General features: G+C 38.8%; 2 protein-coding genes, 1 long non-coding RNA gene, 1 other non-coding gene and 1 pseudogene across 6 annotated transcripts; 1 reads left to right on the top strand and 4 right to left on the bottom strand.

Moving 5' to 3' along the window:
• Nucleotides 1-3,883: 3,883 nt before the first annotated feature.
• On the bottom strand, nt 3,884-158,327 carry LOC135730616 (dynein axonemal heavy chain 2-like). Its single transcript, XM_065248516.2, has 71 exons — nt 158,297-158,327; nt 157,987-158,179; nt 154,410-154,610; nt 152,491-152,647; nt 152,125-152,299; nt 147,373-147,536; nt 147,115-147,276; nt 144,843-144,946; nt 142,673-142,829; nt 142,459-142,566; nt 132,139-132,221; nt 111,544-111,724; nt 110,897-111,035; nt 108,724-108,941; nt 108,539-108,640; nt 107,110-107,235; nt 106,924-107,034; nt 103,471-103,659; nt 103,268-103,371; nt 100,381-100,570; nt 100,090-100,270; nt 99,850-99,977; nt 90,064-90,216; nt 89,378-89,503; nt 84,735-84,953; nt 79,113-79,230; nt 72,930-73,066; nt 70,619-70,756; nt 70,369-70,527; nt 69,802-69,954; nt 67,799-67,890; nt 67,090-67,288; nt 66,183-66,407; nt 66,007-66,111; nt 62,027-62,215; nt 61,256-61,341; nt 57,902-58,032; nt 57,473-57,622; nt 56,332-56,499; nt 54,437-54,597; nt 54,204-54,343; nt 52,301-52,433; nt 49,186-49,325; nt 48,822-49,032; nt 48,503-48,619; nt 46,090-46,231; nt 45,652-45,821; nt 45,380-45,496; nt 44,495-44,659; nt 44,266-44,391; nt 40,096-40,244; nt 39,732-39,798; nt 38,674-38,824; nt 36,213-36,361; nt 35,991-36,124; nt 35,721-35,865; nt 35,327-35,526; nt 33,315-33,441; nt 33,016-33,202; nt 32,646-32,794; nt 32,051-32,234; nt 29,503-29,693; nt 29,202-29,393; nt 28,939-29,123; nt 24,521-24,755; nt 24,071-24,222; nt 23,879-23,993; nt 8,862-9,038; nt 4,762-4,836; nt 4,415-4,565; nt 3,884-4,334 (listed from the first exon to the last, which is right to left on the bottom strand). The coding sequence occupies exons 1-71, from the start codon at nt 158,325-158,327 to the stop codon at nt 4,180-4,182; spliced, it is 10,644 nt and encodes a 3,547-aa protein (XP_065104588.1). The 3' UTR covers nt 3,884-4,179.
• LOC135730721 (uncharacterized) lies at nt 14,860-18,439 on the bottom strand. Of its 3 annotated transcripts, XR_010526055.2 has the most exons (5): nt 17,942-18,439; nt 17,543-17,630; nt 17,323-17,437; nt 15,344-15,382; nt 14,860-15,249 (listed from the first exon to the last, which is right to left on the bottom strand). It is a non-coding gene; the product is annotated as an uncharacterized lncRNA (long non-coding RNA). The 3 variants fall into 3 exon arrangements; XR_010526056.2 differs by lacking the exons at nt 14,860-15,249; nt 15,344-15,382 and adding an exon at nt 16,104-16,810 and having other exon boundaries at nt 17,942-18,436; XR_010526054.2 differs by lacking the exons at nt 14,860-15,249; nt 15,344-15,382 and having other exon boundaries at nt 16,104-17,437; nt 17,942-18,312.
• Nucleotides 51,622-51,738, top strand: LOC135730905 (5S ribosomal RNA; annotated as a pseudogene).
• Nucleotides 158,328-164,084: 5,757 nt separating the features above from the next.
• On the bottom strand, nt 164,085-242,907 carry LOC135730614 (dynein axonemal heavy chain 2-like). Its single transcript, XM_065248514.1, has 19 exons — nt 242,760-242,907; nt 239,835-239,917; nt 235,877-236,047; nt 235,269-235,497; nt 229,387-229,497; nt 225,235-225,473; nt 220,695-220,886; nt 212,454-212,611; nt 195,873-195,960; nt 194,742-194,944; nt 191,510-191,639; nt 190,316-190,498; nt 182,284-182,498; nt 182,052-182,198; nt 179,864-180,020; nt 169,056-169,295; nt 167,774-167,962; nt 166,815-166,962; nt 164,085-164,182 (listed from the first exon to the last, which is right to left on the bottom strand). The coding sequence occupies exons 1-19, from the start codon at nt 242,905-242,907 to the stop codon at nt 164,085-164,087; spliced, it is 3,129 nt and encodes a 1,042-aa protein (XP_065104586.1).
• On the bottom strand, nt 206,062-206,224 carry LOC135730920 (U1 spliceosomal RNA). The gene has a single exon (XR_010526131.1). It is a non-coding gene; the product is annotated as a U1 spliceosomal RNA (small nuclear RNA).
• Nucleotides 242,908-246,545: the final 3,638 nt, after the last annotated feature.

Below are 246,545 nucleotides of genomic sequence, written 5' to 3'. Positions count from 1 at the left end.
ATTTCTCACGAGTGGAATATTTTCTGCGGTGTGGTGAGACTCACCTATTGGTTGGTATCTGTGATTTTGGAATCCTGGATCAATATATCTTGTTAGCCCTGGTACAACATTCCTACAAAAAATAGTCCTAACTACAACTCACCCCTATTATGGCTAATACAAATAGTATACCAGCCATTAATTTCAAACCTAATCCTGCAATCTGATTGGTCGATAGAAATGTTGTCTAGGGCCAGTATTGATGTTGATTCAGGAATCTGATGAAATTGCTGTTGGTCAGCTGTGGAGTGTCGGGATATACACGTCAGCGTGTGTCCTTGAATGTCTGTGGTTGTTTTTTGCTCTGATAATTAAATACACAGATGGAGGTTTGATGCAATGCTATACTGAGAAATGTTAACTCAATTACGTCGGTTCAAATTTAGAGCCGTGTCCCGTAGGGAAACAAATCACGGAGAACCTAAATGAAATTGTCCACTTGTCTTCATCTGGTGGTTCCATCCAGACCATTATTAAGTTCTCATGTGGTGTCTGAGACGAGGAGACAGAAATCTGGATAAACTTGATGATCGGTACGTCCGGGTTTTACATTCGCAGGATCCCTGTAGTTTCTCTCCCGAGAAGCTTGGCAGCAACAAGTGTCAGATTAATGTGAGGAAATGCAAGTTGTTTCTTGTGAACAGCCCTCCCATTGAGACTGGGTTTGAGGTGGGAACATTCTAGTGCTCAATAATCCCTGAAGACTTCATCCTCCATTTTGGGACTCAAAAGATGTCTTTCTCTTCATTCTTTCCAGCTTCCATTTTTTTCAGATAAAAAAATCTGAAGTACTCTAAGAGATTACAAAGGCGCCTTGGAGGCCGATTTGAATGTGAATTCAACATGTTGCTATGAGCACCCCAACAACCAGTTAGAGGTACAGACCTGTGGTTGAATAAAGGGCTCCTTACAGTCTGAGCAAGTCTGGCTCTTTCAGAAGAGGATGGGAGACTGAATGCAACCCTACACTGAGGCCACCCTCTCTCTCTCTATCTCTATCATTTTCTCTTCACTTCCCTCAGAACTATTATTCTCTTCCAGTTTCTTTACTCTCTCCCTTTCAAGAAACTTCCTCATTCTTATGTATCCTGAGCGGATCTATGTTTTCCAGAGAACAAATATAGCTGCAAGTAACAAGCATTAGAAAACATGCCTGTGGTAAAAGCAAAGAAACAGACCACAACCAGAGAATAGATGCAGTGGTTACAGATATAATAATAATGGTTTGGGGTAGAGGTGCATGATATGTCAGACAAAAATCAGTGTTAGACGTTAAAAGCAATTTTTCACAATATCGGCCGATAGTTTGAAAACAGACGATATTCATCATGGCCACCGATGTATCCTGTGAATTAAAGGAGATCACAAAAATGCATTGAATTTGAGCTCTGTGTAAAAAATGTGCAATATTAATGGTTATTATATAAATAAATAACATTCAGAAAATGTAATCTTTAGAATTTAGTTATTGCAAGTTGTGAATATCCTGTGAATCAAAGAAGAAAATGCTGTGAATTTGAGCTCAATGTATATAAAAAATGTTCAAGTTTAATGTTCAATATTAATGGTCATTATATAAATGAATAACATTCCGAAAATTAAATCTTCAGAAGTTAGTTAATGCAAGTTGATATAACCACCAAACTATCAGCATCTTTAGCGACAGGCTGAATAATCAGTATCAGTTGAAAATTTTACCGAATATCGGTGCATCTTTAGTTTTATATATATATAAGGCTTTTTTAAGATGGAAAATACATCTTTGGTGTCCCCAGAGTATGTATGTGAAGTTTTATCTCAAAATACCCCATAAATCATTTATTATAGCAAAATTGCCACTTTGTAGGTATAAGCAAAAATGTGTAGTTTTGGGTGTCCTTTAAAATGCAAATGAGCTGATCTCTGCACTAAATGGCAGTGCCGTGGTTGAATAGTGCAGATTAAGGGGCGATATTATCCCCTTCTGACATCACAACGGGAGCCACATTTCAATGAGCTATTTTTCACAGTCTTGCAGAGAATGGTTTACCAAAACTAAGTTACTGGGTTGATCTTTTAGTTAAGATTGTTCTCGTTTTTTAATTCTATTTAATTATTGAAGATTAGACGCACACCACTGGAGCTTTTTTGTAACTCAAGCATGCGGCGGCATACAATAGGCTACCACACAGACAATCAGGTTCTCTCTAAAGGAGATGCCAAAAATTTGCCAAAGAATGCTGTCTGTAATGGCTTAAGAAAATTGTAGCCCTTAGAAACAGTGACATTTACAATTAATTTTTTTATGATGCATCAAGATGCAGGGACTTAAAGTGAGCTTTAATTTTGGTTACTATTAAATGTAAATTCAATAAATAAACATTTTTGAAACACTCTTTGCATGGATAAAGAATGACAACAGAAAGCAATTAGTTTTTGTGATGCTTTGGTTGCGCTTATGAACAAAAAAATTATAAATTACTTCCTATTCAATTAGTGCTAAATATTGTCTGCCTATATTACTACCTGTAAATATCAAGGGAAAAACATGTCTTATAATAAACAGAAAGCAATTGCATATCCTGTAATCATGGTGTAAGAAGTTCAAAATAGACTTTTTGTGGACGCTCAGTTGTATGAAGATATCACCACACTGTTATAGCTGTACATGAGCACACTGCGATTACCTGTAGCGAGACATTGTTGTACTGATATGCAGCCATAACACTCTTGATCAAATAAAATTGCTTTATTGTGATATCAGATGTGATATAAGTGTGTGGACAGTTTTGTGAAGTTGAATTATAAATTCTGGGCTAGCCACTTTACCCAAATCCTCGTATCTAATAAAAACTGGACGAATCAACCTATAACTTTTTGTAAGGAGCATTTCAAAATGCTACATTCACTGTAAATGTGGTAAAATGGCTAACCTCTAGATTAAAGGGATAGTTCACCCTAAAATGAAAATTATCTCATAATTTCCTCACTCTTATGTTGATACAAACTTGTATAAATTTCTTTTTGAGGAATGTTTGTAAACAAACCGTTCATAAGCCCCATTCACTTCCATAGTATTCCATTATGGAGGTGAATAGGGCTCATGATCGGTTTGGTTACAAACATTCCTGAAAATATCTTCCATCGTGTTCATCAGAACAGAGAAATTTATACAGGTTTGTAACAATATGATAGAAAATAAATGACAGACAAAAATAATTTTCATTTTTTTGGTGAACTATCCCTTTAAGGCACACCCAAGGATTTTAATATGGTATATGTCGAATTTCACGTGACCAAACCGGAAAACTGTGTTGCTCGCTTCCAGTGTATCGTAGCTTGTTATTGTTATGCATAATAGTTTTATTTGTGTTTTTTTTTATTCTAATAGTTGAATGTATGTGAGAAGAAAATGCCCTTGTCAAAAGCTATAAAGTATAAAAAAAGTTATTTTTTATATTATAAATCAGGTGTGTTAAATAAGGAGACATCTAAAACTTTCTGGGAGGGGGGCCTCGAGGACCAGGAAAGGGAAGCACTGGCGTACAGCATACAGAACCGGAAGCGATCTACTATGTTTAACAGGAATGCGGAAGTAAGTTGGGCATATACTCTATTAAAGAAGCCTAAAAGGCTTATTAAAAACTGTAGTGCCACCTTGTGGCCTCTTTTAGACATTTAAAAAATTCTGTTATCATTTTCTCATCCTCAAGTTGTTTCAAAACTGTATAAATTTCTTTGTACAAAACACAAATGAAGATATAAAACAATTGCAACCAAGCAGATCTGAGGCACCATTGACTTTCATAATAGGAAAAAAATAATACCATGGAAGCGAATAGTGCCACAGATACGTTTGGTTTTGGATTTATGTCTACAAATCTGTAATAACAGATGCATGTGAACATGAACATTTATATGAAAATGCTGTTTTAGTTCTTTATTAAACATCTCCATTAAAACATTTTTATATATTCACAGTTGCTCAAGTTTATAAGATGTAAAAAATCCCAGTGTTTTTTTTTCAGCTCGTGCTCTCTTTTAAAATAACATTTAATCTAACTGGTGAAAGAACTAACCAGTGTTTTATTGTCTAACATTAGAAATGCTTTTAATAAGCAGTAAAACAACCCTTAAGGTGTATGTATGTGTATTTTGTGTCTAGTTATCAAGACTCATGAGCAGAGCTGTTCCTCTCTTAATCCAGTGATCATACGGCACAGCTCCCGACTTCAGATCGACAGCCACCACAAATGATGGACGGCCGCTTCCGCCAGACCGCACGGGGTAATAGTAGCAGGGACAGGTGTACATATCTACACAGAGAAGAAAAGCAGGATTAATAGACAAGCTTGGATACAGAAAACTCTAAGTAGGAAAGAGAACGCGTGCTCACTCTTTGCGACCCTCTTGCGGCTCTCCACAGGTTTGAAGTGGATGGTGGGCATAGGGCAGACCAGCTGCATGGGCTCTGCCTCCACTAGACAAGAGGCTTTCTTATCCCAGCCTGCCCCCTCTAGATACAGCCCCTGGATGAGCACTCCATCCTGGAGGAGAGAGGAAAAAGAGAGCTAAAATACAATGAGAAACACACACAGCCATTGAGAGAAGGAATAGCTTTGGATTCATGCCACACGGGGCAGCAGTGGGTGAGCAAGCTAGAGAGAGAGAGAGAGAGAGAGAGAGATGCAAATGTCAGGTGCATCAGCCTTTTCTGGACAGGGGATGGCAGCAGTTACTCACCTTGGGAGGGATAAGCAGATTATTGTCATCTACTGTGGTGACAGTGAACTCCCAGGAAAGTGTGTCTACAGATACCTGCACAACAAACACAATACAGCTATCAGGAACACTGGGCGATGTACAGGGAACTGACTGACACCTATTAAAAACTGTCCACACACACATTTACAGAAATGCCAGGGTCTGGACACTGAGTGCATGCTACAAGGCCACCTGTTGGTGTGTAGACATTTATTTTTCATCTTTCGATCAGTTCTTTCTTTTACTTCATTGTTATTTGGGGGATTGTGTGAAAACAGCTTGAGAATAGTTGAGAATAAACATCATCAGTGAAGCTTTAGAGATAATGAGATACTGTGCCGTAACCCTAACTGTACGTTCACACCGCCGCAGACTTGAGCTTCCAAAGTTACAGGAAGTCATTCAGTTACAATGGAAGTAACTGTGCATTCAGACCACCACCGGCGAGAGCGTCAATGAAAGCTCTGGCTGCCCTGACAACGAAAAGTTGTAGTGGACGCTCGGACGCTCGAATGCATTCTCTGAACTCCTCTCAGGCGGAGGTTTCCGCCTTCCGATTGGTTGCCAGTGAACATTTCCGCCTTCCGATTGGTTGCCACCGAACCGCGTCATATCTCATTACCATAAAGTTGATCTGATTTCAACTCTCCTCGACGCTCACGCTGTACATGACGCGCCGCTGCTCGCCGGAGCTCGCCGCCGGCTCTCATTGAAAATGAATGACTTCCGACCACTTTGACGCTCTCGCCGGTGGCGGTCTGAATGCACAGTTAGCTGCAAGGAGCGTCAAATCCATCGGCGTCGCGTTTTGAGCGACCAGAGTGTCACTCAGACAGTTGAAAGAAACTCAACTTTATGGTAATGAGCTATGACGCAGTTCAGCAGCAAGCAGCGGCAAAACGCCAGCAACCAATCAGAATACAGCTTATATAGACGTTTTTCGCTGGCTGATTCCGGAAAAACATATGATGTAAACTTTCGTTACTACCAAAACATTAGTTCAGAGAAAACAGACTTCAGAGCGGCCAAAGCGTCAACAAGCTTCCCCGTACTTTTTGACAAGCGTCCTTGACCGGGCGGCCTGGGCTTTTTTGGAAGCTTAAGTCTGCGGCGGTGTGAACGTACAGTACCATCCTGCAGAGTGACTTTGAGTTAGACTTTACAATGTATGTCAGTGTTTCCGAGCAAGACCCTATTAATCATGTGAGCAATGTGATTGAAATCCATCTAAGATGTGTAACACCACCCTTCTCTGTTGGGACGTTCTTATGAATCATAAAATCAATGCAATTTCATATTTTCCTCGTATTTTCTGTATGGCTAAATGTAATTGAAGGGTTATACCCACTGATCTAAATAAATGAAGAATAAATGAATGATATCACCATTGTGAAGCCACCGCGCCACCATATTGGTATGCCCAAACACTCTATCAAATAAACTCTTAGTACCAATGTACTATAAACTTTGTGTTATTGTGCTTATATTTAGCTTTATGACAGGCACTGTTAGCTCACTGAAGCAGCATAAAGCTATGTTTATACTCGCCGCGTCCGCGTTGGGTGCGCTTGACCACATTTTGCGTGGAGGTGTGCACGGCATTTATTTTAACTGTGCGCGCGGCTCCGCATCCGAAAATGACCGAACTCGAGGCAATTCTGTCCGAGCAGGCAAGTCTGTGACGTATTTCTTTGATCAATCCAAGCAAAACAATGTAAATATTTATCTGACACTCTGGAAGTAAAGAATGGAAACTTTGCAATTTAAAACACAAATTCTTTTACATGATTCAGAATGTTTGGCTTATATTTGTATTGAATGAACCACTGGACGAGAAATAAAATACAAACCTTAAGATGTCTGTACTGTTTGTTTAGTAAAAATGTTAATGAAATGATAATGTTTAATAAAGACATATTTAAGAGATTGTTGTTTTATTCATGTTCTCATATTTATATATAAAGCTCTGATGTTACAAGCACCAGTGTTGTTCCAGCGAGCGACGACTTCTATTCTCTTCTTTTTGTTTGTTTTTGACGTAATTGCTCGCGTCGCGCCCTGGCGGTTCAAAAAATAGTGCAACAGCGAGCCGCGCGCGCGATCCGCGGAGGCTTGCGTTGCGGACCAAAGCGCGAGTATAAACAAAGCTTAAAGGGATAGTTCGGCCAAAAACGATATTGAACCCATGATTTACTCACCCCCAAGCTGTTCGAGTTGCATATGTCCATTGTTTTTCCGACAAACACATTTTCTGATATTTTAGAGAACATTTTAGATCTTTCAGTTGATTAAATGTAATGTTACGGGGTCCACGACCTTCAAGTCCAAAAAAAGTGCGTCCGTCCTTCATGAAAATAAATACCTTCCGGTAGCGCCGCCATCTTAGTCGCGTCCGCATTCAGGATGAGAGCTTACGCAGCCTACGGAGGCTACTCTGCTGCTGCTCTGTGCCCCCGCCCTCCAAATTTGTCATACGTCAATAAGAAAAGTGCGTACACTACGCTAATACTCTCTCCTGAAAACAGAGGAGTCTAAGATGGCGGCGCTACCGGAAGGTATTTATTTCCCTCAGAAGACCTTTGTTTATCATCCTGCAGCCATTTGGATTTAATTTGTGAAGGATGGACGCACTTTTTTTGGACTTGAAGGTCGTGGACTATGGGTGGACCCCGTAACATTACATTTAATCAACTGAAAGATCTAAAATATTTTCTAAAATATCAGAAAATGTGTTTGTCTGAAAAACGATGGACATATGCAACTCGGACAGCTTGGGGGTGAGTAAATCATGGGTTTAATATCATTTTTGGCCAAACTATCCCTTTAAGGGGGGTTCACATTTCGCGTCTAAAATCGCATGGAAAATGCAAACGTTGGTTTGTTCTTGTCACATGACCTGCGGTGCGCTTGCGGCATTCTGAAAAGTAGAAATTTTTACCTCAATGCGGTGTGGATGCCCCTGGAAAAGACGAGCGCAGCGCGACCGCGTTGCTTCCGTTATGAGGAGATGGTCCTCACTGCGGAACACAACATCCAGGGGGCGGGGTTGGATCTAAATCCAACTCCTCCCACTTTATATACTTTGTTCCGCCAAATGAACCAGTATATTTGCGTTGTTGCAGCCCGCAATTAGTTGCAACCTGTGGTCGCCAACGTTTGCTCTTATCAATTTAAGTCTACATTTGATTAATAATATAGTTGAGAAAGATTCATAATTTAGAAAGTATCACAGTTAGGTGTAAGGAGAGGTACGGACACGTTCCCGACAGTTTGATATCACTGAAGGGATTTATTTGTACATTATCCCACTTAGAACACAGCTATTCCTATAAGAGTAAATATAAAAACAAATTTATTTGATATCTTTTATTAGCAAATAAAAAAAGTAAACCATCTACGAGGGAAACCTGGTAACGCCGCAACACGTGCATGACGTGTCTTGTGGTAAAACTGCCGACCAATGGGATCTCTGGATCGGGATCCAGCTCCGCCCCTGGATCTAAATCCAACCCCGCCCCCTGGATGTCGCGTTCTGCAGTGAGGCGCTACTGGTTATGAGTGCGCATATTGCACGCCTACATTTGAAATAACAAACTTAAGTGCGCAAAAAACGCGATTTGTGAACCGCCCCTAATACAAAGCACTGATCTAAAGTGAAAATACAACTGCACTGTAAAAAACTTGATTCAACTTAAGAAATTTTAAGGCAAACAACTAGCTTACTTTCTTAAGTTGAACCAACAAATATTTTTTCCAGTGTGCTAGTTAACCACCAGCCGGCACAGACGTAAAACAAAATATGTAAACTACAAACACTGAATATAACAAGAAACTAAATAATCATCAGCATGTATGTTTGGTGTCCTGAGAAAGTACAACAGTAAGTATGCATCAATGGTGCTGTAAGCAATAGTAGCCATTCTACAACTTGCCTGACAATCATGAAATTAGATAAACCCCCTTATCTCAGAATTTGCCCAACAAAATTCAAGCTTATTATGGCATTCCAGCACCTATAATTGTGTGTGAATATGTATGAGCCTGATGTTGTTTTGTTGAGGGTGCGCATTTGGGCTCACATTGTGCTGGCGTGCCGAGCTCTGTAACACCGCGGTGAGGAAGCCCGTGGGGAAAGTGAATCCAGAAAGCCAGAAGAGGACAGGAGGGTGAGCCGTCTCTGCCCAACGAGCGAACTGATCCACGCGCTGGCACAAGTCCCGCGTCCAAGATGCCAACGGCTTCAGTGATGGGTAAGCCTGAGAGAGAAAACAGAGCTTCTCTAATGATATGTGCTTTGTGCCTAATGCTTGTGCAGTGGTGTAATTAATGATCTTACCATTCTCCTTAAGGGAGGAAACATTTTCTACTTTTATTTTCTCTCTACAGTAATTTAACACAGGATGAATGAAATCTGGTAAAAGGCACAAGATCAACTTTAAATGCCAGGAAATAACTTACTGAAATCTATCTCTGCCTACATTATGGTCTTCTATTCAGTATTGTGTATTTCAGAGTTCAGCCGGTTTATGATAAGTGCCGCCCAAGGCCAAAGAAGCGAAACGCACACAAAGAAAGAGTTTTTGTGGGTTTGGATGAGACACATTACTGTCTGTCAAGGAGAATATCTTGGGTAGCTGAACCGCAGAATTCAATATTACCACTGGACTTGAAAGACATTCGAACAAATCTTACATAAGCAATTCAAATTGTGCAATTAAATACACATAAAACTGTCACGGCAAAACAGTGTGGTGCAATGTTTTCTAGATGTTTTTTATGAGTCATTCATTTTAATGTTCAAAGAACAAAGATATTGGAGTTTGATAAAAAATCAAAAGTAAATGTGGCTTGTGTCAAAAGAATTAGCATTTCAAACGCAGCGACTGCCACCCAGCACTAGGAAAATACTCATGATTAGTTTCATTTCACGCCGTGCCATAAAACCCCTTTATGCGTTTAGGTTCTCGCTGGCATGAAAATTAGGGTTTTTTATTTTTAATATTTCCAGACGGAATTAAACTGGGGCATCACAGAGAGATAAATGATGTTAAGAGAAGGTTTAAGAAAATGACACAGACATGTTTTCAACATCACGACTTTAGATTAGTATTCATATAAACATTCATTCAAAAGTTTAGGGTCACTTGGATAAAATGTTTCTCTTTGTAGACAAATAATTATTGAAGTGATCTTGTATATCTTAGCGGTAGAGCATTGCATTAGCGGCACAAAATGTAAAGGGTTCGAACCCAAGGAACACACATACAGATAAAAAAGTAGACAAAAATATAATTGCAAAACTAACATTTATTTTACAAAACTGTTTTTGAAATGGATGATTAGAGCCAATATGAAAACTAAGCATCACGTTTGCTACGTTTTTAAAAATGACCCCAGAAATTAAAAGGGTGATTACAAAAAATATATACATTTTTAATGATACAAATAATATATAATTTTTTTGTTGACTTCCCATCTATACAATAATGCTGTGTTTAGGAAGATATGAAGTACTTTTGTACCTGTTTACCACTCAATTACTCAACTAAACCATTAGCTTGCCTGTAAAATATCACATTTTTATGAAAAATTCACATAAATTATTATCTAAATTTGATTTAAATTATTTTCAGATATTGACCTAGATGTTATGTGTTGAATTCGACCATTTGGTGTTTAGAAAAAAAAAACAGTTTTATGGTTACAGTTTAGGAAATAAATCATTTTGACAAGCAGATGCCCATAGAGACCCATTCATTTTACTGGATGTGGCCAACTGCTTAACATCAATACTTGTGACGAGTGAAACATTTTGTGAATTTATATATATATAAGTTTCCTCCATGTGTTTAACAAATAAAATCAATCATTCAATAATATTAATAAAAATAGATACAATTATATTTTATTGCATTTGGAGACAGATTTACCTAAAATTAAGCGTTATATGCAGCGTTAAATGTTTTTTTCCTGTTTTGTATATATTGTGCACATACATAAACTTAAGTATAATATTTTGACTATCTGTTGCAGTTTGTTAAGGTATTTCAAATTATTTAACAGTATTTGAAGAGTTTGGTTCCAAAACGCAATAAATCCATTTTGACAAATTTCGGTAAAAACGTGTTTTCTATACCAAGAAAGTGACAAGATGAAAACCATTATTTTCTGTTCCAAACTTTCACATAGCATCTTTAGATTATAAAAACATAAAAAATTCAAATCCATAACTTGATTTTCAAAGATTTATTATAAAAACGAATAAATTTTTCCACAAAATTCAATAAATCCATGAAGTTTTTTTCACAATTCTATGAATCTATTCAATCAATGTATAAATGTGCATTCATTTTTGCCATTTTATATTCATTTAGTTGAACAGTTGTACACAATGATTAAAAAAATAAACATTAATGGCATTAATCAAAACACTTACTTTGTCATATTAGGAACACTGGCATTGCTGCGGTTATACTTGACGTCGCATGTTTCACAGCGATCAGCTGTGATTCTCGTTGACTTTGAGTAAAATTATGGAAAGTTTTTCATAAGATCCCCTGGGGTCAATGTGTTAGCACGAGGGAAGCTAGATGCTGTCGGGAGAACAAGCACCCGTCCCCCGAGTGCCTCTCGCGTAAATTATTAGATGTTGATGGCTTACGTTTCTTTCGCGTCAAAGAAAACCATCACTTTAATCAATTCTATTAAAGTATTATTTTGTTTTTGTTTGTTTGTTGATTACGAAGTACAAAGTAGATGAGGAAAACTAGGACTCCGTGTACTCAACGCGCCACCATTGTTTGTTTACATTGCGTGGAATGGTGCCCTGTAATGTGTGGACCGGATTAATTGCGTTCTGTAGAAAAGGAGGAGTGGCGTTTATTGCGTTTTGGGAAAAAAGGGAGAAAAGATGACAGAATAACACAGCGGATATTGGATTTTGCATAAAATTAAGAATTTACTTTTAAATACTGACCTGATATAATACTGATTTGGCAGTAACTCATTTTTTTCAAAAATGGCGTTTATTGCATTTTGGAACCAAACTCTTCATTTACACTTAATGACATTTAAATGACAGTTTAATGTAATGTTAACCATAAAGCTACGTAGTTTTTTAAGTTTGATAATTTATTCTGCTATGTCATGTTTATGACAGATTTATGACAAGTTATGATGTATTGGCTTATCTCAAGTTGTCATAACAAAGACAATTTAAACAATGTCATTAAAAGTTGCATTAAAAATGACATAATTGAACAAATGACACTTAATTGACAATTGTCATAAACGTGCATAAAATTTCCTTCATGTTCATGATGTGTCATGTTTATGAAGGTGTCATGTCAGCCTTATAAACACCCCTTCAAGTAAAGTGTTACCATGCTTTTTTCAGTAGAAAGAACAGAATGCGCATCATGTTTATTTACTTAATTTTGCGAAAAGCACAACATTCTGTTTTTATTGGGAGTGGACACAAAAAATAAAACTAGACACTTTAACGTTTTAAATAATGTATAAATGAATGCAAAGTAATGTAATTCTTTTTACGGAGTGATTGAAAAATCAGTGAGTTCAACCATTTTTAAATGCCATAAGGTAATACTCATGCATGTTCCAAATACATGCCAAAAGTGATCACATTTAACCCGACAGGACACAAACTTGGCCAACTTATGAAAAACAGTAAATGTCCACACGGGGTTATTAATGCTCCAAAACTTTATTAATCCACTGCAATGTTTTAACCTCTAGATCTTCAACAGGAAAACATTGTTATCTTTTAATAGCCTTTAAGGTTACGAGGGGTTATATCAACAGTGTCAAAGTGACATACGAGGCCCGACGTCCTCACCACTCACGGGCCAGCAGTTATAAAGAGCACGAAAGAGGCAAGATGGGAGTAAAAAGAGAAATGACAAGAGTCAGTGGCAAATGAAAGTCGTACATCTCAGCAGAGATACGAGTCGCTGCCAAAACATAGCGCTGGACAGAGAGACGAAGTGAGCGCTTGGTATTAAAGGTAAGCTGATGGAGTGAAAGAGAGACAGAGAGACGTAATGAGGGACTGCAGACGACAGAAGGAGAGACGGTCCCAGCTGGAGAGAAAGTCTTAATGGATGCTCTCCACTTGTTTTGTGAAAGGATGGATGGATGCCGGTTGGATCAGTAATAGGTTGTGGGCTTTCTGTAGTTTTCCAAGTAAACATGGCTGTGTTTGTTCAGCTTATTACAGTGCAATTACCCTTAGCAGCGACCCAAGAAGCCTACACACACACACACACACACACACACACACAAACTGATGACCGACTCATACACACACAAATCTACAAATCAGTATAATGAGGCTGTATCAGACAAGGTCTGACATACATACACAGATTGCCCTTGCTGACCTGAACAGACACGCATACACCGGCATTACTAAAGCAGAGGCCTGTAAGCAGTGTGTTTTTGGCATGAACTGAGCAGCTCTCAGTCAATAATAAATGAGAAGTGTTTAAAAACAAGCTGAGAATGTGTGTGCGTTTAATCTTTTTGTATCCTTCACCTCATCTTTTACAGAGCAATCCTCTCACAAGCCATTCACATGCACACTTACACCTCCTACATCCCACTTTCACATACACTCACACAGGGCTTTATTACAACTGCAACATGATCTGGTATGTGTGTGTGATTCATCAGAGTTATACGCTCTGTTACAAGACCCACTGAGCTGACTGCTTAAACAGCATTAGCAGGTGTCGACATGATGGTTGGTAGAGGTAGGTAGTTAATTATGCTACCCTCTATGATACCCTGCTTTGGCCAAATTCTAAGACAGAAGCGAATATACTGCACATACTGTATCCATGGCTAAAAATATTCGACAAACTCAGTGGAAGAAATGAATATTTAAATTAATAAATGGTTGATAAATTGAGAAAAATGTATACTTGTTTACTGATCCTTCAGCTTAGTTGTAGAGCAATCCAAATGTAATTTTTTTACTTTTACTACATTTGGATTTGGATATATATATGGGTGTGTGAGTGTGTGTGTTAATTTTGTTACTTTTGCTATAGTATATTAAAAAAAAAACATTAAAAAACATGTATTTTACCTTTTACTTACTAAAAACTACTTTTTTTAATATTTAAAAACAATTGCAGTTTTACATATAAGAGCCAAAACACTGTAAAAAATTTGCTGTAATTATGCAGCTGGTTGCCAGTAACTTACTGTAGAAGAAAAAGACTGAAAATGTTTCATGTTCATTTAACTTTGAACAAACTGTTGACAATAAATAACATAAATGTAAAATCTACAGTAATTTACTGGCAGCTAGTTGCCAGTAATACCCAGTAATGCTGTAATTTCTACAGAAATGTTTTACAGTGTAGTTATGAACAACTATGAACATTAAACAAATTTTTAAATGGCAATTTTTATGTGACTTTTTTATGGCGACACATCAAGCTTCACGCGGTCCAACACAGTCAGCAGTATCTTACTCATTCCACATTGTAAGTTGTTTGAAAAAAACATAATTAACATATTAAACTACACTGTAAAAAGTTTATTGTCAAATTAACAGTAACTTACTGGCAACAATTATCCAGTAGTTCCTGTATTTCAAACAACAGTAAAATTACTGTAGAAAGAATGACAGTAGTTTAAAGGATACTGCAAAATGAAGTACAGTATTATACTGTTTTTTGTAAGATCCAACATACAGCATTTTACTGTTATACTGGAAATGTTACTGTTATTTATTTTACAGTATAAAATATATACTACTGTATTTTCCAATTTTACTGTTATTTATTTTACAGTGTAAAATATATACTACTGTATTTTTTCAATTTTACTGTTATTTATTTTACAGTGTAAAATATATACTACTGTATTTTTTAAGATTAAATTAAATACTGTTATTTTATTGGTTGATGTTAAATATAAAGACAACAACTATATCTTTAAAAGCAGAAAATTTATTGTGCAGTTTTAACTGTATATTTGTAACAATATTAACAAAAATAACAAAAAAATGATTAGATTTTAAACAAAAAGTAAAGAAAAAATAACAAAATCAGTCAGCAATCAATGAATCCAATTGTTGCCATAGTGTAGTTACCCTAAATGAGAAAACCACATCATACAATACAGTGAAAAGCATAATTACAATACAGTTTTTTGTAGGTAGTATGGGTGGTGGTGGCAGGATGAAGGTGTAGGTCAGTAGTAGGCAACGTCGGTCCTGGAGTGCCGAAATCCTGCAGATTTCATTTCCAACCCTGATAAAACCTCGCCTACCTGTAGTTTTCTGGTGACTCTTCAGATCTAGTTGTTCAGGTGTGTTTGTTTAGAGCTGGAGCAAAACTCTGCAGGACAACGGCACTCCAGGACCGACATTTCCTACACCTGGTGTAGGTGGTGGGGGCGTCATATACAGTAGGGGCGACAGCACTTGTGATAATCCTGTAACAAATGATAAAACAAATTAATAATAAGTCAAAAAATTAACTAATCATCTAAAATGCTTGTTTTTAGCAATAATGTACTTTGAGCTCACCAGTTATAATCTAGAACATGGTCAAGTCTCGAGATCCACCTTGAGAGAACAGAGAAAATATTACGAAGAATGTTACAATAACATTACTGAAAGCTTAAATAACCCAGTCGCAGTGCTGGTTGGTGACTTCTTTTTCAAGGGTGCACGATGCAAAGCTTGTCACAACATGTATTTAGCGCGTCATGTAAACTTATGTGTATCACGCATCATGTCAAAATGCGTGTCTGCTGCAGATGCTTCAAAGGGGTTTATTATAAACGATCTCGCTAAATCTCATGTGTAATCAAAGTTTAGTGTTAAGTTAGTGTCTTGCGAGTATTTTGTGAAAGTGAGTGTCATAAAATCATAAACCCTTCTGACGCTTTTACAGCAGGCACGTATTTTCACATAAGGCAAGATGCACATGGTTAACATGACACAACGAACGCATACTTTGACATGATGAGCAACACACATTACACTCTGAACACATATTTTGAATTTGCACCACTTAGGAGAGAAGTCACCAGCCACCACTGCGAAGTAGAATTACATTTTGAATAAATAATATTTAATAGACCACAGGTAGACTATTAAATATTTTTGCACGATTTTACACATTTCAGTGACTAAAACATGACACAAATATTACCCCATAAATAGGGGTGTGCCGGTTTCAGAATTGGTGATGTCGGTTATGACATGAGTCAAATGTGACGGTTCGTAACATAACTGTCGGTGGGGTGTGTTTTGCTCGTTTAAATGATCGTGGATTGACGGGAAAGTGTCATTTTACCATAAAATCATGAATGTTATGCCAAGTGTGTTTCAAACAGTAATAATGTTGAACAATTTAACAGAAAGCAATGAAATATTTAAAAAACACACTATTGCAAGAAGACTGCGCTGTCACTCTCTGCCCAGCATAAATTAATCCTCTATCTATCATCTATCTTAATAATCTTTAGAGAAACAAATTTGTGCCATGGGCTTTTTATGTCTGTAATTGTGTCTATATATATCTGTCAGTACAGAACAGCACAAAAACAATGTGGATTTAAAGCGTATTGAAGAGGTTTTGCTCATAAATGCAGGTAAAAGAAAGTAATGTGAACTTCAGATTGTTATTAAACTGCACACTATGCGCTGCAAACGCAGCCGGTGTAAAAGCACAATGGCCACGCGCAGCAAACGCTCTCCACAGACGCGCTGCACAGTGCTCACCCGGCGTTTGAATAAACTAGACACTGATTAGCTACTTGCTCTACGTTTCTTTAAAATTAACAGCAAGCAGTGAATGTGCGTTCAGGAGAGTTAGTAGGTTAGCATGGGAGGATTTGAACTTGAAAAGCGGAGTGTACTGACGGAAGAGATGATTTGAAAGGTGAGACTTTGTTTAATATGTTTAATCTCAAAAGTAACCGAAAAGTAACCTGGTTTGTCCTGTATGTCAGCGCGTTGTCAGTGTTGCTCCGCTCTGTATTTTCACTGCGTGAGAACATGAGGGGGCGTGTAACACAGACTGTTAACAATTGTTTTTAATTAGTATTTTAAAATTCTTTGATAAAAAATGTTTTTAAAAATATTTTAATAACACGGTTTTGCCGGTTATAGAGTTCTAATGACGGTGTTCAACTATAACCGTCGGTCTCACGGTTATATAATGACCGTCACACCCCTACCCATAAATAATAACTGGTGTATGAAATAAATAAATGTGTTAACTATAATAATTATTATCAATAAACACAAAACTAATTCCGTATAGACCATTCCAAACTTAAGACGTTAAATGAACAAATTTACACAAAACTATATACGAACCAATTACCACTAAGTAAGGTTTGTTATGGCAAAACAATTTATAGAAATACGTTGTTTGTACAATTTTAGAAGTGTTATAGACTGTCTTTTGTAGTCACCAAAAATGTTTAACGTTTAGTGTGCAATGATGGGTTTGGACATGCTACACTGAAGGAGACAAAAAAGAGATACAGTACCTCTGTTACCTCCACTTTCAGGATATTGACACCATCCATTCTGATGCTGGCTCCTCACATCAAGGTGGTTTAAAGTGCCATGAAAAATTGTTGTTGGTGTTAGCTTTGCTGAATCCTGTGAAAATAACATGTACTGAGTAACTAAAAATACAAGTTAAAGAGATGAGTAATAAATTGCATCAAAATCTAACCTCTATTGTTAGCCAAACTCAAAACTTACATTTTCCAGACAAAAGGTAAACTTGCTGTATTCTCAAGATGAAGAAATAAAATGAGCAGTGCAGGGTTTTTCTCCATATCAGAAACACCTGTGTAAACATAAAAATAAAACACAAGTTATTGCCACACTGATTAAAATATACTGTACTAAGTATGGGAGCTGTAAGAGATTAATACACACTCATTAAATACACTCAGCAAGTAGTTGCTTACCTATAAATATTAAAATAATTATTGGATAAATTTCATCCTTGTTAATGTGCTCCCAACTGATGTGCTGTTCCAGTTCTGTGCATTTTTCAAGTGTATAGGCAGTTCCTGACCAAACGCTTGACCAGTCCAGTACAGTAAAGTAAAGTAATTGTTCAACATTTCAAATTGGGTATAAAAAAAATTATACCTTTTTGAGCCAGTATGTCCTGTCTTCAGATTTAGATGAAGGTCCTTCCCAAACCACATCTTGATGTCATAAAGAATCTTAAACACATAACATTTCAACAGAATGATTCAGGGCACTTGCACAGTTATACCTGAAAATGAATAGATTTTGTTCTAACTCAGATGATCACATGATATTGTCATAACAACATAATAATAAGTAAGATATTGTTTCTGTCTTAATAGATTGATTGCAGGCTTTGCCTGATGCTAAATGCATGGTAAAAAAATTTTATTAACAGATAATTGAACCACGTAAAAAAATAATAATAATTGAACCACGTGACTTCTCCCGATCATCCGGGACATATGACCAGTGGTGTAGTCTACGTGATACGCAGGTATACGCCGTATACCCACTAGAAATTGTCAAGGATTTCCGTATACCCACTAAAAATAGCGCGAGGATGCGTAACAGCATGGTTTTGTGACATTTTTAAAGTTTAGTCATAATATAGATGTGAAGCATTGACCATTAGCATGATACACTTGCTACTTTAGCGGGTTGCAATACATATTAGGCTATATACTTCATGCCGAACTGCGCGATCCGATCGGCGTCTGAATTTCTATGAAATCAGATTACTATAGTGACGCGAAAGTAACTGGGGAGCAGACTGGCGAGTGACAGCAAAGTACCGCGAGTTTTCACATGGAGAAATCTGCTTTTGTTTTTTTTTTGAAAAAAACATGTGTGAGTAAACAACATTTAAATCATCAGTCCAGTTTATTACTTTATCTGGAGGTAAGGCTCCAAATGCAATAAAATAAGCCCGTGATTATATCCTGATGATTTTTAGCTGCCTTCAGTTCCTCTGCATGTTTGCTTATGCTTCACAGTGTTAAACTTCCCTTCTCTGTGTTCATTTAGACTAACTGTATTCCGTACACAACGATGTTCCGTACAGATGACATTTAACTGCCAATAACTCAATAAATAATTTGAGATCACACACAAAAGTCATATCTGTGTCATCCTCATTTCCCCATCTTTCATCCACGACCAGGAAAGAGAACCTCATGCAAACTGTTTCAGTGATTATTCAGTAAATCTGCGGTGTGCGCCTCTTGTGTTTGAAAACGGCCGGTGGGCAGGCTTATGCTAACAGACTGCAGCTTCAGGGGGAGACAAGTGGGGCAGCAAAAATGTGGATTTCAGTTTAATTTATGCTTCACACTTTATTTACGTCTTTATAAAATGAATGATTTTTATCACAAACTGTTAAATATATTACCTTTTGTTGAAAAAAATATTTGAAATTGGAGTATTTAATGTTTAAAGTCGGTTGCGTCCGATGACTGCATAGAGCCAGTCGGATAGCACGTCTGTCAGTACCATCTTGTATGCAGTGATTATGTTTAACTTAACTTTCATCATGCTTTAACAAATTAAAAAACATCACAATCAAGTAAAATAAAACATTATTTCATCTTTAATGTCCATTTTCGTAGCTGAAATCAAGTTTTGCGCTCTGTACGGAACATCATTGTTAGCATGTACGGAACACCGTTTTCCCTAATCATCTTTCGTACACAGGCGGAGGAGGTACTTTTTCTCACTTTTCTCAAAAACTATTGGTCCAAAAGACATCAATCAAAGTGTAAATCACACAATGGGCCTTCTCCCAGAGAATGCGCACACAAACATGCTTATTTTGAGCAAGTTACATCGAGGAGTAGACGAAAGCTTGCGGAAAAGCCCGAAAGTGTACGGAACACAGTTAGTCTACGTTATATATCTACGTTCAAGATGTATATGATCTTAAACTTCTGTGAGGAAATTCATCTCTGCGTTGATGTTCAGTTCAGACTTGCAAATTAAATATCATTTTCTTCACTCTGGTTTGGGTGTCTAATATTAGGCTACATGATGGTCTTGTAATAATAATTAAGTATAAGCCTATTTTCATTTTTAGACAATGCTTATATTATACAGTATGCAAAAATAAGCTTTTATATCAATGACTACGCAAATTAGAGTTAATTCATGGTCATCTTAAATGTGTATTAATTAAAAACATTTACACCATTAAATTACACATGGTAATGTTATCAATAGTTGTCAGATAATAGCTGTTGAAAGAGTGGATATTTTGTTCTCGTTCAATGCACGTGTTAGCCACAGATTGAAGATTTATTTAATTTTAATTAACAGTTAAATAACTTTTGTCCCTGAGATAGATGTTGATTAACACTAAACCAGTCTAAAAATGGGGTGAGAGGGAAAAATCACAGTATACTCACTACAAAAATCTAGACTACACCACTGCATATGACCATCATGTAATGGCAGCGTATACAAAACAGGGATACAAAGGAAAACGTTGATCATTGGATTAATCCATATCAGGTCCTAGAACACATTTTCAGATCTCATGTCAGCAGAACACTAATACATTTTCACATAAATATTCGCAGATATTACTTAAATCCACAATACATCTTTGTGTATGGATAGTCCTATTATTAGCAGATGAACAAAAGTTATGTGACTGAAAAGAGTAAGGCTTTTATGAAACTACACAATAATAAGTTAGTACTCACCCACTGTTTAAAAAAGCACTGCTGGTCTCAATCCAAGTGAGCACACAAACACACCGCCACGCAAGCACAGGATCTCTTCAGTGCGATGTCCGCTGAAGTGATGATATCCCCGCGATAGACGAAAGGACCAGCATGCAGGCGTAAAACTACCGTAGAAAATTTGTCGTGGACTGTAGCCCAGATTTACATACACTAATAAAGAAGATAAAACATTGTTAAATCTATTATACGTCTTTTCAAAACTTCTAGCTGCCATAATGTTCAGTCAAGTTCATGTTCAGTCATTAATGTATTATTTTAAACCTATTCCACAGATATTCATTAAACAACGTATTCTGGCACAACATAATTCAAGTTTATAACGTTATTTATTTAACACATTAATTTCTTTCTCTTACTTACCTCAGCAAAGTCTCTGTCAACACAACACGATAAGCTCAGACTCGCCCTGACCGTTAATTTGAAAATGTCCTGCGCGGGGTTTTACACAGTGAACGTGCTTTATTTTGCACACAGGCAGACAATCATTGTGTAGTTGCAGAAGTTGTTTGCTGTTATGACAGAAATTAAGTAAAATTTAGCCGAAAGAACCCTTTAGTGCCAATAAAGTCTCATACCAGATATTGCATATAGCACTTACCAGATAATGATGAAGTGAGTGAAGACAAACACGACGACACAATATCTCGTATAATAGCACGCTGTCAATTTGTGGTCAAAAAATTTATGTTAACATATACGTATTAATATTCACCCAGCAGATATTAATAAAGAAATACGCGCTAGATGAGCAGAACAGATACGACGACACACACGCGTTCTCCCACTCCCCCTACTGACAGAACTGAGGAGCACATCACGTGACCGACTCGCGCCTGAACCCTCCGCATTTGTTTAATCAAATTCTAAAATTAGCGCTTTTTTAACTAATCGACTGTTATTTGAAGATTATACATATATATTATCGCCTAAACTAATCTTAAAAATACATTTTGTGACCCAGAGGCAACAATATTAAGAACTGATGGTATGTCTATTGAATTGGCTGGTGATTTCATTAAAGCCTCAGAAAAGGCACCTGATTTATGTTAAAGGAACACACCGAGCATCTGATGTGAAAACAGACATTAAACCAAATATCTCACAAAAAAATTAAGCATTTAAGATATAAATAGACGTTTGTCATTGTGTTTTGCAGTTGGTTGGTAATACTGTATTCAGAGTAATATTTCCCATAATGCATTGGAAAACTACAGTAGCCTACTGTACAAAGCTTATGCAGTAAAAAACTGTTGAAAATACATTAAAATACTGTGGAAACAACAAATCTATAGTAACAAACTGTAAACAACTTATACAGTAAGAAACTGTCGAGAAAAACAGTAAAAAACTGTGAAAACAACGAAAATTATTTACAGTGTACTCCATGTATTGAGTATTGTTTTCGTTTTATGAAAATATTATTACACCGCTTCTTACAAACTAGGTGGAGATATGGGAGATATTCCTTTTTAAAGTATTTGCTTTTTCATTTAAAACATATCAGAATTAGGCCATACACATTACGAACTATTATAAACATTAACCAAGCAGATTATGTCGTATATATTCTGTACTGTAATCGCATTTTTGTAATAATATATATAGTAGCAGAATAAATATTTTTATCAGCATAATATTAGTTGTTTTTAATTAATTATTGTATTTATTGTGTTTACTGGTAGTTTCTATGAAAGGTTTTACTGGATGGATTTGTAAATACAGATCATGAGTGCATATGTGCCACATACACATTCGGCTCTTGTGCATGGGGTTAAAACAAATGTTTTGTAGAGATTTACTGCATTTGTATTAGTTATTATGGCAACCCCTAACTGCACAAATAATGTCTGTCTTTCTGGATTTCATAATAAACATTAAACAGCCAGTCAAAACGGCACACTTCTGTCCTTCGCAATAGACTACCATTAGCTTTAGTGGCTCACCAAAAGTCATAAACCGGAAATCTTAAAGATGGCGGCGCCCGCATTTACGTCAAGAAAAAGGTGGATATTTTAAAGACATATAAACAGCCTTTCCATTGTACATTACATACAGATATAAATGTCGGGCCTTCGCCCCCTAGTGGTAGCCGTGATGAAATTGCAGTTTAATCGTAAATCTCTCATGGGAGGGAAGCTCGGTCCAGAGCAAGAACCTTTAATCTACGAATATATTTATAGTTAATAATTAACTTACCAGTAATCAATTGTTTTAAAAATATTCAAGTGTTACTGATAAAGTGAAACAAAAATAATTGTTTTGTTCAAAACACACTGATGAAATACATCCCTTCCTGTCAGCGTGTCACATCCTGTGTAGTCGCACAAGTTTATTTTCTTGAATGCATCCAAAGCTTGAATTGGATCGGATAATTATGCACCGCAGATGGCTGGCCCCCCATTCAGACACTTTACGACTCTCATTCCGTGTTTTTGGCCTTCATTTGTCATGTTCAGTGGAAAGGTAAAAGTAACCACACTGAATTTAAATCAGACTATATGGCCGTTTCTCAATCGGAAGGCTGCAGCCTCTGGAGGTCGCATTTCCAGGCTGCATACGTCATTAAGTCGATTTTCTCGCCAGCTCTATGCAGAATGCAATAAATCTGCTCAACAAATCACAGCGCACCATTACACGCATTGTAAACAATAAGGGCAGTGCTTTGAATACACACAGAATCCTAGTTTTCCTCATCTACTTTGTACTTTGTGATTAACAAACAAACAAAACAAAATAGTAATTTTGATGGCATTGATAAACCTGTAGGGGTTTTCTGTGTTGGAGAAGAAGCGCAAGCTATCAAAATCAAATAATTTACATGAGAGGCACTCTGGAGAAGGATAAATGCCGGCTGTTGCATGTTCTTTTGCACATTGACACATTGACCCCAGAGGATCTTATGAAAAACTTTCCATTATTTTACGCGAGGTCAACGATTTAGACTTAATATCAACCTTAATATGACAAAGTAAGTGTTTTGGTTAATGCCATTAATGTTTTTTAACCATTGTATACCATTAGTCAACTACATGAATATAACATGGCAAAGATGAATGCACATTTATATATTGATTCAATAGATTTACAGCATTTAAAAAAAAATCTTGTCATGGAGTTTTTATAATAAATCTTTGAAAATCAAATTATGGATTTGAATTTTCAACAATACATAATAAACAGTATTATTATGTTATGCTAACCCCAAAATGTAATGAAATTAATGAAGTTTTGTGCTTTACATTAGTAGAATTTTCCAATTCAGTCAATATAGGATTCAATTTGGTTTAAATGCTGCTACAGGGTCGTCTCTTACCTTCTCCCAGAGAGGTGGCACACGAGCATCATGGATACATTGAAATATCTCCTCTAGACTGCTGGACATAACAACCAGACCTTTAATGCCTTTCGCCAACTCTAAAAGAGACGATCTGCATACAGATACAAAACATTATAATACACTGACAATGTTAACATTCATAATCACATACATGACCATTACACAGACCTGATGGTGTGTAGCAGAGTGTTGTATCTCTGGATCTCTTGCAGTAATACTACATTAAGAGGTGAAAGGTCATTTTTCAGCAACTTCCTGGTACCTTCATAATCTATCTGAGCAGGAATCTTTTGAAGCACATCAGCCGAGAGCTCCAATACCTGGACAAATAGACAAACATCATCAAGACAATGAAAAGATTGTACGGCCTGTTTTCTGTCTTGTTAAATTAACTTTCTATTTAAAGAGGAAGTTTGGGAAGGATCTGTCGAATGACTTATGGCTTTGGCCCATATGCTTTAGTTACAGTCCGTTAGACATTCTCCATCTAGAGAGCATTTGATTGGTGCAACATGAGTCATCATTGACTACAAAACCCTAACTTTGATTTCATAAGGCCGTTAGATTATAGCTGTCGTATATACTACATGCAGATCTAACGTCTTCACACACACAGACCTTGTTTTCCCTGCTGCTTGCAGTGTTGGTGGAGTCGGTGCTTGTGACTTGTGGTTGTAAAGACAACAGCGTTTGAAAGAGGGTTCGAGTCTCTGTGATCTGGCTGGCGATGTCAGCATTGGGGTGTTGTCCAAACAGTTCTGGGTGCTCCTGAGCTGGCAACTGACCAATGCACTCCACATATGAGGACTGAGGTCCATCACGAGGAACATAGTAAGAGGGAAGTGAGGACAGCCTATATACACACACACACGCACACCAAAAACACATTAACAGGTTTATTGCATCAAGTCAAAATGCAATTATCTTAAAACAAAACATCTTTATGAACTCTGGGATTGAAATATGATGAAAATTTAATGCCAAACAACTTATTTTGTTACACATATACCCAGGGGTTAAATTTGGGTGTAACAGACCGGAACGGTGTTCCTGCACCTATGTCGGAAAGGGAAAACAACCCACATATATAACAAAAAAAGATAGGACTAACGTGAATCTTTTCGTTATTCTTGTAGTCTGAACAAGTGGCAAGCCTACATGAAGGCCAGTGTTGATGACAGGACCCAATTACAGCACTTAAACATTGAAAAAGTTAGATTTTCATGATATGTCCACTTTAAACAATTTGAACACAAGACGATGCTAAAGTGAGCTGTTTTATGTGCGCACAGACCCAATTGGACATACAGTTAAAAGCGGTTTAAAAAAAGGAACGTTTAAAAAAAGCATGTGAACACAGAATCTCTCTTCGCATGGCAGGACACATACACACAAAATTATCTCAAATACCGCAGGCTTGGCAAGTATTCTCGTAAAAACTGTCAGTTATTATGTCTTAGGTGAATGTTAAGAGTTCAAATTTTACAATAATTATGTAAGGAATAATTGACAACGAGCCGAGTTATTTTCAATTATTCAAAAGACGGGAGTGAATTATTCCGCTTATACCATGATTATTACCACAGACATTTGACAGGTTAGGTGTGCATTTTACGAAAAAATAATCAACACCTGTGAAACATTACTGAACTAATCAGAATAAAGCATTCAACAGCCCCGTGGTATAAATTAAAATTATAAAATAAAGACAGTGTTATTATTCATTTGATTCTATTTCTACACTCTAAGAAAGGATGTGTTAATTTTAACACATTGTTTTGTGTTAAACTATTTAACACATTATGTGTTATTTTAACACATTGTGTGTCATTTCGTGTAGATTGTGAGCTTAAATAAATGAAATGGACAACACAAGATGTGTTAAAACAACACAAAGTGTGTTATTCCAAAAATAACACAGAGATGTGTTAAGTTAAGGACAACACACTAGATGTGTTGTCCTTAGACACAAGATGTGTTAATTTAACACATTCATTTTAAGAGTGTATATCTTAATATTTCTGTTAGATTTTACTTTAGTTGTTTGCTCTTTTCTTTTTCAAATGCTTGTAATTTCTTGATCCACTGCAAAAAATAACTTTCTTCTTAAGTATTTTTGTCCTGTTTTCAGTAGAAAATCAAGATGTATTTTCTTCATGAGAAAATAAGACAAAAAATATACAAGTTAAGTGAATTTGTGCTCAAAACAAGCAAAAATATCTTCCAATGGGGTGATATTTACTTATCAAGAAAATCTTAATTTAAGAATTTTAAGATATTTGTACTGAAAACAAGACAAAAATTCTAAGTAACAAAGTCATTTTTTGCAGTGCACCCCTTTTTTGCTGATGCGAAAATGATTTGCTCCGTGACTCAAAACCCATAATGTAATTTGTTAACCATATTGTAAAATTATGTAATTTGAGAATAGGCGACAGCGAGGTAAGTTTAATTTGTCCACATGACCAAACTTTTTATAATAAACATGATAATGTTATGTAGATACAGGGCTCTATCTTACATCCGGCGCAAAGCGGCGCAATGCAGCCCAATGCGCGACGCAAGTGTCTTTTGCTAGTTTCCACCCTGAGCAATTATCATTTTCACTTTTAGCGCCACGTTGTTTAAATAGCAAATGCATTTGCGCCCCCTTTTGCGCCGATGGGCGTTCTGGTCTGAAAACGAGGTGTGTTCAGGCGCATTGTTGGCGCATTGCTATTTTGAGGCAACTAAAATAGACTACGCCATTGACCAACAAAAACCTGCTCTAAAGTTTAAAGTCAATGGCGCAATATGTTTTTTGTTATTTAAAGAGCTCATTAGTAAAATGCGCCTATAAACGGGACGACAAAGCGGGTTTGCTTATTACATACATGAATGCACAGCAGCATAAAAATGCTTTTAAATATAAAAAGATGAAAGGATTGAATGTAAAAGATTAATATTGAGTCTCTTGGACATAAATGAGGACTGATTATGAGACGTTAGAAGGCACAAAGAGCTGCTTCACCTGCAGCCTGGTAAGTAAATTAATGCTTTTGCTTTAAACAAATGCATCTGTTTTTAGATGTTCTTTTTTAAATGCTACCTCACGGATTTATTGTATATGATGACTCTGTACCTGTGGATATGGTGAGATGAGAAACATTTTTAAGTAATGCTTTAAAAAAAAACCAATATCGCTGTCCAAGTGCTGAAACGTGCGGAGAGCCGTTTGTAAATTCTTTATCTCCTGTTTGTTACAAATAAAGTATTTTTAGAGTACAAACCTTTTCTTACATACTTGTAAATTATTTTTTGATGATACTGGATAGCCATACATTTAAAGCAATTACAAGCCTGCTTTTTACTTCCATGACTAAAAGAAAACGGGTTTTAAAGGTTTTAATAAAAAATAACAATTTCAATGCACGTGAAAAACAACACAATTATTTAACATTAATCTTAAACTGGGGATCTTTTTCCTCCGCTTAGTTTTTCAGTTTACAAAGTCTGTCATCTAAACAGGGATTAGACATAGCGCCAGCGCAACTGGCTTTTAAAGGGGATGAGAGCTGAGACTCTCTTTGGTTTATTGCACGTTATGCCCAAAATACTCCCATTACTCATTAAAAAAAGGACCAACCCTTTTCGACCATGCGCTCAGCACACAAACCATTTTTCCCATCGTTAAATTAGCAAAAGTGGATTCGGGCACGCCCATTTAGACGTTGTGCTATGCGCTTTAGACAATGCGCTTAGATCGTTAAAATAGGGCCCACAGTGTAGTGTTGTCTGAGCCTTTACCCTCACAGCAAAAAATGACTTTCTTACATAGTATTTTTCTCTTGTTTTCAGTAAAAAAAAATTTAAAAACATTCTTAAATCAAGATATATATATTTTTGATGAGCAAAATGACCTAAGAAAATAAATCTAGTTTTTAGACAAAAATATAAACTTTAAGTTAATTAGTGCTTAAAACAAGCAAAAAAATCTGCCAATGGGGTAAGACACAAATATCTAAAAATAAGTTTACTATTTTCTTAAACACATAATTCAAGAAAATTAAAATGTCTTACCCCTTTGGCAGATATTTTTGCTTGTTTTAAGCACAAATTCACTTAAATTGTACGTAACATTTGTGTCTAAAAACAAGACAAAAAGTACTATGTAAGAAAGTCATTGTTTGCAGTGTAGGTCCAGAAAAAAATCTGGCTTGCATTTTTTTATTTAAGTGTCAGTCATATCAGACACAAACAAGCTTTATATTGAGTCATCTGAAAATTAGATGTTATAAAATACAAAAAATGTACACAAAAAAACGTTTTACTGGATTCCTCTCGAGTGCCACTGAAATGACTGATAGTTTGTTCAAAGTATCTGAACTGTTCTTCACTTCATCTTCATACTGTAATTACTGGCAATTTCTGTTTCACTTCCAAGTCAACAAATCCAGGCAATTTCCTTTCTACTACTGCCTAAAACTTTATAGCTGTCTCTGCTGTGCACTTAAGTCACCATGGAGGCACTGATTGAAAGTAATTATAGGATGTGGTTGCTATAGTAACAGATGTTCTATAACTTCATATGTGGTGTTGTTGGGTCCTGCAAGACCAACAGACCCAGAGGAACGGGAACACATTTAAGTCTGTTTATTTATCTCTCTGGACGTTGCAAAATTCAACATTCTGCACCAAGGGGGAGCTGTTGCTCTTTACTAGATCAGGGCCGTGGTGTAAGATTTACTGGCTGAAGGGGACACTGGGGAATCCTCACAGCAGGGCAAAGAGAGGGGTGTCAGGGATCAAAGGGTACGTGTGTGTGATGAGCTGACATATATCCAACGGAAAGGTGTGTGTGTGGAATGAAATGATCTTTTTGAGTTGTGTGTGAATTTTCTCCGATTGTGCAGGCAGAGAAACACATTTCGGCCATATGGGGGCGCTCCATCACTTCGTAATGGATAACAACCAGGAGAAAGACGAATAGTCATACAAAGGCTATAGTTATTGTTCAGTGTTCGGACTACATGGAGAGTTTATTCACTTTTACTCACTTATAAAATGGCGCATCTATAACAGCAGGACAGAAGTAGTGGTTGATGTAGGTGGTAAGCAGACGCCGATCCCAGTCGTCAGTCACATGACCACCATAGTTGATCCCAGCGATCAGGAATTTTAGAGCATCCCAAGGGATTTCCTCATACTCATTCAGATAGAGACTCAAAAGACTTTCGCTCACCTGAGAACCAGATGCAAATGTGTAAATATAATGAGGAAACCGTGAGAGTTTAACCCTTGATTGTCCCTCTCTCCTTACCTCAAAGTCCGAGTCATTGAAGCTGTAGACGATGTTCCAGCCGAGCTGTAGGAACTTCCTCCTCTCAAGTATGACACTGTGGAAGAAGCAAAGAGAGAAGAGCAGCTTACGGTACAGCAGAGGCCTCGAGCAGCGTGCGAACTGAGTCTCAGACACCAGCTGATAGAGACGCTTCATATTCCACTTCACCCCCTAAAGAAACACACATTCACACAAGCATAGACCACCTAAGTATTAGCACGCCAGACTTCAGAACAATGACAGTAGTGTGTTAAGCATGCGTTTATGTGTGTGCGTATACCCTGGGTGGCTCTGTGGTGATTTTGATGCCCGTCTGCAGGATGGCAATAGGGAATTCTGGGTGAGGGGAGGAGCTCAGCCACAGACGAAAATCTGGATGAGATTCTTGGACCTGTAACTCATCCACCAGTTTATCCAGCTCACACATCCAAGAGAGAGATAGATGACAGTTAGCCAGGAATACCCAGTGACCTGCCAGAGAGAAACAGGGAGATTGATTATTAAAATAAACTGGATTTTTTGTTGAGATATTTGACATTTGTAAGGACAAACATGCAATGTATAGACACTATCATGTCATGTTTGCAACCCTTTCAGCACACCCTAATTATAAGGTCTGTATCATATAAAACTGGATTTTGCTGCTTTTGGTGCCTAAACTTTTAAGTGAATTTAAATGGGAAAATAGGAAATTATGTTATAGAGTAGAAAATGGCCTATTAAAGAAGACTATAACATGCACATGAAGTAAAAAAGTCATGTGGGTACCTAACCAAAATGTGATGCAATGAGGTCTAAGGTAAAGTTTTTTTTTTTTTGCAAAAAATGATTTGCAAGAAAAAAAATCATACTATTTTTGTCTTGTTTTTAGTTAAACTATCTAGAAATTCTTAAATTATGATGCTTTTTCTTGATGAGCAAAACGACCCAAGAAAATAAGTCTCGTTTTAAGACCAAAAATATCAAATTTAAGTGATTTTGTGCATAAAACAAGAAAAACAATCTGCCAATGGGGTAAGCAAAAAAATCTAGAACATTTTTCTTAAACACTAAATTCAAGAAAAATTCAAGAAAAAATTGCTTATCCCATTGGCAGATTTGTTTTGCTTGTTTTATGCATAAAATCACTTAAATTTGATATTTTTGGTCTTAAAACTAGACTTATTTTCTTTGGTCGTTTTGCTCATCACACTGCAAAAAAGATTTTTAAGAAAAAAATATTCTAAGTATGTTTGTCTTGTTTTCAGTAAAATATCTAAAACTTCTTAACTGAAGATGCTTTTTCTTGATGAGCAAAACAATTACCCAATAAAATTAGTCTAGTTTTTAGACCAAAAATATCAAATTTAAGTGATTTTGTGCATAAAACAAGCAAAAAAATCTGCCAGTGGAATAAGCAAAAAAACATTTTTCTTAAACTAAATTCAAGAATTTTTTTTACCCCATTGGCAGATTTGTTTGCTTGTTTTAGGAAAAAATTCACTTAAATTGTAATGTTTTTGTCTAAAAACTAGACTTATTTTCTTAGGTCATTTTGCTCATCAAGAAAATACATCTTGAATTAATAATTTTTTGATATTTCTATTAAAAACAAGACAAAAATACTACGTAAGAAAGTCATTTTTTTGCAGTGCAAGAAAAAGCATCTTAATTTAAGAATTTTTAGATATTATTAGTGAAAACGACAAAATTACTAAGAATTTTTTTTCTTGAAAATCATTTTTTGCAGTGTGAGAATAAATTCTTTTTTCACCACACTGCAAAAAATGATTTTTAAGAAAACAAATCTTAATATATATATTTTTTTTCAGTAAAAATATATAAAAATTCTTAAATTAAGATGCTTTTTCTTGATGAGCAGAACAACCAAGAAAATAAGTCTAGTTTTTAGACCAAAAATATCAAATTTAAGTGATTTTGTGCATAAAACAAGCAAAAAGATTTTTTCTTGAATTTAGTGTTAAAGATTTTTTTGCTTACCCCATTGGCAGTTTATTTGCTTGTTTAATCCACAAATTCACTTAAATGTGATATTTTTAGGTCATTTTGCTCATCAAGAAAAAGCATCTTAATTTAAGAATTTTTAGATATTTTTACTAAAAACAAGACAAAAATACTAAGATTTTTTTCCTGAAAATAATTTTTTGCAGTGCAACTGGCCGCTAACCTTTTGTGTTTTAACTTAAAGGTGACATAGAATGATTGAACGGGGTATTTATCCTTGTTCTGTGATGTGACATGTAGACAAAAATTTTTTTGTTTGGGTCTGTAATGCCTTAGAAGCTTCCTAAAAACCTCTCTCAGATAGCTCTATTAGGGTGGGGGATTTTAAACAAGTATTTTTTCACCTATTTGGCTCCCACTACTGGCTTAACTTGCAATCTCATTACTGATTGGCTGACTTTGCTGCCAATCAAAAAATGTAGCCAATTATTTTAAAGTGGAGTGGCAGTTAGATGCCTGTGATGTCATAAGCATCAGTTTTTCAGATTGGGCTGTTTTCTGGCTGACATTTCTAAAAGAGGAATTTCTATGAGACTGAGATGTTTAGCATGTTAAGCACTTTTTGTATGTTTGTGAATGTGGGTAGCCTACCATTATTCAACAAAGACAAGGTAAAAATGGTTTTTCATTCTCTGTCCCCTTTAAAATCTAATTGACAAAGATATCTACCTACAGAAGAACTGCTAGGAGATATCAGATAAGAAGAATAATACAATGACAATAACTGAGGCATAGAAAAAGAGAAGAGAGAGAGAGAGAGAGAGAGAGAGAGAGAGAGAGAGAAAGAAAGAAAGAAAGAAAGAAAGAAAGAGAGATCACTTCACCATTCTTGACTCCCCCTTTGATCAGACGTGTTGCAATAGGCGCCTGGCCCTGACCCAGTGAGAGGGCAAAGAAGCGTTGACCCATGCCTGACGTCTCTGCCAGCTGGACCAGGGCTGCCGTTGGGTCAACACCAGGAGACAAAACAAAGATCAGAGGAGTCCTTGTGGTGCTGTCTGCTAAAACCTGACGCACAACGAGTAAATGTGTTTTAGTAGGACTATAGGATTCTATTTTCTAAACAATAAAGAAAAAATCCAAACAGTAACAGAATTTGGTTAAGTCTGAAACCCTTCTAGATGGAGAAGCATGTGTTGGTAAATTGTGTTGTTATGCTCCAGAGATCCATTAAGATGAGAAGCATTTCATGCAATTTAATTTTGAAGTGAGTCACTGAGTTTCACCTTATGTTGCTTTTTATACAAGAGCCATGTGATACAAATAAACACATTTAAAACAGTATCATTTCTTAAATTTTTTTGTTATTTGCTTAGATTTAAAAACTACTTAAGTTTGAAATATTATGTATGGTCATAGCAACAAGCTAAGGTGATCAACTCTGTATGTGTGTGATTGGTGTGTGTGTTGGTCTCTCACGGCCTTCATATCGAGGATGGGCGGTTCGACGAACTGAGAGCCTAGGTTTTTGATGATGAAGCTTGTGACGCAGAAAGAAATGCGATCCTGTCGGAGAGAGCGTACAATCAGCATCCTCTGCATCTCATTGCAGCTGTTTTCCCATTCTCCTGCTCCGAGAGAGAGAGAGACAGCAAGAGAGAGAGAGATGAAATCATCAATAAAACCATGATTTTATTATAACAGACCTGTTTACTCATAACTGTTTTAATTTAAAAGAAATAGAGAGACAAAATATGGATACAAATAAATCATCAATGTCTGATTTTATTATTCGAAAGAAAAAAAAACAGACAATGCAGGTAAAGTCAGATCCACACATACACATTACCAGGTAATGCTGCTTTCTCTGGTTCTGGATTTGTGTACCAGAGATGCCAGTCTCGAGGGTACTGCTCGAACGAGGTCATGAGCCCATGAAAATTAGTCAGTTTATCCAGTTCTGTTATGTTGTCCCAGTTAGAGTCAGACAGCCAGCTAGAGCAGGGGTTATCCATCTGTTCCTCCTTATCCAAGACCTAACCCACACAAACAGAAAGTACACACTCTTTACGTAACTTGAGGACTTTTTTTCTTTTTTAAACAACTCAAGACGATCCTTTCTCATAATCCACAACATGCATCCCTCACCAGTCCACCGCGGAGAAAGAAGCTGTATTCGTCCATGTTGAGTTTGCCGCTCGCCTCCAGGATCTTGGCACACATGTGGAAACTAAACAGGAGCTTGTGACACTCAAACAGTCCTCGACAAGTGTATCTGCAAACAGATCAGACACACGGACATCACTCTAAAAGTCAGTGTTATATGATAAAAAAAAATACATCACATCTACGACATGCATGTTGGCGGAGCACTGCACTGGAAGCGCAAAGGTCATGGCCTTGAATCCCTGGGACGCATATACTGATAAAAAGTATTCCTTGCATGCACTGTTGGTCACTTAAAGGTGCAGTGTGTTATTTTTAAAAGGATTTCTTGACCGAAATGCAAAATAATATACAAAACGATATTATCAGGGGTGTATAAAGACCTTTCATAATGAATCATTATGTGTTTATTACCTTAAAATGAGACGTTTTTATCTACATACACAGAGGGTCCCCTTACATAGAATTTGACATTTTTTGCCACCATGTTTCTACAAAAGCCCTTATTGGACAAAGTTGTCTCTGACGATGACATGTTTGTCCGGTGGCGGCTACCGTAGCTTTTCTATGTGTTTCAAAAGCGAGAGGTGAGCAGTGGACTGAGCGGTTGGTTGCAATTCGCAACCTCACCACTAGATGTCGCTAAAATTTACACACTGCACCTTTAAGATGAAAGCATATAGTTAGGTATTAACTCTTTCCTCGCCAGCATTTAAAAAAAGAGTTGCCATTTTTATGATTTTCACAAAAGTTGAATGCCTTCCAGAAAATTTTCTTCTTTAAATATATAAACATACAATATATCAAATGTATTTATATTTTACAAAATATGTTTTTTTTATTTTTTAAATACAACATTTTGAACAAAAATGCATTTTTTTTGCAAAGGATTTTTGTTAGAGATCAGATTCAGAACAATGATGAAAACATTCACTGAGTTTTTACTGTTTTTGGATCTGTGGATGCTTTAGTGTTTTATAAGTTTGATAATAGCACCACCTAGTGGATAATAGTGGAAATATGGACTGCCGTAAAAACTCGTAATTGGCAGGGAAGCATTTTCTTTAAATTGACAAGATAACTTGTTAACAACACACTGCAAAAAAAGGATTTTCAAGAAAAAAAAATCTTAGTATTGTTTTCAGTAAAAATATCTTAAAATTATTCTTAACTGAAGATGCTTTTTCTTGATGAGCAAAACGACCCTAGAAAATAAGTCTTTAAGTTTTTAAACCGAAAATATCAAATTTAAGTGATTTTGTGCATAAATCAAACAAAAAATTCTGCCAATGGGGTAAGCAAAAAAATCTTGAAATTTTTTCTTAAACACTAAATTCAAGAAAAATTCTAGAAAAATTTGCTTACCCCATTGGCAGATTTTTTTGCTTGTTTTAAGCACAAAATTACGGAGCCCCTAAGGGGACATGGAGCAAAATTTAAATAACGTTAAGTTTCATGTGCTCACGCGAAACCTTCATGTGCAATTTTTTTTTAAGTTTAGTTTCGCATGCTCACGTAAAGCTATAGCAGGAGCACGTGAAAGCGAAAGTTTCACGCGAGCACGAGATAGTTTCACGCGAGCATGCAAAACTAAACTTAAAAAAAAATTCTGCACATGAAGGTTTTGCGTGAGCACATGAAAGTTTCACGTGAGCACATGAAAGTTTCACGTAAGCACATGAAAGTTTCACGTGAGCACATGAAAGTTTCACGTGAGCACATAAAACTAAACGTTAGATTTTTTTACTCCAATGTCACCTTAGGGGCTCGATACAAAATCACTTAAATTTGATATTTTAAAACTAAAAACTAGACTTATTTTCTCGGGTCGTTTTGCTCATCAAGAAAAAGCATCTTAATTTAAGATTTTTTTGATATTTTTACTGAAAACAAGACAAAAATACTAAGATTTTTTTTCTTGAAAATCATTTTTTGCAGTGTAGTTCTCACTTTTATACATGTCTTAAGTCTACGTGTAAGTTTGGGTTTTAGACCTGTAGACAGCGTAAGTGTGATGTCTGTTAAGGTTGTTTATCCTCTCCTCCAGTTTGTGGCTACGGGGGCTGCTCTCTATACTCTGGTTGAACAGGGTGATGTAGGCGTCCAGAGAGAACTGATACATAGGATCTATACAGCCCAAATCATTCAGCACAAAGAACAAGATGGACGCCCTCTGGGCACATGGGCGGTAGGCCTAAACACAAACACACACACAAAAACAGGTGCCTCTTCTATTATCAACATCCATATCTCAGCAGTCTTTTTATCTCTCTCCCTTATTCAGAGCTGCAATCTTTAATCCAATCTGGCAACCCTTTCAGCACCTCCCTCGCGCCATCCATCTCTCCTTGACCTCCCCTCATGTCTCCCTCTCTCTTTTTCTCTCACCTCTCTTGCAGTATCGATTTGGCTCTCGGTCAGTTCGCTGATCTCCAGTTGTTCTGCGACCTCGGTGGCCGTGACTTTGGAGGTCTGCAGGGTGTTCACTAACTGAACGTCATCCAGTAGAGAACCGGTTGCCTCGTTCAGCAACCTATACACACAGGAGTGCAAAAAGCAGATCTTTTAGTATAAATACATACACAGTGATGTGTTAGTAGCACTTGTTTTAAGGTGTTAATGCAGGGCTGTGGCATGTGTGAGCACGTGTGCACCCACCGCAAGATCTCGTCCTCCAGCTCTTGTAGTTTCCTCCTGCCTGAGGCGATGTTGATCACTAGAGAGTCCTTCTGCTCCTCTAGCTCAGGACGCTCCTTTCTCACCACAATCCCCAACAGCTGGGCCTCCAGACCCTAATGCATGCAAACGCACACAGTTATGCTTCACCCTTCAAAACTCGAGTGCAAGTTTCAATACACGGAGGTGTAAAGACATGCATACCTGTTCTTTAACAGCAAAGTTGACAATGGTGGTTTTAGAGGAGATCTCAGGGGTGTAATGTGGATTGGACAGTTTGGTTGTCATGTAGAAGCGGAATTCAGGACTGTATTCCAGCTCTTTATCTCCTAGTTTTATCAAGAACCGCCCACCTGCAGAAACGCATACGTAAGGAATAATTGATGACGGGCTGCTGAGTTATTCGAAAATAATGCACACCCAAGGTGGTGATGTGTGAAGCGGGGTGCCTTTACACCACGGTTAAGACAGACATTGCTGTGATGGTTATTTTAAGACATTTGACAGGTCAGGTGTGCGTTTATCGAAAAATAACGCATACCTGTGGAACATTTCAGAATAAAGCATTCAACAGCCATATGGTATAAAGTAAAATAAGACAAATGCACAAGTATAAAAGATAATAAAAGGTTATTCCTTAGATTAGCTGTTCCACAGCATGTACCACTTGTGTGTACCATTGACGATACCCAAAAATGTTCTGTGTTTCAGAGTCCTGCGCAGGTCCATTTTTGGAGACCCGTTCCCGCAAACTTCAGCACCAGATCCGACACGTCACCCGTCATAATATCAAAATTAAATCACCACCCAGACCAGTTAATATTTGGCCCGTTACCCGATCCGTGCCGGCAATAAATCACATTAAAAATCATTCCAATTAAAGTGCTTTATTTTTTATCTCGCACCTCTCTCAACATCATAACAGCGCCATGAATGGGCTAATGAAACAGGCTAAAGTGCACTTTGTTTTTCGCCATTCAAGTAGCCTACCATCATCAACACCTAAATAAGCTATGGAACTTGATAACTAGTATACAAAATACAAAAAGTATAAAAAATACACCTCATATTACACCACACTTTCTCCAAACATCCGATTTTGCCTTTAAAGACTCAATGGGTCCTATCTTGCACCCAGCGCAAATGACTTTGTCAGTGACGCATGTATCATTCGTGTTTTGCACCGGCGCACAGCGGGTTTTTCCCTCCACAGACGCACGTCGGCAAACTAGGGAATGAACTTGCGCTCCATGGGCGGTTCAGCGCAAAAAAGGAGGCGTGTTCCGGCGCAAACCATCCCTGATGCTATTTTGCAGTTTCAAAAAACAATTGCGCCACTGACCAAAAAAAACTAGTCTAAAGTCAGTGGGTGTTGCGCGTTATTCATTATGCTATTTTAAGGGCGCATGCTTGACCATAATGTATAGCGTGCACAACGCGCACACACTTTGCTTATCTAATTTACACAGATGCAACAGTTATTTTGCAAATCATTAATTGTTACAATAAAAAATATTAACACATGAGATAAGGGGAATCATAGTGGTGAGCATTGTGGTGATAGTTTTTAGTTATTTTGTGTGGCTGCGTTAAAAAATTCTCATGCAAATAACGATTAAAATATTTTCATAAGTTTGTTGTGTGGCTGTATTACGTTTATTTTATGTAAATAATAATTAAAATGTTTTCATAAGAAACCTTAATGTATGTGAACTTGATTTGTAAGAGTACTTTGGGGTTGGACTGCTTGCGTTTCTTGGCTTTCAGCTGTGAGGGTGGACCCAGCGATGTCCTCTGCTGGCGTCAGGTCCTGTGTAGAGGCAGATCCACCTCCCGTTACACTGCGTGGCCGATTTATGCTGGCACGCTTGGGATTCCCCCGTCTCCTGACATCATTGTAGCGCTTGCCGCGCAACGTCCTGGGGATGCCAGCTGATGAGACAATGGGCGGGTTTCTCCCATCCCCATACAAAACAACTTCTCTGCCTTTGACTGCTCTTAACGTCGGTCTCCTCGGCTGTGAACCGCTCCTGGCTTGTGCCTGGTAAATCCGTCATAATAATAGCAACCCGCCATGGAACTTGCACACTTGCGTTTAAAGGGAATGTTGGATGACGTTCTGACTGGCTTATTTAACCTTACGCCCAAACCACACCTATGAATAATGAACCTACTTCAGACCAACCCCTTTATTGATTTGCGCCTGGCGCAAGAGTTATTTCTCCCGCCGGGAAAATAGCAACAGTGCCCAAGATCCCCCCACAAAGTCACTTGCGCTTTGCGCTTCGCACTTGCGTTTCAGATCGTTAAAATAGGGCCCATTGTCAACAATTGTTTATACTCCACTTGCCAACCTTACTTTTACTTCATCCATAGCTACTCCTGCAACGCTCGCTAAAACTAGGCTATGAAAAGCATTGACAAAAGTTGCACTGTCGCAGATGTGGTAACGTGGTGGGTCCAATGTCATATTGTTGTTGCGTATGTGTAATGGTACTTTAGACACAAATATTGCACATATTTTTAATCCGCGATACTACCCACCCGCAAGGAGTTAATTATGGGCCCACATCCCCGCCCGTGAATTCTGGGAATGTCACAATACACCCGTTTTACCACTTTTATGGGTTGCAGGACTCTGCTGTATGTGTGACCTGTGACTTACCAACTCGTGTGAGGGACTTATTGAGAATTGGGGCCAGTGCTGGATCCAGTTCCTCTTGGATGTTCTGCAGGAGAACTGGGTAACCAAACTGCACCGCATTTTCCAGGATGCGCAAAAAATCAGGCATCTGCAGGTCGATGACCTTCAACCCCTGGAACCAAAAAAGTGAGGGCATAAAAGAAAGAAAGAGAGCATATGAGGACATGAAGGGCACACAGAGGATAAGAGAATGCTATCAACTAAAGTGGCAAAAGAAGATAGCAGAGAGGATAAATATGATTCAGAAGTGATAAATGGATGTTGAAGCAAGAAAATGGGATGTGAAAGAGAAGGAGGAGGCAGAAAAGAGGCTTCGGCTCTGTCATTTCGTTATTGTTCGTAAATGTCAGCATTTAACTATAGCGTGTGAACGGCACTCGCCGCTCCAGACACTCGCCACTACAGATGAGAAAAGCGAACCCGCGAAGAAGAGGAAAAGGTCAAAGAGTGACAGAAAAAGAGAGAGAGAGAGGGTGAGGACAGAAGACTGAAGCTGCACAGCAAATTATCCTGAGAGATGAGAGACTGCACGCAGGTGTGCGTGTACTGCCATAGGTCCTTCTGAAGTTGCACACACCTGAGAGCCATTTCTTGCACTCAAAACACTTTTCACGCTCAAGATCTGTCTGTCTGCCTGTCTGTCCGTCCTCAGTAAAGCAAACAAAATAACCACCCGCCACAGAGGACAGAGAGCGAGTGCATTAATGTGCATCTGCGCTCGGCGAGAGTGATAAATGAAGGGTGTGTTTGCAAAAGCAAAGCAGGTGAGGAGATGGGATCTCAGAGGAACGGCAGTTTTCAACTCACTGGAGGATCCAGTTTGGAGTTTTTGTACTCCAATTAAGGCCTCTGAAAACGGCTTATCTGCACATTATACTGCGACGAGGTTTCATTATGCTATATAATACTCTCAGCTGCCAAATATGAAATAATGCAGCAAAATAATGCAGTCTATTTTCACTGCTCTATGAACACTTATAATGGGAAGGAAGTCAAGTGTGTGTGTGTTAAATATTCACTCTTTTAAGCTCCATGTTCTTAATCCACTTTTGCGCTTGTCCTTGAGGGTCCACCATTAGTGGCCATCTGTGAAGAAGGACAGCGAGAGAGAGGAAGAATACATTAGCTCTAACTATAAATGCATGTCACATCCATAAATATGCCTTTTCGTAACAATCTATAATCTCAAAACACCATTACTCTGTTGGTGTGTGTGTGCAGGATAGAAATTAGCATTAGCGTATAAATGAACAGTCAGAAAAAACTGAGCTTACTATTATCTTTAGCTAATTATTCTCCAATCACTATTCATTACCGCCCATTATTCATTAGATATCATCATTATTCTAATTAGTGTTAGGGGATTGGCTCTCTGTGCCTGACCGGTTGCCACGGGTGACGATGACTCCGTTCTCTGTGGAGAAGGCGTCTGACGGGAGACCTTGGATGTTCCATTCACGCACTGCTGTGGGTTTAGACAGGAAGGCTGCGAAACTGAACCCTGGAGAGCACGGCACCTCCAATTGTCGGACCTAGAGATGAAAATGATGTGGAGGGTTGGGGAAAGGGCATTTTAATAAGCAGAAATAGAATCAAAGTGCAAGAATTATCATCTGCATAACAGATCTAGTTATCATCTGTAATAATGACACAATAAAAGGATTTACTGTAAAATAACAGGTGGGTTTTTTGTTCTTTTGAACAAACATAGCAACCACAAACACTCTAAAAAAAAAACGTTGTATAAGACGGTACAAAAATTGTCACTGGTGCAGGGCCGGATCTAGATATTTGGAGGCCCTAGGCAATTTTCAAAATAATGTGAGAAAGTCTAATATAGGGTTTTATCCTACATTGTAAGAAAACATTTAAGCAATACTAACATGTTTTTTACATTACTTTTCTTTATCTATCAAGTTAAAGGGACACTCCTCTTTTTTTTTTATATAGGGGTGCGTGGGGCAAAGACTAACTCGGGGTTATTTGTAACACGGACCGTTTACATTGTTGCACAGGGTTGAGAGATTAGTTTTTTCCGTATTATTTTCACACTGCCAAAAGACGATCTCCCGCAAATATATGGAAAGATATCATGTTTTTCCATAGAGTTAATGATGAATGAGTGTTTTGGTGGCATGCAAGTAAATTTTTTCATCATATGTTTTTTTTTTTTTAGGTTTCTGGGTTGGGTGTGTAAGATACCAAAACCAATGCTATGTCATATTAATCAGTGTCTTGTTGACTCGGGATGGGCACGAGTACTCGATTGCTCGAGTACTCGAACGTGGCATCGATGATCAATCACTAAAACGATGATCATGTGGGTTTATTTATTTATTGTGGTTATGGCGGCATATGGATGTCTGGTTAGCGTTATCACCTGTGGTAGTAAAGACTGGGTCTGGAGATGCGTGTTTGACGTCGTGTTGAGCTACGCAGACCGGCGTATGACATAACATTACCATGCATGATTCAAAAACAAACAGATAATTCCGCGCACCGGCCACGCGGCAACCCGCTGATCCTCGCAATGCGCGACAACCCGCCGATCCTGTGAAGCCGGCCACACCTCACATCACAGAGGCACTATGGTTTAAAAGGATGCTGTGATTTTCGGAAATACAGTCTGTCAGGTGCAAAATGTACAGTGCCATCAAAAGTTCATATTTAAACATCAAATGCCAAGAGATACCAGACAGCCATTCGAGCATTAACATTACATCTTGACTGAGAACAGGTAAGGGGACGACACGACAAAGCTAATCGCTAAAATGATAGCAAAAGACTTAAAGCTGGTTAATGTTATGAAGCTTGTGCTTTGACTGGAGGTGTTTAAAGCACGCTGTTATGGTGCACGTCCACAACGGGAGTTAAACTTTCTGTACATAACTTAGTTGAAAACTTAGTTGAAGTCTTGCATTTTGTGCAGATATATGTTGTATAAAAGGTTAAAATTATGTAGAGTGCGTCATATAGAAAGCGCTTCAGTTTGTGTTTATTAACCCTTTGGTTTCACTTCATCACGCAGCTTTTCCTGTTAGAGGTTTCTTTTAAAAACATTTAATTAATTAAGAATCTAGTATGTGTTCATTGTTCTGTCATAGTTTCTTCAAAATTAAGATTTATTTGAGTGTTTTTAATAAAAATATTTTTATTTTCACCACAATGTATATGCCCCGCCCCCAGTTAATCGAGTACTAGTTCTTAAGACTTATGGATTAATCTAAATGAAAAAAATGAGATAAATTCCCATCCCTATTGTTGACTAAAACATTGCATTATTTTGTCATATGTCTGCAGCTCTAAGCAACATTTTTGGTAGGTTTGAAAATATTTTGACCCAGCTTGGTTAGTTTTAACACTGTTTTACAACTAACCCCTCAGCACTAACGATATAAACAGCTAATGTTAGCATATTTCTTGCCAATGTTTTAAAAAGGCTACACACTAATGATTGCTGGTTGCCAACAAAATAAATGTGCCTGTCTTATCAAAAACTGTGTCAAAATTTATTTTTGTTCATATCTTTAATATTGATTGAATAAGGTCATGTGAAAGATTAAAATCATAACAAAAAATGAGTGTCTAAAATCAGACTTTGATTTTCATTATCTCAGAATTTGATTTTGAGACTTAAGTATGTTTTTTTCAGACTGGGTCACATATAAAACTTTTTTTTTGTCATAGTTGTGCTGCTTTTTCTCACATATTTAGACATTTGTTTCCATTTATAATTGAACTATGGTTAAATGAGGGATGAATAGTGTAGATACCTGTCTAATATAGACAGATATATAAACAATATCCACTTCAAGTATATAAATAAAATAGTATTGAAATATTTGCCTGCAAACTTAATTTTTACCAAGTGTTACAACTAACCCCCTGCCTGTTACAATTAACCCCACCTATGAGGTAAGTTGTAACGTTTGCACTTCTGTCATGTTTGGTGTAATTGGTAAGTACTAGAAACAAAGTTCAAATGTTCATTTGTAGCATAGATGTTTTAAATCTTAAACGATTGAGCCAAAACCAAATAGCGTTAGGTTGTGCCCCGCTCTCCCCTACTAATTTTCCAGCTCCCCTAGTTAAACATTTGATTTTTTTACCGTTTTGGAATCCATTCAGCTGATCTCCAGGTCTGGCTGTACCACTTTTAGCATAGCTTAGCACAATCCATCAAGTCTGATTAGACCATTAGCATCGCCCTCAAAAATAACCAAAGAGTTTAGATATTTTTCCTATTTAAAACCTGACTCTTCTGTAGTTACAACGTGCACTAAGGCCGATAGAAAATTAAAAGTTGCGATTTTCTAGGCTAGGAACGAAACTCTTATTCTGGCGTAATAATCAAGGACATTGCCGCCGTAACATGGCTGCAGAAGGCGCAATGATATTACGCAGTGCCCGAAAATAGGGGATTATTTTTGCTGCTGTGTAATATCATTGCGTAATATCATATTATCACCTCAAATGACGTTGATACACAAAACAAAGCCAAGCTTATTTTAACAATAAATTAAAATCTTTTCAAAATACATGCATCATGTGCTGCACGGTCTTTGCATGCGGTTTCGCTAAGCAGGAAACAAAGGACGTGATAGCTGCTTTCAGCATCATTTAAAGTCAGCTGCAGAGTTTTGAATGTTATTCATCAAATAGGTTAGACTTCTAAGCCTTTATGTGATGCCTCAAGAACCGATAGGCGGATGACATCAAACCACCGTGAGAGTGATTTTGAGAAATTATACAGAGGAGTTAGTCATCTTATCAGTTGTTCATGCCATCCACCTGTGGTTCTTGTGGCGCCGCTTGAAGTCGTACTCACATTTAAACTTTGTCCATTGCTGTCAGTATTTGTGTACGTCGACTAGCGCAAATGGATTTAGCGGTTATAGAGGCCCCGCCTCCAAGCCTAAAGGGGATCGCGTCGAGTCGCGTCTAGGACAACTCGGGGGTATTGTGAACCGGAAGTGCACATTAAATAGCGCGAGCTTGGTCAGATAACGTCTACTTTAAAATATACGTTAGCAGCCAATGTTAATCGTTAATGATTTGGGACAAATATGATATTATTTAATGTTTAACTATGTGAGTGGCGCTGTGTGGCGCGACAGGGATTTGAGCAACTTCCTGAGTCACAGCTAGGCGGCGCGGACAGGCGCCACCTGGCGGCGCCGGTGTGCGTATACTCATAGAAAACAATGTGTTCGTTTTTTTTAGAACGGCGCGGCCAGTGTGCGATCCCCTTAAGGCCCTAGGCATTTGCCTACTCCACCTTAAGTTAACGCCGGCCCTCCACTGAGCCAGTTACCTTTTTTACCTAAAGGGTACATACTGGTACCTCAAATGTACGTACCAAAGTGGTGCATACATTATTAGGACCTTTTTAAAAGGTACCGTCCCAGTGACAACATTTGTACCTTTATCCTACCTAGGACATCCTAGTAACCATACATCATTGCCGTGGCAATCACCCAGCATAGAGTTAAACCCTGGCACTGCTGTAAATTCCTGCATAATGCAGAAGGACACAGACAGATGCATTATCACCTGTTTCATCCAGATTTCAGTGACCAGCTCATCTCTATAGTTAGACAGGAAAGGGCCCATGTAAGAGAGGAAGGCAGCGCCCAGCAGGCAGTCTCCAACCAGACAGGACATGTTCATCTCCAGACCCTAAACATTCACACACAATACAATCACCTATGAGGGTTTACATCTTCATATCAGTGTGACTAGAATCTGGACGGTGTGTGTGTGTGTGTATGTGTGTTCATACAGCTACTGTCTCTTCCCAACGGACTCTCTCTCCTGCCAGTCCAGACACCAGCTTTCCGGCTCTGTCCAGTTTGAGCTCCATATCCTCTGATTTCCTGCGTAGCTCCTCTTTCTGGGCCAGCTTTTCATCATACTGTCCCTTTAGATGATCCAGCTTCTCTCCGACCTACACACACACACAAACATAAACTCCACACACAAATACATCTATGCACACATAGATAGCTCTGTCCCAAAATCTAATGAGCTGTTTCTAAGGCAGCCTCCTAATGGTAATGGAACCGTGGTGAATGATTTGGAACCCTCGACATATGCAGCAACTCCGTATGCTATAAAAATAGCCATCCTGGCGTGGAGCACTAGAGACTGGACCATAGTTTTTCAAAGTACGCAGATAAGCACAAATTAAGTTTTAAACGTAAGTTTGGGAGAAGCTTTTTGTGAGCAAATACTTCAATGTCAGTAAAGTTTTCTGGCATCCCTCCTTAGTTCAGCTTTGGAGTGGGCATAGGGATGTGGTGGGATGGAGTGGCAGAATGTAAGAGGCAGAGAGGAAATTGGCATTTAAGCCCCGTAGTATTTGAAATGATTATATGAAAGTGAACCTGTTAAATATACATGCCAAATGCATATTATTTTACGTCTTTAATAAGACAGAAGTATATTTATAATTAACCATCTAACATCTTGATTTTTTGATTACTGAGCCAGTCACAATGCATTCTGGGATTGCCATAACTTGTCAAATTTGGCCGAAAAGACCGATTAAGATTTTAAACTTGAAAGAGCTGTTGTGTTGGGAGCATGCCTATGATGACTTAAAATGTTGTCTTATTAGGTTTGGAACAGATTGCTGGACAGAATGACATAAAGCACACACACTAACCTCTCTCAGTTTGCCCTGAGCCTCAGCCAGTGCGGCCTGTTTATCGGCCAGCTGCGTCGTTGCTGTATGCAACCTGGCTCTCTTTGGCTCCACCACCCTGTAGATTCGACCGTAAACCTGACAAAAACACGCACAAGGATGCACACACAAACACAACATTTCAATATCTTACTTTATTGATGAATGTTTGTAAGCAATCACAAGGACAGCAGAATACTATTTCGATGTCAATTGTTAATGCACATATATTATAAAGGTCAATGCATATGTACCTCCATGGCCCTGACCCACATGCAGAGGGACTTTGCAGCAAGCGAGACCCGTCCAATGATCTCGGGCTGGAAGTCGGGCTGCGTGCAGTACTGTCCAATGGTCTTCAACATACGATCAGAGATGTTGTCCTTATCAAAATTCACCAACTGCTTAATGAAGTTGCCCTCTCCTAAAACAAATGGCTCGGATTCAGCCTCAGGCAAGCACATATTTCATTTTCTGAGCAATCAGCTCTATGCTTTCCGCTGCATTGTGCTGACCTTTTTAAATATAGTCGAGCATGCTAATGAATCAACAGACCTCTCCTCGCCCGAGTCTTTCTCTATTTGGCTCATGTGATTTTAGCTATACAGTAGTCTGGTATGGATTTCAATCCCGAGACAGTGCCATGTGTGACATCAGTGTAATAAAGTGATTTAATAAAGATCTGGATGTACCCAGTTGTCTTTTGGCCTCTGCCCAGGTTGGTTCACATCCTCGGAGGATCATTACAGCCTGCATGACAGTTTCCACCAGAGCTGGAGGTCTGCCGTAAGACTTGATCTCTGTCATGTCTTTCTTATTCAGAGACTCCAGAGCCTGCAAACAGACAAACAAGATCATTTATTGATGAGAACAGTATAAGTCCACTGAGAGTCTAAAAAAAACACCAGGTTTTTATGAGTTTGGTAATGCCATAGGTGAAGTTTGGGGGGGGGGGGGCAGGGGGGCAATGCCCCCCAGACCAGAGACAATTGTGATTTTGTCTAAGCTATTAATAAAATAGAAATATAAGAATTCATAATTTATTTGTAAAATCATAATATTTTAATAATTTGACTGAGTAACTTAAAGGGATATAGAAGAAGATTTTCTTTTTCCGGGTGGATCATCAAGACTATTGGTCATCCCAGTTGTCCATCATTCTGATGATATGTTTACATAAGACCGTCGTATGTGTTCGTCCCTAGGGTCGCTTTCTGCGCATGTGCCCGTTCAGGTGTATTTGTGTGGTGGTCTACGGTTTCAGCCATTCATAGAAGCTCGCTTTCTCACCATGTTTTTCAAAATGTCTGAGGGTCGCAAGAGAAAAAGTGTTTACGAATTGAATGATAAGAAGAGAAACGCCTCTGAAGAAAGAAACAAGACCAGAGTGTTTTTGGGAGAATATTTCACACAGGTCGCAAAGTTTCTCCTCGACAGGTAAAGTTTGGCATGCTATTTTGAGAAATCCATTTAAAATCACTGCTAGTAAAAGTTGATGTAAGCTATGATTAGCGATGCTAGCCCTGGCACTGGCGCATGTGCATTGTTTAACTCTTTTACCGCCAGCGTTTTAAAAAAAAGTTGCCAGCCAGCACCAGCGTTTTTTATGATTTTCACCAAAGTTTAATGCCTTCCAGGAAATGTTCTTCTTTAAATATATAAACATACAATATACCAAATGAAAGAACAGACCCTCTGCTTTCAAACAAAAAAAAAACCGTTTTATCCTACCTTTAGTGGTTCTTTTGCAATCAGCTTTTGAATATGGGTAGGTTTTTGCAAAAACACCATATTTTGAGCAAAAAGCAAAAATAATTCAATTTTTGTGACGGACTTTTCATAGAGATCCCATCCAGAGCGATCTTTAAAACAGACACGGACATGCAGCAGCTTGCCATAGGGCAATACTTCCGGGTTTAAAAAGTTGCGGAAGGGCGCCACCTGGTGGATAATAGCGGTATTGCGGAAAGACGGAAAATCTCGTCATTGGCGGGGAAGCGTTTTCTCTTAATTGACGAGATATCTTGTCAATGGCGGGGAAAGAGTTAAAAAAGGTAGAGGAGCGGTTCTTTTAAAAAATTCAGAAAAATCTTCCACTATACCTTTAAGTCTAAAATAGTTTTAATTCATTTAAACTATATTTAAAAACGTTGAAGCCACACTCTCTCGCTAATCTCAAAGTATTGCAGTACCCTTGTTTGCCGGTAGTTTCCCGCCCTAAAACATACCTGAATCTCTGCCTATAAGTAATGCATTCATTAAATAAACATGTTTATATACATTTATTCTACAAATTGTAGATTTTTTTTTAAAGTGAGATGTTGTGTTTTTATGTACACACATATATATTTTGGAATATTTAAAAGAGAAATATCATGAAAATCTGACTTTTTCCATGTTTAAATGCTATAATTGGTTCCCCATTGCTTGTATAAACCTAGAAAATGTGTAAAAGATCAACCCAGTAACTTAGTTTTGGTAAACATTTTCTGCAAGCATGTGAAAAAATAAGTCATTGAAATTTGGCTCCTCTTGTGATGTCATAAGGGAATAATATCGCCCCTTAATCTGCACAATCCAACCACGGGACTGCTATTTAGTGCAGAGATCAACTCATTTGCATTTAACAGGACACGTTAAATGTCACATTTTTGCTCACACCTACAAAATGGCAATTTTAACATGTTATAATAAATTATCTGTGGGGTATTTTGAACTAAAACTTAACATACGTACTCTGGGGACACCAAATATTTATGTGACATCTTAAAAAGTCTTGAGAAATGTTCCCTTTAAGATTGTATTTGCTGTGAATCAACATGATTTGGTTCAGGGAGATCTCCATGCAAGTTATACAGACCATATTAAAGATTCAAAAACACAATCAGTACATCAGTCAGATAGGAGGAACATTACTGGTGGCCAGATCAACAAAAGTAAAGCTGAGAATGTGCACTTTAACTGTTACTGGAATATATGTTGTTAAACAACTTAAATAACACAAAATGTGCTTTTGTTCCCTATTTATGAAGCTGATTGTACATATAAGTCACAAACCTAATAATTACACAATACAATGAAAGTCATATGAATGTAGCGTCACACCTTCATTGCTTCCTCTAAAGCAGGTAGAGCTTCATCCAGGTCTCGCTGAGCGTTCTCTGCCATGGCCTTACATTTGATTTCCTCTGCTTCTATTTTCTCACTGTGAGCGCCCACCGCCTACACACACAAAAAAAAACGGTAACAAACACAGTGCTGACATTCCTAGAGGGTTATAAATATCACACAAATGCAACCCTACCAAACACATATCAAGAATAAAAACCACACACAAACACTCCAGATGCTCTGAAACATCAGGACACACAGCTAACAATCAAGTACGTATACATAACAAAGACAAACAAACACAAAACCATACCTTCTGCTGTTCATCCGCCTCTCTCTTCTGCTGAACAATGACAACCAGATATTCCTCACACTGTTTCTGGAACTCGGCCACTTTCTTCTTGGAATCTTCCAGCTCTACGGACATGGCCTCCACCTTACTACGCGTGTCGTCGATCTTAAACAAACCATTCCTCAGCTTAGACACCTGCTCTCCAAGCTCAGCGCGCTTCTCAGACAACAACCTGAAAGAAGAAAACATGTAAATGGACTTTATTTAACTTAGTTTAGAAGTTTTCCAAGGACAAACAAGAGTGAATGGAAACAGGAAAGTATAATGTTCATTAAATCTTCCCATTTGAAAAAAATACAGGAAGGTGAAACTGAAAGATTCCTACTTCTTGTATCCAGATACCAGCTCCAGGTAGTTGGTGGGGGTGACGTAATTGTGTCTCTTCAGTTCTACTTTCATCCTTTGAGAGAACTGGGCCACGGATTGATGCACGGTCACAAAGATACTTGCGATGTTAGTCTGGATCTGCAAAGCCACCAGAGAAATGACTTGGGACAAGTTGTGCTAGTCTCAGTTTATAATAAACCTCGCACAAAGTCACGACAGAAGTACCCTAAACCCACATTAATCCTAACAACAGACTAAAACGTATTACTAAAAAAGCTCGCTGGTTAGTACGGTAGATCAGTGAGCAAAAAGGAAAAATGGCTCACAAAGGCAACAGGAGATTCTTACAGCGCTGAAGGATACGGTAATAGAGCAAAAGAGACTCCTGATGAATCGCATCACTTGAAATTTAATTAACCTTCATGAATGATTCAATATTTAACAGCCACTTAAACATGCAGCACCTCGCAAAGACTACAAATAAGTGAGTGTCGCTGACACCGGATTCATATACAATGTAAGGAAAATGTTGGGTCAGGTACTGATGCCATCCAAAAATTCTTTAGTCTGTATTTTGTTTCCTTGTAGCCGATAATTGTATCACTTAAAACTCATCTTTGAGCATCATACTAGTAAGTTTTAGATACTGATAAAGTTTTTCTGTGATAGTAATTTCTACATGCTTTAAAAGTGCTTCCCTCCGCTTCCACTCAACCACACAGCTCGAACCATAGATATGAATATGCGAATCAGTACCCGCCCTCCACCATTTCGTACACGTAAAAAGATGCTAAATTCTGTAGTTTCAGACACATAACTGACGAAACTGCGCGTTTGCAGCTCTAAGGGCCCTATTTTAACAATCTAAGCGCATTCTCTAAAGCGCAGCGAGAATCCGAATGCACTTTTACTAACTTAACAACAAGAAAAAATGGTTTGTGCACTAAGCGTACAGTCTAAAAGGGTTGTTCCTATTCTCGTAATGAGTAATGGGTGTGTTTTGGGCGTAACATTCAATAAACCAATAAGAGTCTCAGCTCTCATCCTCTTTAAAAGCCAGTTGCGCTGGCACCATGCTGATTCCTTATTTAGATGGCGGAATTTGTAAACTGAAAATCTAAGCGGATGAAGAAGACCACAAGTTTAAGATTGATGTTAAAAAATTTCGTCATTTTTATTTGTATTCAAATTTTTTTTTTTTTATTAAAAGTCGTTTTTTTTTCAGTCATGGAAGTAAAATTAGCAGGCTTTTATTTGCTGAAAATGTATGGATAGCCTACATGATCAATGTAATCTCAAAAAAATATTTACAAATATGCAAGAAAAGGTTTGTACTCCAAAACTTCTTTATTTGTAACAAACAGGAGATAAAGAATTTACAAATGTGTGCCGAAACGTTTCGGAACTCGAACAGCGTGTGAGTGTTTTTTAAAAAGCATTACTTAAAAACGGCTCTCATCTCTTCATATCCACAGGTACAAAGTCATCATATACAATAAATCGTTGGGGTAGCATTTAAAAAAAAACATTTAAAAATAGATGTAATATTTCCATTTGTTTAAAGCAAAACATTAAATTACTTACCAGGCTACAGGTGAAGCAGCTCTTTGCGCCTTCTAACATCTCATAATCGGTCCTCATTTATGTCCAAGAGACTCAAAAATAATCTTTTACATTTTAATCATTTAATTTTTCATATTTAAAAACGTTTGTGTGCTGTTGCGCATTCATGTGTGTGATAAGAAAACGTGCGTTGTCGTCCCATTTATATGTTTTTGTTGGTCAATGGCATAGTCTAATTTAGGCTCAAAATAGCAATGCGCCAACAGTGCACCTGAACACACCTTTTTTCAGACTAGAAAGCCCATGGGCGCAAAATTGGGCACAAATACATTTGCTATTTAAACAACGTGGCTATAAACATGAAAATAATAAATGTGCCAGGTTGAAACTAGCAAAAGATACTTGCGTCGCGCATTGCGCTGCATTGCGTCAAGTGTATATATCAGGGGTGGCGAACGTCAGTCCTGGAGAGCCGCAGCCCTGCAGTTTTCAGCTCCAACCCTGATTAAACCTCACCTGTCTGAAGGTTTCTAGTAACTCTTTAGACCTTGATTACCTTTTCAGGTGTGTTTGATTAGAGCTGGAGCTAAACTCTGCAGGACTGCGGCTCTCCAGGACCGACGTTCGCCACCCCTGGTATATATGATAGAGCCCTAAATGTTTTTAGCAGTTTATACATGCACGTAAGTTTAGCATGTGTGAGTTCAAATGTGATTGGTTACGTGTGATGTTGCAAACAAAACGATTTTAAAATGCGGGAATGAGATGTCAAATATTCAAATATTATTATTTTTATTATTATTATAAAATACTAATTTTTAAGGTAAAATGTAAGGTAACATTTGTTTAATTATTCCTCATAACATTTTAAACCAGCAGCCATATCACCCTGTAGCCCAAGACAGCTTGCCCACTGAAGCTAAGCAGGGCTGAGCCTGGTCAGTACTTGGATGGGAGACCACCTGGGAAAACCAGGTTGCTGCTGGTAGAGGTGTTAGTGAGACCAGCAGGTGGTACTCACCCTGTGGTCTGTGTGGTTCCTAACACCCCAGTATAGTGATGGGGACACTATACTGTCAACAAGCACCGTCTTTCGGATGAGACGTTAAACCGAGGTCCTGACTCTCTGTGGTCATTAAAAATCCCAGGATGTCCTTCGAAAAAGAGTAGGGGTGTGCCCCGGCATCCTGGCCAAACTTGCCCATTGGCCTACTAATCATCCCCTTATACTAATTGGCTGTATCACTTGGTCTCCTCTCCACTAATAAGCTGGTGTGTGGTGGGCGTTCTGGCGCAATATGGCTGCCGTCGCATCATCCAGGTGGATGCTGCACATTGGTGGTGGTTGAGGAGATTCCCCCATTCATTCATATGTAAAGCGCTTTGAGTACTGAGAAAAGCGCTATATAAATGTAAGGAATTATTATTATTATTATTAAGCACTTGTGTTGAATGATGAACTTGAACATTGTTTGTCTTAAAGCATATTAAAACATCACATGGACATATGAACAACAATAAAACCACAGTGGGACTTTAATGTATCTCACCTTGTCTTCGTTCCCCAGAGAAATGCCATCCAAGCATCTCTCTGCCACTTCCAACAGAGCATCACGTGGCCATTCGCAGAACCAGTCTATAGTGGTGCAGTTCACCAGTGCTGGGTACTGCCGAATACGATTCCTAAATACACACATATGTGGGGTATGTTTCAAATAGAAGCTATTTCATTCAAACTGCGTTTGATCTATATTGAAACATTTTTATGTCCTGAAATAAAAAAAATTATCATGTTTAGACTTTAAACAGACTTTTTCCATGTCTTAAGTGCTATAATTGGGTCCACAGTGCTTTTATTAACCTAGAAAATGTGAAAAAGATCAACACAGTAACTTAATTTTGGTAAACCATTCTCTGCCAACATGTGAAAAAATAGGTAATTGAAATTTGGCTCCCCTTGTGATGTCAGAAGGGGATAATACCGCCCCTTAATCTGCACTATCCAACCACAGCACTTGCATTGAGGTATTTGCATTTTAAAGAAAACACCCATTTTTGCTCACAAAGTGACATTTTAACATGCAAAAACAAATTATCAGTGGGGTATTTTGAGCTAAAACTTTACATACGTACTGTGGAGACACCAAAGATTTATTTGACATCTTAAAAACATCTTGTGAAATGTCTCCTTTAAGATTCAGATTGTCACATTTAATGACTCAAAGCCCTGCAGGTCACGTTACACACAACGGCCTCTTTTAAAGTGACAGCAGATGCAAATGAGCGATTAACAGGAACATTTCCCATGAATGTTTCTCTGGTGCTAGAAGTGTGACAGGCGTGAACACAGAGGGAATATGCTTTTGCATGCTATTGTCTGGGGGCCAATGAGCAATTTACCATGTCTAGGTTTTGCTATTTTTATTGCCCTTTTTATCACTATTGATTTGGCAAAAACTATAACTATAGTTTGCGGCTAACGTGCTATTGCTTTGGCAATACAAACGCACCGTTGTCCGTCAAGCCAATAAACCTACTAAAGCTGAAATTGAGTGAGACACAGCAAGCCGAAGACAGAGAGGTAAACAGAAGGAGAGGGAGAGAAATAAGCCTAATTTACCACATTCATTATACAAACATTTGAAAATAACTTTCCAACAGCATGCAGTAAAGGGATTGCAGATGCGGAGCAGAGCTTTGTCTTTCTGATGTGTGTGAAATGACACAAGAAGAAAGGTTTTCTCCTGTCGTTCCCTCTAATTTCACACAGCTGTAACTCTCATCCACTCTGAACTGAGTCATCAGTTGATTCATGAGCAATTATATTGTGTGCGAGCCGGTTTCTTTAAACCGTATGTTGGCGTTCGCGGCGCTCGCTGTGAAACGAGACTTCTTAAGCCATATAAGAAGCCACAGGATGGATCTCAGTCTTGGTATGAAAATCAAGACCGACTGAGAAATTTGAGCATGTTAGATTAAAAGCAGTAGGCGTGCATGTGAGCTGTATTACCGACAGCTATATTAAATCTATGCACATGAGATTTTATTTGTGGAGACACTGAATGCAATGGTAGGGTACGAACATGTCGGTCCAAGGATTTGTATTTCCATTAAATATATATCTGACACAGACAAGATAAAAAAAAAAGAGATGAAACACAGTAAGGCTTCAATAATACATTTTCTGCCACAATATGAATGAGTCATTTTCTCTAAACTATATTATTTTTTATCTTTCCTTTACACTTAATGACTTGTTTAATGGGACTGTTTTCATTTATTCTTTTCTAAATAAATTCATACAGCAGTATACGCTTGAACTATTTTAGTTTATGCACTGCTAACTGATATAGATGACCTTATTTCTTTACTGCAAGCTTACGCTAGTGCAAATGCAATTTTTGGTTACGTTAATAAAGCAGACCACTCTGAAATGAAAAGTTAATGGAGCACCTGAATGTATCTCCCACAGGGCTCATGCACAGCACAATGTGCAGGTTGTTTCGAACTCGCTCAATCAGGTAGTTAAACATGGCGTCTGGAGTCTCCAGGATATTGTCCTTCCTGGCAGAGTCTGAGAGAGCGTTCTGGATCTATACAAACAAAACAGATCCACTGTGACTACCATTTATTATGAAACACATGCCTACAGTCAGATCCATTACAAATGTATAACATGCACAAACCTCATCAAGTTCATCTGGTTTATAAAGATTGGGCACTTCTCCTGAGCTCAGGATGTTGTTGATATCTTCAAGAAAGGACTCATCTACGATCTGTGTGTCATTAAATAGGAACACAGTTGGCTTGTTTTCCACTCCGGTCAATCGATAGAGCTTTTTAATATCTGCATGGGGAGAGGAAATGTGTTAGGGGCGGATCACAAAGAATGCATTTACAGCAGTGGGCTATTTTCACTACTGGATTTTCTGAACCGGGTCATGAGTTGCATGCGGTAAGTAAGACTTCTGTCTTATGTTGGAAAAAGTCGCGTGCATATTATATAAATGACACGAACATGTAGCGAATCATAAGTTATGTGTTGTATAGTGTTGCATGACTCGTACTCGCTCCACTCGCGGCAGTAACTCCTCCTTCTTCATTTTTTCGTACGTTATTGGAAAGATTCGGTAAAGCTAATATTTCTTTAATAAATCTGATTAAACTAAAGACTCTTCGGAGATATAAAGGATGTAATACTACTCAATAGGTACTCCAGATTAACATCAGAAATTCAGAAACAGCGTGTGTCACCAATCCCAGGAAGTAAACTGTTGCCTACAATCCGTGTGTTTGTTGCAGTCCAAGAAAAGAGATTTACGTTGGAGACGATAACTCGCGTTATCGTTTACTTTGGGTTTGTACCTTTTACATATCGATAACATGTACTAATACACACTTATACACCAAAGATAATGTAAAATCGTGAATCGGATAATTGGTGCTCTTTAAGTGTTTAAAGCGCATTTAGTGTTATCCGCCGCTTAGATATCTGCACTTATGCATAACAACAGATTATTTGGTCTTACAGCATGGTGGGACATTTACATAACCTGAGGAGATTTCATTCTGCATAACACGTCACAGGACACATTTATAAATGTATATATTTATAATAAACGTATATAAATATTTATAAAAAACCTTATTGGTTTTTTTGATTAAAACAGCTACTGTACGCAATGCTGCTTTACTTGGTCATACTTCACATCTACAGTTATGCATGTAATGATATTTCTGAAAAAAAAAAACAGCATAGTTGGTTTGGATACTGGTCCCCTGGATGGAATGCTGGTTTGAAGAGCAGGTGATCTTTACTAACCAAACCAGATTGGTCAAGGAGCTCAACTAGTTAGACCATGCCGATAGATCACCATTACTAGTTTAGTTTGGCTCTTGGCCTTCAACTAAACCAGACTAGCACTGACCAGTATGGATCAGCTTGAGATTTCATGGTGACTTAAAGGCGGGGTGCACGATCTCTGAAAGCCAACGTTGACATTTGAAATCCCCTAAACGAACACGCCCCAACCCCAACAGAATCTGGACCTTCTTTTGATAGACCCGTCCCACATTTATGCAACCCAGGCAACGATGTCAGTTAGTAGACACGCCCCTTACTGCTACAAGTGTGTTTTGGTGCTCTGCCCGACTCCCTTTTCCAAAGTGTTTCTAATAACATAAATAGTTCTTCCATCTGTCATCATTTACTCAGTTTCATGTTTTTACAAACCTGTATAAATTTCTTTGTTCTGATGAACACAAAGAAAGATATTTGGAGAAATGTTTGTAACCAAACCGATCTGAGGCCCCACTGAGTTCCAGTGTAGGAAAAAAGAATACTATGGAAGTCGATGGGTCCTCTGGTTGTTTTTTTTTCTTCAGAATGTTTGGGTAAACTATCCCTTTAATATAAGTCATTTGTGTCAGCAGTGATGACACAGATATTTTGGGAGGTTTTTGATTTTGTTTCCAAGAGTCAACTTGGAAACCCTAGTGCTTGCAATACCAAGGTCATGGGTTCCATACACTGAATGCACTGTAAGTGGCTTTGAAAGGGTTAAATGGTTGCAGAACTCACCTTCTCTGAACTCTTGTTTGCGGTACTGTTTGGTGACCTCCACCTGGAAGACTGTAAACTTGCAGATGAAGGCAGCAAGCCTAGTTAAACTCTGCCTGCCTGAGCCTCCGATGCCAACCAGCAACATGTTTCCTCTGAGCTGACTGATCACACGTACCACCCGCGATACTGAGGGGGCAGAGAGAGGGCTCTGTTTCCATCATTACCACCATTATGCATGAATTACGCGTGTAATTTGGTCAATGCAACAATTACAAACATGTTAATGCACACAAAAATACACACATGCACATGAACATAATTCTTGCGGGCAAACTTACAGTCAGTGATTATAATTAGTCAATGCATATGCTCATAAATATATACGTTATACTTGCTCATTTCGTAATCAATCAGTTACGCACAGCAGCGTGTCATTGAGCTAAGGGATTGTGACGTGTGGGATGCATTCACCTAACTGAATAAGAGACTGATTTAATGCCAAAGCGAGGTGTGTGTGTGAGAGAGCGGATGGAAATAAAGCATTCTTATATGCGTGTTTGACAGTAAATGCGTGTATGCAGATGACTGACATATAGGCTGTGGGACCAGCCGCCTAATTATTCTCCCCACTGAGGGGTTTGTAATGCGCCCGAGTTCTTCTTTGTGGGAATGAGAGGCGTAATTATTCATGCTAGTGGGGGATCCGAGGACTGAAGTGCATGTGATTTTGAGAAAAGTTGTATTTTTATGAGTAGTGAATGGGAACTGTAGTTTGACTGAGCAGCAGATTGGTCACTGAATTATGGGACTTGTGAGTGTGCATTGAATTATGGGTATTGTTATGTGTTGGTAACCAAGCAATGAGAGCAACTGTGCCATGAATATGAATGATTTCGATAGAATAGAACCTTTATTTATCACCGCACAACCAGGGCCAGTGGAATTTGTTTCTTTTATGAAACTTTATATAACATCACCAAAGAATGGCAACATGTCGAGTTGGAAGAGACAGTGCCCCTTCGAGCACTCTGAGGTTAGGTTCCTTGTTCAAGAGCACAATGGAGATATCTTGAGGAGTACGGATCCGTAACCCCTAAACTGCACAACAGCAACCCCAAATGTCTGCCTTTGGTGGATTGTGCTGTGGCCATGCTCTTACCGTGCTCTATTGCATCTCTAAAGAGCACCAGGTTCATGGGAACCACACCAGGTGTGAGGTTATAGTCCTCCAGCTGAATCTCCATATACGCCTTGAGAGCCTTAAAGTCCATTAGGTCCTCATACACATGTGGCTCCCTCAGGAAGTCCCCTACAGCACAAATTCAGGGTTTTTATTTCAGACGCACACATAGCAAATTAAATCTGACAAACTCTACAGACTGTCCAATATGCTGAGATACATTCAGTAACAAAGTATGTTGTTCATGTTGAATTAACCATGCACTTTGCACTCCATTTTAAGATCTATACCAATTAAAATATGTCATACTATGACACATACTATATAGTGTACAGTACTATAAATTAAAAGGTTAAGGTCAATAACTCAATTGAAACATAAATTAGCAGTGCATGGGCATATGTGTACCAAAAATGGGGGTCTGTTTGTTGGGGCAGATGGTGTGGTAAGGAACATCAAAGTGTGAAGCCAGCTTTTCTGACAAAAGCCCCACAAATGTCTCCATATCTCCATGATCCACCAATCGGTCAGAGAAGACCCTAAAACACACAAACAAAACCCATGTCTTTTCTTTATTCAACACACTTAGGGTTGGTTGCACCAACAAGGATTAGGCCTAAATCTGGTTGAAATCAAAGCTTTTTTATTATTTCCATTGCACCAAACCTGTTAAATTTAAACTATCATTTTGATCCAGGTTTTAATCTTACAGTAAATCGAGATTATTTGAGGAGGTTTAAATAATTTCCAATTCAATTTTTCCAATTGAATGTGTGGCTAAATCATCAGTGCCCGGTTGCATGAAAGTCCTTAAGCTAAGAAATCCCTTAAATATAAGGTTAAAGGTATCCTAATAAAAAATGGGTTGCAAGAAAAACCCTTAAGTGACCCATAAGGCTGTCAATAAGTATTTACCCTTAAATGCTAAAGTATTACCCTAAGGGCGCACTCACATTATCCAAACCAAACCAAACCAAACCATGCCCCAGCGCGATTGTCACCCCTGCCTACTCCACCAGGTGCACGCACTCACACTGTACTTTTATCGATGCGAGTCCGGGCGCGCTTTCGTCATTAAGATGCGATTGTTTTGAAAAAGCAGTAAGTAAAGCGCTCTCTTAACACTGGAACCCACCGTAATGATAAGTCTGTGTTTTTTATTCGGAGTCGTTTGGTGCGCGATTACAGACAGCCCTCTCACATGTCATCATATTGCTTAGATGATCTGTCACGTGTGCAGCTCGGACATTCACATAACCCACCTGCGCGCATCAAAAGGTTTTTACGGAGGCAGATGGTGAGTGGTCGCGCAACTGACGTCTTCACCTTTTGAATCGCGCTCAGGCACGATTGTGCTTACACCACAGCCGCGCCTGAGCACAAGTGAACCGCCATCCGGCCCACCTCTTCAACCCAGCCGCGGCACGATTAACCAATCCGCGCCCGGGCACGGAACAGAGCGATCACACTAGTCAAACAAACCAGGCTTTGGGGGTCAAACGCGCCGAGCGCGGTTTGGTTTGGATAGTGTGAGTGCGCCCTAAGTTCTACTATGCGTTGCTACAAAGTCCTTAAGTCCCATTTTCCCTTAAAAACTTAAGGGACTATAACAGGTCCCTTAACGTCACACCCAATGGCTGATTTTATGGTTATTTTAAAAAATAAAGTACCAACGCGCATTTCTAACGATCGAAATAATCCATTAGAGAAAAGTGATGCATATTTATTATGAGAATATCTGTTTGATCGTCCGTCAATCTAAAGTGCTTCAAGTTTGAATTACTTGGAGGTTTTATACATGCGCAACTTTACAGTCGGTTATTTGCGATGCTTCATTGTACACAAATCCGACATCTGTTGAGCCGCGTGCGTCGATTTGTTGACGCTGTGAGATTTTGTAACTATAGCAATCACTTCTCCGCTGCCATGTTTTGACAGAGACTATCGTTAAATACTTAGTATAAACACTTAGGTAAGGGTGACAGTTAAAGGCGGAGTCCACGATGTTTGAAAAACGCTTTGAAAAAGGAGACGGGCCGACTACCAAAACACACTTATAGCCAATCAAATCAAATCAAATGCCGGGTTGCGTATGTGTGGGGCGGGTCTATCAACAGAAGGTCCAGATTCTATTGGGGTAGGGGCGTGTTTGTTTAGGTGATTTCAAATATCAACATTGGCTTTCAAACATCATGGACTCCGCCTTTAAGAGCTTTGTTACAAAGCTCGCAGTTTCTCCCTCAGGGAAACCCTCACTTAAAGGAATATTCCATTTTCTTAAAAGAAAAATCCAGATAATTTACTCACCACCATGTCATCCAAAATGTTGATGTCTTTCTTTGTTCAGTCGAGAAGAAATTATGTTTTTTGAGGAAAACATTGCAGGATTTTTCTCATTTTAATGAACTTTAATAGAGCCCAACATTTAATACTTAATTCAACACTTAACAGTTTTTTTCAACGGAGTTTCAAAGGACTATAAACGATCCCAAACAAGGCATAAGGGTCTTATCTAGCAAAACGATTGTCATTTTTGACAAGAAAAATAAAAAATATACACTTTTAAACCACAACTTCTCGTCTAGATCCGGTCGTGATGCGGCAGCGTGACCCCACGCAATACGTCATGACGTCAAGAGGTCACAGAAGACGAACACGAAACTCCACCCCAGTGTTTACAAGTGTGTTGAAAGAGGACCTTTCCGACGTTGTTGTATGTGGAATGATGCTAATTAATGTCTTTGTGTCAGTTTATTGTTTACAATGGTCCGCAAATGTGCGTTTTATATATGTAACACGTTACCTCCCTGGACCGGACCTAGACGAAAAGTTGTGGTTTAAAAGAGCATATTTATTTTTTCCAGTCAAAAATGAAAATTGTTTCGCTAGATAAGACCCTTATGCCTCGTTTGGGATCGTTTATAGTCCTTTGAAACTCTGTTGAAAAAAACTGTTAAGTGTTGAGTTAGTTATTAAATGTTGGGCTCTATTAAAGTCCATTAAAATGAGAAAAATCCTGCAATGTTTTCCTCAAAAAACATAATTTCTTCTCGACTGAACAAAGAAAGACATCAACATTTTGGATGACATGGTGGTGAGTAAATTATCTGGATTTTTCTTTTAAGAAAATGGAATATTCCTTTAAGGGGTTTCATGCAACCGGGCACAGAAACAGACACTGCGAGCGTGGTGGCGTATTCAAAGATGCGTTTATTATAACATCTCAAAAGATTATTAACACTACCTATGTTCTTATGCGCTTCTCCTCTGTCAGGCGCACTCCAGTCAGAAACTGAAAGCCAGTGAATGAACATACAGCGGTACTTCATGACAAATGCGTCTGTAGCCTACATCTTGTTCATTATATAACAATATCTGAACCTTACAATATTTCCTGCCACACTGCTCCGTTAATCAATACAATAGATTGTTTTAATAGATCGTCATATGTTTTTATTTGAATCAGCCCTTTAGATTACGATGTATGTAGGTGATTTATAATAAAAAAATTAGATTACCTTTGCCTGCATAAACTGTTTTATTCCTTTTTGAATGACAACGTCAACAACGTTGCTGTTTTCAATACAGGTTAAAGTATTAATCTAAGATTTGTTAATCTGTGTTTAAATTTAAGTTGTGCAACAAAACTCGAATTAAAATTAAACTAAAATCAACAAACCCTAGATTAGCTCTAAACTCTGCTTAATTTAATCCTTGTTGGTGCAACCCACCCTTATGTGCATGTGTGTCTATGCCTTGTACCTGAAGCACTCGTGAATCCAAAGGCGTGTGATGCTCTGCTTGGTGTCGTGGAAGTCTCTGTGTGCTCGTAATAAACCTTGGCATACCTGCAGAACAGAGAGTGAGAAAGAAGAGAGATAAGATTGAACATGTGTACAAAGCCATCAGTGAAATTTCCTGTAAGACATTAGAACAATATCTTTTTTTATTTCTGATCAATCTAGAAAAAAATACTTTAATTGTCCTTCCTGTATGCATGCTGTGAGTGAGTAAGTGAAACAGTAGACTTATATGCTGAACAAAGCAACATTTTGAAATATTGCTGAAATAATGCTTGTTAAACATGTGTCCTTTCTGTGTGAATGAGTTGAGGATTTGCCTATTACAGTAGTAATTTATGAATTTTGAATTGGATGATGAAGAGAAGTGTTATAAATTAGTAGAGAGGGCAAAAATTGTGGATATGTAATGCTGGGCAGTCCAAGAACGACATAATCTGCTTCAGCCTCCACAGCTCAGTGCTCAAACCAGCCAACAAGATGGGGTATTGAGCCATGCAAATTTCATTCAGCAACAATGCTGTAGGCACACTGGGGTTGTTCCCTGATCTCCATGATTCTTTTATTAAATCAGAATTGTATTAAATAAAAAAGGCATCATTATTATTATGAATCACATGCTAAAACAATGTGGTGCATAAACTGGAACCATCACCTGGCCCAATTCATTCTTAAATTCCACAAACTGCTACATTTCTAGCTGAGAAACACAATCACGTATAATGTCTTGTACCTTAGAGATGTCCCTGAGGTTGAAAAGATAGTGTATCTTTGCAGGTGTGGGTAAGAAACGGGCAGTGATGGTGTGGTACAGATCTATAGTGGCCTGGGTCAAAACCCCACCAATGGGCTTCACCTCCTCATCAAACTCCTGCAGCTTCTGACTGATCATGGTGCCATAGATGCGTGAGATCTGAGACTCCTGGAGAGAGACGAAAAAATATGGGGAGAGGGATTCAAACAGAAGATAAATAAAGACAACTGAACAAACTGAAAAAAATATTAGTTAATGTGATAAATACAAACAGAGAACGTACAATAGTTATTCAAGAAAACACGATTTATGTAAGATAGAGTAAATACAATGCAGCAATTGATTTAAAGGTGCAATGTGGGACTATTAGAAGGATCTCTTAAAAGACATGCAATATGATGTAAAATACATAACAATATGTTTTTGTCTTTTTTTATTAGTTGAGAATAAATTATGTTTTTTTTTAGGAAAACATTCCAGGATTTTTCTTAATTAAAAGACTTTATTGGACCTCAACAGTTTACAGTTTCAATGCAGTTTCAACACAGCTTCAAAGGGCTCAAAACGACCCCAAACGAGGCATAAGTGAAACAATGTTATTTTCTGCAAGAAAAAACATGTACTTTTAAACCACAGTTTCTCGTGTTGCACTGGTCGTGTGACTCACATAATGCGTCATCACTTCAAAAGGTCACAGATGACGTATGCGAAACTACCGCCCCAGTGTTTACAAGTGTGGAGAAAGAGGACCATTCCAAAGTTGTTGTATGTGGAATGATACTAATTCATGTCTTTGTGTCAGTTTATTGTTTAAATAGTCCGCAAAAGTGAGTTTCATATATGTAACGTGTGACCTTTCGACGTGCTTACGCAATTACATGAGGTCGCGCTGGCACGTCACACGGCTGGTGCAAGACGAGAAGTTGTGATTAGAAGTGCATATTTTTATGGAGTAAATTATTTGGATTTTTTTTAGATAATTGATTAATCCTTTAAGAGTACTCTGAATAATCTAGTAGTCTGTGAATAACCTGTTAACAGAAAGGTTTCTAATTTAAAGATACTATCAGTAGCCATTATTTGTAGTACACTGTATATTATAGAGCTTGCAAGGTAAGTGTGTTCTTGAAATTAATTTTATTATTTTTCATCACAGTTTTCTGTAGTTATTTTAGCATGATCCACTTAAGAGGCGGTTTACTGGACAGCGCTTATCCTAGTCCCAAACTTAAATGCATGTTTGAGCTGCCTTAAAGGACAAGTTCGGTATCTTACACTTAAAGCCCTTTTAAGTGTAAAATACCGAACTTGACCTTTAATTTAAAAACATCTTGCACTGATCTTAACATATTACAGTGACATTGCTTTGCACACTAGGAGAGTGTGGTGATTTGTGGCCGGGGGAAGAAGTTCCACCCCTTGTTTCTGGAAAACCGTAGAAGAAATTGGCAATGTGACCACATAATTTTGAAAAGCCATCAATTGTAAAGTAGTGTCTGAACATTAAAAGACAGGTTTGAAAATATTTCACACATGTTTTAGGATCATGGTAGTTTCTCAAACATGTAGGTCTGGGGTGATTTGTGTCAAAGGGCCTGGGTTAAGTTGTGCCAGATGTGATGTGCCCAAGAAACTACCCACACCTAAAAACTTGGTGGTACAGCCATTAGACAGCATAAGTTTATATTCCCCTATTGACAAGTGGGATGTTAAATAGTTGGCCAGATCCAGACCACCTAGATGTACATACTCACAGGGGATAATATGGAGAAGTGAGGAGATGGGCATGCCTCATCAGTGTTTGGCTTAGGCCTACCAGCCAATTGTTTAATTTAGCTAACACTGATTATAGTTTTGAGTTTGCACTATGTTATTAAAGATAAATTTTAAGCGGCCAAGTCACAATATGTTTAAAAATTAGCCTAGTCACTTTATTCTTATATATTACATAATTGACAGACAGCATTCTATGTTTGTCAACAGGCATCTATTGCCAAAGCCTTTTTGCCTGAAATGATTCAGAAATGTCATATATTGTGTATTTAAGTTGTGGTTTTCCAAAAACTACAAAATATGACTTATTCCATCAGTTTAATAGAGTGACAACATCTAAAGAAACCTTAACCTCTTGAAAAGCACCCCCACTCTGGCCCAAACCATGAAAAGACCTACTTTCACTAAAAGGGTTGTTTTTACTAAACCATTTAGAGTATAAGCATAACTTTTTTCACATTACAAAGAAGACACTTTGAGCTTCATTTTCCAGGTTTCAAAATATAAAAAAAAAGTTAGAGAAGCTGAAGTATATTGTAATAATTTTTTTTGCATAAAATCTTTTTTAATACTAAAAATCTTAATGATAACTAAGTGTGTGAAACCTAGAAATGCAATGATGCCAAAGCCACAAGTCTGAAGAAGTTATGTTTCACATTTGAGATCGATAGGCCCGAAAATGAGGTTCTTGCAAGGGTTTTTGTAAGAGTAGTGCCTTTTCTAAGTGCCAGTCAGCCCCAAAATAAAGATATTTTGTTTACATGCGTACACGTGCGTTCTTATTATTATTTATTCTTATGTTAGCATATAAAATGCTGTTTTCACACCAGAAAATAAAACGTCACACAAAGATCGTTGGATTTCTTATCTAATTGGCTAGTGGCTACACGTTCTGTCTATCAATAATTTCCATGAAGTCATTGGAGAAACGAGCGAGTCAGATGACGTCACGATATTTGACAGCGCTGTTTGGATATTATGTATTATACTCCCGCCTACTTTTTAAAACAAAGTTTGAACGCGGGTTTAAACACGTGTGTAATCTCATATACACGACGTAACGTTACAACGTAAATAGTCTTCAGATTGTATATTATATTCTATTACAAGACGTTCATGTGAAATCTGATGTAAACAATGGACAATATATCTATATTTCACAGATTATATGCATTTGTGGACAAAAATGGTCATTGGATGTATTTTATTGGAGATTTTTTATGGGTTATTCACACATCTGAGACAAATTCGAATCAAATTGGATTCGATTCGCGATCGTTATATCAACACAAAGGTAAGACGTCCTGTTTATATTTTGCATGTTGTCATCTGGACTTCTGTAACAAAATACTACATTTATGTTGCTTTATCACCTGTATCACAACACAGAGACCATACACTGATGCAAAACCCGTAGACCTTTTAGACGATGTATAGTAATGTTAATATTATTAATGTTTGTAGACAGTAGGCTATATAGATATTGTTAGCAGCGTAAAACAAACTGACGTCATCCCGCCCCCGAGCTAGTGCGCGTCGAGAGGTTAAATGAGTAATTGTGTCTAGAATTTGTCTTGCTTTAATATCGCATTATAGTTCAAAACATTACAATTCTCTGTTTTACTGTAGAAATCAATGGCACAATTTACCCAAACTTATTTCCACAAAGACACAACTTACCCTGCACAAGGGGCAAGTTGTGCCACGAGAGCACTTTTTGAGTTAAAGCCAATACTGTCATGGCCTCACTTTAAAGTAACTTTGAGTAAAAACTGGCACAACTCACCTCACTTTCCCCTATTGTTTTTTGCAAGGTATGTTTGTAAAAACAACTTAAATGTCCAATTATAACTAAGGCCTATTACTGGATTAATCTAAACCCTGTTCAGAAATCTGCCCCATAATATCAAGACTCTATATAAACTTTTGTCATTAATAAGTAATGAATAAATTTAGATTTAGTTGTGCCCCAGTATCAAATATTTTGATGTATGAATGTGGCCCATTAACCTACATTACAAGCTTTTTGAAACCTAACCTCAGCAATTTAATCTCTGCAAAGTGTGCTGACCGAAACACCTACGCTTAACCAAAACACTGCCCTTTTGCTTCTCAGCAAATGCTGTTTTTTCGTCAGGTAATGTCAATCTGGTTTAAACTGTTAAAGGGTATCCAGCTCTACTCACTGTTGGAAATGTCATGTTGATGAGATTAAAGCGGCTCTGCAGGCGTCCAGATACGCGAGTCCTCCCTCCACCAGGGGGCCCCATTGCGGCCAGGAGAAAAATGTCCTTTATGAGTGACAAAGTGAGATGAAAAGACATGCATGTATATGTATAAAAAAACAACAACAATTACTTACTTTAATAGATTTGACGATCTGTTTCTGGCGGTCGTACCAGAATCCGTAATCAATCCAGAGCCGGAGCAGCTCCAGTGGAGGCTGGGAGCCAAAGTCGTCCATAGCGGGCATGTTGAGATCATCCAGGAATACAAGCATCCTCTTTCCACCAACCGGCACATATACACCTTTAATCCTCTTCTCTACTCGAGACTCGATGATCTCCTGTACGTTATTAGAACTAGTCTGAGAGAAAGAAAAGATAAACACCATTATAAAGAGCCAGCCAGAAACAGAAAAGGATGAAATGTTCACTTATCATAAGAGACGGTTTAAAGAATAAGTGAGAATTTCCTTATTTTAATAACCATTGATGATGATGACGGCGCTGAAGAATGATGATGATACTGATCTCACCGCCTTCTGTAAAATTGCTTATCAGACTGGGCCATCTGACCAATGACTCTTGTTAGAGATATGAGACTAAACTATTAAAATATCAGTCTTGCTATTCTAATCTACCACACACTGTTAAGTATGGGAATACTGTAAAAGCTCTGTGTGTAAAGATCTACAGGACGTGCCAAATTTTGTCATTTTAAGAAACTTTTTAAGAGCAATTGGAATTTAACGTAGCTTACAGATTGTATGGACCACCTTTAAGTTATTAAATGGTCCGTTCTGCACCTTTTTCTTGAAGAATTTAATCCCCATCCATTGTTACTGCATGGGAAAAACAGTAAGCAGCAGATTTTCCCTTTTTGTCTTCCACCAAAAAGTCACAGGGTTTTGAATGACATGGCAGTGAGTATATAATGACCAAACTTTTATTTTTGGGACAACTGTCTGTCCCTTTAACAAACAGACCATTGCTGACACATCCAAACATTTATTTTGTATTACTTATGCTAACAGTGTTCCTTGTCACCTGTGAGGACATGTTGATGGTGAGCGTAGCCCAAGTGACTGCGTCCAGGTTCTGCAGGACACTTTGGGCCACTGAAGTCTTTCCTGTTCCCACTGGACCTGTCAGCAGCACAGGGTGCTGAGCATTCACCAGAGCCTTGACCAGATAATGATAGCGCACCGTGTCCACTGTGGGGACCACGATCTTATAGAACGGAGCACTGTGGAGACACAAAATAATTTGAAAGAGGACTGCAAACAAGTTGAAAAGTGGGACGTCTAAGTATGAAGTGGGCTTTAAAAGCAGGACAAAAATGACGAAAAAGGGAAGGAGAGAAAGAGAGCAGTAGGGGTGGGAGAGCTGAATGAATGAGCATCTGGAAGAGGAAGAGGAGGTGAAAAGTCCTGATTGAAAGACTGAAAATTGAAAGAAGTAGCGAAACATTTCAAATGAAGAGAGAGATAAAAAAGAGTCAGGTAGAAAAGGCCAGAAAAAAAATGGACAGCTAACAAAGAGGGAGCAGAAAGAGCAGAGAGGACAAAGGACAATGAAGGTGAAAGAATTGGACTGACATGACAAATGAGAGCAGGAGAGAGAAGAGAGAGAGAGAGATGAAGACGGATAAAAAGATGAAATGTATGAATAGATGAGGAATTCAAAAGTATGGGAGGAAGCCAGGCGAGGGGCCATTGACTGAGCCTGCAGGCGCACACACACACACATATCTTACTTGGAAGTGTAGCGCCAGCCCTTGGGCAGCTTTTCCTCAAACGACGCCCATGTTTTGTTTTTGGTGTCCACATAGTACTCGTAGACGGTGTCCTGAGGTTTCATAAAGGTGATTATTACTCTGATAATATAGTTGTTTACAGAGGCAGAACGGCTTGAAGATATTGCTTTACCTTTGTATGCCGAGCATCAGCAAATGCCCTCAAATTAAAAAGCACCTATTTCATTGCTAAAAAAGAACGTTATTTTGTGTATTTGGTATAATACAATGTGTTTGCGTGGTTTTTGGTTAAAAAAAGCACATTATTTTCCACATACCGTACATTTTTTGTAGCCCTGTCTTCCTAAAAAGCACTGATTTTGTACAAAGCTCATCTCTTTGAAAAGCTCTGTGTCCCTAATTGGCCAGCTAATCTGTAAGTTGTGATTGGCCTGAATACCTCTGATGTTAGCCTTACCATGTTTGAAATATTCGCTTACAATGCAATGCTGACAGAATTAAATTTACAGGTTGAATCGTGGAGTAATTATGATAATGTCGGTCTTGTCTACATCACCAAACCCAGGAAGTAAACTGTTGCCTACAATCCGTGTGTTTGTTGGAGATGATAAATCACGTCATCGTTTACTTTGGGGTATGTAACTTTTAACATGTAGTAATACAAACTTACACACCAAAGGAAATGTAAAATTGTGAATCGGACAATAGGTGCTCTTTAATAAAATAGAAATTGTCTACACATATATGACTCTGCCTATGAAAACCCAGCTAAGATAACTTTTTAAAAAAAATTGCAGGTAATAATAATAATAACTATGTAAAATACTGCTGATAAAAACTTCAAAACAGATGAAAAATAATAGTAAAAAACATGCACATTTGCTATTGATTATTGAAATATTTACATAAAATGCACATATAATGCAAAATCCACTTTTATAAAACGGCTCATTCTGGTTCTTCATTCTGATTGGTTGAAACGCGTTCTATGCGTTGATAGAATACCCTGGTAACCCAACGGTTCAGACAGGTAACTTTTACTAGCGGTTCAGATCACTTCAACAGTTGCACAATATAAATATTAATTTTAAAATTAGATGAATGTTGATTTATGAAGATAAACATTACAGTCTTTCACTGTGTCTTTGCTGCGTCTGTGTTGGTTGGGAACTATGCTCAGTTGCAGCCACACTTGATTCTGAGGAACTACTTTGTTTGGCGGAAGAGTAATATTTGTACTATTATAATTACAACTTATTTGTGTTTTATTTTATTAAATCCTGCTATGCATCTGAAGTAACCGCTTTATAAAAGCAATAAGCCCTGCAAAGCAGTGGTGTAACAGTGCATTTTATAACAGCTTCCGCTTCGCGTCGTGCCTAACAACGCCCCTTAGCTGTTATAAAATGCACTGGTAACCCACTGCTTCTTGGGGCTTATTGCTTTATTAATAGGTGTTTGGAGATATATGTGTGTTGGCAGTTAAGACAACAACTCTACAATGAAAAAAGGAGTCACTATTTCTTTTTTATTCCCCATTAAGTCAAAAGCAGTCTCATTAGACATGCTGTTTTGATTTTCTAGTTAATGTGACATCACAAAAACAAATCCCCGCCCACGGCCACTGAATTAATGGTTAATTTTACGCAAAAGCTTTTATGAATGTGATTGTAGCACTAATGCGACTAAATATCTATAATTTTCCCAGAGAGTATTCACAGAATCAGATCTAATTAAATTGCTCAGTAGGGCTGTTGGTATGGGAGTTAGTAGCTCATTTGCATTAAAAGATACACACATTAAAACAGCGCTTTTTTGCTCCCACCCAAAACAATGGCATTTTGGACATGCTATAACAAATGATCTATAACAAATTGTCATAATATGTGCATTTTAAAATTTCAGGGGGCACTTCAAGTAAATCATTTATGTCAAATGGGTTCGGCTGAAAAGTTTGAAAACCACTGATCCAGTGCAATTAAATGTTTTTTTTATAAGTGTACCTTGTTAGGGAATGCTCCTTCTAGTTCACGTAGGAAGGTGTCAATCTTCTTGCGTCCATCCTCATCTACGGAAGCGCACACAGACCATATGAGACTAAAGATGAACCAGAGCTCCACCATACGGCCAAAGTGTTCAGAGTCCGCTGGGTTTACCTGACTCACCAAAGAGAATAAAAGCAACGATCAGCCACTCTGAACTAATACTAAACTAGATATTATGTTTAATTAAGCTTAACGTTTTGATTAAGTCAAACATTGACACAAGACCTGAAGATCTTAGACAAAAAACAGCAAAAATTATTCTAAATTGTCCACATACCCTGACTGTACTTAAAACCATCCTTTAAAAGTTCACTCAAATGCATTTCCTGTATGACAATGCGCTTTCGTCACAATGTTGTTCATCCATATAGTGACAAATGTGTTAGTATTCTTTAAAAATCAACTAAACGCTTGAGGATGAAATAACATTAAGGTGAGTAAATAGGGATTTATTTGTGATATGGCTCATCACATCTTTGGTCATAACATGAGATGTGATTATCAATGTGGTGTGATTCTTCTCACCCCATTCTCTGGAGTAGCCAGTGAGTCGTAGAGTCTACAGAGCGATGCCACTCCGTTCAGTTCAGTGATGGTCACAAGCTCCTTACAGTGGGCCTTTTTAAAAGTCAGGGTCTTCTCCATGTACCTCTCAAAAAGCTGCTTTAGATGATCCATTTCAATCTAAAAGGGCAAAAGAGAGGAACTATTAAAAACTGAAGCACTTTGCAAATCTAATTACATGGATGCTTGAGTTTAACAATGTGTCTCTAACCTTCTGCCGTTTATCCATCCAGGACTGAACAGAGGGCTTCCAGCTTAAATCGGAGTAGTCGTTGTAAACCATACCACAGCGGGACACGGTAGCAGGGGACGCCACAGCTAAATCCTCCACTTCGAATAATAATGACACCTGCAACATATACCCTCATTAACAGTTACAACCCAACCAAACATACACTTTAATTCTCATTAGTGAATTGCTAATGTATGGTAACCTATAGTTGGAAAGTGACCTCTGCATTTAACCCATCCCGTGAGAACACCCCCCCCCAAAGCACTTAACAGATATCACTGCATTGCCCAGAGAGCAATTGGGGATAAGGTGCCTTGCTCAAGGGCATATCAGTCGCTTCCTGCAAGCCCTAAAAATCCAACCGGCGGCTCTCTAACCACAAGGCCATAACCCCCCCTTTAAAATAGTGATGCACAACATCCCACATACGGTCATATCTTTTCTACAATAGATATCAATATTTTAAAAACCTGAAGGCGGTCCAAAACTGCCATCTAATGACAGTTCAAATAATTTATTTCTTATTTAAAGGGGCTATGGCATAAGACTTTTTTAAGATGTCAAATAAATCTTTGGTGTCCCCAGAGCACATATTATGTGAAGTTTTAGCTCAAAGTACCATATAAATAATTTATTATAGCATGTTAAAATGGCCCTTTTGTAGGTGTGTGCAAAAATGTGCCGTTTTGGGTGTGTCCTTTAAAATGCAAATGAGCAGATGAAGTGCAAACACTGATTACAATGATGGTGGTTTGTTGCAATTGAAACTCAATTGTCCTGTGAATTATTTTCTCTCTCTCTCTTTTTCTCTGCACGAAATGGAAGTGCTGTGATTGGATAGTGCAGATTAGGGAGGCTGTATTATTATAATAAGAGCTCCTTATGACATCATAAGGAGAACCAAATTTCAACGACCCATTTTTTAACATGCTTGTAGAGAATGGTTTACTAAAACTAAGTTACTGGGTTGATCTTTTTCAAATTTTCAAGGTTGATAGAAGCACTGGGAACCCAATCATAGTACTCAGATTTTCATGCCATGGCCCCTTTAAATGGCTTTGTCCTAACATTCGAACTATTATAATGTAAAAATATAATGTGGAAAAAATTTATATGATTTTATTGTAAAAGGAATACTCTTTCCCCGCCACTGAAGAGTTATCTCATCAATTAAGAGAAAACATTTGCATAAAAAGTGTTCCTGATTAATTTTTATGTTAATCTGCAATACCGTGATTATCCACTATTTCAATTTATGAAAAAACTGAGGCCAAAACTAATTTTTTACTCATTTTAAACTATGTGTATGTTTTGATAATCGTTCTGAATCTGATCTCTAACAAAATGTTTTTACAAAAATGCAATTATTTCAGCTTTTGCTAAAAAATGTGTATTTTTAAAGAAAAATACCCATATTTAAGAGTTTATGGGGTGGTTTCCGGAAAGGTATTGGACTAGTCCTAGACTAAAATAAATGTAAAAGCTGTCCAAACTGAAAACAACTAGCACTGACATAATCTTAAAATACACCAGTGCCCTTTGTTTTGCCTAAAAATGCACTAAATGTTATTAAATGTTTTTAGTAAGGCATGTTTGTTAAAACTAGCTATATTTCCTAATTAAACTAAGGCCTCGTCCTGTCTTAAACTAATCCCTGTACAGGAAACCTCCCAAACAAGCAGAGAATAAAATATAGATAGGAAAAAAAAATTCTCCCCGTTTTGTTTGTTTATTTATTGTTTGTTTGAAAGCAGAGGGTATGTTCTTTAATTTGATATATTTGTATGTTTATATATTTTTAGAATTTTTTGTGAAACTTTTGTGAAAATCAAAAAAAATTTGGCAGACAACTTTTCAAAAAAATGGAATGAGTTAATATAAGAAATACTCAATTTACTTCATGCTAATTTTAATAAAAAATAATACTGACAATGTACTCATATTATGATTTTATGATCTGAGATTTAGAGAGGATAAGATTTTTTTTATTTGCATTACAGTAATGAGAATGTGTGTATGGGGGGAGTGGGCTAAAACACAAATATAAATTCTTATTTTGGGGTGAAATTTCTTCATTAACATCACAAATATCTCATGCAAATAGGATGAAGAAAAACTTGATAAATCCCACAGTTGATCCGCTGTGCATTTGTTACTCTTGTACTCATCACAGTACTACAAAATGGTATTGAGTTTGTTTAGCTGGATACACGGCATCTTGTCTGAATTATGTCTGGAATAAGGAGTAGTGGTAGTACTGTTTTAAAAATGTATCATCTATCAAGAGTACCTGTTCAGGCATGGAGATTCGCTCTCCATTGATGAGTGTGAGGACTTTGTTGTCGTCCATTACGGAGTTCATGCTCTCGATCCACAGCGTGTCCACTGGCCCGTCAAACACAATCCACTTCTCATCAGGCTTTCCATCTGAGCTCATCCACACAGACAAGAAGTGTAAGTGTTACACACACACACACACACACACACACACACACACACACACACACACACACACACACACACACACACACACACACACACACACACACACACACACACACACACACACACACACACTCAATAGGCAATTGCTGTGATGCCTTTGATTAAATGTTTTTATTATCTGCCCATTTATGTGTTATTTACTAAACCTATAAAAAACATCATAGTGCCCATCTATCTGAATCACAAACACTCACTGGAAAAAACAGGCTAGCTAACACCAGACCTGTCACACACAGCAACAGAAAGTGTCACATGTCCTCTAGGCCACCTTCTCTTTATGACTTAGGAGGTGGGGACCCAGGTAACAAAAACAAACTATACTGGGCCACTATTTATAATCCATAACACCTGTATCCACACAGATCACCTTAAGCCCAATTCAAGGCCCCTAGTGACCACTCTAAAATAGAGCGAAGGACAAAACAATCTCTGGGCATGCAGAAAGCCGAAATGATTGGTCGGATTTAATGACTGGCAGGTGTCAAGAGCAATCACAGGTGGTCTTAGTTGCACACATTGCCATGGAAACCTGTGCAGGCATGTTGCCTTGGTCAAAGCACAGCCAAAGAGACTGATTGAAAACCCTTGTGTATGTGATGGAGAGAGCTACTGCTGAGTTTAGCATAGGAGAGACAAAAAAGCTCTGAAAATAAGGGACAAGTATGGGCAAGGAGCGAATACAAACGAAAAAAATTAAATCACAGAGGAAGCCAGAAGAAAGACATACGAGAATTCTGAGCAAAATCAAGTAAACAAACAGCATGAGGTGTAAGAACGACTAGTAAGATGATAGAAATTCATTAGATCTCTGTATTACCTAGCAGGAGAGTCAAGACAAAATGAAAATGTTAAAAATCAAATGCAGTAGAGGTAAATGTACTAAATTCATGTTTGATCTCCAATGGCTATTCAATAAGGCAGCAGAAGCAGGTATAAAAATGACCATAATAATGACTGAAGATTATGTGTGAGCAGAATCCGATGAAAGCTGTTTTGTTGCGATCAATTTTAGATTCTCAGAATTCTTCACAAAGCACTGTTTTTCAGAACAAAATCATTACATTTTTTTCCGATACATTTTTCTGCCAAAAAGCATCAATGGTATTTACCTGCCATTAATAGTTATAGAGTACGGAAAAAGAGTTTATAAATGCTACACTAAAAAATAAAAGTAGAAAAGGTGATTCACTGGTTCGTAATAATGGGAAAACACTTTAAATTCTATATAGCACCTATATGTAGAACCATAAGTGGTGCTATAGCATGACAACAGCTATAACATAAACAACAACATAAACAAACAGCTTTTTGTTGACAATACTTAAGAGTCCCTCTAGAGTAGATTATTTCTGATAACAAGAAAAATAAATAATTAGTAAATTACCACAGTTCAAATCATAGCTAAAGCGTATCAACTACTACATTGAACTAACATTACTGTGTAAAATCAATTGAAACAATGTTAGCTACAGATCCTTGAATTCTTGCCTGGCTGCCAAACCGCTCTTCACACAGTAGTGATCCATGCTTGCCATCTCCCCTTGTCTTTAGCCATTAGCCAGACAAATAAACAAACACAGACTGGAAGTTAACTTCGGGCCAGGTGTGTAACTGTGATGCTGAGTTTACACCAAATGCGTTTTGGGCGTCAAAATTGCGTCTACCGCGCGTGGTTTGCCGCTTGAACAATTTGGATGCATTCGCGTGTGTAGAGCGGAGTAGACGCGTGGAAAAAGCAAGCATTTGACGCGCGTCAGAGGCAAACTCCGCATCTTGTGGGAGGGGCAAGTGCTATGCGGTTGTCTGTTTGCAAAATGACTGATATTGATTGTGCATTTATCGAGAGAGTTACAGTTTTTATTTGGTAACCTTACTATGGGGAAAATAAACGACACGGGTCGATAAACGTCACGTGACTCAAAAGTGAAGTGTGTATTACAATTACCAGGTTGCCCAATGTCCTCACTGACACTCTTTCAAGCGAGGTCCTTTTTATTCCTGTCTCCTCTATAGAAATAAGAACTTGTGTCGTATAGCCCCGGGTGTCTGCTTATGGACAATATCAAGCCTTGGTTGAATGAGTGACTCCGGGCGGGGCTGCCACCACAGCAGCAAGCAGGCTCCTGATTGGTTAACGCGGCGTGAAATTCCACCAAAGTTCAAATTTTTCAACTTGGGCATCAGCCGCAAATTCGCGTGAACCGCAAGATGCACAAAAAGCACCATTCGCGCTTACCGCGCGTACCGCGCACAACACTCAATTCGCGCCTTTCGCCCGAGCTTCACGCGCGAAAGAGGCGGAAACGCATCTTTCGCGCTACGCCGAACGCCTCTTCCGCGCCACGGGACCTCCTGACGCGCGTCAACGCGTCTTCACATTGACTTAACATTGAAATCACTCGCGCTTCACGCCTCTACCACGGTTGGTGTAAATGCAGCATGATAACACACGGGTCCGATGAAATCGTTTATAGACGTATTATCGGACACATGCGCGTTGGCACCGCAACATGGCTGCAGCAGGCGTAGTGTTATTACGCAGCACCTGAAAATAGTCCCCTTGGTTACTTTCAATAGCAGCGGACTATTTTCAGGCAGTACGTAATATCACTACGCCAGCCATGTTATGGCAGCAAAGTCCTTGATTATTACGCCAGTTTGAGAGTATAGTTCCTAGCATATCTGCCTAGAAAATTGCAACTTTTAATTTTCTGTCGGTTTTAGTACATGATGTAACTAAAGATGAGTCAAGTTTTAAATAGGAAAAATATTGAAACTCTTTGGTTATTTCTGAGCGCGATGCTTATGGTCTAATCAGATTCAATGGATTGTGCTAGCTATGCTAAAAGTGGTAGTGCCAGATTCAAATGTTTAACTCTAGGGGAGCTGGAAAATGAGCATATTTTCAAAAAAAGTTGAATGTCCCTTTAACATAGGCCAAAGATGTAGCACAAAAGGATCCTTGTAATAGAACAAGGTTCTTTAGAGTATAAAAATGCAAGAATTGAATGGTTCTTTTATGATCTGTAGAATGAATGGTTCTTTGGGGTTTTTTAAATATGTTTATTCGAAGAACACCTTGATATATTAGAGCTTAAAAGCTTATCCGATATTTGTTTATATATTTTATTATATAACTGTATTTTATAAAAACAAATATTTTTTTTTTAAATAACGCGGACTAATTATTTATGGACATAAATGATTGGCCATTAAAAATATTTTAGATTCAAATGATTGTCTGAATTCTGCTGAATTAATGTGATTTATTCAAGTGACCTGGTCCTGGTTTACAGCAAAGACTACAATTACAACACTGTAAAAAGTGGGATCATCCTTCTATAGAGGATGTTGGAATCCTATTCCAGTTATAATTGGGCTGAAAATATTACAATCAGTAATTGAGGCCATTGTCTTTACGGCAACAAGGTTGGTTCACTAACAAACCAAGAACTAGCCAAATGGGAAAAAACACCCAGCTGAGACTTTCAACACACCACGTAGCGAAAAGTGTATTGGAACATTAGAAACAATGCATGCTGAGCAGAATTAGCCCAATGTTCATTAATTATATTGACACAAACACAGGCAATTTCATTCTGGGAACACAATTTAGTGGTCACTGATCATATCACTGTGAAATCCTTAAAAATTAAGACAATAAAGAATATACATGCTCTATAAAGACATTTTTCCAACATCTATGGAAATTCTACAGACTGAGGTTTCATCCTGTGAATCTAATTGGACGGAAAAACAAAGTAAACATGATTAAATCCCATAGTAAAATGCAATGTTATTCAGCCCTGAAATGTACACCTATCTTCTGTGAATAATGAGAACCACCTTGGACCGGGTACAGACTCAGCAAACACAATTTAGCAATAAAAACAAGCAAGCACAGAAAAACCATGGCAAAATAAACAAAGAACAAGATAAATGATTGTTCCTCTATAGCAAACAAAACTAAATTGAGACAGAGGTGTATTTTATCATGACACAATGCATAAAGTTCAGCGAGATCTATGAAAAGCACTTCTTCAATATACTATACAAAGGAACAAACTATTTCCCTACTATTACTGCAACACAACAAATGCTGATTTCTAGTACTACAGTATGTCTAACCATTATGACTTTTTAATGCTTACTGACTCATTCTCTTCGTTTAGCAAATGTACTGTTACTTGTAAAGCCCATTTAAATATTAAAAAAGAAACTGTAAAGGAAGTATAAAGAACTGCAGAAGCCAAGGGAGAAACACAATTATCTGGGGAAGGGCAGAGCTTTGCCTCTGTCAGAACACACACACACACTTATATAGATAATACACACACTTATTTAAATGAGGATGTCTTAGTCTCCTATAGTTTTATATACATATAATTGTAATAGCTATATGCTAATCCTACAGCCTTTTGTATTTTCAAAACAATAAAAAGAATTATCTACTTAATCTTTTGTTGAAGAATTTGTTGTGTATTTACCAAACATATTTGAATGCCATCAGTATACTTGCAATATATGGTATGAGTTGCATTAATGATACTTTTTTGTGAGCATATTTATGTCATTTTGAAGCATAAAGAGGCATTTACCATTAAATGAGATGTTCAATTATTCCTTCAGATAAAGAAAGATTTTGAATCGAATCTTCAGCCTAAAAATCAGAATCGAATCGTGAAATTTTCTGAATCGTGCACCCCTACTGATTTGGGTTGTCGTGTTAATTTAGCCTATTCAGCGTTCCAGGTATCTTCTGTATGCTATTGTGTATCGTGTAAATAACTGTTTATGTTACTTTAACATGAACGGACACCTATTCAGTCTGCTGTTCTGTGCTATTGTTTAGTTGAATAACTTGCCTTTCCAGATTAAATGTCTGTTCTTCGGCTTGGATTTTGTGAAATCATTTTCTAAATAAATGCGACGTATAGTGCAGTGCGACTTATATGTTTTTCATTTTTAAACGCATTTTTGACTGATGCGACTTATACTGCGGAGCGACTTATAGTCCGGAAAATAAGGTACAGGTAACTGCTTCAGGCACGCAATATCGATAAATAAATCAAATTGGATCGAATGGTAACTGGAGGTAAGAAGTGTTTGATGTATCGGCAAAATTGCATTGCCGGCAGAGAAAAATCGATATTGTATCGCAGCGTAATGAACTGTCCAATTTACACCCTAAGGTCAAAGGTCATACAGTACGGGTCACATAGCAATGAAAAATGGCGGATGCAGTAAGTCTGAATATTATTATTCATATTGCACCCACACATATGCATATATTGTTTTAACGATAAGGCAGTAGATACTTTATCTAATTCAGTGCTGTCACAGTGTGCGATTTCAGACGCAGCGACTGTTCCAGGAGGGGCGGACTGATAAAAGTAAAAGGCAGAATAAGATCTCTGAATAGTGGAGCTCTACTTCCTGTGATACTCAAGATGTTGGCATAGACGTGCAGAGGACACCAGGTTGGCTAAAGGCAAACAGCAGGCAAATCACAACTCACAAACTTCTACCTCTACTATACTTCTCTTTAAATTCTCTCTTCACATCAGGATTCAGTTTCTCATTATCTTTCCTCTCTCTCTGATGAAGTTACAAAACACCTGCTATCACCAGATGACAACAGCTGGCAGCTCAGGATTTCTAAACACAGGCTGTAAAATCAACGTGGCACGGTGCTCACAACCCATTTTACTTCTGTTAGACGTCATATTTCTCAGTGAAACAGGACATGAAACAAAAAGAAAACAACGTGCAAAGATGTTTCAGAGACAGAGCGAGTTATTTTTATGACATAACTTCTGATAAATCAAATTTTACTGAAAGTTTATAAATATACAAAAAACATAATACATATAAAAGCAGTTTTAATTCATAAATTTAGATCAATTTTGATTTTAATCTTGACCTCACATCCACAATTACACCCTCCCTCTATTTATGTGGTCAGTACCTGCGCAGGCCACCCTCATAAGGGATGAGAGGACACCGTCCGTCCACTCGTTGGTGGAAAGGTTGTATTCTCCGTACAGCTCACCCAGGCTGACCGCCTTGGGGTTTAGGGGACACTCCTAAAGGGTCATAAACAGAGATCAAAGGTCAAGTGGAGAGTAAATGAATCAACTGAGGGAGAGGAAATGGTTGATTTACAAGAGTATGTGTGTGCGTTATATAGAGTGGAAGTAATGAGGAAACAAGAGGAGGTGATGTGTGCATGGAGTGAAAGAGATAGACACCAGAAATAGATATGCAAAGAGGGATGTGTTGAGTCAAATATGAAAGAGGAGACAGACATCAAGAGATGGAGGATGCAAATAGAAATGGCAGCTCGAGTCGCAAAGGGAACAAGATGGACCCCCGAACTGCGAAGAATAACACACACTGGGCACAAAGCACATTGAGACGTAAACCAACAGAGTTCACACAAACTCATATGCGGGTACTAACACCAGGACACCAAACCCACACAGACAGTTACCACAGAAACCAAAATCCACAGAGGGTTAGACAATGACAGGGGCAAAAGCACTGGAGGGGCAGAGTGAAAATGGTGTTATAGCATCATGCTGCAGTGCGTATTTTTTAATAGCATGTATGTTTCGGTTTGCCAGCCTTCGCTTCAGCGTGTGTTTTCCCAGCCGTCGTCGATCGATGATGTAAAACTGCGGACGTGTTTGTTAGCATGCGTCTGATTTTTAAAAGTCTTTAAACTCACACAGTCTGACATTGATGGAAACTGAGATCATACAGTGTGACATGGATTTAACTATGATCTTGATCGCACCGTGTGGCAAGCAACAATCCTAAAAGACAATTTAAAATTGCACAGTGTATTCCGTGCTAAATGCTGCATTTACAGCTGCCGTGGTAGAGGCGGCAAGCACGGAATGATTTACATGTTAAGTCAATGCAAAGACGTGATTACACGCGGCGCGTTCCGCGCGAATTGAGCTTTGCCGCGGGAAACGCGCGAGTTGAAAAATCTGAACTTCGGCGGATTTTCACGCCGCGTTAACCTATCAGGACCTTGTTGTACTACTGATATGATTACAGGGAGCGAGCGGAGTGGAGGAGTCGTAGAGCCCCTCCCATGAATTTTCTCATATTACTAGAATTTCACGCGCAAATGAAGTGTCCAACTACGAGCCACTAACGTGTTTTTGCTGCCCCTACCGTGGCTGGTGTAAACGCAACATAAGTATGCACATGCCTATAAAGAACATTTCTCACTGTGTTGATTAAGTTTAATTCAAATTAATATGAGATATATCGTTTTTTATTAGAAATTGTTATATTAGCAATTGAGGTTAACGCAAAGTGCAATAGATTTAGAGAGTATCATGCTTTGTTTAGGGGTTTATATGCAGTAGAGATTAAATTTTGTGTGAAATGTTTACATTATGTTTACAGTGACCAAAATCAACAAGATTGTCAATATTATCATGGTTTTGTGAACAGTTTCTAGAAATGTAAAAAAAAGTACTGATGCAAACCAAATGTAAAATTGATTTTACATGTAACATGCACTTTTGTTTGCATAAACATAAAAAAACATTATTTACGGCACATTTGGGGTCGTGAGATAAATGTTCATCTAGTTCAGATAAAACAAATCAGTAAATCAGATTTTCATATAAACAAAGGACAAATTAGCAAGTTATCTGTCTGCGTATGTTGTGAGAAATCGGGTGTACTTTATGACCCAGGAGTAAGCTACTTAAAAGTAACATCGAACTAAGTAACGCAATTAGTTACTTTTATGGGGAGTAACTTAAAGAGTAACTAAACCCTAAACCAACTTTTTTTAGTTAATGATCTGTAAGAATGATGCTTTATTAGTGCTGTTCATTGATTTTAGTAAGTTTTTTGAAATTTGGATATAAAGTGTTTCAATACTACAATATATGGTGTAAAAACATCTGAGTGCTGCCCTCTTCAGGTTGAACGGTGGCTACTGCAGTTGAATTTTCCTATTGGATGTTGGGTCCAAGAAATAACTCGTGACGTAAGCAGGTTCAAGCTCACCACGCCCTTGTTACGATCTCACCACACACTTAGTTCGTCCCCTCTATCTCTGTTGGGATCTGCCCACTTTTCTTGCATTTTTCAAATATTGCAGTGGGTGGAGTCACGCTCTGACCAGGGGTTTAGTTACTCTTTAATATTGTAATGCATTACTTTTAAAGGTAACTTTCTCCAACATTGCTCATACATCTTGAAAAGTAAAGCCGCTGGCTCTTTGATCTCCCCTGGTGGCTGGCTGCAGTCATAAACCCTGCCCTCTCCATGCAAACGAACGGGACTTGGCTCTAAATAAAAAAAATGATTTACACTTCCACTTTAGTTGTTATCATGCTGATATATGTTCAGTTGTTCATTTTTGTGACAAGTTTCATTTTAAACAGTAATTTGATGCTATGGAAACGGGGTGTGTCGTTACGATTGGCGTGGTTGAATTGGGCATGGGAGCGTTTGGGGAAAAGTTTGATACCGCGGCTTCGCCTCTGGTGCTAAGGACGTTTCCTTCTGCGCATGCCCTGGCTCCAAACTGACGTTTTTAATTAACATTGCAGCACCCATGGTTTGGACATTTTTGGCTTCAATTCATTACAATTGAAGGAAGCTTTTCTTACAGTCTATGGGTTATACTAACCAGTGGACATTTTTATTGCAGTTAACCAGTAAACCGATAAGTGTTACATCTTTAATATGCAATGAGTTTATGTATATGTTTGTGCATTCTATACTGCACATCTTGGCAAATGTCATTCTGGTACCTTAATATAAAGTGTGCATACTGTGCACGGCATACATACTATATATCATAGAAGTACAGTAATAACAGTTGGTGTGGTCATGCTGGTATGGTCTTCTCATAAACTGATTGCTAATGGATGCAGAAACCGAAAAAAATGTAGACGGTAGCTAAACAGGGAAACAACAGACACTAACAAAGCATAAAAGCAATTTGTCACACCTCACATGAAACACTCTTACACATAGACACACAGTTTCAGGAAAATCATTAAAGGCAGAACACCTGTATACCCCCACCCCACTTTTCTATTTTTACCCACGTCGGGATGACACGCGTGACAGGGACGACAAAATAATGACAAGATATTAAAAGGAGGACAACAACAGGAGTGAAAACAAAAGATCAGAACAAACATGAACGTTCAACATAGATTCAAAGTGGCACTCGTTTAGGTGCAACCAAACCGACTGTGACAACACAGAGATCATAAGCACTTGGCAATTAGAGTTAGCTGCCGTCTTGACTATGCCATCATTTGAAAAAACCCACGAGCCGAGTGTGTCAGGGGCTTTTGATAAGTCTTAGGTTCTTGTTTTCACAAGCTCTAAACAATGAAGGGCGTTTAAGCGAAACTTTGTTTTCGTAGCAGTAAGAGTATCAGACCTTGAGTTAGCGCGGCCGCTAAAGGCGGTTCATTTTCATGCTAATGAGGGACGGAAGGCTGGCGTATCCACTTATGCTCTAAAACAGCTGCTGCAAAGACATTTGTTTCAGAAGCACGATCTTTGCCCTTAAAACCATTCGTTTATGGGAGAAGCTTTTTTTTGATGAAGCTAACGGCGCTACTTTGTTACTTTTGTGCTAGCTTTGTCAACTGCTTGAGACTCTCTTTCCTTTAAAAATGAACCGGCTTACAGGCATTATTTTTTACATTGAATATGCTATTTTTGCTGTGGATAATTAATAACATAGCGTTGTTAAAGGGATAGTTCACCCAAAAATTTTAATTATGTCTTCGTTTACTCACCTTAATGTCGTTCTAAACCTGTATGAGTTTCTTTATTCTGTTAAACCGAAAAAAGATGTTTTGATAAATGATGGTAATCACAGAGTTGATGGTACTTAATTGGAAAAACACACTATTACCAGATCCTAAAGAGGCGGCAAAAACACGCTATTCAATTTAAAGCTAAATGGCAAAAACACGCTATTCAATTTAAAGCTAAACTTAAGACATTCTTCTTAAACAAAGAATTCACATAAAATGTCCAGTAAATGTACTAGTTCCGCAATAGTTAGTTTGTCTAGAACAAAGCACTCACATACCTTATATGGGTAATATACTTATGCCACAATAGCCAGCCTGTCTGGAACCGAGCTGACTTAAACCACTATAATGTATGACACTTGCATTACATGTGAACGGCCCCTACGCTAATAGGATTCTGTTTCTCTCTCCCTGTCCCGTCCTCGACCCTGAGGACAATGAGACAAACAGACCCAGTTCCTGTAGCTGTGAAGCTCATCACACCACTGATCTACTGACCATCCTTCAACGAGATGCCCAGCCGATGCCTGACCAGTGACCACGGCCGGAACCAGTTTAATTCGCTAACCCGTTCACATACCCCGATACTATTTATATATATATAAATATATGTATCTCTCTCAAGGGTTTTTCCCCTCCTAGGAGTTTTCTCCCTGGACTAGCCAGAAGGTTTTTCTCCTAGGGGTTTTTTCATCCCCTGTAGAGTCCGCCACCTTTGGCTTAACTCACTACTTTACTCTATACATTACATTTTTACTATGCTCGCTTTTCCTAAATCTATTAATGTAAAGCTGCTTTGAAACAATTAACAATTGCGCTATATAAATAAAATAGAATAGAATTGAATATTTGTGCATAGTTGTACACTTGAACATTTTCAGTTTACTCGCTTCATTCGCACATGGAATTCTAGTCATTTGAGACATTTGCGCGTAAATTCGCATCATGGGAGGGGCTTATATAACTCAAATTGAGTAAACTTAAGTAGAACTCTTCAATCATTTTCTTCCAAACAAGATCCTTTTAATTCCTGTAAAAGTAAGAGGATGTCTCATTTAGAGATGATGATTGTCCTCCATTGTTGTTTTGTTTTTCTGCCTCCGCTCACTTTCTGTTATCACGTCACTGCTAGAGCAAGCTTCCGATTGGTTAACGTGGCGCAAAAATCCGTTCAGATTTTTTAATTCACACGGATCACGCGTCAACGTTCAATTCGCGCGAAACGCGCCTTTCGCGCCAACTGCGCTGTGCCATTCACACTTACCGCGCTACAGGATGCCTATTCATGTCTTTGCATTGACTTAACATGTTAAACACTCGCGCTTGCCGCCTCTTCCGCGTCTGGTGTGAACGCACCAAGAAAGTCAATGAGTATTTATATGAATTCGTCTTGCAGGGCTTGTTTGTATAATATTTAAACATTTTGTGAAAAAAAAGCAAACAAACAATGAGTACTGTCAACTGTCTGCTTATCATCATTTATCAAAATATCTTCTTTTGTGTTCAACAGAATAACAAAACTCATACATGTTTAGAACAACATGAGGGTGAGTAACTGATGACAGAATTTTTGTTTTTGGGTTAACTATACCTTTAATGCAGCAGAGATGTATTTGTAATGTGTTACTGCCGACACTGTGTTTTTGAGGAACCTTGATTTATATCAAACTGTTAATTTATATCGTTTAGTGGGCCGAAATGAAAAACAAGACAAGCTTGTTAGTGATCTAGAGAAAAGAAGAATGGAAGGAGAAGAATGGAGGCCTCACACGTATGAGGTTGAAGCCCGGTTCTCCTTTGTGGTGCAGGTTGCTGAGGGCGTTCTGAAGGGTTCTCCACGTGACTGTCTTGCCGCTGCCCGTCTTTCCCACGATCATAGTGGAGTGTCTTGAATTTTTGGTTTCGTACAGTTGAATTACTTTCGTCACGGTGAAGGGGGTCACCTGGAGACCATTTTGACGAAGTTCTGCCTCTATAACCTGTTTCAGCTGAAGAGAAAAAAATGAAAGCGCAAGTAAGACAGAAAAGTCATGATGTAAAAAAACAGGTGCTAATTGTTTTAGAACATTACATAAACTCTTTCTAAGATGGAAAAACAGCCCTTCGCTGTAGATGAATCCCAATGAGACACTAAAGACAAATGAACTGGCAAGAGGTGGGCGGCTATCTTAATAAAACCCCCCTTCATACTGCGCCCTTGAGTAAAGTTGCACCAAACAAAACTGCTCTGGAGGCACTAAAGCAACCGTACTAAACTCTCAGGCTAATTTAATCTCCCTATCTTAGTTCTCTCTCCACTCGTTAAACAGATGGAGAGGAGGAATGAAGGAAACGGTTCTGAAGTGTTTGTGCTGGAGTAAGTTAGAGATGGGATCCTGGATGGGTGATATAAAACAGCTATAAAAACACTGTATAATGTGTACGAGTGGAGGCAGGGAAGTAGAAAATATAGTCTTCTTTGTGTATGTGTGTGTGTATCTGTGCGTGCTGTGGCTCGATTTTTGGCCCTTTCACTTTTGGTTGCAGATGGAGCAGGATGCAGCTGTGTAGAAATTCAAGAGTCTGCCTTATATCTCGATACAACAAACACCACAAACACAGCATTCCTCCATCAGACAGTTTCAAGTCCTTGTTACCCTCTCATGCTAATCAAAGAATCATTCACTCGTCATATTTATCGACACTACAAGAAATTACTTTCTTACTTAGTATTTTTGTCTTGTTTTCAGTACAAATATAAAAAAATTCTTAAATCAAGATGCACTCAAAAAAATGATTCATTGGATTAACTCAATAAAATTGTGGGCAGGATTTCCATCCAATATGAATGTGTACCCCTAACTCATAAAAAACTGCTTTACACAATAAAAATATATTGGGAAATTATTTTTCCAGAAACCAAACTCAAACTAATTGTGTTAACACAATTAAAAATAAATCAATAAATTATAGTACATATTTATTTTGTGTTATACTAATTAAATATATACTTATTGCTCTTAATGAGGTATTTCACATTTATTGAACACAATTTTAATGTGTCATTTCTAAGAAGGGCTTGAATCATTTTTTTGAGTGTGTATTTTCTTGATGAGCGAAATGGCCTAAGAAAATAAGTCTAGTTTTTAGACAAAATGCATCAAATTTAAGTGAATTTGTGGATAAACAAACAAACTAAATCTGCCAATGGGGTAAGCACATTTTTCTAAAAATTTTCTTGAATTTAGTGTTTAGGAAAATTTTTCTAGATTTTTTGCTTACCCCATTGGCAGATTTTTTTTATTTTATCCACAAATTCACTTAAACTTGATATTTTTGGTCTAAAAACTAAACTTAATTTCTTGGGTCGTTTTTCTCATCAAGAAAAAGCATCTTCATTTAAGAATTTGTAGATATTTCTACTGAAAACAAGACAAAAATTGCAAAAATGATTTTTAAGAAAATATTTTTTTGTGTATGTTATTAGTTTGTTATTAGTTTGCTATTAGTTATTAGTTTACAAAAATACTAACTTAGGGGTTGTGCACACCAAAACTTTTACGCCTGCGGCTGGCGCATATTTGCAATTGTTTCCAATGAAAGCTCTGCATTTTTTAATAAGCCAGCAGCTAGCGGTTTTCTTCCGCGCTGAGAACCGGCGCTCAGCGTTTTTTCTGCGCTCGGCGGTGATCGTCGAGAGTTGAAAAAGATTCAACTTTGTGTGAAAAGCTCCGCTCATCTAAAAAAAGCTGCCACTCAGCTGAAAAACAGCTGGCATTCCGCATTCTCCAGATGTTTTCAGCCGCGTTTTTAAAGTTTTAATGCCCCTAAGAGGTTTTTTGCAGTGTAAAGTAAAGCATTTATTCAAGAAATGACTTTTTTTGTATTTTTGGCTTTTGGTTTTCAGTAGAAATATCTCATTCTTAAATTAACATGTATTTTCTTGATGAGCAAAATGACTTAAGAAAATAAGTCTAGTTTTTAGACAAAAAATAACAATTTGCTTAGAACAAGTAAAAATATCTGCCAGCGAGGTGAGAAAATTTTGCTTGAATTAAGTGTTTAAGAAAAAAGAAAACTTATTTTAAGATTTTTTTCTCACCCCATTGGCAAATATTTTTGCTTGTTTTAAGCATAAATTCACTTAAATTGTATATTTTTTGTCAATAAACTAGACTTATTTTCTTTATTAGCTAATTTCTAGATATTTCTACTGAAAATAAGACAAAAATGCTAAGTAAGAAAGTCATTTTTTGCAGTGTATAAGCCAATAAATTTTAACAGACTTAACATTTTATCCAAAGCGATATTTAGACATCCACAGTTAGTTTGTGTGTTCCCAGAATTGAACTCACAACCTGCTAACAAAATGCTCTACCAACTTAGCTACAAAATATAGACAGTTCTTACATATTTTAAGAATCATACACTGTAAATCAAATGGATAAATGGATCGTTTGAAGTTGGGTCATGTTGCTAATTGTTAATCCCGGACCACGCCCACCTGCCATACCATATGACCGGAAGTAAAGAGAGATGGTTTCGAAAAGGGGATATTCCAAAACAAATGATAGTTTTTCATTTCAATTTCATTTCGACTTTAAACTTTTTTGACTAGTACGGAGTTGGTATAAATTATAAAATTAGGTTGAATTAGCTTATTTTTTTATTATTAATTTAAGGGACACTCCACTTTTTTTTAAAAATAGGCTCATTTTCCAGCTTCCCTAGAGTGAAACATTAGATTTTTACTGTTTTGGAATCTATTCAGCCAATCACTTTTAGCATAGCTTAGCATAATCCATTGAATCTGATTAGACCATTAGCATCGCGCTAAAAATAACCAAAGAGTTTCAATATTTTTCCTATTACTCTCATTCCAGCGTAATAATCAAGGACATTGCTGTCGTACCATGACTGCTGCAGGCACAATGATTTTACGCAGCGCCCGAAAAAAATACCCTTGGTTACTTTCAATAGCAGGGGACTTTTTCAGGCACTGCGTAATATCATTGCACCTGCTGCAGCCATGTTACAGCAGCAAAGTCCTTGATTATTACGCCAGTTTGAGAGTATAGTTCCTAGCCATATCGGCCTAGAAAATCTCAACTTTAAATTTTCCGTCGGATCTTAGTACACGATTTAACTACAGAAGAGTCAAATTTTAAATAGAAAAATATCGAAACTCTTTGGTCATTTTTGAGCGCGATGCTAATGGTCTAATCAGATTCAATGGATTATGCTTAGCTATGCTAAAAGTGGTACCGCTAGACCGCTAGAAAATGAGCCAAGTTTCAAAAAAGTGAATTGTCAAAAGTTATTTCAACTTAATTTTTTAAAATTTATAGCAAGTCCTTACTACACTTACACTTCATATCATGTAAGCACAATATGTTTTCAAAAAAATTCAAAATAATGCAATTATGCTCAAAATTGCAGCAAGTACAATTTGTATTAACGCATGTTGCGAATCCGATTTTAATCGCAATACGCGGTCATGTAAACACTTTAATCGCATCTATACCGCACTAACTGAAGTGCGTATGCGTTTTTGTCTTGCACCTTAATTTCCCTGTCAACACGACTCAGTGTCAGCAGTCTTGCCTTCATCCAGAAACAGCATGTGTATAAAACCGTTATCATAATATTTCCGTCAACAGCGCGGCACTGAAAAATGTCTATACAGTAGGAACATGTTTGTCATTTAATGTATATAAATTAAAACAGTGGACAGTATCATGCTTATATGTGAGTTCATCATTTCTCCTGTGCATTTGGCTATGTGAATAATAACCACAATTATTAGAGAATAATCAGAAAATAAAAATTGCATGTAAACAGGAGTGAAGAGGTCTGCTGGAGTTACGTAAACATCTTAAGTCCTTACTCTGATTATTGCAAACAATCCCATTATTATTGTATATGTAGACATAGTCATTGACAAAAGTGTGGTTCTGTGGAGTTTGTTTGAGCAACCCTATGTTCATTTCTGCAGAAATAACACAACACCTTAAAGAGCACAAAGTTATACAGTCAATAACCTCTGTACAATAACCAAGAAGCCTTTCTGTGCTTTAAAACATACAATTTTTGGGGTTCCTGTCCAGATATTTAATAACCATGCCACCAATAACACCTTTGCACTGGGCTTCATCTGTATTTAAAAAGTGGATTGTGTAAATGCAATACTATTGTGTACAGACAGGCAGGCAAATATCCACCAGGCTTAATGGATCTTTTGAAAGGTGTTATGGTGAAAGCAAGCCTTTAAAACCAGCGTGAGAGCTCTTCTCTCATAAAATTGGATCAGCGCATTCAGAAACACACAAAAATATGCTTTTAAGGACTATGAGTCAGAACATACTCAAATATACACAGCCATTCAGCTACTTCTAGTCCATTATGAGTCCAAATGCATGCTGGGGCATACTACCTTTCCATAGTCAATAGTAGGTGTCTCCACTGCAGGGAAAAGATCCTGTATGATCCCATTAAACAGTGGCAGATCGACAGAGGCCAGCTTAGCGATGTTCATGTCTTTCATAGACATCAGCAATATCTGAGGTCAAAGGGGAAAAAGAAAAAATGCATTGAATTAAATTAACCCAGCATAGAGGTAGATCTTCAAAGCTAATGTGAACCGGCTTCACTTGACCAAATGTCAACCTTAATTGACAGGAAACCACAAAAGCGGTCTAGGATACATCAGAAAACAGCCCCTCTAGCTCTTCTGTTATCAAAAGCATTGGCTTTACATTATTTCTGAATGACATTTACTTCAACGCACATACCATTTACAGATGAGAACCTTTAAATAAACATAGGACACCTTTTGCATATTCAGATATGGAGGGGGGTAAGCACTCGTGGGGGTCCTTTTAACTTCTCTTTTAAGGTTTTGTCTCCTTTGATTAATTTTTTATTACAGCCAGAGAGATGCACACATAAGTGACCCATCGGTATCGGTATTACCGCTCTTTTCATCACTGAATATACACACACGCACACACATTCTGATATGACTGGGATGTCTCCAAGATTGTAACTGGTCATGTATATACAGGATGCTTCAGGTCATACAATCAGTAAAAGCAATCCGTGTGTGTCTATGTGTATCACCTCCTCATCTGCGATGTCTGGCCGATCTCTGCGCTTCTTTCCAGCATAGCGTAGCAGAGAGGTGAGAGCTCTCAGGCCAAAGTCATAGTGATCCTGTTTAGACAACTGCTGCACTGCTAGAGAATACAGAGTGAAGACCTTTTTAGCCAACACCTGAAAGAGAGAGAGAGAAATCATTGTGGTAATAAAGGTAATCAAGTGTATCATAAAACTTAATGTGCAAATAAGTTCATGTCACAAGCAGCATTAAACAGTGTAAATAAACATAAATGCTATTTCAAATGTAGCTTTTCCCAATATGTACATATTTTGACTTTTTTCATGTCTGGGTCCATATTGTGCCATGCAGTAACACAGTAACCCCCCCCCCCCCCCCCCCCCGAGGATAGTTATTACATTTTGATGAAAGATTGTGATGCACAATAGACAAGGAAAGTATATAGAGAATGTACATAGTGTCTAAACTGTATTTCATTTCACGTTGACTTCACATTTCGGGAATCTTTTATGGAAATAGGAAACATGACCTAGAAACCATGAGATATAACAGAGTCATTTATCTGTCAGGCAGACAGGTAGAGAATGAATACATGAGGGAGTGAGGGGGGTGTGAATGTACAAATTCAATAATGTTTATTGCATCATTTTTCCTTCTGTGAAAGAACCGAAGTCAAGAAATCAGTGACAGATAAACAACCTGAGGAAAAACAGAGCGATAAAAAACAATAAGAGGAAATGATTTGTGGGAGTTGTCTTTGACAGGTTATAGTCTTTGATACAGGATCAGATTATGGCTTTATTTGAAAACCTACAGTAGTAAGCTGCCTACTTACTGTAGCAGGGCCACCACCAAAAATGTTGCTCAATAAAAGATTTTTAGTGATACTTTTACAACATTTGGGGCCAGATTTACTAACAGCTTGTGCCAGTGCAAACCATCATTTTGGCCTTAAATAACAACTGTCAGGATTTACTGAAGGCGCGCAGTGGATAATTAGCGCTGAAAAGTTGTGGTCTAGTTACTTTTGCATATTTCTAGGAGTTTCCCTTTCATGCGCAATATTTTTTTGAGGAGATTATTTAAATGATTCACGCAAGACGATTTACTAATGTTTGCTCGTATGAGATTACTGGTATTTGCGCCATTATTTAACACAGAAAAAAGCATGTCTTAAATCATTTTGCGATTGAAATGGCTGAAATTGTAGCTGATAGAAGAGACATCAGAGTAGGGGTCGACCAATTATCGGTCTGGCCGATTATCAACGTTGATATTAAAGGCACACCGCATAACTTTTTGGCCACTAGGGGGTGCTAGACATGTATTTTTCACGTCTAGCGCCCCTAGAGGCCATAAGGGCTGCTGCACTGTCGCAAATGAAAAGAAGACAACTCTTTAGGTCACAAAGTGTGCCTTCCAGCATGTCATATGAACATAATTCATGGGTTTTATTTTTTCAAACGCCAAAAGATTGCGTAGCTCACATTTACAAGCCAATTGTAACAGTGGTCGCTTGGTAAAAGTTTAAATAAAAAAATTGCCTTAGGGGGAATCGAATCCGGATCGCCCCGTGTCATAGGTCCGTGACACTCCACGGCGCCACAATGTCACGTGATATAAGTCTCTCTCTAAAATCTCCAAGTAGGCTCCAGTACAATTCACGTTAAAACAAGAAAAAGTGTTTGGGCGCCAGACAGGACTTATATATGCAAGCAATATAACATTACTTAGTAGTCCAAAAGCATGACAGCCAAGTCAGCATCGGTAAGAAACTCCTCCTCCTCCTTTAGTTTACGCCAGTGAGTGAACGCTGGCCCAATATAATTGATCCTCGTCCTTTTCATTTTCATTCTGTAACTCTCCCGTTTTCTCTTTCTAGTCTCCTCCGACAAAACCTTGGGTTTCTTTTTCTTAGTTGCTGCTTTGGCCATGACAAAAACTTTTTTTTTGTACTCTGTTTACTACCTGAAACCCCAAGTTAAAAAGTACGAGTAAAAGCGATACAGACCCCGTCAGGCTATGGTGGACATGTCATTCAACCTATTTATTTTTTTTTTAAATAGTTTATGGGTGCTTCCTGCTCTTTTTTGTTATCATTAATATGATTGTTATAATTAACATTTCTTAGAGTCAATTTTACACAAGACATATTGATCCAAAATATCCGTTATCGTAACACATATTGATCGACGACTACATCAGAGAGCGCATGGTACAAGGCAAAGGATTTTTTTTAACATGTAACAGTTTATTTGGAATGCCAGAGAAACATATTACTCAAAAATATTGTTTGCCAAGCCAATTTTTTATTTGATAAAGGAAATAATAGTGGTCACTAGAAGTTACACAAAACCAGGTGTTTTTTAAAACTTATTGTAAACTTAATTGTTTTGTCCTCCAGTTTTTTTTCAGTGTCCTATGGCATTGTTAACGGTGATGTCCATGGTGCTGAAGGCGTAAGTAGATCACCCGCAACTCATGAACTAATTTGCACACTGCTCTTAGATTGCTTTGGTCATTATGGACAAATTAAATAAATCGTATTTAATTTGCGCCTTTTTAGTAAATAACCCGAAGATATTAACACTCCCATCAGCACTTTTTTGAAATTGCGCTAATTTTTGGAAATGCACTAATTTGCCCCGTTAGTAAATCTGTCCCTTGATCTCCTCTTACGATAAAATGTTTAACATTTGATTGTATCCTTGCTACCTAAACAGTGGTCCACATTGTCATGGTTCTGCCATCTTGTCCTTTGTTTAATCTAGTCTTGTGGCAGAATCATGACAGACCCATGTTTTGTGTGGGTTCACGTGGTCTTAGTATTGGTTTACTGGACCACGTGTTCCCTGTGTCTTGTCTCTTTTACCCCGCTCCCTTGTCATCCTCCTCACTATTGTTTGATTCTTATCACCTGCTCCCCTCTTGATTTGTTACCCTATTTAATCCTCTTGTATTCATTGTCCTGTGCTTGTGCATTGTGTTCCTATATCCTGTAAGTACTCTGTCTCAAGTCCAGTCTAGTCATAGTCAAGTGTGTTATATTTAGTGTTTTGTCAAGTTTAGTGTTTAATGTCTTAGTCTAGTCTTGTCTAGTTTAGTGTTCATTTAGTATCTTGTTATGTTGTTTTGCCCCCTCGTGGGTTTTATTTTCTGTTTATAGTACAAATAAAGTGTGGTGTTCATTATTTCTGTCTGCATTTGGGTTCATTCCTTCATCCACATTACACCTGTGGACCCTGCTCTCACCACCTCTGCTTCCAAGAGCTCTACCCAGCCTGTCGACCTCCAAAGGAAACGCGAGAGGAGGAGTTCGTGGGAGTCGACGTCCGAAGAATCCTCCACGGAGCCTGTCGCCTCCTCCGCAGTGCCCATCTCTACTGCCTCTCTCTCGGCTCCTCTGCCACGGAGGAAGAAGCTAGCCACAGAACCCCCTGTCTCGGCTCTCCAGCCAGCCGCAGCCTCCCCTGTCTTGTCACCCCTGCCGTCTGCGCAGCCACCGCTGCAGTCCCTGCCGCCTGCGCAGCCACCGCTGCAGTCCCTGCCGCCTGCGCAGCCACCGCTGCAGTCCCTGCCGCCTGCGCAGCCACCGCTGCAGTCCCTGCCGCCTGCGCAGCCACCGCTGCAGTCCCTGCCGCCTGCGCAGCCACCGCTGCAGTCCCTGCCGCCTGCGCAGCCACCGCTGCAGTCCCTGCCGCCTGCGCAGCCACCGCTGCAGTCCCTGCCGCCTGCGCAGCCACCGCTGCAGTCCCTGCCGCCTGCGCAGCCACCGCTGCAGTCCCTGCCGCCTGCGCAGCCACCGCTGCAGTCCCTGCCGTCTGCGCAGCCACCGCTGCAGTCCCTCCGTCTGCGCAGCCACCGCTGCAGTCCCTGCCGTCTGCGCAGCCACCGCTGCAGTCCCTGCCGTCTGCGCAGCCACCGCTGCAGTCCCTGCCGTCTGCGCAGCCACCGCTGCAGTCCCTGCCGTCTGCGCAGCCACTGTCTGCAGTCCCTGCCGTCTGCGCAGCCACCATCTGCGCGCCCCCTGTCACTGTCTCGTCTCCGCTGCCGGACGCAGCGCCCCCGTCACTGTCTCGTCTCCGCTGCCGGACGCAGCGCCCCCTCTCGCTGACACTGTCTCGTCTCCGCTGCCGGACGCAGCGCCCCCTGTCACTGTCTCATCTCCGCTGCCGGACGCAGCGCCCCCTGTCGCTGACACTGTCCCTGTCTCGTCTCCGCTGCAGGACGCAGCGCCCCCGGTCACTGTCTTGTCTCTGCTGCCGGACGCAGCGCCCCCTGTCTCTCCGGCTCCTTCTGTTGCTTCCTCCCCACCTCTGTCATCCTGTTCCTCTGCCTGGTACCACGCTACTGTCTCCATGTCCTCCCTTGACTCTCTCTCCTACCCTGTGAGTCCTGGCTCGCCCCTATCAGCTCCCTTGTCTACCCCTACCACGCCCTGGAACCCTACCTTGCCTCCTTTTGTACCCATTACCCAGTCTGCACCCCCTACCAAGCCTGTTCCCTCCAAGATCCCCACCAAGCCTGCCCGGACTCCTCGTCCCAAGTCCTCCACTACCCCTGAACCCAAGACCCCTTGCCCACCCAGCTCCACCCTACCTGGACTTCCTTTTGTGAACTCTGTTTTGCCTCCGCCCCCTCCCTTGTTTGTTGTTTTTATTATGTCACCCCAACCCTCTTGTAATTTTATCTTGTCTGCCCCTGTGTATATTTGTTATGTTTTCTTGGTGTCTGTCTATCTGTCAGTCTGTCTTGTCCCGTGTCTAGTGTTCCCCTGGGGAGCGTCTGGTAGCCGCTCCTTTAGGGGGGGATTCTGTCATGGTTCTGCCATCTTGTCCTTTGTTTAATCTAGTCTTGTGGCAGAATCATGACAGACCCATGTTTTGTGTGAGTTCACGTGGTCTTAGTATTGGTTTACTGGACCACGTGTTTCCTGTGTCTTGTCTCTTTTACCCCGCTCCCTTGTCATCCTCCTCATTATTGTTTGATTCTTATCACCTGCTCCCCTCTTGATTTGTTACCCTATTTAATCCTCTTGTATTCATTGTCCTGTGCTTGTGCATTGTGTTCCTATATCCTGTAAGTACTCTGTCTCAAGTCCAGTCCAGTCTAGTCATAGTCAAGTGTGTTATATTTAGTGTTTTGTCAAGTTTAGTGTTTAGAGTTTAATGTCTTAGTCCAGTCTTGTCTAGTTTAGTGTTCATTTAGTATCTTATGATGTTTTGCCCCCTCGTGGGTTTTATTTTCTGTTTATAGTACAAATAAAGTGTGGTGTTCATTATTTCTGTCTTGATTTTAGGTCATTCCTTCATCCACATAACACACATGGTCAGTGGTAAATTCAAATGAGAGTTTGTAAGTGGTGCAGAGTAAAAGTGAACCTGTATCATTTTGTGTTCTCACTCACTCCAAACCACATCGCTCTATCATAAACATAAACACTAAAGACCCCCAATGCAACTGCATGCCAGCATCACTTGCATTTCAAAGAGGATAAACATAACACACTGCCAAATATAATTGTCCTTAAAACAAAATATCTTTAATCTTTAAAATTAAGTGCATTGAAAAATAGCTTTAAAAAAGTTTAAAAAATAAATCTTTTTATTTATTTCTAACAATAATTCTTATTCAAAACAAGATTACTTAATAATTGTGGCCATTCTAAATGTATGTAAATGTTAAGGATATTAAGGTATTTATTGGAAATCAAGACAAACATTTTGATATTTTGGTGGGTTTGTGATTCCAGATAAACATGTCAGCTTTTTCTTTACACTACCAGCTAGAAGTCTTACTTAGACAGACACAAGTGCCCATGCAAACCCACACGCAGAAACACGCGCCAACGTCATGCTAGGCTGAGCAGACTATGGGCTCACAGGGGCCGGTCATCTCGCTGTCAGTTATGGCTCATAACTCCAAGACCTGCACACTTCATTGCGTCAGGGCAATATTCTCTCTCTCTCTTTCTTTTTCTCTCTCTGACATGGCCCAGCATTGATATGTCCATTTCCTTTCATTTGTGCAGGTAATAGTTCTCTCTCGGCAGCACATGATGATTCTCCTGTATTGACTGTGCAGAGTGGTCTTTGGAAGAGGGCCGAGTATGCGGGGACAATCAAATCTGTCATTGACATTCTGTGCCTGGTGCTGGTTCTCATTCCAGCTCTCTTAATCTCAAGTCCATTATTTGTAATTCTGAGTCCAATTCCCCATGCATGTATGTCTGCCAGCCCGCCGGGCCTCAGTACAGCATCAACAAATGAGGTTTCCCATTTGGAGCGTGCTCGAGGAAGAAGATGGTGAATGCAGCCAGTGGAAACTGGTGGGATTTGGTAAACCGCAGGGGTGTGTGCTTGAAGAGGTTGGCATTACGTGGTGTGGCATTGAGGAGGTCAGGTGTCTCGCACGCACACGCTTGCATAAGCACACAATCGACGCGCTTGCTGAGCGTTGGCGGTAATCCGATGGCAGGATCAGACCCCTGGAGTGTCTGGAGTGTGTGTGATCGAGCCAGTTCATCTGTGTGTGCTTCTCTATCTTCAATGGAATCAAATATCCCATAATAACCTACTCTCCTCCCGCCTCCTTCAACCATCATTCTTCATAATTCAGTTCAGCTACATACACTGAACGGAAAGCATAAATTCAAAATCATTAAAGGGGGGTGTTTAAACTATTTATGCATTCTGACTTATTAACACTGGGATTCCCCATGCTGAACATAGGCAAAGTGTCAAAAAAGCAGTTTGATGTATAATGGAGGACTTCTGTGCCGAATGCACTTCGCCAGGGTTCGTAAAAGTTCCGTAAAGTACATGAAAGATTCATACGTAACAATTGTGTTTTATTTTTTTATGGGCAATTTAAGTGCAGTAAGTACAGTGGAAGTCCTTATATAGGCAATTTAACCTGAATAGAGACAGAGCGCAGTTATGTTAATTTGAAAACCACGCCCACCGGGGGGAAAACAATCCAACCATCTCCATTGACTTTGTATTGCGAGAGGTCGTCTCCTTGTCATTTCTGGCTTATAACGAAAAACAGAATAATGCCTAAAAGCTGCTGTGTGAAAAATGTACAGCTAACAAGCCAAAAAATACAGAAATAAGTTTTTATAAGCTGTCGAGCCTTAAAACTCAGCCTTTAAGGAGAAAAAGTGGATCGCCGACTACGTTTCCTCCTAGTGGACGCAGTTCTATTAATAGTAGCACTATGAAAAGTTGCCTGTTTCTACTTTTGTGTCTTTAAACACTTTTTTTTGGTGGTCGACAGCTTATAAAAACGTATTTCTGGGTTTTTTGGCTTGTTAGCTGTACATCTTGTCACACAGCAGCTTTTATGCTTTATTATGTTTTTTGTTATAAGCCAAAAATGACAAGGAGGCGGCCTCTCACAATACAAAGTCAATGGAGACGGATGGATTGTTTTCCCCCCTCGGTGGGCGTGGTTTTCAGGTTGTGATGCGGTGCGCTCTGTCTCTATAGATCACACACCAGCCAACAGCTGACACAAAATATAAAGGCTCTCCTGATTTTGCCAAGTGGTTGATGTCCTCAGGGCAACATTAAGTTTAAGCTAACAACCAGGATTAACTGCTTCTAGACCATTGTTTTTTACTTATAATTTTCTTCTGGTTTAGTTATGGTTAGATTTGGGGTTTGGGGTGGGTTTAGGTTTATTTACAAAAATAATTTATTTTGTTTATCAGCGGTAGCAGCAGAGGTGTGTTGGGGCGGTCCCAACTGGTTAATGAGTCTCACGCGGTAAGTAAAACTGCATCAAATGTCTGCATTTAGTTGGAAATCGGCACGTAAGTGCATATACTGCAAATGACACAAACATGTAGTGAATCATAAGTCATCCAGAGATAGTGGGATAATGTTTTGTGTGTTGATTCGCCCCACCTGCTGTACACTTTCGGGGTTCGGAAAAGAATCTGATAAATCTGATAAAACTAGACTCTTTGGATATACAGTATGAAGGATGTAATACTACTGTGAATGTACTCAAGATTAACATGATATAAGCAGAAACACTGTGTGTTATGTGAGCTTTAAACAATATTAAGAACCCAGAAGCAATAGCTGTCATTTCACCATCTAGGTTGACTATAGACCTGGCTATGAGTAACCTACTTCTAGCCAAAATATCCTTGAATTTGGTTACATGTCGCTTTTGCCAAAATAACTTGTGAGATGTATGATATTTCATCATGTAAGCAAGGTCAACAGTAATTACAAGGTGTTTGGTTTCATTTACACATTTCATTTCATTTATTTTTAAGCTATGGTTAGACATCTATTCAATTTTTACTGACAGCGCAAAGTTTGCCTTGTTTTAGCCTAGACATCTGGGTTGTGTTTAGACGGCTATTAGATGTCTTTTAAACGCAAAGTTGATTGCTGGAAAGTGGTACTTGTGGAACGCGTCTGAACAATAAGTGAAATCATGTACATCATACAACTTTTCCAAGCAACCAGACTTCTAAGCAAAGATGATTTTGACTTGTTGAAGGAGAGAGTCATATTTAGACCATTATATTATAGAGATTCGAGGGTGAACTCATTTGGGCTTACTTAAGCCAGTCAACAACCCAGAAAACCATGTAGCGACACACTAACAACCAGTCAAAACACATTAGCAACTCCACAGCAATGGCAAAACTTTCAAAATTTAGCACATTTATATAAAATATAGTTGAACCCGTTTGCCTGTTTACACTTTAGTCTTTAAAAAGAGAAATATCACTAAAGGGATAGTTCGGCCAAAAATGATATTAAACCCATGATTTACTCACCCCCAAGCTGTCCGAGTTGCATATGTCCATCGTTTTTCAGACAAACACATTTTCGGATATTTTAGAAAATGTTTTAGATCTTTCAGTTAATTTAATGTAATGTTACGGGGTCCACGACCTTCAAGTCCAAAAAAAGTGCGTCCATCCTTCACAAAATAAATCCAAACCAGGATGATAAACAAAGGTCTTCTGAGGGTAATCCGCACGGTGTTGTTGTAGAAATATTCATATTAAAAACTTTATAAACTAAAATAACTACTTTCCGGTAGCGCCGCCATCTTAGTCGCGTCCGCATTCAGGATGAGAGCTTACGCAGCCTACCGAGGCTACTCTGCTGCTGCTCTGTGCCCCCGGCCTACGAATTTGTCATACGTCACTAAGAAAAGTGCGTACACTACGCTAATACTCTCTCCTGAATACAGAGGAGTCTAAGATGGCGGCGCTAACGGAAGGTATTTATACAACAACACCGCTCGGATTACCCTCAGAAGACCTTTGTTTATAATCCTGGAGCCGTTTGGATTTAATTTGTGAAGGATGGACGCACTTTTTTTGGACTTGAAGGTCGTGGACCCCGTAACCTCACATTTAATTAACTGAAAGATCTAAAACATTTTCTAAAATATCCGAAAATGTGTTTGTCTGAAAAACGATGGACATTTGCAACTCGGACAGCTTTGGGGTGAGTAAATCATGGGTTTAATATCATTTTTGGCCGAACTATCCCTTTAACATGACAAGAATTTTAAACATTAGGGTAAAAAATAAATGTGACCTTAGGTTTAGCTCTAATGTTTTAAGCAGTAAAGACTTCATTAGCATCTCAATGCTATAAAAAGTTCTTAAAATTGTCCAAAATGTAATAAAAAATCAAGCTTTTCATTTTCTTTTTTTTTAGAAATTGTTAAGTCTTGCACTGAATGAAAATGTTCACACTGAATATAGAGTAAGAAGGGAAGGCTGAGATCAAAGTGTGCGTATGTACCTTGCAGTTACTGAAACCCTCTGCAAAAAGAGTAATTTCGGCTATAAGGGTGGAATCTGGCACTACCATAGAGATCGGCCGAAACATAGACTTCAGATTATCAGGCAACTCCGTGCGGCCAGCGTAGCCTACAAAACAAACACATACGCAGGAAACTCATGAGACGAAGGCAATGAGAACCACAAACAGATATTCATTCTCACAGAAGAACATGCCAGACTGCGATTCTGGTGTTGGTACCTGGGTTCATGGTGATGAAGATTCCACAAGACCACATTAAGCTGATCTGCTTTCCTTCAAAGATGAATTTGTTGAGCCCTGCAGAAAGAGCAGACAGGATGGACAAGATCTGCTGGGCCACCACAGACAGCACCTCAATGTTTATACGGTTAAACTCGTCGAAACAACCCCATGCACCTGTCTGGAATCAGAGACGTGCACATATTCAACAACACTTCATTTACTGTCAATATTACGTTTATTAAGTGCCTGTATGTATGTACATGCTTGTAATAGATCGGGATCTGATACCTGAGCGAGACCGGAGTACATGCGGCCCATTGATTTGAAATCCAGGCCTTCTGAGCAGTTGACCACTATCACATACATGCCCAGAGCCTTGCCCAGATCTTTCACGGTTTCTGTCTTCCCAGTGCCAGCGGGACCTTTAGGAGAACCACCCCGATGTAGATGCAGTGCTGTGGTTAGGGTCATATAGCACCTGCACACAGTAAAAACACTATACTTTAAACCCTATACAAATATGACCATGTATTCAAGTTTTTGGCCTCAGTGCCTGTATGTGTGGGTAAATAAATAAAATCTGGTTTGTTGTGTTGGTTAGGAAATTGGTGGGGTAACTGTACTGCCAACTGCACTGTTGTATAAGCCCCTCCTCCATTATGATTGGACGGCAGAGTGAGAAGTGACATTGACAAGCTGAGCGTATCACCTAAAGTTGAAAAATGTTCAACTCTGGTATTAAAATAGAGGTAATAGTGTAATCGATTTGTCCAACAAGTTAGTCTTTACAAATGAACACAACTTTAAAGTTTTTCAAAGTAAAAATTCGGCATTTAATATTTTTTGTAAACATACTTAGGGTGTTTTCACACATGTTGGTGTGCACAGTGGTGCGGCCTCGGAGCGTACCAAAATACATTGTATCATTTTTCAGTTAGTGCGATTCGTGTTTACATATGTTGTTTTTACTCTACTCGAAATGCTGCAACATACACCATGTGACAACGGTCAGCGCTGTCATTGGTCTCTAATAGCGCTTATCCCTATGACCACCCCCCACATTTCCATGACAACCAGCCTGACAGGAAGAGCGAATCTAGCAAGATATGGAGATGAACGTTGCACGTCTTTGCAAAGATTCTTTGCTTTAACGCGAAATTGCACAACTACTCTATTAAAGCCCTTCTCACGGATCCGTGTGCAAAAAATAATGAAAGTGTCACAATTTTTTTGTGTGTGGAGGACAGCTACGCATTTATGAAATCATCGGCTCACACAGCCAGGAGACAGCGACTCTCTGCAACGGACCAAGATGTCTTTATTTGTTGTTAACCCACAATATAACACCCGGCTCACGTCACAACAGAAGCCCAGTGGCTCAAACATGTGGAGAACTTCCTGTATTTGGTTAGGCCCGAGGTCGAGGCATGCGTTCACAACCACAAATGGGTCGCACCAGAGTTCGCCGATAGCCGCTCCAAGACCACCCATTTAGTGCGCACCAGAGTGCGGTTGTTGTGTTCACACTGACCCAAACGAACCGTACTCGGACCATCACTTCATTTTGGCCGACCTAAACAGTGCATGTGTGAAAGCACCCTTACACTTATGCACTGCAATTCATAAAATTTGTATTCATCTGTGCTGATTTGTTGGACAAAATGTGTAAGTGTCTTTAACTTTTGTTAAACACAGATCTCTTTTTTTTTTAGATAATCCAAAAGTCTATATGAAAAATTAATGGGCTTATTTGCGTATTCTGCTTACTTCCAGTTTAGCCTACAAAAATATGTCAATCCTGCAGCACTCTATACAAGAGGATATTGAGTTATCCCTATCTGTAGCTAAAACAACTCCCAACGCAAGTCTATTTTGACCTAATCTTAAGCATTGTACGCTACGCATAATGCGGATTGGCTTCTACCGGAGGCTAGTTATTATAGTCAATAAAGTTTTAAATGAGGATATTTTTATTACAAAAATCGCATCGATTACCCCCAGAAAGCCTTTACTTAACCCCATGCACAGATACATACAATAGATGTCGCCTTGGGGTTCTAAGCATTCGTCAAAACCGCCACCATCTTGGAGCAGGGGTCTTGTAATAGGAAGTAGCTACCTAACGCTGCTATCTCTCCCTGTACTTCGACAGAATTTTGTGCTGTGTATGGATGTTAGGCCTACTAGCACTATGCATTATATTTAGATATATATAGCATATATATTTTTGCATTATTATTATTTAGAACAAAGGATGTTTGGTCAAATTTTGTTGCAATTTAATGATGGCACTTTTAAGAACTTGACCCAAAGTATGACTAGATTAGAAACCCAAATACAGTGCACACAAACACGGCAGTCAGATCAATCCAAGCACACACATGAATAAATGAATGCAAGCAGGCAGACTTCAGCGTGTTGCCCATGTCCTTGAGTGGGTTTAAGATGTCACCCTCTCATCATAATAAACCCGGATTAGATCCTTCTTTTCATTTCACCGGAGGCACGTCCTGTGGCGATTTTGAGTTGCCTCCAAAGGCACACAGCACAAAACCTTCCATTGACTCCTGACTCCGCTTCCCAGCTGGAATCCCACAACTATCATTTCAGGCAGAAGAACCCTTTTGTTATATTATCACATAGAGACATCTGGAGCAACTGGAATCGGCGTCTGTTCCTCGCCACCTCTAATGCATCTCTGTCCACCTCGCTGTAGGTGCCGCTCTGCTGATGAGGCCGGCGAGATCCTGACCGATACGCTTAATGACACAATCTGTCTCTCTCGCTCATAATGACTCAGGTAACGGCTGAAGTCAGATAACAGCATCAGCACTCGTAATGATCATTATGACCCGCTGATCCCATCACTCAAACCCAGGAGTTGACAGCGGCACGGGACAGGATATTGATATCTCTAATAATCTGTGAGTCACATAACTATATAAGCATGTCTGTGATTATATCTCAGCTGGGGGCTATATTTGTAGCTGCTACAGCAAAAATAAGAGGCGCTAAACCGAAGCACAATTACGCCCGGCTTAAATGAATCTCTGTGTATGTGAACTGCTTATGTATTGATAAGTTTGTGGGTTTGCGTAAAGTACATATAGACTGAATGCAATGTAAGTTGCTAGATAAAACATAAAAGCGTCTGCCAAGTGTAAATGTATGTCACCTATCTGTGAGAGGGGTAATGACCAGGCGGCCAGAATTTCCCAGGTACTCGTAGCCATAGCGGAAGTGTGTGTTGGTCTGTTTGATGATGCAGTCATCCACATCCTACACACCCAAAGACATAAACAATAACACTGATTTCCATAAAATCTACAGTTTCTAGATCTATACTCTACATTTCAATGCACTCCTCTAGTTTCAAACCTTGTCCCAGTACAGTCGGAGTTGGCAGAGCCAGTCAAAGGCGTTGACATCACAGCAGCCAGCCTTGGCCAGTTTGCTGATGACATCACGGGCATGGACTTCCATGGTGACCAAGGCGACAATCTTCAAGCGCAGGATCTTTGATAAACTCCCCCTGATGGCTTCAGAGTACTGATTGAGCATGGACACCTGGGTAACAGACCACAGTCGACCATTATTAGAAGACAAACAACATGCCACCAAACCGAACAGTTAAAGATACAGGCTATTAATCTAAAGGTCGCTGGTTTGAACACTGATACGAGGTTTATGAATTATGAGACAGTCAAGCCCTGGCTCGCTACTCCTGTGGGATTGTCTATATAATAACTGTTCTAGAAAGGCCTGTGTACATTTTTTTTAAAGACCCGACTCAAGACAAACCCGAAAAATTCTGAACCGAACCAGTCAGAAAGAAAACCCGGGGGCCTCGCAACCAATTTGGCCCAATGTTCTAAATCAGTAATTCTCAAAGTGTGGTCCACGGAGTGGTCCGCCAAACCCCCCCAGTGGTCCGCCAAAAGATGACCTAAACTAGGCAAGTGTTTATACAATAGTCACTTATTTAAGTAGATTTTTAATAACGTAAAAATGGAGTCAAAAGAAAAGATCAAGCGTCAACTGAAAGCAGCTAAAATCCACAGATCTATTCGTTTTGTAATGTACTAGTTTTTGTTTCATGTGTAAAATCCCTGTAATTTCAGTGATTTTGGACATTTAAGGGGAACATTTTTTTTCAGCATTTTATTGTTACCATAGTAACAACCATAGACTTCATATACCCACCAGAGTCGTATAATAATAGAGTTACGACACTCACATAGACGTCCGTTGTAAGAATGGAATGCGGAAGTAACAGCGTTTCATGTAGTGACCGGTAGTGACTTATAGTTCCAAACGCAGCACTGAAGCCCATTCATTTCAATGGCACCTGCTGGTAAATCGATGAAATTACCGTTTCTCTTTACATTTTCGGACATTTCATTAATATAGTCAACAGTGTTATTTTATGAACTCTGCTGTAGGTAATGATTATCGTTAATAATAACTAGTAAATTTTTTATATTTTAATGAGTTGTGTATAATGTGTGAATAATATAGATTTAATGGTTTAATATTTTATTACTGGTGGCCATCTACTTTATACTTATCTTTTTTATATATTATGAGTAACACTAGGGGGCAACAGCGACAAGCTAAATGCCTTATAAGAAAGTCACACTGCTTCACAATGCTGCTATGTGTTTCTTGTGTTTGGTAAGTAATACGAGTGATGTATCCTCGAAAAGCATGTATAATTATATTAACATTTAATGTGTACTATAAATACAATTAAATATGAATTTAGTGTGTTTCTGTTATGCTTGACTGTTACAAATAACCGCGTTGGCGATCTTTTTTGTGATTTTAATATAGTAAAAGTGTAGGAATTATGTTTTTAGCAGATTGATAGCCATTTATATAGCCATATTTTGCTACAAAAATAAAAGATAAACTGTGTTGCTGTAGTTGGTATAGATAACCACAGTTATCTTTGGGTCACAATTAACTGTTTATAACTGATTTACTGTATTTCCATCACTCCCTAGTAAAAAAAAACGTTATAAACATAGTAAGTATAGTGATCAATTCCCATTACAAGCTTATATTTACCTAAAATAGCTCAAAACCTATGCAAACAGATTGACAGCCCTGCTTGGTTTGGAACTGTAGAACGTTACATGAATCACGTGACCGCGCGACGGCGAGATCAAAGCGTTTCGTAACTCTGTTATTATACGACTCTGATACCCACCACCTCAGTTTTAAACTAATGGCTCTTTGGAATGACATTAAGTGGGACCTAGGCTGTTACAGTATGTTTAATTTCAGTTTTTCAGTATGTGCAGTTTGTTGTTCATATTAAGCTGCAACTCATTTACATTTACTTTTTCTAATAAAATAAAATTCATATAATAATTTCTGAACATAGCATTGCATTTGTGTTTAAAAAATTAGTTTTTGACTTGAAACAGTTGCATATTAAACTTCAATTTAGCTTATCCTTCATATTTGGTTGTTTTTTAGGGGGCGTGTTAGAGTGGAAGTCTGTTAGGTGGTCCTCAGAAAAAAATTGGAAGATAAAGTGGTCCTTGGGCTGAAAAAGTTTGAGAAACACTGCTCTAAATGGACCCATGAAGGCCTCAAACACCAAGTCCAAATAAGTTGTTTTTAAAAGTATGTAGAAACTAGGCTTATTAAAACACCGCCGCCGTCTCAGAAAAAAGCTTTGGCTGCCCTGCCAATGACGCTATAGAAAAAGTGTAGTGTAATGCATTCTCTGGAATCCTCTCAAGAGGAAGTTTCCGCCTTGCGATTGGTTGCCATCGACACGCGTTGTAGCTCATTACCATAAAATTGAGCTGATTTCAACTCTTCTCGACGCTTTTCTCGACATACCATCTATGACGCACCGCTGCTCGCCAACGGCTCTCATTGAAAATGAATGACTTCCGGCCACTTTGTGCGTTCACATCGCCACCGGTGAGAGCATCAGTTACAACCAGGTTTCTGGATGTCTTGGATGATGAAAACTTATTTCTTTTTTTACTGTTGACCCAAAAATGCACTAAATATACAAGTTAATTAAAGACAGCAGCTCAAATGAGTCAAAGCTCATTAAAACTAGTGAGACAAGGACACCACATTAGGTCTCTTTGCGTTTTCTGCTTTAGATTGAAATTAAAGGGATAGTTCGGCAAAAAATTATATTTAACCCATGATTTACTCACCCCCAAGCTGCCCGAGATGCATATGTCCATTGATTTTCGACAAACACATTTTCAGTTATTTTAGAAAATGTTTTAGATTTTTTAATTCATTAAATGTAAAGTTACGTGGTCCACATCCTTCAAGTCCAAAAAATGTGCATCCATCCTTTACAAAGTGAATCCAAACGGTTCCACGATAATAAACAAACGCCGTCTGAGGGTAATCTGAACCGTTTTGTTGTAGAGATATCCACATTTAAAACTTTATAAATGAAAATAACTAGCTTCCGGTAACGCTGCCATCTTAAACTCCTCTGTATTCAGGAGAGACTATCAGCGTAGTGTACGAAACTTTTCTTAGTGACGTACGACAAATTCAGAGGCCGGGGGCAAAGAGCAGCAGCACAGAACCCTCCATAAACTGCGTACGCTCTCATCTTGAATGCGGACGCGACTAAGAAGACGGCGATACCGAATCGTGGGTTTAGTGTATTTTTTGGCTGAACTATCGCTTTAATCTGGAACGAATTTATCAAGTTGCTGGTACTCTACAAGTGCATTCGCAGCCCACATCTCACATGGTGTCCACAGCACATGTGGAGTGCCTATGGTTAGTTACAGAAGTTTTGATTGTAATGTAGAAGTAACATTACTGTTCTCTCACCTGTTTCTTTTTCAGTGACTTGAGGGCAGCTTTATCTGTTGTCTCTTTGCAGGTAATGAGAGCTCGGGTGACATCTGCAGTCCACTGGATTTGACTAGCTGTGATCACCATCTGTAAAGACGAAGCACTTTTTTTGGCTTGATAGATCCAAAAGGCATAGACACGCTCATAATCGCACACACTCACCTGTCCTGGCCAGTCGCGCACCCATTTGCCCCTTTTCCCAGCACTCTTTTTGAGAGCCAAGCAACAGTTCTTCAGACAGTCCTTCAGAGTATAGCGCATGGTCCGTTCAACATCACACAACCAGGCCTGCAGACACATACAGTACAGTAAGATGCTTAATATATTCTGTACTGTATTCGCATTTTTTTTATAATTTATAGTAGCAGAATAAATAAACCAGCCAAATCAGCATATTAGTTGTTTTTGAACAACTACTGTATTTATTGTTCACTGGCAGTTCTATGGATGTGTGGATACAGATCATGGGTGAACGTGCGCCACATACTGTACACATTCAGCTTTTGTACGTGGATTATGGTCAAAACAAATGTTTTTAGAGATTTACTGCGTTTGTACCAGCTATTATGGCAACCCCTTACTGCACAAATTATGCCAGTCTTTCTGGATTCCACAATAAACATTAAAGCACAAGTTCGGTATTTTACACATAAAGCCCTGTTTTCAGATTGTTTATGATGAAATAGAACAGTTTTGGCAGAAATTTCGACATATGATGCTGGCCCGAGAATTTTCGGCTGTTTCTTGTATCACCTCCCACCTCTATAATGGCTCTATAGGTGCACAGGAACAATCCTTCCTAAAATGCATTAAACTTTTGTTTACAAAGACGTGAACCTCACCGAGTGGTCAGGAGTGCTCACTGATATGCTCACACAAAAATAGCTACAAAAGACACATTTCAACAGGTTTTATCGTAGTTTTTGCCAACTCCATTGACTTGTATTAGATGTGATGTGAGGTACGGTATTACTCCGCGCCGGGAACCTTGTTTCTATTCTTGCAATTGGCAAAGGTGGATTATCGCCACCAACTGGGCTGGAGTGTCTATTATTCAAGATCTCAACGGAAGAATATACGGGTGTGAGGCGTTTGGAAAAATAGGTCCACCCCTGACCACTCGGTGAGTTTCACGTCTTTGTAAACGAAAGTTTAATGCATTTTAGGAAGGATTGTTCCAGTGCACCTATACACCCATTGTAGAGGTGGGAGGTGAAACAACAAACAGCCGAAAATTCCCGTGGCAGCCGCATATGTCGAAATTTCAGTCAAAACCGTTCTATTTCATCATAAACAATCTGAAAACAGGGCTTTAAGTGTATAATACCGAACTTGTCCTTTAACAAGCCAGTCAAAACGGCACATTAGTATCCCTCGCAATTCGACTACCGTTAGCTGTAGTGGCTCACCAAAAGTCTTACACAAAGAAGCTCAAAGATGGCAGCGCCCACAATTACATCAAAAATAAGGTACTGTACAGAGCCATATGAAGTCCAAAGTTTAAAATATAGTGTTGGAGTTTCTAAAAATCCTTAATAAGTATGAGCATGTGCCTTAGCAAGCACAACTAATGTGTGTGCTGGACACACACCTCCACTGGCCCCTCTAGAAGAACAGGATGAGTGAAGTCCACAAATTCCCCATCAGCTGAAAACATCCCACTTGCTTCCGACTTGTTGTTGTTGATCCCAATCTACACACACACATACAGTATTAGATATGATGACATTTATGCAAAAAACTTACTTTGACATTTACATGTGTGTGCATGTGCACCTTGTTAATGCGGAGACTTTTAATGTTGTCAAAGCACTTTTTCAGGTGTGGCTGTACTGCGTCTGGGTTGCGGGTCTGGCCCAGAATCTCCAGCAGGTCATCGTTAGACAAAAAGTAGAATCGGGGAAAGACCTGTCTTTTGGTCTCAAGGTACATGTCAAGAGACTTCTGAATCTCCTCCAACTTAGTGTTCATGTCTGAGAGCTTTTCTAAAAGTCCTGAGAAAACAGAAAGAGAGAAAGAGATGTGTAATTCATTGCTTGTTGTTCTTTACATTTCTCTGACTTGTTCATAAGTTGAATCCATAGTTTTAATGAAATGAATCAGTATAAGGAGGAAGAAGAGGCAGGCCACATGTAGAAAAATCTATTGAAAAAATCGTAACACTCAATATGGCAGCTGTGTGAGAGGAAAGTCCAGTCTTTCAATTAAAAGAGCCAATCGTCTTATTGGTGGTCTGTGTGCTCCACAATGTGAATGTGCATTAGCTAGAAATTGAGTCTGATTTGATCTAGAGATTAAAAAATGTTCATTTTCATTTTTGTTGATGATTAATAATAATATCAAATTAGAGAGAATTTTGGTATTTTAAGTTATGTTAAACTTGAAAATAACTGGGCGAATCGCACAAACTCATCAAGGACATGTCTGGGTCGTATTTCTCTCTAAAATTTAAAAGAATAAAAAAATTAAAGAAAAAATCTTTCACTTAAAAGGGAAAAAAATTATCGTTGGTAACAATTTAAAATAAGGTTGAATATTTTAACAAATTCATTAGCTTACATGATCTAACACTTATTAATCTTATTTGTTAATTACGGCATTTACTAATACATTTAGAAAATCAATGCAACATTCATTAATGCACCATGAACTAAAATAAATAATTGTATTGACAACAACTAACATTAACCAGAATTAGTACTGTACATGCTGAAAAACAATATTGTTCATTGTTTGTTCATGTTTACGTAATGCATTTACTAATGTTAACAAATACAACCTTATTGTAAAGTGTTACCAGATTGTTTAATAAAACACAACAGTATTCTTTCATGACTATAATTAAAAACATTTTATACTTACATAAATATATATATATATAAAGTGTTCATGTAGCTCAGTGGTAGAGCATTGCATTAGTAGCACAAAAGGTTGTAGTTTCAATCCCAGGGAACACACATACTGACAAAATGTATACCTTGTAATGCACTGTAAGTCGCTTAGGATAAAAGTGTCTGCCAAATGTTTTAAGGTAATATAAATGAAAGTTACTGGATGCACTACACAAAATTTTTCTTAAACTGGGCGTCCCGAAATGGTGCCAGGGGCTTCAGTTTTATGATGTTTTATAAAATGCAAAAATGTTCTCATCAATTCTATGTAATTAAACCTCTGAATAATAAGGCCCCTTCACCAAAAAAAAAAAAAACGTCGGTTTGACAGCGGTATCAACCTGATTGAATTAACATTAATTAACATTCATTTCATTTTAAGAAAAGTTTTAATCATGTGCTTTTTTCAATATAGACTGTTCATCATACGCATACATGTTGTTGTGGTTACGCCCCTGAACTGAACTTCTGGTCTGTATTTATTTCCGGTCTGGCTAGTGGCTAAACTGATCTCTGAAACAAATACCTTGTCGAAAATAAAATGTTTTGGTTTGCTAAAGATGAGAGGAGACGACTAGCATGGATCACAACTGGGAAAATTTCAAGGACCTGTAGCTAACTTGTATATATTATAGGAGACATATCATGAAAATCTGACTTTTCCATGTTTAAGTGCTGTAATTGGGTCCAAAGTGCTTTTATCAAACAAGAAAATGTGAAAAAGATCAACCCAGTAACTTAGTTTTGGTAAACCATTCTCTGCAATCATGTGAAAAATAGCTAATTTAAATGTGGCTCCCTTTGTGATGTCAGAAGGGAATAATACCGCCCCTCATGTCATGAAAATAAATTCACGATGCAAAATGGTCCTAAAATAGGTTTCATTGTTCTTTCCGTAATCTTTTATTCTTTTGACTTTAAAGCGAAATGTAACCAAGACACATTTTCATAAGATATACCCTGCTGCCCAGGGGCATCACCAATTGAAAACCGACTGCTTCAAAGTAGACTTTATCAGACCCCTTGAGGCCAAAAATCCAGCACCATCCCTTCATTACCTGGGTGGTGTGTTCCCTTCAAAGCATTTTTGTCCTTGTTGAGTCGATCCATGATGTTCTTCCAACTGGAGTTGACGTCATCAAATTCAGCCGTCTCACGCGGCAACTGCTTGTGTATGTCCTCGGCTTGAAATATGTTCTGAGATAGTTCCGAAATGAACAAAACATGGGAGTTAACAGACGGCAGAAATGGAAAAAACAGAAGGAAAGATAAAACAGTTTGGCGCTTTGTTGGAGCCATCACAGGTGTGTTTACAAACACGTGTACACATAGGAAATCCAGTCTGACAGTCGCTGTTTACTCTTCTCATCAGCGACAACAAAACAGATGTGTGACTCTGAACTCAGCAGTGCGAATGTGTGTGATGCTAATCTCTTATGGTGTGTTTGTGCATCACGTATTGGCATACAGCATCCTGCATAGCTAAACCTCTGAACCCGCTGAGATCGGATGCACGGCATTTTGGATGGTGTTTTTTTTAAAGAAAAGTAAAAATATGCGTGTGTATATGCCTGGATAATGTAACGTTTCAAACCTTTCAAAGCAAATGTCAACGTTTTGGGTGAATAACGCACTGTATAAAACGGTAGGAAGTGTATGTTATATTACAGACCTTGTAAATGATGTGATGAGTGTACGTGTTTACCTCCAGATACATCCACTGTCTTTGTACGGTGAGGATCATTTCAATGACTTCCAGCACCAGAGACAGGCAGCGTTCCCAGTGGTCGACTTCCTTTTCAAATGCTTTGACAAAACGGGATGCTTTCATTACAGAGAGGGTCACCTGGTTATCCTCCAGAGTTTGAAACACTTCCTCGGTTCCCCTGAGTATACACATACAAAAAGCCAAATAAATGAGGACTTTGAATGGCTCGCACTGGATCACACATCATCTCCTTTCTCACACATACCATATACAGTACACAATGGTTCTTATACTAAATATAAACATTATATCACACACCCTCCCCTAAACCGAAAGAATTTGTAGAATTGAACCTGTTGAATCTACAAAAAATCATTACGCCAACTTACGAACCCTCAAATACAAAATAAATCACTTTTTGACATTGCTCGCTATATTTCTGGGTCAATTTTGAAAAATGACCCTTACAAGCATATTCAGACACAAACAGCTGGAAAATGAAGCCAACAAAAGAGAGGACAAAGTGAACAGCAGTGGCTCTCGAACCCCCTCCTCCTTGGCATACTGCGTTACCATGGCAGCAGCCTCACGCGCTGCCGCAGCCGTCTCCATGCCAACAGTGGAGCTACAGCCTCACTGCGGGGATGAATGGTGACTGCCGGCACCTGATGTACGCGTGCACACACACTCAAATACATTAACGCACGCACAAACCCGAACGCAAAAGCTCGCACAGCCGCACTAACAAATCTCTTCAGATTTTTCAAACAGAAGCCGCAGGTGTGTGTCATTTATCTCTGCTCGTCTTTGCCTCTTCGTCTCCCTGAGCTCTAACTGATGCTCCTGCATGCAGTGTGTGTGCATATGTACCATGGAGAGGCACTGCATCACTCACAAAGACGGACAAAGATGCCCCACAACGTGCACCTCCAGGATAGCAATGTCAGTTAGCAAGGACACAAGAGCTGAGAGAGAGAGAGAGAATAAGTTTTTATTTTAGTGCATCAATAAAATATAAAAAAGATAAAGGTGAAAATGAGAGGAATAGAGGCAGGAGCAGAACCTTTGAAATTAGGAATGGAGAAAACAGGAATTACAGAGGGAACGAATGAGAGTGAGTGACAGTCGCGGGCCACCTGACCTCCAAAGCGACAGCATGAAAAGAGGCACAATCTCTCGCCCGCGGCATCTCCCGCCACACACTCAGAGGAATAATCCGTCTGTTTCGAGTCCAGGCAACATGACAGACACGTATACAGCACTCTACACACATCACTGAACCACAGCCCCAGGAAAGAGGGACTTTTACACAAACACCCATAATGAGGAAAGTCTAAACCGGCTTATGAGAGAAGTGTGCCACTCTGCCTGGGTTGCTTTATACTGAACTCATGGTTCCAAATCACGAACATGTACCCGAACAAGATCATCTCAATATATCTAAAGGAAAAGCACACACGCACACTTTGTATTGCTTTTCCAACATTCCTGACCTTGCTCAACATCACGCTCCCTCAGTAAACATCAGCCTCGGTAAACACAACCTCAATCTTTTATGTGAGAATTTATGTTAATAATATTACAAAACTTAGTACCGCATTTACAATAAAAAACACGCTTTTTAAATAAATAGAATTTATTGTATGTTACTGTGCTATAAAACAACGTTTTTATTATTTTGCACACTATTAGACTCACATTAGTTGACTAGAGAATTTGCAAGCCATAGCAGGCTGGTTAGCTGGGATTTGATTTGTTATATTTAATGTGGTTTCAGTCAAATTTTAGAAGTAACTGGTCACCAATAAACAACTGCTTTTTTACAGTTTTAACAATTTTCGTATTTGCAATAACTGTACATTATGTGACGAATGAATTTCAAAGCGAAAGTGGTCTCTCAATTATTATAAGCTCTTAAAAACACAATTTAAGAATATGTCACCATAAAAATAAATTACACCACAGAAAGGATAAGTTAAGATAAGACTGAGAATTAAGAAATTGTATTAAACATAATGTGGCAATACCCTGACATTTGGCCCAGCACAGTGTTATATTAATCAGAATAAATTGCTCATGAAAAGAGAAAAACTAGGCATGGGTTCAGTGCCAAGCCCCTTCTGAGAAAGTTTAAATTATGATCAGCAAAGAATCAAAACCAACTGACTGCCTGCCGTGCACTCAAAATGGCTGTAAATGATCATCTCTGCTATAAGTGAACACATATTCCACCCTGACGGCTGTATTCTCAAATCTCCTGTGCCCTCGAATCCCTCTCACTTTTTTATTCACACATGTGCATTTGCAGATGGCAGGATGTTGGATGGAGAGGGTACATTCTTTCTCTCCCTCTCTCTCTCTCTCTCTCTCTCTCTCTCTCAAACATATACTAGTGCAGCTCATGATCTGTCATATTCATCAATCTCATCCCATCATCTTATCCCAGTGTGTGTCTTTGTGTGCGTGTGTGTTCACTGCAGGCTCTGTTCTCAGAGGAGTAGCAGGTAAGAACAAGAAATGAAAATGTATTGCTGCGACAGCATTACATGGGTGTGTCTATACACATGGGAGGACATACAGTATACTCAGAGGCGGACACTACTTGAGTATTTTAAGTAAATTTTCCAAGCATCTGTGCTTTTTTTGAGTGTTTGTCTTGGGAGAAATTTTACTTTACTTAAAAAATGTTCACTACATTCTAAAGCAGAGAATCATACGGTGTATTCCAATTGATTTAATACCTAATTACATAAAAATGGTGTACTTTTACTTTTCTTGAGTAGAAGTACAAAATTATTTTTTACTTAAGTAAATGTAAGAAAAAAAAAACTAGATGTTGAATGTACTTAAATAATAAATATAAACCAAAAACTTGGAAGTGGATTCAAAATTATGATAATATGCTTTGGAATGTACGTTTTCCAAAGAAAAACACTGATAAAATACAAATACATAAAAATTTACTTTTATGTAGAAAGTAAAAATACTTAAGTAGTGTCCACCTCTGAATATACTGACTAGTGATAAACCACTTTATTACACGACTCGCTGGAATGCTTGATTCTGATTGGCCAGTCACAACATTTGCAGTTTTTTTATTCCCAGATAACAACAGTTCAAAAGACACAGTACAGGGAGGAGAGAGTTGTATGGGATCGGCAAATGACCACGAGCCGGGAATCGAACTCAGAGCGCTGCCCACTACACAATCGCCTTAGACTCATTTGAGCTTCTTCTCTTAAAACTGAAGGTAAATGTGTTTTTTTTGTCACAGAAGGTCTGCATTCGTTAAAATGTGCAAATAAAATATTTCAAATCAATATTTAATGTTCCTTACCTTATTCATGAGGTAAATAGCCATGCAATAAGCGGTATAATGTACAGGCAGCCGGTTGTTATCGCGAAATAAGCCCCTTCAGTGTGATACAAGACTGATACAAGACCTGTGGCCGGTTGCATAAAACTTTAAGACTACACTGCAAAAAATGATGTGTTAATTTTTTACACATTGTGTGTGTCATGCCATTTAAGGTGTTATTTCATGTTAAAATAAATAAAAGGGCTAACACAAGTTGTGTTAAAAACAGTGATAGGAGTAACGGGTTACAAAGTAATTCCGTTACTGTAATTCCACTACTTTTAGCGGTAATGAACCTGTAACGAAGTATTTTTTTTAAATCAAGTAACGCACATTAAATGTGTTGTCCCTATACTAACACACCTTCTGTGCTATTATTTATTGTGCCGCTCACCACAGTCCTGCGATGTTAAATGAAAATGTTCATTTATTTATTTTAACATGAAATAACGCCTTAAATGGCATGACACACACAATGTGTAAAAAATTAACACATCATTTTTTGCAGTGTAGTCTTAAAAGGTAGCCATGATTTTTTTTCTTCAAGACCGATCATAACTGTTTTAAATGTTACATAGAAAGGTAGATTGGTCTAATTTAAATCCAAATAATAAGACTGATTAACCCTAACTAATTGCTAGTTAGTTTAGTTAGAATCATTCTGTCACAGCTATGTTTATGCAAACGGCCACTGATCACACTGTTTGGGCTTATTTCTGCTATAGGCGGTTTCATCGGACACATGTGCGGTGAAGAGATTATGCGTATGGTCGGAACTTTACTTCCGGTTTCTGTTTGTTTAATGGTCTGACTAGTTGCTAAACTGAACTCTTGAACAAATACCCTTCGAAAATAACAAATGTTTGGTGTCCTAGGTAATCTATGTGTTGTTTATTTTGCTTGTTATATAAATAAACTACTTTAAAAGGACTTTGTTGTTATTTATTCTTAGCTGAGTTAACCGGGAAGTTACGTGCGTTCCACGAAAAGCTGCTTGTTTATGTTGTTACTGCTGAAACCGTCTATAACAACCAGCTGCCTATACATTATATCTTACTTTTATCACGGGTCTGTTGAATGCTTTATTCTAATTGGCTGAGAAATGTTCCATGGGTGTTGATTATTTTTTTGTAAATCACACACCTAACCTGTCAAATGTCTTAAAAATAGGCACCAGAGTAATGTTTGTGGTAACCGTGGTATAAGAGGAATAACTGACGGTCCTTTGAATTATTTGAAAATACTGCACACACACTTTGCATCGTGCCGCGTTACCACCTTGGGTGTGCATTATTTTCAAATAATTAAACGGCCTGTCATCAATTATTCCTTACATATCAGCCAGGTTACAAAATCTATCAACAGTCAATGAAAAATGTATTCAAATTTTCAGTCTTTAAATGTTTTAATTCATGAATTCAGTAGGCTGCGCAAAAAATCGCCTACAATTATCATGCGTGTTTCATCGGTTCCTTGATTAGTACACTGAAAAAAATGATTCATTGAATTTAAACATTTTTTTTAAGGTAAGTGGCTGCAATCAATTTATTTAAGCTACATTTAAACAAAAAAGATTAGTAAAGTAAAATAAAATAGAAAACTTTTGTTTAAATGTAGCTTAAATAAATTGATTGCAACCACTTACCTTAAAAAATTGATTAAATTCAATGAATCATTTTTTTCAAATCGTGAATTCATGAATTCAGTAGGCTGCGCGTGGCTGCGCATGAATTCACGATTTTCAAATCGTGAATTCATGAATTCAGTAGGCTGCGCAAAAAATCGCCTACAATTATCATGCGTGTTTCATCGGTTCCTTGATTAGTACACTGAAAAAAATGATTCATTGAATTTAAACATTTTTTTTAAGGTAAGTGGCTGCAATCAATTTATTTAAGCTACATTTAAACAAAAAAGATTAGTAAAGTAAAATAAAATAGAAAACTTTTGTTTAAATGTAGCTTAAATAAATTGATTGCAACCACTTACCTTAAAAAATTTATTAAATTCAATGAATTATTTTTTTCAAATCGCCATCACCTGTTTTCAGACGGAGCGGCATTTACTACACAGAGCTGTAGTTCACCAAGAAGCCAAGAAAAATTGCATAGATTATCGGAGTCAATTTTCCTCGATTATGAATGAAATTTTGCCTAGCTTCTCTGTGAAATATGGATCTGTGTAATAAATGCCGCTGCATCTAAAAGCAGGTGATGGCAATTTACTACTAATCAAGGAACCGGCTTCACTGATGAAACATGCATGAGAATCGTACGCGATTTTTGCACAGGCCTAGAATTAAGTACATTTTTAAAAATAATTGTTCATTTAATGTCAGCAATTTTAAACATTTCCTATTAAACTAAAATGTTCTCAGCCTTTGAGATCGGTGGGACCAGAGATGCAGATGGGGCATTTTTATGATATTTTTTTCCCATATGACCAGATCTATATATTACTTGTGCAGGTTCTCTGCTTAAAATGTTATGTCAAATATTATTATGAAAAGTGGAAAACAACAGTTAAATAGGCAATTACCTAGGCTAACACCTGTAAATTATGAAATGTGACAAGGGGCTGTTTTTATGCCCCTTGCAATTTTCAAGGGATAGCAGAGGAAATAAAACTCTTGGTAATATAATTTCAAAACATAGGATTAGTTTCCATTGTTATGCTGATAACTATATATGTTGATTATATATTTCAACAAGACTAGATTACCTTTCTTAATTATCCCATCTGCCAGAGTGTTAGAGATGTAAAACATTGGATGACCAGTATCTTCTACAATTACAATTTCAATCTAGAAGTATGTGTTTTTACTCCTCCCTATATACAGCACACTAGTTAATGACAGCAAGTTGTTATTTAATAATCATATTACATTACAAAAACATACAATCTAAAACAGCACCAAGAGAGGTAAAGTAGAGCGTTTTCTGACATTTCTCCTAAAATCTGGAGCAGCTTTTCTGATTATGTTCAGGGCTCAGACACTCTCACAGTTTAAATCTAGATTAATGACACATCTCTTTAGCCAAGAATCCACACAATGCATCTCATAACCTTGTACTCCAGATATATCAGATGAAGTGCAAATGATTATCTTTTGTCTTGAAAGTCATACGCTAATTATTCTCCATTTGCTTTTTCGTTTCCAACTCGGGATGCCCCAGAGATTATGACAGCTCCAGTTAGGATGCAGATTTCAGACGACCCAACACCTGTGAAGAGATGATGCCAAGCCCTGCGAGGACTTCGGATGATGCTAACTCTGAATCAACAAACAAAACCGCCAGACTCTTCTGTTTATACATAATGTTAGTATCATCATAGACCAGGCTTATGTTACATTACGTTCACACAATTACTTCTAATAACATTTTATTATTACTTGTAGTTTAGAAACATTAATTTTCTGTAAGGTAGCTTTGAAATGCATAATACGTATTCGTATTGTAAAAAGTAAATGTGAATATTTATATTTTTAAACACTAAACGGTGCATAAAAACTTTGGTTTTAGCTTTACATCTACACTGTCTGAACACCGTCTAAATAGGCAGTCCAGGGAATTTCGAGAACCAGACATTTTGCAATTTGGTGAAAGGTTTAGTTAAACAAAACTACCTCAGACGTGAACTGAATGCAAAGGCGATTATGCAGGAATGTCATCCTAAAACAGCTGTTTTGTCTTTTGCAAGCACTGTTGTTTCAGCCGCACTTATTTTCATCAATACTAAATAACAATCCAGGTTGGCTATAACAGGAGATGGAACGCACACTTTTAAACTATGAGGCTGTTGACACCTGGTATGTGTTTTCGTCGATCGAATCACAAGTGGACAAGAGAAACACATTCTGTTTACACCATTAAAATCCATCTCTTTTGTCTACTTTCGGTTCCTGCTTTAATAAAAGTAAGAGCCCCTGATTTAATTTTAAAGTAGATATATAGGCATTACCCTAGAAATAACAGGAGAATATATCTAGATCTAAATAAAAAGCATAATCTGCTAGAGATTTCCTCTGCCATAATATTTTAAGTGTGTCGTTTTTATTGTAAAAAAAACCCCGATCTATTTAAAGGGGACATTTCACAAGACTTTTTTAAGATGTCAAATAAATCTTTGGTTTTCCCCAGAGTACATACGTGAAGTTTTAGCTCAAAATACCATACAGATAATTTATTATAGCATGTTACAATTGCTACTTTGTAGATGTGAGCAAAAATTTGCCTTTTTTGCGTGTGTCCTTTTAAATGCAAATGAGCTGATCTCTGCACTAAATGTCAGTGCTGTGGTTGGATAGTGCAGTTTAAGGGGCGATATTATCCCCTTTTGACATCACAAGGGGAGCCAGTTTTTAATTATTTTTTTAAATGCTTGCAGAAAATGATTTACCAAAACTACTTGGTTGCTCTTTTTCATATTTTCTATGATATGTCCCCTTTAAAACTATAGGGCCCTGTTTTAACGATCTTTAACGCATGTTGTAAACATGTACTTACACATAGTTACACACCTAAAGAAATGTAAAATCACGAAAAGAAAATAAGGGGCTCTTTAACTATGGTCATGAAAAACCACTGTCCAGCAAAACCTGGTTTCAACCGTAATAAACTCCCAGATTTATACGGTTCAAATATTTTTGATTATTTTAGCTTTCCTACAATTCTAAGCATTCCACTTACTTCCCTACTGCATGGCTAAATTAATGTGGAAAATTATTGGTGTGTATGGACCCCAAGACTCATAGTACTGTAGGTGAGAAAAACTCAGATGGCTTTCTACTTCCCAATTTGCAATTGTGAAGTATACATCGAGTGGAGACTTTTCTCATGAGGCCATTAAATCTGAGGAGGCAGAAATTTCAAACATTTTAAACATTGCTGAAATATGAGCCAGGCGGCTCTTTTAAAGTATAAGCGATATAGACTTTAAAAAGTATATTCTTTTTAGTCTCATTCGGCAACACCCAATTCAATTATTTTGCAGATGTCACAGTATTAGTATATCATAAGTCAAAGAACATACACTGCAAAAAATGACTTTCTACCTTTGTATTTTTGTCTTGTTTTCAGTAGGAATATCAAAAAATTCTTAAATTAAGATGCATTTTCTTGATGAGCAAGAAAAAATCTAGTTTTTACACAAAAAATATACAATTTAATTCAATTTGTGCTTAAAACAAGAAAAATATCTGCTAGTGGGGTGAAAAAATATTTCTTGAATTAAATGTTAAAGGAAGAAGCAAAACTTATTTCAAGATTTTTTTCTTAACCCATTGGCAGATATTTTTGCTTGTTTTAAGTTTACTTTTTTTCTTGAACATTTAATTCAAGAAATATATTTTCTCACAACACTAGCAGTTATTTTTGCTTGTTTTAGGTTAACTTTTTTCTTGAACATTTACTGTAATTCAAGAAATATTTTCTCACCCACTAGCACAGGGGTTGGCAAGTAACTTTGGCCACGGACCAAAAATTTTTTTAGCCAGTAGATCACGGGCCAGCTGCTGTTGCTACACTTACGTGTCTTATTTTGAATTAGCCTAGTATAGGCTATCTGATCTTTTGTCAAGCAACATTGTCTTTATTTCCTATTTAAAAGACGGCATTAAAAATGGCTAAAAAAGGGTTGTTCTGGTGTTTCTATGTCTGTTTGCGCCCACAATAGGCCTATAATCGTGGAATATGATGGGTCTGTGTATCATTCGTTCAATCGTTTTTTTTTTTTTGTTTTTTTTTTAATTAACAACGACTTGTTTTTCCACTATTTATTTCCTGAACTAAAATGAAAAAAGAAAAAGCAGAATCGTTTTTTTTCTTTGATATTTATTTCTGCAAACATTGAACGTAAGATTAACGTTTATCTAATTACTAGTCTTGTTCACTAGAGCGCACCCTTTTTTTTGCCTTGCGTGATGTTACCAAGAAGCAAGAGGCAAGCCTGTCATTTATTCATTCAGTGCTTAAAATGGCAGTTTTAGGTGCTTCATCGACATTGATGAATCGAGAATCGAAATCGTTTTGATAGCTTGCGAATCGAAATCGAATCGATCTGGAACATATGAATCGATACCCAGCCCTAACTAGCAGATATTTTTGCTTGTTTTAAGTTTACTTTTTCTTAAACATTTAATTCAAGAAATAATTTCTCACCCACTAGCAGATATTTTTGCTTGTTTTAAGTTTACTTTTTTCTTAAACATTTAATTCAAGAAATAATTTCTCACCCACTAGCAGATATTTTTGCTTGTTTTAAGTTTACCTTTTTCTTAAACATTTAATTCAAGAAATATTTTCTCACCCACTAGCAGATTTTTTTGCTTGTTTTAAGCACAAATTAACTTAAATTGTATATATTTTGTCATCTAAAAACTAGATTTTTTCTTAGGTCATTTTGCTCACAAAGAATTTTTAGATATTTCTACTGAAAACAAGACATAAGTATTTCTGGGAATGTATTCATACTACACTCATAAAGGCACTCATATATCATCCATACTGTATTAAACATCAATAAGTGGGCACTTAGATACAGTACACTGCCACAGCACATCATTTTAGATGCCTCTTTGATTAACTTGTTCAGGTTAGGGCTGAAGCTGCAGGCAAGTGGCCAACCCTTTCTTATGTGAATCAATAACATACTCTATATCTATTCATAATGAACACTATTCAATATCTACTATCTCCTCGCGGGTGTGTTATCAATGACTCTTCTATTCGCTCCACCGTTAGATGGAGAGTTCATCAGAGAATACTTCAACTCATATTTAATGCAGGGCAATAATGCCTGCAATGTCCTTTATCTCTCTCTCTCTCTCTCTCTCTCTCTCTCTCTCTCTCTCTCTCTCTCTCAATCAGGGGGTTTGACTGTAGATGCTAATTGAATTGGACTGGAGGTCTCTTTCTAATGTGCAGCAGATGGTCCCAGCATTCCTATTTCTTCCACCTCATCATGCAACGTACACGCGTGTATACTGTACCCAAACCCCTATATGTACATATTTACACTTGTACACACACACTAGGTGGCAGTGTTGTACTACCCTGGGCCACTGAGTCATGCTTAAGGCCCTAAAGACATTATGCAGAAATGAATAAATGCCGAAAGGGTGTCGCCTGACCATGTTTGAGTCAGAATGTGGTGCTTTTCTCATCGCTTAGTGAGTAAGCATTATAGATATCAAAACCTAGTGAGCGCCCACCAGCACAGCAATAATCGGACATCATAGACACGCTCAATCATTCGGTTCGAGCACAGAATACAGTCTAGTACCTTTTTTAAACACATCCTATAAGCAGTACATCAACTTTAGTGTACAACAGGCAGCCATACACATAGGACATGACCCCTTAAAATAACTACAGTCATCAGCAAAGTTGGTCTGGGAGCAGTCGTCCGCAGCTGTGTGTGTGCGTCTCGCTATTTGAGTCAAACAGTAGCATATGCACGATAAGGCTGAAATGTGCGCCGCAGCAAACCGTAAACCAAACACTGCATTTATAAGGAAATATAATGAGTCTAATTTAATTACAGGAAGCAGCATATGTTAAAAGTGTTTGCACGAGCGTTTTGTCCTGCATCATTAGAGCTTTATTCACCCACTGGCTGCGCTTGCTGGATACGTTACAATGCTGCGAGTTTCCAAAGTCTTTTGGTCGAACCCTCGCTTCAGGACAGTAAACTGCACATTCTGCAGAATTGTCACCTTGGGCTGGCCAAATGTACTGTATTAATATAACATACTTATGAATGTGTGCGGCATGTTCAGCGTGGTAATTACAGGTGATTTGCATGCCGGCCTGCTAAATGTGTTGAAACGCTCAATTATAAGTACACGGCTGCAAACAGAAAGCCTCTTCACTGCAGGACCATTAACACACACACGGCCCATCTGGGTGTCTGAACACTTCAGCTACTATAATGAATACTATCATCATTAATCATCTTTTCTCCTTGTGGACGGGGCTATCTGTTATTGAGAGCCTGAGTAATTTGGAATTGATTCTGTCCCCTGTATACAACCAACCCCTGAATACTAAACACACAGTATTTGTTGACGTGGCATATATCCCAAAAAACAAAAAGAAATGGAGGGATCAGAAAGCATATGTCCACCATTTAATGCAGTACTGACAAACAATACAAGCAGGTACTAAGAGGGAGGAGAAAGAGAGAGACCACATCCTCGTTCTGCAGGATCCGAGCTTCTAGAAATAGGCTGGATTGGTGTGTAAGCGAGACCCAACTTTCGCTACATATACATTCTCTTTCTTTTCTCCACATGCCTACCTGTCAGTGAGACACCACCCCCCTGTGATTCTCTCTCTTTGTCTCTCGCTCACAGGTGGGTGTGAGACACTGATGAATATGACAGCTTGTAGCACAGAGAGCTGCATGACTCTACATATTAGTGCACCCTGCCTGAATTTCTAAATATATACGCTAACATAATCACACACAAATACACCGGCTGCGTTTCAAAAAGACCAAGGAAGCCGCCAACCTACACAGCATTTTTAGGCATCAAAGCTGCATTCAAAACACTCTCAGGGGTTTGAAATAGTTATATGCACAGCATTGAGTATGTTCAGATCTGTCATTGGGTGACAAGCCTTGTCTAATTGTCAAAGCCAATGAAAGCAAAATAAGCAAAAAAATCTTAAACACTAAATTCAAGAAAAATTAGCTTACCCCATTGGCAGATTTTTTGCTTGTTTTATGCACAAAATAACTTCTTCTAAAATCATTTTTTGCAGTCTACACTTAATCTTTGTACAGCGCGTTCTGAATGTGTTAGCATTTAGCCTAGCCCCATTCATTCCTTAGGATCCAAACAGGGATGAATTTAGAAGCCACCAAACACTTCCATGTATTCCCTATTTAAAGACTGTTACACGAGTAGTTACACGACTAAGTATGTTGGCATAAAATAAAGCGTAAATGATAAATAAAAAATGAGAACTATATTGTATGGCAGAAGAGCACTTCGACTTCAGTGCGCAGTAACATCATCACTCCTGACTACACACCCTCTCGCTCAAACTTTACTGTGCCTGAGGTCGAAGTGCTGCAAACTAAATGCAGTTTAACAGCCTTTAAAAAGGGAAAACATGGAAGTGTTTGGTGGCTTCTAAATTCATCCCTGTTTGGATCCTAAGGAATGAATGGGGCTAGGCTAAATGCTAACACAACACAGTGTATGTATTTATTTTAGGGCTGTCGGTAGATAAAAATATTTAATCTAGATCAGATTTCATGAGTTAACTTGCGATTAATCGCAAATTAATCTCAAATTTTTTTTCTGTTCTAAATGTACCTTAATTTAAAAACTTTCAGTTTTTTAATACTCTAATCAACACGGGTGTGGACAAATATAGATGCTTTATGCAAATTTATGTTACACCAGCCTGTTTACATTTTCAATAGAACCATCAGTCATTGTTTTTTATATGAATTTTCCTTTCAGAAGATCCTTTTCTTTCTCCATTTCTGTTTGCTGCTGCATCATTTGTGAGCTGTGCTGACAAATTAAGTTGGAATGAGCAAATTTTATAAATGAGTGTTTTATATTTTGACATTCTCTATTAAAAAACTTCAAAAACAAAGCATGACTTGTTTGAATCTAGGTAATTTTGTGAAAAATCCCAAATTACCACAAAATTACCACATCCATTCTTTAAAATAATAGATTTAATAAATAGATTTAGCACACACAAAGTCAAAAACAATATCAATATATGTTAAACTTTTTTCTTTCTTTTTGTTTGATTGACATTGAGACAGACATCTTTAAGATTAGGGCTGAGCAAAAAAATAATTTTTTCGATTAATAGTTTTTTAAAATGTGGTCGATTCAGAATCGATTCTCAAAGAGCAGAATCGATTTTGTTCTTTCATATTTATTTCTGCAAACATTGAACGAAAGATTAACGTTAATCAAATTACTAGTCTTCTTCACTCTATTTTTTGCTTTGCGCGAGGTTACCAAGGAGCGAGAGGCAAGCCTGTCATTCTTTATTCAGTGCTTAAAATGCCGGTTTCAGGTGCTTCATCGATTTTAATAATTAATTACCCACTTGAAACCTGCTGTTCACTGCTCTTTTTATTAGTATAGTATTGGTATTTAATCTATATTTATTGAGTTGAATCGAGAATCGAGTATAAAAACTGCCCCGAGAACCGGAATCAAAAATTGAATCGAGAATCGAATCGATTTGACAGCTTGTGAATCGAAATTGAATCAATCCGGAAAATCTGAATCGATACCCAGCCCTATTTAAGATCTACTATAATGCAAGGATCTTTAATGTTAACACATCAGATATTTTTTCACAGTTAACCAAACATTCACTTCAGATATAGCTAACAGATTATAGGCCAGTTCACACTGGTCAGACAACTACCAACTCCAACAGACAAACACATTCTAAAGTCTTATTTCCTTTCAACAACTGCCAACAGGGGTTTCACACTGGTCAGACAGACTCCAACAGACGCGTCTGTTGGAGTCTGTCTGACCAGTGTGAAGTGGCCTTATAGGTATGGATTTCAAATTCAAATCGTTTTGTCATATTTAAAGCTCCATATATAGGTCCTACCTGCGTGAAGATATTTTTAAAACTGTAAATTTGTGTAGATGTCTACATATCGGGGTCGCGCACTTGCGCCTCTGTGGAAGATCGTTTTTGAGTCTTGTCGCTCATAATAACTCTTTAAACATTAATCAGGTCCCGAACTTTATCTCTCTTAGTAACACTTTTAACATCAAGCAAGTCCTGCAATTTATTTTTAATTTCTGCATGCTTTAAAAGCGCAACAAAAATACGCGGATGAAGACCCATCTTTGCATTAGATCATTTATGATGGTTCACCTCTCAGAAAATGTACATAAATCATTTTAGATGTTTAAAGACTATTTAGAGCATTGGATTTGATAGACGAAAGCTTAATGTTCTTATTTTTATGAAAACCTCTGACTCATTTAGACAGCACGGGTCACAGTAAGACTGCGTCCTAATATATCCAACTATAGGCTGGACCAAGGGCGTTGCGTTAATCAAATTAGTGGCGTTAAAATAAATTTGCGTTGACGCGTTATTAACGCGTTAATTTTGACAGCCCTAATTTATTTACATAAAATTGAAAAAAAAAACATCTAGACTAACCAATGTTTTTACACACACACACATATTATTTTCCATGTTTTATAAGGACTTTCCATAGACGTGATGACTTTTATACTGTACAAACTATGTAACAGTAGGCCTATATGGACAAATGGCTCTAAAGAGCGTGTTTTGTCATTACGTCGTCTTAGACGGCGACCTGTTTATCCTGTGGCGGCTACCATAGCTCATCTACAGTATGTGCTTTGAAAGGGAGGGGTGAGTGATGGACTGAGTCGTTGATTGCAGTTTGCAATCTCTCCACTAGATGCAGCTAAAATCTACACACAGCACCTTGAAACCTAACCCCCACAGAAAACTTTCTTCATTTTTACATTTTTAAATGAACATCATTTGGTTAGATTTGTAAGCTTTTTTTTCATCAGGGGTCCTAAAAACGGTCTCCACAATGTTAAAAATGACTGGTATTACTATCTTTGTGGTGTCATTTGTTCCCCACACTGTACCTGTAGGGTTTACCATACTACATACACACACACGCGTTTCCTGAAATTAGTAAGGACTAAGAACTATCTTATTGACTTACACTGTTTCATAATAAGCTAATTGCACTTCATATTTTCTAACCCAAACCCTCACGCAACCGTAACGGTACATTCACACGGGGCTGAAGCATAAACGTTTGACGGAAAGCTTGTCTGAAGCATGGCCAACAGAGAATCACAATGGCCGCAACACCTGCTCCGGTCTTGCATTAGGTTATTTGCAAAAAGGCAATCGGATTGGCTGACGCAAGCTTTGGCGCTGGAAAAGTTGAGAAATGTTCACCTTCCGCCACAAGCAATGGCAGTGATGCGACGTTGACGGATTCACAATTCAGTTCGGCAACGCATGATGTCACCCATTAAGAGTAAATAAGAAGCGTTAACGCTTGCGCCCCGTGTGAATGCACTCTAAAAAACAAACGGTGCTATATAGCACCAAAACAGTTGCTTTGGATCGTAACGATAGAAGAACCATTTTTAGTGCCATATAGCACCAGTGAAGAACCAGTGAAGCACCTGTGTAGAACCATATAGTGCTATGTAGAACCATATGTGGTGCTATATGGCCCCTATATGGTTCTACACTGGTGCTTCACTGGTGCTTCACTGGTGCTTCACTGGTTCTTCACCGGTGCTATATGGCACTAAAATGGTTCTTCTATCGTTACGATCCAAAGCAACTGTTTTGGTGCTATATAGCACCGTTTGTTTTTTTAGAGTGTGTACCGTAAATTCTAACCCCATTTTGAAACGCCCTGCCCTAACCTAAAGATAACCCTATTACTTAAAAACGTACTTTATTTATTGACAATACATTTAAATTCCCTGTGAACCGGAAGCCGCAACTTAAGATCTGTGTTGTGACATATTTCAGAGTGAAAAAGAATACCACGCAAGGAAAATAGTGGGCATGGATTGAGCTTTGAATGGATAAAGAAAAGTACAGCAGGCGTTTTTATTCAGAAATAGAACTGTCATCAGAGGGGGAAGAGTTAACGGATGCTCTAACCCAAGCTGTCTAGCTGCAGGCACATGATTTTTTTTAAATAATGATTTACACAGATATATTGTTTAGAATAAACACTGCAATATTATATGAAACAAAAAAAAAGAATGGTCAGTTTTCATTTCATTGGGACTTTAAGGGCATCTCCAAAGACTAAAACTATGGAATTGCTAGGTCAAGACTTTCACATATAACACAAGCCCCTTTGACCCTTTTCTGATGTACCCAAGCCACACACAGATAAACACTCACATATATATGCACAGGGCTTTCAGTGAATCTGAACAGGCCTGGAGGCATTTTCAGCAAACTTTCAGCCCCTGGGAAAGAAGCTGCTTGTACAAATGATTCGATTAGATTACAGCTTTTGTGTGCGGATTCCTCATGCACAAAGCGCTCTCTCCGCTGCTTATCTGCTTACTGTTGGACTTTACAATAGTGAGCGTTCAACATTTCGTGAAACTCCCAGATTGTCTAAATCAAACCCAAAAGAGTAGCAGCACCATTTGAGCTCATCTAAACACAGTAATGTCTTTTTCCTCCAGTATTTATTCATTCCCAGACAGTTTACGTTCTTTATTGGACCATTGACTTGTTTGCCCATAAGGCTTAAAGCGGCCGTTCTGAGCCCTGCTCTATAGGGAGATTGATAGTAATTATGTTTGTGTGAGAGCTCAAGGTGCCCTGGCATTGATAAGCCATTTAGGCCGTGTATAAAAACATCTCTTTCTGTCAAACACGGATTAGATCTGGATTCTGAGAAGCCACTGCAGCCCGGCCTGTTAAATGTACTTGAAAGATGTATGTCAAAACCAAGTGAGCTACCATCCTGGACAGTTTTTCTTTGTATTAGCTGTGTTTTACATATAGACTTCTGCCAGTCTAGCAGCATTAGAGGCAGGTTTGAATGTACCCTGAAAATAATGCCTGAAAAGCTAAAGAGCTTACCAGAAAAACATTATAGTGTTTTTCTTTGAGGTGAGTTAGCTGTGGTTCTGTCACACACAGTAATATGAAAATGTGGAGTTACTGGCTTCCCGCGCGTGCCGGTTCTCCCCTGCAGCGGGGCGCTCAATCATGTTGAGGGATGGTGTTTTTTAGGCTATGGCTTGTTTTGGCGCTAATATATTCACATTACATTGCTGTAACAGCCCAGATGAAGCCTGTAACGGTCCCTCTGTGGACGGGGAGTATACCGCTGCCACAAAAATCACCAATTGCCCCTCAACCAGAATTGCATGAAAGTTATAGTGCAATTATGTCTCAGTAAAAATAATCTAATACATCAAGTAGGCAAAGTCAATTAGGACAACTCTCCAATTAAGACTGAAAATCTGCTGTTGGAGGCCGTAGGCTGTTGCAAGCGGCTAGATAAGACAAATTGTTTCAAATTCGTGTATACGTGCGCTTACTGTTGCACGAACAACGTGTGTTTTTTACAAGAAGGACTACACATAAAATATTATGATCATATAATTGTCAGATTTGTTTTGTGTGTGTGTGTGTGTGTGTGCATGGGTAATCATTCAATCCAGATTGATTAATCTGAATGAACAGGATATCTCAATAAGCGTTGCATCTCCGTATGTGCATCCATGTGTGAAAAACACTGAAAACAGAATGCAGAGATAGACATATTGGCGACGAAAGCCATAGGGAATCATTTGTACTGCTTAACCAAAATGAAGTTGTTAACTACAAAAACTAATTTACAGTTTAATTATGACTTAACTGCATTAATTAAGATTAATGTTATGATGCATTCTATCAGCAAAAACAACCAGACCACAAGACACCTGTCAAAATAAAATAAAATAAAATAAACCCCACCTCAGTTAAAAAAATGGCAATTCTTGTGTTTTAGACACATATTATACATTCATCAAATATTTTTGTGTCAAATCTGCTTAATCTGGCCATTTAGAAATAGTGCTTTTTTAGGCAGAATACACAAAGAGTGATAATAATGCTTATTAACATCTGCATGCATCTGAATCCTCATATGTTTTTAATTATATATTATGTACTAAATACAACTCAAATCCAGTATTGATGTTTAAAGCTAATAGTGGCTTTATCACATTAGGTCTATTTTTTAAAATGTAAGAAGCAATACATTGAAGTGATATATATGATTATACTTATCTAAATCATTATGGTTTTTTGAGATGATGCTTACTGTGCACCTGAGTGTCTGCAACCCACACTTTTAGATCCAATTATTACGACCAATTCCTCAAAATGTTTACAGTGGTTTACCATTATATAAAATTATATTAATATTAAAACTCTGTATAATTAAAAAATAATTTAGTCAATTAAAAGCTCCACTCTTATTGTATTATGTAATAAATGACCAAATACAAAAAAATGATGTTTTTATACAGGAAAATACTATATTATTTATACACCTTTTTTTCAGTTTTCTTAAATTACATACAAATTCATCTATATTTACAAAAAATCTTTAATTAACTGTGTAGTTTGTTATATGAAAAGTACATGCATACTAACAATTTAACATGAAAAAATACAAAAATGTAAATTCTGTTTTATAATTAATTTACTGTATAAAGTGTAGGGTCACAAGTAGGCTTATTTTCCAGCTCTCCTAAAGTTAAATAATTAAGTTTTACAGTTTTGGAATCCATTCAGCCGATCTCTGGGTGTGTCGCTAACACTTTTAGCATAGCTTAGCATAATTAATTGAATCTGATTAGAGCATTAGCATCACGCTCAAAAACAACCAAAGTGTATAATTACAAGAGGTTTTTTTTACGAAATATTATGCAGTTCCCGAAAATAGTAACTTTTAATAGCTGAGGACTATTTTCGGGCACTGCGTAATATCATTGCACCTGCTGCACCCATAGTACCGCAGCAAAGTCCTTGATTATAACGCCGGAAAGAGAGTATAGTTCCTAGGCCTAGAAATAGCAACTTTAAATTTTCTGTCGGTCTTAGTACACAATGTAACTACAGTTTTCAAGTTTTCAATCTTGTGTAAGAATCTCATATTGTAAGTAAGATGCAAAAAGTAAGTGAGTAAGATTCTGAATTCAAAATGTTCGTGGTATTAGTGCACAATAGATGTACCTCATATATACCCTATAAAATGTCAAGATATGGCATCAAGAAGCCTATAAAAAAAAGTTTCTATAAAGCTCACACAGACTGGAGGTAAAAGTGACCAAGATTCACAGACTTGTGTTGTCCAAGCATTGTGGCCTAGTGGTTAGAGAGTCAGATATATTTGTAACCCAGAGGTTGTTGGTTTGATTCCCACAGCTGGCAGGAGGTGACCGGAGTGTATTGGTGTTGCAGTGATAGTTGCCCAGTATTTGTATCTGTGTGTGACTTGCAGTGGATGGGTCAAATGCAGAGACAATCATGGGCCCTATTTTAACGATCTAAGAGCCTTGTCTAAAGCGCACAGCACAACGTCTAAATGGGCATGTCTGAATCCACTTTTGCTAATTTAACGACCGGAAAAATGGTTTGTGCGCCGAGCGCATGGTCGAAAAGGGCAAAAACACCACATTTTGAGCAATTCGAGACATTTTGAGATAATCCCATTTTTGTGACGGACTTTTCATAGAGATCCCATTCAGAGCGATCTTTTAAACAGACACGGACATGCAGCCGCTTGCCATAGGGCAATACTTTCGGGTTTAAAAAGTTGTGGAAGGGCGCCACCTGCTGGATAATAGCGGTATTGCGGAAAGCCGGAAATACCCGTCAATGGCGGGGAACCGTTTTCTCTTGATTGACGAGATATCTCGTCAATGGCGGCGAAAGGGTTAAAAACAGATGCATTTGTTTAAAGCAAAGCATTTATTTACTTACCAGGCTACAGGTGAAGCAGCTCTTTGCGCTTTGTAACGTCTCATAATTAGTCCTCATTTATGTCAAAGAGACTCAATAATAATCTTTTACATTCAATCCTTTAATCTTTCATATTTAAAAACGTTTTGTGCTGCTGCGCATTCATGTGTGTGATAAGCAAACCCGCGTTGTCGTCCCGTTTATAGGCGCATATTACTAATGTGCTCTTTAAATAACAAATACATATTGCGCCATTGACTTTAGACTTTAGAGCAGGTTTTTGTTGGTCAATGGCGTAGTCTATTTTAGTTGCCTCAAAATAGCAACGCGCCAACAATGCGCCTGAACACACCTCGTTTTCAGACCAGAACGCCCATGGGCGCAAAATGGGGCGCAAATGCATTTGCTATTTAAACAACGTGGTGCTAAAGGTGAAAATGATAATTGCGCAGGGTGGAAACTAGCAAAAGACACTTGCGTCGCGCATTGCGCTGCATTGCGCCAAGTGTAAGATAGAGCCCCATGTCTCTTTACCTTTTTCTTTAATTTGTCACTTTATTATAGGTGTTTGATTATAAAAATCTAAGAAACCAGTATTTGGCTGCAGAAATCGATACATTTATTCATTTTGTTTTTTTTTGTTTGGCAGCAGCTGTTGACTGTTTTTTATTATATTTTTTACAGTAAACCTCTTGACTTTGGTGACCTCTGCCCTCTTACCTTAGTCTGTGGTGACCCTTGTCTTTGTACGCTATGATGTCCAGAGACGTTACCTCCCATGTCTTCACAATGCCTTCCAATGCCTGTAAATCAGAGGTCAATGTTAGGCTTTTCAGTGTTAGCACTACTCTTTTCAGACACTTTCCACTTAAGCTCTGAATGCCACATTTTATTAAAGTGGGAAGGGCAGTGACCAGTCTGATGGGGTGACTAGTGAAAGGCAAAGCACATTGATCGCGGACCCAGCACAACCAAGAACAAGGTCCTTCTAATAACAGCCTTGTATAGAAATGCGATCATGACACTTCTCTTTTACGTGTTTTAAAACATCTTTCAGGCATCATAGATAAAACACAAAAACTTTCGAACACCATCTGGGTTTTGGGTAAATACTTAAAGTGCATATTTAAAATCCAGTAAGCGGCCTACTTATAAAGCATTTTCTTGTATTAGAGCTGGAAGGGCAGCCATCAATCACATACAGTAAAGATGTTAGTGGAAGACTTACATGTACTAGTGATAGGGAGAAACATTGATCAGGGTTTCCCTTTAATAAACATTAGAGACAAGCTCCTTCTTGAAATACCAGCCATGCAGCGAAAATGTGACTATGACACTACTCATTTACGCTCTGACTTTCTTTCACTTTTTGCTCTCTCCACAGCCATGGGTCACTTTTAGGTGAACCGCTTTGTGCTTTGGGGGGTTATGAGGGCGCGCTTTCCCGTTTCTGCTCTCGAACCAAAGCTGTGTTGTTGTAACCTCTGCGAGCACAGAGCAGAGCGTCTGGGAATCTCCCTGGACTGTGAGCCAGAGGAAGAAAGAGCGAGATAGTGGGAGAGAGAGAGGGAGGAGGGAACAACCTCCCACAGTCTGACAGACCGACAGGGCCGCTCTCCTCCGCAGGGGCAGGCGAGACTGCTCTGAAGGAAATTAAGCGCAGGGCTCATTTCCCCCGCGGCCACCACACATGACCTGCGACTGCAGCCTGGGGACACACGCCTCTGGCAGCACTGCGCTCATACTGTACTGACTGAACAAAGTCTAAGAAATGTTCCTTTTTCAGACTAAAATAGGATTATAGTCAACTTTTAAGCCTGTTTCACACAACGTCCGTTGGCTGTGTATAGAGAGGTGCGACATTGGGACAGGATTGTGCTTTTACAAAAACAGTTTCTGCGGCATAACAGAGTTGCTTCTCTATTTAAAATAATAGTTCTGTCGGGGCTAAAACATTAAAGGAATAGTCTACCCTTTTGCCATATTAAACTAAGTTATTACCTCAACCTAGACCAGTGTTTCTCAAACTTTTTCAGCCCAAGGACCACTTCATCTTCCAATATTTTTCTGAGGACCACCTAACAGAATCTGACTCTAACACGCCCCCAAAAAAACAACAAAATAGGAAGGATACGCTAAATTTAAGTTTAATATGCAACTGTTTTAAGTCAAAAACTAATTTAAACACAAATGCAATGCTATGTTCAGAAATTATTATATGAATTTTATTTAATTTGAAAAAGTAAATGTAAAATGAGTTGCAGCTTAATATGAACAACAAACTGCACATGTGAAAAAAAAAACTGCAATTAAACATACTGTAACAGCCTAGGTCCCACTTAATGTCATTCCAAAGAGCCATTAATTTAAAACTGAGGTGGTGGGTATGTGAAGTTTATGGTTGTAACTATGTTAACAATATAATGCTGAAAAAAAATTCCCCTTAATGTCCAAAATCACTGAAATTACAGGGATTTTACACATGAAACAAAAACTAGTACATTACAAAACTAATAGATCTGTGGATTTTAGCTGCTTTCAGTTTATGCTTGACATTAAGCTTTATTCTACATTTAAATAGGTAAATAAGATCCATATCACACTCATTGAGAATTTAACTCATTTACTCACTTCAGTGCACATATCAAAAAAGTTTATAACATGGAACATAACATTGTTTCATGCAGTTTTTTGTCAAAGCTAATTATTACAGTAGCCCTATTTCAACAACAACAGCCATCTTAATAATTGGCAAACATTAGGCTAGCTTCTAATAAGACAGAATATGTTTTTAGATTTCGCAAGAGCAGTGAAATCAGGTGTATGTTTGTCAGCACGATACGCATACAGTGGTGCAAATGAACTGTTACTCGTTTAAATTGCATTATTGTGTGAGAACGATGCTTTGAATTTTGGAAAAACGGCAGTTTCATTTATTAAGACATGTAACGTAAATGTCATTGTTGATAAGCAAGTCATAATTGAGCAGACTTATCAGACAACAATTGTCGGAAAAGGCAGTGTTTTAAAGCTGGAAATACAACAAATAAAGTTAAAACAGCCATAGAGTCCGGTCTCTTAACTCACGACAGTCAGCTATCGCGTCTTGAGACGCGGGCGCGAGCGGGGGAGGCGATCGCGTTGAACTTGTGGACCAAAGCGCGAATATAAACACGTGACACAGCTGCTCGCGACAGTCACGTGACTCGCGCTCTGCAGCTCAAATTTATTCTAGAGATGTCTTTTTTACAGACTACATAAAGGGACGGATCAAATTACCTTGGGGGCCGGGTCTGACCCGCGGGCCGCCAATTGAATAGCCCTGGTATAAACACTTGCCTAATTTAGGTCATCTTTTGGCGGACCACTGGGGGGGTTTGGCGGACCACTAGTGGCCCGCGGACCACACTTTGAGAATTACTGACCTAGACGAATTTATATATACCTATCTTTTTTCAATGCTTGTTGTGAATGTGTTAGCATTTAGCCTAGCCCCATTCATTCCTATGGTCAGTGTTTCCGCTATATACATTCAACCGTGGCGGCCCGCCACTCCTAAAACATCCCCGCCACGCCTGCGGTTGTGGATAGAAGGGATACAGCAAACGAAATCTCGTTGGATGAGCACTGTTTTATCCTAATCCTTTAACCAAACCCAACTCTAAACACAAAATTTCACACGATTGTAGGATGTATTTGTATCTAATTTAGCCAGAACCGCTGTTTTCATCCTAATAATCCTACCTCCAAATCTTATCCTTATCCTTTGCTGTATCCCTTCTAGACAAAACCCACAGCGTCAGCTCGCAAAAAAGCGACCGAAATGTCCGCTCTGCGAGACTGGCTGTCTAGAAATAAATTCCTTTCTGGATCTGCGTTGTTCACTCATTTATAAATAAATCTCCTAAAATATATCATAATTTCCTCCATGGGTTTAGTTTCATGCACAAATAGATTTAAATCAACAGCGGATTATTAAGCTACGTTTCTGTTTTGAGAAATAATAATAAAATAAATAAGCCTATACGAAATATGTTGCACTTAAATAATTATTAAATTGACAAAACGAATAAAAAAGTATTTGAGTTTCTGTTCTTTTTTTGTGGCACGCTCGAACCAAACCAGCAGAAAGCACGTCATGTTTTTAATGATTATAAATAAGCACAAGGTTTTCTCCTTATTGTGAGTTTACACAAATAAAAATACATCATTTGAAGTTTCGAATGTTGTTTTACTTTTATCTTTATGACTATAAATTTAGGGTAATTTAAGCTGCAAGGTCATCACGCATATGATGTTCACCGGCGCATATCTACACCAACACAGCGCAGGGCTGCGAGAAAAGACATTATTAAACTTTTGATTTAACATATTACGAGTTTTTTTGGACATTCATTTGGAATCACTGTACTCATATTATCAACTTATCTGGCCATTAGTTATTCAGTAGGCTATAAGCGCAGCGCGCTGCTGACCGCTCAGCTGTCAGTCAATCGTCTGTGCTTTAGATCGACACTCACAAAGTTTCACATTAAATGATAAGATGTTTGTCCAAAAACAAAAGGCTAAATACTGAATACTACTTATATGCGACTGCAAGACATTAATAGTCGAACCTGTTTGTAAGGAAACTTACATTATTCCCTTGGAAGAGAAGAACGTTGGTAATAGAAGCTTGAGGCAGACGGTGAGACTGCTTTATCTGTTTTCAGACGAAACAGCAGGGTCGGGGTACCCGCGGGTGAACTGCATAATATTTGATCTAACGGGGTGTAATAGGCTATTCGCGTGTCATTTGTGTTGTAGATGCAGGTCGGGACTCAATAGACAAGAGTAAAATGCGGGTCTAACATCCAAGACCAAAATTCGACTCGTTTTTAAATGTCCCGTGCTTATTTGTGTTTAAGATCTGTCTGAAGACCGATAAAGGTTTATATTTAACTGCACGATTTGCGGTGTGACCGGCTCGGGGTCACAGTCTTTATGTCAAATGGTACGTGTGTGAAATAAAATTGCTGCTGATGTCGGATAACTGGTCGGTTGTTCTGTCAATCGCAGCGGTGCGGATTAACAAACAGGACTGCATGACTTTGTAACAGCTCTGTACGCTAAACACGAGGACGAACTTGCAATGCACATTACATTAAAACTACAATGAAATATCCGAACTACGTACGTAGCTGTGTAACGTTTTTTAAAGAAAATACAGTTTAGATCAAACATAGAAAAGCAATATGCTATAAATATAAGGAAAAGTAAATGACAGCGTGAAAATGATAAAAAAATACATGTTAGTTTACTGTAGCCTATATTCTACATTAAATTTTTTTTTTACATTTATAATCATCATGGGCGCCCTCTGCCGCCACAGCTGAAAAAAATCCTAGAGGAAACTAGAGGAAGTTTTATTTTGTGGCACCATACTTACTGGTATAACTCCTCATGTAACAGTCTTTAAATCAAGAAAACACGGAAGTGTTTGGTGGCTTCCCTGTTTGGTACCATAGGAATGAATGGGGCCAGGGACGGATTGGCAATCTGTGCGTTCTGGAAAAGTCCAGAACGGCCGTTCAACGGAGGGCCGTCGCCCGGCCGATGGCAAAAAAGTCTAATAACGCAATATGAACAGCCAACAGCAGAGGCACTAATACGATCACTTATATGCTGCTACGTGTAAAAAAAAGGAAGAAGAGTCGGCCTACTAGCCGTGATTGGTCCACGGATTCCCGGAATTCGCGAGCGTCTATGTTTGCGAGCCTGAGCATCCACAGCCTGGTCATGATGAGGGACAGACCGAGTTAACTTCACATCAGAAAGAGCTAAGTGCCAGTAGTAGCAGGACACGTGACATTATAATATAATATACACAATATAAAAATAAATAAAACCTGCGTAAAAATTAACGTAATGCGCTAGTGTTAGAGAAAGACGTGATGTGTGTGTGTGAGAGAGAGAGAGGCGCGGGCGCGATTGAACAGTGGAAACATAAAAACAATACATACTCCGTCATTTTGTTCATATGGGACATAATTCAAACAGCAAAGTGTTTGCTTATATTTGTATACAGTCGCAATAAAACAAAACATTTTGCTTTTGTCAAACTGTAAACTCTTGTCAAACTGTAACCTACAACTGTCATCTAACCAAAATCACACACATCAAAGCAAAAAATATTTATCCAACCCCGTTTAAAAACATTCTGTGGGTGGACATTCATCGTATTGCATTGGTTTTCATTTCTTTCATTGATTTTATTATATATGAGAGGTTGTTGTGAGCTCACATTTTCTGCTACAATGAAGACTAGTATTGAATTAAATGGGTAAATATCAGACATGCATTGCAACCACTCTAAACGTGCTAATAAGAAAGGGGGCTAAATAATTGACCAAATATTAGTTTAACCAAAAAATCCTAGCTTGCACTTTCTGTCTGTCTTCCATCAGAGTGCAGTTTTTCCTTGTCTTTGATATTTGTGTTTAGTATTGTGGAATTGGCAAAGACCTGGTGGTTGTTTGTGAAAGCTGTACAGACAAAATTAATAGGCCTAGCTATTTTCATTATTTCACAGCCTTATTATACATCAAAGTTTAATATGACATGGACAAAATATTAAATATCCTTGTCTTATAGTCTGACAGTATTGTGGCATAGTATCAGGACATCCTTGTGTCTGTTGCGCATGGCTAGAGGCGAATGGCCGGATGATGGGCCTATTTGGGAAAAAGTCCAGGGCTGTTTTTTAGCCCCAGTCCGTCCCTGAATGGGGCTAGGCTAAATGCTAGCACATTCACAACACGCTGTACAGTGCACGCATTGAAAAAAGATAGGTATGTATTAATTTGTCTAGGTTGAGGTAATAACATAGTTTAATATGGCAAAAGGGTAGACTATTCCTTTAAGGGGCGGTCTCCTGGACAGGGCTTATCCTAGTCCCACACTAAAATGCATGTTTGAGCTGCCTTAATTTAAAAGCCCCATCTAACATCTTAGTGCCATTGTTCTGTCTCCAGATGCACACCATTATTGTTTTTTGTAAAGTTTGTTTGTAAAACCGACTTATGGCCTAGTCCTGGATTAATCTAAACCCTGTAGTTGTAACCGCCCCTAACGGCGCATTCACACAGGCATAAGCGTTAACGCTTAACAGAAGGCTTGTCTGAAGCGTGGCCAACAGCTAATCACAGGGGCCGCAGCACATGCTCCGGTCTTCCATAAACGTAATTGGCTGGCTCTGCCTAGGTTATTTGCTTAAGGCAATCTGATTGGCCGACGCTCGCGTTGCCGCTTGAAAAGTTGAGAAATGTTCAATCCGACAGATCCACAATTCAGTTCGCCAACGCTTGACGTCACCCATTAAAAGTGAATGGGAAGCGTCAACACTTACGCCCCGTGTGAATGCGCCGTAAGTGTTAGCTTTGAACTCCTTAAATTAAAAAAATAAGAGCTGTTTGTGTGAACGTTCATCAAACCTGACAAACTTTTTTATTCGCAAATGCGTATTTAGTGTTAATCACTGGCGTCCTGCATCAGCCATAGATATATTTCTATACATAGATGCTTCATTACACTGCTCAAAGATGCGTCCCCCAAACAGCTGCTAATGTATGTTGTACATCTGGTATTTAATTGTATTATACTTTTAAATTTGTTGGCTCCTCAGCTCCAGCTCCAGTGGCCTCAAGGCATAAAACAGTTTCCATCTGATCTCTACTTTAACCCCATTCACACAGCACTTTGGTCCTAGAAAAATTCCATTAAATTGGGGTGTGCAGTAATGTGGAAGCGCATGTCATCGCAACAATAGCTATGGGTCAGCTCTTTGACACAGGGATTTAAACACAGATCAACATTCACGACGAGAAATGTCGGCAAACTGGACTAAAGCAGAGATCAGGGAGCGTGTCACTATCCATGCTGAAGCTGAGATCATTCACCAGCATGACAGAACAGATCATAACACGGTCCTTATGTTCTTTTCTTAAACAAAAATGCATTACGGATAATAAGCAAACTGTGGAAAAAACCTACCAAGTGCAGGACTTTAAATACATCACGTCTTTGCGGTATATGTGTAAATGGCCACACGAATTCCGAAAAATCATTGGCATTATAAATAAATCAAAAATAAATCGATCCCAGACAAATATGGGATGCATTTCCTTAAGAAATCTTGGAGGAAGCAGTAGACCATCCGTTAACGTACTCCTTACCTAAAGGTTTTTTGCATACTGAGTTTGCCAAAAAAATAAACGTGCTGCACAGGTAAAGAGGTATAATGTGTGAATCTAACTAACATGGATTTAAGATTTTAAATTTGACTAAGCAGACGCGCACCAAAATGTTTACGCCGGCGGCTGGCGTATATTTTCAACTGTTTCCAATGGAAGCATAATTTTTTTTTCAAAAAAGCCCGGAGCTGGCGGCTGCGATTTTTCCTCCGCAGAGCGCTGACGCCAAGAGTTGAAAAATATCACTCGGCCAACCAATCACAGTGGGACAAATATCACAACAACCAAGTGACGCATCGTTCAAGGACTGATAAACAAAGCAGAAGTATCATAGCAATCAAAGCACTCAGCCGAAAAAGCGCCTACAGTTGGAATCCGCCTGGCATTTTCAGCAGCATTTAAAAGCTTTGGTGTGCACGCCCCCTAACTGTAAGTATGGCCCTACAGCAGTCTGATAGCTCTTTGTATGATCTTTGTTGCCTTTACATTAAAACTGTCTTTCTAATGAAAACTCCGAACAGCTGCCATACTCTAAAACTCCTCTCCTCTCTGCTGTGATTCTCTGCTGGGGCTGTCTGGTTATAGGATGTCACTCTAAGGATATCATCTTTAACCTTTTAAATATGACCTCTAACCCTAATCCTCCTGACTGAGACTCTCTCTCTCTTTTTAACATCCTAAATCTCTGAGGATCTACTGTCTTATGAGGAGTGGAGAGCAGTGAGCCTGGAACAGCCTAGAGTCTGCCAATCAGACAAAGGACAAAAAGGAACAATAGGAAAGAAGAATGCACATCTTTCTCTATCTTTATAAAAAAGATTACAAGTAATACCAAAAACAGGTTTTAATACAGTACCAGCTGTTGTGAGATATCATACCGTACGCTTTTTATCTTGTAAATTTTTTGGGTCAATGACGTCACGTTAATTATTTTGTGCCCATATGGTTCAATTAAATTTAAAATGGTTAAAATTTCAAAATAAATGTGCAGATTACTTGCATAAATTCTCTTTTTTGAGGACCAAATCGAACATTTCTGGTTTTATTTCAATTTGACAGAATATGTGGGGGAGAATAGCAAAAATGTCAATGTGGTGTAACCGGTCTGCGTCAATTGATGTAACTAGTATTTTTTAAATGAAAATGTAAATATGAAGAGTTTCGTTGCAAAACGAGATACATCCGTTTTTAACATTTTTGTCAAAACATGTTTATTATTATGTTATCATGTTATTATTTTGTTTTTTTGTTTTTGTTTTATTATTTTGTTTATTATTATGTTATCATGTTATTATTTTATGCTACTTAGCTGTATTTTTTAAGTTATGAAGGTTTAAATCAAAACAAACCAACTGCAGTTGAATTGATATTAATTGGAATGCAAAACCAAAAAACGAGATTTCTGAAAAATTTACATTTTTCAAAACGTTATCTCGTTTTGCAACGAAACTCTTCATATATTCATAAAAAAATCTAGTTTAGTGTAACATGATTTCTACATACATTTTTACATCATCTGTCAAAGATTATTTAGAAAACAGAGCTGTTTATATCAAATATTACAAAAATGCATTAAAATTTACATTTAGAATTAACTAATAAAATGATATTTTAAATAGATTTTTTATGATTACGCGTACATGCCATCAAGGTGGATCAAATATTTAATATTTCTCATTCCTTGGCGCAATTGGCGGTTACACCATTTGACATTTTCAGGTCCATTTAGTCTTAACTTTCATAAAAATGGTGCAAATGTATTTTTTATTGCATAAAATTAACATAAATACACTATAAACCTGATGCATGTTTTTAAAACAAGTTTTTTTTAAGATTTTTGAAATCATTTTTGTCACTGACCCTTTTACTGCAAGTTAGAATTAGTTTTTCATGACTTTTTACCTATACTCTGACACTTAAGGCCAAAGTATAGTACATTTTTACATTTACACAAGGGATTTTCATCATCCGAAGAGTGTGCGCATCCTGTACGTGCACCGCTGGATTTTTAAAACCCTGCATACACCGTATTTATTGAAAAAAAAATATAGTATGCATTGGTCACACATGCACTTGCAGCTCAGGAGATGCATGCGTCGAATGTCTGAGTCAAATAAACTATATTGCAAGGTTGTGCGTTTGACTGTGCACATACGTTTGCATCCACTTAATAAACAGACTATACGCCGGGCTTATTCCAGTAAGTACAACTTTTCTTGACGTCTTCGAGTATGATATTGTTTTGCTGTTTCATACTTAAGCAATAGCTTATTGTCTCTAAACAGATTTCACTCCAAGATAAGCTCATCCCCCCATCAAGCTTAATTAATTATTATAGAGACAGTTTCATCTCAGTCTCAGCCATATGGGCTTAATATCACCTGAAGGGATATTCAATCAGTTCTATTACAGAAGCGCCAGTGAGAAATCATCTCTGAGCAAAGAGATGTGTGACCACGATTATCATTCAATAACACCTGTCCCTAGACCACCGTGTCACCCCACCATTTGGGTGGACACACAATCAACTCTGGGAGAACAGATAGTGGTTAATTTTGTTGCTAACCTCAATTTACATCTCTCTCACTTCGTTTACATCATGGGTGGGAAAGCTGGATTGAAAGAGGAACATTATGAAATGTCAGCGCTGATACTGTTCTGTGTTCAATCTGACTCTGCTGAACCCAAAGAACTTCACGTGCCTGTCACTGCTATGCTGTAATAAACTTCTTCATTAAGATCTCCCACGTCCTTATAATTTTTTCTGACGGTGTACTCACATTATGTGAACCGTATCGTACCCGTGTACATTTGTCCCCCCAAGAATGATTTCTTTGGCTAGTGTGCTCGCTCCATACCAGGGTTGGGTATCCTTAAGTTCTTTTTCACATTCTCTAGGTTGATCCAAGCACTGGTGCTTTGGATAAATTAAAATGAAGATCATATAAGGTAAAACCAATAATATGTTTTTCATTTCTAGAAGGCCTAAAGAGATCAACCCCCAAAAAATTGGACAATCAAACCTGTTCTATGGAGAGCTCTTTGCTGGCAGCTCCTGATATGTCATTGATGCGTTCAGCATGGTGGTCCAGACCCAAAGACACAATCTTCTCAAGAGTGAAGTCTGCACTGTCCGGGTCAAATGGTTGCTGCACTTCTTGCCTTATTTGATCCCAGTGTCTAAAATAAACAACACAAAACTATGCAGTCAGTCGAATGATCCAACAGTCAAGATGCTTTGATAAAGACATAAGAATTTGTGCTTACAAAAGGTGGATTAACCTTGGTTGAAATTCTTTCTATTGGCATCTTAGAAGAAATGATAATAATTCATTCAGGAAAATATTAAATTAAGCTACAATTGTATGGCAATTGTGTTATTATGACATTTTTAAGAGCTGAAGAACTGTGATGTTCAGACACAATAGATGGCGAGATTCTGTCATAATAAACAGGTGTGACAGCGAAAGGTTTGAATTCTCCTGTGAGAGATCACGTAGAAATGACGCGCAGCTTGTTGTCTTCTCTCACAGAAATCCTCGGAGACTGTCAGCACATCAGATCCACAACAAAACACAACAGCACCATTTCAAAAAAATGTTCTGCCAGCGACTGGCCCTCCTGAGATTGAGGCTGAGCATTTTGGGACCCGATCTCTCGTACTAGAGCCTGTTTTTCTTTCCCTCTTCTCTCTTCTCCCGTTATGTCGGTTCTGGACTTCTGAGGCCGGAGCTCTGTTTATTTTCATCTGCTCCCCTGATGCGCGGTGTCGGCCAGCGGGACATGCTAACAGAAATCTTTCAGAGGGTTACATCAGTGTGATTAGCCGGATGTCATCATGGGAACGTGAGGCCTGTCTCTGCCAGGGCTTCTGCAGGGTTCCTGATTGGCTGTTGTTTTAGGAATGCCAAAACATGATCTAATCGAATGACAGGGCAGAGGACAACCAGAAAGCGGAAAACGACACATTTCTCAGCAGGGTTGGCGCCGGAGTGCACAAACGCTAGCGTGAGGGAGGAGTGAAGAGAGATGTAACTTAGGTCTGGCTGTCAGGGTGCACAACTGCAGCTCATCGTGTAAAGGCCGAGAATAGTCCATTTGTATGCTGGGGTCCACGTACAGTGGGCGCGACACAATTTTCGTCATCAGAAGAGTGTGCACGTACTGTACATGCATACTGTACTGACGCCCATCCAAGCCGTCAACGGTCACTGTCGCTCATGTCGCCGGATGCCGCCGAGCTTCCATTGAAATCAATGAAATCGTGTTGCTCTGCTACTGCTAGTCACTTATATTGTGAATGTACCTTGAGGCCTAAAGAAATTCGAGTGTCAGGAAAAACAATCGTGCTCAAGGCACGACAAAAACTGAATTTCGTGCCATGGACACAAATTAATAAATTAAAACAATTTTGGGTGACTATAACACTACTTTCCGTGAGATAATGTTGAAATAACCCCTGATAGGTTGCTACAGTACAGAAAAAACATCTCTAAGGGGCTGATCACACCAAACGCGTTTATGGCAGTTGCAGGTGCCTTTTTTGAATGATATTCTATGTGCAGAGAGCGAATGCTCGCTGTTTATGCACGCCGAACGCCTTGCGCCGCAGCACGCGCTTTTGAAGGAGCGTTGAGCGCAAAAAAGCACCCAACGTCATTTGCGTCTTTCCACTGTCCAATCGAATGAGAGGAGAGGCGGGCCTTTCGTTGTGGTGATGGAGGTTTACAGTTGTTTGGATCAACCGGACTTGGATCACTCGCTTACTCTCTCCTGCGTGTTTGTGCACCTCTCAACCTTTAAACAAGGTCAGAGCAAGCGTCCTCTTTTTAAAGTTTCTGCTAATATGACAGTTAACAGCAAAAGACCGCTCACGCTTCAATATTTGATTGACAAGACAGCTGAGTTGGTGGATGCCTAGCAATATAAAAAACCGCGTTGCACTGCTCTTTTTTTAAAAGCAGTGCGTCGTGCCTTGTGTTTCTAAGTGTTTCAAATGCATTTGGTGTGATTAGCCCCTTACAGAGGTAAGTTACAAAGTGTGATTGTCAGTTAAAGAGACAACAGTGTCAATAGTAAAAGACGCTGTGTCATTTTGTCAGGAACCACTCTTGATGAGGAGGATTAGTGTGAGAATGACACTTCATTATGCTGAGAACACAGTTTTGTTTGTTGGGTTCGTGAGTCCCCCACCTCTCTCTCATGGCTGGATTCCTGAGGTCTGTGATCAGTGGGACGATTTTCTTAAAGTGCTTGATCCGGTTCTTAGAGAAGTCCACAATCTGCCACTGCTTGTCCTACAACCACACACACACAAACGAAAATTAACCTACAGTTAAAACCAAAAAAACATGGTTACCACTCTTTTACCACAAAAGAACCATGGTTAATTTTCGTGAGGTCACACACTGCCATCACTCTATTAAGCAACTTTCTAATAGTCAGTGTCCCATTACAGACTAAAGTGTGAAGCTGAATGTTATGCTGTAATGCACTGATCCACTGTCAGTGAAAGAGCACCCAAAGGGTATGATTCAAGCAGGTGTTTCTAATCTGCTTAAAGCTAAATGTCAGGATAATGAGAAGCTGGTGAGAAGAGAAGCCGAATTAGCTTTAAAGGGTAATTAGAGACACAAAAGAGCTTTTATCACCGTTACAAAGAGAAACAAAAGAACAAGAGTCTCAGCTGGACTTTAATGAAGCGGCACCAGTGTGAGCATCCTACAGTAGAAGATGAGTAATGACATAACTAATATGTTACTGATGTCACTGGCCGAGAAATAAAAAAGTAGAGCTGAAGGGCGTTCCAAATGTGCTTATACTGTATATGTATGTGGAAGGATCTCTTAAAGGTGACATAGAATGATTGAACGGGGTATTTATCCTTGTTCTGTGATGTGACATGTAGACAAAAAAAATTTGGGGGTCTGTAATGCCTTAGAAGCTTCCTAAAAACCTCTCTTAGACAGCTCTATTAGGGTGGGGGATTTTAAACAAGTGGTTTTGCACCTATTTGGCTCCCCCTACTGGCTTACCTTGCAATCTCATTACTGATTGGCTGACTTTGCTGCCACTCAAAAAATGTAGCCAATTATTTTAAAGTGGAGGGGCAGTGAGATGCCTGTGATGTCATAAGCATCAGTTTTTCAGATTGGGCCGTTTTCTGGCTGACATTTCTAAAAGAGGAATTTCTATGAGACTGAGATGTTTAGCATGTATAGCACTTTTTCTATGTTTGTGAATGCGGGTAGACTACCATTATTCAACAAAGACAAGGTAAAATTTTTAAAAATGCATGGAATTAGCTCACAATAATTTTATTTTAACCCAAAATGGTTTTCAATGGTTTAGATTAATCCAGCACTGGGCCTTAGTTGCATTAGGGCATTAGTAGTTTTTACAAACAATCCTTCCAAAAAACAATTCCGGTTTGCATCTTTAGACAAAACAATAACGCTGATATATGTTACGATGCAAGGTGTTTTAAAATGCTCAAACATGCATCTTAGCCTGGGATTAGGATAAACCCTGTTTGGGAAACCGCCCCATAATGTTTGGCCTGCAACATTTTAATCAAACATGCGTATAACTACGGTGGCGAACACATAGTCAGCTTGCTCTCGAGTGTTCAGCAAACCGTCGTGGCAGGGTTGCCAGATTTACGCCAATTTAATCAAGCCCAATGACCATATCCCAAATACCAACACTTTATTTTCATAAATGAAACAAGTTTTAAAGTGATCACGGCAGACTTGGCAACCTTGGTTAAAGTAACCAAAATGGCGAGCAACTTGCGTATAGCGGCCTATAGAAACAGTCACTAATGATGTATCTATATATCAGTGACGGCTGGTGACTTCTTTTTTTGAAGCGCACCATGCGAAGTTCGTCACAACATGTATGTAGCTCTTCATGTGTGTGGTTCGTCATTTCAAAATATGTGTTCTGCGCTTTGAGAGATTGTGTGTGCATCACGTGTCATGCCAAAATAAGTGCCTGCTGCCTTGAACTTGAAAAGAGATGCTCGCGTTTGCTAGAAAATTGCATACTCTCGTGCGTAATCAGACTTTAATGTTAAGGGAGTGTCTTGCATGTATTTAGGGAACGTGAGCATCTCTTTTATCATAAACGGTTTTGACGTGTCTGCAGCAGGCACTTATTTTGACAAAACACGTGATGCACACAGGATCTCTCCACACACAGGACACATATTTTGGAAAAGGGAACCACACACGTGACAATCCAAACACTTATTTTGAATTAGCGCATCCTTGGAAGAGCAGTCACGAGCCGCCACTGCTATATATACATATCTATGACATCACTGACATGCGTCCACTTCTCCTTTACACACAGTAGAAACTTATTTGAAGGATATATTTGGGAAAGTGTTATTTGCTAAAAACCTTGCCTCTCTGCTTTAAAATAACACATCACAGGTATAGTGTATGTTACACTTGCTTGCCTTGAGCTCCCTGCTGAGTTTGTGGAGTCTATTGAACATGGTCTGGGCGGTGTTCTCCATGACCTCGGTCTGTAGAGTGGCCAACTGACCCCCCTTCCATTCGTTCCACATAGCCTCCCACTGCTGTGAGATCACCCACAACTGCTGCAGGTAATCCAGATCCTACAAAAACACATAAACACCAACAATCTAACCAACAATTTGCCCACTGACACAAACGAGTCAAAGACTGAAGCAAAAGTTTTTGTAAATAAGCACCTTCTCTAGAGTCAAGATGTCTTTGGAGGATGTCTGTTCAATCTTGAAGATAGAGAGACCGTGGTTTATGCTTCCCTCCTCTTCTATAAGAGCATCCAACTGGGCACGCAACGCAGACACCTGCTCCAGTGCAGAATCTGGGGTCACCCCACTGCTAAATGGACCTGCAGAAATAAGACCATTCAGACATAAAGACATGGGCATAAAAAGACCACACGAACACATGCATGCACGCAGATGCACATAACACTTGGTAAATTAATTAGAAGAACGCATATGTGTTTGTTATTTCCCCAGAGAGCAACTCGGCTCTCTCCAAAAGCTCGACTAATCCCTATTGGACAGAATGTTAGCGAAATGAACATGTTTTCCTCAATGTGCCGTTAATGCGTTTTCACAGTCAGGGGCTCAGCGGGTCAGTGGGTATTTTTTCTGAACCGAGCGGGGGTTCTGGCTCGGACCCAGACACGGACTCCCACGATCCGCGCGCACTTGCGACAGCTTTGATTTACGAGACATTTGATCTTTTAAAAAGCACCCCATTCATCTTACGACAGCAACAGACACTAAGTACAGTAACACACATGAACACACTCACGCAGACACCGGTTAAAACTGTTATCTGTCCCAAACGAGACCCCTGGTGAAATGTTTACAGGCACGTCTGTTTACGTCTGTCAACGCTTATAATGGATTCCATCAAACTGAATCGCACGCCTACATCTCTACCAATTACAAAAAACACACATTTACACAATTCTGCATTAAGGCGAACCATTAAACAGCGCGTGAAGATCCATCTGGGATCTCCAGTCAATATTTGCGTGAAGTCTGATTTATTGAAGCACACAACACATGCCGAAGTACGCAGCTGGAACGGAGCGAATTCACGACTGAGTGCGCTCAAAAGGTTGATGACGTCCGATTTCTCTCCACGTAAAATGTACATAGCAATGTGCTAAATTTTCAATAAATCTCCCTTGGAGCCTTCAAAACTAATCATAAACATTTAATTGGCTTCGTGCTTCGTACAATATTGTGTTTTTCCTCCGAGTCAGATCTGAGAGGAAATGTCACAGTGGGTCTGTGGAGAGCAGGAGATGAGATTTTTAAGGGGCACCTTGGCAGGGGCCAGTCGCATGTGTTTGGACTGAATGAGTGTGATATTACTGAAACTGTCTCTCTCTCTTGAATACAAATTTCTCTCTGTACAAAGCTGCTTCCTGGCCTCATTAACCTGAAGGAGCCTGCCATTGTTTGCAGGAACAATCCAAACAATCCTGCCATTCTCAACAAGTTGCAGCTGCCGCCCACGTTCGGAAATTCAGGGTTTGTGGGAAATAATGACGGTGAACGGCGGGCACGTTTGCGAAGTGTTGACTTAACGCAACGTTTTCACGTTAATCGCGTGTCCCAAAACTCTGGCTTTGTCTAAATCAAGACGGCTTTGGATTCGTACCGAGAGGGGAGGAACAGAGGAAGAGAGACACGAGAAAGGAATAGCGAGAGATCAAACCGACTTCAGCGATCACACAATGGAAACAAGATGCGAGAGCGAGTGAGCTAAGAAGTGAGGGGAAGAACGATAGAGGAGCGAAAAGTAGGACGAGAACTCTGTCCTATTTGATGCAGTCTGGCATAACGTGACTTTGTTGGTGGCAGCAGAAGGAAGTTTTCATTCTTGTTTTTAATAGAGCAGAGAATAAACAGCACAGAGATACCAGCAGGAGGTGTGGGCCAGAGAGAGAAGAAAACAAGATGCAGAGCGCTCAGTCAAGGGCAAGATGTCAGCGTGACGGTCACTTGTGCTGTAGGTGAGGCTCTGTGGCGTCTGAAACATTATCTCAGGGTTAATTGGTTGTGATGTGCCGTGGGGCGTGTGGGAGGTTGATGGCCCGGCTCTCCCCACCGCACAGAACACCCACAGTCCCGGCAAGCAAAGGCCTGTGGTGCCGCCCATGTAGTGAACTGACCTACAGAAAATGGCATGCTGGGATGTGAAGCTCACAGTAGGGACTGAGGCAGCACTAGTCGTAACCAACTGACTTTGTGTGTGCATGTGTGTATTTCCCATTTATGGCACTTTGTTTGTGTATAAAAGATTATTGGTGTATTATAAATCTATGTCATGTCCCTGTCTTGTAAATGCGTGTCTGTCTGCAGGTGCAGTACTTAAATTGAGAACAACACTGTCTAGCTTAATCTGATACCAAACCTCTGATACCAATAAAAAAAGAGAAACACAATGAATTTTTTTGCAACAATGCAACAAGTTGTCTTTTTTAAAGGTATTTTTGGACTTTTTTAAATTAATTAATTAAATGATAAAATATTTTTCAATTTGGCCGGAATAATGCTTCATCACATTGAAAATGAAATAATTTAATTTAATGTTTTAATTTTTATTTTAGCATTTAATTTTCAAATTTGGGACATATTTCGCAATTTTATTTTTTATTTTATCATTTCATTAATTAATAAAAAAAGACCAAAAATTCCTTTCCATAGTCTTTTACAGTTGGGTTTAAAGAATTTAAAAGTGGATGAATATAAAAAACTACAGTAGTCTACATTATGCACCCATTTTGTAATTAGGGGTCAAGAGGTGAAGACCCCTAATGTAATTGTTAGTTTTCTTATTATTATTCTTCCGCCATTGAAGTGTATGTAGGAATATTATGAAATTTAGACTGTAGAAAAAGATGGACGACACCCGTTCGCCTTTCCATTGGAGAAAAGTGAAGCCGCCAGTGTCCCGATGCGGCGCTGACACCTTGGGTCTTGAGTCTGCGCAGTAGCGATTTCGGGACCAGTCCTGCGCAGTAGTGAGCAGGAAGTAAGGCGCAAAATCAGGGCCCCGCCCCCGCACAATGCGCATATCACAGCTGTCAATCATCACATCACACCACCGTTTTTATAGCATTAAATAACTAACTAAAAACAAGCTTTTAAAAACATTTACATCAGCGTAATAAAAACTACAGTAAATGACAGAAACCAACTTCGGAAAATTTTGAAGTGTAATTAAGTTGTTTAGTTGGTCTCAAGTCCCATTAAATAACATGAGGAGGTCACTGATGAGCGATCAAGAGGTTTTGGCTTGTGCGGCACGCTTGTTTGGCACACTGATAGGCCAAATGATAGGCAGGCCAAATGGTTACCATGGTTAATTTTGAGTCTCTATCTCATACCCGCTAGCGCCACCAACAGTCCTCAAAATGTTACAAAATGACACTTATGTTTTTGCTTATAACGTCTGATGTGAACAATCCTTGGCTCATGACGTCATTTTCGGTCATGACAATTTTCCCGCCACAAGGTCTTCCTAAGCTCTTTAAACTGCTCATCTAAAGTCAACTTTATTTCTTTTTTTGCCCTTCTTCGCTTGAACCCGGTATTGCTGCTTGCAGTAGTATTTTTGTTTATTTTTTGAAAAATTTCAATCGAAGTACACTCTTAGAACGAATGTGTTAAAAACAACACATTAGCAGGGTTTCCCGCAGCATATTTCAGTTAAGGCGGCCCGCCTGAGATTGGAAACCCTACCGCCTTAACTAGCTCGTCCAAAAAAAAAAAAAAAAAAAATTCGCTGCACAAAAGGCCATCTCAGAGAATAGCGCATACGCGCGTCCCCGCCACACGGCCATAATGAGAAAGACATGGTCCGGACTGTCACTGTCTGGAGGATAACTAGCCAGTTGATAAAACATCTCGGAGAATAGCGCAGACGTGCTTCACACCGCGAGCGTGCAGGCGCACCACACGGCCGGAATGAGATAAGACGTGGTCTGTCATGTCTGGAGGATAGCCAGTTGATAAAACGCGTGTCCGTGAGAACTGTAAGTGGACTTATGTTTTGGGGTTATTTAAGCCTGTTATTGTATTAGTCTATAGTTCTTGCAGTTTTAAAGTAAGTTAGTTGGTGATTTTGTTGTTTGAGCAACCTGCTAGGGTTTCACGTGCCTATAGATTTGATATAATTGCCGAGCGCTCTTGCTCACTTTATTTATGTGCATTATTTACATGCTACAGTAGTTACACTCCTTTAAGATAATGTAATTAATAGTGGGAAATAATCTGTTTTTATCATCTATCATCGTTCAACAACATCTGCTTTAGTTTGTGTTTATTAACCCTTTAGTTTCACTTCATCACGCAGCTATTCCCGTTAGAAATAAAAACATTTAATTAATTAATAATCTAGTGTGTGTTCATTTTTTTGTCATAGTTTCTTTAAAATTAATTATTTGAGTGTTTTAAAAATAAATATTTGATTTATTTATTTTATTAAAATATTTTAATTTTCATCATGACGCATACCACGCCCTCGCCCCACCCACCCGCCAAACCCTTCCACATTTACTAACAAATTTTCTGCTGGAAACCCTGCATAAGTGTTGATTCTGGGACAACACACTAAATGCGTTGTCCCAGAATCCACACATTTTTGTGTTATTATTAAAACAACACATTTTAACACAACTTGTGTTATATTTTAACACAAAATCAACACAAAATGACACATAATGTGTTAAAAGCTTAACGCACAAAGATGTGTAAATACTTTCTTAGAGTGTAAATGTACAAAAATAAATAGTAAAAGTGTGTATGTGTGTGTGTGTGTGTTTGCAGTGGATGACTCAGTCGCAGAAGGTTGTATGTACTTCAGGTTCATTCTATTCTGCTGTCTGTTTTGATGTATTTTCAAGCACAGATGATGAAAAGTGAAGCGTTTCTGTGTGTTGTGTTCACCTATGGTGCTGAAGCTCTCTAGGGCTGCCTGTGTCTTCTTCTTAAACTCCTCGGAGGAGAGGATCAAACCGCTCTTCATCATCTCTTTGTGTTTCTTCAACATGATGTCACTGTCAATCACGACCTGCTGAAACCACACCCACTCTCCATTGAGAGCCTCCAGCAACTCCAACACCTACAGAGACAGAGCAGAATCAGATAAAGCTGCAGTCAAATATGGAACGGAGAAATGAGATGAAAATGTATTTAGGAAACAATGTGATTTGAACACCTCAGGAAGTGTACTTGTGTGTGTGTGTGTGTGTGTGTGTGTGTGTGTGTGTGTGTGTGTGTGTGTGTGTGTCTGGGGTTTGTGTTGACACTCACAGCAGAGTCGATGGTAACCTCATACTTCTTAAGGATGACAAACTGGTCATCGATGGGAGAAATTTGATTTTCAATCTTACTCAGATCTGCCTGCAGAGTTTCCAACAGTGTAAGACTATCTACCAACTCTGCCAGAGTCTGAGGAGGCCGAGATATCCTGAAAGCACACACAGACAGAAACATTAACACACTACAAACAGAGCTAGCCACATACAGATGCTCTGTAATATTTTAAACTATTTTAAACTTTTAAACTACTCTTGTAGTGAAACATGTTCAATAAAAACTAGACTGATAAAAATGTAAATGGTGCTTGCTTGTAAATGGTGCTTGTTTTGTGATGGTTCCAGTTTTGCCCAGTATAGATTTGTTGGCTTGCAAATGCAACATAACAAATCTGAAAATGGCCCTGACTTTACCCTATGAGGACAGTTTATTATGTGATTTATGTATGGGGGGCATTAGCTGGTTATATAGACATTAGACCATGAGGTAGCTTTGATTTTGATACACTCTATTGTTTTCTTTACCCACACACACACACATTCTGGTTTCCATGTTTTGTGGGGACATTCCATAGACGTGATGCATTTTATACTGTACAAACTGCATCTTCTATTCCCATCCCCTAACCCATGGATCTTCAACCGGGGGTCCACGGCCCCCAGGGGGTCCGTGACAGAAATGCATGGGGTCCGCCAAATGATGTTTAACGACAAGCTATTTTTTGCTTAAAACGTAAAATATATGTACAAAATGTTACATGTTCTCTTTAAGTTGTGCACATGCGTGGCAGCATAGGTTTGAAGGCACGCATTCAGTTTAGCCAGCGGACCAAAATAAAATATCTAAAGATTATAAATGTCCACTCAGGAAGCAGCAGTAGTGACAGAAAAGTCATCATAAAACAGGTGAATCTTATGTGTGTCTTTCTTTCAGAATGTCATTTTAGAATCAGTGCGACATGTTGTCTCTTCTATATTTTTGAAATTGGACGGCTGTTTCACGCGGTTCAGATTTAAAGCGCTAATTCAAGAGGCAAATTACACCACACCGCGTCTGGATTTTAAACTGTGACAAAACTATCGCTCGATTTTAAAAATGAATGAAACGCGCGCCGTGATGGTGCTTTGTGCAAGAATCGTTGCATGTTGTTCTCCTGAGTCTGATATGAAGCTATGCAGAAAATAAACCTGCGTTACTCAAACTCGTGACAATGATGATACACGAGCAAGGCAACAGACCTCAGAATTATAAAGTAGCACAACCTCTATCCCCACCAGAATAGACAGTCTTTGTGCCATTGTGCCACCATGATCAGTCTTCTTTATAAACTGAAAGCCCTTGTCCAATTAAAATGAAAATATATTACACTGCAAATACCTTAAAATAATATTATATTATTATTATTGTATTAATATAAAAACTAAATCTACTTTAACAAAAAATTATGCATGTTAATATAGTATGGTTGTGTGACCATATGGTTTGTTTCTATTTATAAAACAGTTCCAGTCCTTGATTCTGATTGGTCATAAGTTGTACTTTACTCCACTTGTTGTGCCTTATACGAAAAGGCAGACTCTCGTACCTTACTGCTTACTTGAATATCTCTGTTTTAAACATTTAATATTAGGGGGGTCCCTGCTCCATGCCTTTCTCATCTAAGGGGTCCCCGGCCCAAAGAACGTTGAAGACCCCTGCCCTAACCCAAACCATAACCCCAACAATCATAGAAAATTTTTGATTTTCAATAAACATCATTCTGTTTGATTTATAAGCTTGTTTCCTCATGGGGAACCTCAAAATGTCCCTACAAGGTCACAAAAATACTGTTATTCCTATCTTTGTGGGGACAATTGATCCCCACAACGTGATAATTACCAGGCACACACACACACACACGCACACGCACACACCTGAGAGCGTTCTCCTGCAGGAAGCTGTGCAGTTCTTTGAGTTTTTCAGTGGCCATAAGGCTGAGCAGCTGTGTGAACTTGCTCTGCCACTCGTTACAATGCTGCAACAGAGAAAATTTAAGTGGCGAACAGTCCAGCAACACACACTGCAAACTTAACACCGTCTCTTCCTTCTGGACGTTATTTGCCACTTCTGTGTATCTGAGAGAAAAAGAGAGAAAAAGTGCAAATTAAGAAAGTGATTACAACCAACCATAACGAGTCCAGATAAATACCACTTGATATATCACAAACAATGGCGGTCGGTGACTTGTATTTCGAGGGCACACGATGCGAAGCTCATCAAAATATGTATTTAGCACGTCAAGTGTGTAGCTCATCATGTCAAAATATGTGTTCAGTGTCATGTCAACCTATGTGCCTGCTGCAGATGCTTCAAAGAGGTTTATGATATAGTGTAAGAGATGCTTGCGTTTGCCAGATACTCGCCTAATATCATGTATAATCAGAGTTTAGTGTTAAAGAGCACCTATTGTCCGATTCACGTTTTTACATTTCCTTTGTTGTGTAAGTGTGTATTAGTACATGTTAACGATATGCAAAAGGTACAAACCCCAAAGTAAACGATTCCGCAAGTTATCATCTTCAACGTACAGTAAATCTCTTTTCTTGGACTACAACAAACACACGGATTGTAGGCAACAGTTTACTTCCTGGGATTGGTGAGGTAGACGAGTCGACAATATCATAATTCCTCTTGCTTGGACTCGCAGTCTGTAAGTTAACTCCTGTTAGCATTGCATTGTGAGCGAATCTTTCAAACATGGTAAGAAGCGTCACATTTCTGGCTGACGTCAGAGGAATTTAGGCCAATCACAACGTACAGACTAGCTGGCACATTCATGCATTTCAGGAAGAGAGTGAAATCTGGAGCTACAAAAATGTACGGTATGTGGAAAATAATGTGTTTTTTAACCATAAACCACCCAAACTCATTGTTTTATACCAAATACACAAAATAACGTTTTTTTTTTAGCAAAGAAATAGGTGCACTTTAAGTATCTTTTATCATAAACCCTTTCAACGCGTGTGCAGCAGGCACGTATTTTGAAATGACGCACCTAGGAGTGTAACGGTACACAGAAGTCATGGTTTCGATTGTGAGGTCATGGTTCGGGTTTGGTGCAAAAGCAGCATTTTAAAATTTGTTCCAAATAGCGACATTTAGCGGTATTTCAGATAAAGGCAAGTACATCAATATGCATTGGTGTGCATGCAGTTAGGGGTGACTTACGGTACAGAGAGAAAAAAACAAGGCTTTGCAACGCCGACAGACCATGCTATCATACCTGTCTAGGGGTGAAACGGTACGCAGAAGTCCCGGTTTGGTTCATACCTCGGTTCAGACATCACGGTTCGGTTCAATTTCGGTACAGTGGAGGGAAAAGCAAAACAAAAATGCAAAAGGCAAATTTTTTTAGTACTTATGATAATCTTAAAAACATAGGTGTCCTTATCGGTGTTATTTTGAGATGTCATGAATATGAACTGAAAGGCATTTAACATTCTATCTCGTATAACAAAAATGTATAAACTTGTACTAATCTTTCATACAAAGATGGGTTTCAAATGTATTACAAGTTACCTAAATACATTTTAAATTACATTTAAGCACATTTATTTCATATTAATGTACTAAAGAACAAAAAAATGTAGGCTTGTAGGATGCATTAATAGGTGTGTACGACTTCATAAGGCGCTGCAAGAAACGACATAGGCGGAGCCCGGCTGCATCGGCTCCAATCAGAGCTTCGGAGCTAGCGGGGCTACAGATTAGCTGTCCCTAAAGAACCCGCGTATCTAACAGTAGTTCCGCATTACATTAAATATTTTGCACGCAAGTTTTTTTTTATTTTCATACCATGTATTCTCCGTTTAAATTCATGCACCGAACCGTGACCCCCGTACCGATTCGGTTCGAAACAAATACATGTACCGTTCCACCCCTATACCTGTCATATCTACAACTCATGGATCGTCCTGCTGTGCTGTGCAGACCCATCAGCGCAAGACAGCAAAGTACTGCGAGAGCGGTTTGACAGCAAATTGGTCCTTATACTGTACTTTCAAATGGCTCTCACGGTACTATGATGTCATAGGCCGATCTGCCTGCACAGCGCCGTGTGCAGTTCACACTTGACTGCATGCACCAATTAATTTACTGTTACATCTCTAGTTGTACATATGCATGTTTATATCAAGAAAAGTTTTTTGAAATGTCAGACATAACTGCCTAGATAAAAGTATATAAAACTGGTGTCCATCAACTAATTTCTTACTATTGCATCAGTTCTGGTACATTGTCAAAACATTATTTTTTCATGCATGCATTTAGCAGACACTTTTATCACAAAACCCATGCATTTTATTAGTATGTGTGTTCCCTCGGATGCAACACACAAATTTTGTTCAACTAGAGCAGTGGTTCTTAAACTGGGGGGTGTGAGATGTTGCCAGGGGGGCCCGCAATTTTATGACATTTTATATAATTCATGAATTTTTCATAAATTCTGTGTAATTAAACCCCAAATAAAGCTACTAACCAATAGCACCACCTTTAGAATTTTCTATATGTTTAATTCAAATTCTAAGCTTGAGAGCAGATGATGTGTGTTTAAATCCAGCTTGAACATGTTCCTACCTGTTTCTTCTCACTATATCTCTCTATTTCAACCGTTGAATAGCTGAAATTGCTAAACATTTTATTTAACTGATGCATCAGGCAACATGTATGTTTCCTTCTACATCATGATAGATCTAGACAACACAAGCATGCACAAGGTCATTAATGCACAGTCACGTACACTACATTGCATGTCCCATTGCGCACACACGCACGCACCCACACACATACAGTACACAAACATCTTTTGACATCTTAATGATTTGGTGTAGATCAAATCCATACTAGGGTAGAGATGTTGACCCTGCCCTCCAGACTTGCATCTCTGTGCGAGAGACATGTCAATAGTCTGAAAGACACTTACACACACCCCGCTGGTGTGCTGTTAAAGTTGATATACAGTATTTTTAAATTACATTAACTTACAGGGCTTTCTTAAGCCTTGAGGAAATTTGTTCAAAGAGTTCACTAAAGCAGATTTTATTTTACTTTCACAATGTAATTTTAGTTCACAAATGCTCATTTCTTACTGCTTGAAATCAAGACAACAGGTGTTTAATATGGGACTAGATTCTGAGCCTATGGCATTTTTCACAAATAGGCCCAGAACTTCTTTTCTAAAAATGGTCAGTAAACAGCACTGCTCAGCTTTCATAAAACTGCGAACGTCAGGATGCCATACTAAATATTATTAACCAAAATTGGGACATGATAGGGTAGCAAATTCAGCCTAAATGAAGTCAGCAGATTAAAATGAAATATTATGGTTTTCATTTCCTTTAAGTTCAAGAGAGCCTGTGGGTTCCTACTATTGCTCAATTGCAAAGGGAAGTCGAATGCTCCCTTTTGCTTTAAAAACTGCTTTGGTAATAAAATAATAATATAAAGACACACCTTCCTATGTCTGCGTCAAACCCTGACACTGCAGGGTTGAGCCGCTTATAACGTTGGATAAAGCTGGCTTTCTCAATTTCCCAAATCTCTCTGTGTTTGTCCCAGGTCTTCAGGTAGGCCTGCAGGTGAGATGCATTGGTCACCATACCAGCAGCTATGGCTGCCTGGATTTTACAGATCTCTTCATCTTGCTCTAGAAAGGACAGAGAGGAAAGAAGAGAGTACATAAAAACCTTTGTAAGTACACAAAAAAATGACGTTAAGAATTGAAAAATGACACCTGGTGCTTCACACAAGCATTACATCATACGGTTCATTCCTCCAACCTCCACATTCCTCATCCCAAGTATATTGCCACAAAGAAACATGCTTAAGATTAAGTGATGCATCTTTCTTGCACCATTGTTTGTTTTGTTTAGATACATTTTTGTTGTTCACAAATGTGAACTTGACATTAATCAATTTAGTCACAATGTACTTAATAAAAAACAGGGTGAGCCAACGTTACTGTAACCAATGGGTGATGTCCATATTAATTCACAGACTTCCCTAAGCTTAAGCCTCCAGGCCCAGTGATGGGCTTGAAATAAAGGTATTATATATTAAAATGTATCATGTAATTTACAATTTACTGGCTGAAGTGGCAGATCCCAAAATTGGCAATATAGGCAGTCCCCTAGGGTGGTACCTTAAATACCACCCACCCACCACCTCACTCAGGGCTTCTTCTCCATTCTGCTTACCCCTCTCACTGAAAATAAATAGTGACCTCTCTATTCAGGCTTTCTGCCTATAAAAACATTCACCTCCTCACCTTTAATAAGCCCAAAATGAAGAGGAGCAAAAGACAAAAGTGCAATAAAAAAGTTTGCAGTATTATAGCTGTCAGAAGCATTGAAGTAGATGCCACTTTCTTGTATTCTGGTGCCTTTAAATTAAACAATTGCTTTTATAGCCTTGTTTACCTTGTTGTGTCACAGGCGAAAGTAGTGAAAACACGAAACAGAGTTTAGATTATGGATTTTAAATGAGCCAAGAGGAATGGATTTGAGGAAGACAGGGTTGTAGTTTAATTATTAGGGCATTCCTCTAGTGCACTGCTTCCCAATCCTGCTCCTCGAGTACCCCTTCCCAGAAAGTTTTGTGTGTCTCCTTATTGAAAACACCCGATTGAACTTATCAGCCTTCTTCTAGAGTGGTAAACTAACAAGCTGATGAGTTAAATCAGGTGCGTTAAATAAGGAGCCATCTAAAACATTGTGGGAGGGGATACTCGAGGACCAGGATTGGGAAACACTGCTCTAGTGGAAGGTGAGTGGGTCCAAAATCATTCGTTTTAAAAAGTGGGTGGGTTTTGTCCCACCCACATATAATGGTTCCGACGCCCATATTCAGGGCTTCTTTTAAGAGTAAAATTGAGGGCCGTGTTTATCTTAATGGGACCCTGATGGTACCTTGATGGTGTTAGTGGAAAAGCTGATTTATCACTGACGAAAGAATACAAAGAAGACAAACTTTTTCCTAAAAGTAATTTGCACCATACTTGTAAATTTATGTTGACTATGAGATCTTTCAGCCTGAATCATATGAATCAGATTATGGTCAAGATGTCTTCATCTGCATAAAGCAGTGTGGAGGAGCTCATACAGTACATACTTCAGACCCACATGAGGGTACACAGTCTGACAAGCAGCTGGAGAGTCAGAGAGAAAGGGATGAAGAGGGAGGGAATACATGTCAGAATAAATGACAGAAGACCATATACAGAAGTAATGAGGGAGGGCGGGAGACTGAAAGTAAAGAGATGAGAATATAAAGCGTTGATTTATTGTAAGAACGCATATGCAGTACTGTAGCAGGGCAGGCAACTTTAAACAAGTGAAAATAAGTACATGGAAGGGTAAACCCTAGCAGAAATATTTTGTTGTTATTTCAATTTTTTGCTTTTTTAAAGTCATTTCAGAGAATTGTTTCTTAACAAATTATAAATGTTACAAATGTATTGCTGAAACACCTTAAAGGGATAGTTCGGCCAAAAACGATATTAAACCCATAATTTACTCACCTCCAAGCAAATCCGAGATGCATATGTCCATCGTTTTTCAGACAAACACATTTTCAGATATTTTAGAAAATGTTTTAGATCTTTCAGTTGATTAAATGTAAAGTTAAAGGGTCCACGTCCTTCAAGTCAAAAAAAGTGCATCCATCCTTCACAAAATAAATCCAAACGGATCGAGGATGATAAACAAAGGTCTTCTGAGGGTAATTTGCGCGGTGTTGTTGTAGAAATATCCATATTTAAAACTTTATAAACAAAAATAACTACCTTCCGGTAGCGCCGCCATCTTAGACTCCTCTGTATTCAGGAGAGAGGATTAGCGTAGTGTACGCACTTTTCTTAGTAACGTATGACAAATTCGGAGGGAGGGGGCACAGAGCAGCAGCAGATAGCCTCTGTAAGCTGCGTAAGCTCTCATCCTGAATGCGGACGCGACTAAGATGGCGGCATTACCGGAAGCAAGTTATTTTCGTTTATAAAGTTTTAAATATGGATATTTCTAGAACAACACCGCGCGGATTACCCTCAGAAGGCCTTTGTTTATCATCCTGGAGCCGTTTGGATTTATTTTCTGAAGGATAGATGCACATTTTTTTGGACTTGAAGGACATGGACTCCATAACTTCACATTTGATTAACTGAAAGATCTAAAACATTTTCTAAAATAACTGAAAATGTGTTCGGGGTGAGTAAATCATGGGTTTAATATCATTTTTGGCCGAACTATCCCTTTAAAAAGACTGTAAACTATGTAGTACTGATGTCAGGCACAAGAAAACAGAAGAGAACCCAATGCAGTAAACAGAAGATTTTATTAACAATAACGTGGGTAAACAGACAATAGCGCGTCTGGGCATAAAGCCACACCAGGGCAGACGGCTGAGGCGGGGAGCACACAAAAGCACCGGGAAGGAGAGCCACACACGTTCGGGCTCCGGCCAGACAGCGAACGGTGGGAGAGAGTATATGTGGGGGCCAGCCACAAAAGGCCAGGAACAGGGAGACAAAACCGGCTACAGACACTCGAGGCAGATGGGAAGATGAGTTCCTGCGGCGGGCAGTGAGAGAGAGAGCGTTAGTGGTGCTGAAGGGAGAAGCCGTGCAGCTTCAGTGCTGAAGGACCCTCCTGCTGGACAGCGGCTATGCCGTGGCGAGTGTGTGCTGCTGCAAGCCAAGCAGCACATGTGCTGTAGGACCCTCCTGCTGGACAGCGGCTATGCCGCGGCGAGGGTGCGCTGCTGTAAGCACAAAAGCAGTCAATAGAACAGGCAGGCAGTTAAGCAGGCAGATGGAGGGCCGTTTCAGAGAGCCGTCGAATAGTCAAACTCCACAGCAAAAACTCCCGGATAACAGACAGCACAGACTGGGGTAGGGAAGATTAAGTCACTAAACTGGAAACAGAGACAGGAACAAAATCCACAGCAAAAACTCCCGGGTAGCAGAGAGCACAAACTGGGATGGGGAGATATTAAATCAAAAAACTGGAAACAAGGACAGGACAGAACTGGTAGCTAGCAGAGCTAGTAATTTGGCGAGTACACACAAAGTGACAGACAAGTATATAGACAAGGTGACAGGCGAGTATATCGACAAACGGACTTGCAAAGACACACTAGACACACAGGGATTAAATACACAGATCAGACGAGAGGATAACAAGCAATAGGTGAGGAAGACGAGAGGAGGCAATCACACTGAACAGGAACACCTGTGAGGGAAGCACACGTGAACCTGTAAAACACATACAAACACAAGACAACCACAGTACCCACAAGACAAAACCATAAATATATCCATATATATATATATAAATATATACAAATATATAAAAACATATACACACATACATACATATACACATATATATAACATCCATACACATATACATACATATATATATATATATACATATACATACACATATACATACATATATATATACACATGAAAACAGAACACTAGACTAAACAAGACATAAACAACAAAGACTGGAAAATGCAAGGGAGCGGGGAAAAATAACACACAATGACAAGAGAATACAAGGGAGCGGGGAAAAGTCACAAGACACGGGAAAAATGTGGTCAGATATGACAATATCAAAACCACATTCTCCCACACAAAACATTGTACTGTCAGGACCCTGCCATACACAACTAGATATAATTACCAAACCAGATTATGGCAGAGTCCTCACAGGACCCTCCCCTCAAGGGACGCCACCTGGCGGCCCTCAAGGAGAGACACAGGACAAGACAGACTGGACACTGGACAGCACCCACGAAAACATGACAAACACTAACAAGGGAAGACAAGACAGAACAACTAGAGGATTCGGGTGGGACAACAAGAACAACAAACAAGGGAGGGGGGGCGGGGGAACAACAATGTTCACAGGAGGAGGGATGGGACTGGGTACAGGGCGAGCCTTCTGACCCCGGGGAGTAGCTGAGGGTTGGGTACGTGGAGGCCGGGCAGGCCTAACAGGGTTTCGTGGGGAGGAAACAGCTTGGGGCAAGGCAGGAACAACAAGGTCAGGGTTTAAAGGCTGAGGGGAAACAGGAAACCTGACAGGGGGTGCAGCGGGCGGCTGCAGAGATGACACAGGGACTTTGACAGAGGAGGCTGCGGACGACAGCGGAGACAAGGCAGGGACAATGACGGGGGGCTCCGCGTCCGGCGGCGGAGACGACATGGAGACTGTGACAGGGGGCGCAGCGGACGGCCGCGGAGGCGAGACAGGAACAGTCACAGGAGCCGCTGCAGACGGCAGCGGAGACGAGGCAGGGACAATGACAGGAGGTACAGCGGACGGCTGCAGAGACAACACAGGGACAGTGACAGGGGCCGCTGCGGACGGCAGCAGAGACGGGACAGAGACAAAGGCTGCTGCGGTTGGCTGCGCAGACGGCAGGGGCTGCAGCGGAGGCTGCGCAGACGGCAGGGGCTGCAGCGGAGGCTGCGCAGATGGCAGGGGCTGCAGCGGGGCAGACAGAGGCTGCTGCTTCTCAGAGGACTGAGGGGTGGCAGTTGGTTGAAGAGCGGAGGAGTCCTTCTTCCTCTTCTTCCTCCGTCTGGAGACCGGTAATGCAGGATGGAGATCGGGTGCGGGCGTAGTCTCCGGCGCTGGAGAGATGAGAGTCGACCTCCCCAACCTGATCGCCCCGGTCTGAATGCCCCTTCCCCGTATCGCCAGACGACTACCCCGAAGGCTGGCTGGCGGGGCGGAGCTTATGGAGCTTGATGTGGTGGGTACTGAGCTCTCCAGGACCATCCTCCCGACAACGCGGCCCTCTGGGACAGGTGACAGGGGTCTAGACTTGGGTTCAGGCCTGTTCCTCACGTAGTTGACCATGTCGATGAAGTCCAAGGGCTTGAGTAACTCCACCTCACTGGACCTGAGAGGCTCATCGAGGCAGGCATAAAATATCACCTTTAGCTCTCTCCCGCTAAGCCCGGCAAGTTGAGCCTCCTCCAAGAACCTGGAGGCGAAGGACCGGATCTCTGCTCCTCTCTGCCGCATGCCAAAGAGTAAACGGGCATGGTGGTTGCGGTGGGCAGTGAAAGCCGAATCCTCCTCCTGGGCAGTAGTGGAGAGCTGAGCGGTCGCTGAACAGCCAGATTCTGTATCTGCGGGATCCATTTATGGCAAGTCCGTTCTGTCAGGCACAAGAAAACAGAAGAGATCCCAATGCAGTAAACAGAAGATTTTATTAACAATAACGTGGGTAAACAGACAATAGCGCGTCTGGGCATAAAGCCACACCAGGGCAGACGGCTGAGGCGGGGAGCACACACAAGCACCGGGAAGGAGAGCCACACACGTTCGGGCTCCGGCCAGACAGCGAACGGTGGGAGAGAGTATATGTGGGGGCCAGCCACAAAAGGCCAGGAACAGGGAGACAAAACCGGCTACAGACACTCGAGGCAGATGGGAAGATGAGTTCCTGCGGCGGGCAGTGAGAGAGAGAGCGTTAGTGGTGCTGAAGGGAGAAGCCGTGCAGCTTCAGTGCTGAAGGACCCTCCTGCTGGACAGCGGCTATGCCGTGGCGAGTGTGTGCTGCTGCAAGCCAAGCAGCACATGTGCTGTAGGACCCTCCTGCTGGACAGCGGCTATGCCGCGGCGAGGGTGCGCTGCTGTAAGCACAAAAGCAGTCAATAGAACAGGCAGGCAGTTAAGCAGGCAGATGGAGGGCCGTTTCAGAGAGCCGTCGAAAAGTCAAACTCCACAGCAAAAACTCCCGGATAACAGACAGCACAGACTGGGGTAGGGAAGATTAAGTCACTAAACTGGAAACAGAGACAGGAACAAAATCCACAGCAAAAACTCCCGGGTAGCAGAGAGCACAAACTGGGATGGGGAGATATTAAATCAAAAAACTGGAAACAAGGACAGGACAGAACTGGTAGCTAGCAGAGCTAGTAATTTGGCGAGTACACACAAAGTGACAGACAAGTATATAGACAAGGTGACAGGCGAGTATATCGACAAACGGACTTGCAAAGACACACTAGACACACAGGGATTAAATACACAGATCAGACGAGAGGATAACAAGCAACAGGTGAGGAAGACGAGAGGAGGCAATCACACTGAACAGGAACACCTGTGAGGGAAGCACACGTGAACCTGTAAAACACATACAAACACAAGACAACCACAGTACCCACAAGACAAAACCATAAATATATCCATATATATATATAAATATATACAAATATATAAAAACATATACACACATACATACATATACACATATATAAAACATCCATACACATATACATACATATATATATATATACATATACATACACATATACATACATATATATACACATGAAAACAGAACACTAGACTAAACAAGACATAAACAACAAAGACTGGAAAATGCAAGGGAGCGGGGAAAAATAACACACAATGACAAGAGAATACAAGGGAGCGGGGAAAAGTCACAAGACACGGGAAAAACGTGGTCAGATATGACAATATCAAAACCACATTCTCCCACACAAAACATTGTACTGTCAGGACCCTGCCATACACAACTAGATATAATTACCAAACCAGATTATGGCAGAGTCCTCACAACTGAATTGTGGCGTTACATCATTAAACACTTTGTGTTTCTGAACTGAACTGTGTTCAAAATTATTTGGGTGGGTCTTAAACTATGGCTCGATGATGCACTGGAGCCACCAAACATGGCCCCACCACTAACACAATCATGAGCATCTATTCAGGATGAAGCGGTATTTGAAAGTTGAGAGAGATGGGTGCTTTTTTGCGAGTGGATTGACAGTGGACACACCCCTAGCATTTGAGAGTAGAGAATCCTGCCTGTTTTCCAAATAACTTATTTATTTACTTGGTGGCTGGGTGGTTAATAACACATTTTTCTGTGGTGTGACAAACGTCTTGGGTTACGTATGTAACCCTTGTTCCCTGAAATGGGAATGAGACGCTGCGTCTCCCTTGCCATACTTCATGCGTACCTGTAAGCCGTCTTTTGCAATATTTCAGATAGTGGGGACATTTTTTACGTAGCCTTTTATGCTTTCTGTCTCCCACGTCACCCCGCCAGTGCAACATGATCTCACAAAGTTCCGTGGGATAGTCACGGAATTTTGTGCTCATTTTTCCGTGGCATTCTCACGGATCTCCGCATTTTTCCGTGGCCCTGCTACGGACTGTCTTTTTCCGTGGCATTCTCACGGATTGGTTACTCAACTGCTTTTTCCTATTTTCAAACCATTTTTGCTTCGGTTTAGGGTTAGATTTGGTGTTTGCATTAGTTTGTTACTTTAACTATTGGTTTATACAATTTTTTCTGATTTATTCTTTTATATTTTCTAAACTTTAAACAATTGTCGCCTGGAGTTGGGGTTAGAGTTGGGTTTGTATAAGGATGTCATTTCATGTAAATCTAACCCTAAACCGAAGCGAAAATGGTAAGGAAAAAAAGGACAAAACAGTTGAGTAACCAATCCGTGAGAATGCCACGGAAAAAGACAGTCCGTAGCAGGGCCACGGAAAAATGCGGAGATCCGTGAGAATGCCACGGAAAAATGAGCACAAAATTCTGTGACTATGCCACGGAAGTTCGTGAGATCAGGTTGGCCAGTGACGTCACGCCCCACCATAGGTTGGATTTGATGTACACATTCAGACACATAAGCGCAAGTTCCCTCATAGTGGAACTGAGAACATATTTAATATCGGAATTTCCCATTACTTTAAATGTCAATTGAAATGAGTAAAATGCTTTGGAAAGTAAATAAAACATTACAACATTTAAGTCAAATAGCAAGATAACATGGCCCGCACTGATATACAGCAAGCGACTTGCACGAATCAGTACCTACTAAAGATTGTGACTCGCACATCAGCAAGTATTAAAGTGTTTTTTCCCAGAGCTACATATGGCAACAAAATCAGGATGTATCATACATCAAAAACTGATCTGCGTTGCAGTTGGTCGCACAAGTAAATGGATCTGAAGAGCAATGGGTTGTGCCATGCGGCATAGGAAGTGATGTACTTTGCTCTGCTTTTCTGCTGTTTTTGCACCCATAACAACACATTGTAAATTACGGTTCATTACTTCTATACAGTATTTTGTGCAACAAAAAAAACTGTTTTACCGTACATTGGAGCCCTTATAATACTTAAAAATGAAAAATAGCTCTTCATGTTAAATTTAAGGTTGCCCATCCCTGACTTAAAGAGAAAATGAAGAGATGTGGTAAATGAGGTGAAAACACAGTGTACCGATGATCCTGTGAATGGGCTTCTTTTGCAAGTTCTGATTGGTCAGAAGTTCCGGCAGACGTTTGAAACCAGAGATGGTGTGGATGAGCTGAGCGCTAATGCTGTTCACCATTTGGGCCAGTTTTGGGAGAGATGGAGAAAAATCCACCTGGACACACACACACACAGGGAGAAAACACTTGCAGTTGGTAATGTATTTCCCTTCCCTCTGGCTCTCAGAGCTCTACGCCCTAGGCGATCTGCCTCTACAGCCCAACCAAAGCAACCATTGCCCCTAAAATAAACACAATTTAGTTCCTAAAGTCATACTAACCCTTTTGCCTTTTTCTTCCTGTGTGTTAAGCTGACTAAGCATCATGGGACATTACCCATAGGCCTTGGTCCAAATATACCTCTGTAGAGCTGAGTGGTCGAGTAAGTGCTGAATAACGCAGCACTGCTGCAACAGCTGTGATTTATAGAGGCCGCTGTGTTCGAAATGTCCTTTGTTTGATGTATGATAGTGTCTTTATTCTTTATGTAAAACACATGGCTAGCTGCTCTCCGTGACCAACACAATGATTCGCACAGATGCGTAGTTTTATGTATGCTTTTTGCTCTGAAACTACAGAGGGAGGGTTTATGAAAATGTTTAAATGTGATGTCAAAGTCACCTCTTAACACAAACAACGTTATCAGTGACTGGTGCACGCTAGATGTTACAAAGCAAGAAGGTCTGGGTTGGTACAGCCATGGCATACATTATTACTGCCCTTACCCTCTTATTATTACTTTTTTTACTCATATTTTAAGAGCCACTGTGAAGAAACGTGTAATAAAACAATTATAAGATGATGCAAAAGCAATCTGGCCATGGATTGACTGTATGTGGTAATCTATTATGGCAGCTATTGCAAGGCTTCAGGTTCCTACAGTTTGTGTGTGTGTATGTGTGTGAGTGCGTGCGTGTGTGCATGTACCTGAGCAGTAGATCCAGGTGTGCGTTGTTTCAGCACCACTTCTACTCTGAATAAAGGGTTTGGGGGAGTCTTGCCATCTCCATTGATGGCTTTCGAGAGGTCCTGTAGAGAGCGCTTTACATTTGTACGAAACGCCTCCTGTACCATGCAATCTACCTTCTCAACGTATGACACCCAGTGCTGTTGCACCTGAACACACACATACATTTGTTTTGTTACTCAAATTACATTTGCTAAGGCTAGAAACATACTCTGAGGGACGCTTTCCCGGACAGGGTTTATGCTAGTTCCTAAAATGCATGTTTGAGCTGCCTTAATATAAAAACATCTTGCATTGACCCATCTTAACATATATATTTTGTCTCAATATGCACAACAGTATATTTTTTGTATAGCTTGTTTGTAAAAACTAAGGCCAAGTCCAGGATTAAACTAAACCATGTCCGGGAAAACATCCTTGAGTTTGCAAACATAAATGCTTGGTTTATGGGTATTGACAGGGTTCCTACACCTTAGTTAACTTCAAATTCAAGGACCTTTCAAGGACTTTCCAGGTCCAATAACCTCAAATTCACGGACTAAATGTGGGGACACATTTGAAGTGAGAGCATGGTTACATCATGTTACCTTTTAAGATACATTGTTACAATTCCCTTTCAAGGGAATGCGCACTGCGTCACTGCGGTGACACTTTGGGGACGTTTCAGGGGTAATGTGTATATCAAATCCAACCAATGGTGAGGCTTAACGACAAAGACAGGGTGAAGCGGGAGCCAGGAAGTATATCGCTATCTGAAATATTGCCAAAGACGGCATTACAGGGACGCAGGAAGTATGGCAAGGGAGACGCAGCGTCTCGTTCCCTTCTCAGGGAACAACAGTATCATACCTAACCCGAGACGTTTTCATGTGTCAAACACAATTATGCAAAAAAGCATTTTGGTATGAATCAACATTCACGTACAGAAGCTATAAGCATTTCAAGCGAACAGTTTAGCACATGTGCATAAAAGGCTAGAAATTTTATGATATTATCCTACACTACACAGGGAATAATTTGGATTTTTTTCAAGAAATCGTCTTGCATAAAATAGATTCAAGCACTTTCAATGACCTATATCTACGCATGTATATTTTCAAAAACTTCTCAGGGACTTGAATTATTTCCCCCAGATTTATAAACTTTCAAGGACTCGTGGGAACCCTGGGCAACCCTGTATGCACAATCTTTAAAAAACGTTGCATTTTAGAGAAGATCCTGAGACGTAACAGACAGACTGACCTCCGTGCCATCTGTCTGGAAAGTCATGTAGACTTTGGCCAGGATGTTGACCATTTCCTGGTGAGCAGCCTGCAGCCGGAGCAGCTGGCTGTGCTGATGCTTCTTCTGATCCTCCTGGAATTCCAGGTCTCCGTAGACAATCTTGCCATCCACACGAACCAAAAGCAAATCACTGATCTCCGCACAGAACTTGGACACTGCCAGGTTAGCTACTTTATACTCATCTACCATTAACTGCACCTGTAGGAGACAAGTGATCAAAATCAAGAAAAAGCAAGACAAACAGAAAAAGAATGTGAGAGAGAGCAAATGTTAATCCAAAAACAGCAACGGTAAGATTCGGTTAAGCCCTTACATCACTTCGGTCTACACACCATCTCTTGACACAGTAATCCAGCAGCTCCATTCAAATACAACTGTTGATCTGAATCAGATCATGAATCTAAATCAGCCTATTTATCAGCTTAATGTGTATTTGTATGCTGTATATACAGTAGTATGATGAACCAAACCTGCATTAATTAAAAATAAATGTAAAACAATGTAATGACAAGAAAATAAATAAAGAAACAATGTATTCATTAAACACACTCAGGGTAAGCACTCAGTCAGTAAGTTAAGAGACCTGCGTGCATTTTAGCTGATGACAACATTATTAGTTTCCACAATGCACATTTACCATGAGTGGCAGTACTTAAATAAAATAACAGGGTGGACAGGATGGGTGGGAGATGCAAATTAATTTCTTGCCATCAGCTGTCTCCTTACAGTATGAAATACTGTTTGTGAGCAGCAGAAAGCCACCTTCCCCATGTCAACTGATGAACTGCACATTGCGATGCACATATGCGCAGCTGTTGCTCATTCTGCTGTACATAATAATACCAAAATAATAAAAAAACAAAAATTTGTACATGCACATTGGTGATAGGGTTGGGTAGCGAAACCTTAAGAGCACTGACTGAATTACATCAGTACTACAGAGTAACAATTCACATTTAATTAGAGATGGGAAGTAACAAATATTTCAAGATTTATCTAGTATCAGTACTTTGCTATTTATTTTTTTACTTTTTACATTTATCCACAAATATCTGTACATTTTACTTCTTACATTTTTAAATCAATCCCATTACTTTAGTAAAAAAAACAGGTCGGGAGGTTTGTCTTGTTCTCATGCTATCTCTCCCTCCCTCCACCCCGCGCATGTCTGCATATCTGTCTAGGTGTAAACTGTGTAAATCTGTAAACGTACCCAACCCTAGTTGGTGATTATATAAAATGAACGCAAGTGCACTGATAAAATCAAGTGAGTGTAAAATCAGATGCTGTACGGGGCGCCGGGAACATTCAAACTCACGTTCGGACCACAGCCAAAGGGCCCAATGGAAAAACCACATAAGAGCCCATAAAGAAGCATCAGACCTAAGCCATATTTAGAAACTCAAGTACATTTTGTCTTAACATTGATTTAAAAAAAAAAAATTTTGGCTGTATTGTGTGCTTTTTAATATTTTTCTTATTATTAAACAGTTGTATTTTTTTTTGGTCCTCCATAATGTAAAGCATTTTGAATCAAGTCATATTCTAGTCAGGATGCTGCCATTGAAGGCAGGTGCCAATGAAAGCAGTAGGCAAGGAAGCAGCTCACGAGATTTCGTAACAGCGCTACCCACGAGTCACCTGTGATGACATCAACCTGCGAACAACACTTTAGCTTTTACAGGCACCCTACTGTTTAAAGAAACACACAGGGGAATAAACAGCATGTTTGTCATCTGTACTAAGGAGCAGCAGACAGGTAGTTTTGATTAACTGCTATGAGATGAGATACCACACAAAGCCACTATTAAAGCTCCTCTGTTTGGCCATTGTGTGACAAAATCTACCAAGGAAGCTAAATACAAAGCCTACCGAGAGCAACCGGGAGTAAAAGTAAGCACATTGAAAAATGCAAAAAAGCTCGCATGTTTTTGCAGTTGGTTGCTGGATTTTTATTATAAAATCAGAAAAAGATACAAATGCTGTCACTTTAACGTACCCCTTGCAAAGGTACAGGTATTAAAGTGCACTTATTTCATTGCTAAAAACAACGTTATTTTGTGTATTTGGTATAATGTGTTCGCGTGGTTTATGGTTCATAAACACATTATTTTCCAAATAGGCCTACCATACATTTTTGTAGCTCTAGATTTCACTCTCTTCCTGAAACGCATGGATTTTAAAAAGCTCTGTGATTGGGCAACTAATCTGTACGTTGTGATTGGTCTGAATACCTCTGACGTCAGTCGGAAATGTGACGCTCCTTACCATGTTTATTTTATTATTATTAAGAGTTAATTTTCAGGCTGATTTCAAGCGGGAGGAATAATGAAAATGTCGGTCATGTCTACATCACCAATCCCAGAAAGTAAACTGTTGCCTACAATCCGTGTGTTTGTTGTAGTCTAAGAAAAGAGGTTTATGTTGGAGATGATAACTTGTGTCATTGTTAACTTTGGGGTATGTACCTTTTGCATATCGTTAAGTAAGTAATAATTGACAACGGGCCATTGAATTCTTGGAAAATTATTAGAAAAATAGTGCACACCCGAGGTGGTGATGCACCTAGTTCCCCATCGGGTGTGCATTATTTTTCAATAATTCAACGATGAAGGAATTCTCCTGGTTTTTGTAATTAAATTGCTATTGTGAGTAGTACTATTCCTTCCGTGTCTCATCCAACGGCCCTTTTGCTTGTTCCAAAACGTCATTTTAAAGCTGGCAATGGAGGCATGAGCCTTTGATAACATTGTAATGCAGTTATTAATGAAGTTATTAGAAAGCGAGTGAGAGCGACAGAGACACAGAGAGAGAAAGAAAGAAAGAAAAAGATAGAGAGAGAGCTAGAGAGAGAGGGCGAGCGAGAGAGAGGGCGAGTAAGAGAGAGAGAAAGAGAGAGAGAGGGCAAGCGACAGAGATTGTGTGAACGAGGCTACCTCTCTGCGTCTCTAATCAGCGCTGTAATTGCCTCGGAAAATCGTCTGTCATGTTGTTTTTGTTAGTCCGTTATCACAGTTAACTATGCGAAGTGATATGGAACTGTAATGCGGTCAAGAGAGCTGCTGGAACTACGTTCGCCGTACATTTCCCAGAAAATAATTGCACACCTCAGAACGTTTATCAGCCAATCAGATTCAAGCATTCAACGGACCCGTAGTATAACATGTACTAATACACACTTACACACCAAAGGAAATGTAAAATCGTGAATCGGACCATTGGTGCTCTTTAATACGTACCCTTTAGGTACAGATAGGTTCCTTTTCAGGTACCAAAATGCACCTTTAAGGTAAAATACAGACTTTAGGTACAAAGGTCTGCCCCAGTGACAGCTTTTAGACCTTTATTAACCTGCGAGTGTAGGATTTTGCTAGATTATTGCTACACTCTAAGAAAGGATGTGTTCATTTTTAAGTATGTAGGGTCATATAGGGAAGTTGCTTACAGTCTCAAGTCAAAAAAGCCCAGCCCATTTCTCATAATCTGATAATCTGACCCCTACATATGGTTATGTGGTAACCGTAAAAGAGGAATAATCAGTCGTTCCAGAAAAACGCTGAGTTTTTTTGTGATAGTTGCGGGCACAATCCTTAATTTTGCTGCACGTTTTCTTAAAGGTGACATAGAATGATTGAACGGGGTATTTATTCTTGTTCTGTGATGTGACATGTAGACAAAAATTTTTTGGTTTGGGTCTGTAATGCCTTAGATGCTTCCCTAAAACCTTTCTCAGATAGCTCTATTAGGGTGGGGGATTTTAAACAAGTGGTTTTGCACCTATTTGGCTCCCCCTACTGGCTTAACTTGCAATCTCATTACTGATTGGCTGACTTTGCTGCCACTCAAAAAATTTAGCCAATTATTTTAAAGTGGAGGGGCAGTTAGATGCCTGTGATGTCATAAGCATCAGTTTTTCAGATTGGGCTGTTTTCTGGCTGACATTTCTAAAAGAGGAATTTCTATGAGACTGAGATGTTTAGCATGTCTAGCACTTTTTGTATGTTCGTGAATGCGGGTAGACTACCATTATTCAACAAAGACAAGGTAAAAATGTTTTTTAATTCTCTGTCCCCTTTAAAGGAATATTCCATTTTCTTAAAAGAAAAATCCAGATAATTTACTCACCACCATGTCATCCAAAATGTTGATGTCTTTCTTTGTTCAGTCGAGAAGAAATTATGTTTTTTGAGGAAAACATTGCAGGATTTTTCTCATTTTAAAGAACTTTAATAGAGCCCAACACTTAATACTTAAATCAACATGTAACAGTTTTTTTCAACGGAGTTTCAAAGGACTATAAACGATCCCAAACGAGGCATAAGGGTCTTATCTAGTTAAACAATTGTCATTTTTGACAATAAAAATAACAAATATACACTTTTAAAGCACAACTTCTCGTCATGTAGATCCGGTCGTGATGCGCCAGCTGACCCCACGCAATACGTCATGACGTCAAGAGGTCACAGAGGACGAACGCGAAACTCCGCCCCAGTGTTTACAAGTGTGTTGAAAGAGGACCGTTCCTACGTTGTTGTATGTGGAATGATACTAATGAATGTCTTTGTGTCAGTTTATTGTTTACAATGGTCCGCAAATGTGCGTTTTATATATGTAACACGTGACCTCCCTATGTCACTACGCATTTACGTTAGGTCGCGCTGGACCGGATCTAGACGAGAAGTTGTGCTTTAAAAGTGTATATTTGTTATGTTTCTTGTCAAAAATGACAATCGTTTCGCTAGATAAGACCCTTATGCCTCGTTTGGGATCGTTTATAGACCTTTGAAACTCCGTTGAAAAAAACTGTTAAGTGTTGAGTTAAGGATTAAATGTTGGGCTCTATTAAAGTCCAGTAAAATGAGAAAAATCCTGCAATGTTTTCCTCAAAAAACATAATTTCTTCTCGACTGAACAAAGAAAGACATCAACATTTTGGATGACATGGTGGTGAGTAAATTATCTGGACTTTTCTTTTAAGAAAATGGAATATTCCGATGGAATATGCGGGATATTTATGCAATTTTATGCGATGAAATTGCAGGAACTTGCAAATATTTTGCCGTTTTCAGCTTTTGGAGCTTTTCAATGATGTTCATGTCACATGATCACATCACTTCATGACTTTCCCATGGCAACAGGCGACATGGCTGCGATGAGGTAAATGCAAAATTTTTCAACTTTCTGCTAAATATATGTGATTTTGCTACGAAAATGCGGAGATTATAAAATTAATGCAAGCCCCGCATATTTTGCTAATGGAAATCTGCAATTTATGCTGCGAAAGTGCAGCGTATTTGAAAAAATGTATCCCCCGCATAAATATGTGTACTTTGGCCAATTATGCATTAAATCATGTGATCACATAGTCACGTTTTTCTGGAGGGACTGAATAATTGACCCCGGTTCTTTTTAAATTATTTGAAAATAATGCACACTCCGCTTTGCGTAGGCCGCATTACCACCTTGGGTGTGCATTATTTTCTTATAATTCAATGGCCTGTCGTCAATTATTCCTTATATTTCCTAATTAAACTAAAAGGCCTAGTCCTGGCTTAATCTAATCCCTGTCCAAAAAACAAATATGTGCCACATGTTACCTAGCAAAACAGCAAAAAAACAAGCAATTGACAAAATTGGCATTGGTTCCCAAGGCCACAGCTGGTTAGGGAAAAATTGTCGGGAAAAGAATTGTATTATTTGTGTCACGTTTTGCTTAGGACACAACATTACATTGAAGATAAGCAGTAATAATAGTGCAAAGACACAAAAAGAACAGAAAAGAGAGTAGCAAGAATTTAAATGTCCACTGTAAGAGAGGAATGTGGTGCGAGACGGGATGGAAAACACATCCAAACGAAGCAGCAGGGGTTTTCCTTCAGGATTTTCCTGCCCATGTCTCCCCCCTCTCTCTCTTCCACAGAATAAGAATGTCAGATTTTTAGCCCCATCCCTGCACCTCAAATCAAAGGAGACAGATCTTATCCACAAAGCATCAGGCTTTTCTCATCCAACAGCTCCCCACTCTTCTCTGCGAAGGGCAACGTTGCTGAGACGTTTCAGGGAGTTTGCGCAGAGGTTCTCAGAAGAATCCAACAATTCCACATAATCTCACTCTTCCTCCCAGCTTTGGATCCAGCTTGTCTCTCTGCTTTTTCGCGGGATGAAGCACGTCATATGAAATAAGCCTCAAAGGGGAAGATTACTCAGTGAGCATGTGTGTGCAGAATGTATACTTGAGTTTCCGAGCGCGTGTGGGTGTGCATAAGCTCAGATGTGTCGTGTTCTCCACACTTCTCCTTTACCACTGAAGCTGTTGCCATCTCTAGACTTTGGGCTCCATGGATGTTTGACATTGATTTTGATGTGAACCTGATCCACTCCCATTAGGTCTCCACAAACACAAAAGCGAGCGAGCGAGCGAGAGACAGCAGGGCACAGTGGTGGCACTGAATGCAGACAGGCTGGCTTTCATTGTGAAGGCTGGATCTGTTTAAACTAAGAGTTGTCCGCGTGGCCTTTATTAAAGTGGATGGGGCACTCATATTTCTGCTTGCTGGCCTGTATGTGTGCGTGTCTTCACCACATAGCTAAAGGGCACCGCCAGCCCTTTAATATCATATTGCCTTGTACAACCTAGGAGTGATGGACAGCCAGCAAAGGAAGTGAATGTCTTTCTGCTAAATTTCTGCTCTTTGTTGCGGGAGGCACAATTGTACTCCACTGAGTCACAATTTCATTCTGAGTGAAGCCCGCTGCCTTATGCTTGCATTACAAAAGCAATATCGGGCTGTAAAAAGGACACGGGTGTTTCTGAACAAAACATGAGCACAGCCTTCTCTTCTAAATAACGGCCAAGGTTCGAAATGAACTTTCGTTGAATCGAGTTTATTTCTTTTGACATACCTGTCAACAAGATAAAACCTGAGAACATTTACTTCCCATACATACACTACTGTTTAAAAATGTACTGTAGCCTCACTTGACTTAAATGTTTAAAAACCTTAAACTGTGCCAAAATTGTTTGTCCTCCTATGAAAAATTGAAAATAAAATATCAAAAGAATGTTTAAAACCTTAAAGGGATAGTTCTGAATCCTTATTAGCTTCTATAGTATGCATTTTTCCTACTAATTTCCTATCGATATATCGGCCGATGATGCTTATATGCTTCTCAATAAATTACGGTGAAATCCCGCTACACCCAAAAGCCAGAGGGCGCTCCCGTGCAGAAACTCAATATGCGCTGTAGACCAAGAACGAAGCTATTACATGCAGCTCCAGAAAAATGATATATTTATATTGCTGTTCTTCAAACCTTTTCAGGTATTTTCATGATAATAAAGAATATGTACAACGATTATGTTTGACAAGTGTTGCTTATTCCAAATGCATGTTATAAACGACTTAAAGGAATAGTCTACTCATTTTCAATATTAAACTATGTTATTACCTTAACTAAGAAGAGTTGATACATCCCTCTATCATCTTAGTGCATGCACGTAAGCGCTGGGGCGCGCTGCGACACATCAATAGCATTTAACTTAGCCCCATTCATTCAATGGTACCAAACAGAGATAAAGTTAGAAGTGACCAAACACATCAACGTTTTTCCTATTTAAGACGAGTATTTATACGAGCAAGCTTGGTGGCACAAATTAAAACGTAGCGGATTTAAAAGGGTAACTATATTGCATGGCGGAATAGCACTTTTGGGAGTACTTTGACTCGGCGCAGTAACACTCTCCCTCTCCCATTATGAAAGGGAGAAGGGGAGCGGATTTTTCAGGCGAGTCGCAGCGCGCCCCAGCGCTTACGTGCACGCACTAAGATGATAGAGGGATGTATCAACGCTTCTTAGTTAAGGTAATAACATAGTTTAATATTGAAAATGAGTAGATTATTCCTTAAACTAACAGTGATTTCAGTTCGATAAGGACTTATTGATCAAAAGTCGTAATACATTAAATAGCTGTGAATAATATCGGCTTTACGATTTAGAATAGTTATCAGCCACGCATTATTAGCATATATCGGCATTTATCGGTGCACCTCTAATCAAATGAAGACATTTATATAGATTTGTAATGATGTGATATGGTGAACTATCCTTTTAAACCGTGCCTTAGAATTTTTGTCCTTCTGTGAAAAAAATTAAAAATAAAATAAAGACTTTTCAATTTTGTAAGTGCTTTTATGTATGAGTGGTTTTATGTATGAATTAAATTACAAGGCAAAACATTGATTTTAAAAATTGTTTCTTTCTGTAATGGATGACCAGGACCAAATGAAAGAAAATAAGCATCCCGGTGTAATAACTCAAGAAGCAGCCTGATAAAATGCCAAAAGTACATTTTTGCAAATTATGACAATAGCCATTTTTCTAACAGTACAAACCCTATGAGGCGGTTTCCTGGACAGGGTTTAGATGAATCCAGGATTAGGCCTTAGTTATATCAGGACATTTAAGTCGCATACTTTACAAAAAAAAAAAACATTACTGGTGTGCATCTTTAGACAAAACATTGGTATGGATATACTGTATGTGAATATATGTCAGTGCAAGTTGTTCATAAATGTAGGCAGCTCAAAAATGCATTTTAGTCTGGGACCAGGATAAGCCCTGTCTGGGAAACTGCATCGAAATGGTGTAATTCTAATCATGAAATAATTAAAAGTCATCTAATTCCTTCCCCAATGCATTCAATGTAAATTAATACATCGACTGGCTCACAATACTAATCCGCCAGTAGTTTAGAGGTTCTTTAAGAAACACTAAATATACAATTCAATACCAAACATATTCTCGTGGACATACGGCACTGAAGCTCCAAATGTCTCTCCTTCACTGCGGATGTCTGCTTTATGAGCTATTAAACTGTAGCAGCAAGTATACATTTGCTCTTCCTGATCTTGTACTGTATAGTAAAAATAACACCTGCCAGTTATCTGACCACTAATTCTAATGCAGCGATTGCTGTCTGCTGTAAAAGTGCAATACTCAGACCACATCTTAACCACCACTCACCAGGACTCTAGCAGCCCTCACAAAAATATGTGTGGCACCAACAACTAAAGTAAAAGCCTGGACTTGAATGAGAAGCAATGCTTATTTGATGTTTAACAAATAAAGAAGTGAAATTTATTTAATTTTTGAAAATTTAATGGAGCTGTGAAAAATGTTCTACAAAAAATTGGTAACACCTAAAAAATCCAAAGTGAAACTAAAGTGAAATTTTAATTTGAATAAACTTTAAGTGTTACCAATTAGAGGTGCATTGGGTTTGGGCTTCCGTGGGACCCAATGCAAATCTTGCGGGAGCGGGCAGTTTCACCTCTGCCGTGGGCGGTATCGAATATCGTGCACATGCCTAATTTTTACAGCAATCATATTTAATGTCTGTTATTCTGGATGTTAATTTGAACGAATGTTTAGTCATAGCTTGTAAAAATGTGTGGACACAAACATTGCGGACATGGGCGGGTGTGGAACACGCAGGTTGTGGGCGGTCCTGGTCAGAAATTCAGGGTGCTTTCACATATATACTGTTTAGGTCGGCCCAAATGACGTGTTGCTCCGAGTACGGTTCGTTTGGGTCAGTGTGAACACAACAGCCGCACTCGGGTGCGCACTAAACGGCCGCTCCGAGACCGCTCTAAACAGGTGGTCTCGGAGCGGCTGTCGCCAAACTATGGGGTGACCCACCTGTGGTGTGAAAACTGCTGGACCTTGTGCCAAACCAAATACAGGAAGTTCTCCACATGTTTGAGCCACTGGGTTTCCGCCGTGACATGAGCCGGGTGTTATATTGTGAGTTAACAACAAACAAGCCAATCCTGGTCCATTGCAGAGATTCGCAGTCTCCTTTACGTTTGAGCTGATGATTTTATAAATGCATAGCTGTCCTCCGCACACAAATAGTGACAACACGGGCTTTTTAGCAAACGGCTCCATGAGAAAGGGCAGGCTTTAATAAAACAGCTACGCAATTTCACGTTAAAGCAAAGAAACTTCGCAAAGACGTGCATCGTTTATCTCCACATCTTGATAGCTGCGCTCTCCCTGTCAGGCTGGTTGTCGTGGAAACGTGGGGGTGGTCATGAGACGGTAAGAGCTGTCAGAGACCAATGACAGTGCTGACCATTGTCACATGGTGTACGGTGCGGCATTTCGAGGACAGTAAAAAAAAATATGTGAACACGGACCGCACTAACTGAAAAATGATACAATGTATTTTGGTGCGCTCCGAGGCCGCACCACGGTGCGCACCAACATATGGAAAAAAACACTGTCAGTGGGTGTGGGTTTAAGAAAACAGTCCCCTTAAAGGGATAGTTCACTCAAAAATGAAAATTCTGTCGTCATTTACTCAAATGTTCATATGAAATATCTTCTTTTGTGTTCATCATAACAAAGAAATGTATACAGGTTTGTAACAACATGAGAGTTAGTAAATGATGACAGAATTTTCATTTTTGGGTGAACTATCCCTTTAAGCATAAAGGTGTTACAGAATGCCATAGTCCCTGTATGGTTACATAAAGTAAGTTTCTTTGTATTGAAAAAGGTAAAAAGAAAACAAGACTTCCTAGTCCAGCATCTTCACAAGAGACCATGCTGTTTTCTTTAGCTACCTTTTAAGGTTAGACTAGCATCAAACTGACATAAACAAACTTAGAGTTTCTGTCTGCCTGAGGAACATACTGTAATTTTTTCCCTCCATCTGTATGTCTTCGAGTGGAAACGTGTGTGTAAAAGGACCTACTGACCTTGTTGGCATGCACTCTGCAGTCATTAATAAAGACGTTGGCAGTTCCTTTTGTAGACCAGTGCAGTTTTGTCAGGCCTGGCTGGAATTTCTTATTCAAGAAGCGGATCCTCTCCGAAAACAGTCCCATCTCTTCTGCATTTAGGGCCGTGATGATTCTGATAAACAGCGAACACAAAATCAATGAAGTGTGTCGGTGTTTGTGTTAAAGCTCTTTGCTGTTTTTCATCGTACTATAGGTCTTCCAGCCATTAACAAGTTTGTTTCTCGTAGCCATTTTCAGAAACAAGCAAGGCCATTTAAAAAACATAACAGAACAAGAGGGTGGTAAAAATGGATTAAAAAGCCTAAGTGGGTATGCTTTGCCAGCCGGGGCAAGTGGCCTGTTTGGCTTGTGCCGGGTTTAAGTGTTTATTCCAACTGGCATGTGTAGAATGCACTAAATGCAGCAACAATACGCACGGAGATGACTCACTATGTCCCTCTGAGAGCTACAATGAGTCCTCCAGTCTGAAGAGCGTGTGTGTGTATGAGCAGAGAGGCTTACGTGAGAGACGAGGAGGTTGTTATCCACTACAGAACATGAGTGTGAATTGTTTTGTTTAGTCATAGTGTGTATGTGTGTATTTATTTCAAGTATTTTTCTCCAGATTGAATATGCTAGTCTCGAATGGAAAAACTACATTTACCTGCAACCAAATATTTAGCTTGTTATCGTATTGATGGCTCAATCGGATTGAAAAGCCTTCATGTAAACACCTTAATCAATACAATCGAAGACAATCGTATTGAAAGAGGTGGTGTAGTCCGATAAGTGATGCGACCATCATGAGAAAAGTACAGTATGTAACGGCTTGAATCGTAGTAATTTCACAATCGGAGGCAAAAATACCTTGTGCAGATGCGCAGAACAATTGTGCTTAAGTTCACGTCTTATATTTATCTCTTATTTACGTATCACATGATTCTTGTCACAGAAACTTGAGGAGTATGGAAGAAAGTGTTTTAGGCAAGGCTTTGAACCGGTTAAAGGAACGAAAACGAAAACCGGAAACGTTTGATGTTTTGCAAGGAACAGAAACGAAACCAGAAACTTTCCAAAAATATATGTTCCGGAACAGAACCGTTAATTGAAAATAATGGTATCCGGTTAATACCGTTATTTTTTCCGTTCTTTGACAATATTTCTGTGCAATATGACTCGGTGAAGTTCACTTCCAGTCGTCGTTGACTCATCGGAGAAATGAGAAGCTTGCCACCAGCAAGTAGCCTACTCAAGCCCAAGCCTCTAATGTTCAATCATAAGAGGTAAATATTGTAGGCTACCAAGTATCACAAGATGTTGTTTTTTACTAATAAGTGGTGTAACGGATCGCAGTTGATCCGTGATCCGTACAGATCACGACCCACGGTTCGTCTCGCTTGCGATTCGCGGATTAATACGCAAATTTAAATAGGGTGAAAGTTTGATCATTTGCACGTATTTCAAAGGCTTGCAAATGTTAACACTTAAGTGATTTTAAACTATTTAACCACAAACAGGCACTAAAGTGAACAATTTTCTGTACGCACATGCGTTTGAATGTGTCTGGTTCAACTCCAATCAAACGTGATTATCCCTATGCCCTTCAAAGATCAGAACTCTTGATGTATAAAATACATTTGGTGAATAAAGCACTGAAAAACAACAGCATTTTCACTTTATGTGGAGCGACTGTTTATGCTGCATCTTCTTCCCGAAGCGCCGTTTGGAATTCGTCCTCCGTCTGTGTGTGCGCGTGTTTAAGTGCACTCAACAAATGTAAGCATGTCAGAATTACAGTTATGCCGCTTATATAATGTAGCCTTTTTTAATGTTTGATGGTAAGATAGCGACTTAAGTTTAATGTACTAATGATCAGCCTTCTTATTTGTATGTCCCACAGCTGACATGGAACGTTTTTAACTGGTTCAGGAACTTAATTTTTTTGTTCTAACCGGTTCAGGAACGTCAACTTTAGTGTTGAACCGAAAACCGAAAAACGTTAAAATACTGTTTTTGTTCGGAACGAACCAATTGGGAAAAAATTCTGGTTCAAAGCCCTGGTTTTGGTGTAGTGCTAAACTAGATACTTACAATTTCATAACAATTAATGTCTGCAGGTGGTTCTCACAAATTAGGTTTGTATGCACGTGCAATGCGACCTGACCTGTTATAGTCTTTGACCACTAGCAGAACATTTTCTTTCAGGTTAAGAAGTTCCTCCCTGCGCTGATGCACCTCTGTGACATAGTGAGGGATCTCAAACTGTAGCCGATCCCAGTAATGAATCTCGTTAATCATCTTTAACAGGTTCCTTAACAAACAAGCATAAAAACATTTAATAAGAGAGTTAATCTGCCATTGTATGTCTGTGTGTGTGCGTTAGTGTGATTGTGTACTTGTTAAAGTTGACATCCAGCAGGCCTGTCTTCTCCTGACAGCGGATCATGAGTGGTTGGTTGAGGCCGCCGAGACACTGTCTGTCCAGACTCTGACTCCAGTCTGTGAAAATCCTCCTGACCTTTTCATCCAGATTCCGACACAGCTGAGCGTAAGCCACGTGCACGCCCTCTTTACCACTGACATCAGGCAAGAAATTCGCGTTCTGGAGAACCTACACGACACATGCAGAAACAGATGTACCTGTATACAAACTAGAGCTGATGTAAGGGCAATCACTTAATATAATATTTTAAGATAACACTTTATATAGTCCACTTTAGATGTTTTATTAAAGAGCCCCTATTACCTTGCTAAAAGAACGTTTTTTTGTGTACCGTTTTTATCCAGACTAAAAGTCGCTCCGGAGTATAAGTCGCATCAATCAAAAATGCGTCATGAAGACGAAAAAACATATATATGTCGCAATGGACTACACGTCGTATTTATTTAGATTTTTTTTTACAAAATTCAAACCAAAGAACAGACATTTAATCTGGAAAGGCAAGTTATTCAACTAAACATTAGCACACAAAACAGCAGGCTGAATAGGTGTCCGTACGTTAACGTAACATTATCCATTATTGATACAATACACAGTAGCATACAGAACATACCTGGATGGCTAAATTAACAGAACAAGCCAACGAGAATCAAGTTCGCAGGCTCATCATTCCACAGCACTAAATCCATTGAATTACATAAATACAGGAGCAGCATATAGCAGACCCTTGCGGGTGTAGATGGTAATGTTGTCTCTTGGTCCATATATGTCAAAATTAATTCATACTGACTTACAAGTCGCGCCTGACTAAAAGTCGCAGGACCAGCCAAACTATGAAAAAAAGTGTGACTTATAGTCCGGAAAATATGGTATTTGGTGTAATGTGTTCACATTTATCAAAAAAAATACACAACTTTTCTCAACCATTCAACAGCCCTGTGGTACAATGGCAAATGAATGAGCATTAGATGACACGTGCTGTAGTTGCAAAGTTACTGTATAGTTCATGGGTCTTAACCAGGGGTCCGTGGCGGAACTGTAGGGGGTCCTCCAAATGATTTTTAATGACAAGCAGTTTTTTGTTGTTGTTAAAAATGTATAACATATGTACAAAATGTTCTGACCATTGTTCCCTTTAAATTGCACATGTGTGCGTCCGCGTGCAGTGGAAGTTTAGGCTGTGGACATAAACACATAAACAAAATATCTGAAGACAAGTGAAGTGCCCAATCAAAAACAGCAGTAGCAACGGAAAAAAAACTTTCTCTCTTAAAACACCTACATCATACAGGCATGTTTGTCTTTCTTTCGGAATGTAATTTTAGATGAGTGTGACTTTCTGTGTTCTCATCTACTATATTTCTGAACTTGGACGGCTGTTTAAAGCTGTTCAGTTTTTTTTATAGCTGTAAAGCACTAATTCGATAAGCAAATGATACTACACCGTGTCTGCTTTATAAACTGTGACAAAACTATTGCTTGCATTTAACAGCAATAAAACTCACGCGGTATGATGCAAGATTCATAGTCAGATTGAAATTTGGACAAATAATGCTTGTCAAACAAGTTGCCCCAAAAATGCTGCGGAGTCGTTGTGTGTTGTTCTCCTGAATCTCAAAAATACGTATTTGTAAAGCACTTAATAAAATGACCTGCTAATAACAGAATCTATACTTTATGTTTGCACTGACATCTTTTGCACAACCTCTTTCTCCACCAGTATAGACAGTCTTTGTGCCATCCATGATCAGTCATCTTCATAAACTGAAAGCTCATGTTCAGATTAATGTGTAATTGGCCATCTAAAAATTAAAACGTATTACACTGCTTAAAAAATTATAATTAAACTAAATCTACTTTAACAATAAAAGTAATACAGGGTTTCCCCCAGCGCATTTCAGTTCAGGCGGCCCGCCTAAGCTTCAAAACCCTACCGCCTTAACTAGGTCGTCCAAAAAAAAGTGCCATCAAGTGCATCTCTGAAAGACGCGGGACGCGCGCCACATGGCCGAAATGAGATAAAGACGTGGTCCGTCATGTCTGGAGGATAGCCAGTTGATAAAACGCGTGTCCGTGAGAACTGTAAGTGGGCTTATGTTTTGGGTTTATTTAAGCCTGTTATTGTATTCGTCTATGGATCTTGCATTTTTAAGTAAGTTAGCTGGGGATTTTGTTGTTTGAGCAACCTGCTAGCTAGGTTTCACGTGCCTGTTGAGTAGATATAAATGTTAAGAGCTCTTGCTCACTTTATTTGTGTGCATTATTTACATGCTACAGTAGGTACATTTCTTTAAGATAATGTAATTAATAGTGGGAAATAATCTGTTTTTACAATTTTTGCTCTATTTATCATTATTTGCAGACGTTTTACAGCACCTGCTTTGGTTTGTGTTTATTAACCCTTTAGTTTCACTTCATCACACAGCTATTCCCATTAGAGGTATCTGTTAAAAACATTTAATTAATTAATAATCTAGTATGTGTTCATTTTCTGTCATAGTTTCTTCAAAATTAAGTTTTATTTGAGTGTTTTAAATAAATATATTTTAATTGTCATCATGACACATATACCCAGTCATGACTCCAGTCTTTTTTAAATGATGGTAATATTAACGAGAAATTCCAATCTGGTTTTAAATCACGTCATAGTACGGAATCTGCACTTTTACGAGTCATGAATGATATCTTGTCCACCACTGACACAGGGCAATTTGTTGCATTGGTCTTGTTAGACCTTAGCTCCGCTTTTGATCTGGTTGATCACAATATTTTAATCTCTCGTCTCGAATCATGTATAGGCTTAAGGGGTACAGTTCTTGAATGGTTCCGCTCATACTTGTCTAACAGAAGCTTTTCTGTCCGCATTGGGCAACAGAGCTCATCCAAAAAGCAACTTGGATTTGGAGTTCCACAGGGCTCAATTCTTGGGCCAGAACTTTTCAAGCTGTATATGTTACCCCTGGGTTCAATTTTATCTAATCATGGGGTTTCATTTCACCTATATGCTGACGACACCCAAATTTACTTGCCTCTGAAGCGTGATGATATGTCTGCTTTAAAACCATTATTGGACTGTCTGGATGAACTTAAGAAATGGCTATCGAGCAATTTTTTAAGTTTAAATGAAAGCAAGACTGAAATTATCTTGTTTGGCCCAAATGATCGTGGTACGCATGCAGTTAACCTTCATTCACTATCATCAAACAGCACTAACTGTGTTCGGAACCTGGGAGTCTGGATTGACAACAATATTAAATTTGAAAAGCAGATAAGTGCTGTAGTAAAGTCCTGTTTCTTCCATCTCCGTTTATTAGCTAAGGTTAAGCCTTTTCTGCCTGGCAAGCACTTTGAGATAGCCATACATGCTTTCGTTACATCCAGATTGGACTACTGTAACTCCTTATATATCGGTATTTCTCAGAAATACATAAACCGTCTCCAAGCAGTCCAAAATGCAGCTGCTCGACTCCTCAAAGGTAAACGAAAATTTGACCATATTACACCTGTTCTGATCTCGCTTCATTGGCTACCGGTTAAATTTCGAATAGACTATAAAGTTTTACTTTTTGTTTTTAAGTCTCTACAAAACCAAGCTCCCCAGTACTTATCTGAACTGATCCATCCAGTCCCCCAGCCAAGATCACTTAGATCAGGTGATTCCAACTTACTATCTGTCCCTCAAACCAGGCTCAAAAATAGAGGTGACCGTGCTTTTGGAGTCTACGGACCGAAGCTATGGAATAGCCTACCTTTACACATCAGATCTGCCCAAACCCTGACACTTTTTAAAACTTCCTTAAAAACGTTCTTCTTCTCAAAAGCTTTTAATATTCCTTGATGTTCCTTTTTGATGTCCTGTGTTTCTCTCGTGTTGTATTTTTATTCCTTGCCTTGTTAAGCACTTTGGTCAACGTAAGTTGTTTTTAAAACGTGCTATACAAATAAAATTGTATTGTATTGTATTGTATACCCCGCCCCTTTGATTGCCACGCCATCTGCCCCGCTCACTCGTCCAACCCTTCCACCTTAACTAACAAATTTTCTGCGGGAAACCCTGTAATACACAGAAAATTATGCATAATAGTGGCAATGTACTGTCTTAAAGGGCACCTATTTCAATTTTCTGGTTAAAAACACATTATTTTCCACATGCTGTAAATTTTTTGAGTCACAGGATTTTACTCTCTTCCTGAAATGCATGGAGTTCTGTGTCCCTGATTGGCCAGCTAATCTGTACGTTGTGATTGGCCTGAATACCTCTAACGTCACCCGGAAATGTGACGCTCGTTACCATGTTTGAAAGATTCACGCACAATGCAATGCTAATGAGTGTGGTATACCTTTTTCCGCGTCCGGCTTGCGCAGCTTTTCAAGTATACTCGCCGCAGCTAAACGCGGATGGCTGCGTTTGACACTATACGCAATACAAATTATTTATTATTCAAATTATTACTCTACCATGCCAAATGCTGTATGTTTCCTTTGTATAATTGTTTGTAGTGGAGTGTCCTGTTTAAATATTTTCACGCGCATGCACTGTGGTGCGCGGACTGTATGCGAGGTCTCATATTTTGGCACGTACACGGACGGTCCGATCGGACAACCGCGGACCCTCCTGATGACGAAAATGACGTCATACAGACGTCCCTAGTATAATTTCGGCTTAACATGAGTTAACTTACAGGCTGAGTCCAAGCAGGAGGAATTATAATAATGTCGGTCTTGTCTACGTCAACAGGCCCAAGAAGTAAACTGTTGCCTACAATCCGTGTGTTTGTTGTAGTCCAAGAAAGAGATTTATGTTGGAGATGATATCTTGCGTCATCGTTTACTTTGGGGTTTGTACCTTTTACATATCGTTAACATTTACTAATTCACACTTACACACCAATGGAAATCTAAAACAGTGAATCGGAAGATAGGTGTTCTTTAACATAATATTGCTGTGTGACAATGTGTTTATTTCTATTTATAAAACAGTTAGTTCCAGTACTTGATTCTGATTGGTCAATAGTTGTGCTTAACTCTGATTTGCGATGTGCCTAATATGAAAAAGCAGCTTCTCTTACTGCTTACTTAAATATCTCTGTTACACATTAATTTTCAATGTGCGTTCACATCGCTCCGGCAAGCAGCGGCGTGGTGCATCTTGGACAGTGGGAGCATCAAGGAGAAGTCAGAAAATGGCAGCAACCAATCAGAAGGCGGAAACTCTTGCGGAAACCAATCAAAAGGCGGAAACCCTTAGAAGTCTTCCGCTTGAGAGGATTCCAGAGAATGCATTTGAGCGTCAGATCGTCCATTACTCTTTTTCTATAGCGTCATTGCCAGGGCAACCAGAGTGTTTTTTAAGCTCTTGCCAGAGGCAGCGTTAACATACAGTAAGGGGTCCTTGCCTCAAAAAACGTTGAAGACCCCTGGAATAGTTTGTAGAACGTCTAAAGTGAACTATCAAAATATTGAGTATAACTTCTTATAATTAATCACAAATATAATACTACATTTGAAAAAATCACCAAATGAATGTGCAAAATGTTCATGTGCTTTTGTGCTCCTTTGTACATAATCACACTAAATGAACTTAAACTGATGCCTCAAATGTGTACAGACGCAGAACAAGTTAAACCCACACCTAATCACTTACAAATAACATCTTGCAATCTTAAAACCTCACACACACAAGGTCACAAACTATTCAAAAACAAAGTACAACTACACTAAACACAGCGCACACAAAAACAAACCAAACAATTCTCATGTTGAAAATAGCTCGTATGTGGTAAAAGTGCAAACGATGGCCAATCAAACCCTCACATATGGCTGTCATTAAGATTTCTGCCTCCCTTTGTTTCTCCGTGGGCTGTTTCAGAACATAATTTGCGCGCAAATGCAGCATAATCATATCTGTGACCAATTTAAGGCTTATGCCTGTTCTTAATTGTGTTCTTAATTAAGGCGGAAAAATGAATTTAAACACAATGGAAAGGGCAGTGTGCTCTGTAAGCAAACAGAAGGGAGAGAAAAAAGGAGAAGAGGAGACAAAAAAAGAGAGAAAGCAAAGACGTAGGGTTAGTGAAATGGAAAACGACAGAAAGAAAGTGCGAGCGAGTATGTGGAGGCACAGCTGGCTTTAATAGCATTAGGGCCTATGTGGCTAGATTCTGGCTGGGTTCCAGGGCCTCTGCTGGGCCCCTCGCTGGCCTCTGACACTCAACCCTGCACTGAGCTCAACATGCTCCTCTATACAGAGAAGACCTCCTCGATGGAGTTAAGCTGCTCTATGTAATCCTTCTGGATTCACCTCGGCAGAAGTGTCAGACTGGAATCTGATTCGTTTGTCGTAATGCCCAGAAGAGCTCACCTACATGGGGTGAGGAGGAAAGGGTATGGCCTAGTGCATGCTGGGTATGGGCTGACTTGTGACCTTTCTATGGTCATATACTTTAGGCAATCTTTTGGAGCATCTTTCAGGATCCTGTGAAGCTTAAAAGGGACACTCCACTTATATGCTCATTTTCCAGCTCTCCTAGAGGTAAACATTTTATTTTTACAGTTTTGGAATCCATTTAGCCTATCTCCGGGTCTGGCGGTACCACTTTTAGCAAAGCCTAGCACAATCCAACATGGCTGCAGCAGGCGTAGTGATATTACGCACTGCCCGAAAATAGCCCCCTTGGTTACTTTCAATAGCAGGGCACTATTTCATTTGCCTACTGCAGCCATGTTACAGTGGCAAAGTCCTTGATTATTATGCCAGAATGAGAGTATAGTTCCTAGCCATTTTGGCCTAAAAAAATCACAACTTTAAATTTTCCGGCGGTCTTAGGACACGATGTAACTACAGAAGAGTCAAGTTTTAAATTGGAAAAATACCAAAACTCTTTTGATATTTTTTAGCGTGATTCCAATGGTCTAATAAGATTCAATGGATTGTGCTAAGCTAAGCTAAAAATGGTACTGCCAGACCCGGAGATCGGCTGAATGGATTCCAAAAATGATAAAAATCAAATGTTTAACTCTAGGGGAGCTGGAAAATTAGCATATTTTAAAAAAAAGTGGAGTTTCCCTTTAACCTTATACCATAATATATAAAAAAATATATATATATATATATAATATATATATATATATATATATATATATATATATATATATATATATATATATATATTCCATATTATGTTTATCTATATAATATCATTTATTCAATATTTCATTATTGTCCTGTTTTCTATTATTTCTTCCTTATATTTATAGCCTACGTGTTTGCTCTAAAACTATTATAAAACTATTATGTTTACATACAAATTAATTTGTATAGGCCTGTTTATATATTAATAACACTTTACATCATGTGTGTGTGTGTGTGCTATATTTATATTTTTATTAAGTATGTAAACATCATAATTTTAGAACTAACAGGAAGAAGACATAGGCTAAGCTATAAGGAAAAAAAGAAATAATAGAAAACGGATTGTGTCACTGATATTATTGACTCATTCAAATCTTTAATCTTTCTAAATAAATTATAAACGTAACGTGATAAAAACGCTATAAGAAACACATAGAAGGAACAGACTTCAACAGAACACCGAACATCTTTTCTAATTATTTTCTATTCTAATTATTTAAAGATTTCCAAATGTTTTCATCACTCCAATCTGTCCGTTTAAGGGCTTATTGCAACCATAAACACCTACTTTTTCTTCAAATGGTGTCTTCAACGACGGTATTCTATAAAAATGGAGATGGCATTTCTATTCTGACACTCAACAGCACAACAAAACATTTTCTAGTGAGTTTCACTTATGTCTAATTCATTTCCACTGTTTTTCTGCCATCACATTGTGCACGCAGCTTGCAGTGACGTGACTGTGACGTCTACTCGCAAAAGGTCTATTCTCTTCCCATCAGCAGAAGAACGGAGATTATCAAAGAGAAACATCATCCAATTTTGTTCAATATGAAGTTCACACACAGAAACTCACCTCCATAGGTCTTTCTATCTGCGTGTGGAGTGCGCGAGCCAGATGGGCCTGTCCTGCATATTGAGGCATTTCGGCAGGAGTGAGAGATGATATCCTGCACAACACTTTATTTACCAGACTCAGCTCATCATTAAACAGATTGTATACATCAACCATCTTCGTGTCAATGGTCCTCTTAATGGCCTGAGAGAAGGTGGAAAAGATAAAGAGAATAAGAAAGGACACACACATACTGCTTTATTATGATAAATATCCATATATAAGATGGAAATGCTTTTAGCATGATATAACATTACAAAAAAAGCGCGCGTGCAAGAACTTTAATGGAGCACACAGCCTTTTCTAGGCTGTTGTGAAATAGCCCACATACAGTTACAGTGCACTCCATTAATATTGGCACCCTTCGTAAATATGAGCAAAAGAAGGCTGTGAAAATGGGAAGTGGCTGTAAAAAAAGAAGCAGAAGCACTGAATATGCCCATTTCCACCATCTGGGCAATAACTAAAAAGTTCTAGTTTGGAGGGGATGATATGAATCAACCACAAAAAGGACGTGTGTCCATATTGTCTCAACACACTTTGAAAAGGGTGCTTTGAGTTGTTTGGAAGGGTTTCATCAAGAAAAAGCCTCTAGTCTCACCCAAAAACAAACTCAAACTTCTTGAGTTTGCCAGACACTCCTGGAACTTAAAATGGGACCTGGCTCTATGGTTGGATGAAACCAAAATAGAGCTTTTGGGCAATAAGCACAGAGAGGTAGCCATATGGAAAAATATCCCATGCCCACAGTTAAAAATGGTGGTGGGTCTTTAATGTTTTGTGCCTGTTTTTGTCCAGAGGATCTGGATATGCCAATACTAGAAGAGTGCACTTTATGCACACCAGTCACTTACATTTCTTTATACATTTTAGTCTGTAACTGCTTCTGTCACTGCTATTATAGTTTATAGTTTAAGTGTTAACTTATGACGAAGGTATGCATGCGTGTGCATGTAATTTCAAACACCTTCTGCAAAAATGCTGAGCTAATAAGAGCGAAAAGGAAGTGACATCACACATCTGCGTGTGGTCTGACCTGCAGTATTTGCAGTGTTCTGTAAGAGGAATGCTGGACTGGCAGTGTTACAGGGTTTATAGAGGGTGATTAAATTGTGTGAATTGAAGGCCAAGTATGCGTGTGTGTATTAAAAAGACCTCTCGTTCAGACAGGTGCTTAAACACGTCGAGCAGCTGGACTCCTTCTTCTACGCTTTTCACCGTCTCAAAGGCCGAGCTGATCAAATTCTGCATCATCACCTCCAGATCTTTTACTTCGGAGCGGAATCTAAAAACACACACAAAGAGGTGCAAAACGACAATGCATGTTTCAAACACAAATGAGTGCCCTCTATTCAAAGGCGAATTTAAAACACACGCATACACACACATACACATCCATAAATGGAGGCTGGTATTGATTTGGGTGCTCTCAATGTGCTGAGACACTATGAAACACCTGCCCCGACACAAGCACAGCTGTTTGTCTTGGCAACAACATCCCAACCCTATGACCTCCCTCAGCCCTAATCCATCACAGCAATCAGACCCACATATACACACTCGCTCACTTTCCCAAGGTCCAGCATTGCCTGGGGCTAAAGGCTGGAGAAGGTAGGGGGGTGGCAGTCTCTCGAGGCTGACGGTCCAGGTTTTCACACACATGCACGTGCAAGCACACACAAATACATACTGTAGCACTGTTGACTGGTCATGATGATATTCAGATAAGCAACAAAACTGCCTGCTGTCACCAACGCTTGTGAATGGCAATCTGGAATGCAGGACTTCTATACACGCACGCACACAGGGAGCACTAATTCTCTCCCCACTGCACATTAGGCAGAATATTTATGGATCAACATCTATATGATCCGATATGTGGGTCGATATGTGCATATTTATAAAGATATGCTAATATGACATGTATGGAAATCACCAGCAGGCCAATAGGCAGCTGGAAATAACACTCATAAATATAAATGAGGACAGGAAGGACTGGCACGCAAACTTACACCTTGTCCACATCGGATGTGTGTGACGAGCCGAAACAAAACAAAATCTCTCCCAATTGAAGCCGATTACTGATGGACGTTTCACTTTTACATTTAAATATAGTTACTCTATACCTAAAATAGAATGGCTGTATTTATACATATCACAAATGTAAAAATAACACAGACTTTTTTGCTAAAATGTTATTGTTATATATTTTGTTATATATTATATCAAAGCCTGTGACGTCTTTGTGCTGTGGCCTAATTTAGCCATCTTCTGTTTTTGAAAATGTTTAAATGATTAAAACATTTTAGTTATATGACCTATAAAGCTAGTTAAGCAAACATAATTTTTTAAATTTCAGTCAAGTTTTGTTCCAACTAAAAAACACCAATGCAGGCAACACTTTGGACACAACATTTCTGTGGAACTAGTTACTAATTGTTTGCTATGATTCTCAGAAACAGCTATTTTGACATGCATGCCTGCTATCAGTGGGTAAAAAGCGCGATGCGCATCACGTTTTGTTGTAAAATAATAGGCTAATATTATATAAGTAGACAACAAATACTATACACACTCTTCCAGCCTACAATAAAATTATAATGTAGTATTTGAAAAGTTTGGTTCCAAAACGCAATAAACCGCATTTAAAAAAATAGTTACCACCAAAATCAGTATTGTATCTGGTCAGTATTAACTCTTTCACCGCCAGCGTTTTTAAAAAAAGTTGCCAGCCAGCGCCAGCGTTTTTCATGATTTTTACCAAAGTTTAATGCCTTCCAGAAAATGTTCTTCTTTAAATAAATAAACATACAATATACCAAATGAAAGAACAGACCCTCTGCTTTCAAACAAAAAAAAACCGTTTCATCCTACCTTTAGTGGTTCTTTTGCAATCAGCTTTTGAATATGGGTAGGTTTTTGCAAAAACACCATATTTTGAGCAAAAAGCAAAAATAATTCCATTTTTGTGACGGACTTTTCATAGAGATCCCATCCAGAGCGATCTTTAAAACAGACACGGACATGCAGCAGCTTGCCATAGGGCAATACTTCCGGTTTTAAAAAGTTGCGGACTTGCGGACAGCCACCTGGTGGATAATAGCGGTATTGCGGAAAGACGGAAAATCTCGTCATTGGCGGGGAAGCGTTTTCTCTTAATTGACGAGATATCTCGTCAATGGCGGGGAAAGAGTTAAAAGTAATTTCTTAATTTTACGCAAAATCCGATATCCATTGTGTTATTCTGTCATCTTTTCTCCCTTTTTCCCCAAAACGCAATAAACGCCAGTCCTCCTTCTCTGCAGAATGCAAAAAATCCGCTCAACCAATCACAGCGCACCACACCACGCATTGTTAAAAATAATGACAGCGCTTTGAATACATACGGAATTCTAGTTTTCCTCATCTGCTTTGTACTTCGTCATCAACAAACAAACAAAAACTAAATAATACTTTTGATGGCATTGATAAACCTGTGGTGGTTTTCTGTGGCGGAGAAGAAACGTAAGCCATCAAAATCGAATAATTAACGCACTGGGGCGAAGAAAAAATGCTGGGTGTTGCTTGTACTCACACGACAGCATCAAGCTTCTGTCATGATAACACATTGACCACATGGGATCTTATGAAAAACGTTACATTATTTTACTCGAATTTAACGAAAATCGAACAGGATCGAAACATTTTACAGCTGATCGCTGTCAAAAACATTTAGGGTCAAATGTCCCAAGGATGACAGCAGCAATGTTATTAATATGACAAAGTTTTTTTTTTAATCAGTGTGTACCGGTAGTCAACTGAATGAATATAACATGGCAAAGATGAATGCACATTTATAAATTGATTCAATAGATTTATAGCATTTTGAAAAAAACAACTTGTCATGGATTTATTTATTTTTTATAAAAAAAAATTTGAAAATCAAATTATGGATTTGAATTTTTTATGTTATTATAACCTAAAGATGCTATGTAAAAGTTTGTAACAGAAAATAGTGCTTTTCATCTTGTCACTTTCTTGGTAAAGAAAACACATTTTTTCCCAAATTAGTCAAAATAGATTTATAAGGTTTTGGAACCAAACTCTCCATTTGCAAGGTATGTTAATGTTCTCTTAATAATTGTTTTTAACAATTTGCTGTGCTGCAGCATGTCGACATAAACATGTTGATTAACAGGAAGTGAATTATTGGTGGGAGTGAAAGTAGTGCATTAAATTTGGGGTGGGGCCCGGAGTGGCCAGTCAGATGTCAGGGGGGTCCAGTGCCACCCCGGACACCCTCTGGCTCCACCCCTGATTAAGTGCCACATGGACAAAGATTTTATGAGCTCAATTGTAGCTCTTGTAAAACCAAACTAACTTATTTCACAGAATCTCTCTCTCGCACCTGGTGTAGCCATCATGCCAAGATGTGTTTCTGACGTCCAGGATGTCCTTAACAGAGCCCAGGACCTGCAGGTTCTTTTCAAAGGTTGCCTCTATGTTCAACAGGTTCTGAGTGACCTCCAACCCCTGACGCCCAGCAAAGCAAGGCAACTGTGCCTGCTCGCCCTCCTCACGGCGAGCAAACTGCTGCTGGCACTCACACACCTGAGAAACAGAGGGAGAGAGACGTATATAAACCCGAGAGTTAAAGAACGTGATTATAAAAACATGAGAAGTGAAACAAGGAGCACATACTGTAGTCATAACACTTAATATAAATACAATCAACGCTATATCACGAGAATTTGTACAGTACATATTTTACGAGTTGGCTAATTCTTATTAATTCATACGACTACATTGGTAAGTTTTGGTACAATTTGCCTTGACCCCTGTGCGGTGGGGTTAGGGGTTCGGTTTCGCTGTTGTTTTTATATGAGAATCATATAATTTTGCACGAACTTAGTATGAATTGATACGAATAAGCCACCTCGTAAAATATGTACAATTTCTCATGAGATCAGGCTGAAACAAGAAGTTAAAAATAAAATAAATTAAAAATACATTTCTCAGCATAGACAGGAAAGCTGTGAATATATATGAATTACTAAGGATTCATTGGGGTTTTTGCATGTTAGCAATGTCAGATTCACAAATGATTCATTCGTTTGAGTCAAGTCTCCTGAATGATTGATTCAGTCCAACTGATTTGAAAAACCTTTTGTAATCATTCAACATTATTGAATGACTTCAGGAGTTAACCCCTAAAACTTTGCAGACCCACCGATTGGTTCAAAACTACTGTACATCAAATTAAAAAAAGATGTGGAACAAAAAGTTTTCTGTAAAATTAAACAATTGTTATCAATTTACTCCAGACTATGTGTGTAGATGACTCCTTTAAATTTAGGCATGCCCAATTGTGCACAAACTTTAATTTTACTGCAGAGCATAAATAAACGGTGAAGTGGGAACAACGATGATGACTCAAAAGAACCAGTGAACAAACAAAAAGATTCATTTAAATGAACCACCCAAACACTGTATGTCTTTGCAACTGTAATGTGTAACATCATTTCTTGTGTTTGCTCACCTCTATCAGATCTTTGCATCTCTGCACAAAGGCCTCCACAAGAGCAAATATGCTGGTCTCACTGAGCAACCAACCTTGGGAAGAATGCCTAACCATAGAAAGAAAGAGAATTAAAAAAGGAGAATCTTTCCTCCCTAACACTTTTATTACTAAAGAGCAGAACTCTATAGACAGGAGAGAAAAATGAGAAAGTTTGCTGTGTCACTATTCCCTCGTGAAAATTTTTCACATTTCTCATGACACGCAAGCAAAACAAAACAACAGCAGTTTCTGGCTGCCACCCGGAGAGGCCGGGGATCAGGTCAGAAATGATCTGTCATAGGCATAATTGCATCCGCCAAAGTTCCATATCAGTCGGCGTGGCGTTCCTCAGATTGCTTTTCACACCTCATTCTTTTACTGATGGAAAGGTAATCCTCAATGCCGCTCACAGACAAACACCTTTAGTGGGCCAGAAAGGAAGTCAGGGTCATGGGGAGGGGAAAAGAGAGGGAGCGTGAGAGAAATATTCAGAGAAAGCAAGGGGGACTTTATTACAGAATGGATGTGAAAACACACGTAAAGCGAGTGCATTAGTCACAAAGAGAGACCAGATGCATAGTCTGGGTTTTAGTGGTCTTTTCTCAGAAACTCCACATAAAAGTTGATGTCATGATACATTAAATTCATCATTTGAAAGAATCTGTTTCCCAGTGTCTTGGTATTTCTTTTATGCACAGCCTCTACGATAAAATACATTTTTGAAAGGATCCGAGGTATGAAACACACATTTTCATCATTCCTACTATTTTGATTCATGCAAAAAAGAAGAAAAAAACGCAGTATGTATTAGTAAATAGGAAAAAATGCCTAGCATAACGACTAAATGCGATTTTCGTCTAATGGTTATAGCACGGATATCAGATTCATCAGAGTGGAGGATATGATATTAAATTGAAATGCGGTGCCAAGCATTACCGATTGTGATTCGAAAACACATCAAAATTACAGTGAGCAGTTCGCTCACCAGCAGTCCGTTCACTTGAATCATTTACAGGACCACCCAGCACGGGGATCTTAACTTTATCTTTTAAATCCTTAATCAGCAGTTAGCCCGTGTTATTCGAAAGGAACAGAGCTGTACCAGTCTGCTCAGTTGACTGCTAAACACTTAATATCACCGTGAATTGTGGTCAGTTTGACAGCTATGCCCTTTAACCACAGGGATAAACGAGAAATAAGAATGTTTTGGCATGTGAAAGAGCGTAAATCCGTCCAAATTGGTGGGTAATTAAAGTAGGGCTTATGGAGCCCCTCTCATGGGTAGGTGGGGGGCATAATTATGCTTCAGTACACGAGTGTCATGCAAACGAAAGACAGTGAGGCTCAGCCAGGACGACAACTTTTGTACAACTACAGTAAGAGAGACACTGGATAGCAAACGAACATATACAAAAATGGTATAGGGAAAACAAAAAGAGAGAAAGAGAGAGAGACAGAGAGAGAGAGAGAGAGAGAGAGTAAAGAAGACATTCCAGAGGTGCAGATCTCTCACAAGGTCATTGTTGGGCCTTTAGTGATAAATGTACTGTCTCAACATACAGAAGGACACAGAGGTGAATGTCAGACATAAGCCATAACAGAGATTACAGACGATAAGCTATCGTTATGTTTATTCTCTTGCACATTCTCTGACTCCAGGGTCGCATTATTTTAAATGACATATACAGCACACTGTAAACCATGTTAAAGTTACATTACAATTACTTTATTACGAGTTAGAGATGTTGACTTAAAGGATTATTCCATATTTTTAAAAAAAATCCAGATAATTTACTCACCACCATGTCATCCAAAATGTTTATGTCTTTCTTTGTTCAGTCCATAAGAAATTATGTTTATGAGGAAAACATTCCAGGATTTTTCTAATTTCAATGGACTTTAATGGACCCCAACACTTAACACTTAACGCAACACTTAACAGTTTTTTTCAATGGAGTTTTAAAGGACTCTAAACAATCCCAAACGAGGCATAAGGGTCTTATCTAGCAAAACGATTGTCATTTTTGACAAGAAAAAGTAAAAAAAAAATGCACTTTTAAACCACAACTTCTTGTCTATCTCCGGTCCTGTGATGGGCCAGCGCGACCTCACGCAATACATCATCCAACAAGAGGTCACGGATGATGTATGCGAAACTACGTCCCAGTGTTTACAAGTGTGGAGAAAGAGGACCGTTCCGACGTTGTTGTATGTTCGAACGATAATAATTAATGTCTTTGTGTCAGTTTATTGTTTAAAATGGTCCGCAAATGTGCGTTTCATATATGTAACACGTGACCATTCCAACGCCATTACACAATAACATAAGGTCGCGCTGGCGCATCACAGGACCGGAGATAGACAAGAAGTTTAAAAGTGCACTTTTTTTTTTCTTGTCAAAAATGACAATTGTTTTGCTAGATAAGACCCTTATGCCTCGTTTGGGATCATTTAGAGTGCTTTGAAACTCCATTGGAAAAAACTGTTTAGTGTTGAGTTAAGTGTGAAGTGTTGGGGTCCATTTAAGTCCATTAAAATGAATCGATCCGATCACATTATTAACTCTTTCCCTTCCAGCGTTTTAAAAAAAGTTGCCAGCCAGCACCAGCATTTTTTTATGATTTTCACAAAAGTTTAATGCCTTCCAAAAAATATTCTTCTTAAAATATATAAACATACAATATTTTAAATGAAAGAACTTCATAAGTTCTCTTTTTATCACCTCTCAAATATGGGTAGGTTTCTTCAAAAACACCAAATTTTGAGTAAAAAGCTGAGATAATTCAATTTTTTGTGCGATCCTCAAAACTTACACGGACACACAGCTGCTTGCCCTAGGGCAATACTTCCGGGTGCGGTGGATATTAGCGGTATTGCGGAAAGCCGGAAATACTCGTCATTGGCAGGGAAGCGTTTTCTCTTAATTGATGAGTTAACTCGTCAGTTGCGGGGAAAGAGTTAATTGTTTATGTAAACGCTATGATAGGATTTATCAATCAGAATTATTTAATTTCGATTGGTGCAAAAGGTGTCCATGTAAACGTAGCTACTGTCTGTTGGTAATGGAGTCGGGGCACTAACTTATTTGGATTTAAAGGTACAGACTCTAACCCAAATTAGACACGCTATAACACCGGATCTGTGGGGTATTTTGAGCTAAAACTTCACAGACACATTCTAGGCACAGATGGGAATTATATTACATCTTGTAAAATACATAAGATTTGCCCTTGAATACAAAGAAACTCTTTTATGAATGTGTATAAGACACTGTCACATACTGTAACCTTCGTAAGTGTGATGTTAGTGAGTCAGATGTTTGTTTAGTACATATTTATTAGACTCATCCAAACTCTTTGCTGTTAATTCTGAATCTTTTAGGCTCGTTCAGATTCAGCAGCAGCAGCGCACCATCACTGAGCAGCGCTGCAGAAAACACTGAATGAGACAGACCTGACCCTAAAGTAATAAAAGTGTCCAAAAGAGTCGTAAAGGGGTAAAGCAATAGATTTGTGTGTCTAGTCGGGACACACGTTTGTGTGCTCTGTGTGTTTAATGGTATACACAAACACACAATCGGCATACTTTACTTTCAAAACACGACTCACTGAACAGTTGGTTGCAGTGGTGGTACCATGGTAATGATTCCAGCCATGAGAGATATTTCTATGAGGTCATCTGTGCCTGAAAGGATTCATGTTCATCCATCAATATACAGAAGAGCATCTGGGTTGACCGTGAGGGTTACGATTCATACAGGGACACAGCGCTCCGCAGGTACCGCTCCGTACTGAGCAACCTTTAAATGCATTGTCTGGAAAATCTAACATGATTGACTCTGTAACTCAATAAAGCTAAGGAAAAAAGAAAAGAGGGAATGGGAGCAAGAGAGTGAAGGGGGGGGGTGAACAGGTGAGGCAAGGAGAAAAAATAAATAGTCCTGTATATGCTAAAACCCAGGAGGAAATTTCTGATGCTCCGTCAAAGCTTAGAAATCAAAATTAAATTCTCAGCTATGTTTTATTTCAGTGTCAATTTGGTCTAGGATTTAAAATGACACAAATGGGACAACTGTTGACATAAAGTAAGAGCTCAGATAATTAGATCTTGAAAGTATTTGATGAGAAATTGATTAAATCGAAATCTCAGACTTTTTATATGGCATTGCTAAAATGTAGGCGGGTGATTCTCACGGAACCATTGAAACACCACGGCACTAATGATTTTAGCTATAAAATGTGTAATATAGTAATATTAAAAAGCATCAAATTAACACAATACTGTGTTCTACCTTGCACAATGTGTGATTTCAACATAAGAATTTATAATTTGTCAATTTTATCTCATTTTCTGCTGAAATTCTCATTACCGCAATGTGTCCGGCTGTGTTTGAAAATGCGTTGTGTTGTAATTTAATCAAATTAACACAAAAATATTTAGAAAAAAAATAAATGGATGTTTTGCTAGACTACTTTAGATGACAGAAAAAATATTTACTGAATATTCATGTATAATAATAATGAAGAAAAATTAGGAAAATTATGTGTCCATGCCTGATGTTCTCATCCTCCGCAACACTTTTTGAGAACAGTTTAAGCACACATACAGAATTTTAATAAAGTTTGATTTTGAGTGACCAAGCACATGGACCAGTTACTTCAAGAAGGCTACCAGGTAAGATCATTTTTTTACAGTTAATTTGAAATATTGTCTTGTCAGAATGCTTACACGACATTTTGATGATCATTTCCGCAACAGATGCTTATTAAATGTTAATTTAATTAATAGACGCATAATACTTTGATTTTATATGCATGTGCAGAATCTCCAAATTATGTTCTTTCAGGTTTGTCATGTTATTTTGAAAATATGTCAGTGTTGATGTTTTCTGACTGTTGCGGTAATGAGACTTTTTAGGACTAATTTTGTAATTTATGTTACAAAAAGTGTTAAATGATAAGTAAAAGTGTTTCAATTAATGTTCCCATTTACTCCAGACTTTGTTTTTCAATGTCTGGTGGGAAAAAAAGTAAATTTAAGCAATTTTTACATTTTCATGCCCAGATAAGGCATGTGACATCACAATTTGCTCATTTGTGATTTTTCTTTCGTATGAAGACAGAAGTAAAAATCGTGATTTTAGGCGAAACATGAGATAGAAAGATTAAGTGACAGTTAAAGAGAAAAAAAGGCCACCGGGAGCACAGAGGAGAATGGGCTGGGCGTGCTGCACCACATTTATCATATGTCACCACACACACACACACACACACACACACACACACACATAGTTATAAACACATACATATACCATGAGGTTGAGCAAACCAATTTAAGTGATATCTGCTTACACCAGATCTTTGTAAAACAGCTATGAAGAAAAACACAAGTGACCTTTTGATTCAAGGCTGTCCAGACTGATAAAGTTGACAGCTAGCTTCGATCAATCATTTCTTTCAAAGTATCTGACATTGAGCTAAGACACACGAAGCACTGATACCGTCACTTGACGATTTTCTGCGCTTCCTCTTTGCGCAGAAAACAACAGGGTACTGGTAACAATGTAAGACATGCAAAGTATTTTACAGCTCACAATGTGCTTAATACAAACACAAACACATATGAATAAAATCCCTCACCCCTACCCTAACCATATCAGACACTGCCTCAGAATTGAACTGTTAAGGACTAAGATATGGAAACTGTATATGTGGGTGAGGTGTGTGTTTGCATAATGGTCTCCATTTTCAAAATGAAAATAGAAAGGGGTCTTGCTTTGCTTAACACCAAACCTCAAGCATCTGGATCTCGCTTTAGCGTTACCCATTTATAACACGGTCTGCTTTACACAGACCATTCACTCCCACAGTCAATACATCGTAAAGCGGGGACAATCAAATCCTACCTCAGAGGCCTGCCGTGCCTTAAGTTTTTAGTTGCAGCTCTGTATTGAATTTACAAAGTGCAGCAATCGATTCACTTCAAGTGCCGCCACCAGCACGGCCACAGGAGCGCAGGCTGTTATTGCTGCAGCTGGCAGGCCATTGCAACAACAAAGGTCTTATAATAATAACAAAACTACAGTAGCATGCTCCTCTGCATTCGTTCTATTACACTCCTGGTGCAGTCATTCAAATAGTACCTTTTTATTCGAGAAAACTAATGATTTGTTTCTTTTTCTGCACATCAAAATACCAGGTAACATAGCACTGAAAAGTAAACAGGAGTATTCAGTTTTGACAAATACCTCTATTAATATGATGGTACGTCTTCATGTTTTTGTCGTTTATTGTCATTCTCAGACTTGCGAGCTTAGTTGTCTTCCCTGTCAAAGCAGCTTTAAACTCTGCTATTCTTATGCCAATCAGTTTGTGTTGTATTTTCTGTCGAGAATCATCAATCACTTTTATGCAATTGAACATGATACATCGTTTCCTGTCATATGTCAAACACATGCTTTTGTCACTCATTAAAAAGTCTATATAAACTAGAGATGGGTCAGAATTGTCATCTATTTTTAATCTTTTGTTTAGATTAGATTTTTGGCAGTGCTTTACAGGGGATGAACATATTAAACCTGAATTTCTGTGCTATTGGAAATGGGAAATGAGACACAGATTTTATGGACCTGAGGAAGGGGTTCTAGCAAACCAATCACAGCACTTGCGGTCCACGTAGAAATGACACGTGTGCGTTCAGGCTTCGCCAGGGGTCTTCAACTACTCTTCTTTGAGGACCAGATTTTAAAATTGTAAATATGATGCGGAGCAAACTTTTATCCCTTTTTTACCTTTGATATATTTTTTACTTTTAACTATTATAAATATATATATATATATACGTGTGTTTTTGTATAGCACTATGCAGAGTTCTTCTTTTGTTAATAACTTCATACTTTGTTACATTTCAAGTATTCACTACAGACATCAGTCTTCTCCTAATGACTAAAATTGTAGTTCCTGTTGGCTTTTTATATTTTATAGATATTTCCATTGTACACTACATTTGGATGAGACTGACGGAATTCACTGCCCTAGTGGCAGCCGTAATGAAATTTCAATTTATTCAGAAAACTGTGACAACATGGCAGAGAAGCTCATTTCAGCGCAAAAGCCTTTAATCAACATTAAAAATTTATAGTTAATACTTTACTTATCAGTAATCAATCATTTTTAAAGAATTCAAGTGTTACTGATAAAGTTAAATAAAAAAGGATTAGTAATTTATATCTTGCACATGGTGTTTTGATTGGGACACACTGAAATACATCACTTCCGGTCGGCGTGTCACATGCGGTGTAGTCGCACAAGTATATTTTTTATGCATCCAAAGCTCAAATCGGATCTAATAATTACGCACCCACAGATGGTTGGCACCCCACGCAACCCTTTTCCGTCTCTCCGTCCGGTTTATTGGCCGTCCTTTGTCATGTACATTGGAAAGGTAAAAGTAACCATGCTGATTTTAATTCAGACAAAGATGACCGGCGGGCCGGATATAGATGATTGGAGGGCTGCATTTGGCCTGCAGGCGCCAGTTGACTACCCCTGGGCTACGCCATAGGCCACTAATAGTTCATATTAGTACATCAGAGGTAAATACCAAATAGTGGATTTTATTCCCTGAAAAGTAAATATTAGTACCTCAAAAGGTACATTTTAGTAGCAAATGTGTACATATCTCTACCTACATGGTACATATTAAAGGGACACTCCACTTCTTTTTAAATATACTTATTTTCCAGCTCCCCTAGAGTTAAACATTTGATTCGTACCATTTTGGAATCCATTCAGCAGATCTCCGGGACTGGCGCTACCACTTTTAGCATAGCTTAGCATTATCTATTATATCTGAATAGACCATTAGCATCGCACTCAAAAATAAATCAATACAAGAGTTTCAATATTTTTCCTATTTAAAACTCGACTCTTCTGTAGTTACATTGTGTACTTAGACTGATGGAAAATTAAATGTTGCAATTTTCTAGGCAGATATTGCTAAGAACTATACTCTTATTCTGCAGAATAATCAAGGACTTTGTTGCCGTAACATGGCTGCAGGAGGCGCAATAATATTATGCAGCAGCCAAAAATAGTCCCCTTGGTATCTTTCAATAGCTTCCGGTGTGAAAGCACAATGGCCATGCTCGGCAAACGCTCTCCTTGCGTACTGCTAACGCTTGCGGTGTGAAACCGGCGTAATGGTGTGTTAACAACAGATGCGGAAGAGGCGGCTAGCGTGAGTGATTTACATGTTAAGTCAATGCAAAGATGCGAATAGGCATCCTGCGGTGCTTTAAGCGCGAATGGCCGTGTCAAAGGGATAGTTCACCCAAATTAACATTCTGTTATAATTTACTCACTCTCATGTTGTTATAAACTAGTATAAATGTCTTTGTTCTGATAAACACAAAGGAAGATATTTTGAGAAATGTTAGTAACCAAACCGTTTGTGGACCCCATTTACATCCATAGTATTCTTTTTTTCCTACTATGGAAGTAAATGGGGTCCACAAATGGTTCCTCAAAATATTTTCCTTCGTGTTCATCAGAACAAAGAAATGTATGCGTGTTTGTTACAACATGATAGTGAATAAACGATGACAGAATTTTCATTTTTGGGTGAACTATCCCTTTAACCAATCAGGAGCTTGCTCTAGCAGTGACGTGAATACAGGAAGCAAGCAGAGGCAGAAAAACAAAACAACAATGGAAGACAATCAAACACGTGAATGAAGCGAGTAAACTCAAAATGTTCAGTCGTCCAACTACGCATGAATACGTACACACACACACGTTTTCCGCCTCTTCCATGCACAGTAAGAGCTTGTGAACAGCTTAGTAACAGAAAGACGGTGGTCAGGTAGGTAAAAAAGTTCACCCCCCTATTGTTTCTAAACACTGTGTGTAATTTTGAAGATTGGGTCAGCGAAGGTAAGAATTTCAAAATCTGCCGGGCAAAGCAAACTCTCATGTTCTGTCACAATAAATGAAGCCTTCTGTCATAAACAGAAACCAGTCGGCCCAGAGCGTTGATCAAACTCTTTTTATCTTATGTATAGACCGAAAGCTGCTGAAATCTCCAGTTTTTTGAAAGCTCCAAAAAACTGCAGAGTTGAGGTGAATCTTGAGCTACAACCCACTGAGAATATTGAGCTGTGTTTGGTTGAACGCACATTACTTTCAATGAAATATCTCTGGAGCTCCTTGCTGAATTAAAAGCTGAAAATTGAATAGCTATATCCTATAATATAGACAAGGCAGAGGAAGCAGGTTTGTTTCTTAACTTGTTTGGGAAATAAATGTTTCAAGTACACAGCAGAATACAGTATACCTCTCAAAGACTGTGCTACATTTAACTTCAACAACACAGAACGTTACACTGCTTACATCTTTCAAAATCACAGCATTATGAGCTATACCATAGTTTACTGTGAAGTACTACGAAACAGACAGCGGATTCTGCTTCGATGTGATGAAACACCATTGCAAAGTTTCATCAAATCAAGAGACGAATCCCCACCTTAATCCAAGTGCAATAAAAAACTCTGGGGAGCTCCTATTAAATAGATAACAGCTCAGCTCAGCCTGTCATTTGACAGTAAGTTACCATCACTTTGAAGATGAAACTCTGTCATTGCACCGTAAAATGCTGTTCTTTGGGCAGTAGGCTGCAATCACGGCACGGCATTGGCACTCTCATTTACAAGCATGGCGGTATCACTTCCATTGCGAGAGAGAGAGACCTAGTATTGTGTGAAAAGGCCGAGTTGGCTGGGTGGGTTAAGTGGAGCTAGAGATGGTGGAAAGGAAAGAGAGAGGAAGGGCCAAAAAGCCAAGAGAGAGAAAGAGCGGGGCGGGCGGTAAATAATACAGGTTTAAAGTGCGTTCTGTACTGGCTGCTGTATAGAAAGAAAGACTGGGGTCTCAACACTGACTGCATAGAGCTGACTCAGAAGAGCACTAGAGGAGGATGGGAACACTCAGGTGTAGATGACAAGGAAGCTGAAGTGGCCAAATAAAGTAGAAATAGAGGTACTGGTAACAACTGAGGTGTCAACAACAGTAGTAGAAGCAAGACTACTGGTGACTATTGTCGCGGTAACAGTGCAAAAGGAAGCAGGTGTCCAACATTCTTGTTGTAAGCCACTTTGTAAGGTGAAAAAATCAAAGGAGAGCACAAACACAGTCCCCAGTACATGAAATTTTGCATCCGAGATTTCCCACATTTGGGGAATTCACAGGGGTCAGAACAGCGGAAGTGCAATGGCTGAGCCTCACCCTGGGTGAACCACCTTCTTGATTGTGGTGTCTCTCCTGCTAAGTAAGTACCTCTGCTACCTTAACAGGTAATTGGGTAGTGGCAGTAATGGTTAATAGTAGGGGTGGGTGATAAACAGGTTGGTATGATATACCGGTTGAAATTAGTTAAATGGTAAAGATTTTTGTCTATCTATCGAGGTTACGTTGTTGTGTGCATGTTCATAATTTTAACGTATTTAAAGATACAATTTGTAGAATCCACCGCTAGAGGGCGCACGATCAAAACAATAACAATGACGTAGATTAATGACGCTCTGAAAAAGCGTGGAATAATGGGATTTGTTGTCTTTTACTCAACCGCTGATGACCATCAATCAGACAGGAACGAGAAATCATGTTAACGCATGAGGTAAAGTAATAAAGTTGTATTAATGTTGCGTTTTATGACATCGTTCAATTCATTATTTAAAGTTTCATGTAATGTTCAAAACGAAATTATTAGTCATAGATGTTAGAGTATTAGTCCAATACAATGGTGTGTTAACACAGCATGGAATTAAGTGTTCAGATTAACAAATTTACCATGAACAAGCAAGTAGCCCAACAGACTATACACTCAGAGGTGTAAAGTACTCGAGTAAATGTACTTCGTTACTGTACTTAAGTATTTTTTGGGCTACTTTGTACTTGTACTGAGTATCAAAAATATAGGCAACTTTTACTCTCAACTCAATTACATTTTTGATCGGGTATTTGTACTCTTTACTCCACTACATTTGAAATGACACTTAACGTTACTCGCTACATTGTTTATTCGTCAAATAAAAACGAGACGAAAGTGTCAGCGGGTGATGATGGATAGAATCTGTGGTCGCGAGGTGTTACACGCACACACACAACTGAGGGACTTCATTTGGCGCTGCGCAGAGCAATCATATGAAATCAAAGTACTGCGAGAGCGAATCAAATGCATATGGAGAAGTCTGGTCTCGCGGTACTTTGATGTCAAACGCTGAATGGCTTGCGTTGAGCCACCGTAGCGGGACATCTGCGTGCTGCGTATGTCATAAACTGTAGAGAAAAGTTCGCGTCTGGACTGAAAGAAGAGATAAAGAGCAAACATATGGATGCATATCACATTTGCTTCAGTCAAGGGACCCTTTGTTAAACATGTGATGATGCTACAATCAAAACAAAAGTGATGCGCGATTGCAGGAGGGTCATCGCGCAACTCAAAGGCAAGCACAAATGTTTGTATACTCTGATGCTACTTTATCAGCTAACCTGAGTTACATAACTTGATATAACTTACCATATAAGCCAAAATAAACCAGCGAGGTCCTGTACTGATTGCCCAAGTAACTTAAGTACATTATAAGATTGATAATAAGTGTACAATTTCACTGTCCTCACATTTAATCAAGTATGCTGTAATGTATTTACTGTAAAGAGGGATGCATGACGGAAGAAATGTAGTGCACTTAGTGTGAGAGAGTGGTGTTACGTACTACATGTGTTTACAATTAATCTTTCAAATGAACAACTTCACGTTTTTAATATGCATTATCATATATCTGTTGGTGTAATTTTAGTTAACTGGATTTTTTTAAAATATTAAAATTATATCTTTTTTAGGATAGGCCTATATAAGAATATTTGGTAACACTTTACAATAAGGTTCATTAGTTAACAGTAGTTAATGTATTAACCAACTTGAACAAACCATGAGCAATACATTTATTACATTATTTATTCATCTTTGTTAATGTTAGTTAACAAAAAAAAAATTTAAGCTTTAATTGTTTGTTCATGTTAGTTCAGAGTGCATTAACTAATGTTAACAAGATTTAAATAAAGTATTAGTAATTGTTGAAATTAACATTAACAAAGATGAATAAATGCTGTATAAGTGCAGTTCATTATTAGTTCATGTTAACTAATGTAGCTAACTAATGTTAACTTATGAACCTTATTGTAAAGTGTTACCATATATTTATATCACAAAGTTAGGCTATATATTTTTCAGCATGGCACATTTAAATTTTATGTAGATTTCTAGACCAAAATCTCATGGCATTTAGTTGAATAAAATTAGACTAAAGCTAAATCAATTCAGATGACAAAAATATGACTAAAACTAAATTACATTTTAGTCAAAAGACTATGACTATGTTTAATCTGTGTTTGTTCTGCCAGGTCAAAATTTTGAGGTGTTTGATTTCTTTTTTATATTAGGAAATAAAACATCATAGTAGGGCTGTCAACGAATATTCTAAATTCGAATATATATTCGAATAGTTAAAAAAAAACGAATTTCGAACATGAAAATTAATATTCGAATAAATTATTATTTTTTTTTTAAAGCCCGCGGTAGTAGAGGCGTGGCTGTCTGCTTTGTAAGTGGGCGCATTAATGCGCCTGGTTCAGGGACAGGTCACAGTGGTCACACTGTCTGTCACTATTAAAAGTTTATGCGTCTTGCATGGAAGATGGCAGAAAGTCGACCGCAGCAGAGAAAGCGATTTTAACCCCCAAAAATCTAAAAGCTATGTCAGGAAGTAGTTTGGATTTTGGTTGGTAGGAGGTAAAATTGTTGAGCCGCGAGATAAAGTTGTTAGCATACCATTCGACCACTAGCAACATGATGTCACATCTCGAAAATGTGCACCCAAATGAGCATGGCATCTTGTACACAGTGCATATTAATTTGTTTGTCACTTCAACTTTTAATGCTTAATCCTGTTCTGTACACACACACTTCAGTAATTTACGTGACTGACAATCGCATTCTACAACCGCATTAACTCCCGCAAACTGCAGTGACAACCGCGTTTACAGAAACTTTGCATAGTGTGTAGCCTACATAACCGAAATGAACAACTAGTTAATAAAGTGTTTAAACGTGCATCATGGACATGACAGGTCTCTCTTCTGAAGAAATAAATTATTACAAGGGGGAAAAGTCTTCTGTATGCGCGGTACAGAGAATGACAGAGGCACAAGCGCTTGCTGACTAGTGTTGCCAGATCTTGCACTAAAAAAACAGCGAACAAGAAAAATCCAATAATAAACCAAAATAAATCCAAACGCTTTACCTCAAATATCATAATATTGGGACTGGCACCTTCACATTTTAACAACACCAAATACTTGATCGCATTATGAGCCATAAACGGTTAAGCGCTAAAATGGAATGTGAGTACAAAAAAGACGAGGACCTGGCAACACTGCAAGAGCGCGCGCAGCCTCACAAATGCGTACAATACACAACGACACGACGGAGGTTTATTGCAAAACATAATGCTGTTAAATTATTTTCATCAAAGCTGTGAGTGATAAGCAAGACGGCAGACCGTTGCTATGGTTATCTCCGTGTCAATCATCATATTTTCACATTTAAATGCGGTTGTCACTCCTGAAAGTTTGCAGTGTGTACGAGACCACAAAGTGTGGAACTCCAGCTAAACAGTCACGTCTTAACACTTACTTTGCATCGCCCGCCACAAGCTATTTGTCTGCAACACAACAAGAGGTCATAACGGAGAAATTAATTTCGTTCATTTGTAAGGACATGAGACCGATCAGTGTCGTGGATGGAGCAGGCATCAGGGAGTTTTGTCAAGCAATGTAACCGAGGTACCATATCATTTTGATGTCTCTTGATTTACTCGTTTTGTGTATGTAATATACGTTGTCAAATATGTTTAAACTTAAATAGACTACCTATAGAAGTAGTTATGTCTCTTTATATTAATTTGTCCTGTTATTGACGTAATGCGTCGTTAAACGTTGTTAAAAAAATGGGCAACCAGATATTCGAATAGTTCGAATATTCGTGGGTTTTTTAGGGAGAATATTCGAACGTCATTTTTGAGCAATTTTGACAGCCCTACATCATAGATAAACTTTCTTAGTTTTCACTGCCCAGACCTACAATGTCTCTTTGTGTTGAGGACTAGTGCATCTTTGAGCCAACATTCAGTACGAGTAAAAATACTTGAGTACTTTTAAATTGGGTTACTTTAATACTTTTACTCTTGTCATATTTAAATTGGTGACTTGTAACTTGTAGTGGAGTAATTTTTACAGTAAGGAATTTGTACTTTTACTCAAGTATGGCTTTCAGCTACTCTTTACACCTCTGTATACACTAACACATAACTTTTGCCACATTTGTCCATGACACTGTTGTCATGTGGTTTCTACATCAGTAAAGGCGGTAACCAAGGGTAACGTGGATATTAACGTCATTGACAGGTAGAATGGCAATTTTCTCATAATTTACTAGTAGTTGAAAACATTAGAAATATAGTAAGTAATCAGCTGGACAAAATATATAACAATGCCTTAGTGGTTTTGGGATATTTTACTGCAAATATCTTACAAATTGTACTTTTAAACAACCCAGTTTTAAAACAAGTGATTTAAAGCCATTGAACACAAACAACAGTGCTAAATGTGCATGCTGTTTCTGTGTGAGAAGAGCGTGCTTCCGCTGCTCATTAAGCATTTTTGCAGCTTGACTGGCCTTAAATACACATATGCGTCAAAAAGTGTCCTCATAAACACTACTATTTAGGTGTTAAGAGTTATTAGGTGTTATTTATTATCCCTATTTTATCACTGACTGTTTATCTTCAGTGAGCTTGGGTTTTGTTTTTTTGTCAGAGTTATGAAAATTTAATTTAATTTAATTTAATTTCATTACATAACAACCTTATTAAAAGAAAAAGAAAACTCTACCGTAATACATATTGTTTCCATAATATAATATGAATCCTATCGAGAAATAGTCATATCATCCACCACTAATTAATAGTAATGCTTTTATGAGTAGTGGCAGTAATGCAAACAATCATAGTAACATGGATAAAGGTAGCAGAGGCAGTAGCAGTGTGTTGTGACAAAACACACATATTAATCAGATTCTGATGTGCCATCAATATCTGATCTAAATGCACTTATCTCCATGCTGCCCTGGATATGTGACATATTGATCACTAAATAAGGTAAAAAATGTATTATTTTCTCTCACAATGAATGTGTGACATGGTTTGTCAACTAATAACCCCTATTTAAAATGTGATAAATAACTCATTCTCCGCTATTGATCTTGTCAATTAAGAGAAAACATTTGCATGAAAAAAAATGTGTTCCTGATGCCGCTCTTACTGAAGCAAAACATTATTTATTAATTTTACACTACGTTTATGTTTTAAAAATCGTTCTGAATCTGATCTCTAACAAAATTCCTTCACAAAAATGCAATTACTTCAGCTTTTTGCTTACAATTTTGTATTTTTGAAGAAAAATAACCATATTTAAGAGTTTATAAACAGAGAAAAATAAAATAGGATGAAACTTTTTTTCACCATTTTGTTTGTTTGTTTGAAAGGAGAGGGTCTGTTTGTTTATATATTTTTAGAAGAAAATTTTCCTGGAAGGCAATTTGTGAAACTTGTGAAAATCACAAAAAATGCTGGCGGTCCGGACAGCTAAAAAAAGCTGGCGGGGAATGAGTTAACCAATCCCAATGAACACACGCACTGAAAGTTGTGATAAACACACATACCCAAAGCTGTGGGCAGCAATCCCTGCATCGCCCGGGGAGCAAGTCTGTCATTTAGCTTCAGAAGACATTTAATTTTTTCATCATTTATTATTAGACATCATTATTTAAGGCACCTTTTATTCCTCACTGGAGTCATTTGGATTAATGATGGCTGTACTTTATGTGCCTTTTGGAGCTTTTTGGAGCGTTTAACTAAAGAAAGTCAAATACATGACATAAATATTTTTGGTAAACTATTTCTTAAATGCTAAGTATGGTAAGGTCAGTTCTCCTGTAGTTGATTTCACATGGAACACACATACTAAACATTTGTAAACCTTGAATGCACTGCAAGTCACTTTGGATAAAAACATATGTGACTGTATGAGTATGTAATGGAAGTAATGCAGATAACCATAGTAACGGTGCCAAATTAAGCAGAAACAGTAAAGGTTATTGGTATCACTATTGGTATTAGATGTAGTACTGCAGTAATAGCTAAACTCGTAGTTGCAGTGATAATACTACAACACAATTCAAGCAGAGATAAATCACTTAAGAAGCCAAATCATTTCTAAATAATAAGACTTTACTTAAGTTATGACCGCAGTAGCTCTCCGAATTATGATGAGAGGTCCTGCGGTCACACTGTGCAATCGCAGTGCAGCTGAAGTTGCTGCGATCCTGTGGTGCAGGCAACAGAGCACAACTCACAGAGACAAAAATGGTGATTAAATGATATAATACTTGTGGTGGAGCTGGGAGGTGTGCAGGTAGATCTCTTTCCATGCCAGACAGCACTGGATACACTCATTCAGAATCTGTTTGCTGGAGATCACGTAACCCTGGAAAATCCTGTCCAGAGAGATCTCTCTACGGCACAGACGAATGATCTCATTACTCATCTGAAAAAAAAAACCAGTAAGATAACACAAACAGCGTATGAATACCTCCAATACAAAACATCAGACACACACATACATACTGTACAGGGTAGATGAACCACCCATAGATCCTTTGTGCCTATTTCTACAGCCTATCTTGATATTCGGTTTCATAACTGTGCAGATTAGCACATGAATGTTTGATGAAAGAACGGCATTGAGTGAACTAAAGCAAGCACAGACAGGTGTGTAGTAATGTGCTCTGCATTCAGGTGTAGATTAACCTTGAGTATGAACTTTGCTGTGAATCAGACAGGCTTTGCTCCTGTTAAACCCGGGCTTTTGTGCACGATGTCACTCAGACACGTACGGCTTACAAAACACAGAGGTCGGTGTATAGAAATGAGCAAAAAAAGAACGAAGAAAGAGTGACAAAGAGAGGAAGATAGTGTAATTATCGCGGAGGATGTATATAGTGGAAGATGTGAAATGACAGATTCCCTTTCATTTCTATGATCAGTACTTAAATCCGACAGAAGCACATCAGACACAGGGCTGAATTAATTGTGTGTGTGTGTGTGTGTGTGTGTGTGTGTGTTGTGTGTGTGAGAGAGAGAGAGAGAGAGAGAGAGAGAGATATGAATGTAGAAAATAAAAAAATATGTGTATGTTTGTAAAACCATGAGTGTGTGTGTGCATGTGTGTCATGTGCACTACACCCTGATTACAGCGGCAGGCAAATTCCAGTTTTAATGAAGGAAGCAAAAAACAAGTGGAAATTTAACTGATATGTAAATGACTCAAAATTTTCATTTAAGCAAAAGGTTAAGAGAGCCACAGAATTAAAAAGCACCCGAGTTCATAATATTTTTTCTATTACTCTCTTTATAGGAAAAAACCCTCCGTAAATGAAGACAACACATGTCCCACGCCTCGAGAGATTTCAAAGGCCTTGTGCAATCAAGAGTCTTTTTTTTTCTGTCACTGCAGCTCTTGAAAATCAGCACGCAGAGGCGCATGTTACCTTTGGTGCGGAGAAAAAACGTCGCAGTCATTCGCTGGGGAGCTGAAAGTACGATTTTGGTGGACATAGGAGGTAAGAATAGATGACAGGCACTGAGCTTTAAGAAACCCCAGCAGATGGTGTTTCATATACAGACGGAAGCAGACAGCTTGAAGAGCCACGGATCTCACGTACGAAATAACAATGAGGATACCGGTCTTGAAATACTGGCAACAATTATTACAAATTATATTCCATTGAAGGCCATATGTTTTTGAACTTGCTCTTTCCTTCTTGTTTTTTCTTTTGGTATTAAACGGAACAGCACGCCCGAGTCAAAAGTCCGTGCCCCCTAGCGCTGGCTGATTGGAAAATGATATTAAATCCGATGTAGGCTTTACCAGCTCTGAAAAATAGGATGGAGGGAAAAGACAAAACCAAAAACAAATAAAGAAACGCCGAAGCCCTGAGGGGGAGGCAAGGGAAGGTGATCGTGACGCACATGTACAAATATACCCACGAAAACGCACAAACACAAACATTGTGACTCAGATGCCCTCTGATTGGAAATTATTAGCTGGAAACCTTTAACTGGAAACTGAATTGAGAAGGCGAGTTCTGCTCCATCTCTCTTCCTTTCATTTTCTCCTTCCTCAGTGCAAGCACATTAAAACCTTTCCCTGTTGAAATAATTATTTTTTAGCCATGAAACGTTCTGCAAGCAAAACCTTAATCTATAAAGGAGAACAAATATTGGGGGCCATTTCACCTTCATTAAACGCTACTGCTACAAACTATACTGCACACAGCCAATGACAACAAAACGCTGGCTGGACTTTATGGACCATTTATATGTATATGGACGTTGATGGAAATCACTGTAACATTCTGATTTGAGAACAGTTTTCTTAATTTAGTTTAAATTGTTTTGTTTTAAAATTGGGTTGAGGAAGTTGATCTCCCATCAGTCCTACATGAGCGCGGGCAAGCGCTGTGAACCAGTTACAAAGATCCAAGCCACTGAGTATTAATGGAGCTTAGCCGGTGATTTATACTCATAGTGCATTCATGCCACGGTGAAACTGCCATGGGAAAAACGGCACATTATTTCATAGAATAGCAATAAAAAACATCAAATCTCCAGAGAGTTGCCAAAATCTTTCACTCAGGTTAAGAGAAATTCAACAAAAATGCCCACGCCAGTCCATTGCAGCTGAAAAGAAACTTTAATTCCTTTTAAAAATAAATATTTTAGCACTAACTTTACAAAAAGTTAACAAAAGTTTTCTGTGATGTTTCGACAATTTAACAATTAAATTAGATACCCGATGTATTTGGCAATGTAAGAACAAGTGCTTATAGCTTAACTGAATGAACTGCAGGCATGTACATTACACCTTATTCTAGGGTGGCGCCATTCAGTTTAAAACATAAGACATACAATCATAGTTTCATTCTTACCTTAAAGGGATAGTTTGGCCAAAAATTATATTAAACCCATGATTTACTCACCCAGAATCTGTCCTAGATGCATATGTCTATTTTTCAGACGAACACATTTTCAGTTATTCTAGAAAATGTTTTAGATCTTTCAGTTAATCAAATGTGAAGTTATGGGGTCAACATCCTTCAAGTCCAAAAAATGTGCATCCATCCTTCAGAAAATAAATCCAAACTGCTCCAAGATGATAAACAAAGGCCTTCTAAGGGTAACCCGTGCAGTTTTGTTGTAGAAAAATCCACATTTAAAACTTTATAAACGAAAATAACATGCTTCCGGTAATGCCGTCATCTTAGTCGCGTCCGCATTCAAGATGAGAGCTTTACGCAGCTTATGGAGGTTTCTGTGCTGCTGCTCTGTGCCCTGGCCCTCCGAATTTGTCATACGTCACTAAGAAAAGTGCGTACACTACGCTAATACTCTCTCCTGAATACAGAGGAGTCTAAGATGGCGGCGCTACCGGAAGGTATTATTTTCGTTTATAAAGTTTTAAATATGGATATTTCTACAACAAAACTGCGCAAATTACCCTCAGAAGGCCTTTGTTTATCATCCTGGAGCCGTTTGGATTTATTTTCTGAAGGATGGATGCACTTTTTTTGGACTTGAAGAACATGGACCCCGTAACTTCACATTTGATTAAATGATTGTCTGAAAAACGATGGACATAAGCATCTCGGACAGCTTGGGGGTGAGTAAATCATGGGTTTATTACCATGTTTGGCCGAACTATCCCTTTAAAATGTAACGGTTGCTTTTCTGTAATAATAATAATAAAAATAATAATAATAATAATAATAATTCTCTATGACGTATGCGTTCCACAAATATGACTTCCCGAAGACGCACCAGAAATACTGGCCAGGACGCGTCCAGGAAGAATGGCACATATGGTCACCCTACCTTATTCAGTCTGCCACCATGTTGATTCCAAACCGGGGTTGTGAGGGATGGATGTTTAGAGCGTGCGCTAAACCTATTGTTTTGTATCAGGATGCTGATCGTTCACAGAAAATACATTGTTTTACACATTTCCACAACAAAAAGAAACATGGATTGTTAAAATTAGAAGGGACACATGTATATACGTAATATCTGTTTTGCATATTAGCCTGTTGTCTAATCGCTAATTTCTCATGTTGTCAACTTTTACTTTCTTTAAAACACAAATATAGTGCAACAACACATATTTAATGACAACAACAAAGTATACATCTCCAGATTGTATAGACGGTTTCATTGGACACACGTGCGTTGTCGCAGTTACCCGTCTGGGCTATACTTAACTTCCAGTCTCCGTGTGTTTAATGGTCTTGCTAGTGACTAAACTGAATTCTGGAACAAATACCTCATCAAAAAAAAAAAACTATTAATAACTATTATAACTATTAAAATTACTATTTGTTTTTGTTTGTTTGTTGATCACAAAGTGCAAAGTAGATGAGGAAAACTAGAATTCTGTATGAATTCAAAGTGCCACCATTATTGTTAACAATGCGTAGAATGGTGTGCTGTAATTGGTTAAGCAGATTTAATGCATTCTGCAGAGAAGGAGGACTGGCATTTGTCGCAGTTTGGAAAAAAGGGATAAAAGATGACAGAATAACTAGGCAGATATCGGATTTTGAGTAAAATTGACTTTTTAATACTGACCAGATACAATACTGATTTTGTAACTTTTTGTTTTAAAATAGTTTTGCAACCAACTCTTCAAATGTTATTTCATTAGAAATGAATCCTGCTTGTGTTGAATGTGCTTAAAATGTAATTCTGGTCAATGTGCTTAAAAAACATATTCATGTCTTGCGTTTTTGTAATCTGTACGAAATTGGAGATATGTACTTAGTTATAAGGAACAATATTAGTGTTTTGAAGAAAAATTTGGCATGCTTACTACTGTACATTAGAAATTAGCAGCCAACAGGCTAATACCAAGACAGACCTTGGGCCCTATTTTAATGATCTAAGCGCATTGTCTAAAGCGCACAGCGCAACGTCTAAATGGGTGTGTCCGAATCCACTATTGCTAATTTAACGACGGGAAAAATGGTTTGTGCACTGAGCGCATGGTCGAAAAAGGTTGGTTCTATTTTTTTAATGAGTAATGGGAGTATTTTGGGCGTAACGTGCAATAAACCAAAGAGAGTCTCAGCTCTCATCCTCTTTAAAAGCGTTTAAAAATGTCTAATCCCTATTTAGATGACGGACTTCGTAAACTGAAAAACTAAGCGGAGGAAGAAGATCCCCAGTTTATTGTTAAATAATTGTGTTGTTTTTTACTTGTATTGAAATTGTTATTTTTTTATTAAAACCTTTAAAACCCGTTTTCTTTTAGTCATGGAAGTAAAAAAGCAGGCTTTTTATTGCTTTAAATGTTTAGCTATCCAATATCATCAAAAAATAATTTACAAGTATTTAAGAAAAGGTTTTTACTCTAAAAATACTTTATTTGTAACAAACAGCAGATAAAGAACACTGTAAAATATTTCTGTAGAAATTACAGTATTATTGGGTATTACTGGCAACTTGCTGCCAGTAACTTACTGTAGATTTTTCATTTATGTTATTTACTGGCAACAGTTTGTTCAAAGTTAAATGGACATTACAAATTTTCCGTCTTTATCGTCTACAGTAAGTTACTGGCAACCAGTTGCATAATTACAGCTATTTTTTTACAGTGAATTTACAAACGACTCTCCGCACGTTTCAGCACTTGGACAGCGACATCAGTTTTTTTAAGCATTACTTAAAAAAAATTCCAATCTCACCATATCCACAGGTCATCATATACAATAAAACCGTGAGGTAGCATTTAAAAAAGAACATCTTAAAACAGATGCATATGTTTAAAGCATTTATTTACTTAACAGGCTACAGGTGAAGCAGCCCTTTGCGCTTTGTAATGTCTCATAATTTGTCCTCATTAATGTCCAAGAGACTCAATAATAATCTTTTACATTCAATCCTTTAATCTTTCATATTTAAAAGCGTTTTGTGCTGCTGTGCATTCATGTATGTGATAAGCAAACCCACGTTGTCGTCCCGTTTATAGGCGCATATTACTAATGCGCTCTTTAAATAACATAAAACACATTTCGCCATTGACTTTAAACTTTAGAGCAGGTTTTTGTTGGTCAATGGCGTAGTCTATTTTAGTTGCCTCAAAATAGCAACGTGCCAACAATGCGCCTGAACACACCTCGTTTTCAGACCAGAACGCCCATGGGCGCAAAAGGGGGCGCAAATGCATTTGCTATTTAAACAACGTGGCACTGAACGTGAAAATTATACGAATACGTGAAAGGTACGAATGGTGCTCGTCGCGCATTGCGCTGCATTGCACCGGGTGTAAGATAGAGCCCCATATGTACACATTGCGCTGCTCTTATCTCAAAATTAGGTCATATGTCCCTTCTCTTTTAACAGTCCATGATTTCTCAGGTTGTCCATGTGGAAATTTGTAAAATGATGTATTTTCTGTGTTTTGATGACTGAATGACCAGCATCCCGGTACAAAGAATAGGTTTAAAGCGCACGCTCTGGACATTCATCACTCACAGCCTCATTTTGGAATCAAAATGGCGTCAGGCTGAATAAGGCGTACTGATAGGTTAAAGAAAGTTCACCACAAATGGAAAATTACTCTTTGAAAAAACAGCAGTATATGTGTTTGAAATGGCATACAAAATGAAAGAACATCTTTGGAGAACTACTCTATTAAGAGTGCATAAAAAATTAAAGTGGGGAATGAACAGAAGTTCAGGGACAAAGGGAAGGTTAGGGACATGCCTGTGTTTCTAGTTAGGTGGGTAGTACTGTAATCACCAGCACAGCTGTGAGAGTTTGTATTAAGTTTGACCAACAGGGAAACATTTAATTTTTCAGAGCAGATTCTCCACAACTCTTGTGCTAATTCTGTCAAGGTGCACAATTTGACCTCACTGAATAAAAATGGTCATTTGGAGAACAACTGCAGACCAATTGTGGGCATTTTAGTGGCGCTCACAAACTCATGTTTCAGGAAACAATTAGGCCAAATGTTTTTGTAGCAGTGCCATTTGCCTTGATGTGTTTTCAAAAAGATAATGAAAGTAAGGAAAAATGAAAAAAACTTAAAAAGAAGAAAACAAACTGTGTGATTTCTGCAGAGGAAGGGTCACAGCGTAATTACAAAAGGTTAAATGCTTTCCCTGATGCTCTTAAAGAGTGAGGGACCGAAATAAAAAGCAAGTGAGGTGATGCAAGCGTGCGGCATAAAGAGGTAAGGTCCACTCCTGTGATCTGAAAAACATGTTACATGTGCCACACGACAGCGGCTGATGGCTTATCTGTGGGGCGGAGCCCGCATGAATCCAAACTTTGATGTGCCGAAAGTGTGGGGATTGCTTAGGTTTCAGAAGTGATTAATATGACTGCATAGGTTTGCTGGTTCTTCTTGGAGATGTTTGTGTGAGTGCATTGGTTTCTGAGAAACCTCCGAGTGTGCAAGCTCAGCTAATTCACACAAAACTATGCAAGACAGGATTGGTCTTTGAGTCTAGACAGACGGCATGGGTAGTCGGTTCTGCATTATAATGTCAAGGTGTAGTGAATCGGTCTTCATTGTAAGAGTATTGCAACCCAATATAGACATAACGTCATATATTTAACATACATTCGCATTTCTTTACACAATGTCCTGTACTGCCAGTTGCAATATGATATGATAATACTAAATAATAAATATTACAATCCGTATGTATAACATGCCTTATGTCTGAATATATGTGTGTGTGTGAGGCGCATTGTAAACCTTTCTAATAGACCTTTCTCACAGTAACCGGAAATACGTAATCGTCGTGTAAGCGAAGTTCCTGTCAAGCGTCAACACACTAGAAAAACATAAACCCGGGCAAGTTTAAAATGGATCAAAAAGTCTACACAACTTTGTTAACGGATTTGCCAAATATTACATTTGCTGATGTGACACGACTAATGGAGGAAAACTTTTTCCATGAAGAATTTGTCCATAAATTTCTAGGTAAGTAGAGAGCGAGTCTAACTGTTACTGAACTGTTAACTAAAACGACACATTATAAGTCTCACCGAATAGCCTGAATCCACTTCTGTCTAACTTCACCATCAACAGAGAATTGATGGAACAGATACGGCTTTTTACATTGCCTTGAATGCGGAGGAAGTAAATTTCCGCGACGATTGCGTATTTCCGGTCATAAATACGGAAGTTGTGAGAAAGGTCTATAGAACAGAGTATTTAAGGTGACATGCAAGCATAAAACATCACTCAAGTCATGCAGAATGAAATATGACTGATGGTCCTGCGTACACACCAAAGGTAAAGCATTGTGTACTTCGCTCTACAATACTTGTGAGATTTAACTTTTTGTCATGCAAATTTTTCACTTTAGTTATATATTTAACAAAGAAGCGTTTGAGGCAAATATTGCATTTTTTGCAGCAATCGCACCGCCCATTCGCCCGTGTTATTCGCATCACCCTGCGTGAGTCTAGTTTGTATGTACTCTACTCGCGCAAATCGTTGAATTCGCATTTGGTGTGTACGCCCCATTAACCATAATCCTGACTGAAGCCAGAGGTACCTTGCCAAACAGCGCAGTGATCCTTTCACGGGTATTGTAGTAGCTGGAGTTGACCCATATCACACGAATGAGTTTGATGATGTGAGGGAGTTTGGGTGCAATGTCACAAGGTTTGAGCTGAGCGAGCTCCTCACATGGCTCTTTCAGCAGGGACAGGAAGGAGATGTTCGACTGGGCTTGCAAAGAAAAATCCTAGGAGAGAACCAACAAAAAAAATCATCAGCATTGCTGTTAACAAAGAAGGTACTAAAGTTATTTTAAAAACTAAAGATAGAATCTAGTGAAGAAATGCAAGAAGATTTGTCAACGGAGTGAGGGCAGCAACCATGTACTGTATACAGCCAATGTATGCCAATATTATGTTCTGAGCTAATGTTTCTAACTCAGGCTAGTTAGGATGCTTATACAACTAGGAAATATTAGACAATTTACAGTAGTCTGTGAAAATCCAGTTAAAGTTATGCTTTGTACATAAATTCAACCAACTGTACATAATAGAAAGATCATTTTGTTACAGTACAACCTTGATTACTTTAATACTGACCAGTTGTCATGATTCCTCCCTCTTGTCCTTGTTTTACTCTAGTCTTGAGGCAGGATCATGACAGGCCCATGTTTTCCGTGTCTCAACTCCTGACCCCGCCCCCTCGTCTCCAGGTTAATCACCTTGTTATTGTTTAATGCTTGTCACATGTTCCCCTCTTGATTTACTCCCTTATTTAGGCTACGTTTACACGTACATGGTTATTTTGAAAAACGGAGACATTTGCGTCCTTCGGGTTTACACGTAAACGTAGAAATCGCCTCTGAAGCGGATTCTTTCTAAAAACTCCGGCCAAAGTGGATATTTTGAAAACCTTCGTTTGCACGCTTGCATGTAAATTGAGACAAACGGATGTTTAGGCGGACAACGTCACAGTATGCGCCAGAGCTCGCACCTACGTCAAAAGTGCGACCTATGTTTAGGTTTACATACGACGGCTACTCTGAACTAGGGATGTTAACAATTAATCGATCTTCGATTAATTGTCGATAAGAATTTACTCGATAAAACTTAACGATTGTTGAAAAACAAGATCATGCACGTGTGTGCGGCGCCTGCGCAAAACACATACAGTCGGCGAAAAAAAATTTAAGCGAGCGCGCAAAAGTTAAACTACTAGCTATGATCACAAGGATGCTCGATGCCAAGAACACGCATGTGCTTTTTAACGTCATGCGAGACGAGGCTGGCTGGCTGGCTGCCAACGCAACGAAATTACATCCGCAGTGGATCTGAGAAGGTCCGATGCAAATACGTTTACTGAAAGCAAAGACCCTCTTCAGGGAAGCCTGCAAAATTAGCATAGCAACGCTGCTATATACAGAGAAGGAGACCAGAAGCCGTTTTTAATGAACAGATTAAAATGTAATCTTAAATTATGGCAAGAAACTGTCAATTGTAAACTGTAACTGACTGTTGTTACACCCTGAATGCCCGCAACATATATCACTGATCATCATTATTGACTGGCTGAGGCGCTGCGTGTTTTCTAATGGAAGGTTGCCATCTCCGTAATATACAGTAAGCATCTTTGCTGAAAGTACGTCTAAGCTGAGGTGACGACGAGAAAAGTGCCCTTCGTGTGCTTCTTGGATATAATTACAAACAGTGTATCAACGACTCGGAAAGCGAGGTAAACAACTTGATAAATAACACTTGATGATAATAAAACTGTTATTTTGACATGGACTTTCATGCGTCTGTTGCAGAGTGCCCATGTGAGGCGGAGTTATACACTGTGTCTATTAGACATTATATTTCATTACGAGATAAGTTTAAATTGATGATTTTATCAAAACAACAACTACATTAACTCATTTTACAATCCCACTAGCATGTTATTTAGACAAAATAAAATCTTTTAATTCGCGTGAGGAAGCTGTCGTTTTTATGCACACTTTTATGTCATTGGATATGCCACTGCAGTGAAGGCTTATTGCACTATTACTGTTAACGATTATTCGATTGATTGATCGTTAATTTAAATCATCAAATATGGGAAATTGCATAAATTGACATCCCTACTCTGAACGCTTCCATGATCACATTTATGTTCGTGCAAACTCGTTTCGTGTGTTTGTATTTGCATACAGCAGAGACGAGTGCTCGGAGGTCAGCAACTTTACGCGTGTACGACTTAATGCGGCGCTGCCGACAGGCGGATGATGTCAATGTACCGCGAGTTGAGAAATCACACGTAGAGGTATTTCGAATCACTCTCGCAGTAGTTTAACGTCTTTGAACACCTACTGCAACAACTCCTCCCTCAAACACGAAGAACTAGTCCGCGTGACCACCAGCGCTGCTTGTGATTGGCTTACGTGGGCTCTTGACAGCAGATATGCACGGGTACATGTTAATGAACACTTTTCTGAAAACTGACATGTGTGCACGATATGATTTTTGAAACCGGAGAGTTTGAAATGTCCGTTTTATGAAAATAGCCGCCTACGTGTAAACTTAGCCTTAATGCCCTTGTGTTTGCTGTCTTGTGCTGATTCAGGTTGTATTTACATTTGTCACTAGGTCGTGTAAGTTTTGTCTAAAGAATATTGTAAATGAAATTTTGTCAAAGTTCTTTGTTTTGTTATTCTAGCCTGTTTAGTTTTTTGTGTGTTTACTAGTGATGCAAAGTCCGATTCATTTAAGAAATGACATCACTACGCATTTCTTTTTCTAACAACTTGTATCAAACATTTAAATAAAGTCGTTGTGTCAACACATTAAAAAATTCAAATAAAAGTTGTTTTTGTGAAGGCATATGAAGGTTGTATTGCCTTCCATTCAAAAGTTCTGTTTGTGGTCACAGTTTCAATCGCGGATCGTAAATGCCAGATACAACTGACCAGTTTTGACTAGCCTACAACTTGGATAAGATTCCTAAAAGTTTGGCACCTACAGCACACATTACAGACACTGATGCACAAATGCGGATGTGTTCTACATATCCGAAGTATAAAGAATAAATAAACTTGTCTTTAAACTCATTGGTTTTCCTTAAACCACTAAAATATGATTTGCATTCACAATAAAGTTTTTTAATAAAACAAGCATATCAAGAAACTAATAAAACAAGAAACTTTGCGCATTAGGCTCGTTCAAATCCTCGGTGATACACGCGCAGTGTCGGCAACTCATTCTTCGACAGTTGTTTGAACCCTATGGGTTGTATCGGCTAATTCGGTTCTTTTTGAGTTCGACGTGTTATTTCGGCTGTGCGTCCTGTGTCATCAACCCAGAACCTATACCCGAAACTAAAATTCGATTCAGTTCGATTTGTGAACCGGCTCGACCAGTTACTTCCTGAGAATCGGCTCGAAAGAACGATTCTGACTCACTGGTTAACTTTATCCAAACGTTTTTCTAAATGTGTTTGTTAGCAAGTTGAAGAGCTAATGCAGCTAAAGATGCTATTTTCTCAGACAGTATTCACAGAAATCAGGTCTATTTTTAACCGAAAGTACACACATGAAAACATTGGGTCTCATTCACTAATAATTGCGTACGTTTTCGTATCTGTTTGGTGTCCATCTAAGCCTGCACCTAGGTTCTCTCTTTCTTTCTTCTTACTGGAGATTCGTGACAAGTATTTCAAAGATCTGAAATCAATGACTGAAATCAAACTTTAATGCTCCAAATCTTATAAGATACTGAGACTTTAGCCTGGATTTCACAGATAGGGTCACTAATACAGTACCACCATGCCAAAAATCTCCACTTTGGTTTCGAAGAGCAAGGGTATGGGTGTTTGAATGACACAAGGCTAAGTAAATAATGACTAAATGTTCATTTTTATATCAACTAACCCTATAGATGACACATGTCAACTTTAAGGTGGATGTACAGTACCAAAGTCGGCCATGTTCTTGTATCAATTGCCTTTGTTGAATGTTATCCTTCATAACAGTTACGGGGCAGTGATCCGCCACGCAGCTGAGTCTACAGTTTTACTATTACAATGGGTTTACCACAGAAGGTCAAACAGTTTAATTATTTCATCGTGTTGACATTGATTTTTTCAGAGGTTTTGGAAATTGTATAAAATGAAGGACGGCAGTTACTGCAGCCCTGCAGTTTTGCACAATGTTAAGTTGGAGGAATAACTATGAAAAAGGGATGCTGTTTCTATGCTGATGCGGTAGCGGCGTCCTCCATCTAAACCCCATTATAAGAACAACCATAAAACTGGTCTAAAATCAGTGTTAAAGGGCAATGAGGGTGTGACACTGAACGCTGAAGTATGGCTGACAGACATGCTCCGTCTCCCGTTCAAATGAGAAGCCTAAGCGCCTCGTAATAGCCGAGCCTGAATGCGATACGGCCTCATTTCCGTGGGGTGAGGAGAAGCCGTTCAGAAGCTGCATATAAATCATCAACAGCCAGCGAATGTTCTTGTTCAGGCCATTACCCCTCGGTTCAATTCCTGCCATGTACTGTAGCCCCACGCATATTTTGGTTCGCCCATGGACACACACACACATTCACACTCAGATGTACCTGGATGTGCTTGGCTAGTTCACTGAACTGTGAAGTGTAGAAAGGCGAGCAGAGCTGCAAAATTTTCAGCATGTGACGGACTCCTGGTTTCTGCAGCTGCTGACTGATGTTGGCTAGATCGGCAAAGCGGCTCTTCCAGAAAGAGATCTCCTCCAGAGGGCCCGAGCTGTCCCCCATCTCTCCAATCTCCTGAGCACTCAATACCTCCTTTATTTGACGTGTCCAGTGGATTATCACCACTGAGGGAGATAGAGAAAGAGTTTAAGGGGTGATATTATATTCTGCTAAAACATGATTCATGATTTGACACAGAATTCTGCAGAAAATGGCAGCGCTTTAAAAGCTCATCATTCACAAAATACCATGCATCCCTCATTCATGTTGTTTCAGTCAATAATTTTATTAAATAACTCTTGTCTGTAAAGCTTGTACTTTGAACTTTATTCATCACATTTCATCATCTTCATTTAAAAGGCACATATAAAGCAAACATCCACATTTACAAGCTGTTTGGACATTAATGTGCGTTGGCAGTGTGTGAACACAACAACCCTACAAAGAAAAAAATCCACCCTCTCCTTTTTTTTCTTATTCGACATGCTAATTTTATTTTCTGGTTAATTTGACATCACAAACACAAAGCCCCGCCCACAGTGACTGACTCACAGGTTAATTTTACCCAAAAGTTTTTCTTAAATGTATTTGTTAGCATGTTGAAGCGCTAATGCGGCTAAAGATACCATTTTCTCAGACAGTATTCACAGAAATCAGGTCTATTTTTAACCGAAAGTACACACATGAAAACATTGGGTCTCATTCACTAATAATTGCGTACGTATTTCGTATTTATACGCACACTTGAACTTCTCACAAAACTTTTCGTCTTATTTATAACATGTGCGTACGCACATCAGTTTGTTCTTATACTTGTTCTGACGCTGGTGAATGTTCTTCATGAGCGTGGACGAGGTTGGTAATTTGCATAAAACACGCCTAAACTAGGTCCATATAAGGGCTTTCCGCAGAGCTACTCCACAAAAGATTTTAGAGCAGTTTGTCATAGAAGTAAAAGAGCTCAAAAAGAAATCCATGATCTTATTTATTGTCAGTAAATTCCGTTTTGCTTTGCATTTTTTATTTGGGAGGTTTTGCTGTCGCTGGAGGAAGCCAGTGCTGTCCACCGACCGAAGTAACATTAAATAAGTATTGGATACTAGGGGTACTTGTATTCAAACCAGACCGTTTTGGTAGGGCTTTTGGAACGGTGCACATGTGCACCGAATGGCCGAATGCAATCTTTTGTGTGCGTTTCCACACGAACATATTAAGTGGCGGAAGTCTTCACGTTCAGCGCAAGTCTTCTGTCAAGCATATAACATAATTCGGCCCGCAGAAAGATTTTTATTTACATTGGCCCTGTCCCAAATGGCATACTCCTGACTTGTGGTCCTCCTTAGAGTCCACACTTTGATGATATCACGTAGTCCAGACTTTAGGGACCCTTGATACGAGTCCACGTGGGAGCACCGGAGTCGTATTTAGGGACAGACTCGAGCGTCACACTAAAAATAGGTAGAGAAGTTGCCTGTCAGTGTGAACTCCTCCCTAACGTCTTCTGATTGGTCTGATTGCTCTTTCGCAAGGACTTTTGGGTTAGTAAAGTGGGCGAAGCCTGCTGCAGTCCGGGCTTTGCTGAAGACGGCATCAAGGGGGCAAAGGATTCGCTGATGAGCACACTTCAAAGCGTAAAAATGACAGATGGGACACCTTACGGACTTGTAGACTAAGCGAGCACACGCAATTTAAGGCCACGAGACCAAAAGTCCACATGAAGTGCGCCATTTGGGACAGCGGCTTAGTTGTATATTCGTTTGATTATTGATGTAAACGTTTACGTGTCACGTCTAAAAGTGCGTCTTAAACGCGTGTCAACACGCTGTTTTGTTCTTTCAAAAGTGCGTGAGAGGTTGCACGTCTTTCGTTGCTACGCAATCATGACCCGCGCTTTCTGTGACTGCGAATGCGTGATCAAGTTTTTCATCTGCACCTCACGTCAATCATATCATTGTCACAATGCAATCAGTTAATCTGCTCGGGACAGAAAAGAGCTGGTACCCGGGTTTACTCAGCTGTTATTTTTTGATGGCAAAAATGTAGGCTAATAGTTCATAAATGTATTCAGGAATTGTATTTGTTAGTGTAAAAAAGTATGTTATTTAGAGGAGAACTTTGCAGCATTATTTTATTTATTATTCTTTTTTATTTTATATATATTTTATTTATTATATTTTAATAAAAAGTGTTTAAAAAAAGTGTAAACATTGTTAAAAAAAAAGTTTATAGTAATAAACAACCTGCAGTTTATTGTTTGCAGTTTCCCCCTTACTGTACCGAAAATAAACTGAACCGTGGCTTCAAAACCGAGGTACGTATGGAACTGTGATTTTTGCGTTCTGTTACCCCCCATTGGATACTTTAACAAATATGACATTTAATTGACATGACAGAGACGCTCATTTGTCTCTAAAATCAAACACACAAGAGATTAAGTGATCGACATTTGAACTTCTTACATTTACTTGACGTTTACATTAGGCATTAAGCAGACGTTTTCATATAGAGATTTAAAAAGTGAGGAAGGAAAGCAAGAAGATTTGTCATTAGGTGCATCTTCTTAATGTAGTAAAAATAAATACCCTATAATAATGTATAATTTAATGTATATAATAATAATAATAATAATAATAATATGGATAATGTATAATCATATATATATTACAGACAATATTATAATATAAAATATAAATATAATCATATAAACATTATCATACACATTATAATTATAGCCTAGTATTCGATTATAGCGTACATGATTATTGCGTACGAGTGGTTTTAGGTTTTCTTTCATTTTTGCATACATTTAGAAGCCTTTTTTAATACAAAAGTTTTGGTTGAATCACGATTGGATTTGTTCATGAAATGAGACCCAGTGCTTTTTGCTCCCACCCATTAAGCATATTGCACATGCTAATAACAAATAATCTGTGGGGTATTTCTGAGCTAAAACTACACAGACACATTTTAGGCACACCTGAGACTTATATTACATCTTGTAAAAATGACACAATAAAAATGTTTATCATGTTCCTCATGTTAACCCAAACCTGAATGACTTTTCTTCTGTGAAACACAAGGAAACATTTCAAATGTTCAAGTTTCATTGTTTGTTACAGAATATTGTTTTTGAAGCCATTTTTAGTACATACTACTAACAATAGAATAGAAAGATGTGCTTACTCAGGTCTTAAACTCATCACATGCAATCCAGGTTGAAGGCTGACACAAACAATATCATTTTGTTTGCAGTGGTTTTGTAGATTCAGCACTGAATAGCAGTGTAGGTAACTGCCCTTTGACACAACAAAAGCATAACCAGGGACTGTCAGGCCCCCAAAAGGACAGAAAAAGCACCATAACTGTATATAGGTAAAGGTAGAGCTTATGGCTGGTGCACTACTGTATAATATAATAGCCTTGTGAAGGCATATCTGTGACAAATAATAAAGTATAAATTAATTTAAGTCATAGACTAATCTCCCCTTCTACATACAGTATAAGGGATAGTCAATGAGACTTTTATTTTTCTGTGAACTACTAAGATTTTGCTCCAAAGAGGAAAAAAGGCTTGGAGGACAAACAGTTCTTTGGTCGGCCGCCTGCTGTAAAAATCTTGAGTGGGTTATCCATCATACTGTGTCCTGAACTTTCTTTTCAAAAAAGTTAGCTCTCTTTCACCAACACCTCTCTAAAATAAAAGTGCCCCAGGTATGTCCCTTTAACCCTGGACCCCTCCCCAACCACCAAATTTAATAAAGACTTCTTTAACTGTCCTAGAGCAGCATGGCAGTGTTGAATTGAATTAGCCACTTATTTTTGCCCTTCAGCTGTGGTTACTGTGTAAATCACGCTCGTGGGCTTGAACCACAGACTGTCACGGCAGATGTAATTTCCTGCATACATCGTCTTATGTACTGTTCACTCCTCACAGTTTACTACATCAGCAATTATTCAAGCCCTCTCTCTCTCTCACACACACACACACACGCACGCACACACACACGCGTGCATTCACATACATGACTGCAGTCTTACTTTCCAGCCTGTGTACTAGATTCTTGTTCTGGATGACTTCCTCTGGGCGGTGCTGCAGAGCCTCCAGAGGAACGTACAGCACTGTGCTGCCCAGCAATTTAAATCTGCTGTCTGTGGAAAAGAACAAAAGTTGGACATCACCAATCTAATCTGTAATGGTCATCCTTACCCATGTTTCCCTATTGCTACAACACATCAACATCAAAACATTTTTTTATTTTAATAGTTTCTACTAGAAATGAGACTAAATTAAAGGCAAATGAAGAGTTTGACTTGAAGGTGCAGTGTGTAGATTTTAGGAGGATCTCTTGAGAGAAATGTAATATGATATACATAACTTGTTTTTAATGGTGTATAAAGACTTTACATAATGAACCGTTATGTTTTTATTACCTTAACATGTCCCGTTTTTATCTACATATACTGCGGATCCCCTTACAGTAAATGGTAGTCGCCATTTTGCGCCGCCATATTTCTATAGTAGCCCTAAACGGACAAACTGCTCTACAGAGTGCGTTTCTTCACTGTTAAAACTTCACTGCTTGCCTGGCTACTCTCTGTGCTCTCAAGGGGGTCATACACCGGGCGAGAAACTGGACTGGACGTGCACTTTCAATAGCGTGAGTTTAGTCAGACAGGGTCTACTTCCAGATTAGCAGCCAATATTAATCGTTAACGATTTGGGACAAATATGATGTTATTTAATGTTAAACTATGTGAGTGGCCCTCTATGGCACAGCAGGGCTTTGAGCAGCGTCCAGAGTCACAGCAGGCAGCCGTCATCAGATGCCGCCAAAGTGCGTACATTTATAGAAAATAATGTCTTCGATTTTTAGGTACATGGGGCGATGTGACGCAGCGCTTCTCACACAGTATGTGAGCCCCTTCAGATGATGACATGTTTGTCCTGTGTCAGCCACCATAGCTTCTTTAAGTGCTTTAAAAGGGAGGGGGGCACAGTGGGTAGCACTGTTGCCTCACAGCAAGAAGGTCCCCGGTTTGAGCCCTGGCTAGGTCAAGTGTCCTATCTGGGAGTTTGCATGTTCTATTGTGTCAGCGTAGGTTTACTCCAGGTTAGGCAAATTGGAGATACCAAATTGTCCCACCCCCAACCTGTGTCTGGATAAACTTGTCTGAATGAAATTGTGTATGAATTAACCAGTTGTTGCCATGAATATAGCCATAGATGCTGGAATGGCAGAAAGAAAGGGAGGGGGCAGCGGTGGACTAATGCTGCATTTACACCAACCGCGGTAGAGGCGTGAAGCGCGAGTGATTTCAATGTTAAGTCAATGTGAAGACGCGTTGACGCCCGTCAGGAGGTCCCGCGGCACGGAAGAGGCGTTCAGCGCGGTGCGGAAGGCGCGTTTCCGCCTCTTTCGCGCATGAAGCTCGGGCGAAAGGCGCGAATTGAGCGTTGTGCGCGTTAAGCGCGAATGGTGCTTTTTGTGCATATTGCGGTTCACAAGAATTTGCAGCTGACGCCCGAGTTGAAAAATTTGAACTTTGGCGGAATTTAGCGCCGCGTTAACCAATCAGGAGCCTGCTTGCTGCTGTGGTGGCAGCCCCGCCCGGAGTCACTCATTCAACCAAGGCTTGATATTGTCCATAAGCAGACACCCAGAGCTATACGACACAAGTTCTTATTTCTATAGAGGAGACAGGAATAAAAAGGACCTCGCTTGGAAGAGTGTCAGTAAGGACTTTGGGCAACCTGGTAAGTTGTAATACACACTTCACTTTTGAGTCACGTGACGTTTATCGACCCGCGCCGTTTATTTTCCCCCTATAGTAAGGTTACCAAATACAAACTGGTAACTCTCTCGATAAATGCACAATCAACATCAGTCATTTTGCAAACAGACAACCGCATAGCACTTGCCCCTCCCACAAGAAGCGGAGTTTGCCTCCGACGCGTGTCAAATGCTTGCGGTAGACGCGATTTTGACGCCCAAACCGCGTTTGGTGTAAACTCAGCATAAGAAGTTGCATGCAATTCATAAACTCCTCATCACTATATGCCACTAAAATGTACACATTGCACCTTTAAGTCAAACAACAATGTCTTAAAATGTGCTCAGACACTAAGGTCTCCAATCCAATAGTGAGAGAGTTTGAAATAACCCTGCAATGTGCTCATAAAATTATTCTTTAATTTATCCAAATACGCAAAATTTTATCTCTCTATATTTTTACTGCATGGCAAAATTTGTCTTTATTTGTATGTCTCCAAAGGACTTTCAGGAGACAGATCTGAGACTGTTCATACTTTAATGGATAAAAAAGTCTTCTGAGCTACGTAGAGCAACCTCCGAGCAATAACATTTTTCCTTTGAGGTTATCATATCGCCCATCATATCTCCTCTCATTTCTTCATGCTGTGGACAGCAAAACCAGCTCACATTACAGGGCTGTACATGACGGTGAAATTAATCAACACAGGAGCGTAAAATAGAAAGACAATAAAAGTTTACTGCTACACTTTAATGGTTGTGTGGCACATGTGAGCCGTCACAAACAATTTTACGACCGCTGTTCGTTTTCTTTGGTGCTTTGTCCAGCATCCAGCGGCCCTCAATGCCGGGCATCAAAAGACTGCAGACTTACTGCAACCACTTTAACGGCCATTTAAAGAGTGAAAGGCAGATAAAAAGATAATGGAGATCCGTCAAATAAAACCGTTGAGAAGTACAACTGTTGGAAAGAGTACAAAACGAAGTGTAAGGCGCATAGAGAGATGAAAACGAAGCAAGGCCAGTGTGTACGAGCGTCTGCGGTTCTGAAGACTGAAGGCTGAGCGTGGGAACACAATGACGCCTTTACAGCGAGAGCAAAGACAAGCAAACGGGATCCACGAGAGAGAAAATAATGAGACATCAAAAACCACAGCAGCAAGTGAATGACTCAGTTGGCTAAGAAGTGAGAAACGGGTGTGTATGTGGTGTTTTGTGGGTTTGTTAATGTAGGAGAAGTCTATATTTACTCAGTATGACTTCTCCCTAAAACTCCTCTGCTTTGGCTAATGAGAAAAACAAATTAGCATTCCTTTATGAAGTGTGCACTGTACGAATCTAGAATATATAGTTTTTGTACGTCTAAAATCAGGGACACTCGATCGCGCCATTCTTTATAAAACTAAAACATCTCTAAAATACACCACTTACCAGTTGAATACATCATCAGCAGCTACTGGAGAGCTCTTAGTGACTTCATTGTGATTGCTTAGGTGAATTAAAACTGTTCCAAGGCAACTTTGCGCTTTAAATTCAGTACCATGTTTTTCTATCTCCAAGGCCCTGAAATGTATTTTCTGGCCTCCGGATTTAATGCCTTGAATAACATCTACAAAATGATGCACTGAGAGAAAAGAAAGAACCGAGAGGCGAACTGTTCAAATTGCCATGCGGCTTTCTGATTACCCGGGAGCACTGCGGCAGTGCCTTTTACCAGGTACAGCAAGAAGAGCCTGTGATTGGTCGCTGTGTTATTTCTGTTTAGTCAGAGTCCTGCTGCTCAGGTTGATGTGGGTGTGCTGATTGGACTGATGAGCATAATAATTGAACCATCACGGTGCTCCACTGTGCCAGGTGATTACCTCTGAATGGCTGACGGTGGAGGGAGCTCGATATCAGGGCAAAAAGTACTGATTTTGGATCAGCTATGCTTTGTAAGCTGATGGAGATTGAGATCGTAATGCACAAAAGGAATCTGTTCCTAGGTCAGAAAGACCTCCTGAGTGCCTAATGTGAGAAAAGCATATGAGAAGTTGGACTCTGGATGCAATACTGGCAGGAGAAGACAACCATAGCCTGAATGTGAACAGAAACGAGCTACAGAATAAAGAGACAGAAGTACATTTGCATTTCCTAGAGGAAATACTGGTGCAGAACAAGTAAAATTTTAGTTTAAAGGTGTGGTGAATCGGGCGTTGTGTGGTTTTTACATTCAAAAGCATTAAAAGCAAAAAGTAATAGGCTATTTTGTAGCCTGGTTTTGATGGGCGGGCTGCATTAAAGACTTGGAAGTAAAAACCTACTGCTATGATTGGATAACAGTTTTTCGTAGTAAACTAGCTTCTAAGTCATTACATGTTGGGAATTGTTTTGAAAACGTTTGATGTGGAAAAATGGCAGCCGGAGGAATTAACCCATGTACAGTATGTTCAAGCCCTAAGATGTTCTACTCACAAGACACGATACACATAAATAACAATGCGTGAAGTAGCAAACAGCGAATCTTCAAACGTGATGGTAATTGCAACACGGTAATTCTCATATAATCACACATTCCTAATATCAAATTCAGAGACAAGGTTATGTGGCGACTGTATTCTTCACTGCACAATACTTTGCAGTCTTCAACTACATGTTTGTTGTTTGGATGCTATCTGGTTTATGCGAACTAGTAGGTGGGGCTACCAAAGTAGACGTTATGTGTTTAAAAAATTTACTACTATCTCATAACTAGGTACATTCCAGAACCTAAATTACAATGTAAATAACAATATCCAGTTCTGAAACTTAGGATTTTCGTTTAGGATGACCTTATATTAAATAAGCTCAAGTAAAAATTGAATCCTTAATTCACAGCTGTTTAAGGTAAGCTTAAAAAAATTGTTAAATACACTTTAAAAAATATTAGTTGACAAAAAAAATTGAGGAAACCCAATTTGTTAAAAACATTGAGTAAACAATTTCACGGGTGTGTTGGACTGAACGCAGCGTGATGGAGGAGAGAACATTCACTAACAAACTTCAGATTCCTCGGTTAACAACCGTGCCATTGTTGAGTTTTGAAATTAAACAAAGCTGTCACGAGATGTGTTGTAACTTGTAGCGTCTTCCGCTGATTGCCGGGGTTTTCCGGGGGAAGTACACATAAAAAGAAGTGATACGCATAAAAAACCCTGAAACGTCAGCTGGACCGGTAATCGAAAAAATCCTGGCGAAGTGCATTCGGCACAGAAATACTCTGTAACACGCCCAAGTGGTTTTTGCCCACATTTAGCATGCGGAAACAACTCTATAACTGTGTTAATAAGTCAGAAGAATGCATGAAATACCATTGAACCACCCCTTTATCAAAATAAATAAGCCATTATGATATGAAAGTGATATACATGCGTTGTTACAGTAATAAAATCCTTGATTTCCCGCTTACTTTAAAACAGATGCTTAGTTTGTGGTTCAATACTATTTTTATGAAAACCCTACAACAATTAAACAAATACAAACTCACTTATATTAAAGGACAAAATTAAACCTTTCTTAACCAGCGTTCATTTGCGTTTATGCGTTTCTTCATTGTCCTGTCAGGGTTGCCAGATGCGCGTAACAAAACCAGCCCAATGGCAATTCAAAATTAGTCTAATAGTATCCCAATGACTATTCACAGGCCAAATACCAACAAATAAAGAACCAAATCCTTCCATCTCTAACCTGCAGAAACAGTTTAAAAGTAGCTCAATTCAGATCTCCGCCAAAAGGCAGAGGATCTGGCAACGCTGCGGTCCAGGCAATGCTGCTTTGTTTTAAACAAGCTGGTTGCACGGTAAAAAGAAGCACCTGATAAACGTGCAGCTCGTGTTGTATGAAGAAAATGTGCCTGACTTATAGCACCCTTTAACCTTTACACAACGCCTGACTTTAACTATACGCACACAGTTTGCGCTATATGAAGTAGACGTGTGTCAGCCCTGTTCAACAGTGGTGCTGGAGCATGTGACACAAGCACGTTGACAACGAATTTCATTATTGACTTTTATAGGTTTTATCGATTAGTTGTTGCAGTACTACATTACACCCATAGTAATTGTACACAATTGGTTATTGATACGTTGTGGAGGACCTTTAACAGATGGCGCGGTGACATGCAGTTATTACCTGTAATGTTGGTAATGAAGCGGTGCAAGTTTTCAGTATAGAAGTTTTTGGTGCTCTCCGGCCAGGTGGTGCTGAGCGTGACCTGAGGGGCATGAATACCATTCATGAACCTGAGGAGACCCTCTATAGCCCCTCCTTTTATAGATCCAAACTGCACAGAGCTTTCAAAACTTTCCTCTGTGATTACACTGTCCTCTGCGCGGATGAAGTAGGACATCTGCTCCACGACCTGAGGGGACGAGAGAGAGAAATAAAGAAAAAGAAGATGGATAGGTGGGGAACGAAAGCATGGGAAGGTGGTAAATCATATTTTGAGTTTTAATAGATCACCAGAGGTCGTCACACACAGTTTAATAATGAGATCTTTGGTATCCTGGCATGTCAAGGTGCACTGGAAATGAACATTGCATAAAGAATAAACCTATTTAGAAATTTCTGCATGTTCCTTCATTAAACTGAAGCTTAAAATGTCATTTTTATTAAAATCATTATTAAAAAACAAGCACGCTCAAGCCCTGAATAATCTTCATAGTCTATATATGCTGGCGACACAAAAGCCCTTGATTGGGACGCTAAATGTCACATCTCAAAATAGACCTGTGGCATACCTGAGCTGGCATGGCGTAGTCCACGCGTGGGCTGGTGAAAGGGTCATGGTAGACAATGAGAAGCCTGATGGAAGGGTCTGAGATGAATTTATCCAAGGCTCGCTCATTTTCATCTGTCCATGACTCCTTTGATATACCACTCAGCGCTAAGTGCTTTTTAAATGTTTCTTTCTAGTGGAGAAAAAAGAATTAAATGCATTATAAAAACCACCTGATACACACACAGGCGCTTTTCATGTAGCAAGGCATTTATATTGCTGCACAATATAGGCAAAATATGGTAACTTAAATTAGAAATCATGATCTGTTCTATGACAGAGTGATTTGATTAACCATAATGCTTTTATTTAACCAACTACACAATCTACAAAAAACTAAGTGCCTATTAATTAGTTGAAAACTAATTAATTGAATTTTTAGTTGAATTTTCTTTTGACATACAATAAATAATTGTAAAGTTCCAGTGTGGGTTTTTTAGCGAAATCTAGTAGTGAGATTTCTCAGTGAATTTCGAAACGCATAGAGAAGCTACGGTAGCTGCCACGGGACAAACATGTCATCGTCTTAGACAACGTAGGGACCAAACATGCTCTATAGTTTGCCCATTTAAAGCAGACATATCATGCTTTTAAGTCTGTCTTTTTTATATATAAATCATCTATTTGAGGTCTATATAAAGCGGAACTGCAATGCTTGGGTCTGAATTCCTCATTATTATAGCTCCACAGGCCCCCTTTTTACCCCTTTTCTGATGTGCATCTGAGAGCAACTCATTTTGGTACTGTCTTTTTAAATGCACATCATACCCTGCCCCCTCTCCAGGTTGCAGAGGTGACACTCGGTTAAACTCCACCCCGTTCGGCCATTTTTGTAGTTTTATAGCAGAGATACGATTATCTAGCGGCACAGATACTTTTTATTCACTCGTTATTCACAAAATGTCCACAACGGAAGACTTGTCCATCCAGCCGTACATGTTCGAGTCGGAAACGGAGCGAGATGAAAATGAAGACGACGAACCTGCAGAACAACGTCTTCATATGGAGGTATCGCAATGGTGTGAGGCTGCAGCCTCCGGAGGTCTCATTTCTTGGCTGCATACATCATCAAGACGGTCTTATTTCAGAATATTAACAATTATAAAGTTGACTATAATTTTTTGTTAATCGTAAGTTGTTGTAATGTGCTCATGACTTGCAAATTTAATGCTCAGTTAACTTAATTAAACCAGGCTTGATGACCAAAAAGCGATCTCCGCAGGCTGCAGCCTTCGGATTGAGAAACGGCACTGCTAAACCATGACCACCGTGTACTTTACTTTTTTTAAAGTTATTTACAGCTTACCAAAGTGCTCTGCTCGTCGTCTCCAGAGATAGAAGTAATTGACCCCTCAATCAGACGAAGTCTATCGGCAAATCCTTCTTTATACTGGCGGAGATTTGTGAATTAGTTATCCTTGAAGTGCTTCGGGCACACAAAAATGACTTTACCCACAGATATGGGTACATTTCTTATGCTCTCGTAACTTCTGCATCCTTGAGCTTGGACTACAATATCGCAGCGAGAAATAAAAAATGGCGGATTGCTCGAAGTGTTGGGCTGGGAGTCTATGTCCTTATTTGGCAGTTCCGCTGCAAATACTGTGACGTAATTGTTCAAAAAACGTAATAGATAATAGAAAAATCAGAACAGGTTGGAAAATATGACCAAAAAAGAATATAAAGATATCAACAAAGCACCTGAAGAGACTAATTTCAACTTTTATGTACTTCTAAACACTACAAATATACAACAAAATGCATTTAAGAGCTAAGAAGGTGGATTTAGCATGATATGTCTCCTTTAAGGCTACTGTAGAAACATGGCGGCGACTTCCGATTTAAGGGGACTCGGGTGTATGTATTCTAAGGTAAAAGTTAATTATATTATGTAAGGTCTTTATACACCACTGATATACAGGTGCTGGTCATATAATTAGAATATCATCAAAAATTTGATTTATTTCACTAATTCCATGTATATTATATTCATTACACACAGACTGATATTTCTAATGTTTATTTCTTTAAATTTTGATGATTATAACTGACAACTAAGAAAAATCCAAAATTAGAAGAAAAACAAAAACAAAGAAAAGATTTTTAGAAATTTGGGCCAACTGAAAAGTATGAACATGAAAAGTATGAGCATGTTCAGTGCTTAGTTTGGGCTCCTTTTGCCTGGTTCTTGAAGCACAGACTCCACTTTCAGTCCACTCTTTGTGAATCTCCCCCACATTTGTGAATGGGTTTTGTTTCACAGTCCTCTCCAGGGTGTGGTTATCCCTGTTGCTTGTACACTTTTTTCTACCACATCTTTTCCTTCCCTTCACCTCTCTATTAATGTGCTTGGACACAGAGCTCTGTGAACAACCAGCCTTTTTGCAAAGACCTTTTGTGTCTTGCCCTCTTTTTGCAAGGTGTCAATGGTCATCTTTTGGACAACTGTCAAGTCTTCCCCATGATTGTGTAGCCTACAGAACTAGACTGAGAGACCATTTAAAGGCCTTTGCAGGTGTTTTGAGTTAATTAGCTGATTAGAGTGTGGCATCAGGTGTCTTCAATATTGAACCTTTTTACAATATTTAAATTTTCTGAGATAAATTTGGGATTTTCCTTAGTTGTCTGTTATAATCATAAAAATGAAAATAAATAAACAATTGAAATATATCAGTCTGTGTGTAATGAATGAATATAATGTTATATGCAAGTTTCACTTTTTGAATGGAACTTTTTGATGATATTCTAATTATATGACACGCACCTGTAGTTATGTATATTATATTGCATTTCTGTCAAGAGATCCTTCTAAAAGTGCCACATTGCACCATTAAAATAGATGCCTTTGTTTAAATTTTAAAAAAGGCAAATGCATTGGTAAAATATATTTACAGTACACTAGGTCCAGGTTCATACATAATATATTTTGGTGTGACATTTTTCATAATGCAATAATAGCTCTAGTTTCTTTGTCATTTGTACTTTAAAATCATTGTTGCTATGTGCCTGTTAATATGCGGTGAGCAAGGGGATTTCGATTAGGCCAAGGACTGGCCAAACAGGATGAAATATGATATGGCGTGACATTCAATGATATGGCAAAACAGTATTTTGCATGTCAAACGTTATGAAAAGCCAAACAACTATTCTCCCAGAAGTTGTATGGCGTGACTCTTCAAACGAATAATTAGACATATCTCGGCGATGAAAGTGTAAACATATTGATATTTGACTAAAGGGCTAATGACTGTGAATGTGCATTACTGAAACAAATGTGTCATTACAACCAGCTTACCAGCTGCTTTTTCTACAGGGTCTCCCAGCAGGGGCCGGCACGCTGAGCTACTGCATGTAAATGCCATTGCTTTTTTCCAGCCAGAGGGCTGTAATTATTTCTATTAACCTCATTGATGAAAGGACAGAAATGCTGTGAGTTCGCTGGCCTGATCTGCCCACTCGCCCCTCACTTTCTCCGTCATTTTTTCCTCCCCTATTTCCATCAGCTTATCTATCTCGTTTAAGCCAAAGACCTCTTCATGTGTATGCATGAGCGTGCGATGGAGATCGCAGATCAACACTACGTTTCTCTTCTTCTGCTATTTGGTAGCAAATGGTAGTTTGCTGCCGTCCGCCGGATTTGCGTGATCGATGAGGTCTAATACGTGAACGGGGCCCAAACAAGACCTTTAAACCCTCAGTGCATGAGGAGTGGATGAAATATTCACTCACATCATTAGAAGAACTCAATAATGCTGATATGAAAGCACTGATTAGTAAACCAGAACCGCAGGCGTGAGAATCAAGCGAGGGAAAAATTATAAATTGGAGATTATAATCAGATAAGAATCCCAATCATTGTGAGGTGATTTATCAGTGTCTGTGCCTAAAGGCTCGTAATTTAGCATGTATGAGTGAATTACCAGCCGTTTGGTGTAGGAATCTGCTTCCTCCGGAGTGTCTGAAATGGGCACCTGTGAAGCGGGCTTTCTTTCCATCTCCTCGACTGAAAAAGCCCCACACACAAAAACATAATGCATCTCATTCACATTAGAAAATGTTTTGGTCCACCGCGCAGCTCTACATGCAGTGCAGTGGTTCTCTTTAGGATTTTTTGAAGGCACCAAATAATGGACTCATCCTGTTTTGTTGGGTACCCAAAAAACAACTGGTCAAAAAAATGACATTTAAAGAACAATAATACCGAAATGTAAAAACAGCATGAAGTTGAAAAAATAAACCCCAACAAAAATTCAACGATCACAAATGCAGAGGCCCTACTATTACATTTTGGTATGAATTAAATTGCAAGTCCCTTTGTTGCTTCTTTTAATACTGGAAGGTCCACTGCTTTTACTCAATTTACTTGTAGGATTTGCAGAAATTAGGAAAATTGTTCCATTCACAGTGCATTAATAAATTTATGCTAAAGTAGAAAATATGGTTTGGCTGTGTGTGTTTGGAAACACAGGGTTGCATTAGCTGCCAATTTCCAGGGTGTGCTCATAACAGCGCCTAATTGTTAAGGATAACGAACGCTGAGTGTATTACAGTACGTTAATTTGGTGGCGAGGGGGGTTCAGTAACAGAGCCCTCTTTCACAGTTTTCAATGTTTAATGACATTGCATAAGCATAGTGTTAGGCTGATACTTCTTCTGCACCATTTTAATCCATTATGATGTCCAAATCGATGCATCTTTCAGTATAATCTGCACATCAGAGCACTAATTAGTAGCTGTTTGGAAGTTACATTAACAAAATAGCTCACCAAAACATTTAAATTGTCTATTAATTTACCATCATGCTATGCCAGATGTATACAAAATCACTTTGCCCTGATCTATAAGAACCAAACGACTCAAGTGGGTTAATAAATGTCTTCTGAAGTGAACCAATGGATGTTCTAAATTAAAGGGATAGTTCACCAAAAATGAAAATTGATGTAAAAATTGAAAATCAAGTTGTTCCAACACAGCAAAATCAGCAGTGTTAAATCAACACCGCTGGTGTTTATATAAGTAACACCAGACCTGGTGGTCCCCATATATACACCAGCAGTGTTGATTTAACCTGTGAAACCTATACATTTCTTTGTTCTGCTAAACACAAATAAAGATATTTTGAAAAATTTTAATAACAAAACAAATCTGGCACACCATTCACATCCATAGTATTATTGTGGTGCCCCAGATCTGCTTAGTTACAAACATTCTTCAAAATATGAAGATTTTGGTTCCAAAACGCGATAGACGCCATTTGAAAAAATTAACTCTTCATTTTTATTCTGTAATCTTATCTTCCTTTTTTCCAAACTGTGACAAACGCCAGTCTGCTCAACCAATCACAGCGCACCATTCCACGCAATAAGGGTGGCGCTTTGAATACACTCATCTACTTTGTATTTCGTGATCAACAAACGAACAAAAACAAAATAGTAATTTTGATGGCATTGATAAACCTGTGGTGGTTTTCAGTGGCAGGGAAGAAACGTAAGGCATCAAAATCAAATCATTTACGTTAGACGCACTCGAGCGAAGGAAAAATGCTGACTGTTGCTTGTTCTCACACGACAGCATCAAGCTTCTGTCATACTAACACACTGACTCCATGGGATCTTATGAAAAACTTTCCATTATTTTACTCAAAGTCAATGAAAATCGAGCAGGACCAAAACATTTTCCAGCTAATCGCTGTCAAAAAAGTTCAGCGACGACGTCCCAAGGATGACAGCAGCAATGCCAGTGTTCTTAATATGACATAGTAAGTTAGTGGTTCTCAACGTTATTCTTGGAGGCCCACTGCTCTGCACATTTTGTATGCTCCCTTATTTAACACACCTGATTCAAATCATCAGCTCATTAGCAGAGATCTCCATGAACTAAACTGAGGCCGGCAGATAAGAGAGACATACAAAATGTGCAGAGCAGTGGGCCTCCAGGAACGGAGTTGAGAAACACTGTTATTAATGCCATTATTTTTTTTTATCGGTGTATACCACTAGTAAACTAATTAAATATAACATGACAAAGATGAATGCATATTTATATATTGATTCAATAGATTTATAGCATTTTGAAATATATATATTTTTTATAATAAATATTTTTTTTAAATCTAATTATGGATTTGAATTTTTAATGTTATTATAACCTAAAGATGCTAGGTGAAAGTTTGTAACAGAAAGTGGTTAGTGGTTTTCATCTTGTCACTTTCTAAAACACATTTTTAACCAAATTAGTCAAAATGGATTTATTGTATTTTGGAACCAAACTCTTCATATCTTCATTTGTATTTAGCAAAACAATGAACTGTCACCTTGAGGGTGAGTAAATGGTGACAGAATTTTCATTTTTCGGTCAACTATCCCTTTAATATTTACACTTATTAATATGTTGAACTTATCTAGCAAAACTGAAACTAGAACAAACATTACAGTAGCACTATATCAAATGTGGTAGCACATCAAATCTAATTGGTTCGTGCATATCTCGTCACTTGTTGTCATATTATTATTTTGTCACAAGACATCCATAAACCTATGAGATTTAACACAGGGTTAAATTAGCTGCGAAAGTTTAAAACATGAATCTTTTTTTCACACACACACCTACTGTTTCACTTTAGAAGACATTTACTAATCCAGTTTTTTGGCTTACTTTTAGGATAAACACAAAGTGATGCAATATTTTATAAAAAACTTTTTTGTGTTCAGCTACCATATACATCTAGGATGGGATAAGGGTAAGTAAACTATAAACTATGAAAACATTTATTTGGGAGGGAATTAATTTTTAAGACGATAGTGGCCGATGCTAACACCACAAAGGAGCTTATTTTTCTTTCATACCTGCAATCTCTGGCACTTCGAGAGATAAGTCACTGGGGGCCGGTGTGGAGGATGTGTGTTTGCTCTTGGAGTGACCTTCCCCTGAAATGGACTGCTTGGACATGCTGGAAGATGAACTGTCTGAGTGTGGGGTCCATGGGTCAGCCATCCTGAGAAGCTGATACCACTATGGGTACTGTTACCCTTCAATAAGAGAAAGGTGAGATATAACTGGCTACCTCATGTAATAGTTACAATACAAATACAATACTACAAATTGCATGTTTTAGTGGTGCTTAAAGGAATAGTGCATGCAAAAATGAAAATTCTCTCAAAATGTACTCCCACCCATGCCATCTCAATATGTACAATATACAGTATGTGAAAGTATTCTTTCTTCAGTTGAACACAAACAAATAGGTTTATACAAAAATGCCATCATCTAATCTTTCAAATTGTACTGAAAAGCTTTTAAAAGCACATCCATCCATTATTAAAGTAATTCAAATTACAATACATTTTGTGTGCTTATTCACCACAATGAAAACAAGCAGATCTGTTAAAAATTTCAAATCTCATTGGTGCTTGCACATCTTGTGAAGAAACACACATAACACACAAGACAAAATCACCATGCTATCAAGTCAGGGCTCCAGCCTAACTTTTTTCGCTAGGAGCACAGTGGCCCCCAACTGAAAATTTTAGGGGTGCAACCCAGAAAATTTAGGGGCACACAACGTAAATTAACATGCTAACCAAATATTCATATTTCTACTTATTTCCACTGTATTACTAATAAATACTTTGATGATAGATGCAGAAAGTACGATGTGCTGTTTCAAATTCTGTGGCACATCACAAAAAAAAGGTCAAATTTACTGGTCGCACATGTGTGACTGGATGTAAAATTCAGTGGCACACTCTCAAATTTTGGTGGCAAAAGTCTGGAGCCCTGTAAGTATCTGTTTGTTTAACTTTGCATTTGGCTAAATAATCTCAAAATAAGCTTAAAACAGTTTTCTCTTACAAATGTATTGTTTCGCTTCACAAGACATCTAACCACTGAAGTCATTTAAAATATCTAATGATGTATGGATGTGCTTTTTGGAGATGACAACAATTATAACAGTAATCTGAACAAAAGAATTCATATGCAGCAGGGATGGCATGAGGGTGCAAGAATGCTATTTAGTTGGGTTGAACTATTCCTTTAAAGCGATAATATATCAAAATTACACCATGATTTACTCACCCTCAAGCAATCTGAGATACATATGTTCATAATCTTTCAGACAAACACATTTGGAGTTATTTCAGTAAATGTCCTTGTTTTTCCACGCTCGCAACTAGCTTCGGTAACGACGCCATCACGGACTCATGTGATTCACGAAAATCACTACGCAACCTACCTATGGTGACCAATGCTAACTAAGCGAATTTGAAAAAAGTTTGAAAAACAAATATTTTTCTTACAAAATCATATCGATTATCTGCAGAAGACCTTTATTAACACATTGGTGTTGTGTGGATTACCTCTGTGAAGGATGAATTTGAACCTCTGTGAAGGTTGTTCCCTGGTCCCTGTTTTCTAGCATTATGAAGCTTGGAAGAGCAAGGACAATTACTAAAATAACTTTAAAAGTGCTCGTCTGAAAGATAGCTTATGTATCTCGTATTGCGTGAGTAAATCATGGGGTAATTTTGATATTTTTGGCTGGAGTATTCCTTTAAGAAAAGCAACTAATGGTTGATGTAGTACATAGCAAGCATCCAAAACAACCTGGCAGCTGTTTTCTTTCATATTTGCGTATAGATCTGACTATAAGGCAGGTTTAATTACATCATTTTGTCAAAATCTGACAATGGCTTAATCAGTTGTGTCTTCAGTGATGATTTAAATCAAAGCACCAAAGCAGTAGGATAAAGAAAGCACCGACTTCTTTAATAGTCTTTTTTTTTCAGGCAGAAAATATGGATAAATTCATCTCAGACAGACTGCCTTGCTGGTTTAGTCAGGAAGCGAGAGTAAAAATATCTAGTTCATAAACTATTTATCTTCTCCAAGCTCATGTCTCTTTTTCCATTTCCACATTTACTTGTCAACATCAGCAGATCCTCCTTTTATTGAAGCTTTGATTCGGTTCCCAACGTGTCAGTTTTGTTGAATGCTGTATGTGATAAAGGAGACAGTTTTGGAGACGAAACCACAGGATGAAAAGAGAAAACCAAGAGAGGGAGTCCGTGAATAATGGGAAAACATTTAGAGCCGAAGAATCCCATCAGATTAGATGAGATTGGAGTTGATGTTGATCAGTTAATGTCTGCCTCTGCCTGAGATGAAGTGACAATACCAACATGGTGGTTGGCAACTTGATGATTAAAGGACTTCTAAACGTGTAAACTTTTTAATCGTACACGTTTTAAACGCGTAAGTTATAGCTTACTGCTGCAGTTAACCAAAAGGAGATCTTTCTAACAATAATCTTACGTATTAAAAAAATAAATAAACGATTAATAGATGTTGGTTATCTTTAAAAGGGCAAACGTTTTCAGGTAACGTTAAAGGACACTGAAAAGTATTTTCGATGTACAGCTAAGTAGTATGCAAGTAGACAAGCACAATCTCTCACTTACCTCAAGAAATACTGTCTCTGGCAGCGTCCTCCTCCTTATTAAACGATAGTTTAGCTGAATATTGCACTATAAATGACTAAAGATTATTAAACGCAAAGTTTAAAAACCGATAAAAGCTGACGCTGCAATTTACACGCGCGGAGCGTGTGGACGCATCACCATGGGAACGGAGCCTAGAGAGGGTTTGGCTAGAAGGGATACAGCCACGGCCTAAATCTCGCGAGATGTTGGGTTAAGGGTTTTGTTTGATGAAAATCTGGTTCTGGCTAAATAGGATTCCAGCTACGGCCTAAATCCCGTGAACTGTTCAGTTTAGAATTAGGTTTGAAAGTAAGATTTGGATAAAAACATCAAACATCCTCAGAGATTTCGGCGTTTACTGTTTCTGGTGCAGCCACAACCCCTAGAGTGGCTGGCGTTCTCCACCCGGATATTACGTATGTGTAAAGTTTAATAACTTTAACGTCTACTAAAAGTAAATATATATTGACAATTCCATATTTTAAATACTACACATCCAAATTATAAATTATTAAAATATATATCATTATAATAACTGCCTTTTGACAGTGAGTTTGGCTTTCAGCAGATCTGTGTAAATAGAAATACCCACTGAAATGGCAGCATGTTTATTTATTAATAAATGGCCATGGCCTGGCTTCCAGAGAAATTATAACCCTTTTGCACTGGCACAGTGCCGCACAGCTAACAGGTATTGCCTTACTGCATTTAAACTAGCTCAAGGATGCAATAAATCACTGGAATGTAAAAAGAGACTGATCGTTACTACTGTTAGTTAGCAGAACATAAAAGAAAAGGTTTTGATCTGAAGGTCTCTTTGATAAAATGTAGCACTTTGCTTTGAACTGATTAAAACATCCTAAGGCTTTATTGATGTATGAATGCATTGACACAGACGATGTCCTATATGTGTAACTAAAAGTTTTACGCCACATATTTATAATAAAACATCAATTATCAATTATATCATGCACTTCAGTTTTTGAAATGGTTCAGTGTAAATAGTCAACCTCTTTTTATTCGGCATCAAAAAGGTGAAGAACACAGATTTTGGTAACGGGTAGTGGTGAAAGTCAAAGTTAATGGGCCTGGTCTATAATCTTTATATAAAAACGAGAGATTAAATACTAAACCTCTAAATCCATGGGATAA

Source organism: Paramisgurnus dabryanus, chromosome 2 (assembly GCF_030506205.2).
Source record: "Paramisgurnus dabryanus chromosome 2, PD_genome_1.1, whole genome shotgun sequence".
Lineage (NCBI taxonomy): Eukaryota > Metazoa > Chordata > Actinopteri > Cypriniformes > Cobitidae > Paramisgurnus > Paramisgurnus dabryanus.
Note: the sequence above shows the minus strand (reverse complement) of the source record. Positions and strands in the feature narration are given on the sequence as shown.

Excerpts from the sequence above, each read along its gene's own strand:
- LOC135730614 (XM_065248514.1), bottom strand. The coding sequence starts at position 242,907 with ATGGCTGACCCATGGACCCCACACTCAGACAGTTCATCTTCCAGCATG. Across the intron at positions 191,640-194,741 it reads TGGCATGATGGCTACACCAG|ATTCCGCTCCGAAGTAAAAG; the intron begins GTGCGAGAGAGA and ends GTGTGTTTTTAG. Across the intron at positions 169,296-179,863 it reads GCAGAGTGCATGCCAACAAG|GTGCAGTTAATGGTAGATGA; the intron begins GTCAGTAGGTCC and ends TGTCTCCTACAG.
- LOC135730616 (XM_065248516.2), bottom strand. The coding sequence starts at position 158,327 with ATGAGGAATGTGGAGGTTGGAGGAATGAACC. Across the intron at positions 84,954-89,377 it reads CTACTATTGACTATGGAAAG|CTGAAACAGGTTATAGAGGC; the intron begins GTAGTATGCCCC and ends TTTTCTCTTCAG. Across the intron at positions 66,112-66,182 it reads AGATCGTCAAATCTATTAAA|GACATTTTTCTCCTGGCCGC; the intron begins GTAAGTAATTGT and ends TCACTCATAAAG.